Raw genomic sequence first — 288358 nt, forward strand, 5'->3', positions numbered from 1 at the left:
GCACACACCGGGCCACGAATGATGTGTTTACAATACCACGTTGGTGAAAATACACCAAATTATTATGGTGAGGCACATGGGTTACTAACGGGTTACTAACAGGTTACTACACATTAAACACGTAGTATTACTTTTTTTAGCTACAGTATGCCAAAATAACATGCAAAACAGGCAAGCCCCCCAAAAAAACAGCAATATATATATTTGAAATACTGAATGACGGGTTGACACTGCTATACAGCATGCTGTGCCATTTCCGGTCTGTTTGTTCTTTAGAATATTCTTGCTTTCTGAAGCTTCTTAATATTTAAATACCTGTGATTGTTTTGTTTGTCTCTCTATTATGCAAAAAGACCCCCATAGACAGTCCTGTGGTTAACTGTTTCCTCTCCTCAGAATAAAGTTGTGACGGTGGACAACGCGAAGGTCAAACTCCAGGTGAGAGAGCAGGGACCTCTACACCCAACATTGATACCACTATTCCTGTGATCTTATCCCTACCAGTCTAATTCATTAAACCACAGTCAGTATCATAATATTACGCAGTGGGCAGTGGCGTATGTGGTCAACACGCAAGTGTCCCTATGTAGCTTATCTATTGCAAATACGTTATCATTTCCTGTTTTATTGACAATGCTGGCTGAGAGGTGCCAAACATTTAAATGCCTTCGGTGGGTTTTGTCTGAGCAGCACACCACCCTCCATCCTAATGCTGGCTTGCCTCTGAAGCTAAGCAGGGTTGGTCCTGGTTGGTCCCTGGATGGGAGACCAGATGCTGCTTGAAGTGGTGTTGGAGGGCCAGTAGGAGGCACTCTTTCCTCTGATCTAAAACAAAAAGATTCCAGGGCAGTGATTGGGGACATTGCCCTGTGTAGGGTGCCGTCTTTTGGATGGGATGTAAAACGGGTGTCATCTGATTCTCTGTGGTCACTAAAGATCCCGTGGCACTTATGATAAGATTAGGGGTATTAACCTCAGTGTCCTGGCTACATTCCCAATCTGGCCGTCATACCATCATGGCTACCTAGTCATCCCCATCTTCCAATTGGCTCATTCATTCCCCTCCTCTTCCATGTAACTATTCCCCAGGTCATTTCTGTAAATGAGAATGGGTTCTCAATCAACTTACCTGGTAAAATAAATAAGCCACTTGACTATTCTAATGTATTACACTGTAAAATATATTGATAATTAATTTTACGTATTTCCCATTATGACTTGCATGCTCATTGCTTCCTGTGGTTGGGATATTGTCCCGTTTTCCAGATTTATTACATTGTTATAATTCATTTGTTTCACCTCTTTCTCCCAGATCTGGGATACTGCAGGACAGGAGAGATTCCGCAGTGTCACGCACGCCTACTACAGAGACGCACAGGGTAATCTCTGCTCTATTAAAACACTTCCTGGTTGTGTGTGTTGTAGAATGCTCAGAACACGTGGCTGTGTGAGACTCTGCCTTTCTCTCCTCAGCCCTCCTCCTGCTCTATGACATCACCAGCAAGTCATCCTTTGACAACATCAGGGTGAGAAAACTATCATGTCACTCTTCCTTCTTATCTCCTCATATCTTCTCATGACATTTCATGACATTTCCAAGAAGCCATTTTTTAAGTTTTCGAAGGTTAGGGGATAAGAGGAAGTGCAGCTCAGAATGGCAGAATGGAGAATTGTTACCAAAGCAGCAGAGCAGAGAAATGTATTACGTTTTTGTAGAGGGTCTCCTTCAGCACTGACATTTTTACTGACTAATCTCCGTTTTAAATCTCTCTCTTCCTCCCCTCCCATATAGGCCTGGCTGACTGAAATCCATGAGTATGCTCAGAAGGATGTGGTCATCATGTTGCTCGGCAACAAGGTGTGAGCTATACATCCTTTTGGTTTTGTAGAGTGTATCAAGAGAAGTCATCATACCAAAAGTAACAATAAGAACACAACACACACAGAAACATATTTGTATCTGCTATTGACTTCGTAGCCTAATTACACATGTACACACACAGTGTCTCAGCCTCAGAGTTTATATTGAAGCTGAATTAGAACATTACTAGTGAATACATGTGTTGTGATGATTTCAAATAGAACTGGTGGCATCTCCAGTTCAACAGCACCCATAAATCACGTGCCCCTCTGGTGGTGCTACTACAGAGACACTGGGTCATTGCTGTCACGTTCCCCCAGACATAATTTATTCCCAGAGCTGGGGAGAGCAACAAGACAGGGAACATTTCTCTCTCTGAGCAATGTTTGTCCTGTGGTCAGAGACTCAGAGGCAGCCTGGAGATTGCCCTGGGAACTGCTGTGGCTTGTGTGTGCTGATGTAGTGGTGCCTCTCTGGATCTAATGGACTAGGTGTGTCCATGACTCTCCTCTGCTCTGTCCAAACAGACGGACATGGCCGGAGAGAGGGTCATCAAGCGTGAGGAGGGAGAGAAGCTGGCCAAGGTAAGAGACAAGGCCCACTTAAGGGTTTGCTCCACTCTCCTACCACAAAACACCAAGTAGCCTCTTCAAAAGCAACTGCACAGCACTGTGAAATGACAACAGGCTTGAAATGTTGATATATACTGTACTTGTGAACTGATGTTCCCTCAAGTGATTGAGAGTTGTATCGCTGAGTGTTTGGTAGTGAGTTCATTCATACGATGAATGTGGTGTACTTGATTAGTGCCATTAAAAGCCCTGGATGCTTTTCAGGAATATGGAGTCCCTTTCATGGAGACCAGTGCCAAGACTGGAGTCAACGTAGAGCTGGCCTTCCTGGCTGTAGCAAAGTAAGTCACGACTCATGTTATTTCTAAATGAAAGTTGCACTGTATGTGAAAGGGCAAAGACATATTGCCCAATTATGTTCCTCATCCCTCATTCTCTTTCCCTTATGTTTTCAATTTCTCTGCTCTGCACTGCTCCATCCCACACTCTCGCTCTCTCTCACGCTCTCTCACGCTCTCTCTCACGCTCTCTCTCACGCTCTCTCTCACGCTCTCTCTTTCTCTCTTCTTTCTCTTTCTCTTTCTCTTTCTCTTTCTCTTTCTCTTTCTCTTTCTCTTTCTCTTTCTCTTTCTCTTTCTCTTTCTCTTTCTCTTTCTCTTTCTCTTTCTCTCTTGCTCTCGCTCGCTCTGCCAGGGAGTTGAAGCACAGAGCTGCCCAGCAGCCCAACGAGCCCAAGTTCCAGATCCATGAATACATTGCGTCTGAGAAGCAGAAGTCTGGCTGCTGTGGTGGCTACGTGTAGCTGAACCTCTCACCAACTGTTACACCACACCAGGCCACAGTGAGAGAGGAGTGAGAGAGATACAAACATCTACGGAGGGAGGGAGGGAAATAAAGAGAGAGAGACATAGAGAAGTAGAGAGACAGTCCCCCTAAAATAGCATCATCCGATAGCGAGTAGTCAAAAAAAGCAGAGCAACCACATTATGAAAAAGAGAGCACCTGGTCTGCTCACCACCTACTTGGAAAGCCTATAGCAACTAGACAACCCTCATTCTGCCCCGATCAGGAGAAAAACCATGTCAGTGTTTTCAGTTGGATAGAAATCCTTTACCAGTGTATTTAAAATGTGAATTTATATTTGAAACATGCTCAGATCATTTAGTTCATGTGTATCACATGCTGCAGCCTGTCAGCCTTACTCATTATTGCCATAAGGAAGGATTGGAAATCCAAATGGAATTTCTTGCCCCAATATTGCCATATTTACAAAGAAATGAAGAAATGATCTGATCACTTTAAGTAAAGATGTTAGCTGGAATAAAATAAAGATTTTTGGGGGGGCTCACGGCTTCATATGTTTCACCACATTCTATTCAGGACTAAATGCCATTATACATGTTGTACGAGGAGTACCCTCTACTACTGTGGCGTCATACACAGTGTGTCCCAGATGCGGTCTCTTCCGGTTAAAATATGTCTAATGACAGTCATTTTGTAATTATACTCCAAATTAAAATTATTTTCTGAAATGTTGTGGTCAAATGTTAATTGAGGTGGTGGTCAGAAGTTCCAGCATGAGTTTTGATTTGCTTTTAAACGTGCCCTCCACCAATGAGAGAGCTCCCTCAGACACTGTTGTTGTGGAGCCTCTATCAGTCATCATTAATGGATGTTATTGTTGTGTCTCCACTGTACATGGGTTGTTCATGGGTTGCATTGTGTAAAATGTTCCTTTGTATTTGGTTCATTATGAATGTTTGCTTATTGAATTTGCTTGATGTCACAATTATTGTCACTCTCTGTGGAGGTGTCACATTGATCACAAAGTGCCATGGAAAAGTGCTTTGTTATCGTACAGTATATAAAAACTATTTTTTTGTAATGAAGATGGTGGTGTTTTAGCAGTGTGTGTTTGTATATCTGTTCTTTGAGTCTCTGGGGAGAGGGAAATAGGTCAGGGTTTCCCCACTGGTGGTTTTATTTGACCCCCCCCCCAAGTTTTCTGAGCAAAAATATATATATATATACAGTACAAGTCAATGTTTGGACACAACTACTCAAGGGGTTGTCTATATTTTTACTATGTTCTACTTTGTAGAATAGTAGTGAAGACATCACAACTACGAAATAACACATGGAATCATGTAGAAACCGAAATGTTCTTAAACAAATCTAAATATATTTTAGATTATTCAAAGTAGCCACTGTTTGCCTTGATGACAGCTTTGCACACTCTTGGCATTATCTCAACCAGCTTCACCTGGAAGGCTTTTCCAAAAGTGTAGAAGGAGTTCCCACATATGCTGAGCTCTTGTTGGCTGCTTTTATTACACTACATTCCAACTCACCCCAAACCATCTCAATTGGGTTGAGATTGGGAGATTGTGGAGGCCAAGTCATCTCATGCAGCACTCCATCATTCTCCTTCTTGGTCAAATAGGCCTTACGCAGCCTGGAGGTGTGTTGGGTCATTGTCCTGTTGAAAAGTCAATGATAGTCCCACTAAGCGCAAACCAGATGGGATGGCGTATCGCTGCAGAACGCTGTGGTAGTCATGTTGGTTAAGTGTGCCTTGAATTCAAAGTAAATGACTGACAGTGTCACCAGCAAAGCACACCATCACACCTCCTCCATGCTTCATGGTGGGAACCATACATGCGGAGATCATCTGTTCACCTAATCAAATCAAATCAAATGTATTTATATAGCCCTTCGTACATCAGCTGATATCTCAAAGTGCTGTACAGAAACCCAGACTAAAACCCCAAACAGCAAGCAATGCAGGTGTAGAAGCACGGTGGCTAGGAAAAACACCTTAGAAAGGCCAAAACCTAGGAAGAAACCTAGAGAGGAACCAGGCTATGTGGGGTGGCCAGTCCTCTTCTGGCTGTGCCGGGTGGAGATTATAACAGAACATGGCCAAGATGTTCAAATGTTCATAAATGATCAGCATGGTCGAATAATAACAAGGCAGAACAGTTGAAACTGGAGCAGCATCACAGTCAGGTGGACTGGGGACAGCAAGGAGTCATCATGTCAGGTCGTCCTGGGGCACGGTCCTTGGGCTCAGGTCCTCAGAGAGAGAGAAAGAAAGAGAGAATTAGAGAGAGCATATGTGGGGTGGCCAGTCCTCTTCTGGCTATGCCGGGTGGAGATTATAACAGAACATGGCCAAGATGTTCAAATGTTCATAAATGACCAGCATGGTCAAATAATAGTAAGGCAGAACAGTTGAAACTGGAGCAGCAGCATGGCCAGGTGGACTGGGGACAGCAAGGAGTCATCATGTCAGGTAGTCCTGGGGCATGGTCCTAGGGCTCAGGTCAGATGAAACTGGAGCAGCAGCATGGCCAGGTGGACTGGGGACAGCAAGGAGTCATCATGTCAGGTAGTCCTGGGGCATGGTCCTAGGGCTCAGGTCCTCCGAGAGAGAGAAAGAAAGAAGGAGAGAATTAGAGAACGCACACTTCGATTCACACAGGACACCGAATAGGACAGGAGAAGTACTCCAGATATAACAAACTGACCCTAGCCCCCCGACACAAACTACTGCAGCATAAATACTGGAGGCTGAGACAGGAGGGGTCTGCGTCTCACAGAGATACAGTGGTTGGAAACAAAAATCTCAGATTTGGACTCATCAGACCAAAGGACAGATTTCTACCGGTCTAATGTCCATTGCTCATGTTTCTTGGCCCAAGCAAGTCTCTTCTTCTTATTGGTGTCCTTTAGTAGGGGTTTCTTTGCAGCAATTCGACCATGAAGGCCTGTTTCACGCAGTCTCCTCTGAACAGTTTATGTTGAGATGTGTCTGTTACTTGAACTCTATGAAGCATTTATTTGGGCTGCAATTTCTGAGGCTGGTAACTCTAATGAACTTATACTCTGCAGCAGAGGTAACTGAGTCTTCCTTTCCTGTGGTGGTCCTCATGAGAGGAAGTTTCCTTACAGCGCTTGATCGGTTTAGCGACTGCACTTGAAGAAACTTTCAAAGTTCTTGAAATTTTCTGCATTGACTGACCTTTATGTTTTAAATAATGATGGACTGTCATTTCTCCATGCTTATTTTAGCTGTTCTTGCCATAATATAACCTTGGTCTTTTAACAAATAGGGCTATCTTCTGTATACCACTCCTACCTTGTCACAACGCAACTGATTGGCTCAAATGCATTAAGAAGGAAAGAAATTCAACAAATTAACTTTTAATAAGGCACACCTGTTAATTGAAATGCATTCCAGGAGATACCTCATGAAGGTGGTTGAGATTCTTCCGTTGGCATTTAGGAGTACACCACATCAGTTCCTGGCTTCATCAATAAGTGCATAGATGACGTCGTCCCCACAGTGAGCGTACGTACATACCCCAACCAGAAGTAATTGATTACAGGCAACATCCGCACTGAACTAAAGGGTAGAGCTGCCACTTTGAAGGAGTGGGACTCTAACCCAGACGCTTATAAGAAACCCTGGTATGCCCTCCGATGAACCATCAAACAGGCAAAGTGTCAATACAGGACTAAGATTGAATCATACTACACTGGCTCCGATGCTCGTCGGGTGTGGCAGGGCTTGCAAATTATTACAGACTACAAAGGGAAGCACAGCCGCGAGCTGCCCAGATGAGCTAAATTATTTCTATGCTCGCTTCGAGGCTAGCAACACTGAAGCATGCATGAGAGCATCAGCTGTTCCGGACTACTGTGTGATCTCCGTAGCTAATGTGAGTAAGACCTTTAAACCGTTCAACATTCACAAGGCCGCAGGGCCAGATGGATTACCATAACGTGTACTCCGAGCATTTGCTGACCAACTGGCAAGTGTTTTCACTGGCATTTTCAACCACCATAGTGCAGGTGCTCAAGAACACTAAGGTAACCTGCCTAAATGACTACCGACCCGTTGCACTCACATCTGTAGCCATGAAGTGCTTTGAAAGGCTGGTTATGGCTTACATCAACAGCATTATCCCAGAAATCCTAGACCAACTCCAATTTGCATACCGCCCCAAAGGATCCACAGTTGATTCAATCTCTATTGCACTCCACACTGCCCTTTCCCACCTGGACAAAAGGAACACCTATATGAGAATGCTGTTCATTGACTACAGCCCAGTGTTCAACACCATAGTATCCTCAAAGCTCATCACTAAGCTAAGGAGCCTGGGACTAAACACTCTGCAACTGGATCCTGGACTTCCTGACTGGCTGCCCACCAGGGGGTAAGGGTAGATAACAACATATCCGATACTCTGATCCTCAACATGGGGACCCCTCAGGTGTGCATGCTCAGTCCCCTCCTGTACTCCCTGTTCCTCCTTGACTGCATGGCCAGGCACGACTCCAACACCATCATTAAGTTTGTAGACGACACAACAGTGGTAGGCCTGATCATTGACAATGATGAGACAGCCTATAGGGAGGAGGTCAGAGACCTGTCCGTGTGGTGCCAGGACAACAACCTCTCCCTCACAGTGATCAAGACAAAGGAGATGATTGTGGACTAAAGGAAAAGGAGGACCAAGCATGCTCCATTCTCATCGACGGGGCTGTAGTGGAGCAGGTTGAGAGCTTCAAGTTCCTTGGTGTCCACATCACTAACAAACTATCTTAACAGTTTCTATCCCCAAACCATAAGACTCATGAACAGCTAATCAAATGCCCATACTCTCTGTTTCTGATTCATGCATAGTCACTTTAACTCTACCTACATGTACATATTACTTCAATTAACTTGACTAACCAGTGCCCCGGCATATTGACTCTGTACCGGTACCCCCTGTATATAGCCTCACTACTGTTATTTTACTGCTGCTCTTTAATTATTTATTTTTATTTTTTATTTGTTACTCATCTATTTTTTGACTTAACACTTGTTTTTCTTAAAACTGCATTGTTGGTTAAGGGCTTGTAAGTAAGCATTTCATAAACTTTTGACTGGTACTGTATATATATATATATTTTTTGGGGGGGGTAGAATTTTCATTGATGGACATAAAATACTAAAAATACCAGGAAACCAGCTTCAAGTGATTTTAATTTAAGAAATCTGTAATGAAGTATTCCCACGCATAATAGAGACACATGATCGTATACAAATGAAAGTAAGGGTTGAAAGTACTATGTTTTAGTCAAACATTATGTATGTTTGGGCTTTTTGCAGTCTACAAATTATTTGTAATCATGTGCCAGTCCCCAAACAACCGCTCCAGAAGAAATCGGCCAGCGGCTGAATCTAGTTGATGATCCCTGCTGTTGGTGGATGGGATGTGATGTACTGAAGTTGCCTCCCGCCAGGTGACAGCATTGCTTTTCAAATACTAATAGGGCATTACGCTATTTACCACTGCTGTCTCAGTTGAACTTGTTAAAGAGCCACTGAACACGCTGATTGGCAGGTGTGTTTTTCTGTAGAAAAACAAGATTTCAGTCTTGGGGTGTTTCCTGACCGATTCCGCGTTTGGTTAATGATGTTTGTCCGCCATCAGAAACCGATTTCACTTCCTCAAAATCCCCATAATTAATCTAATATTACTCAAGAAATCTGTAATTAATTTTGACGTTTTGCCTAGGATGTTTTAGTTGCGTGATTTGACATCTAACTGAAGTGTGTGGTTCAATATTTCTCAAGTGAAGAAATGCAACACACGTCTTATGTAAACAAAGACGGAGCTGCTGGGCAGGTCTGTCTCATTGTCTATGCTATTGGATAGAGAGCAATCACTGCAGCTGTTCACCCCATGTTAGTAGGCAAATGAAACTCGTCAAATCAAAACCCAACCTTCATTACCAGTTGTGACGCACGGATGTTCCACTCTCAGTTTTAGACAATACTGACTTTATGACCAAAATGATCCTATTTACACTTTGTAGTCAATTTTGATACACTGTTTCTGATTCATATCAATGCCACATAGGCCGTTTTCAAATGGATTCGTTTATTTTTAATGGCAGTCGCTCCGTAATATCATCACTCGTTATTTGTTTCACACAAATAGCTCCAAACACACACAAAGTCACAAAGGGACTGGATGGATTGTGTTGTGAAATACATCCTACTAAATCATAAAAATACAATTTAAAAAAGCCAGTAATACATCCACTTATTGAGACAGACGGTACATGTTCATTTCAAACCTCCACATATAGAGATGAATGTGAGATTATGGGAATCCTCACAGCCTTGTAATATGAAAAGGGTTTATTTACCAGTACTGAACGAAAGAGGTTCAGTTTGAGCTGAGTTGCAGGGCTATATCAACCTGGATGGTGGAGTCTGTAGTGGAGATGGTGGTGCCAGTCAGAACACCCATTACTCATTGTACCTGGAATCTAGCTCTCCCTCCCCATCCAGTCTATCAATCCCATAGACCATAAACCTACATGGAACTCGTCCTCTTCCACACAGTTGTACAGCTGTACCAACGATTAAATCAAACACAAACAAGAATCATTAATTCCTCAGAAACATCACATAGCACCTGACCATCAGCCTTTCTGTATACATAGTTTGAGATGATAGGCCTATGAGTGAGTCATCAATAAATTATAGTGAGTCATCAATATATTATATTAAGGACCTTACCATGCATTGATAAGTGTACCTGGTAAATGTAAGTAGAAGTAACAACTCTGCTGTGGTTTTGGGTCAGTGAGGTCCTTGCCGTTTAATAGAACATTTCTCAAGGAGGGTCTAGGTCCCTTCCTTCCACATAAAGGTTTGCATTTCTTCAGAATTGCAAGGTGGTGAGGTAGGCCTATTCAGAAGAGGTTCTGTCTATCAGTGAGTGTGTGTTCTCACAGAGACAGACAGACATAGAGAGGGGGAGGGAGAGAGAAGGCGCACATGTGGCAAATGCAGATGTCTTCTCCTGAGCATAATATTTGTAATCTATAAATAGGGGAGGGTGGCTCATAATAATGTCTGGAACTGAGCGAATAGAATGGCATCAAACACCTGGAAACCATATGTTTGATGTTGTTGATACCGTACCACCAACCTCCTGTGATACAGTACCATATGTTTGATGTTGTTGATACCGTACCACCAACCTCCTGTGATACAGTACCATATGTTTGATGTTGTTGATACCGTACCACCAACCTCCTGTGATACAGTACCATATGTTTGATGGTGTTGATACCGTACCACCAACCTCCTGTGATACAGTACCATATGTTTGATGTTGTTGATACCGTACCACCAACCTCCTGTGATACAGTACCATATGTTTGATGTTGTTGATACCGTACCACCAACCTCCTGTGATACAGTACCATATGTTTGATGTTGTTGATACCGTACCACCAACCTCCTGTGATACAGTACCATATGTTGGATGTTGTTGATACCGTACCACCAACCTCCTGTGATACAGTACCATATGTTTGATGTTGTTGATACCGTACCACCAACCTCCTGTGATACAGTGCCATATGTTTGATGTTGTTGATACCGTACCACCAACCTCCTGTGATACAGTACCATATGTTTGATGTTGTTGATACCGTACCACCAACCTCCTGTGATACAGTACCATATGTTTGATGTTGTTGATACCGTACCACCAACCTCCTGTGATACAGTGCCATATGTTTGATGGTGTTGATACCGTACCACCAACCTCCTGTGATACAGTGCCATATGTTTGATGTTGTTGATACCGTACCACCCACCTGTGATACAGTACCATATGTTTGATGTTGTTGATAACGTACCACCAACCTCCTGTGATACAGTACCATATGTTTGATGTTGTTGATACCGTACCACCAACCTCCTGTGATACAGTGCCATATGTTTGATGGTGTTGATACCGTACCACCAACCTCCTGTGATACAGTGCCATATGTTTGATGTTGTTGATACCGTACCACCAACCTCCTGTGATACAGTACCATATGTTGGATGTTGTTGATACCGTACCACCAACCTCCTGTGATACAGTACCATATGTTTGATGTTGTTGATACCGTACCACCAACCTCCTGTGATACAGTGCCATATGTTTGATGGTGTTGATACCGTACCACCAACCTCCTGTGATACAGTGCCATATGTTTGATGTTGTTGATACCGTACCACCAACCTCCTGTGATACAGTACCATATGTTTGATGTTGTTGATACCGTACCACCAACCTCCTGTGATACAGTACCATATGTTGGATGTTGTTGATACCGTACCACCAACCTCCTGTGATACAGTACCATATGTTTGATGTTGTTGATACCGTACCACCAACCTCCTGTGATACAGTGCCATATGTTTGATGGTGTTGATACCGTACCACCAACCTCCTGTGATACAGTACCATATGTTTGATGTTGTTGATACCGTACCACCAACCTCCTGTGATACAGTACCATATGTTGGATGTTGTTGATACCGTACCACCAACCTCCTATGATACAGTACCATATGTTTGATGTTGTTGATACCGTACCACCAACCTCCTGTGATACAGTACCATATGTTTGATGGTGTTGATACCGTACCACCAACCTCCTGTGATACAGTACCATATGTTTGATGTTGTTGATACCGTACCACCAACCTCCTGTGATACAGTGCCATATGTTTGATGTTGTTGATACCGTACCACCAACCTCCTGTGATACAGTGCCACATGCTAGATGTTGTTGATACCGTACCACCAACCTCCTGTGATACAGTACCATATGTTTGATGTTGTTGATACCGCACAACCAACCTCCTGTGATACAGTACCATATGTTTGATGTTGTTGATACCGTACCACCAACCTCCTGTGATACAGTACCATATGTTTGATGTTGTTGATACCGCACAACCAACCTCCTGTGATACAGTACCATATGTTTGATGTTGTTGATACCGCACAACCAACCTCCTGTGATACAGTACCATATGCTTGATGTTGTTGATACCGTACCACCAACCTCCTGTGATATAGTACCATATGTTGGATGTTGTTGATACCGTACCACCAACCTCCTGTGATACAGTGCCATATGTTTGATGTTGTTGATACCGTACCACCAACCTCCTGTGATATAGTACCATATGTTTGATGTTGTTGATACCGTACCACCAACCTCCTGTGATACAGTACCATATGTTTGATGTTGTTGATACCGTACCACCAACCTCCTGTGATACAGTACCATATGTTTGATGTTGTTGATACCGTACCACCAACCTCCTGTGATATAGTACCATATGTTTGATGTTGTTGATACCGTACCACCAACCTCCTGTGATACAGTACCATATGTTTGATGTTGTTGATACCGTACCACCAACCTCCTGTGATACAGTACCATATGCTTGCAGAAGGACCACATGCATTTGTCACAACATGGCAGCAGCAGCAGCAGCAATCATTTTTGCTCATGCACTTGTCCATCATTAGGGCCAATAGCATGCATGCACCATTAATTTATGCGCCTCCCTCCTTCTGGAGTATTTGAGTAGTGATTGGTGTTACTATCTGTCTTCTCCACCTACGTCACTGACCTTTATAAAGTAGTCTGCTGAGTTTAATTCAGTGTCAGATTAGATAATAGAGTTTTGGAGAAAAGTCAACGCATACATATAGTTAGTAGAACTTCAGGTTTGGGCAACACATCTCGGGTTGGCATACATCCCCTGTATGCACAAAGTTTAGGAGTTGCTTTTGAAAGTGAGTTGCGACTGCGGGTGACATCCAGTCACCACGGACGCCGCCTTATAGACAGACCGGTTGGATGCCAGACGCTCTTCCTTGAGAACGGTAGAGATATTCCTGTTGACGGGTACCACTCGTGCTCAGCATCCCAAACTGAGTTTTCTTGGCAACTTCCAGCTAGTGAACGATCATTCTCACAAACAACGGGTTGAATTGGTGAAATAAATAGCAGAAACGATGCCCAGCAAAAGCGAAGATAATCGGCCAAGACTCTGCCTGCTGGAGAAAGGGGACAATGGTTATGGGTTCCATCTCCACGGTGAGAAGGGTAAGACCGGGCAGTTCATACGGCTTGTGGAGCCCGACAGTCCGTCTGAAACTTCTGGGATTCGCGCGGGGGACCGACTGGTGTTCGTGAACGGGGAGAACGTGGAGAGTGAGAGCCATCAACAGGTTGTGTCCCGGATAAGAGCCACCGTGGGCCAGCTCGAGCTCATTGTTGTCGACCAGGACACTGAGCAACTGTTGAAAAAACACAAGATGAAGTGTCTCAAAGAATATGTCACGGAGCGCATTCCTTTACCCAGCGACGACGAGTCAGAAAGCGAAGACGTTAAGGAGAACGGGACACCATGCGGGACACCGAGAGAATCCACACCCATCCCGGAAAATAACGGAGAGCTCCATGGCCACGTAGAGCTCCATAGCCATGTTGAGAAAAAGCTGAGCATCAACTCTGAGAAGGTGAGTGTGCCAAAGTGCAAAACCTGAATAATCAATGGAATTCTTATTTGGGGTCATTGATGTAGTCTGGTGGTCACAGTAAGCTACATTCTGCAAATATACAGTTTGCGTAATAGTACCACTGACACTGTCCTAGGGATTTCAATTAAACGAATGAGATGTTTTTTGTAATTCATCCATTTATTCACCAGCAATGTAATTTGATTATTTAAACTTTTCAGTCTCCTTTTGTATAAGTGCACTGTGAGAATAACAAATGATATGGTCGGCTGCAGAGCCCAATATTCCCACTCTCTTCATTGTAGCAGTTTTGGCAGAGATCGCAGGTTGTAGGCGAGTCAGTTGGCTGCACATTTGTTGTGGGTGGTGGTGAGAGGTATTGGGAGGGGGGTTTAAGAGAGGTAGGACAAACAGCCTGTTTCAGCCTCGAGTTCAAGTTAATTTGACAGTGAAGATACTGCACACCACACACATTTGTGGGAAAGGGCAACAACATTTTGTGTGTTGTTGTTCTGAGGTCTGAAAAAGAACTGACACTTGACATTGGGGTTGAAGAGAAAGAATTTGAGGTTTACTGAAGCAGATAACTTTGAACACACCACGTCCAACATATTTCTGGTGTCTTCATGTGTTCATGACTCACAATGTAATGCACCCACAGTGGAACACAAGAAACAACTCAAAATACATGTATTAGTCCTTGATTATGACCTCCCGCTGTCTATGAAAACAAATGAAGAGTTTCATTCCAAAATGCTATATATCAATTTTCAGAAATGTTGGTAAAAAGTAGCTTTTATTGTTTAAATAACTTATGAAAGAGATTGGTGTGTTTTTTCACTATCTCATAGTCATGAGGTTGTTCATTGACAGACATGTATTTTTAAGAAATCTATAACTTAATGGTTTCATTTCAGTCACTCTCAGAGAAATAAGTAGTACTGCTAGGTTTTACACAGTCACATTTAACAAATAACATTTTGTTTATTAATGAACTGAACAAATTATACATTGGTGACATCAATATTTAATTGAGTTATTTTTATTATGTGAGATCTGTATGTAAAACATTTAGAATTAACATTGTATTCATCTTGTCCAGAGCAACATACAGTTCGTGCAGCCACATACAGCGCCTTACAGCCACATACAGCGCCTTACAGCCACATACAGCGCCTTACAGCCACATACAGCGCCTTACAGCCACATACAGCGCCTTACAGCCACATACAGCGCCTTACAGCCACATACAGCGCCTTATAGCCACATACAGCGCCTTATAGCCACATACAGCGCCTTATAGCCACATACAGCGCCTTATAGCCACATACAGCGCCTTATAGCGCCTTACAGCCACATACAGCGCCTTACAGCCACATACAGCGCCTTACAGCCACATACAGCGCCTTATAGCCACATACAGCGCCTTATAGTGCCTTACAGCCACTTACAGCCACATACAGCGCCTTACAGCCACATACAGCGCCTTACAGCCACATACAGCGCCTTACAGCCACATACAGCGCCTTACAGCCACATACAGCGCCTTATAGTGCCTTACAGCCACATACAGCGCCTTACAGCCACATACAGCGCCTTACAGCCACATACAGCGCCTTACAGCCACATACAGCGCCTTACAGCCACATACAGCGCCTTACAGCCACATACAGCGCCTTATAGTGCCTTACAGCGCTTTCAGAAATGATTCACACCCCTTGACTTATTCCACATTTGGTTGTTTTACAGCCTGAGTTTAGAAATGGATTTAGTTTAGATTTGATGTCACTGGCTTATACACTTTACCCCATAATGTCAAAGTGGAATTATGTTTAGACATTTTTTACAAATTAATAAAAAATGTAAAGCTGACATTTCTTGAGTCAGTAATTATTCTACACCTTTATTATGGCAAGTCTAAATAAGTTCAGGAGTAAACATTTGCTTAACAAGTCACATAATAAGTTGCATGGACTCACTCTGTGTGCAATAATAGTGTTAAACATTATTTTAGATTTACTACCTCATCTCTGAACCCCACACATACAAGTACTGTAAGGTTCCTCAGTCGAGCAGTGAATTTCAAACACAGATTCAACCAGAAAGACCAGGGAGGTATTCCAATGCATCGCAAAGAATGGCACCTATTGGTAAAAAATGTAAAAGCAGACATTGAATATCCCTTTGAGCATTGTGAAGTTACAATGTCGAAGTTACATGTTGGATGGTGTATCAATACACCCAGTCACTACAACGATACAGGTGTCCTTCCTAACTCAGTTGCCGGAGAGGAAGGAAACCACTCAGGGATTTCACCAGGAGGGCAATGTTAACTTTAAAACAGAGTTGAACGGCTGAGATAGGAGAAAACGGTGGATGGATCAGAAACATTGTAGTTACTCTACAATACTAACCTGAGTCAAAAGAAGAAACCCTGTACAGAATAACAATTTTCCAAAACATACATCCGGTTTGCAACAAGGCACTAAAGTAATACTGCAAAAAATGTGACAAAGCAACTTTTTGTCCTGAATACAGACTATGTTTGGAGCAAATCCAATACAACACATTACTGTGTACCACTTTCCATATTTTCAAGCATAGTTGTGGTTGCATCATGTTATGGGTATGCTTGTAATCGTTAAGGACTGGGTAGTTTTTCATGGGGAAAAAAGAAAGGAAATGGAGATAAGCACAGGCAAAATCCTGGAGGAAATGTAGTTCAGTCTGCTTTCCACCAGACACTTTGAGTTTAATTCACATTTCAGCAGGACGATAACCTTATAGCACAAGGTCAAATCTACACTGGAATTGTTTACCAAGAAGACAGTGAATATTCCTGAGTGGCTTAAATCCTGAGTTACTTAAATCTGCTTGAAAATCTATGGCAGGACCTGACAATGGTTGTTTAGCAATGATCACCAATCATTGATCTTGAAGAATTTTGAAAATAATGGGCCAATGTTGCACAATCCAGGTGTGGAAAGCTATTAGAGAATTACTTTTGGAGGATGGCTTGTGTCAAGAAGGGCAGCAAAGAAGTCACTTCTCTCCAAGAAAAACATCAGGGACAGACTGATATTCTGCAAAAGGTACAGGGATTGGACTACTGAGGACTGGGGTAAGGTAATTATCTCTGATGAATCCCCTTTCTGATTGGTTGGGGCATCTGGAAAAAAGCTTGTCCGGAGAAGACAAGGTGAGCACTACCATCAGTCCTGTGTCAAGCCAACAGTAAAGCATCCTGAGACCATTCATGTGTGGGGTTGCTTCTCAGCCAAGGGAGTGGACTCACTCACAATTTTGCCTATGAACACAGCCATGAATATAGAATGGTACCAACACATCCTCCGAGAGCAACTTCTACCAACCATCCAGGAACAGTTTGGTGACGAACAATTCCTTTTCCAGCATGATGGAGCACCTTGCCATAAGGCAAAAGTGATAACTAAGTGGCTCGGGGACAAAACATTGATATTTTGGGTCCATGGTCAGGAAACTCCCCAGACCTTAATCCCATTGAGAACTTGTGGTCAATCCTCAAGAGGCGGGTGGACAAACAAAACCCCACAAATTCTGAAAAACTCCAAGCATTGATTATGCAAGAATGGGCTGCCATCAGTCAGGATGTGGCCCAGAAGTTAATTGACAGCATGCCAGGGTGGATTGCAGAGGTCTGGAAAAAGAGGAGTCAACACTGCAAATATTGACTCTTTGCCTCAACTTCATGTAATTGTCAATAAAAGCCTTTGACACTTATGAAATGCTTGTAATTATACTTCAGTATTCCATAGTTTTGTCAGATGTTACTATCTAAAGCAGCAAGATATATGGAAATGAATATTTTATGTAATTCTCAAAACTTTTGTCCATGACTGTATAGCGTTTTCTAAATAACACATTTGAATAATATATATATATATATATATATTTTAAAATCTGAGAACAGTAATATGTTACACATACATGAAGGTACCAATAAGCAATCATTTCTAGTGAACCCCCCCAAAAAGAAAATTTGTGGATAAATCAACTCTTCAAATGCTCCTCACATTGTTCAGTAGTCGTTTCTCACTTTATTTATTATTTAAAGGGACGACATTTAGTCTTCACATCCTCTTAATACCCTCTAGCTAACAGCATGCACATGACGTGGGTTCATTCAAACATTGAAGAAAAGAGGGGCACTCCAGAACATCTGTGCCCCCCGCCGTGTCTGTTTACCCCTGGGGCTCTCCCAGCCCCTCCCAGCCCCACTCTGGTTCCTCTATTGCTGTGACGTAATAACCCAGACTTCTTCACTGACACTGCACTGTCTGTTTGGGTCTTTGTGTTCCAATGTGGCTCAGTGAATCTCACTGCTGAGTGATTTGCTACCATAACAGTCTAAACAGCAGTCTCACTACCATACCCTGCAGTGCCCAGCCATGACCAGCCCACTCATGTGTTGGACAGGATGCAGCCAGCCAGACACATGTGCAGCATCTTATGGGCTGCTCGAGGGGCTCCTATACATCCTGCATATCCTGTGTATACTATGTGTACCGGATACTGTTGACATGTTTGTGACTTAAACTCCTCCACCATTACACTTCCAATAAAGCAGTAACCCACTGTGCTCTCATTACATTAATCAATATTAAGAGCAGGACTTCTAACACGGTTTAATCTCTGAACTTGCAGGGGAGGTAATGGGGGTCATCTAAGAAACCTTATGAGAACCCTGTTTCCCTCACCCTTCCATGTTTCGTCCCAATATCCGAAAACACAGCAAGTCCACCCCACCTATAGGCCCTGCTGTGACTGAGTCTGCAGGGTAGTTAAATGCTGCGTCAGCCTCATCTCTTATCAGTGCTGTGTGTTAACACTACAAGGCAGAGGCCCAGTCAAGGGCCCGGTGACAGACATGACTGTGGAAGGTAGAGGACTTGTGCCACATAAAGGGACAGAAATACTGTTGTGCAATGTTGAACAATCTATCAGATCCCCTCAACAGCTGAACATGTTACAGTACATCAGACCACAATATCACATTAGTTAACTCTATAGACTAGAGCAATTGAAGCTCATGGGAAAAAATGTACTGTGTATTAATGTACATGTAAATGTATTACTGTAAATACTGCTTTAATGTTTGAAGTTTGAGAAGATCATAAATGGTAAGCCTATATATTGGAACACTGGCAGTGACACAACTCAGGCTTAGATGATATAACTATGTTTCAGGAATTTTCTGCCTGCATCCTGTCCAACATTCCTCTACCCTGGCCCATGCAGTCAGTGTGACGTTACACACACACACACACACACCACACACACACACACACACACACACACACACACACACACACACACACACACACACACACACACACACGGCCTGGGTGGTGAATACACAGCATGTTGGTTTAGCAGTCTCACTGACGTCTTTAGCAACTGCCTGTCCCTGTCTTTGAAGAAAAACAAAAGAGGGGACCAAGAGGAACGCCCTCTCTGGAAACCAAGGAGGAGTTGCCTTGGTTACACTGATGTGGTGTGTGCTATCCATGTTGAGTGTCGGTCTGTGTGTGTGAGAGGCAAAGTGAGAAACAGGGGTGTGAAGCAATGGAGAGGAGGAAAGTAGAGATGGAACATTTTGAATGCAATCAGGAATTGCAGTCTTCTCTGTTGTTAGAAACCAAGGACAGAGAGAATTTTTCCAGCACTCCTGAGTTTGATTGTCTATTCCTTCTCTGATAGCCATTTACGTGGCCACTGCACACACAACAAGCCATTGGATTCAAAGGGCTTTCTCTGTTTTCCCTGCAGTAAAATGTAACCCCCATTGTAAAATGCAGTGGAGTGGGGAGGGATGCAGTAAACCAGCACAAGTCACAACAGGTTATATTTTGGCTGCCCTTATTTAGGTGCGTCTTGTCATACTGGCTGGATCCTATGGGATCTGTCATTAAAGCCACTCTAAACATCTGATAAAATCTGAAAATAAGGGTGTGATGCATGCCTTGAGTTGAGCCTCTGAGTGTATTTTCTATCCACAGTATCTATCTTATCTGTGGTGTTGTTATTGTTTTGTGTGCGTGAGGCGCCTAATTCCCTCCATTTGCTTTTGAGGAAATCCCACATCAACCGAGAGGCTTTGGTCTATTGAGATTCCACTGGGAGACTGAGGAGGATGCCAGCCAGCCAGTCAGCTTGGTGCTTCTGGAGTCTTCATGAATGACTGCCTGGTTACATAAGCCTGTTTTTTAAAGGCAAATTACAGGAGAGAAAGAGTCCTCCTTGTGTCAGATGAAATCAACTGTGACTAGTAGGCTGAGAGTTGTGCTGTTCAGGGAGGGGCTGTTGTGTGTGTTCCATGCCTTGGAGGAAGTCTGTAGAGAATAGTAGCATAGAGACTTTGCCTGGAGAGCAGCAACATGCAGACAGGCCTGTTGTCACGTCCTGACCTTAGTTCCTTTTTTATGTCTCTGTTTTTAGTTTGGTCAGGGCAGGAGTTGGGGTGGGCATCCTAGGTTTTGTAGTCTAGGTTTTGTATTTCTATGTGTTTGGCCTTGTATGATTCCCAATCAGAGGCAGCTGGCAATCGTTGTCTCTCATTGAGAACCATACTTAGGCAGCCTGTTTTCCCACTATGGGTGTGGGTAGTTGTTTTCTGTCACGAGCAATGATGCCAGCTCAGCGCATCTGATCTACAATGCGTCTCCTCGGCCCGGGTTATGTGGCACCAGCCCTATGCACAGTGTCCCAGGTTCGCCAGCACAGCCCAGTGCGTTCTGTTCCACCCCGCCGCACCAGGACAGGTTGTGCAGGCTCTGTGCTCGAGACCTCCAGTGCGCCTCTACGGTCCGGTCCATCCGGTGCCTCCTCCACGCACCAGGCCTCCTGTGGCAGCCCCACGCACAAGGCTGTGGTGCGTCTCAGTCTCCTCCCTTCAGGTGCTTCCTCCTGTCTAGCACAGCCAGAGTCTCCCCCCTGTCCGGAGCTGCCAGAGTCTCCCCCCCTGTCCGGAGCTGCCAGAGTCTCCCCCTGTCCGGAGCTGCCAGAGTCTCCCCCTGTCCGGAGCTGCCAGAGTCTCCCCCTGTCCGGAGCTGCCAGAGTCTCCCCCTGTCCGGGGCTGCCAGAGTCTCCCCCTGTCCGGAGCTGCCAGAGTCTCCCCCCCTGTCCGGAGCTGCCAGAGTCTCCCCCCCTGTCCGGAGCTGCCAGAGTCTCCCCCCCTGTCCGGAGCTGCCAGAGTCTCCCCCCCTGTCCGGAGCTGCCAGAGTCTCCCCCCCTGTCCGGAGCTGCCAGAGTCTCCCCCCCTGTCCGGAGCTGCCAGAGTCTCCCCCTGTCCGGAGCTGCCAGAGTCTCCCCTGTCCGGAGCTGCCAGAGTCTCCCCCTGTCCGGAGCTGCCAGAGTCTCCCCCTGTCCGGAGCTGCCAGAGTCTCCCCCTGTCCGGAGCTGCCAGAGTCTCCCCTGTCCGGAGCTGCCAGAGTCTCCCCCTGTCCGGAGCTGCCAGAGTCTCCCCCCTGTCCGGAGCTGCCAGAGTCTCCCCCCTGTCCGGAGCTGCCAGAGTCTCCCCCCTGTCCGGAGCTGCCAGAGTCTCCCCCCTGTCAAAATCAAATGTATTTATATAGCCCTTCGTACATCAGCTGATATCTCAAAGTGCTGTACAGAAACCCAGCCTAAAACCCCAAACAGCAAGCAATGCAGGTGTAGAAGCACGGTGGCTAGAAAAAACTCCCTAGAAAGGCCAAAACCTGGGAAGAAACCTAGAGAGGAACCAGGCTATGTGGGGTGGCCAGTCCTCTTCTGGCTGTGCCAGGTGGTGATTATAACAGAACATGGCCAAGATGTTCAAATGTTCATAAATGACCAGCATGGTCCAATAATAATAATCACAGGCAGAACAGTTGAAACTGGAGCAGCAGCACGGCCAGGTGGACTGGGGACAGCAAGGAGTCATCATGCTAGGTAGTCCTGATGCATGGTCCTAGGGCTCAGGTCCTCCGAGAGAGAGAAAGAAAGAGAGAATTAGAGAGAGCATACTTAAATTCACACAGGACACCGGATAATACAGGAGAAGTACTCTAGATATAACAAACTGACCCTAGCCCCCCGACACATAAACTACTGCAGCATAAATACTGGAGGCTGAGACAAGAGGGGTCAGGAGACACTGTGGCCCCATCCGATAATAACCCCGGACAGGGACAAACAGGAAGGATATAACCCCACCCACTTTGCCAAAGCACAGCCCCCACACTACTAGAGGGATATCTTCAACCACCAACTTACCATCCTGAGACAAGGCTGCGTATAGCCCACAAAGATCTCCGCCACGGCACAACCCAAGGGGGGGCGCCAACCCAGACAGGAAGATCACATCAGTGACTCAACCCACTGAAGTGACGCACCCCTCTTAGGGACGGCATGGAAGAGCACCAGTAAGCCAGTGACTCAGCCCCTCTAATAGGGTTAGAGTCAGAGAATCCCAGTGGAAAGAGAGGAATCGGCCAGGCAGAGACAGCAAGGGCGGTTCGTTGCTCCAGAGCCTTTCCGTTCATCTCCACACTCCTGGGCCAGACTACACTCAATCATATGACCCACTGAAGAGATGAGTCTTCAGTAAAGACTTAAAGGTTGAGACCGAGTTTGCGTCTATCACATGTGTAGGCAGACCATTCCATAAAAATGGAGCTCTATAGGAGAAAGCCCTGCCTCCAGCTGTTTGCTTAGAAATTCTAGGGACATTTAGGAGGCCTGCGTCTTGTGACCGTAGCGTACGTGGAGGTATGTACGGCAGGACCAAATCAGAGAGATAGGTAGGAGCAAGCCCATGTAATGCTTTGTAGGTTAGCAGTAAAACCTTGAAATCAGCCCTTGCCTTGACAGGAAGCCAATTTTTTTTGGTTCTAGTCTGGATTCTAGCAGCCGTATTTAGCACTAACTAAAGGTTATTTAGTGCTTCTGTCGGTCAGGAGCTGCCAGAGCCACCCATCAGTCAGGAGCTGCCAGAGCCGCCCGTCAGTCAGGAGCTGCCAGAGCCGCCCGTCAGTCAGGAGCTGCCAGAGTCCCCCTTTAGTCCTGCGCTGCCAGAGTCCCCCTTTAGTCCTGCGCTGCCAGAGTCCCCCTTTAGTCCTGCGCTGCCAGAGTCCCCCTTTAGTCCTGCGCTGCCAGAGTCCCCCTTTAGTCCTGCGCTGCCAGAGTCCCCCTTTAGTCCTGCGCTGCCAGAGTCCCCCTTTAGTCCTGCGCTGCCAGAGTCCCCCTTTAGTCCTGCGCTGCCAGAGTCCCCCTTCAATAGTCTCCCGTCTATTCGGGGCACGCTGGAAGGGTCCCCAGTCCGGGGTCGGCGGCGAGGGTCGCCGCTCCAAAGGCGCCACCGAAGTAGTCTGGGCCCACTTCGGCCCAGACTAAGGTGGAGTGGTGTCCACGTCCCGCGCTAGAGCCGCCACCGCGGAGAGATGCCCAGTCCCTCCCCTATGGGTTTAGGTTTTGCGGCCGGAGTCAGCTGGCAATCGTTGTCTCTGATTGAGAACCATACTTAGGCAGCCTGTTTTCCCACTATGGGTGTGGGTAGTTGTTTTCTGTCATTGTGTGTCGGCACCAGACAGAATTGTTTCGTTTGTTCCGCTTTGTTATTTTTTTTGTTCTAGTGTTCAGTTTCTTTATTAAATCTACCATGAACACGTACCACGCTGCACCTTGGTCCTCTTCACCTTCTTCCACCTATGACAACCGTTACACCTGTAGGCATATGCCAGTTGTCTGTCTGTTTCTACCAGATACTAAGCCTGTAATCTACTAATTCATATAAAAGATGCTTATTAAAGGATGGATCATGGATCAACCACTGACATACCCACTGCCTCTAGGCTTTTCGGCCCTTGTGGTGTGCCATAGTGGGGAGAGGCTTTTGTTATAGCAAAACATGGTTCCTCAGGCATAGGAATATCCCACGTTAGTGACTGCGTAGGAGGATTCTCTCTATATTGTTTTATCTCCCACAGAATGGAGTGCGTGGGTTGACAATGGCTTTAATTCAATGGTTTAATCTGGTGACCGAGGAGCGAGCAACTCGTAAAGATATTTGAAACCAGGGCTTTTCTTTAAGCATTCCTGGTGGATTATTTAGTGGGTTTGGCCTATAGTGGGGAATATTTTATTTACTGGGTTATAGTTATGTATTCCAGACCAAGTCTCTGGGTGTACCTCACCATGTTCAAGTTACGATACAAAGCCTGACATTATTTATGTTAGCTTTACCAACTATTCAACCAGACGCTGATGCCATACAATCAACAATGGCTGTTCAATAACATAACAACGGTAGGCCGTCATTGTAAAATAAGAATTTGTTCTTAACTGACTTGCCTGATTTGCTTAGGCTACTGTAGCCTAGTGGTTAGAGCGTTGGACTAGTAACCAAAAGGTTGCAAGATCGTTCTGCCCCTGAACAAGGCAGTTAACCCACTGTTCCTAGGCTGCCATTGAAAATAAGAATTTGTTCTTAACTGACTTGCCTAGGTAAAATAAAAATACATATTTTAGGAAACTGGCAGCCACACCTTAGTTTTTGACTCGCTCTTTCAATCTCATTAGCGTAGCTTGCTTCTGTGGGAATCTTTTCCTGGGGCCTTGGCCAGCACATAGACTCCAGAAAGCTTAGACTGGTTTCCTGTCATTGTTGTTGTTGGAGGTAGAGAGAGTCAGGCAGACCCCCTCCCCCTCATCCCTTTCATCCCCCTCGCCACTCTCATCCTCATCCCTCTCACCCCCCCATCTCTCTCATCCCCCTCCCCTCTCATCCCCCTCGCCACTCTCATCCTCATCCTCATCCCTCTCACCCCCCCATCTCTCTCATCCCCCTCCCCTCTCATCCCTCCCACTCCCCCATCCCTCTCATCCCCCTCCCCTCTCATCCCCCTCACCACTCTCATCCTCATCCCTCCCACTCCCCCATCCCTCTCATCCCCTCCCCCATCCCCCTCACCACTCTCATCCTCATCCCTCTCACCCCCCATCCCTCTCATCCCCCTCACCACTCTCATCCTCACCCCCCATCCCTCTCATCCCCCTCACCACTCTCATCCTCACCCCCTCCCCTCTCATCCCCCTCACCACTCTCATCCTCATCCCCCTCACCCCTCTCATCCTCATCCCTCTCATCCTCATCCCTCTCATCCCCCTCCCTCTCATCCCCCTCTTCTGCTCTCTCCACAATGAGTTGCCTCTACTGGTCACAATGAAAACTCCTCGTCTCCTCAACAATTACTGCAGTCTACAGCCCTCAAACTCGACTCTGGATCTCGAGCCAGTTCCACTGATTTTTTTCTCAATAGTTCTAATCAGGGACTGATTTAGACCTGGGACACCAGGTGTGTGCAAATAATGATCAGGTAGAACAGAAAAGCAGCAGGTTCCGGACCTCATAGGGTCAGAGTTGAGTACCCCTGGTCTACAGTATACACACAGTAAAGTGTTATTCACGCTAGTGGATAACATGCTAACTAACGTGGGCTGTTTAAGTCAAAGTCAAACCTCTTACTGTAGTCTATGGCATTCCTTGTAACTTTGGTCAAATCTGGTAGACGAGAGCAGTGTTTCCCAACTCCAGGCCTCCATTATCTCTAACAGTACACTTTTTTATTGTAGCCCAGACAAGCACACTTGATTCAACTTGTCAACTAATCATCAAGCCTTCAATGAGCTAAATCAGGTGAGTTTGTCTGGTGCTACAACAAAAATGTGTGCTGTTGGGGGTACTGGAGGACTACAGTATATTGAGGGCCCGATTACCCCATTGTTTTTGATGTGTGGTCGTGTGTAGGGCGTCTGTCTTCATGTGTATTTGCTCAATCACGTGTGTGTGTGTGTGTGTGTGTGAGAATGTTTGGGAGTCACCCTTTCCTTCCCTCCTCTTTGTTGAGCAGTGTGTTCCAGAGGAAACGGTCAACATGACAAGAGAGACAGGGTGGAGGTCTATAAACACAGGGTCACAGGATTCATTGTTTCAATAGACTGATCCATTTATTTGTATACTGTGCAGTGTGTGTGTGTGTGTGTGTGTGTGTGAGAGACTAGGTTGTGCCAACTTGTGTGTGGTGTCAACTTGTGTAAATGTGTGTGTATTTGTTTGTAGAGGGTAAGAGTTCAGGCGCTTGTGAGTGTATTATGTAACTAACTCTTGTCTTACACACCCCCTCTAGGCTCTACGGTCAGTCCTGTACATCTGCTTCTCTAATAAGGGTTTAGTTGTATTATACAGACTGTGATTTTGGCCTTAGATCTACTGCAGACAATAGTAGCCTTTTAATTGTAGGCATCACATGGACAGAGGTGTATTGGAAGTCCCTCACTGCAGGTCACTGGGCTTCCTGCTCTGCTCAGTGTGTTCTGTCTCCAGTCTTGTCTAGGGCCCAGGGTGGAGCTCTGGCCATACATTCACACCCACCATGGCCCTCTTCCTGAGACCCAGTGGCTATGGCTGAGGAGCTGTTTGTGTGTGCGTGTGTGTGTATATATGAGAGAGTGGATGGTAGAGGGTTTGTAGTGAAGTGAACGTGTGACTCTGGCCCAAAACAGCAGCATCACCGTCTCTCCTACAGTTAGGGCCACGACACAGGGCCAGGTCAGGGTGGGGTGGAAGTGGACCTCACAAGGGGAGCCCCCTGGGATGCAAGAGGAGAGAATGCTACAACATTCCATTTCTCATTCCATACCCCTCAGGGTTCATAACCCCTCCTTGACAATGAGAGAAATGGCCACACCCTCCGTCACCCGCACCCAGCGATGACACCACAGAGTAGGACCAGGACAGACTATACAACACATACAGGCAGTGTTTATACTGTGTGTGTTCTGTCTGAAAGGGGTTCTATGGAGGTATGGAAGGCCAGGGGTATAATATATTCTACCATGGTGGGTGTATGATGTTGGTTTCTGCAGTGTTGGTGAGCTTGGTTATGTTATCAAAGCTGACTACAGTCTGACAGCAAATGTTTGTCACATGTTGACCATCCACAGCCTGAATGACGCCACACAGGATGTCACAACGTTCTCTTTCACTTATTCATCCCTCTCATCCTTTCCTAGCCCTTTTCCTCTCCCCTCTGAGCTAGCAGTATGATCTAATCTTCATCATTTACAGAGACAATCTGTGCAGTGACAGGTTCTCTGGGGCTGGGCTCAGTTGGATGTGGGAGACATTTTGTGTGCCTGCAACTCGTTGGGTGGAGTTCAGAGTCAGGAAGCATGGCCTCACAGATAAACCATGTTGACTCCTAAGGCCTGGTACCTGATAGGGTAGGACTAACACACTGATACTAACACACTGATAGAGAGCCATAGGGATGGAGGAGGGACAGCTGCTTTGGAAATGTGTGTCCTGAGAAGAGACAGAACTAAAGATTTGACTGAAAAGGATGTCTGGGGATGCTGGGCACTTCAGTACCTAATCAGGGCACAACCACCCATTAGTGTTAAATACTAAAGTAATACTGTAAAGTATTTTTACTTAAGTACTTTACACCACTGGATATTAGGGTGCATTGTTCACCCCTGCCACACTGACTGAAAAACCAGGTTTACAACTGTGAGTTTGTCAGTCAGAAACATATTAACTCTCTCCCCTATAGAGGTTTGAAAGGGTCACTAAACTAAGCTCTTGTCAAAATTACACATGACAATCACTAGGTTAAGGATTTGTCCAATTCCACTGAGTAACCATGGAGCTTTTGACTTTGTCATCTCTGAGGTTATTCTTTCACCTGATCAAGGGGTGTTGCTCAGCTTTCTACCACTTATTAAAAGCCCAGGAGTTAGAGGCCCTGTTTGAAAGTTGCTGTGGTAGCAGGCAGTAGCAGTGGGCTGACTGCATGACAGATCTATTGTATATAGAGGACTGCTGAGTGTGTGCGGAATGCCTGGGTTGATGATTTGCGGGGCGCGTGGCAGAGGAGGGTGCCTAGACTTTGGACATTATCGATGGCACAAAATGCAGCCATGTGCAGCATGGAAAACTCTGCGACAGCCAATGCCTTTCAGGCAGAGCAAGACACATTCTCTGTCCATTACAGCTGCAGTAGAATATCTCTTGTATGGCGTTATCATGAATTATAAAGTGGGTGGTTCAAACCCTGAATGCATCGGACCGTATACCAAGGGTATGACAAAAAATTGCAATAATTACATTGGTAACCAGTTTTATAATAGCAATAAGGCACCTCAGGTTTTTGTAATATATTGCCTATATGCCACGACTAAGGGCTGTATATCCAGGCACTCCACGTTGCGTCGTGCTTAAGAACAGCCCTTAGCCATGGTATATTGGCCATATACCACACCCCCCTTACTGCTTAAGAATAACATGATTTAACATGAGTCTTTTTCCTGGATGTTGCCCTGTAGTTGAGTCACTCAGAGACCCTGGCATTCTGTAGTAATAATGACACACGTTACCCGGCTACAATATGATGATGTCCTGGTGAATACACAGTAGTTACACTTCAGTCCTCCACTGGCTTCACATGGGGAAAATATGAACCAGGCATCTGGCAGAGTGGCAGCCGCTGGCGTGGTGTATGAAGCTGTTTTCAAGCTGGTGAGGTGGTGATTTTAACAGCTGCCTTAGTGTTCCATTAGAAAGGCCCTCTGTTAAATATGGTCAGGGGAAGAGAACGAGATGATGGACGATGCAAATTGCCTGAGATCATTAACCTTTGAGATATTTTACTGGAGCTCATCATGGTGTTTTACAGCTCTCCACATCAGATCAGGTTTTTATGGGATGACATCTCTGCGGTCAATCATTGACTCAGGTGCTGAAGAGACAGTGCAGCTCTCTTGACAGGGGTTTAGGTAAATAGTAAATATGGGTTAATATCAGGTAAGTATGAACTGAAAACAGCTACAAAAGAGTGAAATAAGTGTTATTATTTTTTTGACAGGTGTGATTTTGGTTGGTTTGTGCCTCCCAGGTATAAACAGTGTCAGTCAGTTGTAGTGGCAGTTATTTGTCAGGAGTATGTTTGAGGTGTTGCAGCTGTGTGGTGCCAGTTAAACAGAAGCTGTGGTGATACTGTACCTTATCTGGCATATACTGCTTCCTGAGGGGGTCGTGTGTTATGGTGAACTGGGTTATATCATGCTCTGGGTGGGGGCTGTCAAATCTGTAACTTTCAGAAGAGATAGATTAAGAAAGAAGCATCTCCAGCAGCTGCAGATAGTGGTTTAATGATGTGGGTTAACAGTTGTGTGTAGATAAACTGTACTCTTAGAAAAAAGGGTTCCAAAAGGGTTCTTCAGTTGTCCCCATAGGATAACCCTTTTTGGTTCCAGGTAGAACCCTTTTGGGTTCCATGTAGAACCCCCTGTGGAAAGGGTTCTACCTGGAACTAAAAGGGTCTACCTAGTACCAAAAATAGTTATATAATGGTTCTCCAATGGGGACAGCCGAATAACCCTTTTAGGTTACAGATGGCACCTTTTACAGGGTCGCTTGTTGGCGAGTGTGTTGGTTTGTTAGCATGTTCAGGCTGGTTAGTTTGTGTGTGCAGTACGCCTACAGTGGTTTTCTGGCCCCCAGTAGAGTGTATGCAGATGAAATTCACATTCTACAGCACAACAGCAGAGTCATGTCTTAATTGTAAATCTAACAGTGACTCAATAATCCATGCCTTCTGGGAATGCTTTAAATCTGGAAGTTATGGGCAGAGTTCATAAGTATTACCATGTAAATCTACTTTGAATCCATCTGTCTCCATATTTCAAGACATGGCGTATGGGGGTGTAGTGCGGCATCCAATGGGCTGGACAATTCTCTTCTTGAAAAAACGTATATACTTAAACTGGAAATCAACCAATCCTCCATCGTTAAAACAATGGAAAGGTCAATTGCTTTATTATCTAAATGTTGACGGTGCGTGGGCGACGAAGAGAAACAAGATGGTGCCGTTTGAGGCCATGAGAGGGATGCAGATGCTGGAGAGGGGAGTGTGAGCAGGTGGTTCTGGGTAGGTGTGATGTCGTTGATGTTTGTGTATGTTTCGTATTGTTAAAACATTTATATAATAGGCATACACATCTTTTTGAGTGTAGGCAAACAGAGAGAAGAAGTGTGTCTGTCTCGGCTTGAGGTTAGATGCAATTGAAAGCCCGGTACGTAGCAGGAAGGAGGAAATGGGCTGAACCAGAGGATGCTAAGTCTCATTCTCTCCAATGACCTACCTGCTCCAAAGGTCCCCTTCTAGACTTGGACTGGATGACGATGACATGATGGCTGTTCTATTTTTGCATCAGGCCATAGTAAAACATCTGGCACAATTGGCAGTCAGGGAAAGCCTGGTTTTGAATTATGACTCAAATGCTTTTAGTCAGTTTCAAGTAAGATCCCAAGGTTTGTTAATGTGTTCGTTCATACTGAAAGTGTTCCAATTGTTCATATGAAACTAGTGCTTCTGGTTGAGCCCACGTGTCCACAGTCGTCGGCCACAGATGATGGTGATCACAATATTTTGTTTTTCCCTAAAAAGAAGATGGAGATGGTTCTTGGTAAGGTACTGCTTCTCCGCCCTCCTGTCACCTCCATATAGAGGGTGTTAGTGAGTCCCTCCATGAGAATGACAGAGGACAATTGCCATTATGGCGTCTGTTAGCGCACTGGCAGCGCCATTGACGCCATCTCCATTTTGAAGTATTCAGTTTTCTTCTTCTACTACTTCAATGAGTTGGTAAACAAACTGAAAGGGTGCATACTGCCACCTGGAGTGTGTTGTCTGAACAGGTATAAAGTCAAGGTTGGTGATTTACTGTCACCTGCAGTTATGGAATGTTTGCTCAGGTGATGACCTTGATGGAATTATGTGATCCTTCCTTAACTTCAAAATGGTTAAAGTCCTCAATGGCGCTGCCCTTGCGAAAAGGGGCTTTCTGGGCACTAGAGTCCTCTATCATTCTCTCTGGTGACAGCCAATGACCTGTCAGAACAGCTCTGACCACTGACTTACTGTAAGTCACAGCTTTAGAAAGGGATGAGCCTCTCTAAATCCTCGTAGCTGTAAAACAGTGTGGTCACATTTGCTTGATGGTTTCGGTAACCAGCATGTAGAAATACCCATTAGACACCGTCGCTAATTTACACTGTAAGCGTAGTCAAACCAACTCATTATTGTCAGTCAAGGGGTGGGCAGGATGGAAAATGGCTGTTTGTTCTTTCTACGTCTTCTGTGTGGTAGATGTGAGTGCTGTAACCAGTGGGACTGCGGGTGTAGGGGTGTGCATCTGTATTGTGTATTTATTTCTCTTGCATGTGAGGAAGTTGACTACAGAGGGAAGAGTATGCTTCAGGAAGAAGTAGCAGTTCCTGTGCGGCGTACCTCCCCTCACGATGGAAAAGGTTGTCATCTTCATCTCACTGCATGTCAAATCTACGCCTAAGCATTTAAAATAATCCACAAAGCACAATACTTTCCCTTGCTTTGAAAATGCTTACTAGTATGGTTATTTCTGATGATTCAGGATATGCAAAATCTTGTCATTTATTCACATAACTGTTAATACTAACTGTGTTGTAACTGTTGTCTCAGTTTCTCTCCCTGTATTAACTGTTATTCATGAGGTGTTGCTTCTCAGTTGACCGGAGATATGTGGGTCCACAGACCCCAGACATTATGACTGTTAGAAACCTCCTCATATAGAAGTCAACACAAGGTGATGTAGGTGTGGGGGATAGAGATGAGAGCGTGGATATTCCTTAGAGGTCATTGAACTCAATGTGATTGGAGCACAAAGTGCCCATATGTGAGATCTCTGGGAGCTTTAAAGGAACATGATGTTTAAGGTTTAGGCTTAGAAACAACTATTCAGGAGTTGTAACACACAGTGTTCCTATTTACAGTATATAATTACCACAGGAATTTTTCATTTCCTAAAACAAGATAAAGCTTAATATGATGTAATGAATTGAATTGAATGTTAACTATGTAATAGTTGGTCACTGTAATCTTCCCCCACCTGAGTGGTTACCACGACCAAACCCTTCCCTTTTAGAATTTGGAACCAGTAACTGCCTTTCCCGAGTTGGACTTACTTTCCAGCGTTCCTCTTCCACATTCTCCAAATATTATGCCTTGATAGAGAGAACTAGGTTCTGGGAACCATTCAAAACAAAATAAAGAGTGAAAAGATTAGACAAATATTTCTGTCCTGAGACTGAACTCAGGTCACGGCTAAGCTTATCTAAAACAAATATTGGTTTCATGTGGGAGACTTTTCTAATACAGAGGCAGACAGACAGTCACCCTAATTTTTCCAATAGCACACCATGGCATTTTCTATGGGTATTCCCTATATTCTGTCAAAGCTGGGTTGTGTTTTCTCCCGTTTAGTGCCCAATGAATGTGACGCAGGTTATTGCGCAGGGGGGTGACTGTAAAACTGTCTGTTTGGGCTGACTGTTTTAAAAGCTGACCACTGCAGGTGACTGTTGTTCTTATGGTATCTTCCATCCATTACTCCCTTCCTGCAGTGGAGAGGTTGAATGTGCACACACACACACACACACAGGACATGCAGTAGGAGTGAAGCATGGTTTCCTCCCCAGGAGAAGGCCCTGGTTTGTGTGTGTGCAGCAGATTCCACAGATTCCGTGCCCTCCCGGAGATTCTTCCCTGCTCCCGACACAAACTGTCTTCTGTTATCTCAGCCACCCTGCCATGGTCCCTTTCTGTTGGTTGGCAGGGACGCTCAACGTTGGCCAGTTGACCTCATCCTTCCTGGCTGTGTTCCGCTGTCAATGTCTGTTATTAAAGCTGCAATATGTAATTTTGCATAGAAATAATAGTTATAGATCTGTCATTCTCATTGAAAGCAAGTCTTAAGAGGCAGTAGATTCTGTTCTATGTGTGTTATTTCTATGCTTCCTGTTCTTACATTTTCTTTTTGGGTCTTTTTACTTTCAGTTTTGTACACCAGCTTCAAATAGTTAAATACTATATTTTTGGTTATGGAAAATATATTTCACAGCGGTTTCGATGGTACAATGATTTTCTACACTATACTTACTTGTTATAGTAACTGACATTAGGACTAGCTATTTGAATTTTAGCAACCAGGAAATGACGGAGCAATTTCTGCAAAGTCCACCTTAAGAGGAATAGGACTCCAATTGGACTGAAACATAAATATAAAATATTTAACAGCTTGGAATAGAGAAGAGGATAAAAATAAATGACAATTTGTTGTCAACCAGTGGGATGGATACGTTTGAAGCGTACTCTCTTCTTCCACTTCTTCCAGTGTCCTTGTCAGACACTGGGCTAAGTGCTCCTGTAAAATGTGGGGTAAGACTTGTGCAGTGGACAGTCAATGGGATCTACATACCAGAAGGACATCCTCAAGCCATGCTGTATTTTTCTTATCTACCATGACTTCCATGACCAAGGGGTTTCTAGCCTTCAGTTTGTAGGACGCAGGTGCACCCTCAGTCTCTCTTCTTCATTTTGAAGGGAAAATCCTTTGTGGTGTACAGTTTGCAGTTTGCGTTTAATTATGTAGCAAAACAGAGATTTCACACCAAAAACAGGAAGCAGAGAAACCACTGTAACCAGCTTTTTCAGTTTAACCAGGACTTTGGCCTTCGGGTATAGAGGGACCACACCAATAATTACTCAGGGAGAATTAAGTTCCAATTAATGTGCTTTTCCTGCATACTTTCCAAATGTCTATTTCCTCTACTTTCCCTCTAAATATGCTTCTTTGATCCTTATTAAAGTATTTATTATTTATCATCTTAATTTATTATATAAATATGTTGTGACAGTTGATTTTGATTTACTCAGTTTGGAATGTATATTTTATATGGAGGTCTGGAATGAAGAACATGGAGAATCAGACCAATAGACTCTATAACATCTACGATGGTTGTCAGTTTCATCAGATGCATCAGGTACTCAACTTAAGTCTGATTGGCAGGATCAGTGTTTGGCACACTCCTGTTGCTCCCTATCCTCCCAGCCATGTACAACTCTGTTCCTCCGACTAGAACCTCCTACAGAGACATGTAATGAATTCAGGGGGCAGTTGAGCCTCATTGAAGCTCTGGCCAGCCCCAGCGTTATTGATGTTGTCTCAGAGAGGATCAGTATTTGTCTTTGACAGCGAGAATGGTCTACTGAACAGTCTCTAGTCTCTTCATGATAGACTCGTTAGCTCTCAAGCTGTTGCCTCTTGACATGGCTGAGGGACCGTATGTGTTGTGGGGGAGGGGCTTTGCCTGGGCCATTCCTGAAAGCGGGAAGCAGGTGGAGTCTTCAGGAAGCCTGTCTTTTCCTGGACCTCTACTCCACAGAAGGAGAGGCTGCGGCTCGTTGGAAGGGGGAAGGCTTTGTGTGCCATTCCTTAAACAAAAGGCTTCTTCCGTTCTGAGTCTCAGTGACGACAGCACTCCACCCAGCAGTCCCCTTTTTTTACTCACTGATTGGATTGGCTAATACAGCACTCTACTCCTCCTTAAGACTGCAATCAACTTACATAAGACAAAGGCTATTGGTCATTCATGACTGCTCCGCTTTGATGTTGTGTGTGTGTGTGTGTGTGTGTGTGTGTGTGTGTGTGTGATTGGCTGATGGATTTTAGAATCTCTATTATACAGTTGAAGTGGGAAGTTTACATACACTTAGGTTGGAGTCATTAAAACTTGTTTTTCAAACACTTCACAAATTTCTGGTTAACAGACTATAGTTTTGGCAAGTCGGTTAGGACATCTACTTTGTGCGGGACACGTAATTTTTCCAACAACTGTTTACAGACAGATTATATCTCTTATAATTTACTGTATCACAATTCCAGTGGGTCAGAAGTTTACATACATTAAGTTGACTGTGCTTTTAAATAGCTTGGAAAATAACTGAAAATGATGCCATGGCTTTAGAAGCTTCTGATAGGTTAATTGACATAATTTGAGTCAATTGGAGGTGTACCTGTAGATGTATTTCAGTCTACCTTCAAACTCAGTGCCTCTTTGCTTGACATCATGGGAAAATCTAAGGAAATCTGCTAAGACCTCAGAAAATTGTAGACCTCCACAAGTCTGGTTCAGCCTTGGGAGCAATTTCAAAATGCCTGAAGGTACCACGTTCATCTGTACAAACAATAGTACGCAAGTATAAACACCATGGGACCATGCAGCCATCATACCGCTCAGGAAGGAGACACGTTCTGTCTCCTAGAGATGAAAGTACTTTGGTGCGAAAAGTGCAAATCAATCCCAGAATAACAGCAAAGGACCTTGTGACACATTGATGGCTCTGAACAAACTTTATTTGACTCTTTGCAAACTGGAATCCATTTATCCGGAGGCTGCATTCATTGTAGCTGGGGATTTTAACAAGGCTAATCTGAAAACAAGACTCCCTAAATTTTAGCAGCATATCAATTGTGCAACCAGGGCTGAAAACCTTGGATCACTGTTATTCTAACTTCCGCGACACATTTAAGGCCCTGCCCCGCCCTCCTTTCGGAAAAGCTGACCACGACTCCATTTTGTTGATCCCTGCCTACAGACAACTAAAACAAGAAGCTCCCACGCTGAGGTCTGTTCAACGCTGGTCCGACCAATCTGATTCCACACTCCAAGACTGCTTCCATCACGTGGACTGGGATATGTTTCGTATTGCGTCAGACAACATTGACGAATACGCTGATTCGGTGAGCAAGTTCATTAGAACGTGCGTTGAAGATGTCGTTCCCATAGCAACGACATTCCCAAACCAGAAACCGTGGATTGATGGCAGCATTCGCGTGAAACTGAAAGCCCGAACCACTGCTTTTAATCAGGGCAAGGTGACCGGAAACATGACCGAAATACAAACAGTGTAACTATTCCCTCCGCAAGGCAATCAAACAAGCTAAGCGTCAGTATAGAGACAAAGTAGAGTCACAATTCAACGGCTCAGACACAAGAGGTATGTGGCAGGGTCTACAGTCAATCACGGATTACAAAAAGAAAACCAGCCCAGTCACGGACCAGGATGTCTTTCTCCCAGGCAGACTAAATAAATAACGTTTTTGCCCGCTTTAAGGACAATACAGTGCCACTGACACGGCCCGCAACTAAAACATGCAGACTCTCCTTCACTGCAGCCGACGTGAGGAAAACATTTAAACGTGTCAACCCTCGCAAGGCTGCAGGCCCAGAGGGCATCCCCAGCCGCGCCCTCAGAGCATGCGCAGACCAGCTGGCTGGTGTGTTTACGGACATATTCAATCAATCCCTATTCCAGTCTGTTGTTCCCACATGCTTCAAGAGGGCCACCATTGTTACTGTTCCCAAGAAAGCTAAGGTAACTGAGCTAAACGACTACCGCCCCATAGCACTCACTTCCATCATCATGAAGTGCTTTGAGAGACTAGTCAAGCACCATATCACCTCCACCCTACCTGACACCCAAGACCCACTCCAATTTGCTTACCGCCCAAATAGGTCCACAGACGATGCAATCTCAACCACACAGCACACTGCCCTAACCCATCTGGACAAGAGGAATACCTATGTGAGAATGCTGTTCATCGACTACAGCTCGGCATTCAACACCATAGTACCCTCCAAGCTCGTCATCAAGCTCGAGACCCTGGGTCTTGACCCCGCCCTGTGCAACTGGGTACTGGACTTCCTGACGGGCCGCCCCCAGGTGGTGAGGGTAGGCAACAACATTTCCACCCCGCTGATCCTCAACATTGGGACCCCACAAGGGTGCGTTCTGAGCCCTCTCCTGTACTCCCTGTTCACCCACGACTGCGTGGCCACGCACGCCTCCAACTCAATCATCAAGTTTGCGGACGACACAACAGTGGTAGGCTTGATTACCAACAACGACGAGACAGCCTACAGGGAGGAGGTGAGGGCCCTCGGAGTGTGGTGTCAGGAAAATAACCTCGTACTCAACGTCAACAAATCTAAGGAGATGATTGTGGACTTCAGGAAACAGCAGAGGGAACACCCCCCCCTATCCACATTGATGGGACAGTAGTGGAGAGGGTAGTAAGTTTTAAGTTCCTCGGCGTACACATCACAGACAAACTGAATTGGTCCACCCACACAGACAGCATCGTGAAGAAGGTGCAGCAGCGCCTCTTCAACCTCAGGAGGTTGAAGAAATTTGGCTTGTCACCAAAAGCACTCACAAACTTCTACAGGTGCACAATCGAGAGCATCCTGTCGGGCTGTATCACCGCCTGGTACGGCAACTGCTCCGCCCACAACTGTAAGGCTCTCCAGAGGGTAGTGAGGTCTGCACAACGCATCACCAGGGGCAAACTACCTGCCCTCCAGGACACCTACACCACCCGATGTTACAGGAAGGCCATAAAGATCATCAAGGACAACAACCACCCGAGCCACTGCCTGTTCACCCCGCTATCATCCAGAAGGCGAGGTCAGTACAGGTGCATCAAAGCTGGGACCGAGAAACTGAAAAACAGCTTCTATCTCAAGGCCATCAGACTGTTAAACAGCCACCACTAACATTGGCTGCTGCCAACACACTGACTCAACTCCAGCCACTTTAATAATGGGAATTGATGGGAAATTATGTAAAATATATCACTAGACACTTTAAACAATGCTACCTAATATAATGTTTACATACCCTACATTATTCATCTCATATGTATATACTGTACTCTATATCATCTACTGCATCTTTATGTAATACATGTATCACTAGCCACTTTAACTATGCCACTTTGTTTACATACTCATCTCATATGTATATACTGCACTCAATACCATCTACTGTATCTTGCCTATGCCGCTCTGCTAACCATGTGTATGTGACAAATAAAATTTTGATTTGATTTGTAGATGCTGGAGGAAACAGGTAAAAAAGTATTTCCACAGTAAAACGAGTCCTATATCGATATAACCTGAAAGGCCGCTCAGCAAGGAAGAAGCCACTGCTCCAAAACCGCCATAAAAAGCCAGATTACAGTTTGCATCTGCACATGTGGACAAAGATCGTACTTTTTGGAGAAATGTCCTCTGGTCTGATGAAACAAAAATAGTACTGTTATGCCATAATGACCATCGTTATGTTTTGGAGGTTAAAAGGGGGAGGCTTGCAACCCGAAGAACACCATCCCAACCGTGAAGCACAGGGGTGGCAGCATCATGTTGTGGGGGTACTTTGCTGCAGGAGGGCCTGGTGCACTTCACAAAATAGATAGAGGTAAAATTATGTGGATATTGAAGCAACATCTCAAGTCATCAGTCAGGAAGTTAAAGCTTGGTCACAAATGGGTCTTCCAAATGGACAATGACCCCAAACATACTTCCAAAGTTGTGGCAAAATGGCTGAAGGACAACAAAGTCAAGGTATTGGAGTGGCCATCACAAAGCCCTGTCCTCAATCCTATAGATAATTTGTGGGCAGAACTGAAAAAGCGTGTGCGAGCAAGAAGGCCTACAAACCTGACTCCGTTACACCAGCTCTGTCAGGAGGAATGGGCCAAAATTCACCCAATTTATCGTGGGAAGAAAGTTAAACAATTTAAAGGCAATGCTACCAAATACTAATTGAGTGTATGTACACTTCTGACCCACTCGGAATGTGATGAAATAAATAAAAGCTGAAATAAATCATTCTCTCTACTATTATTCTGACATTTCACATTCTTAAAATAAAGTGGTGATCCTAACTGACATAAGACAGGGAATGTTTACTAGGATGAAATGTCAGGAATTGTGAAAAACTGAGATTAAATGTATTTGGCTAAGGTATATGTAAACTTTCGACTTCAACTGTCGGTGTCAATCAAAGTCTCGTCAAAAGTGATTACGTCAATAATTATATTGGCCAATAGGGGGAGTATGGGGTTGTTGGGTCAGAGAGACATTGATTATGATTGTGCCATTTGTTTGGCTCCTGTTCTATATCTGTGCTGTATTTAACTCTGCACCTACATTTGAACATTCCCTGAGGCTTTGTAAAACTCTGTAAACAATCCCTGTACTAAAAAAAGACATTACTTATGTTCTCCTACCGACGGATGGGAGTAGCTGGACTTGGTCGAGTTTTTTCCTGGATGACAATACAGTGCTATGTCTTCCTGTCATCTCAGAGAGGCATGAGGACAGGGGTCACCTCCTAGCCTGCTATTGTCCTACCCTGGGCTCACTGGGCTGACTGGGCTCACACAACACAGGGGCCTGGCCCTCAGGAACTGGCCCTTCCTCAGGCCGGGGTAGTGGCTCCATGCCTCCTGGCTCCTGCCCTGCCCCTCCCAGTCCTCCCTACACCAACACAGCTCCAGTCACATGCTCTGTACACCCTCCTATTCTGACCGGACTCCTTTCCTTACTCTGGTGTAATTTTAGTCTGATTTGATCATCAATGTCAGAGTCATGGTCTTAAATGTAGCCTATTACTGCATTTCATACCATATCAGCATACTGGACATATGGGAAGGGAAAGGGAAGGGGATATCTAGTTAATTGGCACAACTGAATCCATTCAACTGAAATGTGTCTTCCGCATTTAACCCAGCCTCTTGTCGTCCACGTCATCGACGCCTGGGGAGCAGTTGTAGTTGGGGGTTAACTGTCTTGATCAATGGCTTGGAGATTTAAACCAGCGATCTTTCGGTTACTGGCCCAATACCTCTAGGCTACCTGCCGCTTGATATTGGGATGTATTAGATATTAATGGTAAAGGAAAAACATATTTTTGTGAATGTGAATCATTTCATGTAAGTTCTGTGAATGTGATTCATTGTCTAAGCACAGGAAACTAGGAGAGCGGAAGGAGAAAGTAGATTCTCCAACAGGAGAATTCAACTAACGGTGTTTCATCTCTTCATCAGGATGTGCAGAGTGAGCTGAGGCCGCGTCTGTGTGTGATCAAGAAGGGGCCTCATGGCTACGGCTTCAACCTGCACAGTGAGAAGGCCAGACCAGGCCAGTACATCAGAGCAGTGGATGAGGACTCACCTGCACAGAGGTCAGGCCTGCTGGCCAAGGACATGATAGTACAGGTAACTATCTAGCTCACCTTTGACCTCTGGCATCATACTGTATTATTATTATTATTATTATTATTATTATTATTATTATTATTATTATTCCATGTATAGTAATAGTACATTAATATTGTTAGTAGTATTCAATGCACAGTACTATTATTACTGTATAGTAGTAAATTGAATAATATTGTATTAATGAAAATAATTATGTTTGTCATGCAAGCTTCTCTAAAATTACGGGACTTGTCTTTAACTTCTTGATGCACCTATCCCGTTAGCGGGATAATTTTCGTCAACATTCACTGAATTGCAGAGTGCCAAATTCAAATTAAATTACTACATTTTTAAAAATTTCATGAAATCACAAGTGCAATATAGCAAAACACAGCTTAGCTTGTTGTTAATCCACCTGGCGTGTCAGATTTAAAAAAAACTTTTTGGCGAAAGCATACCAAGCGTTTATATAAGGACATCTCTCTCAGTAGACAAAACATTACAAACAGCTAGCAGCCAAGTAGATTGGTCAGAAAAGCAATAAAATGAATCGCTTACCTTTGATGATCTTCGGATGTTTGCACTCACGAGACTCCTAGTTACACAATAAATGTTCCTTTTGTTCCATAAAGATGATTTTTATATCCAAAATACCTCCATTTGGTTGGCACGTTATGTTCAGAAATCCACAGGCTCAAGCGGTCACGACATCGCAGACGAAAATTCCAAAGAGTATCCGTAAAGTTCGTAGAAACATGTCAAACGTTTTTTATAATCAATCCTCAGGTTGTTTTTACAATATATAATCGATAATATTTCAACCGGGACTGTAGCTTCAATAGGAGAGAGAAAGAAAATGTCTTCTCCAAGCTGTTTCTGCATGCAAAAAGCTGCTGGCACCCAGCCATACAATGACACAATGTGATCTTTCTTGCTTATTTTTCTAAATAAAAGCCTGCAACTATGTCTAAAGATTGTTCACACCATGGAGAAAGCAGCACGTCCAGGTTGGATTTTCCATATTCTAGATTATGGGCCTGAGAAATAGGCAGTTTCATTTGGGTACTTTTTTCATCCAAACATCAAAATACTGCCCCCTACACTCAAGAGGTTTTAATGGCCTTGGCACAATTCAGTCATGTTGAAGTTGAAGTGTGGAGTGAGGAGGACTGTGAGTGGTAGTAACCGTCTCTGTGTGGGGTCCTAATCTCATAGGAGGGGAGAGGTGGACACTGTCACTGGGAGTTAACTCAGACTGGGATAATCCAGCTTTGTCACTGGTGACTTGTCTGCACTCCACCACCCCGGTCTATCCTGCTCATTACTCACTACTGTAGAGCAGGGTGGGTGGGTGGGTGTGTATTGTCAGAGGTGTGTATGGCTGCCTGGCTGCCCTCATTCTACTCTAGCCACGTTTGTAAATGAGTTTCTGCTATTCCCCAGCAGCCATGTGAGACTGCCATAGAAAAGGAGAAGAGAGGAGAGTTGAATGCTTGAGACAGAGGGGGTTCCATCCCCCAGCAGGCCCCACACTCCCACCACCCACTGAGGACTGTATTCTTTCTGTTAAATGGACAGCTATTGTTACTGCCCAAGCACGTATTGTTTGATCTCCTTCCTGGGACTGTGGTAGACAGGCAGGCCCACCCTATGACGGACACAGATACACACACATGCACGCATTACACATGTGCATACACACGTACACACCCACAGACACGTAATAATTAGGATTTTTTAAAAATGTAACCTTTATTTATTTAGGCAAGTCACGTACACACACATGCATACACACACACACACACACACACACACACACACACACACACACACACACACACACACACACACACACACACACACACACACACACACACACACACACACACACACACACACGTGCACGTGCACAAAATACACACTTAGAGCTCACAGAACCCACACAAACAATGTACACACATGCTATCAAAGCAGTGGTTCCTCAGAATGTTCAGCTGTCTGGGGAACAGATGACACTATGACATATGCTGGGCCAATGGCCTGATGGCTGAGATGGTGTTGCTAAGCACTCTCTGGCTACTAGCAGTTGTTGCTATCCAAGAACCTACTGTATGAAGAGAAAGGAAAGTGTTTTTGCACCCCTTTATGTTTCCTCTGAATTGTACACTGTTCTCTTCAGCAATGTTTCGTTTGTATTCAGACTGCGTACTACGGATTCTTATGCAACAGTGAAGAGTTTGACACTCATTTCTCAAGCCCCAGGGAGAGCTTCACTTCCTCTCTGTGTGTGTGCAGCAGCATATTCTGTGTTTGTGTGGAGAGACAGGATTTCCTGCTGGACAACAGACTGATAGTATTGAAAACTGAGTCCAAGCTTTGATAAACAGGTTATCGTCCTCGTTGTGAGAACAATGGAAATATGCAAGAAATAGTTTCCCATAAATAGTTAGTTACTTGAACAAACTATGGTGCTGATGTGAAAGGGAAACCTGTAGTTTTAGGCTGTTGGACTAGCCTTCAACGTTTTGACTTGGTAAACTATAGTTACACTACTTATACAACTAAGGAGTTAATGCTTCATGCGCTGATTTGTGCAGACATGACTCTTGTGTCTGTGTGTGTTTTAACGTTCTTTACACTCTCTCCCCATCTCTCTCTGTCTCTCCCCCTCTTTCGCCCCCCCCCCTCTCTGTCTCTCTCCCCCTCTCTGTCTTTGTCTCTCCCCCTCTGTCTCCCTCTCTCCCCATCTCTCTCTTTCCCTCTCCCCCTCTATCTCTTCGTCTCTCTCTCTTCATCTCTCTCTGTCTCCCCCTCTCTCTGTCTCTCTCCCCATCTATCTCTCCGTATCTCCCCCCTCTCTCTGTCTCTCTCCCCATCTATCTCTCCGTATCTCCCCCTCTCTCTCCAGGTGAATGGTATGACAGTGAAGGGGAAGCAGCACTCGGAGGTGGTGGCAGCCATAAAGTCTGGTGGTGAGGAGACCTCTCTACTTGTTGTGGACACAGACACAGATGCCTTCTTCAGGAGGTGCAAAGTCGCTCCCACCCCAGAACACCTCACAGGTGAGACCAGAGATCTACAAGAAAGGGCCAGAACTTGGTTGATGCAGTTTGGCTGGATTAGTGATCCTTTCTGTAGACATGCATGTCCAAGTATTTGCACACAATGGACGTTATCAGCTTGCACGTTCCTCACTGTGTGAAGGACAGACCTCTGAAGCCCCTCACTCACATGACAGCCTCAGTGTAGGGAGCATTTTGCCTCTCATATGTTTCTTTTAGGTAGGTAATGATTAAACCACTACTTCTCCTTTAACAGCCTCATTCAAGGTCTATAGTCCCCAGAGGTTTCTCTGTCAGGCCTGATCTCTTACCCCTCTGTCCCCCTGTCCTTGGTAAACACTAGCAGATTAAGGGTCTATCTGACTGCTTGGCCAGGCTCCTCTGCTCCTCTCTCTCTGCCAAGGAACACAAACACAGAGACACACATATACTGAGCTCATCTCATTTCCTGTCCCCTCACGTTGTTTGCTCGAGGTACAAAATCCAAACTCTTAGGTACGGATCTAGAATCAGCTTAACCTCCCTGAATGTCAACCACTATTAGGGGCTAAATGCAAACCTCCCCCAATTGTCGAGGGGAAACTTCCCCCAACAGCTACTGAGCTCTTCACAAAGAGAAGGCTGTTGTACCTCAGAAAGCCCCTAGAGGGAGCCTCAGCCTGTAAATTGATTCCAGTGCTAGAGAGTCTGGCTGCAGGTTGGCATTTATTGTCATGAATTTTGCCCTGGAGGCAGCTCTGCGGAGTAGTCACTAGCCGGCACAGCCACAAAGTCTTAAAATCAGATTTGACACCTAACCATAACCTTAACCACACTTCTAACCCTAACCTTAAAATAAGACCAAAAAGCATATTTTTGCTTTCATACATTTTTACAATATAGTCATGAATTACTTTGTAGCTAGCCCATCTAGCAGAAATCGCTTGGTTCTGCCTCCAAGGCAAGATTCATGACGATAAACGTCAAGCTGCATTTGGCTTGGGAGGCCAACTGTGCCCAAGTAACACTTGTTGAAACAGGGCGGTGGCCCATGACAACACTTGGCTGGCTACTCTGAGTGCCATTCTGATACCAACGGCCTCATAGAACGATGATGGCAGCCCAGCCGACGGTATGACAACCATATGGGTGTGGAGGAAATTGGTTCCCTCTGTGTCTGGGACATGCATATTAGTCAGTGTGTGTCCTCCCACACACACCGCCCTGCACCAGGCTGCCTTTATATTTCCTCTGCTTGAAGCTCTGCCCTAAACAACAGTGAAGCGCTGCTGCCTGATCAGGCCAAAGATACTGTTTATTAAAAAGGTTAGCTGTCTGTGCCTCTTAGTGAACCCTATAAATAAGAAGGTGGGTATAAGTAGACAATATTTATGTTTCATTTAACTAGGTAAGTCTGTTAATTAAGAACAAATTCTTATTTAAATGACAGCCTAGGAACAGTGGGCAAACTGCTTTGTTCAGGGGCAGAAGGACAGCTTTTTACCTTGTCAGCTCTGGGATTTGATCTAGCAACCTTTCAGTTATTGGCCCAACGCTCTAAACACGAGCCTACCTGCCGCCCCTGTCAGTTAGTGTCTTTCATGCTATTTGACCTAACTGGGAGTTTTATGGTTCTTTAGTGCACCAACAAAAATACAGTAGCTGCTTTGTTGTGATAAGAATGTCCTCTGTTTTACATGGAGGAATGTTGTTGTGTTCTGAGTCCACACTGGTTGTTTAGACAAGCATTTCACCTGCAATAACATCTGCTAAAGATGTGTATGTGACCAATAACATTTGATTTGACAGCTATCCATTGGCACGGTTACACCACCAAGTTGACTGATGATTGACATGCTGTGTCCTCTGAATGAGTATAGTGAAGCAGTAAAAGGAGATATAACTCCTGTTCTACCCAGGGGGATATATGGTCAGGTCTTAGTCCTATCTAACTTCCTTTGGTTTCTGCTATCGGCTTCTAAACCTGACTGAAAAATGCCCAACAGGAGCAAAATTCCATTGAGGCGTTGTCCAGGTAACTGCTCTCTCGTGTTGCCCACTCAGAGGGCTCCTGATCATCGTGACGTTGGTACACACACACACACACACACACACACACACACACACACACACACACACACACACACACACACACACACACACACACACACTCCACACTCCCCTCTGGCCAGCACTTGTGTTTGGTTTCCAAGGCGCTGGCTCCAAGTGGCCTCTCAGCCTGTAGTGTTAGCTGTATTGGGACTGAAGAGCCTCTTGTCCGTGTGCAAACAGTGAGGAAGGACCCAAGGAGCACAGAGGTACATAGAGGCAGCTTCAACAGGTTTCAGAACAGCCCAGGGGGACGCAGACCAGGGTCAGGCTATCTTTAGATGATAACAGGTTCCTATCTTAGTTCTCACCGTTTATCTGTCTGTGTGAGAGGAGTTGAAGCATGGAAGGTAAGGGTCCATCTTAGTAGTCCACCAGCTCCGACCAGGGGTCAGTTGTTCATCAGTCAACTCTATCTGTTTTAGATAGACACACAGGTTTAGATATAATGTATTGTCTTTCTGTGGTAGAGTTAGCCAAGTAAAAACCATTCCTTAATATCCTTGTGACAGGGTTAGAGGACAGTTTCTTACCAGGGCTATTTGATATAGGTAGGCCACTAGGGTACTGGGTTTCATATGCAGCAGCTTGTTTGGACGTGATGATGCGTGGCAGGTAACCAGGGTCAGAGAACTTCTCTGTGAAGATGAACCCTGTTTGAATAATGGATGACCTACACATACCTGCGCTATGTAACAGAGTAGGTGTCGCTGGGATGAAACCTGAACTGGATAGGAGCCGTTCTCTGGAGCAGGGATATGAGTCACTCTGGAATTCTGTTCTGGTGTTTGACGGAGGTGGGACAGTTTCAGGATATTTAGGACTGACTATAAGATTGGAGAATTGCCATGATTAGATGTTGTTGAATGGTTGTGAACAGCTAGAATGGAGGAGGGAGTGTGAGTTTGTGTGGAGTCCATGACTGAGCAGTGTTCTCTTCTGCTTTCAGGATCTTTGCCTGAGCCTGTCGTCAACGGAGACATGGAAAAGACGGTAAGACTTGGATGCCAAATACTTTATTGACCTAATATCATACAGAAGTAACATTTGAGAGAGAGGGAAAGAGACAGACCGAGAGAGAGAAAGAGTTGCGCTCCCACAGAGTGGACTTCCCAAAACACTAGTCTTTTTTTCCTGGCACTGTGGAGGTCACTGACAGGTCAGCCCCTAGAAATAAAACACTGTGGATTAACTGCTTCTGCTTTGGCACTGACAGGCACCCTATCAGCTGGTCATTCATAGGGAGTGGACTAGTATTATTTTATAGGACTGTAGAGTGTGTGTATTGCTTCATATAATTTACTTTGTGTTGGTTGGTTCTCAATCTCCTTCCAGCTCACTCATTAATGAGTAAAACAGACTGTTTCCAGCAGGCAGGCTGGCCCAGGCAGGCTGGCCCAGGCAGGGGAGGGTATCCTAGTGTTGATATATGTACATCCTGTGTAATCTGAATACATTCACTCAGGAAGCCAGGAGAGCAGTCTACCTTGACAGAACAGAACCAGGTTCAGGTGTCTGTAAGATATACAGTACCAGAACTAGTGTAGCCCTCAATAGTGTGCTCAGAGCCTGGTAGACGGGTATAGAGGGTTCACATGGTAATGCTGGATAACAAGAAGCTGAAAGCAATACACTGTTGTTTAGGCATGGAGAATTCATCAGCACCATGTTAATCCTTCTGAGGTATTTGTACATAATCCCTTAGTACGGGGACAGACCAGCCCACACCTACCCCCTACTGTACTGTAGACTCAGGAACAGAGAGAGAGATCTGGCATATGATAGAAGATGGGGATTCTCTATTGTGTTTTTGTGATATTATCAAACAGGCAGGTAAACCCAGAGTTAGGCCACTGGCCACTGCCACAAACCGAAGAAGATTTCATTAGGTTAACTCCACTACATTAATAGTATGCTAATAGACTTCATATGTAAAGAAGACAGACACAGATCAGTAGTGAGACCCTCGTCCTCAGTCATTGACCATCATTTTAACCCCAAAATCTAACAATCAAAACATTGGATTAAGTGAGAGCGGAGGCAGGGTAGAGGTGAGGGAAAGGCAGAGAGAGAGAGAGAGGAGTTGAGAGGTTAGGGTGGGGTCACTCTCCATGGGGTCAGTAGAAAGCGGATGTTTCCGGTTTTCAGTATTTTCAACCTAACTTCCGTTTCCCCTGAAAAACTAAATGTTTTTTTACACCTGCTATTTTAGATTAGGGTGAGGTAGGCACTGACATGGCAGAACAGGGTGATTGGGTCTTCTCTAATGCTCTGACCCCAGTAGGCTCTAGTAAACTGCTGCTGCTGCTGCCTCTACTGGCCTAGGGAGACATATCATACAACTTCCCAACCAGCATGGTCAGACAGTGTGTGTGTATGGGGCACAGGCAAGTCTGCCTCCCTGTGGGCAAACATAATATTGCAGCCAGACTGAGAGTTGTATGAGAGTTCTCTCAAACTTGACCCCCACTTTGGCTACTTGTATTTGATCTGATTTGTTGCTTGCTGTCTGTGTGTCCACTGCAGGTGAATGGAAATGGAAAACTGGTAAAAGAGGTGGAGCAGGACTCTAAACTGTCAATCAGCCCGTCTCCAAGCAACACCTCCTCCAACGCCTCACTCACAACCCCGCCCACAGAGGTAAGTCCCGCCCTGAAAACACATGTGAAGCAGCACACAATAGATAGATAAGAGATGTAGATGCAACGGAAGTCTCATGATCTGAATGTGTATCCATAATGACACAGTAATGTATAACATCTATTATTTGAGCAGTCCTGTAAAATAGGCTTTACTACAATATCAAAATATAAATTTCTTCTCTCTCTAGCCTCGTTTATACTTGGTGCGAACATGTGTCCTTTGTCATAAACTTATCCACATTCTTATTGGGCCCACATTGTAACCGTTGCATCTACATCTCTTATCTGTCTATTGTGTCCACATTGTGACCAGATATCCTGGTCCCTCACTGTATGAAAATGATTTGACAGATATTATTTCAAAATAATATGTATTTAATTTAAAGTACATCGAAGCCATAAATCAATGGCATCATCTGTCAATTATTTTAGAGGGCGGGATAATGATTTAAATGGTTTCACTATCCAAATCTGTGTGTGATGCAAGATCAGATCACGTGTCTTTTAGTCATCTACACCTGTCTAAATATGCTGGCAAAATCAGAATGCGGACAAGATCAGTACAAAGTACTCATATTTAGAACCAGGCTTGTGTCTCTTGTGCTTTCTCTCTCTACTTCTACTCCTCTCACACTCTCTTTTAACCCCTCTCTCTCCTCCCTGGTTGGTCAGTTGTCTGAGCCAGTGATCATGGGCGCCATCCCGGGTCTGAACCTGTCCCTGCAGCAGGTCAAGGAGCGTGCTCACCAGAAACGCTCCAACAAGAGGGCCCCGCCCATGGACTGGAGCAAGAAAAATGAACTGTTCAGCAACCTGTAGATAGAGCACCTCACCCTGCACACACCCACATACAGTAGATACTCACAGAGAGGTCAGTGAAGGAGAGAGAGAGGGGTTGTTCTAAGCCCCATGTTTTCTATGACTCATTAAAACCAGCAGTTTAACTATTGGTGAGGGAGAATACAGGTATGTAAAATATATACACACACATTTGTATTATATTCCAGATGCTATAAATGATGTGCTAACAATATCTAGATGAATATGCCAATGTTGGAAAGGAAACAGCTAAGAATCTTTATTGTGATTTGGAATTATTCAATTTCACGTGTCGAGGTGGTTGTGTGTGTGTTTTGTACCTGGGTGTATATGCCCAGAAGACCCTGGAAGTCCCTGCTGGTCATAGCCTGGTGCCTGTCGGTATAGTGGAGAAGGTCTCTCTTATGGCCATTCGTCTACATGTTAATCAGTCATTGAAACACAAACAATATTTTTCTCGCCTTAAACGAGAATGGGACCAGCCACTTACATACCCATCCAGTCTATCACCTTTCAGGGACCAAATAGCAAGCCTCTTCACACTTCCAGTCAGATGCAAATGTCTTTCATGTAGCTGAGCTTTGGGTCAGTCGAGCTTCAGAAGAAATTGGCTTCTGACTGGAAGTGTGCGGAGACTTGTTCATGTTTCTCCAGTTTTTGCCTTCAGCACCTTCATTAATTAGCTCTGGGTGTGTGGTAGATTCTATTATCTGCAAACCTTTTAGGGACCAAAACACCTGAAGAACGACAACCACTGACAGTCAGTCAGTCATTGGGGAACGACATGTTGGTACAGTGTCCATCTATACCAGTTTTACTTCAGTAAATGTGAAGGCTGACAACCTTCCGTCCATAGCATTGCCATTACCACTGTATATTGCGATGTTTTTCTTTATGGCCATTGTCAAAATGCTTTGAGGTTTTTACGTTTACGTAGATGTACTTAAACATAATTTCTTTCTTTAATAAGAATATAAATGTCTGCGCTTCACTAGATTTTGTGTATGTTCAGTATGGAGAATGACAGTGAGATTCACTATTTTGACTATTGAATTGTATGGGGGTGTTATCATGCTCTTTAACTGTTCATGTTATTTCTATACTGTATTAAATTGTAGATCTCACCATTGTTGTCCCATGATTCTCCATTTAAATTACGACTACAGTAACAAATGTTAGGAATCTATGTCTGTGTATGAAGGTGTAGATGAAATGCACCCACTCTTAAGGCTTCAGGATATTTAAATCCATAAATGAACGAGAGAAGTCAACAGGATCAGACTTGAATATTTAATGGTTAACTGTAACCAGATGAAGATCCAGCTGGATGAAAAAGGACAGATGTTGATAACTCAAGACAGTATAATATATATCCACAGAGCCATCTTAAATAAGGTGTCTCTAGCAGGTCTCAGTTCCGTCTGAGACACACAGACCTCTTTCACATTCACGCAAGGCTCTTTCACCTCACCTGTTCAAAACCACTGTTCCTCCTTCTATAACACAAAGCCAGGTGTGCGTGTTTAATGTGACAGCAGCTTGAACTGAATAGGTGGGACATTCCTGAGAAGGACAGAGATGAAACCCAGGTTACAGCCAGGGATCACATTCACACTGAAACGACACACATTTACACTACACAATCATACAAGTCAGGGTTAATGATTTAAAAGTTCATGAGGAAGACAGAAACGCATCATAGAAGAGTTCATTCCCCCTGCTAGAAGTACTGTAGCATGCCCAAATATGGAACATAGCCATATAATGCTGGGTGGACAGGGGAAAAAACAGACCATTTTTGATAACCATGTAGATAATTTCATTCATGTTACAATAAGGAAGACTGGAACCCCTTAACAATGGTTCTGCATTTTATGGAAATATTGAAAATATTGAAGGAAAATCTGTACAAAGAACTTTGGTTGAATATGATTCTGCTCCCAGATATACCTATAAGTATATAATATACATATTTAGATACTCTAATTTAAATACTAGTTGGACTAATCTACGTTAAAATGTTTTTCTTTTCTTTAAAAAATAGTGTACATTATTAATATCTTGCATGTCATCCCTCGGCTGTACAAATCACATAACTCCTTATACTGACAGTGTGGACAGTGACGATAGCTAAATATGCTTTGAAAAGCAAAGGTCTTCTTCCCTTTTGTATAAACAATATCATCCAGCACTTCCAAATGTTTTACATAAAGCCAGAAACTATATAGCATCTAGTCATTCTGTATTACTAAAGAATGATTACTAAAGACTTTAACAGCACAAACGTACTGGCACCTTGCCTTGAGGAAGACAAACACTTTCATTGTGGTCAACTTGGTAGAAAATGGATCAAATACAAGAGTATTGAAAATATCAACAAGGTCCAATTGAAATGGTCAGACATGGTGAAACACAAAGGTCAAATGACTGATACAGTGTCTAATACAAATGGTATTGTATGGTAATATTCTGTCTAGGAATGGTTCCTCTATAGGCCAGGATAAAAACACTTCTCCCCATTGTCTCTCTCTCTTCCTCTACGGCCAAACAATGACTTTACACAGAGGTGGAGACTGTGAGAAAGAAGGGGAAGAAAGGCACACCAACATGACGAAGAAATGGAGGATGTTGGGTAGAATAAAAAGGACAACACAGTTGAACTCGTTTGTATGAAACAACCCAATACAACATGTACTGTATGTACTGCATGTACAGTATGTTGTCCATCCCTCATGTATCTACAGTCAGTCAGGCCCTGTGTTGAAACCAACGGGGTTGTTGTCCATCCCTCATGTATCTACAGTCAGTCAGGCCCTGTGTTGAAACCAACAGTGTACTGGTACAGTATGTTGTCCATCCCTCATGTATCTACAGTCAGTCAGGCCCTGTGTTGAAACCAACAGTGTACTGGTACAGTATGTTGTCCATCCCTCATGTATCTACAGTCAGTCAGGCCCTGTGTGGAAACCAACAGTGTACTGGTACAGTATGTTGTCCATCCCTCATGTATCTACAGTCAGTCAGGCCCTGTGTTGAAACCAACGGGGTTGTTGTCCATCCCTCATGTATCTACAGTCAGTCAGGCCCTGTGTTGAAACCAACAGTGTACTGGTACAGTATGTTGTCCATCCCTCATGTATCTACAGTCAGTCAGGCCCTGTGTGGAAACCAACAGGGTTGTTGTCAGGCCCTGTGTTGAAACCAACAGGGTTGTTGTCAGGCCCTGTGTTGAAACCAACAGGGTTGTTGTCAGGCCCTGTGTTGAAACCAACAGGGTTGTTGTCAGGCCCTGTTTTGAAACCAACAGGGTTGTTGTCAGGCCCTGTGTTGAAACCAACAGGGTTCTTGTGACTGATGGCAAAGCACTGTCGAGCAGAGTTAAGTGCTGGTGTTGAAAGGAGAGGAAGTGGCAACATGGAGGAAGGGAGGATGGATCCACACTGTTCATTAAAAGCCTCCCACTCCATGGCACATCCTACAATGTAGTCCCATATGTTTTCTGTTAGTCTGGTGGTGGGGGTTGGTCTGTAGTTTGAAGGGCGTCGGGGTCGGAGATAACACTGGGTTGACCTGCTCCAGGTGGGTTGACCTGCTCCATTCTCCCTCTCATGGTCATTAGTACTTCCTGAGGTGAAGGGTCAGTGGGCTGTTCAGTGGAGTGGATAGAGGGCTTAGTCCAGCATGGCATCTAGCTGGTCAGCAAGGTCATCAAACATGTTGCCAATGTCATCCAGAATGTTGCCCGCTGACTTCACTGTGTTAGACCCACTGTCAGGAGGTGGGAAAAGAAGCAGGGTTTAGTCATGGAGATAGATAGAGGACTCTAGTGCTCAAAAACCTGTTTTATCAAGGGCAGCGCCATTGAGGACTTTCACCATTTTGAAGTTAAGGAAGGATCACATAATTCCATCCAGGTCATCAGGTGGGACCTGAGAAAACATTCCATAACTGCAGGTGACAGTAAATCACCAACCTTGGCTTTATACCTGTTCAGACAACACACTCCAGGTGGCAGTATGCACCCTTTCAGTTTGTTTACCAACTCTGAAGTAGTAGAAGAAGAAAACGGACTACTTCAAAATGGAGATGGCCTCAATGGCGCTGCCATGCTCTCACAGCCACCATAATGGGACATATACAATGTTGCACAAATGCTACTTCAGTTCACATAAACAATAGAGTTTATATGGCCTGTAAATGCAGAAAATGGTGAGGTGTTGATCGTGTTCTCTTACCCGTCAGTACTGTCCTCCTGGGTGAGTTTTCTCTCCACAGCCTGCAGTGCTGCCTCCAGAGAGGTGCTGGTCTGCTCCAGCCTCTGCTGCTGCACCACCTCTAACCCCGGGCCAGACTCTACCCCTGGGCCTGGGCCGACCACACAGACCTGGGGCTTGCCTGTCTGGGCTGCCTGGCACTGAAGCCCTGGGGCTGGGGGACACCGGTTGGGTGTGGGTGATGGTGGGGCTGAGAAGGCAAGACTTTGTACCACGTTGACAGTCATAGTGGGCGGCACTATGGCTGTTAGACAGGAAGCAAAAGCAGAAACTCAGAATTGATGATAAAAACAGAAAGACATAATAATGAGCTTCCACGTGTAATAAGTTACCTGTAGCAGCAGCCAGACTGTGTCGGGATGGTTTTGGGGCTGTGACGGGGGGTCCGTGGGAGCTGTGAGGCTTGGGGGAGACTGGGGGTTTGAGGGGTGTGCCTGTCACTGCTAGGTTCTCCAGCCCCTCCAGACTGGCCTCACTGATCCTCAGACTGACCAGACTCACCTCCTCACAGCTCTGGGACTGGAGCCTGCTGCCTGGACTGGAGTCTGACCCTATCTGGCCCTCACTGTCACTGGTGGGAGAGCTGCCAGCATGGTCTTTAGGCTTGTATCTCCGCTTCACAGTGTCTGACTCCTTCAGGTTAAACTCAGGCACCTCCAGGGCTGTCTTGGTAGGCCGGTTCTTGTCTGTCGGGATCTCCACAGTGCTCTCGGCCCTGGGCGGCCCTCCCACCTTGGGCCTCTGCTTGATGGTGAGGTTGCCCTCCTCGGCGAAGGGGATACACTCGCTAGAGCTATTGTGAGGGGATGAGGAGCCATCCAAACCCGGTGCCTTAGGTTCCTCCTCCTCAGAGTCTGACTTCACCCCTCGCTCTGGGTCTGGGTAATGGTCTGGGATGTCGGTTTGGGCTGGAGCACATTCGCTCTGCACCCTCCTCCTCATCCCCGCAGAGGCCTCTCTGGGCTCCAGTCCTGAGGGGTTGAGGCTGGGGAGGGGAGGCTCTGGTTGGAGGAGGTCCAGCCTGGGCCTGGACAGGCTCTTCCCCTCAGTGGAGGCCTCCAGACAGGCTGCGATGCTCCTCACTCTCCCTGGACTGTCAGTCTCCACCCCCCCAGGAGAGGGCGCCATATTCTCAGTGGACCCAGCGCTGAGGCTACTGCTCACCGAGCTCAGTCTCTTGGGTGGGGCTGGAGGGGGACCCTTTTTACGAGCGCGCACAGCAAAGGACTGGCTACGTCCCACAGTGCCGTACTTTACGGGTGGGATCTGCATGCCTGCCAGCTGGCTGCGTCCGGGCCGGCGGGTCAGGGTGGCGTAGGACTCTAGGGTGCTAGAGGGTGGAGCCAGGTCGTCATCCTCTTCGTCTGGTTCGCCATCTGATAGGGCATAGCGTGTCAGGCTCTGGCTGCGCTTCTTAGGCAGGGCCAGGGTCATGGCATGGTAGGTGTGTGCCAAGGGCTTGGTGGGCGAGCCGTGGCCCACGTCGGTGCTGCCACAGTGGGAGTGGAGGTAGCTGAAGCCCCTCTGGGCCGGGGAGCCCTGGGGAGAGGAGCCTAGGGAGTGAGACCCAGGGCCTTTAGGCTTGGCTGGGATGGCTGGGTACTGGAACACGGTGGCTGCCCCCAGGGGGACCTGCTTGGGAAGCTGCTGCTGCTGTAGTATGGACCTCTGGTCCCAGCCTTCTGGAATGTTCCTCTCCTTGGCAGGGCTGCTGTCAGCACTGAGGCTGGTGGAGGTACTGCTGCCCCCTAGGCTCTCCTGTGAGCGGCTGTGGGGAGTGATGGAGGCCGTGGGGGGGTCCTGGGAGCGCCCTGAGCCCCTGGACCGGGCGTCGATGCTCTCTTGGCTCCGAGACATGCCCACGACACTCTTGATGGCCGGGCCCTCCTGGTAGTGGCTGGACATGGCTGTCTGCAGCTCAGCGCTCAGCTCGCTGTCCTGGAAGGTCAGCATCTTGGGGGTGTGGGGCGAGGGGCAGTCGGAGGAGCTGTCAGGGGGCTCAATGGTGACCAGGTGAAGGGCTCCAGGGGGCTTGCGGCGCAACGTGCCCTGGCCAGATTCTGCAGCCAGGATGGCCCTCTGGATGTCACACAGCTTCTTCACGGCCAGCATCATCTTCTTCTGGTGGCCCAGCTTGGTGATGCCTATCTCCTGCAGGTCCTCCCAGGTCAGGTCCCGTACGATGCTGATGGAGTCATAGCCGTTCTCTGACAGCTTCCTTTGGTACTGAGGCAGGCCTATGGTACTCAGCCACTCCCCCAGGTCTGCCTGTAGTAGGAGAAGAGTCACAGTCAGACCTACACAGTTGAAACCTTTATGAAACTAATGTAAAACCTGACTTGCACACAAAAGCAGACAGACAGACAGACACAGGCATCAGTAAGACCTTACCGGGATGTATTCAGGCAGCCACTCAGGGATGCTGAGGTTTCCTATCTCGATTGAGATCTTCTTGCGGTGGCCTGGCTTGGTGACGCCGATAGCCGTCAGGTCCTCTGGGGTCATCCTGCTGATGGTGGGGACGTCGTAGCCGGCCGTGATGAAGTTCCCAGTGTACTGCTCCAACTGGAAGTCACTCAGCCACTGGTAGATGGCCTCTGCATCCTACACCAGAGGGGAGGGGTTGAGTTTCACATTAACATCAACTACTGGCCTATTCACTGTCTTCCTGTCTTTTAATAGATACATGTATTTCACTGTGGCATACAGAGTACACAGAAAAATACAATCATGAGTTGTAATGTGTGGCAAACATGGACAATATTTCCTGTCCTGTGTCTGTCCTGTCCTGTCCTGTGTCTGTCCTGTACTGTCCTGTGTCTGTCCTGTCCTGTCCTGTGCCTGGCCTGTGTCTGTCCTGTCCTGTCCTGTCCTGTGTCTGTCCTGTACTGTCCTGTGTCTGTCCTGTCCTGTCCTGTGTCTGTCCTGTACTGTCCTGTGTCTGTCCTGTCCTGTCCTGTGCCTGGCCTGTGTCTGTCCTGTCCTGTGTCTGTCCTGTACTGTCCTGTGTCTGTCCTGTCCTGTGCCTGGCCTGTGTCTGTCCTGTGTCTGAGTCTCACCTTGCCCTCCAGTAGCTGCTGAGGACGTACAAACTGTGGGGAGACAAACTGCTGTTCCCCTGGTCTCTGTATGTTCACCATCGGCCTCCGAGGAGCACCCAGAACCACTAGACAAGAAAACACACACTGGAGAGTTAAATGAATGGTGCTCAGGATGTTTTCTACCAATAAGCACAAATCAAACTAGAAAGGTGAAGTTTCAGGAGAAATGTTGTGGTACGTAACAGTAATGAGAGAAATGGCTGGTATTCCTACCTGCAGTCAGGTCAGGCTGTTTATTGGGGACTGGTTGCCCTGAGTCACCAGCAGAGGGAGCTGGCTGCACATCAAAACAGAGCACAAGACAAACAATCTGTTGCCTGGCACTACATACAAATACAGTAAATTACAATATCACATTTCCTCTGTTCATAGCTGTGAGTAAGGTTTTCAATTATTTTAGCATTGTTATCTATCTCAATAAGACTAGCCAGGATAAATAAAGCTGAAATAACAATTGGTCCAGTACTTTGGCTGTGTCTGGGAGTGCGGTGGTCTGGTGGTGTTGTCCGTTGACAGCAGTGTTACTCTCTGTGCTCTGTCCACTCCCAGCACTACGGGTGCTGCCCACACTGCCCGTACTCCCTACACTGTTCCTGTCACCTGCTAGATAGGACCACAGGACAGGAGGATGGAGAGAAAGACAGAGATAGAAGTGAGGGACGTTAAAGACAACCGTGGTGGCTGGACAGCGAGAGGGAGAGCAAAATGAGGTACCTCCCCTCTGTGTCCTTCCAGAGCTCACATCAACACAGTCACTCACACATCCACATGATTCTAACTGAAGCTGGCAGAGGATGGCAGAGGTTGGGGCTGTGGACCCTGTCACTGAGCCAGCCAAGTCATCACAGATCAGGGGGGGTGGCACAGGCCAGTACAGGACGTAATTTGCTGCCATACGAAGCCAAGGGAGATGGTTGCATGGTGGAGCGGAGCTGCAGGCATAGGGCAACAGCAGCCAAGGGTACAGAACTACAGAACTACAGGGCTAAACTACAACTACAGTCCTGCAGTAGGACAGATGAAAGGTCATCCTCAATGGAAAATTCCTACAGCAGAGTACACAGGGCACCCATTAAGCTTGCAGTGTCCTGTAGACTGTCGAAATTGTCACTTTTTTTTGGTCACTGGAACAGAGGTTTCCTGGTGGTCCCATCTTGTGGCAGCAGGGAGAGCAGCAGGAGCTATGGGAAGCTCAGTTTGAAGCTGGCACATGACAAAGGTAGAGCATGGGGACAGAGCATGGGGACAGCTATTGTCATGGGGGGACAGTGGAGGGACTCTTACCCGCGGTGTGTGAGTTCCTGAGCACCCAGATGTCCTCCAGGGGACAACCAGGCTGAGAGAGGCTGCTGGGAGGCCGACCTATCAGACATAACAACACTGTTGGGCCATGGGGGTACCATGGTCCACGGAGCAGCACTGGGGATTGGCTGGGCCTGAGCATGAGAGGGGTTTAGAGGGTGCGAACATAGGTGTCCTTGTGGCCTCACCACGGTTCACGGTGGTGGGGGAGTTGTCTGGCTGGTTAGGGGGCTGAGTACCGTATACAGGCTTCAATGTGCGTCTGTCCTCTGAGTGCATGTATAAGGGTGTGTGTGTATATACCTGGGTTGGCGCTGAGGCCGATGGCGTGGGGGAGGGCCATGTGGGGATTGTTGGGGGTGTACATTGTGTAGGAGTCGTCGGTCTGGGGGGCTGAGCTCAGGCTGGAGGAGAGGGGGGCTCTGGAGAGGAGCTGGTGGCGCTGGGTGGGCAGAGAGGCGTGCCGGGACAGGGTGCCCCCTACAGGGTCAAACAGTTAGGACACAGACAGAGAGGAGGTTAACGCAAGCTGATGGTTAGAGGTGGAAATGACATGGTATGGATAGAGAGATGCTGAGAGAAGAGGAGGAAGAGAGAAAAATAGAAGCAAGGGATGGATTGGAAGCATGAGGGATTAGTCCAACCAAGGCAGTCTGGGAAATGGGGTGTTCTCTGGAGGGGCCAACCTGTAATGAAGAGGGGCCACCACTGCTCTTCCAATGCAGTGATGTGTAGCGATACAACCTATCAGTGTGTGTGTGTGGGGAGCCAAGGGAGAAACAGTTCCTTCAGAAAGTATTCATACCCCTTGACATATTACACATTTTGTTGCATCACAGCCTAAATTCAAAATTGATACAATAGATTTATTTTTATTTCACCCATCTATATACAATACCACATAACGACATTCAGAAATATATAATTTACATAAATATTCACACCCCTGAGTCAATACATGTTAGAATCACCTTTGGCAGTGATTACAGCTGTGAGTCTTTCTGGGTAAGTCTCTAAGAGCTTTGCACACCTGGATTGTACAATATTTGCAATATAAATATAAACTTCTTCATGCTCGGTCAAGTTGGTTGTTGATCATTGCTAGACAGCCATTGTCATACCTTGCCATAGATTGTCAAGACAATTTAAATCACAACTGTAACTAGGTCACTCAATGTCTGCTTTTATTTTTAACACCCAACTACCAATAGGTTCTCTTCATTGCGAGGCACAGGAAAACCTCCCTGGTGTTTGTGGTTGGATCTGTGCTTGATATTCACTACTTGGCTGAGGGACCTTACAGATAATAAAAATCATGTTAACACTATTTTCAAACAAAGAGTGAGTCCATGCAACTTATTATGTGTGACTTGTTAAGCATAGTTTACATCTGTACGTATTCAGGCTGGCCATTACAAAAGGGGTTGAATACATTTCAACTTTTCATTTTCTATTCATTTGTAAAGACTTCTAAAAACAAAATTCCACTTTGACATTATGGGTTATTGTGTGTAGATCAGTGACACAACATTTCAATGTAATATTTTTCAAATTCAGGCTGTAACAACAAAATGTGGAAAAAGTAACGGGGTGTGAGTACTTTCTGAAGGTACAGTAGGTGCAGAGGGACAATTTAAGATGGGTCTCCCGTTCCCCTGATCTTTTGTTGTGGTGACAGACTTGCAGAGAAGACAGAAACCTGTCATTTTTCACTGACTGCAGTGGTGAGCTGCTCCCTGTTCTGTCAAAGCTGCTCCGTGAGTGTCACCAAGCCAACCTATTCACTCAGGGATTTCTCCCTCTAGTGCACATCAAAGTGGTGGTGTGGGGCGGATTATCTTCTTCTGTGGTGTTAGGTAGGTAACTGACACCTTCTGTTAATCTAACCGGTATTAGAGGTAGACTGCGTGGGTAAGGGTGGGAGTTTTTACAAAATGTACAATAGCAGATGACTCCTGCAGTTCCAAGCCATTTCCCATTCCATTTCTGACTTAATCCTGCATTGTGAGTGTGCTGACATGTCTGGGAGATGAGTGAGTTAGTGAGTGTGTGAGTGAGTGTGTCTGTGTGTGTGTTGATGTTCCGACATGCCGGCAGCTGACTCAACAAGCTACGAATCCTCAGTTTGCTGCGGGTGCCACGGTTACGCAATGAAAGAGGCAAATGTCAGAGGGCTCTCTCTCTTTGCCCATTGCTTTCCGATGGGAGGGGGGAATGGATAATGATCGCACTGAACTTACATGGTGTGTGTTGGTGTGTGTGTGTGTGTGTGTGACTGACCTGAGCGTCTGCTGATGACCTCCACAATGTTCGGGGGGAAGTAGCCAACCCGGTCGGTGCCCCTCTGGCTGTCGTGGATATGCCCCTTCCAGCGCCCGTCCATGTGCTGCTCTAGGACCTGCCAGGCAGCCAATCAAAACAAACATTAAGACAGGTCTAAACCAATCAGAATCTGTGAGATTCTATAACAACGTGGTGTTATTTCCACTGTTTATGTACGTGTGTGTAGGAGTGTACCTGACCTGAAGTGTGCAGTTCTGGGACAATGACAGAAAGTACATGTTCCAACTTGAAACACATTCTACGTGTTAACAACTTCATCTGTGTATCTATGTCTCTGTATGGTTTGTTTTCATAATGTCAAAGATGTTTTACATAAGTTGGGAGGGTGGTACAAAAGCAGCGCAACAGCCCTGAGATCAACTGTAGTACAATAACACACCGAGAGAGAGAACCAAAAGGGCAAGCACATAAACAGATGATGACAGTAGTCATGTGTTTCTGATCATGTTCCATTTGTCCACGTGAGCTGCTAAAACCCAGGCCATTGTCTCTGCTCCCTAATTTATCAGCCTTAGTCAGAGGACACAAGCCAAGGGACAGGGTAAGGGGCTGAAGGTATGGGGGAGAAGAGGGGTGTTGGGTTGTGTGTCTGGTAGATGTGGGTAGAGGGGGAAATAGCATGTACGGAACGGGCAGGTTGGCAGCTAAAGGAAAATAAGTTTAAATGAATTGACCCGTCCAAGTTGGCAAAACATATTTTTCTAAAGGCCTAAACTAGCTAAAGGCACAAGTACAATGCATTGTTTTCAATGATAAAAACCCTGCAGGCTCCGACGCCTCGCTCAATTAGAACGTCTCTATTTTTGCTTTTTATCGCTGGTGCTGTAGTCACACAAAATGAAATATTTTTGTGTAGTTATTCACCTTTTTCCCGAGCTGATTTGAAATGGAAGATGTAGCTAAGATTTGAGGCTTTACCCTACATGCTAAATTAGACCAATTCATCCACTTACGGAAACACAACATCGCTATCAGCCTGTCCAATCCTCTTCACCCGCCTTGCTCTGCCTCACCACTTTTTGCGCTTTGGTTCGGCACCTGTCCCCACTAAGAAGTCAGCTAACCTTTTGCCCAGTATCTAACATGTACACGTGTGTATGTGAGGTGTGGAAAGGCTAGTTGATGGGAGAGGTGGATGGCCTGAGGGCAAGGTTTATGAATTGTTTCTCTCTGGTATTGAAGCAACCCCCACAGCAGCAGAATAGGCCGACACACTCCCAAGAAGTAAAACAGGCCAGGGTTCATGAGACGATGTGTGTGTGTGTGTGTGTGTGTGTGTGTGTGTGTGTGTGTGTGTGTGTGTGTGTGTGTGTGTGTGTGTGTGTGTGTGTGTGTGTGTGTGTGTGTGTGTGTGTGTGTGTGTGTGTGTGACAGTAGTAGTAGTAGTAGTAGTAGTGGAGTCATTTCTGAGTGGGAGTGATGGATGAATACCAGGGCCTGTCCCTACCCGTCTCTCTCTCTCTCTGGGCTCAAAGAGAGCCATCCTTCAGATATATACTCTCTCCCTATAAACTAGTTCCCCCTCAGGAATATGGATAGTGAAGTTCACCTGTTGTGCACTATATCCCTAAGGACCTAGAACTGATAGATGACATGTACATCAGGTTCAGTACAGTGAACTGATAGATGACATGTACATCAGGTTCAGTACAGTGAACTGATAGATGACATCATGTACATCAGGTTCAGTACAGTGAACTGATAGATGACATGTACATCAGGTTCAGTACAGTGAACTGATAGATGACATGTACATCAGGTTCAGTACAGTGAACTGATAGATGACATGTACATCAGGTTCAGTACAGTGAACTGATAGATGACATGTACATCAGGTTCAGTACAGTGAACTGATAGATGACATGTACATCAGGTTCAGTACAGTGAACTGATAGATGACATGTACATCAGGTTCAGTACAGTGAACTGATAGATGACATCATGTACATCAGGTTCAGTACAGTGAACTGATAGATGACATGTACATCAGGTTCAGTACAGTGAACTGATAGATGACATGTACATCAGGTTCAGTACAGTGAACTGATAGATGACATGTACATCAGGTTCAGTACAGTGAACTGATAGATGACATGTACATCAGGTTCAGTACAGTGAACTGATAGATGACATGTACATCAGGTTCAGTACAGTGAACTGATAGATGACATCATGTACATCAGGTTCAGTACAGTGAACTGATAGATGACATGTACATCAGGTTCAGTACAGTGAACTGATAGATGACATCATGTACATCAGGTTCAGTACAGTGAACTGATAGATGACATGTACATCAGGTTCAGTACAGTGAACTGATAGATGACATCATGTACATCAGGTTCAGTACAGTGAACTGATAGATGACATGTATATCAGGTTCAGTACAGTGAACTGATAGATGACATGTATATCAGGTTCAGTGCAGTGAACTGATAGATGACATCATGTACATCAGGTTCAGTACAGTGAACTGATAGATGACATGTACATCAGGTTCAGTACAGTGAACTGATAGATGACATGTACATCAGGTTCAGTACAGTGAACTGATAGATGACATCATGTACATCAGGTTCAGTACAGTGAACTGATAGATGACATGTATATCAGGTTCAGTACAGTGAACTGATAGATGACATGTACATCAGGTTCAGTACAGTGAACTGATAGATGACATCATGTACATCAGGTTCAGTACAGTGAACTGATAGATGACATGTACATCAGGTTCAGTACAGTGAACTGATAGATGACATCATGTACATCAGGTTCAGTACAGTGAACTGATAGATGACATCATGTACATCAGGTTCAGTACAGTGAACTGATAGATGACATCATGTACATCAGGTTCAGTACAGTGAACTGATAGATGACATGTACATCAGGTTCAGTACAGTGAACTGATAGATGACATGTACATCAGGTTCAGTACAGTGAACTGATAGATGACATGTACATCAGGTTCAGTACAGTGAACTGATAGATGACATGTACATCAGGTTCAGTACAGTGAACTGATAGATGACATCATGTACATCAGGTTCAGTACAGTGAACTGATAGATGACATCATGTACATCAGGTTCAGTACAGTGAACTGATAGATGACATCATGTACATCAGGTTCAGTACAGTGAACTGATAGATGACATGTACATCAGGTTCAGTACAGTGATCTGATAGATGACATGTACATCAGGTTCAGTACAGTGAACTGATAGATGACATGTACATAGTGCGTAGTGATGGTCTCTACACCCTGTCACAGTCTACACATTTTGCTGCCTTACAATTAACTCTGGGGTGTAAATACACACAATCAAGACATCTTTTAACTTTGATTTTAAAAATTTTTAATTGAATAATTTGTATTTAACTTTGGGAATGTGGAGTAGTTTGTGTTGATCGGTAGGAACAAAATCAAATGTATTCATTCCCCTTTGAGACAACATTTTTAGACTTTCACTAGTGACTATATGTGCTTTATGACTGATAGTAAGTTGATCACATCAAGTAGGCCCCATTCATGGACTCAAGGGTTGTTTGTTTACCGTCCTACAGTCCAGTGGTTTCCAAACCGTCCTACAGTCCAGTGGTTTCCAAACCGTCCTACAGTCCAGTGGTTTCCAAACCGTTCTACTGTCCAGTGGTTTACAAACCGTTCTACTGTCCAGTGGTTTACAAACCATTCTACAGTCCAGTGGGTTACAAACCATCCTACAGTCCAGTGGTTTACAAACCATTCTACAGTCCAGTGGTTTACAAACCATTCTACAGTCCAGTGGTTTACAAACCATTCTACAGTCCAGTGGTTTACAAACCATTCTACAGTCCAGTGGTTTACAAACCATCCTACAGTCCAGTGGTTTACAAACCATTCTACAGTCCAGTGGTTTACAAACCATTCTACAGTCCAGTGGTTTACAAACCATTCTACAGTCCAGTGGTTTCCAAACCATTCTACAGTCCAGTGGTTTCCAAACCGTCCTACAGTCCAGTGGTTTCCAAACCGTCCTACAGTCCAGTGGTTTTCAAACCGCCCTACAGTCCAGTGGTTTCCAAACCATCCTACAGTCCAGTGGTTTCCAAACCACCCTACAGTCCAGTGGTTTCCAAACCACCCTACAGTCCAGTGGTTTCCAAACCACCCTACAGTCCAGTGGTTTCCAAACCGTCCTACAGTCCAGTGGTTTCCAAACCGTCCTACAGTCCAGTGGTTTCCAAACCGTCCTACAGTCCAGTGGTTTCCAAACCGTCCTACAGTCCAGTGGTTTACAAACCATCCTACAGTCCAGTGGTTTCCAAACCGTCCTACAGTCCAGTGGTTTCCAAACCGTCCTACAGTCCAGTGGTTTCCAAACCGTCCTACAGTCCAGTGGTTTCCAAACCGTCCTACAGTCCAGTGGTTTCCAAACCGTCCTACAGTCCAGTGGTTTCCAAACCGTCCTACAGTCCAGTGGTTTCCAAACCGTCCTACAGTCCAGTGGTTTACAAACCGTCCTACAGTCCAGTGGTTTCCAAACCGTCCTACAGTCCAGTGGTTTCCAAACCGTCCTACAGTCCAGTGGTTTCCAAACCGTCCGACAGTCCATTGGTTTTCAAACCGCCCTACAGTCCAGTGGTTTTCAAACCATCCTACAGTCCAGTGGTTTCCAAACCATCCTACAGTCCAGTGGTTTTCAAACCACCCTACAGTCCAGTGGTTTTCGAACCACCCTATAGTCCAGTGGTTTCCAAACCGTCCTACAGTCCACTGGTTTCCAAACCATCCTACAGTCCAGTGGTTTACAAACCGTCCTACAGTCCAGTGGTTTTCAAACCATCCTACAGTCCAGTGGTTTCCAAACCGTCCTACAGTCCAGTGGTTTCCAAACCGTCCTACAGTCCAGTGGTTTCCAAACCGTCCTACAGTCCAGTGGTTTCCAAACCACCCTACAGTCCAGTGGTTTACAAACCGTCCTACAGTCCAGTGGTTTTCAAACCATCCTACAGTCCAGTGGTTTCCAAACCGTCCTACAGTCCAGTGGTTTCCAAACCGTCCTACAGTCCAGTGGTTTCCAAACCGTCCTACAGTCCAGTGGTTTACAAACCATTCTACAGTCCAGTGGGTTACAAACCATCCTACAGTCCAGTGGTTTACAAACCATTCTACAGTCCAGTGGTTTACAAACCATTCTACAGTCCAGTGGTTTACAAACCATTCTACAGTCCAGTGGTTTACAAACCATTCTACAGTCCAGTGGTTTACAAACCATCCTACAGTCCAGTGGTTTACAAACCATTCTACAGTCCAGTGGTTTACAAACCATTCTACAGTCCAGTGGTTTCCAAACCACCGTACAGTCCAGTGGTTTCCAAACCGTCCTACAGTCCAGTGGTTTTCAAACCACCCTATAGTCCAGTGGTTTCCAAACCGTCCTACAGTCCAGTGGTTTCCAAACCGTCCTACAGTCCAGTGGTTTTCAAACCACCCTATAGTCCAGTGGTTTCCAAACCGTCCTACAGTCCAGTGGTTTCCAAACCGTCCTACAGTCCAGTGGTTTTCAAACCACCCTACAGTCCAGTGGTTTCCAAACCACCCTATAGTCCAGTGGTTTCCAAACCGTCCTACAGTCCAGTGGTTTTCAAACCACCCTACAGTCCAGTGGTTTTCAAACCATCCTATAGTCCAGTGGTTTCCAAACCATCCTACAGTCCAGTGGTTTCCAAACCATCCTACAGTCCAGTGGTTTCCAAACCATCATAAAGTCCAGTGGTTTCCAAACCATCCTACAGTCCAGTGGTTTCCAAACCATCCTACAGTCCAGTGGTTTCCAAACCGCCCTACAGTCCAGTGGTTTCCAAACCATCCTACAGTCCAGTGGTTTTCAAACCACCCTACAGTCCAGTGGTTTCCAAACCGTCCTACAGTCCAGTGGTTTCCAAACCGTCCTACAGTCCAGTGGTTTCCAAACCGTCCTACAGTCCAGTGGTTTCCAAACCGTCCTACAGTCCAGTGGTTTCCAAACCATCCTACAGTCCAGTGGTTTCCAAACCGTCCTACAGTCCAGTGGTTTCCAAACCGTCCTACAGTCCAGTGGTTTCCAAACCGTCCTACAGTCCAGTGGTTTCCAAACCGTCCTACAGTCCAGTGGTTTCCAAACCGTCCTACAGTCCAGTGGTTTCCAAACCGTCCTACAGTCCAGTGGTTTCCAAACCGTCCTACAGTCCAGTGGTTTCCAAACCGTCCTACAGTCCAGTGGTTTCCAAACCGTCCTACAGTCCAGTGGTTTACAAACCATCCTACAGTCCAGTGGTTTCCAAACCGTCCTACAGTCCAGTGGTTTCCAAACCGTCCTACAGTCCAGTGGTTTCCAAACCGTCCTACAGTCCAGTGGTTTCCAAACCGTCCTACAGTCCATTGGTTTTCAAACCGTCCTACAGTCCAGTGGTTTTCAAACCACCCTACAGTCCAGTGGTTTCCAAACCACCCTACAGTCCAGTGGTTTTCAAACCACCCTACAGTCCAGTGGTTTTCGAACCACCCTATAGTCCAGTGGTTTCCAAACCGTCCTACAGTCCAGTGGTTTCCAAACCGTCCTACAGTCCAGTGGTTTCCAAACCGTCCTACAGTCCAGTGGTTTCCAAACCGTCCTACAGTCCAGTGGTTTTCAAACCGTCCTACAGTCCAGTGGTTTTAAACCGTCCTACAGTCCAGTGGTTTTCAAACCGTCCTACAGTCCAGTGGTTTCCAAACCGTCCTACAGTCCAGTGGTTTCCAAACCGTCCTACAGTCCAGTGGTTTCCAAACCGTCCTACAGTCCAGTGGTTTCCAAACCATCCTACAGTCCAGTGGTTTACAAACCGTCCTACAGTCCAGTGGTTTTCAAACCTTCCTACAGTCCAGTGGTTTCCAAACCGTCCTACAGTCCAGTGGTTTCCAAACCGTCCTACAGTCCAGTGGTTTCCAAACCATCCTACAGTCCAGTGGTTTCCAAACCACCCTACAGTCCAGTGGTTTACAAACCGTCCTACAGTCCAGTGGTTTTCAAACCATCCTACAGTCCAGTGGTTTCCAAACCGTCCTACAGTCCAGTGGTTTCCAAACCGTCCTACAGTCCAGTGGTTTCCAAACCGTCCTACAGTCCAGTGGTTTACAAACCATTCTACAGTCCAGTGGGTTACAAACCATCCTACAGTCCAGTGGTTTACAAACCATTCTACAGTCCAGTGGTTTACAAACCATTCTACAGTCCAGTGGTTTACAAACCATTCTACAGTCCAGTGGTTTCCAAACCATCCTACAGTCCAGTGGTTTCCAAACCGTCCTACAGTCCAGTGGTTTCCAAACCATCCTACAGTCCAGTGGTTTCCAAACCGTCCTACAGTCCAGTGGTTTCCAAACCGTCCTACAGTCCAGTGGTTTCCAAACCGTCCTACAGTCCAGTGGTTTCCAAACCGTCCTACAGTCCAGTGGTTTCCAAACCGTCCTACAGTCCAGTGGTTTCCAAACCGTCCTACAGTCCAGTGGTTTCCAAACCGTCCTACAGTCCAGTGGTTTACAAACCATCCTACAGTCCAGTGGTTTCCAAACCGTCCTACAGTCCAGTGGTTTCCAAACCGTCCTACAGTCCAGTGGTTTCCAAACCGTCCTACAGTCCAGTGGTTTTCAAACCGCCCTACAGTCCAGTGGTTTTCAAACCATCCTACAGTCCAGTGGTTTCCAAACCACCCTACAGTCCAGTGGTTTCCAAACCACCCTACAGTCCAGTGGTTTTCAAACCACCCTACAGTCCAGTGGTTTTCGAACCACCCTATAGTCCAGTGGTTTCCAAACCGTCCTACAGTCCAGTGGTTTCCAAACCGTCCTACAGTCCAGTGGTTTCCAAACCGTCCTACAGTCCAGTGGTTTCCAAACCGTCCTACAGTCCAGTGGTTTTCAAACCGTCCTACAGTCCAGTGGTTTTCAAACCGTCCTACAGTCCAGTGGTTTCCAAACCGTCCTACAGTCCAGTGGTTTCCAAACCGTCCTACAGTCCAGTGGTTTCCAAACCGTCCTACAGTCCAGTGGTTTCCAAACCGTCCTACAGTCCAGTGGTTTCCAAACCGTCCTACAGTCCAGTGGTTTACAAACCGTCCTACAGTCCAGTGGTTTTCAAACCATCCTACAGTCCAGTGGTTTCCAAACCGTCCTACAGTCCAGTGGTTTCCAAACCGTCCTACAGTCCAGTGGTTTCCAAACCGTCCTACAGTCCAGTGGTTTCCAAACCGTCCTACAGTCCAGTGGTTTCCAAACCGTCCTACAGTCCAGTGGTTTCCAAACCGTCCTACAGTCCAGTGGTTTCCAAACCACCCTACAGTCCAGTGGTTTACAAACCGTCCTACAGTCCAGTGGTTTCAAACCATCCTACAGTCCAGTGGTTTCCAAACCGTCCTACAGTCCAGTGGTTTCCAAACCGTCCTACAGTCCAGTGGTTTCCAAACCGTCCTACAGTCCAGTGGTTTACAAACCATTCTACAGTCCAGTGGGTTACAAACCATCCTACAGTCCAGTGGTTTACAAACCATTCTACAGTCCAGTGGTTTACAAACCATTCTACAGTCCAGTGGTTTACAAACCATTCTACAGTCCAGTGGTTTACAAACCATTCTACAGTCCAGTGGTTTACAAACCATCCTACAGTCCAGTGGTTTACAAACCATTCTACAGTCCAGTGGTTTACAAACCATTCTACAGTCCAGTGGTTTCCAAACCACCGTACAGTCCAGTGGTTTCCAAACCGTCCTACAGTCCAGTGGTTTTCAAACCACCCTATAGTCCAGTGGTTTCCAAACCGTCCTACAGTCCAGTGGTTTCCAAACCGTCCTACAGTCCAGTGGTTTTCAAACCACCCTATAGTCCAGTGGTTTCCAAACCGTCCTACAGTCCAGTGGTTTCCAAACCGTCCTACAGTCCAGTGGTTTTCAAACCACCCTACAGTCCAGTGGTTTCCAAACCACCCTATAGTCCAGTGGTTTCCAAACCGTCCTACAGTCCAGTGGTTTTCAAACCACCCTACAGTCCAGTGGTTTTCAAACCATCCTATAGTCCAGTGGTTTCCAAACCATCCTACAGTCCAGTGGTTTCCAAACCATCCTACAGTCCAGTGGTTTCCAAACCATCATAAAGTCCAGTGGTTTCCAAACCATCCTACAGTCCAGTGGTTTCCAAACCATCCTACAGTCCAGTGGTTTCCAAACCGCCCTACAGTCCAGTGGTTTCCAAACCATCCTACAGTCCAGTGGTTTTCAAACCACCCTACAGGTCAGTCGTTTCCAAACCGTCCTACAGTCCAGTGGTTTCCAAACCGTCCTACAGTCCAGTGGTTTCCAAACCGTCCTACAGTCCAGTGGTTTCCAAACCGTCCTACAGTCCAGTGGTTTCCAAACCATCCTACAGTCCAGTGGTTTCCAAACCGTCCTACAGTCCAGTGGTTTCCAAACCGTCCTACAGTCCAGTGGTTTCCAAACCGTCCTACAGTCCAGTGGTTTCCAAACCGTCCTACAGTCCAGTGGTTTCCAAACCGTCCTACAGTCCAGTGGTTTCCAAACCGTCCTACAGTCCAGTGGTTTCCAAACCGTCCTACAGTCCAGTGGTTTCCAAACCGTCCTACAGTCCAGTGGTTTCCAAACCGTCCTACAGTCCAGTGGTTTACAAACCATCCTACAGTCCAGTGGTTTCCAAACCGTCCTACAGTCCAGTGGTTTCCAAACCGTCCTACAGTCCAGTGGTTTCCAAACCGTCCTACAGTCCAGTGGTTTCCAAACCGTCCTACAGTCCATTGGTTTTCAAACCGCCCTACAGTCCAGTGGTTTTCAAACCATCCTACAGTCCAGTGGTTTCCAAACCACCCTACAGTCCAGTGGTTTCCAAACCACCCTACAGTCCAGTGGTTTTCGAACCACCCTATAGTCCAGTGGTTTCCAAACCGTCCTACAGTCCAGTGGTTTCCAAACCGTCCTACAGTCCAGTGGTTTCCAAACCGTCCTACAGTCCAGTGGTTTCCAAACCGTCCTACAGTCCAGTGGTTTTCAAACCACCCTATAGTCCAGTGGTTTCCAAACCGTCCTACAGTCCAGTGGTTTCCAAACCGTCCTACAGTCCAGTGGTTTTCAAACCACCCTACAGTCCAGTGGTTTCCAAACCACCCTATAGTCCAGTGGTTTCCAAACCGTCCTACAGTCCAGTGGTTTTCAAACCACCCTACAGTCCAGTGGTTTTCAAACCATCCTATAGTCCAGTGGTTTCCAAACCATCCTACAGTCCAGTGGTTTCCAAACCATCCTACAGTCCAGTGGTTTCCAAACCATCATAAAGTCCAGTGGTTTCCAAACCATCCTACAGTCCAGTGGTTTCCAAACCATCCTACAGTCCAGTGGTTTCCAAACCGCCCTACAGTCCAGTGGTTTCCAAACCATCCTACAGTCCAGTGGTTTTCAAACCACCCTACAGGTCAGTCGTTTCCAAACCGTCCTACAGTCCAGTGGTTTCCAAACCGTCCTACAGTCCAGTGGTTTCCAAACCGTCCTACAGTCCAGTGGTTTCCAAACCGTCCTACAGTCCAGTGGTTTCCAAACCATCCTACAGTCCAGTGGTTTCCAAACCGTCCTACAGTCCAGTGGTTTCCAAACCGTCCTACAGTCCAGTGGTTTCCAAACCGTCCTACAGTCCAGTGGTTTCCAAACCGTCCTACAGTCCAGTGGTTTCCAAACCGTCCTACAGTCCAGTGGTTTCCAAACCGTCCTACAGTCCAGTGGTTTCCAAACCGTCCTACAGTCCAGTGGTTTCCAAACCGTCCTACAGTCCAGTGGTTTCCAAACCGTCCTACAGTCCAGTGGTTTCCAAACCATCCTACAGTCCAGTGGTTTCCAAACCGTCCTACAGTCCAGTGGTTTCCAAACCGTCCTACAGTCCAGTGGTTTCCAAACCGTCCTACAGTCCAGTGGTTTCCAAACCGTCCGACAGTCCATTGGTTTTCAAACCGCCCTCACAGTCCAGTGGTTTTCAAACCATCCTACAGTCCAGTGGTTTCCAAACCATCCTACAGTCCAGTGGTTTTCAAACCACCCTACAGTCCAGTGGTTTTCGAACCACCCTATAGTCCAGTGGTTTCCAAACCGTCCTACAGTCCAGTGGTTTCCAAACCGTCCTACAGTCCAGTGGTTTCCAAACCGTCCTACAGTCCAGTGGTTTCCAAACCGTCCTACAGTCCAGTGGTTTTCAAACCGTCCTACAGTCCAGTGGTTTTCAAACCGTCCTACAGTCCAGTGGTTTCCAAACCGTCCTACAGTCCAGTGGTTTCCAAACCGTCCTACAGTCCAGTGGTTTCCAAACCGTCCTACAGTCCAGTGGTTTCCAAACCGTCCTACAGTCCACTGGTTTCCAAACCATCCTACAGTCCAGTGGTTTACAAACCGTCCTACAGTCCAGTGGTTTTCAAACCATCCTACAGTCCAGTGGTTTCCAAACCGTCCTACAGTCCAGTGGTTTCCAAACCGTCCTACAGTCCAGTGGTTTCCAAACCACCCTACAGTCCAGTGGTTTACAAACCGTCCTACAGTCCAGTGGTTTTCAAACCATCCTACAGTCCAGTGGTTTCCAAACCGTCCTACAGTCCAGTGGTTTCCAAACCGTCCTACAGTCCAGTGGTTTCCAAACCGTCCTACAGTCCAGTGGTTTACAAACCATTCTACAGTCCAGTGGGTTACAAACCATCCTACAGTCCAGTGGTTTACAAACCATTCTACAGTCCAGTGGTTTACAAACCATTCTACAGTCCAGTGGTTTACAAACCATTCTACAGTCCAGTGGTTTCCAAACCATCCTACAGTCCAGTGGTTTCCAAACCGTCCTACAGTCCAGTGGTTTCCAAACCGTCCTACAGTCCAGTGGTTTCCAAACCGTCCTACAGTCCAGTGGTTTTCCAAACCGTCCTACAGTCCAGTGGTTTCCAAACCGTCCTACAGTCCAGTGGTTTCCAAACCGTCCTACAGTCCAGTGGTTTCCAAACCGTCCTACAGTCCAGTGGTTTCCAAACCGTCCTACAGTCCAGTGGTTTCCAAACCGTCCTACAGTCCAGTGGTTTACAAACCATCCTACAGTCCAGTGGTTTCCAAACCGTCCTACAGTCCAGTGGTTTCCAAACCGTCCTACAGTCCAGTGGTTTCCAAACCGTCCTACAGTCCAGTGGTTTCCAAACCGTCCGACAGTCCATTGGTTTTCAAACCGCCCTACAGTCCAGTGGTTTTAAAACCATCCTACAGTCCAGTGGTTTCCAAACCATCCTACAGTCCAGTGGTTTTCAAACCACCCTACAGTCCAGTGGTTTTCGAACCACCCTATAGTCCAGTGGTTTCCAAACCGTCCTACAGTCCAGTGGTTTCCAAACCGTCCTACAGTCCAGTGGTCTCCAAACCGTCCTACAGTCCAGTGGTTTCCAAACCGTCCTACAGTCCAGTGGTTTTCAAACCGTCCTACAGTCCAGTGGTTTTCAAACCGTCCTACAGTCCAGTGGTTTTCAAACCGTCCTACAGTGCAGTGGTTTCCAAACCGTCCTACAGTCCAGTGGTTTCCAAACCGTCCTACAGTCCAGTGGTTTCCAAACCGTCCTACAGTCCACTGGTTTCCAAACCATCCTACAGTCCAGTGGTTTACAAACCGTCCTACAGTCCAGTGGTTTTCAAACCATCCTACAGTCCAGTGGTTTCCAAACCGTCCTACAGTCCAGTGGTTTCCAAACCGTCCTACAGTCCAGTGGTTTCCAAACCGTCCTACAGTCCAGTGGTTTCCAAACCGTCCTACAGTCCAGTGGTTTACAAACCGTCCTACAGTCCAGTGGTTTTCAAACCGTCCTACAGTCCAGTGGTTTCCAAACCGTCCTACAGTCCAGTGGTTTCCAAACCGTCCTACAGTCCAGTGGTTTCCAAACCGTCCTACAGTCCAGTGGTTTACAAACCATTCTACAGTCCAGTGGGTTACAAACCATCCTACAGTCCAGTGGTTTACAAACCATTCTACAGTCCAGTGGTTTACAAACCATTCTACAGTCCAGTGGTTTACAAACCATTCTACAGTCCAGTGGTTTACAAACCATTCTACAGTCCAGTGGTTTACAAACCATCCTACAGTCCAGTGGTTTACAAACCATTCTACAGTCCAGTGGTTTACAAACCATTCTACAGTCCAGTGGTTTCCAAACCACCGTACAGTCCAGTGGTTTCCAAACCGTCCTACAGTCCAGTGGTTTTCAAACCACCCTATAGTCCAGTGGTTTCCAAACCGTCCTACAGTCCAGTGGTTTCCAAACCGTCCTACAGTCCAGTGGTTTTCAAACCACCCTATAGTCCAGTGGTTTCCAAACCGTCCTACAGTCCAGTGGTTTCCAAACCGTCCTACAGTCCAGTGGTTTTCAAACCACCCTACAGTCCAGTGGTTTCCAAACCACCCTATAGTCCAGTGGTTTCCAAACCGTCCTACAGTCCAGTGGTTTTCAAACCACCCTACAGTCCAGTGGTTTTCAAACCATCCTATAGTCCAGTGGTTTCCAAACCATCCTACAGTCCAGTGGTTTCCAAACCGTCCTACAGTCCTGTGGTTTTCAAACCACCCTATAGTCCAGTGGTTTCCAAACCGTCCTACAGTCCAGCGGTTTCCAAACCGTCCTACAGTCCAGTGGTTTTCAAACCGTCCTACAGTCCAGTGGTTTTCAAACCGTCCTACAGGCCAGCGGTTTACAAACCATCCTACAGTCCTGTGGTTTTCAAACCATCCTATAGTCCAGTGGTTTCCAAACCATCCTACTGTCCAGTGGTTTCCAAACCATCCTACAGTCCAGTGGTTTCCAAACCGTCCTACAGTCCTGTGGTTTTCAAACCACCCTATAGTCCAGTGGTTTCCAAACCGTCCTACAGGCCAGCGGTTTACAAACCATCCTACAGTCCTGTGGTTTTCAAACCACCCTATAGTCCAGCGGTTTCCAAACCGTCCTACAGTCCAGCGGTTTCCAAACCGTCCTACAGTCCAGTGGTTTCCAAACCGTCCTACAGTTCAGTGGTTTACAAACCGTCCTACAGTCCAGCGGTTTCCAAACCGTCCTACAGTCCAGTGGTTTCCAAACCGTCCTACAGTCCAGTGGTTTCCAAACCATCCTACAGTCCAGTGGTTTCCAAACCGTCCTACAGTCCAGTGGTTTCCAAACCGTCCTACAGTTCAGTGGTTTACAAACCATCCTACAGTCCAGCGGTTTCCAAACCGTCCTACAGTCCAGTGGTTTCCAAACCGTCCTACAGTCCAGTGGTTTCCAAACCGTCCTACAGTCCAGTGGTTTCCAAACCGTTCTACAGTCCAGTGGTTTCCAAACCATCCTACTGTCCAGTGGTTTCCAAGCCATCCTACTGTCCAGTGGTTTCCAAACCATCCTACTGTCCAGTGGTTTCCAAACCATCCTACTGTCCAGTGGTTTCCAAACCATCCTACTGTCCAGTGGTTTCCAAACCGTCCTACAGCCAGTGGTTTCCAAACCATCCTACTGTCCAGTGGTTTCCAAACCATCCTACAGTCCAGTGGTTTCCAAACCGTCCTACAGTCCTGTGGTTTTCAAACCACCCTATAGTCCAGTGGTTTCCAAACCGTCCTACAGTCCAGCGGTTTAAAAACCATCCTACAGTCCTGTGATTTTCAAACCACCCTATAGTCCAGTGGTTTCCAAATCGTCCTACAGTCCAGCGGTTTCCAAACCGTCCTACAGTCCAGTGGTTTCCAAGCCGTCCTACAGTCTAGTGGTTTACAAACCGTCCTACAGTCCAGTGGTTTTCAAACCGTCCTACAGTTCAGTGGTTTACAAACCGTCCTACAGTCCAGCGGTTTACAAACCGTCCTACAGTCCAGCGGTTTCCAAACCGTCCTACAGTCCAGTGGTTTCCAAACCGTCCTACAGTCCAGTGGTTTCCAAACCGTCCTACAGTCCAGTGGTTTCCAAACCGTCCTACAGTCCAGTGGTTTCCAAACCGTCCTACAGTCCAGTGGTTTACAAACCATCCTACAGTCCAGTGGTTTCCAAACCATCCTATAGTCCAGTGGTTTCCAAACCACCCTATAGTCCAGTGGTTTACAAACCTTCCTACAGTCCAGTGGTTTTCAAACCACCCTGCAGTCCAGTGGTTTCCAAACCACCCTATAGTCCAGTGGTTTACAAACCGTCCTACAGTCCAGTGGTTTTCAAACCACCCTACAGTCCAGTGGTTTTCAAACCATCCTACAGTCCAGTGGTTTCCAAACCATCCTACAGTCCAGTGGTTTCCAAACCATCCTACTGTACAGTGGTTTCCAAACCATCCTACAGTCCAGTGGTTTCCAAACCATCCTACAGTCCAGTGGTTTCCAAACCGTCCTACAGTCCAGTGGTTTTCAAACCACCCTATAGTCCAGTGGTTTCCAAACCGTCCTACAGTCCAGCGGTTTCCAAACCGTCCTACAGTCCAGCGGTTTACAAACCATCCTACAGTCCTGTGGTTTTCAAACCACCCTATAGTCCAGTGGTTTCCAAACCGTCCTACAGTCCAGCGGTTTCCAAACCGTCCTACAGTCCAGTGGTTTCCAAACCGTCCTACAGTTCAGTGGTTTCCAAACCGTCCTACAGTCCAGCGGTTTCCAAACCGTCCTACAGTCCAGCGGTTTCCAAACCGTCCTACAGGCCAGCGGTTTACAAACCATCCTACAGTCCTGTGGTTTTCAAACCACCCTATAGTCCAGTGGTTTCCAAACCGTCCTACAGTCCAGCGGTTTCCAAACCGTCCTACAGTCCAGTGGTTTCCAAACCGTCCTACAGTCCAGTGGTTTTCAAACCGTCCTACAGTCCAGTGGTTTTCAAACCGTCCTACAGGCCAGCGGTTTACAAACCATCCTACAGTCCTGTGGTTTTCAAACCATCCTATAGTCCAGTGGTTTCCAAACCATCCTACTGTCCAGTGGTTTCCAAACCATCCTACAGTCCAGTGGTTTCCAAACCGTCCTACAGTCCTGTGGTTTTCAAACCACCCTATAGTCCAGTGGTTTCCAAACCGTCCTACAGTCCAGCGGTTTCCAAACCGTCCTACAGTCCAGTGGTTTCCAAACCGTCCTACAGTCCAGTGGTTTTCAAACCATCCTACAGTCCAGTGGTTTCCAAGCCGTTCTACAGTCCAGCGGTTTTCAAACCATCCTACAGTCCAGTGGTTTCCAAACCGTCCTACAGTCCAGTGGTTTCCAAACCGTCCTACAGTCCAGTGGTTTCCAAACCGTCCTACATTCCAGTGGTTTCCAAACCGTCCTACAGTCCAGTGGTTTCCAAACCATCCTACAGTCCAGAGGTTTCCAAACCGTCCTACAGTCCAGTGGTTTCCAAACCGTCCTACAGTCCAGTGGTTTCCAAACCGTCCTACAGTCCAGTGGTGTCCAAACTGTCCTACAGTCCAGAGGTTTTCAAACCGTACTACAGTCCAGTGGTTTACAAACCGTCCTACAGTCCAGTGGTTTTCAAACCTATCCTCTGGGACCAGCAGACTTTTCACAATTTAGTTGGAGCCCTGAACTAGTTTACCAGAGTCACCTATTCAAGGGCTTGATGATTAGTTGACATGTTGAATCAGGTGTGCTAGCGGTGGAGTAGTTCTTCTGTAGCTCAGTTGGTAGAGCATGGCGCTTGTAACGCCAGGGTAGTGGGTTCGATCCCGGGACCACCCATACGTAGAATGTATGCACACATGACTGTAAGTCGCTTTGGATAAAAGCGTCTGCTAAATGGCATATATTATTATTATATTATATTATAGTTCAACTACATGGAACAGCTGAAAACCACACATATCTTTATACTGTGACTACAGAATACTCACGAAGCCACCCGCACATAAACACTGCCAGCCTGTCTCCCTGCTTGCTACCAAAACACCTGTTAGAGAGGATGAGCCTGACAGTTCACAGGGAAAACACACCTGTCCTAACAGACAACATGGGGGCACGGTTGGGCACAGTGAGTGTGGGAACAACACTGCAATGCCAGCTGAGGCACATCTGAGGAGTTACAGACAGCAAATAGAGAGGGTTGTGTGTGTATGTGTTCCTGCAGCCTACCATGATGACATCCCCGGCCTGGATGTTGAGAGCAGTGGGGTCGTGGATGTTCCAGTAGTCTTTCAGAGCTCTCACCTGCAGGACACCTGTAGCATCTGTGTGTGAGAAAGACAGAGAGGGGAGAAAGAGATATGTAGAGAGGGGGGGGGGGCAGAGAGGGGAGAAAGAGAGATGTAGAGAGAGAGAGAGAGAGGGGAGAAAGAGAGATGTAGAGAGAGAGAGAGAAAGAGAGGGGGGGGGGGCAGACTGGGGAGAAAGAGAGAGGGGGAAAGAGAGAGGGGGAAAGAGAGAGGAGATAAAGAGGGGGACAGAGAGGGGAGAAAGAGGGAGGGGGAAAGAGAGAGGAGAGAAAGAGGGGGACAGAGAGAGGAGAGAAAGAGAGAGAGGGGGACAGAGAGAGGAGAGAAAGAGAGAGAGAGACACACACACAAAAGTTAGTTCAGGGAATTGGTATGAATGAAAGCAGGAAGAAAATACAGCCCAATGATTGATACATACTGACATGTACACCACTTTCAAATCACCTTAAGGGGATATACCAAGACGCCGCTAACAATCCCAATGCCTGTTGTTTTTTAATTAGTCACATCCGGCACTGGTATGGAATGTAGTGACATCAGAGAGCAGAGTCAGTCAGTGCTGTATTCAGCTTCTGACTGGTTGGTACACATCAATAATTAATCCATGGCGAGGAGGTGTGGTGGCTGATTGTGTTCTATTCACTCTGCTTTAAACACAGAGAGAACTTGATCATAACAGGAAGTCTCTCTCCACAGCCTCCATGTTTGAAGCAGCAGTCTGCTGACTGAGGAAAACAAGTGCTCATTATGGCCTGAGTTCCCAGGCTGCGAGAACCAGATCAAAGACCCAGGCCTGCTGGATTACAGAGGAGATAGCACAAACAGCAGAGGTCCAAAACACAGTCTCATGCATGCGCACGTACACATGGGTGGCACGCAACAATCACACACAAACAAACAAACGCATAGGTCGCACACACACACACACGTAGTCTTTTGGTTGTGTGTGCGCGCGCGCATGTGTGTGTGTGAGCTGACAGGGTTATGTAACCTGTACTCCATGAGGTTAAACACAGCTGCTTAGTGAATTACAGCTTAGAGCATTTCATATCCCTCAGTCTCTCCTCTGGGCCTCTCTCGCTATAGGAACGTCTGCACTGGCTCTGTCTCAGTAGGTCTCTTCTCCCAACACACACACACACACACACACACACACACACACACACACACACACACACACACACACACACACACACACACACACACACACACACACACACACACACACACACACACACACACACACACACACACACACACACACACACACACACACACACACACACCTCTGAACACTCTGTCCTGCAGAACTCAAACTGCAAAAGAATGCAAGAGTCGATTCACTACACAAAAGCACAAAGAAAGAAATCCGCTAGCAGGAATCTATGCTGACATTTTTTCAATTTTTGCGGCTAAATAGATTTTTTAACACGCAAATACATTTAGGAACACAATAAAAGTATTTGAGAAATAGCGTTTTTATGTTAAGAAATGACTAAAAGTGAAAGAATAAAATGTTTTTGTGGTGTTCCATGCTCAAGCAAGTACAATGTCCTGTCAAATATTTTAGCCACTTAGGGGAGACAAAAATGTTCAGCTGCCCCTTTAAGGGTAACAGTGAGACTGGCATGTCTGTCTGGGAGAGATGAGATTCTCCCATGTCTCTTCACTAGCAGTTGAGTTGAGCGAGCTCAAACAAGCTAACATGAAAAACAACCTAGCATGTGAACAAAATGATATCCATGGCACAAGGACAAAGTCACTCAAGTAGACTCTATGGCTACACACTTCTAAAACAGCCAACATACTTAGAAAATAACTACAGCAGCAATTTATATGCTATAAATCAAAACTCAAACTTGACTTTTTCAGTTTGTGAGTAAAAAGGTCGTACTGTAGAGCCCTGGTTGAAGGACAATAAAGCAGGCGGAAAACAGAACGAGAGATAAAGCCAAAGAATGATACTTCATCTCCTGTCCCAGTGTATTCCAGTGATGACTGGTGCTGTTCACCTCGTAGGAGCTGCTTAATGTCCTTGCTGGCGTGGGAGGTGGTGAACTGGTTCACCATGTCCAGGGCTGTCTGGTTGTACGTGTTACGGATGTTCACGTCTATACCAGCCTGGCAAAACCACACACAACGTTAATGTCAATCAGATGTGCACTGAAACACAGCAGCACATTCAACACAATGTTCTCAAGTCTAATGCAGTCAACGGCAATGTATTGTACAGCCTATTCAATAAAACACTTCACTTACATTGGATAACATATTACCAACTGTTAGTTGAATGTGGTAGAATAGTGATTGAATCAGACTAGTTAAAGACTAAGTGAGGTTGATGTCCCTCCAGGTGTCTTACCTCTAGCAGCTGTCTGACCACCTCCGTCTTGCCGTAGAGGGCAGCCTCGTGCAGGGCAGTGCCAGCCTTAGTGGCCCTGTTGATGTCGATGCCCGCTTTCAGCAGCAACCTGAACCAGAGAGGAACAACACAGTACTACTTTAGTACAGATTCAAGTTTACAAAGGCTGTTAACTCCAGGGTGAAAAGGTTTCTGCGAGGCAGAGCCATGGATGGAGCCAGCAGGACCAGATGCCAGGACAGTATATTATGTCAATGGCAGTGTAACAGTGATCCACCGTAGCTAGTCTGCTCAACATCCCACATCACATGAACTCACTGAGGTGCCAGGGGGAAATTTGGAGAATTCACACTCGATTCCAGCTGCAGACACACACATTCAAATATCCTGGTAGTGAACAAGGCAGTTAACCCACTGTTCCTAGGCCGTCATTGAAAACAAGAATTTGTTCTTAACTGACTTGCCTAGTTAAATAAAGGTTAAAATAAATACAACAGTAGATAAGTTCAACTTTAGGAATATTAGTGGGAATTTCAGAGCTCTCCTGGGAATGTACAGCATGGAAAGTTCACACACACACACACACACACACACACACACACACACACACACACACACACACACACACACACACTAGGCAAGGGGAAGTGGGCATCCACACGCCCATATGCAAAACGGTTTGGTAACTAACTACCGCAAACCCATAACCCCTGTCTTTCCATGGCATTCCTGCTCATCAGCCAAACCAGAACCATACCACAACATCTCACAATGACCTCTGTCACAATCACACCACTTATCTATAAGTGGTAACCCAAAATAACAATACAAGACTGATTCAGACAGCGACAGTGATTTGCATCATCAGTTTGCCTCACCACTCACTTTAGTAAATAAGGCACGCATCTAACAAGAAGTCACTTAGAGCGAGAGAGGGAGACAGAGAGAAAGAGAGAGGGTTTTTTGGGGCTCAGTTGCCAAGCACAGAGCGATGACTCAGAAGACTGAGTCCTGGATTTTTAATGAATTTATTTGCAAATTATGATGGAAAATAAGTATTTGGTCAATAACAAAAAGTTTATCTCAATACTTTGTTATATACCCTTTGTTGGCAATGACAGAGGTCAAATGTTTTCTGTAAGTCTTCACAAGGTTTTCACACACTGTTGCTGGTATTTTGACCCATTCCTCCATGCAGATCTCCTCTAGTGCAGTGATGTTTTGGGGCTGTTGCTGGGCAACACGGACTTTCAACTCCCTCCAAAGATTTTCTATGGGGTTGAAGAGACTGGCTAGGCCACTCCAGGACCTTGAAATGCTTCTTACGAAGCCACTCCTTCATTGCCCGGGCGGTGTGTTTGGGATCATTGTCATGCTGAAAGACCCAGCCACGTTTCATCTTCAATGCCCTTGCTGATGGAAGGAGGTTTTCACTCAAAATCTCACGATACATGGCCCCATTCATTCTTTCCTTTACACTGATCAGTCATCCTGGTCCCTTTGCAGACAAACAGCCCCAAAGCATGATGTTTCCACCCGCATGCTTCACAGTAGGTATGGTGTTCTTTGGATGCAACTCAGCATTCTTTGTCCTCCAAACACGACGAGTTGAGTTTTTACCAAAAAGTTCTATTTTGGTTTCATCTGACCATATGACATTCTCCCAATCTTCTTCTGCATCATCCAAATGCTCTCTAGCAAACTTCAGACGGGCCTGGACATGTACTGGCTTAAGCAGGGGGACACGTCTGGCACTGCAGGATTTGAGTCCCTGGCGGCGTAGTGTGTTGCTGATGGTAGGCTTTGTTACTTTGGTCCCAGCTCTCTGCAGGTCATTCACTTGGTCCCCCCGTGTGGTTCTGGGATTTTTGCTCACCGCTCTTGTGATCATTTTGACCCCACGGGGTGAGATCTTGGGTGGAGCCCCAGATCAAGGGAAATTATCAGTGGTCTTGTATGTCTTCCATTTCCTAATAATTGCTCCCACAGTTGATTTCATCAAACCAAGCTGCTTACCTATTGTAGATTCAGTCTTCCCAGCCTGGTACAGGTCTACAATTTTGTTTCTGGTGTCCTTTGACAGCTCTTTGGTCTTAGCCATAGTGGAGTTTGGAGTGTGACTGTTTGAGGTTGTGGACAGGTGTCTTTTATACTGATAACAAGTTCAAACAGGTGCCATTAACACAGGTAACGAGTGGAGGACAGAGGAGCCTCTTAAAGAAGAAGTTACAGGTCTGTGAGAGCCAGAAATCTTGCTCATTAAAAATCCTACAATGTGATTTTCTGGATTTGTTCCCCTCATTTTGTCTGGCATAGTTGAAGTGTACCTATGATGAAAATTACAGGCCTCTCTCATCTTTTTAAGTGGGAGAACTTGCACAATTGGTGGCTGACTAAATACTTTTTTGTCCCACTGTATAGAGACAGGGAGAGGAAGAATACCTCTCCCTTACTTGAATTTCATTATTCTCATCCTATTACAGATACTGTGCTTCAGCATTTCTCACTATCTCTTCCCATCTCCCCCCCTCTCTCTGCCCTGTGGCTTCTAAGCCCCGGGTCAGTGTGCTCGTTTCATTTCTCCTTAGAAACACAAAGGGGGGCAGGCTCATCAAAGTCTCTCTGTCCCTCTGGTTTGGCTGGATGCTGAAACAGAGAGCTCTATCCTGTTCTCCTCTCCTCCTTTGGGGCCCACCCCTCCTCCCGACAGCGGGGCGTGCCCAACTCCTTCTCCCGACAGCGGGGCCTGCTCCACTCCTTCTCCCGACAGCGGGGCCTGCTTTACTCCTTCTACCGACAGCGGGGCCTGCTCCACTCCTTCTCCCGACAGCGGGGCCTGCCCAACTCCTTCTCCCGACAGCGGGGCCTGCTCCACTCCTTCTCCCGACAGCGGGGCCTGCTCCACTCCTTCTTCCGACAGCGGGGCCTGCTCCACTCCTTCTCCCGACAGCGGGGCCTGCTTCACTCCTTCTCCCGACAGCGGGGCCTGCTCCACTCCTTCTCCCGACAGCGGGGCCTGCTCCACTCCTTATCCCGACAGCGGGGCCTGCTCCACTCCTTCTCCCGACAGCGGGGCCTGCTCCACTCCTCCTGCCGACAGCGGGGCCTGCTCCACTCCTCCTCCCGACAGAGGGGCCTGCTCCACTCCTCCTCCCGACAGAGGGGCCTGCTCCACTCCTTCTCCCGACAGCGGGGCCTGCTCCACTCCTTCTCCCGACAGCGGGGCCTGCTCCACTCATTCTCCCGACAGCGGGGCCTGCCCAACTCCTTCTCCCGACAGTGGGGCCTGCTCCACTCCTTCTCCCAACAGAGGGGCCTGCTCCACTCCTTATCCCGACAGCGGGGCCTGCTCCACTCCTTATCCCGACAGCGGGGCCTGCTCCACTCCTTCTCCCGACAGCGGGGCCTGCTCCACTCCTCCTGCCGACAGCGGGGCCTGCTCCACTCCTCCTCCCGACAGAGGGGCCTGCTCCACTCCTCCTCCCGACAGAGGGGCCTGCTCCACTCCTTCTCCCGACAGCGGGGCCTGCTCCACTCCTTCTCCCGACAGCGGGGCCTGCTCCACTCATTCTCCCGACAGCGGGGCCTGCCCAACTCCTTCTCCCGACAGTGGGGCCTGCTCCACTCCTTCTCCCAACAGAGGGGCCTGTTCCACTCCTTCTCCCGGCAGTGGGGCCTGCTCCGCTCCTTCTCCCGACAGTTGAAGGCGCTGTCCGTTGATAATCGCCTCAATAACTGCCTTGAAACTGAACCTAAACTATACTGAAACTAAAGTGACACATAACAACAGAAACAATAAATGAAGTAAAGTATGATGGGGAAAATTGGGGAGGGAAAGCGAACAATGCATAATTATGTCATCACCAATTGTGAATGAAGAACAGGCCATTCAATTGTATTGATCTGTTCTAATTAGAATCTTAAATGATATGTACTCTAAATCATTCCACTGAATCACAGCAGTCTTATCAGTCTCTTCTGGGCTACTTGGAGCAGGCTACACCGTAAGAGCGTGCGTAATGAACATGCTGAACGGCTTTCAATATCTGGGAAAATATCTATATTGTGCAGAAGGTCAGTGTTGGAGACCTTACAGTGGCAAGGGGAGAAATGTCTCCATGGACAATTTCTTAACTTCACTGTCATTGGCGAACAATTTGCTTGTAAAGAAAACAGGTCTGGCTGGCACCATGAACACAGTGAGACGGGAGCTCCCTACCTCTGCCCAAAATAAGGCACCTGCACAGCTGTTGTACTCCTCAACAGTGCTGAAGAATGACAAGACAACGGAACACAAAGAGAAAACTGGAGACTATTACGCACTACAACCAAACAAAGGTGTCAAAGTTTGTTAAGGCAAGTGACATTTATGAAGATTTAAGTCATGTCACGCCCTGGTCTTAGTATTTTGTGTTTTCTTTATTATTTGGGTCAGGCCAGGGTGTGACATGGGTTATTTATGTGGTGTGTTTTGTCTAGGGTTTTTTTGTAGGTTATGGGATTGTGGTGTGGTATAGTTGTCTAGAAAAGTCTATGGTTGCCTGGAGTGGTTCTCAGAGGCAGGTGTTTATCGTTGTCTCTGATTGGGAACCATATTTAGGCAGCCATGTTCTTTGAGTGTTTCGTTGGTGATTGTTCCTGTCTCTGTGTTTGTTTGCACAAGATAGGGCTGTTTTGTTTTTTCACGTTATGTTTAGTGGTTTGTATTGTTTGTTATTATCTTTATTAAAGATGTATCGAAATAACCACGCTGCAGTTTGGTCCTCCTCTCCTTCAACGGAAGAAAACCTTAACAAGTCAACTGTTAGAACAAGGGATAACAGCTAAATGAAATCAAACTGATGCCATTGAAGATGCACTCTATATACGCTCGAGCTGACAATAACTGACGATTTTTGACTGCTGTCATATCAACACTTACAGTTGAAGTCGGAAGTTTACATAACCCGAGTTTAAATGTATTTGGCTAAGGTGTTTCACAATTCCTGACATTTCATCAAAGTAAAAATTCCCTGTCTTAGGTCAGTTAGGATTTATTTGAGCTTTTGTTCCTTCATCACATTCCTAGTGGGTAAGAAGTTTACATACACTCAATTAGTATTTGGTAGCATTTGCTTTAAATTGTTTAACTTGAGTCAAATGTTTTGGGTAGCCTTCCACAAGCTACCCACAATAAGTTGTGTGAATTTTGGCCCATTCCTGACAGAGCTGGTGTAACTGAGTCAGGTTTGTAGGCCTCCTTGCTTGCACACACTTTTTCAGTTCTGCCCACAACATTTCTATGGGATTGAGGTCAGGGCTTTGTGATGGCCACTCCAATACCTTGACTCTGTTGTCCTTCAGCCATTTTGCCACAACTTTGGAAGTATGTTTGGGGAAATTGTCCATTTGGAAGACCCATTTGCGACCAAGCTTCAACTTCCTGACTGATGTCTTGAGATGTTGCTTCAATATATCCACATAATTTCCCCTCATGATTCCATCTATTTTGTGAAAGGCACCAGGCCCTCCTGCAGCAAAGCACCCCCACAACAAGATGCGGCCACCCCCGTGCTTCATGGTTGGGAAGGTGTTCTTTGGCTTGCAAGCCACCCCCTTTTCCCTCCAAACATAACGATGGTCATTATGGCCAAACAGTTCTATTTTTGTTTCATCAGACCAGAGGACATTTCTCCAAATGTGCAGTTGTAAACCTTGGAACGCCTTTTTTATGGGGGTTTGGAGCAGTGGCTTCTTCCTTGCTGAGCGGACTTTCAGGTATGTCAATATAGGACTCGTTTTACTGTGGACATAGTTACTTTTGTGCCTGTTTCCTCAAGCATCTTCACAAGGTCCTTTGCTGTTGTTCTGGGATTGATTTGCACTTTTCGCACCAAAGTACTTTCATCTCTAGGAGACAGAATGCGTCTTCTTCCTGAGCTGTATGAGGGCTGCGTGGTCCCATGGTGTTTATACTTGTGTACTATTGTTTATACAGATGAACGTGGTACCTTCAGGCGTTTGGAAATTGCTCCCAAGGATGAACCAGACTTGTGGAGGTCTTGGCTGATTTCTTTGGATTTTCCAATGATGTCAAGAAAAGAGGCAAGGAGTTTGAGGTAGCTCTTGAAATACACCCACAGGGACACCTACAATTGACTAAAAAATATATTTTTTATTTTTTTATTTCACCTTTATTTAACCAGGTAGGCTAGTTGAGAACAATTTCTCATTTGCAACTGCGACCTGGCCAAGATAAAGCATAGCAGTGTGAACAGACAACACAGAGTTACACATGGAGTAAACAATTAACAAGTCAATAACACAGTAGAAAAAAAGGGGAGTCTATATACAATGTGTGCAAAAGGCATGAGGTAGGCGAATAATTACAATATTGCAGATTAACACTGGAGTGGTAAATGATCAGATGATCATGTACAGGTAGAGATGATGTCAATTAGCTTATCAAAAGCTTCTAAAGCCATGACATCATTTTCTGGAATTTTCCAAGCTTTTTAAAGGCACAGTCAACTTAGTGTATGTAAACTTCTGACCCACTGGAATTGTGATACATTGAATAATAAGTTAAATAATCTGTCTGTAAACAATTGCTGGAAAAATTATTTGTGTCATGCACAAAGTAGATGTCCTAACCGATTTGCCAAAACTATAGTTTGTTAACAAGACATTTGTTGAGTGGTTGAAAAACGGGTTTTAATGACTCCAACCTAAGTGTATGTAAACTTCCCACTTCAACTGTATATTGATTATAATAATAATAATAATAATATATGCCATTTAGCAGACGCTTTTATCCAAAGCGACTTACAGTCATGTGTGCATACATTCTACGTATGGGTGGTCCCGGGAATCGAACCCACTACCCTGGCGTTACAAGCACCATGCTCTACCAACTGAGCTACAGAAGGACCACTGTTGCTTTTCCCTCGAGTTTCACTATTCATCAGGGCCACCTCACGCTTATAATGATGTTTAGGTTACTGATGTTTCCATCATTTGACCGTGCATCTTTTCACCGTGCATATTGGTGGTTGGGTATGTTTTGTGTACTTATAAAAAGAAGCTGTTACCGTGTCCAACACATACTTTCTGTTTCATAGTTGTAACAACTCCACTAAGAACATTTCTTGAACACTTGAATTTATAAAAAATAAAATGGAGTATAGTGTACAGTAACATATACTAATGAAAATGCTATTGAGTTCTTTGAAATAAAATAAAAATGGTATTCTAATGTTACCCAAGGCCGTCATAAACACAACCAAATTATTATGCTTGCGACAGCATATATAAAACGTATGAATTACACTGTTCGAGTGTTGCAGTCAGAATGACTGCTCATTAGCTTGAAGGCGGGGTCCATCGAGGCCCAGCAGTTTGAGTGTTAACAGTCTGGTCCCAGCGACTACTGATAAATCAGCAGCCACATCTCACTGGCAGATCTGGGTCACATTGGCAGCACTGCAGCCTCACACCAGAGAGCCTCCCTCTCCGTCTCTCTCCAGTATCTTTCTGCATATCCATCTCTCTCGCTCTCTCAGCCTGGTGACAGACTGCTGCAGCTGTCAGTGAAACATGGGAACAGGGCTGCAGAGTAGACCCCCTCCTCCTCCCCTTCTCTATGGCAGGGCTCAGGGTGACCTGGGTGTCTGGTACTGGACTGTACCAGACAGACTCTGATGTAGGTCTCCATAGAGGTACTAGGGGATTGGGACTGTGGCCCCTGGTGGATTAGACATTGGACAGGCTGTTTTATAGCCTACCAGCTAGTCAGAGTAGAGATTGGGGTACTAAATATATGGCTAGATCCACTTGGGAGAGAGAATAAACACATTCACACACCACAGTGTTCCAGAGCGAGGGTGTGGAGACAAAGCCATGTCTGATGGTTCTTGTCTTGTCCATAGTACCGTGGAGAGGAAGAGGAGGAGGGAAGGAGAGAGGGGCAGAGGGTAGACCCATGGGAACCATTTACTGTCCTGTTGAGTCTCCCAGCACACCAGTTCCAGATCAATGACTGTGTTAACCCTGTCAGACCCCTGTCTACCTCAGAATAGGTGTTCAATCACACCGAAAATGTACTGACCAACCATGATCAATCAAAGCCTTTAATTTAGTATGGGACAAATTAGAGGAATGACAAGCAGAGGATTAAGACCCACAAGAAAATATCAATCTATCAATGGGCACTGTACACACAAATCATTATGGTCTGAATCGCAGCCTGACAAACGTGACCACAAATCTGCATTAAAACTTGACATCAATGCATGATATATACAACACGTATTACACAATACGAGTTTTGCGTACGTTTCACAAGTTCAGATTGTGAAAAACAATAGGAAGTCTCTTACCGGATGATGTCCTTGTGTCCGTTGCGTGCGGCGAGATGCAGCGGAGTGTTAAAGCCTGAGTCTGCAGGTTCCTTACTATTACCCTCTAACAGAGCCACCACCATGTTACTGCTCAACAACAGCTGAGCAACCTGACAGGAGGGAGGTCATAAAGCCATGGAGACAGAAGAGAGGAGAAAGGGAAATTGAAGGAGAGAAAGCGAGAGAAGGGGGGTGATAAAGAAAAGACAGGGTGATGAATGCAGGCTTCAACTATTACCAACACATGTACATTTCATGCCCTGTTAGGACAAGGGATAACGAACACACACAAGTCTGAAACATTTAGGAGTCCTGTGATTTGACATGGGAGGACCCACAGGTGAGTGTGAGGTAAAACAGGAGTGACCCAGGGGCATAAACAACCCCATAAACAACCCCACACACTGGATAACACCTCAATACTCACTGCTGGGAGACTGGTCTGGGACAGAGGACAGGAGGAAACACAAAGGGACAGAGAGGGAAAAGGAGAGAGAGAAATAGAAATAGGGAGGGCCTCGCCACACCCTGGCACCCCAACACAGCAGCTGATGCCCATAAACACACACACACACACACACACACACACACACACACACACACACACACACACACACACACACACACACACACACACACACACACACACACACACACACACACACACACACACACACACACACACACACACACACACACACACACGGTGGAGCCAGTGTCAGCATTCTAAAGATATCCCATTCTAAATCAATCCTGGGGGACAATAGTTACAGGCTAACTCTCCCAAGTCTCATTAAACAAACACACAAGCACAAACAAAGCTGCCCAGCAAACCTTCCAGTAATAGAAGTTACAGACGGACCTGCCAATACTTCCTCTCCAGCCCACATCCAGATAAATAAGAATGAAAGACAAGGGGACTTTCCAGCCCAGTAGGAGAGGAGAGCAGCGTTCCCAATGAGTGTGTGTGTGTGTGTGTGTGTGTGTGTGTGTACTATTACTTCACCCTGGCTTGGTTCGGCTTCACACTGTCCTACCCAAACTAAACGCTGCTGCAGCACTATTTGGGACCAGGGACCTTGATTGAGGCAGCGCATACACTCACATTGGCTTGGTGGTGTTTGAATGGATATAGGAACTGACAAATTCATATACAAAGCTATTGTGCACTCAGGGAGAGAGAGATGTTAGTGAAATTGTCAAACTGGTTTAATGATGCAGGCTTAAACTGCCCAATTCACCATTAAGTCATAGTAAACAAATGTACATTTGAGATGGAGAGAGTGTGAATAACTGTGCTCAAGAGAGAGAGAAATGGAGATTAGAGAGTGAGAGAGAGAAATGGAGCGTAGAGAGGGAGAGAGAGAAATGGAGAGTAGAGAGGGAGAGAGAGAAATGGAGAGTAGAGGGAGAGAGAGAAATGGAGAGTAGAGAGGGAGAGAGAGAAATGGAGAGTAGAGGGAGAGAGAGAAATGGAGAGCAGAGAGGGAGAGAGAAATGGAGAGTAGAGAGGGACAGAGAAATGGAGAGCAGAGAGGGAGAGAGAGAAATGGAGAGTAGAGAGGGACAGAGAAATGGAGAGTAGAGGGAGAGAGAGAAATGGAGAGTAGAGGGAGAGAGAGAAATGGAGAGTAGAGAGGGACAGAGAAATGGAGAGTAGAGAGGGAGAGAGAGAAATGGAGAGTAGAGAGGGACAGAGAAATGGAGAGTAGAGAGGGACAGAGAAATGGAGAGCAGAGAGGGAGAGAGAGAAATGGAGAGTAGAGAGGGACAGAGAAATGGAGAGTAGAGGGAGAGAGAGAAATGGAGAGTAGAGAGGGACAGAGAAATGGAGAGTAGAGAGGGAGAGAGAAATGGAGAGTAGAGAGGGACAGAGAAATGGAGAGTAGAGAGGGACAGAGAAATGGAGAGCAGAGAGGGACAGAGAAATGGAGAGTAGAGAGGGACAGAGAAATGGAGAGCAGAGAGGGAGAGAGAGAAATGGAGAGTAGAGAGGGACAGAGAAATGGAGAGTAGAGAGGGACAGAGAAATGGAGAGCAGAGAGGGAGAGAGAGAAATGGAGAGTAGAGAGGGACAGAGAAATGGAGAGCAGAGAGGGACAGAGAAATGGAGAGTAGAGAGGGACAGAGAAATGGAGAGCAGAGAGGGACAGAGAAATGGAGAGTAGAGAGGGACAGAGAAATGGAGAGCAGAGAGGGAGAGAGAGAAATGGAGAGTAGAGAGGGACAGAGAAATGGAGAGTAGAGAGGGACAGAGAAATGGAGAGCAGAGAGGGAGAGAGAGAAATTGAGAGTAGAGAGGGACAGAGAAATGGAGAGCAGAGAGGGACAGAGAAATGGAGAGTAGAGAGGGACAGAGAAATGGAGAGCAGAGAGGGACAGAGAAATGGAGAGTAGAGAGGGACAGAGAAATGGAGAGCAGAGAGGGAGAGAGAGAAATGGAGAGTAGAGAGGGACAGAGAAATGGAGAGTAGAGAGGGACAGAGAAATGGAGAGCAGAGAGGGAGAGAGAGAAATGGAGAGTAGAGAGGGACAGAGAAATGGAGAGCAGAGAGGGAGAGAGAGAAATGGAGAGTAGAGAGGGACAGAGAAATGGAGAGTAGAGAGGGACAGAGAAATGGAGAGCAGAGAGGGAGAGAGAGAAATTGAGAGTAGAGAGGGACAGAGAAATGGAGAGCAGAGAGAGACAGAGAAATGGAGAGTAGAGAGGGAGAGAGAAATGGAGAGTAGAGGGAGAGAGAGAAATGGAGAGTAGAGAGGGAGAGAGAAATGGAGAGTAGAGAGGGACAGAGAAATGGAGAGCAGAGAGGGAGAGAGAGAAATGGAGAGCAGAGAGGGAGAGAGAGAAATGGAGAGCAGAGAGGGAGAGAGAGAAATGGAGAGTAGAGAGGGACAGATAAATGGAGAGTAGAGAGGGACAGAGAAATGGAGAGCAGAGAGGGACAGAGAAATGGAGAGTAGAGAGGGACAGAGAAATGGAGAGCAGAGAGGGAGAGAGAGAAATGGAGAGTAGAGAGGGAGAGAGAATGGAGAGTAGAGAGGGAGAGAGAGAAATGGAGAGCAGAGAGGGAGAGAGAGAAATGGAGAGCAGAGAGGAGAGAGAAATGGAGAGTAGAGAGGGACAGAGAAATGGAGAGCAGAGAGGGAGAGAGAAATGGAGAGTAGAGAGGGACAGATAAATGGAGAGTAGAGAGGGACAGAGAAATGGAGAGCAGAGAGGGACAGAGAAATGGAGAGTAGAGAGGGACAGAGAAATGGAGAGCAGAGAGGGAGAGAGAGAAATGGAGAGTAGAGAGGGAGAGAGAATGGAGAGTAGAGAGGGAGAGAGAGAAATGGAGAGCAGAGAGGGAGAGAGAGAAATGGAGAGCAGAGAGGGAGAGAGAGAAATGGAGAGTAGAGAGGGACAGAGAAATGGAGAGCAGAGAGGGAGAGAGAGAAATGGAGAGTAGAGAGGGACAGAGAAATGGAGAGTAGAGGGAGAGAGAGAAATGGAGAGTAGAGGGAGAGAGAGAAATGGAGAGTAGAGGGAGAGAGAGAAATGGAGAGTAGAGGGAGAGAGAGAAATGGAGAGCAGAGAGGGAGAGAGAGAAATGGAGAGCAGAGAGGGAGAGAGAGAAATGGAGAGTAGAGGGACAGAGAAATTGAGAGCAGAGAGGGACAGAGAAATGGAGAGTAGAGAGGGACAGAGAAATGGAGAGCAGAGAGGGAGAGAGAGAAATGGAGAGTAGAGAGGGAGAGAGAAATGGAGAGTAGAGAGGGAGAGAGAGAAATGGAGAGCAGAGGGAGAGAGAGAAATGGAGAGCAGAGAGGAGAGAGAGAAATGGAGAGTAGAGAGGGACAGAGAAATGGAGAGCAGAGAGGGAGAGAGAGAAATGGAGAGTAGAAAGGGACAGAGAAATGGAGAGTAGAGAGGGACAGAGAAATGGAGAGTAGAGAGGGACAGAGAAATGGAGAGCAGAGAGGGACAGATAAATGGAGAGTAGAGAGGACAGAGAAATGGAGAGCAGAGAGGGAGAGAGAGAGAAATGGAGAGCAGAGAGGAGAGAGAGAAATGGAGAGTAGAGGGAGAGAGAGAAATGGAGAGCAGAGAGGGAGAGAGAGAAATGGAGAGCAGAGAGGGAGAGAGAGAAATGGAGAGTAGAGAGGGACAGAGAAATGGAGAGTAGAGGGGACAGAGAAATGGAGAGCAGAGAGGGACAGAGAAATGGAGAGTAGAGAGGACAGAGAAATGGAGAGCAGAGAGGGAGAGAGAAATGGAGAGTAGAGAGGAGAGAGAAATGGAGAGTAGAGAGGAGAGAGAGAAATGGAGAGCAGAGAGGGAGAGAGAGAAATGGAAAGCAGAGAGGGAGAGAGAAATGGAGAGTAGAGAGGGACAGAGAAATGGAGAGCAGAGAGGGAGAGAGAGAAATGGAGAGTAGAGAGGGACAGAGAAATGGAGAGTAGAGGGAGAGAGGGAAATGGAGAGTAGAGGGAGAGAGAGAAATGGAGAGTAAAAGGAGAGAGAGAAAATGGAGAGTAGAGAGGGAGAGAGAAATGGAGAGCAGAGAGGAGAGAGAGAAATGGAGAGCAGAGAGGGAGAGAGAGAAATGGAGAGTAGAGGGACAGAGAAATTGAGAGCAGAGAGGACAGAGAAATGGAGAGTAGAGAGGGACAGATAAATGGAGAGCAGAGAGGAGAGAGAGAAATGGAGAGTAGAGAGGGAGAGAGAGAAATGGAGAGTAGAGAGGGAGAGAGAGAAATGGAGAGCAGAGGGAGAGAGAGAAATGGAGAGCAGAGAGGGAGAGAGAGAAATGGAGAGTAGAGAGGGACAGAGAAATGGAGAGCAGAGAGGACAGAGAAATGGAGAGTAGAGAGGGACAGAGAAATGGAGAGCAGAGAGGGACAGAGAAATGGAGAGTAGAGAGGGACAGAGAAATGGAGAGCAGAGAGGAGAGAGAGAAATGGAGAGTAGAGAGGGAGAGAGAAATGGAGAGTAGAGAGGGAGAGAGAAATGGAGAGCAGAGAGGGAGAGAGAGAAATGGAGAGCAGAGAGGAGAGAGAGAAATGGAGAGTAGAGAGGGACAGAGAAATGGAGAGCAGAGGAGAGAGAGAAATGGAGAGTAGAGAGGGACAGAGAAATGGAGAGTAGAGAGGGAGAGAGAGAAATGGAGAGTAGAGGGAGAGAGAGAAATGGAGAGTAAAAGGAGAGAGAGAAATGGAGAGTAGAGAGGGAGAGAGAGAAATGGAGAGCAGAGAGGGAGAGAGAAATGGAGAGCAGAGAGAGGGAGAGAGAGAAATGGAGAGTAGAGGGACAGAGAAATTGAGAGCAGAGAGGGACAGAGAAATGGAGAGTAGAGAGGACAGATAAATGGAGAGCAGAGAGGGAGAGAGAGAAATGGAGAAGAGGAGAGAGAAATGGAGAGTAGAGAGGAGAGAGAGAAATGGAGAGCAGAGGGAGAGAGAGAAATGGAGAGCAGAGGGAGGAGAGAAATGGAGAGTAGAGAGGGACAGAGAAATGGAGAGCAGAGAGGGAGAGAGAAATGGAGAGTAGAAAGGGACAGAGAAATGGAGAGCAGAGGGAGAGAGAGAAATGGAGAGTAGAGAGGGAGAGAGAAGAAATGGAGAGTAGAGAGGGAGAGAGAGAAATGGAGAGCAGAGGGAGAGAGAGAAATGGAGAGCAGAGGGAGAGAGAGAAATGGAAGTAGAGAGGACAGAGAAATGGAGAGCAGAGAGGGAGAGAGAGAAATGGAGAGTAGAAAGGGACAGAGAAATGGAGAGTAGAGAGGGACAGAGAAATGGAGAGTAGAGAGGGACAGAGAAATGGAGAGCAGAGAGGGACAGAGAAATGGAGAGTAGAGAGGGACAGAGAAATGGAGAGCAGAGAGGGAGAGAGAGAAATGGAGAGCAGAGAGGGAGAGAGAGAAATGGAGAGTAGAGGGAGAGAGAGAAATGGAGAGCAGAGAGGGAGAGAGAGAAATGGAGAGCAGAGAGGGAGAGAGAAATGGAGAGTAGAGAGGACAGAGAAATGGAGAGTAGAGAGGACAGAGAAATGAAGAGTAGAGAGGGACAGAGAAATGGAGAGCAGAGAGGACAGAGAAATGGAGAGTAGAGAGGACAGAGAAATGGAGAGCAGAGAGGAGAGAGAGAAATGGAGAGTAGAGAGGGAGAGAAATGGAGAGTAGAGAGGGAGAGAGAGAAATGGAGAGTAGAGGGAGAGAGAAAATGGAGAGTAGAGGGAGAGAGAGAAATGGAGAGTAGAGAGGGAGAGAAATGGAGAGTAGAGGGAGAGAAATGGAGAGTAGAGGGAGAGAGAAATGGAGAGTAGAGAGAGAGAGAGATGGAGAGTAGAGAGGGACAGATAAATGGAGAGAGAGAGGAGAGAGAGAGTGGAGAGTAGGAGGGACAGAGAAATGGAGAGTAGAGGGAGAGAGAGAAATGGAGAGTAGAGGGAGAGAGAGAAATGGAGAGTAGAGGGAGAGAGAAAATGGAGAGTAGAGGAGAGAGAGAAATGGAGAGTAGAGGGAGAGAGAGAAATGGAGAGTAGAGGGAGAGAGAGAAATGGAGAGCAGAGAGGGAGAGAGAGAAATGGAGAGCAGAGGGAGAGAGAGAAATGGAGAGCAGAGGGAGAGAGAGAAATGGAGAGCAGAGAGGGAGAGAGAGAAATGGAGAGTAGAGAGGGACAGAGAAATGGAGAGTAGAGAGGGACAGAGAAATGTGGAGCAGAGAGGGACAGAGAAATGGAGAGTAGAGAGGGACAGATAAATGGAGAGCAGAGAGGGAGAGAGAAATGGAGAGTAGAGAGGGAGAGAGAAATGGAGAGTAGAGAGGGAGAGAGAGAAATGGAGAGCAGAGGGAGAGAGAGAAATGGAGAGCAGAGAGGGAGAGAGAGAAATGGAGAGTAGAGAGAGAGAGAGAAATGGAGAGCAGAGAGGGAGAGAGAGAAATGGAGAGTAGAGAGGGACAGAGAAATGGAGAGTAGAGGGAGAGAGAGAAATGGAGAGTAGAGGGAGAGAGAGAAATGGAGAGTAGAGGGAGAGAGAGAAATGGAGAGTAGAGAGGGAGAGAAATGGAGAGTAGAGGGAGAGAGAGAAATGGAGAGTAGAGAGGGAGAGAGAGAAATGGAGAGTAGAGAGGGAGAGAGAGAAATGGAGAGTAGAGGGAGAGAGAGAAATGGAGAGTAGAGAGGGAGAGAGAGAAATGGAGAGTAGAGAGGGACAGAGAAATGGAGAGTAGAGAGGGAGAGAGAGAAATGGAGAGTAGAGGGAGAGAGAGAAATGGAGAGTAGAGAGGGAGAGAGAGAAATGGAGAGTAGAGAGGGAGAGAGAAATGGAGAGCAGAGAGGGAGAGAGAGAAATGGAGAGTAGAGAGGGACAGAGAAATGGAGAGCAGAGAGGGAGAGAGAGAAATGGAGAGTAGAGAGGACAGAGAAATGGAGAGTAGAGAGGGAGAGAGAGAAATGGAGAGTAGAGGGAGAGAGAGAAATGGAGAGTAAAAGGAGAGAGAGAAATGGAGAGTAGAGAGGGAGAGAGAGAAATGGAGAGCAGAGAGGGAGAGAGAGAAATGGAGAGCAGAGAGGGAGAGAGAGAAATGGAGAGTAGAGGGACAGAGAAATTGAGAGCAGAGAGGGACAGAGAAATGGAGAGTAGAGAGGGACAGAGAAATGGAGAGCAGAGAGGGAGAGAGAGAAATGGAGAGTAGAGAGGGAGAGAGAGAAATGGAGAGTAGAGAGGAGAGAGAGAAATGGAGAGCAGAGGGAGAGAGAGAAATGGAGAGCAGAGAGGGAGAGAGAAATGGAGAGTAGAGAGGACAGAGAAATGGAGAGCAGAGAGGGAGAGAGAGAAATGGAGAGTAGAAAGGGACAGAGAAATGGAGAGCAGAGAGGGAGAGAGAGAAATGGAGAGTAGAGAGGGAGAGAGAGAAATGGAGAGTAGAGAGGGAGAGAGAGAATGGAGAGCAGAGGGAGAGAGAAATGGAGAGCAGAGAGGAGAGAGAGAAATGGAGAGTAGAGAGGACAGAGAAATGGAGAGCAGAGAGGAGAGAGATGGAAGTAGAAAGGGACAGAGAAATGGAGAGTAGAGAGGGACAGAGAAATGGAGAGTAGAGAGGGACAGAGAAATGGAGAGCAGAGAGGGACAGAGAAATGGAGAGTAGAGAGGGACAGAGAAATGGAGAGCAGAGAGGAGAGAGAGAAATGGAGAGCAGAGAGGGAGAGAGAGAAATGGAGAGTAGAGGAGAGAGAGAAATGGAGAGCAGAGAGGGAGAGAGAAAATGGAGAGCAGAGAGGGAGAGAGAGAAATGGAGAGTAGAGAGGGACAGAGAAATGGAGAGTAGAGAGGGACAGAGAAATGAAGAGTAGAGAGGGACAGAGAAATGGAGAGCAGAGAGGGACAGAGAAATGGAGAGTAGAGAGGGACAGAGAAATGGAGAGCAGAGAGGGAGAGAGAGAAATGGAGAGTAGAGAGGGAGAGAGAAATGGAGAGTAGAGAGGGAGAGAGAGAAATGGAGAGCAGAGAGGGAGAGAGAGAAATGGAGAGCAGAGAGGGAGAGAGAGAAATGGAGAGTAGAGAGGGACAGAGAAATGGAGAGCAGAGAGGGAGAGAGAGAAATGGAGAGTAGAGGGAGAGAGAGAAATGGAGAGTAGAGGGAGAGAGAGAAATGGAGAGTAGAGGGAGAGAGAGAGAAATGGAGAGTAGAGGGAGAGAGAGAAATGGAGAGCAGAGAGGGAGAGAGAGAAATGGAGAGCAGAGAGGGAGAGAGAGAAATGGAGAGTAGAGAGGGAGAGAGAAATTGAGAGCAGAGAGGGACAGAGAAATGGAGAGTAGAGAGGGACAGATAAATGGAGAGCAGAGAGGGAGAGAGAGAAATGGAGAGTAGAGAGGGAGAGAGAGAAATGGAGAGTAGAGGGAGAGAGAGAAATGGAGAGCAGAGAGGGAGAGAGAGAAATGGAGAGCAGAGAGGGAGAGAGAGAAATGGAGAGTAGAGAGGGACAGAGAAATGGAGAGTAGAGAGGGACAGAGAAATGGAGAGCAGAGAGGGACAGAGAAATGGAGAGTAGAGAGGGACAGAGAAATGGAGAGCAGAGAGGGACAGAGAAATGGAGAGTAGAGGGAGAGAGAGAAATGGAGAGTAGAGGGAGAGAGAGAAATGGAGAGTAGAGGGAGAGAGAGAAATGGAGAGTAGAGAGGGAGAGAAATGGAGAGTAGAGGGAGAGAAATGGAGAGTAGAGGGAGAGAGAGAAATGGAGAGTAGAGAGGGAGAGAGAGAAATGGAGAGTAGAGAGGGACAGATAAATGGAGAGTAGAGAGGGAGAGAGAGAAATGGAGAGTAGAGAGGGACAGAGAAATGGAGAGTAGAGGGAGAGAGAGAAATGGAGAGTAGAGGGAGAGAGAGAAATGGAGAGTAGAGGGAGAGAGAGAAATGGAGAGTAGAGGGAGAGAGAGAAATGGAGAGTAGAGGGAGAGAGAGAAATGGAGAGCAGAGAGGGAGAGAGAGAAATGGAGAGCAGAGGGAGAGAGAGAAATGGAGAGCAGAGGGAGAGAGAGAAATGGAGAGCAGAGAGAGAGAGAGAAATGGAGAGCAGAGAGGGAGAGAGAAAATGGAGAGTAGAGAGGGACAGAGAAATGGAGAGTAGAGAGGGACAGAGAAATGTGGAGCAGAGAGGGACAGAGAAATGGAGAGTAGAGAGGGACAGATAAATGGAGAGCAGAGAGGAGAGAGAAATGGAGAGTAGAGAGGAGAGAGAGAAATGGAGAGTAGAGAGGGAGAGAGAGAAATGGAGAGCAGAGGGAGAGAGAGAAATGGAGAGCAGAGAGGGAGAGAGAAATGGAGAGTAGAGAGGGACAGAGAAATGGAGAGCAGAGAGGAGAGAGAGAAAAGGGAGAGTAGAGAGGGACAGAGAAATGGAGAGTAGAGGAGAGAGAGAAATGGAGAGTAGAGGAGAGAGAGAAATGGAGAGTAGAGGGAGAGAGAGAAATGGAGAGTAGAGAGGAGAGAAATGGAGAGTAGAGGGAGAGAGAGAAATGGAGAGTAGAGAGGAGAGAGAGAAATGGAGAGTAGAGAGGGAGAGAGAGAAATGGAGAGTAGAGGGAGAGAGAGAAATGGAGAGTAGAGAGGGAGAGAGAGAAATGGAGAGTAGAGAGGGACAGAGAAATGGAGAGTAGAGAGGGAGAGAGAGAAATGGAGAGTAGAGGGAGAGAGAGAAATGGAGAGTAGAGAGGGAGAGAGAGAAATGGAGAGTAGAGAGGGAGAGAGAGAAATGGAGAGTAGAGAGGGACAGAGAAATGGAGAGCAGAGAGGGACAGAGAAATGGAGAGTAGAGAGGGACAGAGAAATGGAGAGCAGAGAGGGAGAGAGAGAAATGGAGAGCAGAGAGGGAGAGAGAGAAATGGAGAGCAGAGAGGGAGAGAGAAATGGAGAGCAGAGAGGGAGAGAGAGAAATGGAGAGTAGAGAGGGACAGAGAAATGGAGAGCAGAGAGGGAGAGAGAGAAATGGAGAGTAGAGAGGGACAGAGAAATGGAGAGTAGAGGGAGAGAGAGAAATGGAGAGTAGAGGGAGAGAGAGAAATGGAGAGTAGAGGGAGAGAGAGAAATGGAGAGTAGAGAGGGACAGAGAAATGGAGAGTAGAGAGGGAGAGAGAAATGGAGAGTAGAGAGGGAGAGAGAAATGGAGAGTAGAGGGAGAGAGAGAAATGGAGAGTAGAGGGAGAGAGAGAAATGGAGAGTAGAGGGAGAGAGAGAAATGGAGAGTAGAGGGAGAGAGAGAAATGGAGAGTAGAGGGAGAGAGAGAAATGGAGAGCAGAGAGGGAGAGAGAGAAATGGAGAGCAGAGGGAGAGAGAGAAATGGAGAGTAGAGGAAGAGAGAGAAATTGAGAGTAAGAGGGAGAGAGAGAAATGGAGAGTAGAGAGGGAGAGAGAAAAATGGAGAGTAGAGAGAGAAATGGAGAGTAGAGAGGGAGAAAGAAATGGAGAGTAGAGATGGAGAGAGAAAGAGAGAGAAATGGAGAGTACAGAGGGAGAGAGAAAATGAGAGAGAAATGGAGAGGAGAGAGGGAGAGAAAGAGAGAGAAATGGAGAGTAGAGAGAGAGGGATAGAAATAGAGAGAAATGGAGAGTAGAGAGGGAGAGAAAGAGAGATAAATGGAGAGCAGAGAGGGAGAATTCGAAAACAAATCCAATTTTGATAAACTCCCATATCTACTGGGTGAAATTCCACAGTGTGCCATCACAGCAGCAAGATTTGTGACCTGTTGCCACGAGAAAAGGGCAACCAGTGAAGAACACACACCATTGTAAATACAACCCATATTTATTTTATCTTGTGTCCTTTAACCATTTGTGCATTGTTAAAACACTGTATATATATAATATGACATTTGTAATGTCTTTGTTTTGAAACTTCTGTATGTGTAATGTTTACTGTTAATTTTTATTGTTTATTTCACTTTATATATTCACTTTATATATTATCTACCTCACTTGCTTTGGCAATGTTAACACATGTTTCCCATGCCAATAAAGCCCTTGAATTGTATTGAATTGAGAGAGGGAGAGAAAGAGAGAGAAATGGAGAGTAGAGAGGGAGCGAGAGAGAGAGGGAGAGAAAGACAGAGAAATGGAGAGTAGAGAGGGAGAGAGAGAGAGAGAGAGAGGGAGAGAAAGACAGAGAAATGGAGAGTAGAGAGGGAGAGAGAGAAAGAGAGATAAATGGAGAGTAGAGAGGGAGAGAGAAAAAGAGAGATAAATGGAGAGTAGAGAGAGAGAGAGGGAGAGAAAGACAGAAATGGAGAGTAGAGGGAGAGAAAGAAATGGAGAGTAAAGAGGGAGAGAGAAAGAAAGAGAAATGGAGAGGAGAGAGGGAGAGAAAGAGAGGAGAGAAATGTTGAGAGAAGTAAATGTGCTCCAGTAAGAAAACCAGCATGCTCAAGGATGAGAGAGACTGAAAGAAAGACAAAGTAAAGAGTGCAGAAGTGAGATGTACTTGATGGAAGAGGAGCAGGTGTGACAACGCAGCCCATCCCAGATCCAGAGGGGTTGTATCTGTCCAGCTGTGACCTCTGTCTAGACTAACACAGGCCAAGAGTTACATCACTGCAGCCCCCCTGTCTGTCTCTGTGAGCCTGGGCCAGTGGTGGGGGAGGAGAAACACACACAGTCTTACCTTGACTCTACCGAACTCACAGGCCAGGTCTAGGGGGGTCTTCTTGGTTTTGTTGATCAGACAGGGGTTGGACTGATGCTGCAGCAGCATCTCAGACTGAGAGAAACAGACAGACAGGGAATCAACACACACACATATTAACACACACAGACAAGATCAAATACCATATACACACTGTCACCGGGGCCATTAGGGGAGTAGGTTATGCTATGTGGATGTGGTCATGCAGATAACATTACAACACACATAGCCAGGGAGATGATGCCAGATGTTTCTAACAGCACCTGGTGCTGCCTGTCGTATCCAAGGACACAGAGTATTTGGTGAAAACAGACAGTCCATTAGCCCTGGTCATTCTGCTCTGGGAATACATAGTAGACTACAGGACTGGAGGCTGTTACAATCAAATGGGACTTCATGGTCTGTGCAGATAAATGCTTTTCACACAAACTGTGGTCCTAAAAGGATTACAAATCAATTAATGTGGCGTAACCTGAACACATCCTGACAATGCTTGTAGGATAGTTCCTGATCTATTTCCCAATTATTTGAATTCCATTTAGTTCGTTTTTTTCTTTGCACTCAATGTGCAGTTTCTCTAGAGATAAATCAGATCGAAGCCGAACTGTGCGATGTAGTAGGGAGTTGTGGTTGCCAATATTCTACATAGTTCAGTGCAGGAAATGTGCGTAGTTAACGACAATGACCATAATTCATTGCATGCCTACTTGTCCCGTCTGTGTGGGGCATACACAGAGGGAGCGCGCGATTTAGAGCAGTTGTGCGAGGTATCTCTACCTGAAAACGCAACATCTACCACCATGTGACTTTTATTCATTGTTTTATTCTGTGTTGTTAAAGCGAAAACCATGAATTTGAAATAAATCGGACCTAAACCGAACCAACTTATCACTCAGCACTACAGGGGGTGAGACTGGGACAGACGTTAGTAGCAAACACAAGGTCCCTAATCGCCCCTAAACCTGATCACCCCGGATCACCTGACCCCCCTTCATTACCCCCTCAATCCCTACAAATCCAATACCCTTCACCCTGCCTCTCCGTCTCCAATCCAATCACACCAACATGCCTCTCCTCTCCCAGCTTGCTACGTATCCCCTGACCCCTCAATCCCTTAAATGACTGTACCACCAACCACCACTCATCCTACTCTATCCCCTGCCATGTCACATCTGTTTTGGGGCTATGGCTGTGATTTGTTGACAGTTTGTTTACTGTTTAAGACTTAAGTGGACTGACCAAACATGACCACACACATCTAAATCTCAGATAAGTGACCCACAGTAAACCAGCATCAGCTTTGTGGACAGAACAGCATACATTCCACCCAATCCAGCAAAATGGGGATATCTGTTGACAGTGCTTAACGATATCTGTCTGTCTGTGGGTGTGTCTGTGGGTGTGTGTCTGTGTACTGACCACGTCATAGTGTCCGTACTGTGCGGCCAGGTGCAGGGGGATGTGTCCATCCTGTGAGACCCCATTGACTCCAGCTCCGGCCCGCAGCAGCATAAGGACAGAGTCAGCCTTGCCCTGCCATGCTGCATAGTGGAGTGGACGCATACCTGCAGGAGGCAGCACATCTATGATCACATACAGTGGCTTGCGAACGTATTCACCCCCCTTGGCCTACTTTGTTGCCTGCCTTACAACCTGGAATTAAAATAGATTTTTGGCAGGTTTGTATTATTTGATTTACACAACATGTCTACCACTTTGAAGATGCAAAATATTTTTTATTGTGAAACAAACAAGAAGTGAGACCAAAATAACTGAAAACTTCAGCGTGCATAACTATTCACCCCCCCAAAGTCAATACTTTGTCGAGCCACCTTTTGCAGCAAATACAGCTGCAAGTCTCTTGGGGTATGTCTCTATAAGCTTGGCACATCTAGCCACTGGGATTTTTGCCCATTCTTCAAGGCAAAACTGATCCAGCTCCATGGATAGGTTCCGCTGCTGTACAGCAGTCTTTAAGTCATACCACAGATTCTCAATTGGATTGAGGTCTGGGATTTGTCTAGGCCATTCCAAGACATTTAAATGTTTCCCCGTTAACCACTTGAGTGTTGCTTTAGCAGTGTGTTTAGGATCATTGTCCTGCTGGAAGGTGAACCTCCGTCCCAGTCTCAAATCTCTGGAAGACAAACAGGTTTCCTTCAAGAATTTCCCTGTATTTACCACCATCCATCATTCCTTCAATTCTGACCAGTTTCCCAGTCCCTGCCGATGAAAAACATCCCCACAGCATGATGCTGCCACCACCATGCTTCACTGTGGGGATGGTGTCTCCAGGTGATGAGAGGTGTTGGGCTTGCGCCCGACATAGCGTTTTCCTTGATGGCCAAAATGCTCAATTTTAGTCTCATCTGACCAGAGTACCTTCTTCCATATATTTGGGACGTCTCCCACATGCCTTTTGGTGAACACCAAACATGTTTGCTTATTGTTTTTTCTTCAAGCAATGGCTTTTTTCTGGCCACTCTTCCGTAAAGCCCAGCTCTGTAGAGTGTACTGCTTAAAGTGATCCTATGGACAGATACTCCAATCTCTGTGGGGAGATTTGCAGCTCCTTCAGATTTTCCTTTGGTCTCTTTGTTGCCTCTCTGATTAATGCCCTCCTTGCCTGGTCTGTGAGTTTTGGTGGGCGGCCCTCTCTTGGTAGGTTTGTTGTGGTGCCATATTCTTACCATTATTTAATAACGGATTTAATGGTGCCCGTGGGATGTTCAAAGTTTCTGATATTTTTTTATAACCCAACCCTGATCTTTACTTCTCCACAACTTTATCCCTGACCTGTTTGAAGAGCTCCTTGGTCTTCATAGTGTCGCTTGGTTGGTGGTGCCCCTTGCTTAGTGGTGTTGACTCTGGGGCCTTTCAGAACAGGTGTATAAATACTGGGGCATTTCAGAACAGGTGTATATATACTGGGGCCTTTCAGAACAGGTGTATATATACTGGGGCCTTTCAGAACAGGTGTATATATACTGGGGCCTTTCAGAACAGGTGTATATATACTGGGGCCTTTCAGAACAGGTGTATATATACTGGGGCCTTTCAGAACAGGTGTATATATACTGGGGCCTTTCAGAACAGGTGTATATATACTGGGGCCTTTCAGAACAGGTGTTTATATACTGGGGCCTTTCAGAACAGGTGTTTATATACTGGGGCCTTTCAGAACAGGTGTATATATACTGGGGCCTTTCAGAACAGGTGTATATATACTGGGGCCTTTCAGAACAGGTGTATATATACTGGGGCCTTTCAGAACAGGTGTATATATACTGGGGCCTTTCAGAACAGGTGTTTATATACTGGGGCCTTTCAGAACAGGTGTATATATACTGGGGCCTTTCAGAACAGGTGTTTATATACTGGGGCCTTTCAGAACAGGTGTATATATATACTGGGTCCTTTCAGAACAGGTGTATATATACTGAGATCATGTGACAGATCATTTGACACTTAGATTGCACACAGGTGGACTTTATTTAACTAATTATGTGACTTCTGAAGGTAATTGGTTGCACCAGATCTTATTTAGGGGCTTAATAGCATAGGGGGTGAATACATATGCACACACCACTTTTACGTACTTATATATAATATATATATATATATTTTGTGAAACATTTTGCGTGTCCATTACATGAAATTCAAATAAAAATCTATTTAAATTACAGGTTATAATGCAACAAAATAGGAAAAACGCCAAAGGGGTGAATACTGTTGCAAGGCACTGGACAATACACATATAAACAAACACAAGACAGACAGACAGTGAGTGAGGGACAGAAGTACAGTAGACATTTTTGGGTTATCCATATGAAAGCTGATATTAAAATCACAATGTGTTCCACAGATGGAACTAATAGAATGTACGAGCTGATATACAGTAGAATCACAAGACAATGTGTGCGTCACTAATAAAAACATCACAGATAATATGAATTAAAGGCGAGTCTGTTTGTACTGAGGCACATGTTGCTAACTGGTCAGATCTGGAAGTACCAGCTAACATGAAATCTCAAGACAATGTGTGCCACTGATAGAAAAAATCAGAGATAATGTCTGTGCTGACAGAGATGATCTCACTGAGATCTGTGTTAGCTGTTTTGCTAGCTGATCTGAGAGCAGGTGATAAATAGTGCTGTGTCTCACCGTTCCTGTCCTTGATGTCAACGGTGGCCTGGGCCTCCAGCAGCACAGACAGCAGGTCTGTAGTTCCGGTCAGAGCAGCATGGTGGAGAGCTGAGAACCTGAAGACAACAACACACAGAAAGATAACAGATATAGCACAGAGGCACAAAGACAACGGAGAAGAGGAGATGGGAAGATAACAGAGGGATATAGCACAGAGGCACGAAGACAACAGAGAAGAGGAGATGGGAAGATAACAGAGGGATATAGCACAGAGGCACAAAGACAACGGAGAAGAGGAAATGGGAAGATAACAGAGGGATATAGCACAGAGGCACGAAGACAACGGAGAAGAGGAGATGGGAAGATAACAGAGGGATATAGCACAGAGGCACGAAGACAACGGAGAAGAGGAGATGGGAAGATAACAGAGGGATATAGCACAGAGGCACGAAGACAACGGAGAAGAGGAAATGGGAAGATAACAGAGAGATGTAGCACAGAAGCACAAAGACAACGGAGAAGAGGAGATGGGAAGATAACAGAGGGATATAGCACAGAGGCACGAAGACAACAGAGAAGAGGAGATGGGAAGATAACAGAGGGATATAGCACAGAGGCACAAAGACAACGGAGAAGAGGAAATGGGAAGATAACAGAGGGATATAGCACAGAGGCACAAAGACAACAGAGAAGAGGAGATGGGAAGGTTTAGAGGTCAATGGGATTGCTTGTTAGAGAGAGAGAGACAGAGAGAGAGAGAGACAGAGACAGACAGACATTGAGAGAGAGAAAGACAGAGAGAGACATTGAGAGAGACAGAGGCATTGAGAGAGACAGAGACATTGAGACATTGAGAGAGACAGAGAAATTGAGAGAGAGACAGAGACATTGAGACATTGAGAGAGAGATACATTGAGAGAGAGACAGACAGAGAGAGAGACAGACAGACAGAGACATTGAGAGAGAGATACATTGAGAGAGAGAGACAGACAGAGAGAGACAGACAGAGACATTGAGAGAGAGATACATAGAGCGAGAGAGACAGACAGAGAGAGACAGACAGAGAGACAGACAGACAGAGACATTGAGAGAGAGACAGTGAGAGACATTGAGAGAGACATTGAGAGAGAGACATTGAGACAGAGAGAGACAGACAGAGACATTGAGAGAGAGATGCATTGAGAGAGAGACAGAGAGAGAGAGACATTGAGAGAGAGACAGAGAGAGAGACAGAGATACAGTACTCTTCCATTACCCCAATAACACACCACAGCCCTGGGCTGTTAGTCACACACTCATCCTCTCACTGGTGACGATTCAATTAAAGTCTGCATGTGATCTGATGGTAAAGTGAATGGAAAACAACCTCTTCAATATGTAGAAAGAGGCCACAATATAAAGCAAAGCCAGGCTCATCCAGAACCCTGCTCTGGGCTGTGGTTTGAGGGCTGTGTTATTGGGTAGTACTATAGTGTAGAAGCCAGCCAGCCAGTAGTCTAGGATTCACTAGACACCAGGAGACATGAATAACAGGAAAGATAATGGAGCTGGAGGCTTTGGCTCAATCAAGACCAGACTCCCCCCATCCTCAACCAGACAGTCTCTCCCCCCTCCTTGCCTTTTCTCTCTTTGTTGTTCAGCTTTATCTGTTTTGGGGAGAAAGGGAAGGGGGGTATGGGGGTAGTAAATAAAAAATGAAAGCCCCCAAACTGTGGGAGGGAGGATTTTGCACCCCCACCATCATGTTTTATGAGTGCCATGATGTGTGTGTGTTGTCGGGACATGCCAACACAAAGTGTGGCCTCTAGAGGTGACTCAGCTCAGAGGGGAAGAAGGACTCAACTCATCAGGCTGGTGAGTAACAGTGCTGCCTCCAGCACCACCGTCAAGTCCAAACACCACAGATATAAATCTCCCCTCTCACACACACACGCAGGTCCAGGCCGCAGCCACAGCCTGCAGTCACCACCATCCATATGGAGAGGAGAGAGGGAGGAAGCTGCCAGAACATAATATACCGTACAGCACCTAACCATAAATAACTAGACCAGAGACACGAGAGACGGCCTGCACTCTAGAGAGACAGCTAGTACTAGAGAGAGACGGTCGGTACTAGAGAGAGACTGTCGGTACTAGAGAGAGACGGTCGGTCCTAGAGAGACAGTCGGTACTAGAGAGAGAGAGAGAGACGGTCGGTACTAAAGAGAGACGGCCCGTACTAGAGAGACGGCCGGTACTAGAGAGAGAGACAGTCTGTACTAGAGAGAGAGAGACGGTCGGTACTAGAGAGATAGAGAGAGACGGTCGATACTAGAGAGTGACAGTCTGTACTAGAGAGAGAGAGAGACGGTCGATACTAGAGAGAGACAGTCTGTACTAGATAGAGAGACAGTCTGTACTAGAGAGAGAGACAGTCTATACTAGAGAGAGAGCGACGGTCGGTACTAGAGAGAGAGAAACGGTCGGTACAAGAGAGAAAGAGGCGGTCGGTACTAGAGAGAGAGAGGCGGTCGGTACTAGAGAGAGAGACGGTCGGTACTAGAGAGAGAGAGGCGGTCGGTACTAGAGAGAGAGAGAAATGGTCGGTACTAGAGAGAGAGAGACAGTCGGTACCAGAGGGAGAGACAGTCGGTACTAGAGAGAGAGACAGTCGGTACTAGAGAGAGAGAGAGAGAGGCAGTCTGTAGTAGAGAGAGAGCGACGGTCGGTACTAGAGAGAGAGAGAGACGGTTGATACTAGAGAGATGCAGTCTGTACTAGAGAGAGGCAGTCGGTACTAGAGAGAGAGACGGTCGGTACTAAAGAGAGACGGCCCGTACTAGAGAGACGTTCGGTACTAGAGAGAGAGACAGTCTGTACTAGAGAGAGAGAGACGGTCGGTACTAGAGAGAGAGTGAGAGAGAGACGGTCGGTACTAGAGAGTGACAGTCTGTACTAGAGAGAGAGAGACGGTCGATACTAGAGAGAGACAGTCTGTACTAGATAGAGAGACAGTCTGTACTAGAGAGAGACAGTCTGTACTAGAGAGAGAGACAGTCTATACTAGAGAGAGAGCGACGGTCGGTACTAGAGAGAGAGAAACGGTCGGTACTAGAGAGAAAGAGACGGTCGGTACTAGAGAGAGAGAGGCGGTCGGTACTAGAGAGAGAGAGAAACGGTCGGTACTAGAGAGAGAGAGACAGTCGGTACCAGAGAGAGAGACAGTCGGTACTAGAGAGAGAGAGACAGTCGGTACTAGAGAGAGAGAGAGAGAGAGAGGCAGTCTGTACTAGAGAGAGAGAGACGGTCGGTAATAGAGAGAGAGAGAGACGGTCGGTACTAGAGAGAGGCAGTCTGTACTAGAGAGAGGCAGTCTGTACTAGAGAGAGGCAGTCTGTACTAGAGAGAGAGATAGTCGGTACTAGAGAGAGAGACAGTCGGTACTAGAGAGACGCAGTCGGTACTAGAGAGAGGCAGTCGGTACTAGAGAGAGAGATGGTCGGTACTAGAGAGAGAGAGAGACAGTCGGTACTAGAGAGAGACAGTCGGTACTAGAGAGAAGCAGTCGGTACTAGAGAGAGGCAGCCGGTACTAGAGAGAGGCAGCCTGTACTAGAGAGAGAGAGACGGTCGGTACTAGAGAGAGACAGTCGGTACTAGAGAGAGACAGTCTGTACTAAAGAGAGAGAGACAGTCAGTACTAGAGAGAGACAGTCGGTACTAGAGAGAGACAGTCAGTACTAGAGAGAGAGTCTGTACTAGAGAGAGAAGCCGTCGGTACTAGAGAGAAGCAGTCGGTACTAGAGAGATGCAGTTGGTACTAGAGAGAGGCAGTCGGTACTAGAGAGAGGCAGTCTGTACTAGAGAGAGAGACGGTCGGTACTAGAGAGAGAGAGACGGTCGGTACCAGAGAGAGAGACAGTCGGTACTAGAGAGAGAGAGACAGTCGGTACTAGAGAGAGAGAGAGAGAGGCGGTCGGTACTAGAGAGAGAGAGAAACGGTCGGGTACTAGAGAGAGAGAGAGACAGTCGGTACCAGAGAGAGAGACAGTCGGTACTAGAGCGAGAGAGACAGTCGGTACTAGAGAGAAAGAGAGAGAGAGGCAGTCTGTACTAGAGAGAGAGAGACGGTCGGTAATAGAGAGAGAGAGAGAGACGGTCGGTACTAGAGAGAAGCAGTCGGTACTAGAGAGAGGCAGTCGGTACTAGAGAGAGGCAGTCTGTACTAGAGAGAGAGAGTCGGTACTAGAGAGAGACAGTCGGTACTAGAGAGAAGCAGTCGGTACTAGAGAGAGGCAGTCGGTACTAGAGAGAGGCAGTCGGTACTAGAGAGAGGCAGTCGGTACTAGAGAGAGGAAGTCGGTACTAGAGAGAGAGATGGTCGGTACTAGAGAGAGAGAGAGACAGTCGGTACTAGAGAGAGACAGTCGGTACTAGAGAGAAGCAGTCGGTACTAGAGAGAAGCAGTCGGTACTAGAGAGAGGCAGCCGGTACTAGAGAGAGGCAGCCTGTACTAGAGAGAGAGAGACGGTCGGTACTAGAGAGAGACAGTCGGTACTAGAGAGAGACAGTCTGTACTAAAGAGAGAGAGACAGTCAGTACTAGAGAGAGACAGTCGGTACTAGAGAGAGACAGTCAGTACTAGAGAGAGAGTCTGTACTAGAGAGAGAAGCCGTCGGTACTAGAGAGAAGCAGTCGGTACTAGAGAGATGCAGTTGGTACTAGAGAGAGGCAGTCGGTACTAGAGAGAGGCAGTCTGTACTAGAGAGAGAGACGGTCGGGAACTAGAGAGAGAGAGACGGTCGGTACTAGAGAGAGGCAGTCGGTACTAGAGAGAGGCAGTCTGTACTAGAGAGAGGCAGTCTGTACTAGAGAGAGAGACAGTCGGTACTAGAGAGAGACAGTCGGTACTAGAGAGAAGCAGTCGGTACTAGAGAGACAGTCGGTACTAGAGAGAGACAGTCGGTACTAGAGAGAGACAGTCGGTACTAGAGAGAGACAGTCAGTACTAGAGAGAGACAGTCAGTACTAGAGAGAAGCAGTCGGTACTAGAGAGAGACAGTCGGTACTAGAGAGAAGCAGTCGGTACTAGAGAGAAGCAGTCGGTACTAGAGAGAGGCAGCCGGTACTAGAGAGAGGCAGTCTGTACTAAAGAGAGAGACGGTCGGTACTAGAGAGAGACAGTCGGTACTAGAGAGAGAGACAGTCAGTACTAGAGAGAGACAGTCGGTACTAGAGAGAGGCAGTCGGTACTAGAGAGGCAGTCGGTACTAGAGAGAGACGGTCGGTACTAGAGAGAGACGGTCGGTACTAGAGAGAGACAGTGGGTACTGGAGAGAGACGGTGGGTACTAGAGAGAGGCAGTCTGTACTAGAGAGAGACAGTCGGGACTATAGCTTTACAGGGTGTTTTGGAATAAGTGGTGCCTCAGTGGGCATGTAGCACTTCCTGTCTCTTTACCAGAGGGAGTTGTGTACTGTGAAGGGAGGAAGGGGGGTTCTGCTGTGTCTGACTACAGTAACCGACAGGGCCAGGATCATCTCTAAGAGTAATGGAATAGAATGAAAGAGAGAAGGAGAGAGGTGTCACGCCCTGGCCTTAGTATTTTGTGTTTTCTTTATTATTTTGGGTCAGGCCAGGGTGTGACATGGGTATTTATGTGGTGTGTTTTGTCTAGGGTTTTTTTGTAGGTTATGGGATTGTGGTTTAGTGAAGTAGTCTAGGTAAGTCTATGGTTGCCTAGAGTGGTTCTCAATCAGAGGCAGGTGTTTATCGTTGTCTCTGATTGGGAACCATATTTAGGCAGCCATATTCTTTGAGTATTTTGTGGGTGATTGTTCCTCTCTCTGTGTTTGTTGCACCAGATAGGGCTGTTTCAGTTTTTCACGTTTCTTGTTTTTGTATATTGTTCGTATTCTTCATCTTTATTAAAGATGTTTATAAATAACCACGCTGCGTTTTGGTCCGCGTCTCCTTCGATGGAAGAAAACCGTAACAGAATCAACCACGTAACAGGACCAAGCGGCGTGGTGACAGGCAGCGGCAGCAGGAGAAGCGAAATCAAGATTTCTGGACTTGGGAGGAAATCTTGGACGGAAAAGGACCCTGGGCACAGCCAGGAGAATATCGCCACCCCAAAGAAGAGCTGGAGGCGGCGAAGGCGGAGAGGCGCTGGTATGATGAAGGGCGGCACGGCGGCACGGATGGAAGCCCGAGAGTCAGCCCCAAATTTTTTATTGGGGGGGAAACAGGGAGAGTGTGGCAGAGTCAGGAGTCAGACCTGAGCCAACTCCCCCTGTTTATCGTAAGGAGCCACGGAGGAAACCAGAACCAGAGCCGGTGTTGGAGGTGAGCGAAGCAGATGAGTTAATGAAGGAGTTAATGGGGAAATTGGAGGAGAGAGTTATGAGGGAGTTGCTGTGTTGGTGCATGAGGCACGGAATTCGCCCGACGGAGCATGTCTGGGATTTGATGGCACCTGGGTCAGCTCTCCATACTCGTCCTGAGGTGCGTGCTAGTCGGCTGGTGAAGATTGTGCCAGCCTCACGCACCAGGCCTCCTGTGCACCTCCCTAGCCTTGCACGTCCTGTGCCAGCTCAGCGCTACAGTGCGCCTAGCAGTGCTAACCGTGGCGGGCGTGGTACTGGTCAGGCACCGTGTTATGCGGTGGAACGCAGTACGCGTGCTTAGCCCGGTACGCTATATCTCAGCTCCTCACATCTGCCGGGCTAGGGTGAAGATCCAGCCAGAGCGGTTGGTACCAGCCCTGCTCTCAAGATCTCCTTCACGGTCCGGTCCATCCAGTGCCACCTCCACACACCCGCCCTCAGGTGGCAGCTCCCCGCACCAGTCTTCCTGTGCGTGTCCTCGGCCCAGTACCACCAGTGCCAGCACCACGCACCAGGCCTACAGTGCGCTTCGCCTGTCCAGCGCTGCCAGAGCTTTTCTCCTGTCCAGCGCTGCCGGAGTCTCCCGCCTGTCCAGCGCTGCCAGAGTCTCCAGTCTGTCTAGCGCCGCCAGAGTCTCCAGTCTGTCTAGCGCCGCCAGAGTCTCCAGTCTGTCTAGCGCCGCCAGAGTCTCCAGTCTGTCTAGCGCCGCCAGAGTCTCCAGTCTGTCTAGCGCCGCCAGAGTCTCCAGTCTGTCTAGCGCCGCCAGAGTCTCCCGTCTGTCTAGCGCCGCCAGAGTCTCCCGTCTGTCTAGCGCCGCCAGAGTCTCCCGTCTGTCTAGCGCCGCCAGAGTCTCCCGTCTGTCTAGCGCCGCCAGAGTCTCCCGTCTGTCTAGCGCCGCCAGAGTCTCCCGTCTGTCTAGCGCCGCCAGAGTCTCCCGTCTGTCTAGCGCCGCCAGAGTCTCCCGTCTGTCTAGCGCCGCCAGAGTCTCCAGTCTGTCTAGCGCCGCCAGAGTCTCCAGTCTGTCTAGCGCCGCCAGAGTCTCCCGTCTGTCTAGCGCCGCCAGAGTCTCCCGTCTGTCTAGCGCCGCCAGAGTCTCCCGTCTGTCTAGCGCCGCCAGAGTCTCCCGTCTGTCTAGCGCCGCCAGAGTCTCCCTAGTCTGTCTAGCGCCGCCAGAGTCTCCCGTCTGTCTAGCGCCGCCAGAGTCTCCCGTCTGTCTAGCGCCGCCAGAGTCTCCCGTCTGTCTAGCGCCGCCAGAGTCTCCCGTCTGTCTAGCGCCGCCAGAGTCTCCCGTCTGTCTAGCGCCGCCAGAGTCTCCCGTCTGTCTAGCGCCGCCAGAGTCTCCCGTCTGTCATGAGCCGCCAGAGTCTCCCGTCTGTCTAGCGCCGCCAGAGTCTCCCGTCTGTCACGAGCCGCCAGAGTCTCCCGTCTGTCACGAGCCGCCAGAGCCTCCGGTCTGTCACGAGCCACCAGAGTCTCCAGTCTGTCACGAGCCGCCAGTGTCTCCCGTCTGTCACGAGCCGCCAGTGTTTCCCGTCTGTCATGAGCCGCCAGAGTCTCCCGTCTGTCATGAGCCGCCAGAGTCTCCCGTCTGTCATGAGCCGCCAGAGTCTCCCGTCTGTCATGATCCGCCAGAGTCTCCCGTCTGTCTAGCGCCGCCAGTCTCCCGTCTGTCATGAGCCGCCAGAGTCTCCCGTCTGTCATGAGCCGCCAGAGTCTCCCGTCTGTCATGAGCCGCCAGAGTCTCCCGTCTGTCATGAGCCGCCAGAGTCTCCCGTCTGTCATGAGCCGCCAGAGTCTCCCGTCTGTCATGAGCCGCCAGAGTCTCCCGTCTGTCATGAGCCGCCAGAGTCTCCCGTCTGTCATGAGCCGCCAGAGTCTCCCGTCTGTCATGAGCCGCCAGAGTCTCCCGTCTGTCATGAGCCGCCAGAGTCTCCCGTCTGTCATGAGCCGCCAGAGTCTCCCGTCTGTCATGAGCCGCCAGAGTCTCCCGTCTGTCTAGCGCCGCCAGAGTCTCCCGTCTGTCTAGCGCCGCCAGAGTCTCCCGTCTGTCATGAGCCGCCAGAGTCTCGCGTCTGTACGACCCTGCCTCACACAGGAAGCGGCGCAGGTCCTAATCCAGGCACTTGTCATCTCCCGTCTCGATTACTGCAACTCGCTGTTGGCTGGGCTCCCTGCCTGTGCCATTAAACCCCTACAACTCATCCAGAACGCCGCAGCCCGTCTGGTGTTCAACCTTCCCAAGTTCTCTCACGTCACCCCGCTCCTCCGCTCTCTCCACTGGCTTCCAGTTGAAGCTCGCATCCGCTACAAGACCACGGTGCTTGCCTACGGAGCTGTGAGGGGAACGGCACCTCAGTACCTCCAGGCTCTGATCAGGCCCTACACCCAAACAAGGGCACTGCGTTCATCCACCTCTGGCCTGCTCGCCTCCCTACCACTGAGGAAGTACAGTTCCCGCTCAGCCCAGTCAAAACTGTTCGCTGCTCTGGCCCCCCAATGGTGGAACAAACTCCCTCACGACGCCAGGACAGCGGAGTCAATCACCACCTTCCGGAGACACCTGAAACCCCACCTCTTTATGGAATACCTAGGATAGGATAAGTAATCCTTCTCACCCCCCTTTTAAGATTTAGATGCACTATTGTAAAGTGACTGTTCCACTGGATGTCATAAGGTGAATGCACCAATTTGTAAGTCGCTCTGGATAAGAGTGTCTGCTAAATGACTTAAATGTAATGTAATGTAAATGTAGCGCCGCCAGAGTCTCCCGTCTGTCTAGCGCCGCCAGAGTCTCCCGTCTGTCATGAGCCACCAGAGTCTCCCGTCTGTCATGAGCCACCAGAGTCTCCCGTCTGTCATGAGCCGCCAGAGTCTCCCGTCTGTCATGAGCCGCCAGAGTCTCCCGTCTGTCTAGCGCCGCCAGAGTCTCCCGTCTGTCTAGCGCCGCCAGAGTCTCCCGTCTGTCATGAGCCACCAGAGTCTCCCGTCTGACATGAGCCGCCAGAGTCTCCCGTCTGTCATGAGCCGCCAGAGTCTCCCGTCTGTCATGAGCCGCCAGAGTCTCCCGTCTGTCATGAGCCGCCAGAGTCTCCCGTCTGTCATGAGCCGCCAGAGTCTCCCGTCTGTCTAGCGCCGCCAGAGTCTCCCGTCTGTCTAGCGCCGCCAGAGTCTCCCGTCTGTCTAGCGCCGCCAGAGTCTCCAGTCTGTCATGAGCCGCCAGAGTCTCCAGTCTGTCATGAGCCGCCAGAGTCTCCAGTCTGTCATGAGCCGCCAGAGTCTCCCGTCTGTCATGAGCCGCCAGAGTCTCCCGTCTGTCATGAGCCGCCAGAGTCTCCAGTCTGTCATGAGCCACCAGAGTCTCCCGTCTGTCATGAGCCGCCAGTGTCTCCCGTCTGTCATGAGCCGCCAGAGTCTCCCGTCTGTCATGAGCCGCCAGAGTCTCCCGTCTGTCATGAGCCGCCAGTGTCTCCCGTCTGTCTAGCGCCGCCAGAGTCTCCCGTCTGTCATGAGCCACCAGAGTCTCCCGTCTGTCTAGCGCCGCCAGAGTCTCCCGTCTGTCATGAGCCGCCAGAGTCTCCCGTCTGTCATGAGCCGCCAGAGTCTCCCGTCTGTCATGAGCCGCCAGAGTCTCCCGTCTGTCATGAGCCGCCAGAGTCTCCCGTCTGTCATGAGCCGCCAGAGTCTCCCGTCTGTCATGAGCCGCCAGAGTCTCCCGTCTGTCATGAGCCGCCAGAGTCTCCCGTCTGTCTTGAGCCGCCAGAGTCTCCCGTCTGTCATGAGCCGCCAGAGTCTCCCGTCTGTCTTGAGCCGCCAGAGTCTCCCGTCTGTCATGAGCCGCCAGAGTCTCCCGTCTGTCTAGCGCCGCCAGAGTCTCCCGTCTGTCTAGCGCCGCCAGAGTCTCCCGTCTGTCTAGCGCCGCCAGAGTCTCCCGTCTGTCTAGCGCCGCCAGAGTCTCCAGTCTGTCATGAGCCGCCAGAGTCTCCCGTCTGTCATGAGCCGCCAGAGTCTCCCGTCTGTCATGAGCCGCCAGAGTCTCCCGTCTGTCATGAGCCGCCAGAGTCTCCCGTCTGTCATGAGCCGCCAGAGTCTCCCGTCTGTCATGAGCAGCCAGAGCCGCCAGTCAGCATGGAGCAACCAGAGCCGCCAATCAGCATGGAGCAGCCAGAGCCGCCAGTCAGCATGGAGCAGCCAGAGCTGCCAGTCAGCATGGACCCGCCAGAGCCGCCAGTCAGCCAGGATCCGCCAGAGCCTGCCAGTCAGCCAGGATCCGCCAGTCAGCCTAGATCTGCCAGATCCGCCAGTCAGCCTAGATCTGCCAGATCCGCCAGTCGGCCAGGACCCGCCAGTCGGCCAGGATCCGCCATTCAGCCAGGATCCGCCATTCAGCCAGGATCCGCCATTCAGCCAGGATCTACCAGAGCCGTCAACCTGCCTGAGCTACCCCTCAGTCCCGAGCTACCCCTCAGTCCCGAGCTACCCCTCAGTCCCGAGCTGTCCCTCAGTCAGGAGCTGCCCCTCAGTCCAGTGGGGCCCTTTGTTAGGGTTACTAGGCCAAGGTCGGCGGCGAGGGTCACCAATCTAAGGACGCGGAGTAAGAGGACTAAGACTATGTTGGAGTGGGGTCCACGTCCCGCGCCAGAGCCACCACCGTGGTCAGACGCCCACCCAGACCCTCCCCTATGGGTTTAGGTGTGCGGCTGGGATTCCGCACCTTTGGGGGGGACTCTCACGCCCTGGCCTTAGTATTTTGTGTTTTCTTTATTATTTTGGTCAGGCCAGGGTGTGACATGGGTATTTATGTGGTGTGTTTTGTATAGGGTTTTTTTGTAGGTTATGGGATTGTGGTTTAGTGAAGTAGTCTAGGTAAGTCTATGGTTGCCTAGAGTGGTTCTCAATCAGAGGCAGGTGTTTATCGTTGTCTCTGATTGGGAACCATATTTAGGCAGCCATATTCTTTGAGTGTTTCGTGGGTGATTGTTCCTATCTCTGTGTTTGTTGCACCAGATAGGGCTGTTTCGGTTTTTCACGTTTCTTGTTTTTGTATATTGTTCGTATTTTTTCATCTTTATTAAAGATGTTTATAAATAACCACGCTGCGTTTTGGTCCGCAACTCCTTCGATGGAAGAAAACCGTAACAGAAGGAGAGAGATAGAGGGTGAGGAAGAGAGAGTGTAATCCCTCTGATCAATCTAGCCTGACTGAGAGGTGATAAAATAATCTGACATAAAAAAATGCATGTGTGAGTAGCATCTCTGCAAACAGCCTAGTTATCAGGACAGCTTCTAAAATATAAATAAACAATGTCTGTCTATTGGTGGATAGGAAGCATGTTTGCTCCAGTCCAAAGCCTATGGAGGGACCTCAGAGTAAGGCCTACTGTAAAGACAAAGGCCTACTGTAAAGACTGAGGTATCTTACACATATCACAACGCAAATAGAAAGATATCAAGTTTGATAATGCGATACTAAATACGGCTTACCTGGAGGCTTCTAATTAATTTAATAGAGTATCATAGACTGATCTTACCATTATGTCAGCATATTATAGTGGAGTTACAGTGAGCTGCACTCCAGGGCTTCCTCACACAAAGAGAGTCTGAAGAAAGAGCACAAGTAGGGGAGACTAGACATGCAGGGAAAGAAACTGATATTTTGTGTGAATAAAACCAGCTGCTGAGGCTCAGACTAGGGATGAACACAAGTGCTGTCACGATACAAGAATTTTGACTTGGATGCTGATACCAGGTTTAGTATCACGAGTGGTGCAGCGGTCTAAGGCACTGCATCTCAGTGGTTCGATTCCAGGCTGTACCACATCCGGCCGTGATTGGGAGTCCCATAAGGCGGCGCATAATTTGCCCAGCATCATCCGGGTTTGGCCGTCATTGTAAATAAGAACATGTTTTTAACTGACTTGCCTAGTTAAATAAAGGTTACATTTAAAAAACACTCTATACCTAAACGATAACACGGCAAAAAAAGCAGAGAGAATGTCATTTTTCCCCGTTTGTTCAGCTTTTTAAAAGATAAAAAACTACATTGGATGTTCTAAATCCACAACAATGACAAAACCACATCAGAGGATTACTTTTGAAGTCTGTGAAAAATGGAAGTCGTTAATATGTTATAGTGTATATACCCTTTAATTCAAGTGCAGACGCTCAGCACTGTTGTTTGGTTAGCAGTGTTTCTGTAGCGCATGTGTGATGGGAGTTTGCAAAACTATTGGCCACTGAATTGATGCAAATAATCATGATTTTGCCAGGTAGGCTACTGGGAAAAGTTTTCCATCGACCAGACGGTTATCATTAGCATCCATAATGGTTACACAAAGTGATAGACATACGAGCACCGCACACAGACAGGGGAATACGAATGCCTGATGCATTCTGGTCATGTGTTATGATGTGTTATGTGTTGTGATAACTTGGGCAAATAAATGATCTATTAAGTTCAATACATTTAGTTCATTTCCAAACGTGAGACACATTTGATAGAACCAAAAGTAACCAAATTTGAGTACCGAACCATTTTTCATGTTGTAATATTGAGTACAGAAGTGTTGGTGAACCGCGTCCCAAATCACTTGATTTCCTAAGTGCTTCTGCAAGCACTTTACACCTTTATGAGAGTCACACACAAAGCAGAGTATACACACACACACCCTCCCTCTCTTTCGTGAACCTTCAGTTGAGATCTCTCTAAACCTAGATGAAACCCGTGTGACGTTGGTCTCATTAGGCCTGCCTTAGGGCCACTTAACCCAGTGAATCCTGCCTCTATCCTCTGAGGTAGAGCTTGGTTTCCTACCCCTAATGCAGCAGGGTTTATATGGGCCATGGGGTGGGGATGTATTAAGTCACTTGGGCCAGGGGCTTTACACAGGGCCCAGCCATGAAAGAGGGACGTCAGGAGAGGGAGAGAGGGAGGTGAGAGACCGGAGGTACACAATCCCTCCTCTGTCCTTCCCTTCAATTCTCTCTCCCGTTCTCCCCCTGGCAGGACGTGAGAGTCCAGAAGAGAAAGGCCCTTGAAAAGGCTCTGTGTTCAAAGCACGCAGGTCTCTCCTCCTGTCAACCCCAACGTCTCTCCCTCTCCCCCTCTCTAGAAGAGAACAGGGACACCTCTTACCTTATCACTCTAGCACACCACTCCAATGAAAGAAAGAGAGAGAGGGAGAGACAGAAAGAGGATGAGAGAGAGGAGGGAGATATTTATGGAGGGAGATGGAGAGGGTCTGACCTGTCACCAATCAGGCCCCTTAGTACCAGGTTGGATTGCTGTCATCCTTGCAGACTGGAATGCACTGGGGTAGTATATCACCCACCTCAAACAAACACACTCACGCATGCACACACACACATAGACAGACAGACCTGCTCACACACAGGCTCACGCACACACACAGGCTCACACACACACACACACACACACACACACACACACACACACACACACACACACACACACACACACACACACACACACCTCCCCAGCCAGACCAGGGACAGTGAGAGAGTTATAGCCTCTCAGAGCCAAGGCACCATCCTGTCAAATGACATTCCTGCTGATAGTGTCACATTCCCCAAGGTGACCTGGCCAGTCTAGTATCTCTCTGTCTATCTGGCTGGCTGGCTGGCTGACTGACTGACTGAGAGGTCAGAGGCTAATAACTTCCTTCCAATCTGGGCTGTGTGCTAATCGTTTCAGCAAACAGAGTGGCCTGACCTTGGTCATCTAGGCACGGCATCAATGCAGCTGGGCCCTATAGCTCTGTGTAGTATAGTAGTAGAGCCAATGAAATGGCTCGGAAACACGGGAACTAAGACATCACTTTTAGATACATTTCAATGGTGAGGTCTTTTTTGGAAGCCTTTGGTATCTTTCCTATGTTCCTTTATAAGTCAATGGATTTTATATGACAGTACAAGCCGTCTGAATGAAAACACTTACAGGGAGTTTTTACGAGCGCAGGTTCAGACACGCTGGTTCATTCTCCTAAATACACAGTCTTTCTCTCTCACACACACACACACACACACACACACACACACACACACACACACACACACACAGCTCCCTGTGGGAGGAAGGTGTGACATGCACTTCTAACATGCATGGATGTTAGCTTCTATGGTAGTTTGGAAACAGAGCAGGCTTTCTGTCCAGCTCTCAGAGGGAGAGTTAGTAGTGTATCTCCTGCCAGGGTTGGTTCTTTCCCTCCATTGCTTCAGATGACAGGGGTGTGTTGACGGGTCCTGGCAGTACTGCCCTCTGTGGACACACAGGCCAGGGATCCAACCAGTCCCCCACAGACAGGCACAGCCATTCAGCCCAGGCCATTCCAGTGCTGCTCTCCATGGAAACTGCACCCCAAACACAGACCAAAAGCTGGAAAAGTTCATGGAGACTCAAATACTAATTTGTCTCACAGGGTTGCGGAAAAGAGACCCTTTTATATATTACAGCACCAGTGTTTGTTCAGCATGCCTTTCTCTGACACACACACACACACACACACACACACACACACACACACACACACACACACACACACACACACACACACACACACACACACACACACACACACACACACACACAGACGGAGAGAGGGCAAATAAAGTCTACGGAAATGGGATGAATGGGCGCCAAGCACACTCTCACGGCCACACACACACACATCTTAATAACAGTTGCGTGAGCTGACCAGTTGGTCAGTTTATTAGGTACACCACCCCGCTCACAAAAATCTCCTCCAGACAGTGAGTCACGTGGCCGTGGATGACTTTATAAAGCAGGCAGACAGGCACCAAGGAATTGAGTTACTGCTCGATTAAACGTTAGAATGGGCAAAAGGGACCTAAGCCAGAGTGTGGTATCATCGGTGGTACCAGGCAAGCCGGTTTCAGTACCTCAGAAATGGCAACCCTCCTGGGCTTTTCACGCACATTCAGTTTCTAGGGTTTACAGAGAATGGTGAGACAAACAAAAAACATCCCGTCAGCAGCAGTGGGCGAATATGGAAAGAATTGTGCCAACAGGCTTATAGCGGCACAGTACACCTGCCTGGTGTCAATGGTACAGGGTGGTGGTGTAATGGTGTGGAGAATGTTTTCCTGGCACACGCTAGGTCCCTTGAAACCAATTGAGCAATGATTCTATGCCCTGAAGAATTCAGGGTGTTTTGGAGGTAAAGGGGGGTCCAACCTGGTACTAGATGTGTGAACCTAATAAAAACTGGCCACTGAGTGTATGTCAACCATGTCCACGCCTACAGTAAGGGATGAGTAAGAACCTTTCATCATCCTCTCATACAGGTCTTCACCTGAACAACATTCATAGTACTACATACTAAAGAGCCCAGTCATATCCCCCCTCACTACTGCCAAGACAGACTGAACACTTTCCATGATTGCCCAACAACAAAGTGTTCTAGAAAAACAATCAGCCCACAATATACATGAGTGATTACTGTTGTAAACATAATTGCTGTGTGCTGTGCTTCAACATGATCACGTATGGCCTACTAATGGAGCGCTAGACTAAGCTATAGGATATGAGACTGAGCTGTAGTGATAAGATGAGGGGTCGGGTTCCTGCAGTAGTATAGTCTGTGTTTAACGCTAGAGAGAAAAGCAGAGCAGTGCCAACAGCACTGATGAATAATGAAAGACCTTTCCCCCCACTTGAAATTCCATGTCCCCACGGGGGCCATTAGAACCGAGCAGCACGCACATACGCACGCACGCACACACATTCACACACACACACAACCTGAGCAACACACAGCAGCAGCAAGACACAAATTAACACTCTTCCGACATGCTAATCTTCAGCCCCACATACATTTGTATATACTGTATAGTGTATGTGGAAACCTTCAAATTAGTGGATTGGGCTATTTCAGCCACACCCATTGCTGACAGGTGTATAAAATCGAGCACACAGCCATGCAATCTCTATAGACAAACATTGGCACTAGAATGGCCTTACTGAAGAGCTCAGTGACTATCAACGTGGCACCATCATAGGATGCCACCTTACCAACAAGTCAGTTCGTCAGGTTTCTGCCCTGCTAGAGCTGCCCCGGTCAACTGTAAGTGCTGTTACTGTGAAGTGGAAACGTCTAGGAGCAAAACAACTCAGCTACGAAGAGGCAGGTCACACAAGCTCACAGAACAGGACCGCCGAGTGCTGAAGCCCATAGCGCGTAAAACTTGCCTGTCCTCGGTTGCAACACTCACTACAAAGTTCCAAACTGCCTCTGGAAGCAACGTAAGGTACAAGAACTGTTCGTCGGAAAGCTTCATGGCTGAGCAGCCGCACACAAGCCTAAGATCACCAAGCGCAATGCCAAGCATCGGCTGGAGTGGTGTAAAGCTCACCGCCATTGGACTCCGGAGTAGTGGAAACGCTTTCTCTGGAGTGATGAATCACGCTTCACCAGCTCGCAGTACGACAGATGAATCTGGGTTTTGCGGATGCCAGGAGAACGCTACCTGCCCGAATGCATAGTGCCAACTGTAAAGTTTGGTAGAGGAGGAATAATGGTCTGGGGATGTTTTTCATGGTTCGTGCTAGGCCCCCTAGTTCCAGTGTAGGGAAATCTTAACGCTACAGCATACCATGACATTCTAGATGATTCAGTGCTTCCAACTTTGGGGTAACAGTTTGGGGAAGGCCCTTTCCTGTTTCAGCATGACAATGGCTCCATGGACAAAGTGGGGTCCATATAGAAATGGTTTGTCAAGATCTGTATGGAAGAACTTGACTGGCCTGCACAGAGCCCTGACGTCAACCCCATTGAACACCTTTGGAACGTTGACTGTGAGCCAGACCTAACCGCCCAACATCAGTACCTGACCTCACTAATGCTCGTGGCTGAATAGAAGCAAGTCCCTGCAGAAATATTCCAACATCTAGTGTAAAGCCTTCCCAGAAGAGTGGAGGCTGTTACAGTGGCAAAGAGAGGGGACCAACTCCATACTAATGCCCATGAATGAAATGTTCAATGAGCAGGTGTCCACATACTTTTGGTCATGTAGTGTATCATCATCATCAGGCCTCTCTGTTCCAGCCATGTTTATCCTCTCTGGTGCACTAGTATATAATTCCCGGACGCGGACACTGTCATCACTGCATTGAGTTGTGTGGCAGCTTTTGTAAACACTCCCATCTAAATCGGCCACAGTCCCGCCCTCTACGCCAGACAAACCCCACCCCTGACCCCGGCCCCCTCAGACTCCGCCTCTGAATTCCCTGCCCCCCCCCCGGCCCCTGAGAGCTGACAAAGAGAGAGGGGGGGTTGGAGAAGATGCATAACAAGCAGTAAACCATGGCCAGAGCCTGTGGTTCTGGGGGGGACCTGGGCTCTGATATATGGTGCACCACTGTCCTGCTCTCTGGACCGTTTTACAGCCATCTCAGAAGCACGGCTTATCTAAAGGTCTCCCACTGTTGTCTTGGCTCTTATCGCCACTTGTGTTACTCTGTTTATTTAGGCTGAGTGAGGGGGCACCAGTAGTGTCTGTGGAGGGGGAAGGCTGTTTGGATGGATGTGGGAGCGCTGTAAGAGGTAGTTATATTTGGATATCTCGGGTGTGCTAAGCCTATCAGACTCAATCTGAACTCAGACAGTCTAGCTGTAGACTTTGCCAGAGTTTGTATGATCTACTTTTTGACTAGTTCATATTCTACAGGGAGCTGAGCGACTCTTTAAAAAAGCCATGCTGCACCAAGGGATCTCACCAATGTCATCAATGTGCTATTCTATCAGCTACTGAGAACAATTGTGTAAATTAGTATGGCTCTAGCAGCCGACAGAAATATCTGCGGTGAAAACACACCACCCTGTGAGAAGGGAAGAAGAGAGGAAACAGAGAAAGTGAGAACTTTCATATGGGATCCAAGTCCCTCCACAAAGAGAGAAATAGATGAGGAGAAACTAGACCTATGCTAATAAGCGAGAGGGGAACATTTTTACAGTCAGCATTTCCACTGGCAGACAGGGTAACTGGGGGGTTAGTAGACTGTGGTGTGTCTGCTTTTGGGCAAGAAGCAGTAGTAGAAACAACAATTAAATTAGCTTTTTCAGCAGTGACACCTTCGCACCTCCAGACACAATTACCAGTTAGTCTGCTTTGGCTGACTTAGCAGAAGGCCATGATTCAACCCAAGGCAAACTAACGCAGGGTGTTTATCACAAGCCAAGACAAGATGCATTGAGCTTTAAAATCCCAGCACTTGTATGTAGAAGCTATACATTAGAACTACAGTTTTACAGATACAGAAAGAGTAGCTTATTGGTAGGCCATCTTTTAATTCTTTTTTTACAGAGGTTGTCAGTCAGTTCTTTAGGACAGTGTTATCATCATCACACACTTACCCATCTCCATCCTGGTAGTTGACGTTCAGTCTCTTCGTGGAGCCCAACAACTCTGCAAAAACACAAGACAGAAAATAAATCAACATACGTTCAGGATATTTTTAGAACAAACACTGTGCTACTGGTTAACCTAGAAACTATTCACTTAAGCCTGGAGGGAAGTGTCTTCATGGTGCATCTTCAGTTCATGGTTTAAAGTAGTATACTGGAGTGGCTTGCTTTTTGGTTGTGCAAAATCTGGAGGTTGAGCATTGTTTTTCAGATCTATTATTAGTTCACTCATGATCATGTGTTTGCTTGCGAGCTCAAACCATCTCCAGGTTCAACAAGATTATCTGTGGGAACCAACTCAGTCATTCTAAAAGATTACAGAGCATCTGGTTCTGGAAAGGCTGAAGACCTGCAGGCCACGGGACTAAGAGATCCTGGTCTAGATGCTCACCCTGATTAGTTGCTACCATGATGTTGTCATGGTGTGTTGCTACCATGCTGTGTTGTCATGTGTTGCTGCCTTGATATGTTGTTGTCTTAGGTCTCTCTTTATGTAGTGTTGTCTCGCTTGTTGTGATGTGTGTTTGTCCTATATTTATATTGCACTTATTTTTCATCTCAGGCCCCCGTCCCCGCAGGAGGCCTTTTGCCTTTTGGTAGGCCGTCATTGTAAATAAGAATTTGTTCTTAACTGACATGCCTAGTTAAATAAAGGTTAAATATATTATTTTTTTAGAGGGCTACGGGGTCATGGTTCAGGGTTTAAGGAGAGAGCGACAGACAGTGGAGTGGAGACTCCAGCTAGCTCACCCACCAGGCCTCAAAAACCTGGTGGCGATCCCAAACAAACTGTCCCTGATAGATCTGTCCCTTTCTCTCCGTCTTTCGAGGCAGTTCATTAGCCTCTGACCCCAGGCTGACCTCTGTGGCCAGGTCAGGAGACAATACACTGTTCAGAGAACAAAGGGAGGGAGGAGATCTTGCTGTGTCCTTTGATGTTCTGATAGAGATGCCTCTCCATCAGCCTAGTGTGGCTTTAAAAGAAGGAATGTCACTGGACACCACAGGGACTCATATGGTGCTTTTCCATCTAGAGTTAGCCCCACACCGGGAGTCGCCAGTGTTTTATGTTAACGTAACCTCTAGTTAGTCTGTTTCCATCAGGACTGTGACACTAAAAACGTGTGGCGAGCAACAACCTCTGCATCATTCAAGAAGACTGTTGCTTTCTCATGGCTCCAAGTCAGAGCAGATCTGCTGGAGCCATGGCCAAGTGAGACACAGGTGCTGGCCCACGTAGATGGAAACAGAAAAGTCTGCGCCTTTTGGGTAAAACACTGGGGTAAATCCTCATTGGAAATGTGCCAAGTCCCTACAGCCTCTATGGGCAACGTCCAGACCTGTCAACTAAACTGATGGAGACATCTCCTGCCCTCCCAAGACGTGATCAACCAATGGCAGGGTCGTTCCCTTGTGTATTTCACTGGCCCTGCTGACACCCCAGCTCTCTTCTATATCTTTCATACAATTTCTCCAAACATAAGCACAGACTCACCAGTTGCATGTGATAAGTAGCACATTCTTATCAATTCTGTGAATTCCAAACAAAGTTTGTGCTTTGTAGAGTCATGCAGCTTATGCCCTGCGTTCAATCAGCATGTCAGTGTGATGCCACAGTCATCGTCCCTGAAATGAAAATCACCACCGCCAGCGGTAGATATACAGTTTAATGTCAGACACTAAGCATTTGTCATCTGATGAAACAGTAATGGAGGTCTGTGAGGCAGAGCTCCATCCATGTCAGCTGGTCATAAGATAGAGTCTGCACTTGTGTTCTGGTCTCCAATGGCGTCTGAAGGTGGGTCAGCCGCTGTGAGGGTCACTGTTTGCTATGAGTTCAGAGAGGTCAAAGGGCAGGCCACAGGGGGGTAACACAGAACCGAGTGGGAAAGAAGTCCCAGACACTGGATACACCCACGTGTGGAGACATGGCGACAGCCCGTCTTACTACTGCTCATTATGTCTGAGCAGGAGGCGAGCAAGGCCAAGGTAGCCTCAACAGCCCCAAAACAAGTGCTTTGAAGTGAGCTTCTATTCCAGATCTCTGCTACACAGCCAGTTTCCCCTTGGGGATCTCTGTGGCTCTTTGATTATGACCTCAATTCCATAATTAATTAGGTGTATCAAACATTGCGTGTCGCAGTCAAGTCATGGGAACACAAACCCCTCTTCGAAAAAGTTTTCAGAACACTTTGCTGGCCGTGTAACCAGCACACACTGACATCAAACCCGCATGTGACTGACGGGACAGGCTGCCTGGCCTTGTCTTCACTACGGGAACCAGTTTCTAATGCTGAATATTGCAGCAAATTTCCCATTGAAGCTTTCATCTGCTGCACATTTGTTAAAAGTTCTTTTTAATGTTTATGGAGAGGGAGGAAAGCGCCGCCTGTTCGGTTACAACGTTTTGAGGACTACATATCTTTTTAAAATTTAAAGCTGAAAGTATAACGTACCATAGATTTGGTTCCGCAAGAATGCTGGGCAGAGGGGAGATTTTGCTAAAGTCTGCACATTTGAGAATTCTGTCTTGGAACAAATTCATGGATTCAAGTCACAGCCTGTGTCTCTGGTGCGACTGGCAGAAACAGAATCTGTTGTAAAATATCAGACTAAAATTAGACAACCACTGTTAGTATCAAAACTATGATTATATGTTCTTCCATAAAAGAGCAGGCAACGCCTCAAAAATCCATTTTGTTTCTGGGGCTCAAATGACTGCACTTAGGTCTAGGCAATGAACATACAAAAGTTCAGGCCACCATTATCCATCCAAAATGTGAGACAGGAACAGCTCTGTTACAGAAGAAAGAGCTTTCAAAAGTAGGCCTTGTCGAAAACTGCTCTGTGAAAAACGTCAGCAGTCCCATCATGCCATATTCCCTGCCATGTGACTCAATGCCTGAGATTCAAGCTTTAAGTTTCAATAAAGAAACCCTGATAGCTTTAAAGGACCCTTTAAAAAAAAAAACACCACATGTACATCTTCCAGATGAATTGTGAGTAAATCCATATGGCTGTTTAGTATGGTTTTAAATGGCTCGATGGCTGGTTTTGGTCCAACACTACTATGGTATCTGCCTGTCGCAATAACAGGACTTACTGTGACTGGCATCACTCAAACCAGTAAAAAGAGGACCAATGCCAAGATGAATATACATCCCTTCACATCCCTGTTCCCGAGGACATATTATACTGAAATAGTGACAAATTAGGTGAACTACAGTAGTGGTTTAACAGCTGGCCATCTTCCTCCTTGGGAGCTGAACCAGTCAACGAGGAAGCATCTTGCTTGGATGATTAAAGGGCTGAAGAAAGCCCTTTCCTCCCCTCGCCTTATGGAGGCCTGATTGTTTAGCATCTGAGAACAAGTGTTTGATCTGATGGCACCATTTGAAGACTCAAGAGTGTCAGCGGAAACCCCGGGTCCACAATCAGGCCTGGTGGATTCCAGCGAATTCATAGCTCCGCTGTGCTCCTCGGGCTCTCACAGGCCTGGCACTGGAACACAGGAAGCTGCATGCGGTATGGCTAAGGACGGAACGGGACGGGACCTGCAGCGTCTTAGAGCCACACTTACTACACTTTATGTAAAAATACAGTCGGCTACACATATTACTGAAATGTAAACTTGCGTACTGCTACCTTCAGAGGTAGATCACGACACCCACCAAACAGTTAACCCCCTGGAAGCAGAGCGGTACAAACAGAATAAATGGTAATAGCAGAGCAATGTTTCTGAATATCTGAGACTCGTTTTATTGAGATTTCACCTGGGTTTTATTTTTTACCTGGAATGCATCCCTGTTACATTCTAGGGATGAACATGAGTAATTGATTGCTCGAACGGAGGTCAATCTTTAACCAGAGATTGAAATGTTTTAAAAATTCCAGCGCAGGCCTTCTGTTCTAAAAATAGCCTGTTATTTTTATTCCAAGAACTCAAAAGAAAATCATGTGAGTACTCAAACAGTCAAATAATGACAAATTATTACTTATTACATTCTGAAAATGACGCAGTAACTGCAATGAGCCACATAAAACTATGGAAGCCCATCTCCACAGGCGAGAAAATAAACCCCTTAAAATGGAAGGTAGCATACACAGGACCACATGTAACATATGGATTGGCATTAGTATACGCATTAAAAGTCCCACTGCAAAGTTACACCTCACTTTTCTTATTTCTCAAGTTATTACATAAAACCAAATCCGAATTCCGAAGAACGACAAAGTCAAGTCGGAAAATGTTTTTCCAAGTGTGTGGTGTTATATGGATTACATATAGGCAAGCCAGTCTATTCCCTATAATGTTAACTCCAACAGAAATAACTACAAATACTAGTTTCAATAACATTTTCCACAAACTTACAAGCAAATACTTTATGAATGTATTGTTACGTTAGCACAGCATGAGTCAGCCATCTACAGCTACATTAAAGTAAACCAATGATTTGGAAATACATAACGCCATCTAACAAGTTATCAAAGAATGTTATTTTAGCAAACAAGCTGACCAGCCAGCTAACATTATCTATTTAGCCAACTAGCTAATAGCCTAGCCAACCACCTAGCCAAAGCGTAAAAACTTGAGACAAACTAGAGAACTAACACAACTAAAACATAACTACAGATCAAAATCAAAGAGAGAGCAGAGACGTACAGATTGATGGCTGGGACCCATCCGATTGTAAAACTTTTTGAAAAGAGTGCAAGCTGAGTTAACTACCAAAGCGAGAGGCAGGCGCTTCCCCCAGGCCGATGGAGAGTCAGTGAGGGAAATCCAATAGCTATAGCAATAGATTCCAGATATCAGCTAGCAGGCTAGCACTAAGCCAAGATAGAAAAGGTTACAAAACTCCTGTAGCCTACAGAGAACATGCCCGTTGTAAAAAAATGTTTTTAAATAGCCAATTTTCATGGTATCCAATTGGTAGTTACAGTCTTGTCTCATCGCTGCAACTCCCATACGGATCCTCAAAAACACAATCCAACCAAGCTGCACTGATTCTAGACACAATGCCCACTTAACCCGGAAGCAAGCAGCACCAATGGGTCTCCCAGTCGCAGCCGGCTGTGACAGAGCCTGGACTCGAACCCAGAATCTCTAGTGGCACAGCGAGCACCACGATGCATGCGCCACTCAGGAGGCCAATGCTGAAAAGTTTACAAAAGACAAAAAGGAGAACAGACGAGGTACTACAGAGCAAAGAGGTATGATTATCTTTCATTTTGAGCCCATGGCAAGAAGGCACCAGAGTATGCCGTGCTAACGGTTTCCCACTCGATATCACAGCCGAAAAGTCTGTGAAGAGCATGAGTATGCTAACGTTAGCCGGCTTGAGCTAGATACCGAGCTAGCATACGAACTCGGTAATAGACAGAGTACTCTCTCCATATGACGTTGCAAAATAGTGCATTGTGGGTAGTTTAGAAGATATCCGGGAATAAGTTAATAAATAATAACCTAAAAACAGAACTATGTTTGTAGTTATAGGTAACCAGATGGTGAGTAAAAACTCATGCTTCCTACCCTTTGTCTGCACATACATGCTTGTGAATTGTTGCATTATTCAATAGTGTAATATGTTTAAGAATAAAAGTTTGTCACTGTTGAATAGTTTTGCTTACTGGCTTTTGAGCTGTGGACCAAAAATGTCACGTTGCCAGCCACAACAAAGGGTACAGTAAAGCAAGGATGTAATGTCAATTGAAAAGTAAAATTATCTTTCGCCACCCCGCTCCTCAGTCTCTCCTTCATATCTCTTAGTGGGAATAGGGCCTTATCTGCTGAGTAAATGGGAACAGGAAGTCACAGCGGCGTGCTGGGGTATTATTTTTTGCCTTATCTGAGCTCTGGGACAATGACAGGGTCGCACACAAAGGAGGCCGTTCCCCTGGCCAGTTCCTAGATCCCTGTCGTTTTTAAACGGCTCTGTGAGGCGTCAGAGTGGCTATTCCCCACGTCTAGAGGCAGCGCTGCCAGAGTGGACCACAGACACAGATTTCAACACAGATCGGTTTTATCTGTTTACTTTCCTCAAATCAACAGTTACATGTGGAGAAAAGTCATCACACACTGCTAAGTCCACTGGGTAAAGTTAGGTCCTCAGTTTGCCTGGTGGCTAACCCTCTCTGGAGCTAGATATTGACCTTTATAGCATTTCAACCATATATCAATACCTACCTACCTGGTCCAGTTAACACCTGCGTAGCTGCACCTGCCTGGTTACATCATAGGAAGCAGTACTCTCACTGCTGTGTCTTGAGGCCCCTTGTGCTGCTGCTCACACGTCCACATCCTGTCTGAACACCTGCCTCCTAGCCAAAGAGCGGGAAAATCCCTCAGCAATCAGAGCCACAGTTTCTGAACTCTCGCACTTAAACTATAAGGGGAAGTGCTGTCAGAGAGAGCGAGTAGGGAGGAGAAAGTGAATGCTGAGTGCTTCTTCCTGTGGCAAACAAGTATTAAAAAAATATATATATATGGTCATCGCCCCTCAGAAATCTCCATGCCAGATTACCCCATATTACTTCAGTATACGCAGCTACACAGAGGAGTCCAAACTGTCTGGCCGTTAAGAACACAAGGTTAAAAACACATCAGGGGTAAGAGATTGGTGGTGTGGCTGAGTATTTTTCCTAAAGTGCTAACAAACTAAGCCAAATTTCCTCTCTCCATCTCGTGTCTATGACTGTTCATTCTGCATGTTATTTTCCCACCATGCACACTGTACTGGCACATGATAGGACCCCATTGCTGGAAACAGTGAAATGGCACAAACTCAACCGGGCAGAGACAAGCCCATCTCAGTTCACCTCCCAGGCCTCTGGGGGTCCACTTTGTTTATGTGTTTGTTTTTCTCTGGGGAGGAATATACCTCGTCTTGTGGGGCAGTTTTCCGGTTTGTCCCATCACCTCCACGGGGTGGTGTTTGGGGGTGAGAAGAGGGGCCGGAGTTTTACTGGAGGCACCATGAGGAAGCACTGGCTGTGTGAGCAGGAACCTGAGGTGTAGAAGTGTGTGAGTGACCTCAGGGGTGTTTCGTTGCAATCTGGCTGTGACATGGAGGGGGGGACCTCTCAGAAACAAAAGCAGGGACTTGAGCTGGGCCTCTTCTACACTTCCTTTCCCAAGACCATTGTTCCAAAGAGCGGGAGGCTTAGGCCATTGTGTGAGCCCCCTCCCAGGGGAGGGAGAAAGGGAGACAGAGCGATAGAGAGGTCCCTAAACTCTGTGTTCCTCCATCTCACCAACTCTACTCCGCCCTCTCTGTCTCCCTCCACTTCTCCCTGCCCCCTCTCTCTTTTTTCTGCACTCTATTTTCCCCTCGTTCCCCCGGCTCTTCCTCTGATGATTAGAGTACTGCCTGAGAAGCAGGGAGTTCCTCCTGTTCCATTCACAACTCATTACACAGCCTACATGGAAACCAGGACCACCTCTAGTACACAAGAGGATCCAGACACAGACAACCAGCTTCTCACACAATCAAGTAACCAAACAACCAGCAACAAAAAAAGAGCACAAATGCCCTTTCATAAAAGGGGAAAAACATTATTTAAACAACTGAGCAATTACTTAGCTGAACATGTAGCCTCATGTGTCAATCCCTGACCAGTTTTTCAAAAATTAATTCTGATCAGAGCAAGGGGACAAGGGGACAAGGGGACAAGGGGAAAAGGCTCCCCTCCTGCCCTAAGCAGTGTCCTACTGATCCAGACCTTTCACACACTTCAGCCTCTCCAGAGGAATGTGTACGCTGCTGTACTGTAGTGTCTCACTGCCTGCCCACACCTGCTGCCCCACGCCTGGGGCTTTACTCACACCACTCTTATCAGGAGACAGATAACGCCGACATCAGACACGTATCAGCACAGATACGAGCCAGATTGTTCTCTCTCCATCATATCTGGGCCTGCTCTCTTCTCCTGGCCCTCTAGGCTCCAACAAGCTACGTCCTAATGGCTGACAGGAACGCCAACATGCATGGTCTAACGCATGAGAATGAAGAGTTGAGGCTTCCAATGTTTTCCTTTGAGATGAAGTAGAGTGAAACCTGAGGCCCATGTGTTGTCTTCCCTGTCCGGCTCAGCCAGTGGGGAGTCTGGGGTTTGGAGCCCGGGCCAGCTTGGCATGGGGAGTAGCACCATGGTATGTAAATAAAAGAGCTGCAGATGGGCCTGGAGGAGTGTGTGGTCACACATGAACACGGCACGCCAGAGGGCCAACACTAACACCAGCAGAAGAGATGAGCTTTGAAATGCACATGTATACACACAACACCCCAGGTTAAGGGGGGTGTTTCTGGGAAAGGTGATTTGCCATGTCAGTAGTTGAAATTGCTGGCGTCCCAAATTGACAGCTATTTTGTTGTCGCCTGGAACTGTTTTGGGGTCAGTGACAACAGTCTAACTCCTTTCTGTCACGCTGTAGAAGTACTGCTGATCTCATTACAGTCAGCAAAGATTTAATTCATTCACTCATACTGAGGGGACAAAGAACTATTCCCTGAATCCATCTCTCATGAGGAGTTGACAAGGTTGTGAAGGACAACACTAGAACTGCTAAAGCAGTCATTTGGACTACTCATTAAAAAAAATACACTGCCATATAAGTCATGCCCCCTCAGTCCTGGACTTTTCCTAAATAACCCTATATAACACACTGTCGTTGTTAGAATCTTAATATCACAAACAGAACTGGTGTTATAATTAGTTTTAGGAAGGCATGTCATTTTTTAAATGGTTTCCCCCTCTGCCCCTCCTCCCAACAGCGGGGCCTGCTCCACTCCTTCTCCCGACAGCGGGGCCTGCTCCACCCCTCCTCCCGACAGTGGGGCCTGCTCCACCCCTCCTCCCGACAGTGGGGCCTGCTCCACCCCTCCTCCCGACAGTGGGGCCTGCTCCACCCCTCCTCCCGACAGTGGGGCCTGCTCCACCCCTCCTCCCGACAGTGGGCCCTTCTCCACCCCTCCTCCCGACAGTGGGGCCTGCTCCACCCCTCCTCCCGACAGTGGGGCCTGCTCCACCCCTCCTCCCGACAGTGGGGCCTTCTCCACCCCTCCTCCCGACAGTGGGGCCTGCTCCACCCCTCCTCCCGACAGTGGGGCCTGCTCCACCCCTCCTCCCCCGACAGTGGGGCCTGCTCCACCCCTCCTCCCGACAGTGGGGCCTGCTCCACTCCTTCTCCCGACAGTGGGGCCTGCTCCACTCCTTCTCCCGACAGTGGGGCCTTCTCCACCCCTCCTCCCGACAGTGGGCCCTTCTCCACCCCTCCTCCCGACAGTGGGGCCTGCTCCACCCCTCCTCCCGACAGTGGGGCCTGCTCCACCCCTCCTCCCGACAGTGGGGCCTGCTCCACTCCTTCTCCCGACAGTGGGGCCTTCTCCACCCCTCCTCCCGACAGTGGGGCCTGCTCCACCCCTCCTCCCGACAGTGGGGCCTGCTCCACCCCTCCTCCCGACAGTGGGGCCTGCTCCACCCCTCCTCCCGACAGTGGGGCCTGCTCCACTCCTTCTCCCGACAGTGGGGCCTTCTCCACCCCTTCTCCCGACAGTGGGCCCTTCTCCACCCCTCCTCCCGACAGTGGGGCCTGCTCCACCCCTCCTCCCGACAGTGGGGCCTGCTCCACTCCTTCTTCTGACAGTTGAAGGCGCTGTGCCCAGTTGATAATCACCTTAATAATTGCCTCAAAACTGAACCTAAACTGAAACTAATAGCACACATATAACAACAGATTAAATAAATGAAGTGTATGTATGTATGATTGGGAGAAGGGGAGGGGAAGCAAACGATGCATAATTATGTCATCACCAATTGTGAATGAAGAACAGGACGGACCATTGTACTGTATTGATCTATTCTAATTAGAATCTCAAAACGGTATGTACCCTATTAGACTATTCTCCAAAATTAAAACAATTACAGTAATGGCCTTTGAGTGTGGACTGTATTATTATACATACTGGATGGACTGGTTACCTTATGCTACACTCCAAACTGTCTATCCATGAGTCTGGGAGAGAACATATAGGCCTAGGCGATGTGGTTGGTTCATTGATTGTGCAGAGTGGCTTACAGAGATAGCCACCCCCAATTTGTATTTGATTTTGAATAGCCTAGATATCGGGAATTGTCATTTATGTTCATAATGAATAGGCTGAGACATTACCTCTAGCTACAGAATATCTCACCGCTGTGCATTTCAATCTCCTCCATGACAATAACAGTCTGACACAACGTAATGACCACCACAGCCCTAGGCTAGAACAATTAGGCACCAAAGACCTCTTAATTCATTTTTTAAAATGCTTTCCTGCCGTGCGTAATATGCTGTAGGCTATGTATTGTATAACAGCACAATCATTATTTTAATTCCGTTATTTTATTTTTTGTATTTGTTATTATTTATTTTATCGGGCTTTGGCTCATATATGGGCCTATGTGTATGCATCAGCTCTAATATACGTATGGGTGTTTGAATGAATCATCAACTTAGAAAGCACTGGTCATTTTGTTATGTTAGGCATTGCAACAATGACCATGTTCTCCACTCAGTTTCAACCTGTTGTTGAACTTCTTTCGTCAAATTGATCAATCACAGTGGGATATGTGGGACGGTAGAGACCCACCTCTCCAACAGCCAATGAAATTGCATGATGCCAAATTCAAAACAACAGAAAACCCATAATTAACATTCCTCAAACATACAAGTATTTTACACCATTTTAAAGATAAACTTCTTGTAAATCCAGCTCAGTTTCAACCTGTTGTTGAACTTCTTTCGTCAAATTGATCAATCACAGTGAGGTGAGTTTTAAAAACACGATAATGTTTTGATGATAAGCATTAGATGTGATTTGACTGCATTTGCATTGATATCAGAGTTGTTAGAGGGACAATACAGCCCCGAGTACCAGGCCATTAACGGCCTGATGGTCGTTATCGATTTGGGTATCAACAACACATGTCCACATGTGCATAAGAGGAGAATACCATGACTCAGCGGTCACATGGAATTTTACTGCGGTCATGACTCATAACTGCCGGCGTGGCATAATACTGTCAGTGCAACAGCCCTAACCCTGTATCAGTACAACAGCCCTAATCCTATATCAGTACAACAGCCCTAACCCTATATCAGTACAACAGCCCTAACCCTATATCAGTACAACAGCCCTAACCCTATATCAGTACAACAGCCCTAACCCTATATCAGTACAACAGCCGCAACCCTATATCAGTACAACAGCCCTAACCCTATATCAGTACAACAGCACTAACCCTATATCAGTACAACAGCCCTAACCCTATATCAGTACAACAGCCCTAACCCTATATCAGTACAACAGCCCTAACCCTATATCAGTACAACAGCCCTAACCCTATATCAGTACAACAGCCCTAACCCTATATCAGTACAACAGCACTAACCCTATATCAGTACAACAGCCCTAACCATATATCGGTACAACAGCCCTAACCCTATATCAGTACAACAGCCCTAACCCTATATCAGTACAACAGCCCTAACCCTATATCAGTACAACAGCCCTAACCCTATATCAGTACAACAGCCCTAACCCTATATCAGTACAACAGCCCTAACCCTATATCAGTACAACAGCCCTAACCCTATATCAGTACAACAGCCCTAACCCTATATCAGTACAACAGCCCTAACCCTATATCAGTATATCAGTACAACAGCCCTAACCCTATATCAGTACAACAAATCCAAAACAGTCTTCTCAGTCTACTCTGGCCTACTTGGAGTACACAGTGAGAGCGTGTGTAATTTACAATGGCAAGAAGACCAACACGAATGGATGCACATGCTAAGTTAGCATTGCTACAAAATCTGAATGAAAACGACTCAGATGCTGGGGAATAAATTATTCATGACATCTGATTATTCTTCAGATTCTGAGCCTCATGAACCTAAGCCTGAACCTAAACCTGAACCTAAGCCTGAACCTAAGCACACTAAAAAGACATGCTCCAACTGATGCTACTGTGTGAAGACACACCATGTAAGCACGAGCTGACAATAATTGACTATTTTTGACAGCTGTCATTGACACTTATATTCATTATAATACCATTTTTGCTTTTGTGCTGATTTACACTTTATCAAGCACACTTGGAAATTATAATGATGTTTAGGCTACGGATGTTTTCATAATTTGACTGCGCGTCTTGCATCTTGGAAGATGGGGATTATTATATATTTTTTTAAATAAAAATAACTCATTACTGCATTCCAACACATATACTTTCTGTTTCATAGTTGTAACAAAGGGACTCCACAAATAAAATACATTGAACACTTGAATTTGTGTATCTATTTTTGTTGTTTTTACATATAGTCTATAGTAACAAACTAGTGAAAATGCTATTGTGTTATTATGATTTTTTTAAAATATATATTTGTATTCTAATGTTACCTAAGACCTTCATAAACACAACCAAATTATTATTTTTGCGATAGAATATATCAAATGCATTAATTACACTGTTAGAATGTTGCAGTCAGAATGGCTGCTCATTACTTAATATATTTTCTTTTTAAATGTAACCTTTATTTAACTAGGCATGTCAGTTAAGAACAAATTCTTATTTACAATGATGGTCTACACAGGCCAAACGCGGACGGTGCTGGGCCAATTGTGCGCCGCCCTACGGGACTCCTAATCCCGGCCAGTTGTGATACAGCCTGGAATCGAACCAGGGTGTCTGTAGCGACGCCTCAAGCACTGAGATGCAGTGCCTTACACAGAACCCAAACCGGCTGCACGCATGCACCATCGTGCATACATTTATTTTGTCCCCCGACACCAAACGCGATCACGACACGCAGGTTAAAATATCAAAACAAACTAAAAAAATTACATTAATTTGGAAACAGGTCGAAAAGCATTAAACATTTATGGCAATTTAGCTAGTTAGCTTGCACTTGCTAGCTAATTTGTTCTATTTAGCTAGCTTGCTGTTGTTAGCCAATTTGTCCTGGGATATAAACATTGAGTTGTTATTTTACCTGAAATGCACAAGGTCCTCTACTCTGACAACTAATCCACACATAAAACGATCAACCGAATCATTTCTAGTCATCTCTCTTCCTTCCAGGCCTTTTCTTCTCTTGACTTTATATTGCGATTGGAAACTTTATTAAATTGGGTGCATTACTGCCACTGGCCTCGTTTGTCTTTCAGTCACCCACGTGGGTATAACCAACGAGGAGATGGCACGTTGATACCTGCTTCTATAAACCAATAAGGAGATGGGAGAGGCAGGACTTGCAGCGCGATCTGCGTCAGAAATAGAACTGACTTCTATTTTAGCCCTTGGCAACGCAGACGCTCGTTGGCGCGCTTAAGCAGTGTGGGTGCAATAATTGAATAACATTGATTTCTACATTTATTTTGCAACGCAAGCAGTGTGGTCAGCCTATTAGGGCTCCTGAGTGGAGCAGCAGTCTAAGGGAAAGGGCTGGTCCATCGAGGCCCAGCGGTACTAGTATTAAAGGGTATCTCATTCCGCATTTCGAAGTTTTGTAGAAAAAAAATATTAAAAGTTAAAAATGTCTAACCGATGACATCCTCAAAAGTTTAAACCTTTAAAAAACAGTGGTTTTCAAACACTATGACATTCGCGGTGACATGGGGTGAAAGAAAGTACCATCCCTTGGACTTGAAAATCAGTTTTCCCTTTTAGTCCTACCCTGTGATGACACAGAGAAGCATTTTTTAGGACCTTCATATTTTCTTTAACCACAGATCATACAAATGGGCAGTTTTCACATATGTAGAGACTGGTTTGGTGCTGGAGATAATTAATATGATGTTGAAAAGTGGCAGAATTGCCTTTAAGTTTAAAAGGGGAGGTAGCTTCATCTCCCGTGGTCTGCGGGGTTTTCAACATGTTGGCGTTTGACTTTCTTACTGGTCACAAGTCCAGCGGTGAGAACAGACAGACAGAGGTTAGGAGGATTAGTACTAATAACGTTGTGGTCTTAGTTGAAAACACGGAAACACGGGGAAAACGATAGATTGAGGTACAGTAGCCACCCGGAGGGTCCACGTTGAGGAAAAAAATTGCACACTAAATAGACTTAATGATAACAGAGGAAAGCCTTCCTTTTCCGATTCAGGTGAAAATATGGAACATAAAGATAGGGAACACTCTTCCAAAGACAGAACAAACATTGTGCTTTATGAATTGGGCCTAGAACAAAAGACATATAATTGGTTCTTACAGTCCCTGTAGTTTGGGAAAACTGAAAGACCCCCTTTCCTTGTTTCATATGAAATTGACATTTCCTGTCCAAGACCTACCATGAATAACCACTCTCTCATGGTTGAAATGTCCTCATGTAAAGCGGAATGTGATTATAAACGGGTGTAACGGATGTGAAACGGCTAGCTAGTTAGCGGTGGTGCGCTCTAAATAGCGTTTCAATCGGTGACGTCACTTGCTCTGAGATCTTGAAGTAGTGGTTCCCCTTGCTCTGCAAGGGCAGCGGCTTTTGTGGAACGATGGGAACCTATGCTTCGTGGGTCGCTGTTGTTGATGTGTGCAGAGGGTCCTTGGTTCACGCCCGGGTATGGGCGAGGGGACGGTCGAAAGTTAAACTGTTACACGGGGAGCAGTAGTTTCATTACAGATACAGTATGGAACTTATCCCACTTCATTACAGAACACCAGGCCTGTATTTACTGGAATTGAAAAAGCCAAATTAAGAGCGTCTCAGTTAGAAGAGAGCCCTCTTTAACCATGTTGAAGAGACAGGGTGGTAGTGGTACACTCTTTAACTATGTTGAAGAGACAGGGTGGTAGTGTTACACTCTTTAACTATGTTGAAGAGACAGGGTGGTAGCGGTACACTCTTTAACCATGTTGAAGAGACAGGGTGGTAGTGGTACACTCTTTAACTATGTTGAAGAGACAGGGTGGTAGCGGTACACTCTTTAACCATGTTGAAGAGACAGGGTGGTAGTGGTACACTCTTTAACCATGTTGAAGAGACAGGGTGGTAGTGGTACACTCTTTAACCATGTTGAAGAGACAGGGTGGTAGTGGTACACTCTTTAACCATGTTGAAGAGACAGGGTGGTAGTGGTACACCCTTTAACCATGTTGAAGAGACAAGGTGGTAGTGGTACACTCTTTAACCATGTTGAAGAGACAAGGTGGTAGTGGTACACCCTTTAACCATGTTGAAGAGACAGGGTGGTAGTGGTACACTCTTTAACCATGTTGAAGAGACAGGGTGGTAGTGGTACACTCTTTAACCATGTTGAAGAGACAAGGTGGTAGTGGTACACTCTTTAACCATGTTGAAGAGACAAGGTGGTAGTGGTACACTCTTTAACCATGTTGAAGAGACAAGGTGGTAGTGGTACACTCTTTAACCATGTTGAAGAGACAGGGTGGTAGTGGTACACACGCAAAACCAGCAATAAGTGTATTACTCAGCAGGCTATATGTATTGATACACATCTAAAATGCCCAGCAGTACAGACATTGTGGCGCGGCCTCTCTCAGTAATACTGGTTATCACTACATTCATTGTTTACTCAATAATGTATTTATTGCCGTTTCCTGCTTATGTACCCAGTCGCACCCTTGGCAATACATTTCCACAGTAGTCTTTTTGGGGGTAAGAACTTCAGTTTATATAAGGCTCGAAGGCATGTCATGTTTAGTGTAGGGATTTGGACGTTCCTTTCAAGCATGAGAAGACAGTGCAGTTTACTAACAGAGAGCTGTACTGCACTGGGCTGCTGATCATGCTGCATCTCTTGCTATTACCAGTGGAGCGCCAGAGGAAGGATGTGAACTGAACTGGGGGATGAATCAAAGCATGGTTCACAATGCATGATTAGGTTATTTATGAGACTAGTGATCCATAAAGATGTTGTAAATGATGCGACAATGCTGCTGTACCATTTGAATTGAGTGTCAGTCGTTACAGCACCGTACGTCAACAGGGACCTAGAAACAAAGCTCCCATCCAAGGGCTCAAAATTGACACTGCCTTTTCAGTTATGCAGATGCATCAATTTCCGACACTTGAAACAATGTTCAATTAACCAGTGCACAGGGGGGCCATAAATCATGATTGTGTGTGATGCCTTTCACAGCTCTCTGCCTCAGGGTGTGTGTGCACCTGGGCTGTGTGTGCAGTGAACCCCTCTGTCTGTGGAGCCGGCCTATCACTCACCGGGCCCTAATGGACACGTATTCGTGACGACACGGCGGTCAGGCCCTCCCTGTGAAGGAAAGGGCTGCGAGACCTTCATCTCCAGGCCAACTGACATGGCTCGACAGCTGCAGGGCAGGCCACTGGGGAGCTGGCTGAGAGACCCCAAGTATCAGAGCTCAGGCCAGCCCCGGCTAAAGGAGGCCACCATCACACTGCAGCAGGAAGCAGCAACCCTGGAGAAAATACATCGAAGCCGCCCTAAACACAGGCCAGGCTTCTCAAAATCTTTGCTCCGGCCAAACGCTATGCCACGACCACAAGTTTCTACTCCGCAATGAGTCTGGATCGGAGTACCTCCCGGACGATTTCTAGAACGCAAACACATTGTAACCATTCTGATTGGTCCCAGAAACCGACGGGTTTCGCCAGAGCCAGAACACGTATTTAAGGAGGCGTTTTGAAAATGCGTCATTGGCTTTGATTCGCTGATTGGTTAGAGATTATCCAATCACTGATTACTTGTGTTTTGTACAACACACTCATTTTGACATAACCACAAACAACTTCAACAATGGCAGACTCAGACTGGAGTATATCGCGAACGCAGGGGAGCAGCGGAATAATTCCGTTGGAGTCGTCAGGCAACCTAAACACTGGCCTGGAGCTTCTTTTGTGATCAGGATTTAAAAGTCATTGGTGCTGATGCAGATGTCAGTTACATGAGAAGAACGCTCCAAAGACATATTTGGTTTAACTGAAAGAGGAGGAACGAGGAGAGAAAAGCAAAGGGCAATGAAAGAGGGAATGTTTTCTTTGGCACAGAGAGCAGAGAAAAACAGCCCTGCTGATTCATGACAAACGACCAGAAAAGTGCTTTAATTATACGTGTGCAAAGGACTGACAGTACAGCTATGATTTGATAGGTAAAGCTGAACAGTGTAAGGAGGGCAGGCAGTTAAGAAAACACATAGATCATAGTTCATCTCAAGGCAAACCTCAGAAGGTTCCGTTTGGCGATTCAATCACTGGGTTTATTTTCTACCCAAATATGGCAGTTCAAGCTTATTCCCATCTGTCAGAGACTATCATCTGATGAAGTGTAATTTTATGAAAGGAAGGATCAATCGCAGAAGATACACAAATCAGGCTGCATTATACTATACCAGTGGTTCCCAAACTTTTTATAGTCCCGTACCTCTTAAAACAATCAACCTCCAGCTGCATACCCCCTATAGCACCAGGGTCAGCGCACTCTACAATGTTGTTTTTTTGCCATCATTGTAAGCCTGCCACACACACACTTTCCGATACAGTTAAACATAAGAATGAGTGTGAGTTTTTGTTACAACCCGGCTTGTGGGAAGTGACAAAGACCTCTTATAGGACCAAGGCAATAATATAATAACACATCAATAATTTTCTCTTTATTTAGCCATCTTACATATAAATCCATATTTTTTCTCAAAAATTATGAATATCTCACCACAGGTTAATGAGAAGGGTGTGTTTGAAAGGATGCACATAACTCTGGGTTGTATTGGAGAGATTCTCAGTCTTAAATCATTTCTCACACACAGTCTGTGCCTGTATTTAGTTTTTCATGCTAGTGAGGGCCAAGAATCCTCTCTCACATAGGTACGTGGTTGCAAAGGGTATCAAGTGTCTTAACTGCGCGATTTGCCAAGGCAAGAAACCTGGCAGTGTCGCGACTTCTACCAAAGTCGGTTGTACTCCTTGTTCGGGTAGTGTTTGGCGGTCGACGTCACCGGTCTTCGAGCCATCGCCGATCCATTTTTCATGTTCCATTTGTTTTGTCTTGTTTTCACACTCACCTGGTTTCAATTAACTTATTACATGTTGTATATGTTCCCTCTGTTTCCCCCATGTCCTTGTTGGGGATTGTTTATTGTGAGTACGTGTGCATTGTGTACCAGGTGCGATACGGGTTTTGTGCCCATGTGTTTGTTGTTTTTTGTATGCCGGTAGTTATGTTTATTAAACGGCTCCGGCTATTTACCAAGTTCTGCTCTCCTGCTTTGACTTCACTGCCACCAGTTACGCACCCCTTACAGAATTCCCGACCCTGGGGTGGAGATGGAGAGTGTCAGTCGTTCTCTTGGCAGCAAGAGCCTCTCAGTGGATGCTGCAGTGTACCCAAGTGGCATTGGGAGTAAATGCTTGCACGTGCGTTACCACTCCACTATGTCTTCCTGTCATGATGTTTGCGCCATCATCACAGATCTTGACCACCAAAGTCCATTTGATGTCACAAAGCTGTCCAGTACTTAAAAAATATCCTCCCCTGTTGTCCTGGTTTACAGTGGTTTGCAGAAGAGGATGTCTTCCTTAATTGACCACCCATAAACGTAACGGACATATACCAGGAGCTGTGCCAGGCCTGCCACGTCTGATGATTCATCCAGCTGTAATACATATAATTCACTGGCTTGTATGCGAAGCAGTAATTGTTTCAAAAAAATCTCCTGCCATGTCACTGATGTGTCGTGAAACAGTGTTGTTAGATGAAGTAATTGTCTGTATAGTTTGGGACTATTCCCCCAGCATTGTCCCAGCCATATCCGCGGTAGCAGGAAGAATTAAGTCCTCCACAATAGTATGGGGCTTGTCTGTCCTAGCCACTCGGTAGCTCACCATATAAGACTCTTCTAGCCCCTTCTTATTAATGCTATCTGTTGCTTTTATACATGTCTTACTACTCGCAAGTCATATTTATTCTCGCTCAAAAAACTCCTGTGGCTTATTTTTCAAATTGTCATGTTTCCTTTCTAAATGTCTACGCAAGAGTGAAGGTTTCCCGCGAGAGAGTAACAGTTAATGTGATTAGATGTTATTTATTTGACTAGGCTACCTGTATTTGACATTGTGTTGTTATTTCGCTGAACACTAGATGGTTGAATTAGATTTGTGGCAGTGAAACGAGGCTACTCAGGCGAGAGAGAAAACCTCACCCAAATGTATAGCCCCGTTGGAAAATATAAATGTGCTGTTTGAGAATATGAGAAAAATTCCAAAGAATTATACATTTGACCCTTTTGAGGATTCTGGTACTATACAAATAAAGACAACAAAAACTGGACCCAACGTCTTGCGTAGAAAACCAACAATAGATTGGTCATCCAAACCCAAATAGAAAGAGCGGTAATTTCCTTGACCACATCCTATGTTGTCTTAAAAGGATCACCAGAGAGGGTTAACTCAAAATGCCATGAAAAGGGAAACATCTGTCTCAACTACGTGTCTCTGCACCTCAGTCAATTCATTAGGCCAAAAGAGTTAGTGCACCTGAGACTATTTTGAAGGAAGCAAACATTAGAAAACAGGCTAGACCTGTACATTGAACAGATTTTCTTATTTTAATCATAAGGACATACCAGTCATAGCTGGGAGGGACACAAGCTCTGTATTATCCTATGTAATGTCAACACTGCAAAGGTGATGGGGCTCCCCAGGGTTCACAGGTGATGGGGCTCCCCAGGGTTCACAGGTGATGGGGCTCCCCAGGGTTCACAGGTGATGGGGCTCCCCAGGGTTCACAGGTGATGGGGCTCCCCAGGGTTCACAGGTGATGGGGCTCCCCAGGGTTCACAGGTGATGGGGCTCCCCAGGGTTCACAGGTGATGGGGCTCCCCAGGGTTCACAGGTGATGGGACTCCCCAGGGTTCACAGGTGATGGGACTCCCCAGGGTTCACAGGTGATGGGACTCCCCAGGGTTCACAGGTGATGGGGCTCCCCAGGGTTCACAGGTGATGGGGCTCCCCAGGGTTCACAGGTGATGGGGCTCCCCAGGGTTCACAGGTGATGGGGCTCCCCAGGGTTCACAGGTGATGGGGCTCCCCAGGGTTCACAGGTGATGGGGCTCCCCAGGGTTCACAGGTGATGGGGCTCCCCAGGGTTCACAGGTGATGGGGCTCCCCAGGGTTCACAGGTGATGGGGCTCCCCATTGCTGCAGTGACCACTACAGAACTTCAGTGTTTATTGCGCCGTCCTTTTGATTTTTATTAGTGTTACACCATTGTTCTTACCTAATATAAACATATACAATTCTAGAAGAACGTCTTAGACTGATGGACTGTGCCATCCCCACGGCCTCTACAATAGATTAGTTCTCAGACATGCACAAATCAGACATGTCTTGTACACAATTAAATTATTATTATTATTTTCTACAGCTCGACTAAAGAAATCTTGGTCGACCAACAGCCTATCGACCAAACAGTCGACGAAATGGGATCAGTCCTAATGTCACCAACAGGAAGAGCAGCTACAACACATCTGTTGTAGCAGGGGGAAACCGCTGCACCACCTTGGGGGATAATCCTATGGCTTCACTCTGGACCTGCTGGACTGTGATGTGCACCGGACGCATGGCGGAGATTGTAGGCCTAAGCCCCAGTGCTGAAGCAGTGCATGGAGAAGAGCCATGGACACAGATACTGACTCACCGCTGTGATTATATCATATACCCACTGCTGCCATGCTGAGAGCTCAACTAACCCACCAAGACTGTAATATGCCCTAAACCTCACAATGACCCTGAGACTAAACGCTGAACTGAGTTCATATTCAGCACTGTCCCAAAAGAGAGGTCCAAATCCTTTGTCAAATGGGTGCAGCTATTGCTCTGACCCAAATTATTCATCCAATTCTCTTTTCCTGAGAATTCTCTGTTTCCAAGTAATTAGCTTATTTGCCAGAGGATCGCACACAAACACTAAAAGACAGTAAAACATTTGAGACGAGGTACTAATTGAGCTAACAATCATTCACTTTGTCATTTGTTCCCAGGCCAGACAGAGCCTTCCTGGAAACCTTGGGGGGGGGGGGGGGCTGGCTGTGGGAGCAGGATGCAAAGCAAGACTATGAGAGGCGATAAGGTCCCTGGTCGTTCTCCCTGTTGAAGCCCATTAGACAGCTGACGCAATGGAGCGCCACGCATGCAAATGACCTGCGTGAGTTGCATTGTGTCTCTGCCCAGCTGGGCGTCCACAGAGAATAGGGCTTGGGGGTGTGACACATACGGCAGGTTTTATTAAAGAAAGAGACACATATTCAGATGAAAGAAGGACAGCAGGGTGACATAATCGTCCTGATGGGGGTTTCTGCCATACAGACCCATATGGGCTGGGGGGTGGGGTTAATGAAGAGGCAGGTGCATGACACCAGCATCACAACATCTGAGAGGAAATGAACAGTGATGTTTGTATACGATACATGCAGAAGATTATACAAACACCACTTTGTCTTCTTTATTTCCCTTTGAAACACCCTTTGAAACACAAAACATGCAGTTGGCTTGAAGTGAACACTAAACAGATGAAAACATGCACAACAGACATGGGTCCTTTTTCTGGATGGATGAACATCTCATCTATAATAAGATGATGAGACGAGGAGTGGTCTGGATTGTTTTTGGTTGCTGTTTGTCATGGGGCCAGAATCAGCAGAGGCTAATGAAAAGAGAGCCAGCCAGCCAAGACAGACAGGACAGGACAGACACACACACACACTATAGTAGCTCTGTGTTGATCCAGCCGGAAGCTGCTGACAGGGCCTAACTCACACTGACCTGCAGGAATGCTAAACGGGACACTTTACCTCTGTGTATCACTCCGGTGTTTGTGACAGAAATGGAGGGCCCAGAGACCAGGCCCTAATGATTATAGCTGATTGGGGGCAGGCCCTAATGGGAGGCCTAATGGCCAGTTGATGATGTAGTGGCTGACTCTAGAGTCCTCTTGGAAGAGCTTGCCAAAGAGGTATGCATTTAAACCTGCACGCCTGTGACAACTGACTGCACACACAGAGAACCAAGCCCTTAATGAGATACTTTTCCCAGCATGGAGAATGTTCCTTGGGAAAAAAAGAAAACAAACATTGCATTGTTTTTGTCTTGAAAGCAAATATGAATGTGTGTGTGAGTTCATGCCTCTTCCTCTTTAAGCTTAACACACGCACCAGGACACTCCACACTTTTTGGTCACAGGATAAGAGGAAACTCCACACCCCATCCTTTGTTCATAATGGACTTTTTCTCTCCAGCGGCGCCAAACTTTCATCTACTTACTTCCCCAGTACTAACTCCCCTCACCTCCTGACAGAGTAAGCATGTGACTAACCATGTCCGTTTGCGGTCAGTGTGGGTGAGGTGCATCAGGCCTCCACTTACAGTAATGGAGATAAGGTGACAGATGAACAGCCCAGGGAGCGATACCAGCAACTTTCCCTTTTGACAGCTCTGCTTCTCTCCCCTTCGATATCAGTACCGCAGCTGAGACCACATTTCCTCATCTCCATGACAAAAGCTAGACTTTTCTCTCCTCTAAACCCAAAGTCCTGTTTGAAGTCGCCTCAGACTCCTGGAGGGCAGAATAGTAACAGTTCTGTTGGAAAGTTCCGAGGCCTCTTACCCTTCTCTTTGTCCTCTACACCAAAACGTTCTTCTCAGTCTTCGGGTTAAGCCAAACTGTAATTTCACAAGAGGAGTCAGATTCCTGTTCCAGAAAACAGATCGGAGGTTTCCTTGTGGGGTACACATTCCTACAACATGACATCATCCCTCCTATTCTTTTTCTGCATTCAGACGCACTGTGCTCCTATGTCGTGTCTTGGACAATGGTTGACACAGACGGAGCGGGAGGGATTTGGGGGAAAATAACTGAAACCTTGATAAGACCAAGCAGTCCACAGCAGGGAGCCATAAGTCATACTGTTCTGTTGTCCGTTTGGTGCCTTAGCTTTTTGTCAGCGTGAAACTGCATCTTAAATGTTCCGTTTTTTCCAGTTCAGAGTGCACCTGGGCCTATGCTCCAGTCACATCCTGCCTGAAGGCTGAGTCATTAAGGCCCTCAACAGGAAGGGTACTTTAAAAGCTCTGAACTGGTGCCTTGTGGAAAAAAAACTGCAGTCAGAATATCAGCTTTCCACTATTACGCACGTGTCAAAATGTGAATGTGTAAAGCCAGCCTTGAACCATAAGAGGTAGAGAGATATGTGCATATGAGCCTACGTTTCTATGTGGAAATACCATGACGTGACATCCAAAATGTCATTCTAATCTGGACTGTATAAAGAATAAGATTTAATACATTTTCCAAAGAGGTGATCAATCAGTCATATCTTAAAATCGTATGGTTGTTCAGTCAGGCAATGTCAATGATGAGACATTGTGAAAGCTGTACATCTGATGCTGTGGAAACAGACTCGCAGAGATAAGCAACAAACAAAAAGAGCCCATTCTGCTGAACAAAGCTTACATAATACACAAAAACATACACCCCCAACCCACCCCAGACTACACACATCCTTACAAGCACATGCATGACGTAACATACAAATTAGGGCAATGTCATTCAACATCTTTGTAAATATGGTAGTGCATTCCAACGTTTGTTGTATCATCGACATTGGTATCTGCTGTAACGGGTGGTTTTGAAAGACCCCCACCGCTTTAATTCCAGTAAATCTGGTACTCATCAACAAAAGTTAAAGGATGGTTAAAGAGAGACATGAAACAAAGTTCAATAGACGTTCAGCAGTTTCCCAAATGTCCAAGGCAAGAGATATCCTTGAGGCTGTGCTAATAGATTCTTCTTGGTCTTAGATGAGTAAAACTAAGAAGTGCTTTGATAAATGTTGGCTAGCTTGTCTGTGATCCAACCCAGTAGAAAACAGAACACTTGACAAAGGGTCATAGGTAGACCACTCTGGTAACAATAACCTTTGCTTTTCCCATTTGGGTTTCTTCTCTTTCCACTTACGTCAGAGACCAGACAGCTAGAGGTCCTGAAGGGCCCCATTCCAACACAGACCAGTGCTTCTTCCTCTTCTGAGGCATGGGCTAACTGACCTCCTTTACAAGGTCTATGGGACCTGTCTGTTTAGCGAGCCAATTAAACATTTAGCACACCAACGGTAGAGTTGACAGGCAAACACCGGCGGCTTCAGTACAGAGACAGAATTTCACGGTCTGTCTAAAAGGTTTTAACACTTTCCCATCAATATGCCCAGTCTGAAAAGAAAGTGGAAATTGCCTTCTCATTAGCCTGAGCTGTATTTGAGGCATTGTGACATGGGAGAGGAAGGTGCAATGGTGAAGGAGAACGCATAATATTCTGTTGAACGTCAACCATAAAAACTAGCAGATGACGGAGCAAACGATATGTTTTGTTTGCATGAAACAAGGTCAAGTCTATATGCAAAACGTCTAGTATGTTGGGATGGAAACTAGAAAAACGGGTACAATATTCAGATCAAGTGAACTCTAGCTCATTCCTTTTTGCCAGTAGCAAGAAGTACTATACTGGCAATGACTAAACTGTAAATGGATTGAGCTTTTCCCAGAATTATTGTAAGTTCAATAGTTCAACACTGTGATGCCTCTGTCGTGGAGGGACGGAGGAGGTTGTGTGCCTGTCTGTGTCATGATGCCCCAGATTTTATTCCTGCCTCTGGCTAGCACAAGGCGGCAGGAGTAGTAAGTAAGTGGAATGAAGGGACTGGATTGGGTGTTTGGGTGGGCTGGCTCTGTTTGAACACAAAGTCATGAATAAACCATGGCTGCAGTATGGGCGAGTGGCCCGGCGACCAATAGACAGTCACAGTGGGCTCCTTAGAAGCCTATCACTGGCCTGGGGAGGCTGACAGCTGCTCCCTCCCGGAGAATGCCCACAGGCACCACCGCCGCGCTGGACATTTTGTTTGGGGCTCTCTTAACGGCCTTGCCTTTCATTGTGGCCCAACAGTTTTACGAGACGCCGGTAATGGGACATTGATGGTCTTCAATACAGACCACTGCTCCCTCTGGTCAATAATAATGCAGTGTGTGGCACACTTATGTTTACAAAAGACAGATGGCGATGTTATACGCCAGGGGGGTTTCACTCCCAATTCCTGGGGGTTTGCATGGATGCACACCTAACATCAAACCATTTCCCCAAGCTTTGTAGGTCTAATTGGGCAACAAGCTGTGAAATATTTCTTGGCATAAAAACACAAATGAAACCTTATCAGCTTGAATATGTTGGACTTTCAAATAGAGGTCGGAGGTAAAAAACCATAATGGAAACCAACATCAGTTTTAAATATTGACTTTATAATGCAGGACAAATGAGTAGCTCCATACTAGAGGTTGACCGATTATGATTTTTCAATTCCGATACCGATTATTGGAGGACCAAAAAAGCCGATACCGATTAGTCGGCCGTTTTCAAAAATAAATAAATAAATGTATTTGTAATAATGACAATTACAACAATACCGAATTAACACTTTTATTTTAACTTAATATAATACATCAATAAAATCAATTTAGCCTCAAGTAGATAATGAAACATGCTCAATTTGGTTTAAATAATGCAAAAACAAAGTGTTGGAGAAGAACGTAAAAGTGCAATATGTGCTATGTAAGAAAGCTAACGTTTCAGTTCCTTGCTCAGAACATGAGAACATATGAAAGCTGGTGGTTCCTTTTAACTTGAGTCTTCAATATTCCCAGGTAAGAAGTTTTAGGTTGTAGTTATTATAGGACTATTTCCATCTATACCATTTGTATTTCATTAACCTTTGACTATTGGATGTTCTTATAGGCACTTTAGTATTGCCAGTGTAACAGTATAGCTTCCGTCCCTCTCCTCGCTCCTCCCTGGGCTCGAACCAGCAACACAATGACAACAGCCACCACATCGAAGCAGCGTTAACCATGCAGAGCAAGGGAAACAACCACCCCAAGGCTCAGAGCGAGTGAAGATCGAAACGCTATTAGCGCCCGCTAACTAGCCAGCCATTTCACTTCGGTCACACCAGCCTCATCTCGGGAGTTGATAGGTTTGAAGTCATAAACAGCGCAATGCTTGACGCACAACGAAGAGCTGCTGGCAAAATGCACAAAAGTGCTGTTTGAATGAAAGTTTACGCGCCTGCTTCTGCCTATCACCGTTCAGTCAGATACTTAGATACTTGTATGCTCAGTCAGATTATATGCAACACAGGACACGCTAGATAATATCTAGTAATATCATCAACCATGTGTAGTTAACTAGTGATTATGATTGAATGTTTTCTATAAGATAAGTTTAATGCTAGCTAGCAACTTACCTTGGCTTACAGCATTCGTGTAACAGGCAGTCAGTCTCCTTGTGGAGTGCAATGAGAGAGGCAGGTCGTTATTGCGTTGGACTAGTTAACTGTAAGGTTGCAAGATTGGATCCCCCGAGCTGATGAGGTGAAAATCTGTCTTTCTGCCCCTGAACGAGGCAGTTAACCCACCGTTCCTAGGCCGTCATTGAAAATAAGAATGCATTCTTAACTGACTTGCCTAGTTAAATAAAGATTAAATAAAGGTGTAAAAAAACAAAAAAAACATCGGTAAATAGGCTCCCAAAAATACCGATTTCCGATTGTTATGAAAAATTGAAATCGGCACTAATTAATCGGCCAATCCGATTAATCGATCGACCTTTACTACATATAGCACACAAACATGTGATCCTCTCTCATTCTAACAGCTCCCATATTCCAATATACCAAATGTCAATCTCAGACAAAGCGTTTTAAACATGTTTTAATTGTGGCAGCTCTGAACAAAGCCAAATCCACAGAACGGGGGGAAAAACCAATGCAACTAAAAAACAAAGGGATTTGTGGTATCTGATGTCTAGGGGATGTAATGAAAATGAGTTAGACAGGATTAACACATGGATTTTGTCTATATTATCACACACTTAACCTCTTCAAACAAATTCCTAAACATTCCAACCTGGGTCCCTCATTATGTTGTGGCCAGAGGGAGAGAAAGAGGTCAGAGTCCGAACATGTGTCTCTGAGCCAACTGACCTAGCTTACATCCCACCGTTCCTGAGACTCTTTGACCATGAGACGTGGGACACAGAACTCACACCGCGCTGTTGCTAGCTCACCGGGGGCCTGTTAAGGGTTTAGTTTGGCTGACTCTGCCATGTCGGAGAAAGAAGAGGAAGCCCCACTACGTTGGACCTTTCTTTGTCATCCCAGTCCGACCCGTAATTCCCCTTAATCTGGTTGAGCACCATATGGGAGGGAGTGGATTGGGTGAGGCAGAGACCTGAGGTACCAGATGTCAGAGAAACGGTTGTGTGATGTGTTTGTTTGTGGAAACCTGATGGCGGGGGTAATGACTGTCCCCAATCCCTTCAATGGGCTGGGTTGTAGCTCATAACAATAGCTGAGCCACACGTACCGTATAAAGTGATAAATTGGGATGGGCGAGAGGCAAAACAAAGGGAGAGGGTAATCCGACAGTCTCTAGGAATCTCCTCAGGGACTTGGGGGCAGACCCAAGCAGCACGGCAGGCCTGTCAGCTGGCTGAGGCAACTCCAGCCTGGAGTGTAGGGGCCACAAGAGCATCCCGTGATAAAAAGGGCAATTCCGCCACTTTTCAAAGTCATATTCATAATCTCAGGCACCAAACCTGTCTACGTACAGTTGAAGTCGGAAGTTTACATACACTTAGGTTGGAGTCATTAAAACTTGCCCGAAGAACACCATCCCAGCCGTGAAGCCCGGGGGTGGCAGCTAGAGGTCAACCGATTAATCGGAATGGCCGATTAATTCGGGCCGATTTCAAGTTTTCATAACAATCGGTAATTGGCATTTTGGACAACGATCATGGCCGATTACATTGCACTTCACGAGGAAACTGCGTGGCAGGCTGACTACCTGTTATGCGAGTGCAGCAAGGAGCCAGGGTAAGGTGCTAGCTAGAATTAAACATATCTTATAAAAAACAATCAATCTTAACATAGTCACTAGTTAGCTACACATGGTTGATGTTATTACTAGTTTATCTAGCTTGTCCTCATTTGCATATAATTGATGCGGTGCCTGTTAATTTATCATTGAATCATAGCCTACTTCGCCAAACGGGTGATGTAACAAGCACATTCGCAAAAAGAGCGCTGTTGTTGCACCAATGTGTACCTAACCATAAACAGCAACGCTTTTCTTAAAATCAATACACACGTATATATTTTTAAACCTGCATATTTAGTTAAAATAAATTAATGTTTGCAGACAATATTAAACTAGGGAAATTGTGTCACTTCTCTTGCGTTCATTGCACGCAGAGTCAGGCTATATGCAACAGTTTGGGCCGCCTGGCTCGTTGCGAACTAATTTGCCAGAATTTTACGTAATTATTGCATAACATTGATGGTTGTACAAGGTAACAGGAATATTTAGACTTATGGATGCCACCTGTTAGATAAAATACGGAACAGTTAAGTATTTCACTGAAAGAATAAACGTTTTTTTGTTTTTCGAAATGATAGTTTCGGGAATTTACCATATTAATGACCTAAGGCTCGTATTTCTGTGTTATTATGTTAAAATTAAGTCTATTATTTGATATTTGATAGAGCTCTCTGACTGAGTGGTGGGTAACGATGCTTCGAGGGTGGCTGTTGTCGATGTGCTCCTGGTTCGAGCCCAGATAGGGGCGAGGAGAGGGACGGAGGCTATACTGTTACACTGGCAATACTAAAGTGCCTATAAGAACATCCAATGGTCAAAGGTATATGAAATACAAATGGTATAGAGAGAAATAGTCCTATAATTCCTATAATAACCTCAACCTAAAACTTCTTACCTGGGAATATTGAAGACTCATGTTAAAAGGAACCACCAGCTTTCATATTTTCTCATGTTCTGAGCAAGGAACTTAAAAGTTAGCTCTTTTACATGGCACATATTGCACTTTTACTTTCTTCTCCAACACTTTGTTTTTGCATTATTATAACCAGATTGAACATGTTTCATTATTTATTTGAGGCTAAATTAATTTGATTGATGTATTATATTAAGTTAAAATAAAAGTGTTCATTCAGTATTGTTGGAATTGTCATTATTACAAATAAATACATTTTTAAAAATGTATTTTTTGTATTTATTATTATTTTTAAATCGGCTGATTAATTGGTAGCGGGTTTTTTTGGGGAACTACAATAATCGGTATCGGCATTGAAAAATCATAATCGGTCGACCTCTAGTGGCAGCATCATGTTGTGGGGGTGCTTTGCTGCAGGAGGACCTGGTGCACTTCACAAAATAGATGGCAACATGAGGGAGGAAAATTATGTGGATATATCAAAGCAACAGCTCAAGACATCAGTCAGGAAGTTAAAGCTTGGTCGCAAATGGGTCTTCCAAAAGGACAATCAAATTTCAAAAGTTGTGGCAAAATGGCTTAAGGACAACAAAGTCAAGGTATTGGAGTGGCCATCACAAAGCCCTGACCTCAATCCTATAGAACATTTGTGGGCAGAACTGAAAAAGCGTATGAGAGCAAGGAGGCCTTACAAACCTGACTCAGTTACACCAGCTCTGTCAGGAGGAATGGGACAAAATTCACCCAACTTATTGTGGAAATCCGAAATAAATCATTCTGACATTTCACATTCTTAAAATAAAGTGGTGATCCTAACTGACCTAAAACAGGAAATTTTTACTTGGATTAAATGTCAGGAATTGTGAAAAACTGAGTTTAAATGTATTTGGCTAAGGTGTATGTAAACTTTCGACTTCAACTGTATGTGAAAACAGCGCGTTTCTATGAACTGTGGTAAAAAGATTATTAGAAATGTAATAAAAACATGATTCTCTGTCACATTGTAGGATTAAAAGTAAAAACTGATTTTAAGGGTTTAAACCTGCAACGAGTTTCGAGCCCAAGGGAGGGTATTTCCTTGCTCCCCACGTCACCACAAATCTAAAAATATATATTTAACTAGGCAAGTCAGTTAAGAACAAATTCTTATTTACAATGATGGCCTCGGTGTTTGAAAATCACAGTTTTTAAATGTTTAAACATTGATGTCATTGTGTAGAACTTTATATTTGTTTCCATAAAACAAATCAGTCACATGCGCTGAATACAACCAGTGTAGACTTTATCATGATATGTTTACTTACAACCCCTTTCCCAACAATGCAGAACTAAAAAGTAAGACAAATTAGCAAAAAAATGTACAAGGAAATAGTAACACAAAATAACAATAACAAATCTATATACAAGGAGTACCGGTACAGAGTCAATGAGTGCGGTTACTGTGGATAGTCAGATTAATAATTTGATTAAAATGTTTACATGCTTTGCAAGAGGAACGATTTCCCTAATAATCTTGTTTACATGGACACATCTGAAATCAGGCTACCTGGTGACACTGATAAATGCAGAAAATCGACAATCAAAATAAACGTCCTACCACGGCGAACATGTTATTTTGGTAAGCATATTTGATCAAGTTTGTATGTGAAAATTACTTCTAAGACACATACATTGTTGTTCCGAACACACTTCACTCGTGTTAATAAAGGAGGCTCACTCAGCTGGTGCTCGCACATGGGCAGATCAAATACACTGCTGGAACGCCGAAGGTGTTTACATGTCCAAATCATTTGAAAGGTTGATCAGAAAACCAGGAGTTTGAATCGGTGTATGCTTACTTAGATTCTGACCTTACGTCGATTAAGATAAGCAGAGTAAGGTGTTTACATGACTATTGCATCATCTAAAATAATCAGTTTAATATCTAATTATTAGTGTGCATGTAAACATACTCAATGTGCAGAGGTACGAGGTAGTTGAGGTAATATGTACATGTAGGTAGGGGTAAAAGTGACTAGGCAATCAGATTAGATAATAAACAGAGTAGCAGAAGCGTATGTGAAGAGTACGAAAGTCTGTCTATGCCTGAGTGTGTGTTTGGCATCAATATGCATGTGTGTTGTGTGTGTGAGCGTATGTAGTCGGATGTAGCCTGTGTGTGTGTCAGCGTAGTATGTGCGAGTAGAGTCCAGTGAGTGAGCCGGTGCCAGAGAGTCAGTGTAGTATGTGCGAGTAGAGTCCAGTGAGTGAGCCGGTGCCAGAGAGTCAGTGTAGTATGTGCGAGTAGAGTCCAGTGAGTGAGCCGGTGCAAGAGAGTCAGTGTAGTATGTGTGAGTAGAGTCCAGTGAGTGAGCCGGTGCCAGAGAGTCAGTGTAGTATGTGTGAGTAGAGTCCAGTGAGTGAGCCGGTGCCAGAGAGTCAGTGTAGTATGTGTGAGTAGAGTCCAGTGAGTGAGCCGGTGCAAGAGAGTCAGTGTAGTATGTGTGAGTAGAGTTCAGTGAGTGAGCCGGTGCCAGAGAGTCAGTGTAGTATGTGTGAGTAGAGTCCAGTGAGTGAGCCGGTGCCAGAGAGTCAGTGTAGTATGTGTGAGTAGAGTCCAGTGAGTGAGCCGGTGCCAGAGAGTCAGTGTAGTATGTGTGAGTAGAGTCCAGTGAGTGAGCCGGTGCCAGAGAGTCAGTGTAGTATGTGTGAGTAGAGTCCAGTGAGTGAGCCGGTGCCAGAGAGTCAGTGTAGTATGTGCGAGTAGAGTCCAGTGAGTGAGCCGGTGCCAGAGAGTCAGTGTAGTATGTGCGAGTAGAGTCCAGTGAGTGAGCCGGTGCAAGAGAGTCAGTGTAGTATGTGTGAGTAGAGTCCAGTGAGTGAGCCGGTGCCAGAGAGTCAGTGTAGTATGTGTGAGTAGAGTCCAGTGAGTGAGCCGGTGCCAGAGAGTCAGTGTAGTATGTGTGAGTAGAGTCCAGTGAGTGAGCCGGTGCCAGATGGTCAGTGTAGTATGTGTGAGTAGAGTCCAGTGAGTGAGCCGGTGCCAGATGGTCAGTGTAGTATGTGTGAGTAGAGTCCAGTGAGTGAGCCGGTGCCAGAGAGTCAGTGTAGTATGTGTGAGTAGAGTCCAGTGAGTGAGCCGGTGTCAGTGTAGTATGTGTGAGTAGAGTCCAGTGAGTGAGCCGGTGCCAGATGGTCAGTGTAGTATGTGTGAGTAGAGTCCAGTGAGTGAGCCGGTGCCAGAGAGTCAGTGTAGTATGTGTGAGTAGAGTCCAGTGAGTGAGCCGGTGCCAGAGAGTCAGTGTAGTATGTGTGAGTAGAGTCCAGTGAGTGAGCCGGTGCCAGATGGTCAGTGTAGTATGTGTGAGTAGAGTCCAGTGAGTGAGCCGGTGCCAGATGGTCAGTGTAGTATGTGTGAGTAGAGTCCAGTGAGTGAGCCGGTGCCAGAGAGTCAGTGTAGTATGTGTGAGTAGAGTCCAGTGAGTGAGCCGGTGCCAGATGGTCAGTGTAGTATGTGTGAGTAGAGTCCAGTGAGTGAGCCGGTGCCAGATGGTCAGTGTAGTATGTGTGAGTAGAGTCCAGTGAGTGAGCCGGTGCCAGAGAGTCAGTGTAGTATGTGTGAGTAGAGTCCAGTGAGTGCGCCGGTGCCAGATGGTCAGTGTAGTATGTGTGAGTAGAGTCCAGTGAGTGAGCCGGTGCCAGAGTGTCAGTGTAGTATGTGTGAGTAGAGTTCAGTGAGTGAGCCGGTGCCAGAGAGTCAGTGTAGTATGTGTGAGTAGAGTCCAGTGAGTGAGCCGGTGCCAGAGAGTCAGTGTAGTATGTGTGAGTAGAGTCCAGTGAGTGAGCCGGTGCCAGATGGTCAGTGTAGTATGTGTGAGTAGAGTCCAGTGAGTGAGCCGGTGCCAGATGGTCAGTGTAGTATGTGTGAGTAGAGTCCAGTGAGTGAGCCGGTGCCAGATGGTAAGTGTAGTATGTGTGAGTAGAGTCCAGTGAGTGAGCCGGTGCAAGAGAGTCAGTGTAGTATGTGTGAGTAGAGTCCAGTGAGTGAGCCGGTGCCAGAGGGTCAGTGTAGTATGTGTGAGTAGAGTCCAGTGAGTGAGCCGGTGCCAGAGTGTCAGTGTAGTATGTGTGAGTAGAGTCCAGTGAGTGAGCCGGTGCCAGATGGTCAGTGTAGTATGTGTGAGTAGAGTCCAGTGAGTGAGCCGGTGCCAGAGTGTCAGTGTAGTATGTGTGAGTAGAGTTCAGTGAGTGAGCCGGTGCCAGAGAGTCAGTGTAGTATGTGTGAGTAGAGTCCAGTGAGTGCGCCGGTGCCAGATGGTCAGTGTAGTATGTGTGAGTAGAGTCCAGTGAGTGCGCCGGTGCCAGATGGTCAGTGTAGTATGTGTGAGTAGAGTCCAGTGAGTGAGCCGGTGCCAGAGAGTCAGTGTAGTATGTGTGAGCAGAGTCCAGTGAGTGCGCCGGTGCCAGATGGTCAGTGTAGTATGTGTGAGTAGAGTCCAGTGAGTGCGCCGGTGCCAGATGGTCAGTGTAGTATGTGTGAGTAGAGTCCAGTGAGTGAGCCGGTGCCAGATGGTCAGTGTAGTATGTGTGAGTAGAGTCCAGTGAGTGAGCCGGTGCCAGATGGTCAGTGTAGTATGTGTGAGTAGAGTCCAGTGAGTGAGCCGGTGCCAGATGGTCAGTGTAGTATGTGTGAGTAGAGTCCAGTGAGTGAGCCGGTGCCAGAGAGTCAGTGTAGTATGTGTGAGTAGAGTCCAGTGAGTGAGCCGGTGCCAGAGTGCCAGTGTAGTATGTGTGAGTAGAGTCCAGTGAGTGAGCCGGTGCCAGAGAGTCAGTGTAGTATGTGTGAGTAGAGTCCAGTGAGTGAGCCGGTGCCAGAGAGTCAGTGTAGTATGTGTGAGTAGAGTCCAGTGAGTGAGCCGGTGCCAGAGTGCCAGTGTAGTATGTGTGAGTAGAGTCCAGTGAGTGAGCCGGTGCCAGATGGTCAGTGTAGTATGTGTGAGTAGAGTCCAGTGAGTGAGCCGGTGCCAGAGAGTCAGTGTAGTATGTGTGAGTAGAGTCCAGTGAGTGAGCCGGTGCCAGAGTGCCAGTGTAGTATGTGTGAGTAGAGTCCAGTGAGTGAGCCGGTGCCAGAGTGCCAGTGTAGTATGTGTGAGTAGAGTCCAGTGAGTGAGCCGGTGCCAGAGAGTCAGTGTAGTATGTGTGAGTAGAGTCCAGTGAGTGAGCCGGTGCCAGATGGTCAGTGTAGTATGTGTGAGTAGAGTCCAGTGAGTGAGCCGGTGCCAGAGAGTCAGTGTGGTATGTGTGAGTAGAGTCCAGTGAGTGAGCCGGTGCCAGATGGTCAGTGTAGTATGTGTGAGTAGAGTTCAGTGAGTGAGCCGGTGCCAGAGAGTCAGTGTAGTATGTGTGAGTAGAGTCCAGTGAGTGAGCCGGTGCCAGATGGTCAGTGTAGTATGTGTGAGTAGAGTTCAGTGAGTGAGCCGGTGCCAGATGGTCAGTGTAGTATGTGTGAGTAGAGTTCAGTGAGTGAGCCGGTGCCAGAGTGTCAGTGTAGTATGTGTGAGTAGAGTCCAGTGAGTGAGCCGGTGCCAGATGGTCAGTGTAGTATGTGTGAGTAGAGTCCAGTGAGTGAGCCGGTGCCAGAGAGTCAGTGTAGTATGTGTGAGTAGAGTCCAGTGAGTGAGCCGGTGCCAGATGGTCAGTGTGGTATGTGTGAGTAGAGTCCAGTGAGTGAGCCGGTGCCAGAGAGTCAGTGTAGTATGTGTGAGTAGAGTCCAGTGAGTGAGCCGGTGCCAGATGGTCAGTGTAGTATGTGTGAGTAGAGTCCAGTGAGTGAGCCGGTGCCAGAGAGTCAGTGCAAATAAAAAAGGGGTCAATGCAAATAGTCAGGGAAGCCATTTGATTAGCAGCCTTATGGCTCAAGGTTAGAAAGCTGTTCAGGAGTCTTTTGGTCCCAGACTTGGCGCTCCGGTGCCACTTGCCGTGCGGTAGCAGAGACAACAGTCTATGAATTAGATGGCTGGAGTCTGACAATTTTTACAGCCTTCCTCTGACATTGCCTGGTATAGAGGTCCTAGATGGCAGGGAGCTCGGCCCCAGTGATGTACTGGTCCATATGCACTACCCTCTGTAGCACCTTACGGTCATATGCCAAGCAGTTGTCATACCAAGCATGATGCAGCCAGTCAATATGCTCTCAATGGTGCAGCTGTATGTTTACACTGGTATTGTGCAGGATATAATGAAAATTAGGTTGAAAAGTGGGAGTTGCCCTTTAATATGAACGCTTGACAGAGTTCACAACCACACGGCAGACAAAGAGACCTTTATAGTGTAATTACACCTTATGTCCACAATTCTTACAATATAATAGTCTGCTGAATTTGATAAACACAGGAAAAACACAGGGTACACTGAGACCACTTAACTCTCCCCATCCCTCTTATCCCATCATCTCTCCCCTCTGGGTCACAGCAATTCATGTTTGTTTAGAGCCAAAAGAGGGTCCAGAATAGCACAGAGGGTGATAGGTTTTCACAATGATAAAGCAGCCAACCTCCTGGCCTGGGGCTCTCAGTTCTCTCAGTCACTGTGCTGTGTGGTGTCATGTTGAACTCAATGTCGGACACTAGCTCTACAGTGAAGGAGCAGAGAGAAGCAACTAAATACAGGAGTCCTCCAGAACGTCTTGCACCTTGTGGCATTGTGGTTGTGGAAAAACAGCCTCTAAACAGCCGCCCACTGTCATTTTAGTAATTACATAGGCCTCTGAGAACACAACAACACTCATAGTCAGAGAAAACGTCCTCCTGGGTGTGTGAGTAATGGTCTTTGTGTTTGTAAACTATGCCAGTAGGTGAATTTAGTGATTGGAAGAGCAGAAGGATAAAGGTGCAGTAATCTCAGTTGATATACCATTGTAGTTGGAGATAACAGCTTTTGAGAGCAGAAAGATCGGAGGAATTGATAGCTCAAGAAGAGGCAACTGAGCCCCCCCCCCCTCCCCTCAAACCTTGAGGCATTTGTGATGGGGGTCTGCAAGTGGAAACCCACCCGCCCACCCCATCCACAAACCCTCATACAGCGGATAGCAACTCTGGAGATAGAAAGTGTCCCTCTCAAGGGAAACGATATAGATGGCCGTAAGCTTATGGTCCAGTGAATTAAAACCCGGGGAGAATGTGGATAAGCTTTTAGTTTCCCAAGAGCGAGCGTTCATTAGTGCGCCATCATCATAAGGGCTGGATTGGAGCTGGCCTGGCTAATCCAAAGGGATAGATTTCCCCAAAGCTTTAGCTGAGGCTCAGCGTCTTCTGTAGTTAAGTTCCTGAAGCTTGACCTCAGAGTAGAGAATTGAGAGCACTCACCTCCTCTCAGCACAGCTCCCATGAACAAACACACTCAATCACTGAACATAAGGATCACTCTAAATTCAATAGGATTAGCTACAACACTCCACTTTGTAAAAGGTAGGCCATCTTTCTCATAATCCAATAACAGAGTTGATCACCTTTTCATGAGAAAGACAATACACATAACTGTGTAGGGCGGCAGGTAGCCTAGCAGTTAAGAGCGTTGGGCCAGCAACCGAAAGGCCGCTGGTTGGAATCCCCAAGCCAACTAGGTGAAAGATCTGCATAAGAGCATCTGCTAAATGACTGAAATGTAATTTGTTGAAATATTGAGTCAACCAGCAAGAAACTGGTTGATGAGTCAGTTAGATAGCAAACACTGGCTTTTGAATCATGTCTGAACAACTGAGAACTGTCGATTTCCGCTGGCTCGACTAGCCTACTCCTGTCAGAGAATCACTGGCGTAGACGTTTAGCAGGATCTATTGATTTGGGAGACGTTTAGTAGTTATGACAGGTGTGGCATCAGCAGTAGCAGACAGAATGAATCAAACTGCTTGTTTAAGCATGTTACCGATTGCCTTACTGCCTCCAGAGGAAGAGATTTCTGACTGTGCGCACATCTAATTGTCTTAGGTGCCATCTGCCAATAATCCCAAAGCTTGGGCAAATAAACATAACGGAGATGTATTGCACTGCACACTCCCTCAGCCTTTCAGCAAGCTAAAATAAATCTGGCTATGAGATTTAAGATTTAAGGGTAACTTAAGGACTCACTGTTTCGGCTGGCTTTGAGCTTGGCCAGTAGTTTCTGAGTGGAGGGCAGGTCTCCGGTCTTGACAGCCTGCAGTAGGTCCTGCTCCTTCCCCATGATGGTCCAAGGTGTGTAAGCGCTTCACTAGCGTCCGTCCAGAGTCCAGGCAGCGGCTTCCTCACAGCGCCATGCTAAGGCACAGCCGCATCAACCTACCTCAGAGTTACTGTCTTCACAGAAACACACACAGCTGACAGGTGAGGGAATGTGAAGCAGTAGAGGGGAGGACACTCACAGCCTCAAATCAGCGGTCTCAACTCCCAGTCCGGTTACGGATGCCAAGTCAAAGGAAGCCTGAGAGACGGAAAATCTCTTTTGCTGCTTAAATTTTCTGTTCAACTTTCTTTCGGTCTTTATTTACTAAATGTTTTATTGTACAGAATGTGTCAGGGGTTGGAGTTGTGTGGAGCTACCATTTATGTGCTTGAGGGCCCCGACGGGTGCTGTGGTCAGAGCACAGAGAAGGCTGGAATGGAGCCGCATGAACCAGCAGGCCAGAACCTGAGAAAAGAGAAAACGAGTATAACAGTTGGGTTAATAGGCTATATCATAGTCCAGACTCAATACTGGACAACCCACACAGACATGCAAGTCTTTCAATGCCCATATGGCTATAGTGAACATGGAGGAGAAACCAAAGCAAGGCCGTCAAAAAGCGTGTAACCCCAAGGAAGCTCCAACCCAAAGAACAGCAACAGGGTTTTTACCATGCTTCAACAAAATTCAACCCGAATACTACGGGCTTATTAATTTGGAAATTAATCAAAATATTAAAAACTGGGAAGAAAAAACTATTTGCCAAAGTCCAGCGTGCCTATGATCTTTTTTTCATTTTTAACCCGGCTTGCCCTTACAGGAAAAATCAGTGGAGTGCCCTTTATCTCTCAGGAAACTGAAACAGTGAGGGAGGGAGTAATATCCTGAAACACTCTAAGAATCTCCCCACAAAATGAACATCTCACTCATACATAAATACGCATCGTTGTCACTTCAATTCATGGTGAGCAGTAAATATCTGAGATTAAATTAAGTAGCCTATGCTATCCATCCCCCTCAACAACAACAAGGCTGGTAAACAGTGCAATTTATGAGAAAAAAAATATGGTTTAACCTGTTAAGTCGACCCTCTACTTTTTCGAACATTCTGTTAAAAATCGCGCAACATTTCAGCGCCCTGCTACTCAGGCCAGGAATATAGTATATGCATATGATTAGTATGTGTGGATATAAAACACTCAGACGTTTACAAAACTGGTTAAATCACGGCTGTGACTATAACAGAATGTGCGTTTCATCGAAAAGTGCAGGAATATCTGATCACTGAAAATGGAAAAAAATATCCATCCGCAACTTCAAGGAATTGTTCAAAGTGAATCGAATTAAATGAGGCCGAGGTTGCAGTGCCTACAGCTTCCACACGTTGTCTAGAGTCTTGTCATTTGATTCGCAATTGATTCTTGGTCTAACCGAATCAAGGGAATCGATTCCCTCCGGTCTCCGACCCGGATGTTTTGGTCGAGCTCTCTCCAAGACATTTTTTCGAAACAGACACCTATAGAATTGACATCGCCTCCTGATGAATTTTATCGCTTATTAACGTGTACTAATACCTAAAGTTGCATTACAAAAGTATTTCGAAGTGTTTTGTGAAAGTTTATCGTCGACTTTTTGAATTTTAAAAAATTACGTTACGTTATGAAACGCTATTTTTTTCCTTTTATCACACAGTCTTCATAGATCGATATCTAGGCTATATATGGACCGATTTAATCGAAAAAAAGACTGAATAGTGATTATGGGACATCTAGGAGTGCCAACAAAGAAGATGGTCAAAGGTAATGAATGTTTTATATTTTATTTGTGCGGTTTGTGTAGCGACGACTATGCTAATTATTTTGTTTATGTCCCCTGCGGGTCTTTTGGGGTATTACATGCTATCAGATAATAGCTTCTCATGCTTTCACCGAAAAGCATTTTAAAAATCTGACTTGTTGCCTGGATTCACAACGAGTGTAGCTTTAATTCAATACCCTGCATGTGTATTTTAATGAACGTTTGAGTTTTAACTAATACTATTAGCATTTAGCGTAGCGCATTTGCATTTCCAGAGCTCTAGATGGGACGCCTGCGTGCCAGGTAGGACCAAGAGGTTAATGACTGCAGTCCATACCAGGACTTTATGGACAAATGATTCATGAGAGAGCAACTTGCCCATAGAGGATGATGGACATTTTTTTAGAGCCTTTTCAGCAAGTGAGCTGGTGTTATTTACAGTTTTCACTGAGGCTCTGAGATAAGGTTTTCAATGCTTGACCATGTATCAAATGCAATTTGAATTGGAGGGTACTTAAACTCTTCCAGCCCAATGGCCAAGAACAGTTGAGAGAAATGAGAGCAAGAAGTAGCCTAGTTAAGGAGTGTTTGTTGCTTTTAAACAATTTACCTATATTTGTTTCACTTAAGATTGTAGCAGAATTAGATGGAACTTGTGCATGAAACTACAATAACGCAAACTGTGATGTGTTCACGATCACACTGAACCAGTAAGTGGGCAGAGGAGGAGACAATGAATATGATGAGTCTCCTCTCCAGCTCAGTTAGCTACAGTACCATCCATTCCCCATTAGACAGCTCAGCAAGCGTTATAATGTCAAAACACGTTCGTTATTCACCAAATACGGAGTTTCACTGAGAAACTATTGTAATTTACTCCCGTCACGCCCTATAGAGACCGATTCATCGGAATGGCCGCGATTATTATTATTATTTTTTCAATAAAAAATGTAAATGTATAACTTTTATTTAACTAGGCAAGTCAGTTAAGAACACATTCTTATTTTCAATGACTGCCTAGGAACTGTGGGTTAACTGCCTTGTTCAGGGGCAAAACGACAGATTTTCACCTTGTCAGCTCAGGGGTTTCAATCTTGCAATCGCACAGTTAATTAGTCCAACGCTCTAACCATTGCACTCAACGAGTAGCCTGCCTGTTACGCGAATGCAGTAGAAGCCAAGGTAAATTGCTAGCTAGCATTAAACTTATCTTATAAAAAAACAATCAATCATAATCACTAGTTATAACTACTAATCCAGATTAGCAGGAAATATTAACCAGGTGAAATTGTGTCATTTCTCTTGCGTTCATTGCACGCAGAGTCAGGGTATATGCAACAGTTTGGGCTGCCTGGCTCACTGCGAACTAATTTGCCAGAATTTTACGTAATTATGACATACATTGAAGGTTGTGCAATGTAACAAGAATATTTAGACTTAGGGATGCCACCCGTTAGATTAAATACCGAACGGTTCCGTATTTCACTGAAATAATAAACTTTTTTTTCCCCGAAATGATAGTTTCCCAATTCGATCATATTAATGACCAAAGGCTCGTATTTCTGTGTGCTATTATGTTATAATTAAGTCTGATTTGATAGAACAGTCTGACTGAGCAGCAGCAGGCCCATAATCATTCATTCTAACAGCACTTTCGTGCGTGTTGCCAGCAGCTCTTCTCAAGCACAGCACTGTTTATGACTTCAAGCCTATCAGCCTAATGGCTGGTGTAACCGATGTGAAATGGCTAGCTAGTTAGCGGGGTGCGCGCTAATACTGTTTCAAACATCACTCACTTTTAGATTTGGAGTAGTTAAAAAAAAGCTGCGGCTTTTGTGGAGCGATGGGTAACGATGCTTCGAGTGTGGCTGTTGTCGATGTGTTCCTGGTTCGAGCCCAGGTAGGGGCGAGGAGGGGGACGGAAGCTATACTGTTACACTGGCAATACTATAGTGCCTATAAGAACATCCAATAGTCAAAGGTATATGAAATACAAATGGTATAGAGAGAAATAGTCTTTTAAAAACTATATTAACTACAACCTAAAACCTCTTACCTTGGAATATTGAAGTATCATGTTAAAAAGAACCACCAACTTTCATATGTTCTCATGTTCTGAGCAAGGAACTTAAAAGTTAGCTTTTTTTACATGGCACATAATTTACATGGCACACATTTTTACATGGCACATATTACTTTCTTCTCCAACACTTTGTTTTTGCATTATTTAAACCAAATTGAACATTTTCATTATTTCATTCATTCATTTCATTCATTTCATTCATTATTTCATTATTTATTTGGGGCTAAATTGATTTTATTTCTGTATTATATTAAGTGTTAATTCAGTATTGTTGTAATTGTCATTATTACAAATATATATATATATATTTTTACTATTAAATTATTATTTTATAACAATCGGCCGACTAATCAGTATCGGCTTTTTTTGGTCCTCCAATAATCGGCATCGAAAAATAATAATCAGTCGACCTCTAGTGTGGTGTAGCGCAGGGCAGTTCTCTAGGCCCTGTACTCTTTTCTATTTTTACCTATGACCTGCCACTGGGATTAAGGGGATCCTAATAAAATACCAAATACCAACAGATCTGTGAGAAACAGTGCTCGACAGGCGAGGGAGGAGGACACTGTCTAGTACCGGTGCCGCCGCCTCCCGCTAGCACAGACGGGAGTGACACTGTGATAGTTAACTAGCTAGCTAATCAGCGACACCATGTGCTATCTTGCTACTTAGAACACAGTGTCACCCCGACTCCTATGCACTGGAATAAACCTTGCTTGACAAGCGGGGACAAAGGAGACTGTCTACCAATCGTCCCCAACTCCCGCTAGCACAGCAGGCGGGAGGCGACACCATGGACTAGCTAGCTTGATAGTTAGCTCACTAACTAGCAAGCACACAGTGTCGTTAACTATCACGCTAGCTAGTCCATGGTGTCGCCTCCCGCCTGCTGTGCTAGCAGGAGGTGGGGACGATTGGTAGACAGTGTCCTTTTTTTAAGCTAACTAGCAAGCACATGGTGTCGCTAGCACACAGTGTGCTGTGTACCGGTTCTTAGGACTAGCTGGCTAAGCTAGTACACAGTGTCCTTCACTCCCGCCTGGCGAGCACCTGCCCTCGCCAGGGGCGAAAGACACCATCTACCGGTGTATGGCTAGCTAGCTACTGTTGCCGCACCTTCTTCTGTGAGTTTATTGGCGGCTGGCATCCAACATTATTGTGCATTAACCCCACTTACTGTACTGGAGCGCCCCCGCCTCCTGCCTGTCCTAACTTAAAAATGTACCAATAGAAGTATAAAGAGGGGTTCCTGCAGATGCAGGAATACCCACATGCAGGAACGCCCTGAATTACAGGCCAATTGTACCCTTCTCCTCATTACTGCCATGCACAGGTCAGCTGATACAGCAGGAGTGCAGTATCCCAAAATATCATTGATAAAACATTTATTTCGACCTTTTTTGGAAGTACATACCGGGTGTGAAGGCAGTAAATGACGATAGTTGCTCAGTGAAACTCCATATTTGGTGAGTATAACAAACATATTGACATAACGTTTGCAGAGCTGTCTAATAGAAACATGAATGGTGGCTAACTGGGCTAGAGAGGCTACTCGTAATATTCATCTTCTCCTCCTCTACCCAGTTCAGATCAACCTGGCCAGGAAATTCATGTACAGCAAAGTGTTGCTATGTAAACATACACCGTTTTGAGAAAGTTCAGTGTGCACAGCAGGATCCCACTAATGAGATGGTGTCTGCACAGCACAGGTCTGCAGTCTGCACTGTTCTTTTGTGTGAAAATTGCTTGCTACATTACATAACCTGACAGTCTCAGTACACCACACACCCAAAGAGGTGCACAGGGCGTAAGCAAAGCTGTCATTCCCAATAACAGTGATCATGTCCTCCTCTTCCCCCACCAAGGCCATTAGCTGCTAGTCTTTTCATGCTTCAAGCGGTCACACAATATGAATGTGTGTTTGAGAGGTTAGAGTGTGTAGCTGGTGATGGGGTGCAACTTTATTCACTGGTCCCAATGGAGAACTACACCATGATGTAGGATTTAGATTATGGATCATATATTGCCAATAATGTGTTTTTAGAAATAGACCTAGTTATTTTATTGTTCATCCAACTGTAAGATACTTTTATAATTGAGTAATAACTATCCATAAATAAGACACATTACAAAGCATGGCGCAAACGTGCAATGCAACTTGAACTGGACTGGGTTATTATTAAATGAAAAATACCATTAGCTAGTAGCTTTTACTCCATATGTAGCAAGCCTATCACTTTGGCTAGCATCTACTTTTCAATATCGCGGTTGCTTCGTTCACTAAAATAACATGGCTAGCTAGCTAGCAAAGCTAAGAAGTGTGCTAGCGACCTTCGGACTGAACTTCTTAACTAGCAACACTAGTTCCCCGAGCCTGTCGGTAGGGGCCATTCCTGTCTTATCCATAATTATAACGATTGAATTCACATTTGTCTTACCTTATACAGTGTTGTTGTTGCATGTTAGAAAACGGGAATACATGTCAAGGTGGCAGTTTTCAGAGAGCCTTCCAAGGTCCAAGCAAAAGTAATCGTAGCCTTCCAATAACTCAAGGAAAGTAATTGAGTCAGTCTCCCACAAAAAGCGAATCTTAGTACTCCTCTTATGTCCAGTAAACACATAACCTACTCATCACAAATATATGTGAAATATAAAAATATATTAAAGTTTGTATAATTTGATGCAATATTTTCCAACTCCGACGCGAAAGCCAGACTCCACTACATTGTCACTTGCTCCGTCAGATCCAATCCAATGTGTTCGTCCCTCCCACGGTCCTCTGTCCCCGCTTTCCCCTCCTCCGCTTCCAAAAAGAACGAGCTGTGCGACCCGACTCGCGCCAGTGGGACTTGAAATGATATGACGTAAATAATAATAAATAATATAAATAAATACATAACATGCACTACACTACATTTTAAAGCCAGAATCCCTAGTTGTACATACATTTTTAATATATACGAATTGATTATTAAAGATGACAAATGCCTATGAGCTTAGTTCAACTGTTGTACCCAATCAGAACCAAAAATGTGTTTGTAAACAATGTAAATGTATTTAAACAAACTGTATAGCCTCAAAACATGGTTACAACTATAATGTTGATATCATGGCTGGTCAGTCCTTGCATCCATAGCTCTATGAATTTGAGTTACAATTTGGTTACGTTTCTCCTGGCCCATCCCTCAGCTTTTTACCAAAATAGAGGCCGCTGATCGCTTTGCTATTGTTTCAATTAAGGACTCTAGCTTTAATTAGGTTTGTAGTAAAATTAAATATTTGTTGATAGAATATAACAATTGCACATAAGATGCCATCCCATAACATTTTACACAGCTGTCAGTTGCAGAAAATGGCCATAACACAGCTTTCCCCAAAAATGTGTACAATTTGTTACAAGTGGTCATTATCTTGCCTTTACAGTGAATTACATAATCTAGCAGCATTCACGAGTCTATTATCAGGATTTCATTCATAACAGACACTGGAGATCCATGTATGTAGGTAACAATAGCTCAGCAGATCAAAGCTTGACACAAGAATGTGTCACTTTGTCTTTATTGTGGCTTGGAGTAACCTATCCTTGGATAGGCACTGTGCAAAGAGGCTGCACGTCAAAGCTCATTTACAAAAAGGTTGGCATGAATGGACTGCTGGCTTCATAATGTGAATGCTTTCATTGTGAGTCCCAGTCAAACCTGACAGTTTCTAATGAGACTAGGCATTGCAGGAAAATGAGAAAGAGGACTGACCGAGAGACTATAGTCTCGGCTCCCTGCACCTGCCTTCACAGAGAAGATAAGGGTTGTTCAAATGATCAAAGAAGGCCTGATCCCACAAACAGACGCTTGGAACACCTGAGCTTGGCTTTACACCGTCAAAGGCCTTTAATGTTGCTGTGAGACTAATGACAAAGGACGCCACACAACTCCAGCAGCCACTCCTTCAGAGGGACTACCTCCATGGCATACATAGGAGTTCATTTCAAGGAAGGCTTTTCACATGAAAATACAATTGAGTGTCCATCATTTTACTTTTGTCCTCTTGTGCAGTGACATTACTTTTCGTGCATGCAGTACCTCCCACAGCCAGCTCTCCATCTGCATGTCGTGATTGGCATAGAAGCGCAGCGGCAGCATCACAGTAGTGGTCAGAGAAGTCTGCAAAGTTTTTTGTGATGAAACCATATGCAGACACCTGCAGGAAGGTATGTGATTTGTTCACTTATGCATGAATTGCATTCTCAGTCAGCTGTGTAAATATTTGCATGCATTGTTTCAGTATAGCACCATCTAGCCTTCAATACAGATGTAGGATCTTAATTTGATCATCCTGTTGCAGTAGAACTTTCCTGAAAAGCAGGAAATTAAATACTTTTGTGACATTTGAGATTTAAAAAGGCTTCTGAAGTTTGTAATTTCCACTTTTACATTTCAGACTTGATTTTCCCTTACAAAAAAAACATATCAACCCCTACAAAAAAGTTCATTCATTATAATCCACATTTACTGTTTCTGTAGGATTATGTTAATGAATTACATCTGACACAATCAATATGGAATAACAGTATATGGAGTCTATACCAGGACTATAAACAGAGGTTGTCATGGTTTCCCAATAAATCACTTCCATACTGGCCAAGTTGCCATATGTCATTAGACACTTGGTTGGTTAAACAGTGACCAATAGATGACCAAGGGCAAAGCGTGTGGTGATGTGACCTGACCTGGTCGCACATGTGCAGGGCGGTTAGAAGCATCAGAGCACCAGTGCTGGGCATGTAGAGCTGACTGTACTTCAGCAGGGGAGACTTCAGAAACCTGTGCAGCATTGACAGCCAACAGTCATTAGTGTCAAAAGCAGACAATAATGATCTAAAAGTCTCAATTTAACCTGGCAATACGAGTCCCCTTACCTTTGCATTACATATGTAATAAAATCTGGATGAAGCATTTTAAAGTGCTTAACTGGTGCTTTAAATCCAAAGTATCGAGAGGACCTGTTTGAGGGGATAAATGTAGTAAGGGGTGAAAAAACGTTCCATTAAGAACGTCAAAAAGTACATAGCAAGGGAGCTTACAAAAAGATGAGTATCATCAAGTGAATTGTATGCGTTAAGCCCTTACCACCACTCACAAGATTCTATCCATTGCACACCGCACCACATTCATAGAAATACAACAGCACCATCTTGTGGTAATAAATTGATTTACAACTGAGAAGCCTATTCACCAGCATAAGCGCAAGATCATTGCGCTTTCTTTGCCCACAGTACTTCAACACACCATTGTATCATGCTGTTCAAAAGTACATTTACATTACATTTAAGTCATTTAGCAGACGCTCTTATCCAGAGCGACTTACAAATTGGTGCATTCACCTTATGACATCCAGTGGAACAGCCACTTTACAATAGTGCATCTAAATCTTTTAAGGGGAGGGGGTGAGATTACTTTATCCTATCCTAGGTATTCCTTAAAGAGGTGGGGTTTCAGGTGTCTCCGGAAGGTGGTGATTGACTCCGCTGTCCTGGCGTCGTGAGGGAGTTTGTTCCACCATTGGGGGCCAGAGCAGCGAACAGTTTTGACTGGGCTGAGCGGGAACTGTACTTCCTCAGTGGTAGGGAGGCGAGCAGGCCAGAGGTGGATGAACGCAGTGCCCTTGTTTGGGTGTAGGGCCTGATCAGAGCCTGGAGGTACTGAGGTGCCGTTCCCCTCACAGCTCCGTAGGCAAGCACCATGGTCTTGTAGCGGATGCGAGCTTCAACTGGAAGCCAGTGGAGAGAGCGGAGGAGCGGGGTGACGTGAGAGAACTTGGGAAGGTTGAACACCAGACAGGCTGCGGCGTTCTGGATGAGTTGTAGGGGTTTAATGGCACAGGCAGGAGCCCAGCCAACAGCGAGTTGCAGTAATCCAGACGGGAGATGACAAGTGCCTGGATTAGGACCTGCGCCGCTTCCTGTGTGAGGCAGGGTCGTACTCTGCGGATGTTGTAGAGCATGAACCTACAGGAACGGGCCACCGCCTTGATGTTAGTTGAGAACGACAGGGTGTTGTCCAGGATCACGCCAAGGTTCTTAGCGCTCTGGGAGGAGGACACAATGGAGTTGTCAACCGTGATGGCGAGATCATGGAACGGGCAGTCCTTCCCCGGGAGGAAGAGCAGCTCCGTCTTGCCGAGGTTCAGCTTGAGGTGGTGATCCGTCATCCACACTGATATGTCTGCCAGACATGCAGAGATGCGATTCGCCACCTGGTCATCAGAAGGGGGAAAGGAGAAGATTAATTGTGTGTCGTCTGCATAGCAATGATAGGAGAGACCATGTGAGGTTATGACATAGCCAAGTGACTTGGTGTATAGCGAGAATAGGAGAGGGCCTAGAACAGAGCCCTGGGGGACACCAGTGGTGAGAGCGCGTGGTGAGGAGACAGATTCTCGCCACGCCACCTGGTAGGAGCGACCTGTCAGGTAGGACGCAATCCAAGCGTGGGCCGCGCCGGAGATGCCCAACTCGGAGAGGGTGGAGAGGAGGATCTGATGGTTCACAGTATCGAAGGCAGCCGATAGGTCTAGAAGGATGAGAGCAGAGGAGAGAGAGTTGGCTTTAGCAGTGCGGAGCGCCTCCGTGATACAGAGAAGAGCAGTCTCAGTTGAATGACTAGTCTTGAAACCTGACTGATTTGGATCAAGAAGGTCATTCTGAGAGAGATAGCGGGAGAGCTGGCCAAGGACGGCACGTTCAAGAGTTTTGGAGAGAAAAGAAAGAAGGGATACTGGTCTGTAGTTGTTGACATCGGAGGGATCGAGTGTAGGTTTTTTCAGAAGGGGTGCAACTCTCGCTCTCTTGAAGATGGAAGGGACGTAGCCAGCGGTCAGGGATGAGTTGATGAGCGAGGTGAGGTAAGGGAGAAGGTCTCCGGAAATGGTCTGGAGAAGAGAGGAGGGGATAGGGTCAAGCGGGCAGGTTGTTGGGCGGCCGGCCGTCACAAGACGCGAGATTTCATCTGGAGAGAGAGGGGAGAAAGATGTACTACTCTTCTTATTGTGGGCTTCACATATGTGACCCTCTCAACTCACCAGTCCCCCTTGTCATGACCGGAGGTGACAGTGAGACCCTGGATAGCAGCTGACATCATCACATAGTCCCGTTCGTTGGACGGAATGAAGATGTATCGGACTCTCTGCAGATAGGGAATAGTCAAAGCTTTAAGGAATAGTTGCATAAACAACCACTCAGAGTATGACAAATTCCTAACACTTTAAAATGGACCGGATTCAACACTGTAGCCCAGGGTTTCCCAAACTTGGTCCTCTTGATCCCAAGGGGTGCATGTTTTGGTTTATGCCCTAGCACTTCACAGCTGATTCAAATAATAAACTAATTATCAAGCTTTGATCATTTGAATCAACTGTATAGTGTTAGGGCATAAACCAAAACGTGCACCCCTTGAGGTCCAGAGGCCAGAGTTTGGGAAACGCTGCTTGTAGCCTGTCCCACAAATTCCTACCTGTCCCTGTGGGACCTTGGTGAAGCCATCTTTTCTGTAAGAATTGAGGGAATTCTTCATAGTGTTTGTGGTGAACCCATAGAAAGATGTCTTTGTGCCCACGTCCAAGTGAAGTATTTGGTTAATTTAGGACATGTCTGAACAGTAATAAAAATGAGGTCAGTTGTGGGATATAGAGCACAAATATGTTAGACACATTAGCCTAGTGTAACGTTCGTAGTTGGAAGGATTGGACCAAGGTGCAGTGTGGAAGGAGTTCATCATATTTATTCATTTGAACCAGCAACAAAACAAATCAAGTGTAACAAAACGAACGTGCAGCTTTGTAGTGCAAAAGGCTATAATACAAAGACAAGTTCCCACACCAAACAGTGGGAAAAGGCTGCCTAAATATGATCCCCAATCAGAGACAACGATAGACAGCTGCCTCTGATTGGGAACCATACCAAGCCAACCTAGAAATAAATAAACTAGAATGCCCACCCTAGTCACACCCCGACCTAACCAAAATAGAGAATAAAGGATCTCTAAGGTCAGGGCATGACACCTCGTCAGTAGCTTTACCATTAACCACAAATTCAGATCTTGACAAAATGGCAAGCATACATGTGAAGACACCAGCAACACTGGAACCTCAAACAATCTCTCATTTAGTAAAACATTTGAGTTTCAACTTTCAGCAACAAAAATTAAGGTAGAGTCTTATGAATGGGAAATTGATTATTACAAACTCCCCCAAAAAATGCATCAATTTGATAAATGTAATCTCATCTGCCAAAATCGAACCATTCCACAATAAGACACAAGAAAACTACAGTCGCAGTAGGTTGAGTGTGTCAATGTCTCAGTTGAATGCAACAGGTCATAAAACTGTCAGGGTTGATGGATTACAGGGATGAAGATACAGGTAGTTGATTTGAATGGATTACATTTTTATGGACAATGGTTTCCCAATTAACTAAGTAGCCTAGATTACATTCTTCCAACGTTTTAGAATATACAAATGTTTGTGAGGGAAAACCATTTTTTTAAATGCAGAATATTCACCTGTTTGCAAGTCTGTCGTGGAAGAAGTCCAGGTCATAGTATTGTCCATACATAATCATGGTTATAGTAACACTTACACAAAAAGCCCCCACTAGGAAGACACACTTCCTCCAAGAAATCGGCATATTTCTCAACTAGAGAACATAATATCTTGTGCTGTTTGAGTATCAAAAAAAAAGTTTGCATTTAACTTTCTGTTACAAGTCATTTACTGCTCTAAATCCCAGGTGAGTCAGTTGGGTGAACAAGGTCCATATCCTTAATGCTCCATGTGTTGTGCACAACAGGAGCAAAACAATTTTCCTTTGTGTCTTTTTTCAGTCAGACTATGATCTGTCCCACAGAGTATGATTGTGTTGTCTCTGTCCTGTTTTTATTTTTAGCTCTCAATATAACGACACATGGCGAGACTCAGATGCAGACACAGGAGGCAGAAGGTTCGAGTCTCTGATATTTCTTAAACAACAAGAGACAGGTCAAGGACAGGTAAAAGTGAATTAACCAGGTCAGAGATCCAAACGGTACAGGGAGGCAGGCGGGCCCAGAGTCAGGTCAGGCTGAATGTTCAGGCAAGCGGGCGGGCTCAGAGTCAGGTCAGGCTGAATGTTCAGGCAGGTGGGCTCAGAGTCAGGTCAGGCTGAATGTTCAGGCAGGTGGGCTCAGAGTCAGGTCAGGCTGAATGTTCAGGAAGGTGGGCTCAGAGTCAGGTCAGGCTGAATGTTCAGGAAGGTGGGCTCAGAGTCAGGTCAGGCTGAATGTTCAGGCAGGTGGGCTCAGAGTCAGGTCAGGCTGAATGTTCAGGAAGGTGGGCTCAGAGTCAGGTCAGGCTGAATGTTCAGGCAGGTGGGCTCAGAGTCAGGTCAGGCTGAATGTTCAGGAAGGCTGAATGTTCAGGCAGGCGGGCTCAGAGTCAGGGCAGGCAAAAAGTCAAAACCAGGAGCACAGAAAAAAACCACACTGGTTGACTTGACAAGACAAACTGGCAAAAGACAGGAAAATTAAGAAGTATTAACGAGATTTGGAAGATAAGATCAACGGACTAATATCTCTGGCGAGACTCAAAACACAAGAAACCAAAAAAAAATGGAAGAGACAAGCCGATGACAGATGCAGAGTGCCTCTGTCAGACCGACTATCCACAGACAGCATTAACTCTGGCTCCTCTACCAATTGTGAACGTTTTGGGGACAACGTTGAGGCCAACACCCCCAGCATGTAAGAGGGTTAGACACATACGTCAGGGGAAGAAGAAATCCACTACCACCCCGCGACACCTATCAATTGAGACCCAGGACGAGCCCACAGTCCAACAGGAGCTAAATGTCTTAAACTTATCAAGTAAGTGACATCCGCTCACCTCAGTGTTTTCAATAAGTGGGTACAAATAACATTTGTACCCACTGCATACATTAATGACTTTGATGTCCAAATAGATCTATTCAAGTTTTTCGTAATCTGAGATTGGGTGAGTTCTTTGATAAGAGTGATACTTACATGACTCCAATTGAAATGTCATCCTCAGTGAGATGTATACCACACTAATCAATAGACTTACCTGTCCTACCGTGAGTCAAGGAGGAGATGGAGCCATGAACCCAGCTGGGGTACCTGAGAACTCTGAGAGAACCACATTTAGAGCAGAAAGTTCATTTGTACACCCCCCCCCAAACGCAATGCCTCCATAGAAACCTTCTGTAGGATTGTTGAAAAGGATGTAGGTGACTTACTGAAAGATAAACAGAAACACAAATGATATGATAACCTGAGTAGAGACAAGAGACAAGCTCTTCAGGACTTAGAGTCAGATCCTTCGATTATCATAAAAAAATGTGTCAAAGGAGAAGGAATTTGTATACAAAATAAATGTGACTGTGTGAATGAATGTCGCCGACAACTATCTAAAGGTATCTAAAGGTGACTTCAATCACAAACTGAATTGTGACCCAACCCTGGAATTCCAGCATAATCTCATCCACAGTGGAACGCTGTTGGGAATCAGGACAATTCACTAAACAAGAAGTTGAATTTCTGTGTGAAATTACAGTCGCTAAATTACACAAACAAGTATCTCCTCCTCCAGGTAGACCCAGTGTCTCCTCCTCCAGGTAGACCCAGTGTCTCCTCCTCCAGGTAGACCCAGTGTCTCCTCCTCCAGGTAGACCCAGTGTCTCCTCCTCCAGGTAGACCCAGTGTCTCCTCCTCCAGGTAGACCCAGTGTCTCCTCCTCCAGGTAGACCCAGTGTCTCCTCCTCCAGGTAGACCCAGTGTCTCCTCCTCCAGGTAGACCCAGTGTCTCCTCCTCCAGGTAGACCCAGTGTCTCCTCCTCCAGGTAGACCCAGTGTCTCCTCCTCCAGGTAGACCCAGTGTCTCCTCCTCCAGGTAGACCCAGTGTCTCCTCCTCCAGGTAGACCCAGTGTCTCCTCCTCCAGGTAGACCCAGTGTCTCCTCCTCCAGGTAGACCCAGTATCTCCTCCTCCAGGTAGACCCAGTATCTCCTCCTCCAGGTAGACCCAGTATCTCCTCCTCCAGGTAGACCCAGTGTCTCCTCCTCCAGGTAGACCCAGTATCTCCTCCTCCAGGTAGACCCAGTATCTCCTCCTCCAGGTAGACCCAGTATCTCCTCCTCCAGGTAGACCCAGTATCTCCTCCTCCAGGTAGACCCAGTGTCTCCTCCCCCAGGTAGACCCAGTATCTCCTCCTCCAGGTAGACCCAGTATCTCCTCCTCCAGGTAGACCCAGTATCTCCTCCTCCAGGTAGACTCAGTGTCTCCTCCTCCAGGTAGACCCAGTGTCTCCTCCTCCAGGTAGACCCAGTATCTCCTCCTCCAGGTAGACCCAGTGTCTCCTCCTCCAGGTAGACCCAGTGTCTCCTCCTCCAGGTAGACCCAGTGTCTCCTCCTCCAGGTAGACCCAGTGTCTCCTCCTCCAGGTAGACCCAGTATCTCCTCCTCCAGGTAGACCCAGTGTCTCCTCCTCCAGGTAGACCCAGTATCTCCTCCTCCAGGTAGACCCAGTATCTCCTCCTCCAGGTAGACCCAGTATCTCCTCCTCCAGGTAGACCCAGTGTCTCCTCCTCCAGGTAGACCCAGTGTCTCCTCCTCCAGGTAGACCCAGTGTCTCCTCCTCCAGGTAGACCCAGTGTCTCCTCCTCCAGGTAGACCCAGTGTCTCCTCCTCCAGGTAGACCCAGTGTCTCCTCCTCCAGGTAGACCCAGTGTCTCCTCCTCCAGGTAGACCCAGTGTCTCCTCCTCCAGGTAGACCCAGTGTCTCCTCCTCCAGGTAGACCCAGTGTCTCCTCCTCCAGGTAGACCCGGTGTCTCCTCCTCCAGGTAGACCCAGTGTCTCCTCCTCCAGGTAGACCCAGTGTCTCCTCCTCCAGGTAGACCCGGTGTCTCCTCCTCCAGGTAGACCCAGTGTCTCCTCCTCCAGGTAGACCCAGTGTCTCCTCCTCCAGGTAGACCCAGTGTCTCCTCCTCCAGGTAGACCCAGTGTCCCCCCCAAAAGGCAATGCCTCCATAGAAACCTTCTGTAGGATTGTTGAAAAGGATGTAGGTGACTTACTGAAAGATAAACAGAAACACAAATGATATGATAACCTGAGTAGAGACAAGAGACAAGCTCTTCAGGACTTAGAGTCAGATCCTTCGATTATCATAAAAAAATGTGTCAAAGGAGAAGGAATTTGTATACAAAATAAATGTGACTGTGTGAATGAATGTCGCCGACAACTATCTAAAGGTATCTAAAGGTGACTTCAATCACAAACTGAATTGTGACCCAACCCTGGAATTCCAGCATAATCTCATCCACAGTGGAACGCTGTTGGGAATCAGGACAATTCACTAAACAAGAAGTTGAATTTCTGTGTGAAATTACAGTCGCTAAATTACACAAACAAGTATCTCCTCCTCCAGGTAGACCCAGTGTCTCCTCCTCCAGGTAGACCCAGTGTCTCCTCCTCCAGGTAGACCCAGTGTCTCCTCCTCCAGGTAGACCCAGTGTCTCCTCCTCCAGGTAGACCCAGTGTCTCCTCCTCCAGGTAGACCCAGTGTCTCCTCCTCCAGGTAGACCCAGTGTCTCCTCCTCCAGGTAGACCCAGTGTCTCCTCCTCCAGGTAGACCCAGTGTCTCCTCCTCCAGGTAGACCCAGTGTCTCCTCCTCCAGGTAGACCCAGTGTCTCCTCCTCCAGGTAGACCCAGTGTCTCCTCCTCCAGGTAGACCCAGTGTCTCCTCCTCCAGGTAGACCCAGTATCTCCTCCTCCAGGTAGACCCAGTGTCTCCTCCTCCAGGTAGACCCAGTATCTCCTCCTCCAGGTAGACCCAGTATCTCCTCCTCCAGGTAGACCCAGTATCTCCTCCTCCAGGTAGACCCAGTGTCTCCTCCTCCAGGTAGACCCAGTATCTCCTCCTCCAGGTAGACCCAGTGTCTCCTCCCCCAGGTAGACCCAGTATCTCCTCCTCCAGGTAGACCCAGTGTCTCCTCCCCCAGGTAGACCCAGTATCTCCTCCTCCAGGTAGACCCAGTATCTCCTCCTCCAGGTAGACCCAGTATCTCCTCCTCCAGGTAGACTCAGTGTCTCCTCCTCCAGGTAGACCCAGTGTCTCCTCCTCCAGGTAGACCCAGTATCTCCTCCTCCAGGTAGACCCAGTGTCTCCTCCTCCAGGTAGACCCAGTGTCTCCTCCTCCAGGTAGACCCAGTGTCTCCTCCTCCAGGTAGACCCAGTGTCTCCTCCTCCAGGTAGACCCAGTGTCTCCTCCTCCAGGTAGACCCAGTGTCTCCTCCTCCAGGTAGACCCAGTATCTCCTCCTCCAGGTAGACCCAGTATCTCCTCCTCCAGGTAGACCCAGTATCTCCTCCTCCAGGTAGACCCAGTGTCTCCTCCTCCAGGTAGACCCAGTGTCTCCTCCTCCAGGTAGACCCAGTGTCTCCTCCTCCAGGTAGACCCAGTGTCTCCTCCTCCAGGTAGACCCAGTGTCTCCTCCTCCAGGTAGACCCAGTGTCTCCTCCTCCAGGTAGACCCAGTGTCTCCTCCTCCAGGTAGACCCAGTGTCTCCTCCTCCAGGTAGACCCAGTGTCTCCTCCTCCAGGTAGACCCAGTGTCTCCTCCTCCAGGTAGACCCGGTGTCTCCTCCTCCAGGTAGACCCAGTGTCTCCTCCTCCAGGTAGACCCAGTGTCTCCTCCTCCAGGTAGACCCGGTGTCTCCTCCTCCAGGTAGACCCAGTGTCTCCTCCTCCAGGTAGACCCAGTGTCTCCTCCCCCAGGTAGACCCAGTGTCTCTTCCTCCAGGTAGACCCAGTGTCCCCCCCCCAACTAGGCTAACCTGTATGTGGGACAATTTGAAGAAGCATTCCTTTTTAAAACAGACACACACTCCTTACTTTCTAAAATAATTCTATGGAAGAGATATATAGATGATGTCTTTGTGCTCTGGGAAGGTAGCCAGCAGGAACTAAATTAATTCCAAAGTCTACTAAATGAGAGGTCTGAATACCTCAAATTCACCATGGAGACTGATGAGAGAAAAATAAACTACCTGGATTTATGGATTATGAAAGAGAAGGATGCATTACACACAGACTTATACACAAAGCCCACAGATCGCAAAACCTTGCAATGTGCAGATAGTATCCCCTTCCCCTCAAGAATGGTCTACCATATAGCCAGTTAATGTAAGGTTAAACGAATATGTGGCCACCAGTCAGATTTTGACCACAATGCTAAAACAATGACAGATAAATTAAAAATGAGATGCTGCAAGGACAAAACTCTTGATGCGGCAATGATGAAAATATCTCAAAAACCAAGTGATGAATTACTAAAAACTCAACCAAAGAAGAAAAACAACGCAACCGTCTTTTGTACTAAGTACACCAAGGGTTCTGAGAAAATGAAAGCATTTCTGAAAAAGCACTGGCATATTCTGCAATCAGACAAAAAAAATCGTCCACCTCTTCAAGGAACCCCCACTGATGGTCTATAGGCGTGGTCGCAATATTGGAGATAGTTCGGTGAGATCTGACATGACCACTCAGACACTCTTGACACCTATTCCAAATGGGAACTACAAATGTGGCTCATGCCAATTATTTTTACAGTGTCACTAATTAATTTTAATTAACTTAATCATTATGACACACCCCTCACCACTGTCATTGATTACACTAATTGCACTGTGCTTTATACATAACCTGGTTCAAGTATTTATGACATTACCCTGGGGAAGGCACAGTGATGTCGAAACGTTGGTAAATACCCATTACATTTTTGGGAGATTATACATGCAGTGTGCGACTTTATTTGGATAGTTTAAAAGACAAACAGAGAACACAGGAATAAATACCCTGGGAATAATGGGGAAAATGGGTGACACCTGGACGTGGGTGGAGACAATCACAAAGACAGGTGAAAGAGATCAGGGCGTGATAGTCAATGCACCTTCCTCGTGTGTGGAGTTGGGGGTTTATTTTTATGGAAATGCTCCAATTCACACCAACTAGCAGTTTAAAGAGGTGTGGCCATAATTAGGGAAATTCGGGCAGGCTTGCCTTTCAATGATTATTTATAACCTCTACCTTTTTAACTTGCTTACACTTGATTATATGATTAGAGTACAATTTGAGGAGAGCATAGTGTACATGTCATGCATTACATGTTCATTACAGGTGCCATTGTAGCTAGGATTTTAAGGCCTTGTCTTTGGAGTTATGAAATCATTGCTAGTGCCATATAAGAATTCTCCTAAATTCTAAGACTCATTACGTTACTTAAGCTGCGTTTAGACAGAATGCTCAAATCTGATCTTTTTTTTAACTAATTGGTATTTGGACTAATCAGATCAGCTCTGAAAAATACCTGATGTGAAAAGATCTGATGTGATTGGTCAAAATACAATTTAGTGGACAAACGTTCAGAATTGGGCTGTCTGTGTAAACACATCCTTTGTGTTCTAGAAATGACAGAGTGGAATCGATATAGGGGAGTAAGTAATTACAGGGATTTCAGTCCATCTGCAAATCTTTTTCCAGCATGACAGAATAGGATTGGGTTTTAATTGGTCTCGAGCTGATGACAGGACCCTTCAACCAGTAGAGCCCATTTCCCTTCCTTGACTAGATAAATAACCAACGGCCAGGGGGAGCACTGAGAGACCAACAGCAGATGTCATGGTGATTCCTGTCCAGACCAGAAGAATGCAGCACAGATCAGAATGGGAACTCTGCTGCATACCAGAATGTATTTCATGCAGAGATGGGGATGAGTGGTGTTCCCATAGAAATATCATTTGAAGACGCACTCCAGCTAATTTTGAACGCTTCCTATTCCAAAACAATATTCTATGTATAAATCCAATAATGTCCGCTTAAAATTGGAATCCGTAGCGGTGAAACTGCCAGGTATTACAACAAAGATGTTACTTCAGACAATGAACCCTGTTTTTTTCGGCAGACATCATTGCACATCGCTGCACGTGCAACAGCACAGCAGAGCAGGTTCTCTGATGTAGTTGTTAACCTTGATGTGGGAGCTCCTCCACCGTCTAAAGGTCCAATGCAGTCCTTTCATCTCAATATCAAATAATTTCTGGGTCACAATTAAGTCCATTAATGTGGTTGTTTTCAATTAAAATGGTCAAAAAGGGCCATTTCTCAAACAAGAATGTTGCTAGGACTGTCTGGGAGTGGTGTGAGTGGGGAGAGAAACTGAAAACTAGCTGTTATTGGCAGAGAGGTTTGGAACTCTTTTTCTTATTGGTCTAGTAACTCATTTATTGCATGTTGACGTCACCATGGAAGGCCAAAACTCCATCCCACCAAAACAGGCTGAAAATTCAGGTAGTCTTTTCATACAGCTCTTACACGAAAGGGCATTATCATAATTTTCACAATGTCACAGTATTATTCCAACCTCATAGTGTGGAAAAATACTCACCGGTCAGTTTATTAGGTATTACCACTCCATTCACGAAAATGGATCGCTCCTACAGACAGTCACGTGGCCATAGTGTCACGTTCTTTCAAAATCGAACCCAGAAGCAGACCAGGACAAGGAGAGTAGGAAGAAGGTGAGTATTTATTTACAAGTGAATGTGAATGGGTAGATATATCCAGGTGGCGTAGCGGGCAGCGGTGGTGAGTTGATGGGAGTAAATAGGTGGATCCAATGGGGTAGCGGAATCCTCCGACGACCAGGCGGGAATGGGGTAAATGATCCGGGTGAGTAACTGAAGACAGAACAAACGGAGGTAAGTTTAAGGCAAGCAATACGTAAAAAACAACAAAACAAATTCTATCCAACTTGAGGCTGATACTATGGCACAACATACTGTTCATGGCTAACGATCCGGCAGGGAATGGATGTCAGGTCCGGGCTTAAGAATAGGAGAGATGATGATCAGGACCAGGTGTGCAGATAGCTGATGGGATACAGGTGCGGGTCATCAGAACTCCCAACTGGCTACATTGCCCGGCAACCAGACAGGGTGCGTTCCAGGACGCCGGAAAAAACACTCCAGGACAGAACACAGGCAAAAAACTGACTCAGGTTACGGGATTCGTGACACATAGCTTGTTATATAAAGCAGGCAGACAAGCATTGAGGCATTCAGTTACTGTACGATTGAACTATAGAATGGGCAAAGTGAGTGACCTAATCAACTTTGAGCGTGGTATGCCAGGCGCGCCGGATCCAGTATCTCAGAAACGGCCACCCTACTGGGCTTTTCACGCACGATAGTGTCTAAGGTTTACCAAGAATGGTGCGACAAACAAAAAACATCCAGTCAGTGGCAATGCTGTGGGTGAAAACAGCTCGTTGATGAGAGAGGTTGAAGGAGAATGGCAAGAATCGTGCAAGCTAACAAACGGGCCACAAACGGACAAATAACGCTGCAGTACAACAATGCTGTGCAGAACTGCATCTCGGAACGCACAACTCGTCGATCCTTGTCAAGAATGGGATATTGCAGCAGACGACCACTGCTAACAGCTAAAAAAGAAGAAGAAGCGGCTCCAGTGGGCACATGATCACCAACACTGGACAATTGAGAAGTGGAAAAACATTGCCTGTAACATGGCAGCGAAATCAGTTTACGTGAGTGGCCTGCTCAGTCCCCAGACCTCAACCCAATACAGCATCTTTTGGATGACATGCAACGGGCTGTTTACAGCATGAATTAACCGCTGTTGAATCTGCAGCAACTGCATGATGCCATTGTGTCAGTGTGGACCAACATCCCTGTGGAGCGTTTCCCACACCTTGTAGAATGCCCTGAAGAATTCAGGCTGTACTTAAGGCAAAGGGGGGTCCGAACTGGTACTAGATGGATGATTGTGTCTAGATACTTTTACTCAATACTATATACTTTTACTCAAGTATGACTGTGCACATTTTCCACCACTGGCAGTGGCGCTGTTTCTCCAAGTGCTTTAAGAGTTTAAAAAAAAATGTTTTGAGCAAAATCATTTTTTCATGTTGCCCTCTGATGTCATCGGCCTCCCACCTTGATTGAGGAAAAATAGAGGAGCAATAGAGAACATTTGTTCCATGTCAGAGGACACCTGGACCACCTAACGAGATATGCCTTTTGTTAAGAAAATCAGGTGATAAATGAGCTGAAAAGGAGACTGGAGTTCTGTGGGTATTCCACTAAAACCGCTACTTCTTCTCTGATCCAGACTTGGTGTCCTTAATCTTCTCACCTGTGGTGCTATGTAGAATGATGCCAACACAGCTTACAAATGTTATGGCAAGAGGATGAAGCCAATTTATACTAGGAAGTGATTATAATTATGCATTGTATGACTTTGATAACGATCTGAGCAACTATATTGTGATAAGGTGTATTTCAAACATGTACTGTGTAACTATGTATACTCTAATTATTTCAAACATGTACTGTGTAACTATGTATACTCTAATTATTTCAAACATGTACTGTGTAACTATGTATACTCTAATTATTTCAAACATGTTAGTGGTACCACCCCACAGAGGAATGATAAGAGTGTGACAAACAGCAGATGGGGAAGACTACTCATCTACTCAACCAGCTAGACCATATCATTGTAGCCTACCTCATTTGTTCTTGCCTGGTTTCACATGTACAACACATCATCACAGAAATGTTGGACAAGGCATAAACAACTTGTAGGTGTTCATGTGACACAATTATAACAGTTGTTTAAACATTTTTACATTTCATAGCTTGCTTTTTCTTAGAGGTTTAGCTAAATAATGTTGGCGATAGACTTACTGAAAGAAAATGTGAAATCATGATTTATCAAATGAACTGTTCATAGAGTGTAGAAACAGAGTTCAAATAAAAGCGTTATCACTCAAACACACTAATAAATACATGATCACACGACCTGTTTTGAGTGTCATATTATTTAATAAAATAACTGGTAAAAAGATACACCAGAGTACGAGGCTGCCGAGGGGAGGACGGCTCATACTAATGGCTGGATTGGAGTAAATGGAATGGTATCAAACACAAGGAAAGCTTGTGTTTGACGTGTTGGATACCATTCCATTTATTCCGTTCAAGCCATTAGTATGAGCCGTCCTTGAGACTCTAAACAAACTACTCAAATATCTCCATACACTATGTACATCCATTAAAAACATTTGATTCAAAATATGGAGTGTTGAGAACATATGAAAAAAAATACACTGAGTGTACAAACATTAGGAACACCTACCCAATATCCCCCCTTTTCCCTCAGAACATCCTAAATTCGTCAGAGCATGGACTCTACAGGTGTCGAAAGCATTCCACAGGGATGCTGACCCATGTTGACTCCAATGCTTCCGACAGGATGTCCTTTGGGTGGTGGACCTTGATACACACAGGAAACTGTTGAGTGTGAAAAACACAGCAGCGTTGCAGTTCTTGACATGCTCAAACCGGTGCACCTGGTACCCGGCACCTACAACCCCTTCAAAGCACTTTTTTTGCCCATTCACCCAATCCATGCCTTAATTGTCTCCAGGCTTAGAAATCCTTATTTAACCTGTCTCCTCCCCTTCATCCAGACTGACTGAAGTGGATTTAACAAGTAACATCAATAAAGGATCCTAGCTTTCACCTGGATTCACCTGGTCAGTCTATGTCATGTTTTGTACACTCAGTGTATATTTCAATATGACCTATATTAACACTACAAAGTCATTCCAAAATAGTTCTTTACAACTGAAAATACATACAGTATATGTGACTTACCAACAATACTTCATTAAACATTTAAGTAATATAAAAAAATAGTGTGTTATCAATATACTTAATGTAAATAAGTTACTGCAATTGTTTGTTCATTAAATTGTTCATACTCTAAGAACATGTGATTTTTAAAGCCATTGTAACATTGCCATACTTTACGATAACCAATGTTAACAGAACAACAACAGTATAAAGACTTGTGTCTTACATTCAAGTGTAGTACAATTTGTTTTGGTCTTATGGGTCATGCCTATCCCGCTACAGTATGTCAGAATAGTAAACCTATTGTCTTGGTCTGTTATGGATCATTCTGACCTGACATGATAAGTCAAACATAAATACGGTATTATACATTGACAGTTGCTCTGCTTGACACCTGCACTTTAAAAAGGGGAACAGGCTATTCAGCCCTATACAAGGTTGACAATAATAGAACCGCCCCATTCTGCTACAGGGAGTAGAGTTTGAGCTGCTCCTCCATGTCTCCCTCAGTCACCTCCCCTAGTGCCTCCTGGTTCTGCATCAGCAGGAGAAATATGGCCGCCAACTGATCATTTTGCACCCTAGAACAGATACACACAGACATGATGGCATCACTTCCAATGCCTGGGTCTATATGATACACTTACAAACTCACACTCATCAATACACACAATGGATACATATAACAGAAACTCAGTGTACACAAACAACACGTGACTTCCCAAAAAACACACATGATTGTTACCTATGTGTGTGTGTGTGTGTGTGTGTGTGTGTGTGTGTGTGTGTGTGTGTGTGTGTGTGTGTGTGTGTGTGTGTGTGTGTGTGTGTGTGTGTGTGTGTGTGTGTGTGTGTAAGACATACACATACAGTGGCTTGCGAAAGTATTCACCCCCTTGGCATTTTTCCCCATTTTGTTGCCTTACTACCTGGAATTAAAATGGATTCTTGGGGGGTTTGGATTATTTGATTTACACAACATGTCTACCACTTTGAAGATGCAAAATATTTTTTGTTGTGAAACAAACAAGAAATAAGAACACATAAAACAGAAAACTTGAGGGTGCATAACTATTCACCCCCCCAAAGTTAATACTTTGTAGAGCCACCTTTTGCAGCAATTAGAGCTGCAAGTCTCTTGGGGTATGTCTCTATAAGCTTGGCACATCTAGCCTTCTTCTAATGAGCAAAACTGCTCCAGCTCCTTTAAGTTGGATGGGTTCTGCTGGTGTACGGCAATCTTTAAGTCATACCACAGATTCTCAAGGGGTCTGGGCTTTGACTAGGCCATTCCAAGACATTTAAATGTTTCCCCTTTAACCACTGTCGTGGAAGGATCAGAATTTGTTGGTAACATTTGTAAGATGTTTAATATTCATCAAATGTGTGTAAATTACTTCTCATCAGAATAGTGTTTTTGTATAATACTGTGGTGAGGTTGCAGTTATCTGTTCTATGTCAAAACTAAGTTACATGGGCCACAGAGAGGGGAGAGGTCAAAGTGTCATCATGTGTAAACATATCTTTTACTCCCTACCTTTCCCAGTGGGAAAAGGAGGGTTGCAGTGTCTGGAATCATTCTATGCTCCCTCTAATGTTGTTTCTATCTTAACCTATAGCCTCACTCTCCTCTCCGTGAGCTTGTCCAGGTTTGGTTGTATTTTGAGTTGCTTGTATCTAAATGACAATTTGATATATGCCTGTTGATATGGAGGATTGGTTTATGGTTCTGGGGTTTGGGAAAGGAGACAAAGCTGAACGATGAATTATGTCTATGTGTGTCTTTGCTATTAAAGGAACTCAGTTGCATTGTAAGGGGGCTCAGAGAATTCACTGAGAGACACTGAATTTATCTGAGAGTCACAGGATTGTGATAGAGCTCATATAATTAAAGATGGACTTTTATAACTAACTCTGACGTGTGTGTGTGGTTTGCTCCCATGATTTGGTAAATAGAGGAAATTTCCACGACACCACTCAAGTGTTGCTTTAGCAGTATGCTTAGGGTCATTGTCCTGCTGGAAGGTGAACCTCCCGTCCCAGTCTCAAATCTCTGTAAGACTGAAACAGGTTTCCCTCAAGAATTTCCCTGTATTTAGTGCCATCCATCATTCCTTAAATTCTGACCAGTGTCTCAGTCCCTGCCAATGAAAAACATCTCCACAGCATGATGCTGCCACCACCATGCTTCACTGTGGGGATGGTGTTCTCTGGGTGATGGGAGGTGTTGGGTTTGCGCCAGACAGCATTTTCCTTCCATATGTTTGGGGAGTCTCCCACATGCCTTTTGGCAAACACCGAACGTGTTTGCTTATTGTTTTTTCTTTAAGCAATGGCTTTTTTTCTGGCCACTCTTCCGTAAAGCCCAGCTCTGTGGAGTCTACGGCTTCAAGTGGTCCTATGGACAGATACTCCAATCTCCGCTGTGGAGCTTTGCAGCTCCTTCAGGGTTATCTTTGGTCTCTTTTTTGCCTCTCTGATTAATGCCCTCCTTGCCTGTTCTGTGAGTTTGGTGGGCGGCCCTCTCTTGGCAGGTTTGTTGTGTTGCCATATTCTTTCATTTTTTTAATAACGGATTTAATGGTGCTCCGTGGGATGTTCAAAGTTTCTGATATTTTTTTATAACCCAACCCTGATCTGTACTTCTCCACAACTTTGTCCCTGACCTGTTTGGAGAACTCCTTGGTCTTCATGGTGCCGCTTGCTTTGTGGTGTTGCAGACTCTGGGGCCTTTCAGAACAGGTGTATATATACTGAGATCATGTGACAGATCATGTGACACTTAGATTGTACACTGGTGGACTTTATTTAACTAATTATGTGACTTCTGAAGGTAATTGGTTGCACCAGATCGTATTTAGGGGCTTCATAGCAAAGGGGGTGAATACATATGCACACACCAGTTTTCAGTTTTTTTATTTTATTTTTTTAAATTTCACTTCACCAATTTGTACTATTTTGTGTATGTCCATTACATGAAATACAAATACAAATCCATTTCAATTACAGGTTGTAATGCAACAAAATAGGAAAAACGCCAAGGGGGATGAATACTTTTGCAAGGCACTGTGTGTCTAATGTTCTAATAAACACAGCTATAAAACATATCCTGGGGTAGACAGGTGCTTCACAGTTTATTATTGTCATCATTCACATACTGACTGCCGAATAAAAACACCTCAAAAGACCTTCTTCCAGAGGGCTTCAATCTCAAGTCCAACTGAAGTTAACACCTACCTGACAAAGGCACATCAACTAAGGCACGTCTTATACATACAAAGCCCTACAAGTTACCAGAAAGCATATGCTGAGTGGTACAATGAGAACGGCTATTATTGCGTATGTACATAGAGAGATTTGAAGTTATGATATCATCATCATTAATCCATGTATGACCTTCTGGCTTACATAGAAAGATGCAATACATGACAATACTGATTAGCATTGTGTATGTAAATGTACTACAAAATGTGCTACAAAGTAGGTGAGCAAAACTCAATGATGAGATGAATTTAATTTTAATTAGATGTGCTGATATGGAAAAATGGGTGGATTACTGGGTGGAAATGAGTATGAGGCTTAAACAAGCATTGGTTTTAGACAAACTGGCTTTTAATATTCAAGAGTTTACAAAAGCTCAAAAACATAATGTTTAAACAAAACATTTCAATCGCTCTACAAAAATCACTACGGGTTGTCTTACACATATTCCACTTTAGCCATTCTATCTACCGAGCTCCAGTCCCATATGAAAAGAAGCCCATTCATTGTCAGTGTGCATTGGTTACATACTTATAAAGTGACAAAAGCCCCAGTGATCGTCAGAGTCAGGACAGAAGTGAGATATATGGGTTTCTCAGCATTTAGAATGCCATCATTAGGCTATTTGGATGTTACTGATTGGCATTTGTTACATTACTTAAAGTGTCTGGGACTGGCTCACAATGGACAGTGGCCACGCAGACAAAGACTTGGGTAGAGGGGGCCTTTGCATGCACATCACTTGTCATGTCTTTAAATCACAGTTTCATATTTTAAAACAATGAAAAACAACACAACCCTTCCCTACCCCTTCACCCATTATAGCTATTTAAACACGTCCTTACTGTATTGGTATTGCAATGGTCATCCATTTCTTCTAAACCAGTGGTTCCCGACCTTACTTTTTTTCGGGAACTTGTTTTGCACCCCCCACACGTCATACTCTGTAATAAGCATGGATGTAATATCTTCAAACGTTCCTTTGCAACTATCAGTCTCAGAATCCAGAATGAATCATTCCTGCTCTAATCAAAAGGATAGACGCCACCAGTAAGAGAGCAGATAGAAAGTGAAGGGGGCGGGGACTAAAGATTCATATAGGCACTTGTGTGTTTGGTGTAATGCAGCATGCTATTCACAGGCAGAGTTGAGCAATAGCCTTTAATTCACATTCTTCAAAAGTAAGAAAGAAGGAAAGATAAGGGGAGAGGACAAAAATCAACATATATTTTCCATATCAACAGCAAAGTTGCCGGACAATCAACAGAAGAAATCGCTCTTCTCAGCAGAGGTTTCAAAGGTTTTTCTTCAGTGATCACTTTTCACAAAACAAAGTAAAGAATAGAAAGGTGTGGGTGTAGAGTCATTACGTTTCTTCATCGCCTACTCAGCTGCACTGGAAAAAAAGAGAGTACCAATGTCAGTACAAAACAAATAGTTTTATCTATTGACAAATATAGCTATTTCATTGATATTATTAGCCAGTTATTGTTATTAGCTTAAGAGTCAGAAATGTTAAGTAGTATTGGAATTTGACTGATATCAAACTCGTGACTTGGAAAAGAGTGAGGTCACTCACCATTGCCAGGATTGTTACTTCAGCATGCATCAGGGTTTAGTAGTTTCAAGAGACCTAAAGCAGACAGTGCTCTGACCACAGGTTGATCAAAACACACCCGGACAATAGCATACCACCATAGAATACCCACCACCACCACCACCACAGATCCCCCTCCCCCACTGGTGTACGGTGAAGTTGCCCCTAGATGCTGATTATGGGTCAGTTTTGCATGTTCCTTACTAATTAGGGTTGTGAGAGGGGAAGCTGATCCTAGATCTGCAATTGGGAGAAACTTCACCCCGGAGCACCACAGAGTTCCCAGGCAGGTTAGATGGCAATGTGTGAGATGCATGCCATTTCAAAGGTTAGTATGTCCTAATTAGTGCAATGTGACAAAGAGACCAGATTATCATATGCTTTCTAATAGCTGCAGCAGACATGTGAATGTGACAGCTGAATAATTAACTATTGAAACAAGCATTCCTCCCCTGGCAGCCTGGTCTCATAGACTAGACGTAACATAGTAAATGTAAATCTGGGACACTCCACTTATATGTTACATTTTGTACGGCCTTTGCAGACTGTACAATTTTAGCCGTTTTATGCCACAACTTTGCCGTCCCAGACAAAATTTCCACGTGGCGGACAAATTCTTAGGTCGTAAACTATTGTCGGACGTCTTGGCTCGTTCAGTGTGACAGGGTCTAGGTCTGCCGATTAAGTGATGATTAAGTACCGCTACGTGCAATCGTAGGCTCTGACAAAGTTCAAGCGGTGTCCACATTTTTTGTACTTTATCGCGTAGTGTGGCTGGTGTTATGGGCTGATCCCGGTGACTGACTAATAAGAAGACGGCCGCAACTGAGTATGCACACAACAATAAAATTATTGTGAATAGTCAGATTAACATAATAGTTTGAATTAAACATTTAGCCTACATGCTGTGCTGTAAAAAATCTTGTTTGTTGCTACCTGGTGGGATTTCAATAAATGCACAAAATCGCCAATCAAATTAAATTGACATATAAAGTTAGTATGTGAAAAATGTCTAAGATGCCTACTTGAATTTATTCAGAACTCACTTCACTCACGCATAAGCATTGAGTGAGGCTTGCGCTGCTGGTTCTGGCACCTGCTCAGATCAAATACACCGCTGCAGGCAAATTGCAGAATGTGACGACAGAACTGAAGCAAATCGTACAATCTGGCCAGGTTGATATCAAGATTTTAATTTGGTAACGCCGCACAGTGTAACCTGATTATCGTTGAAGACTAAATCTGACATACAGTCTGCAAATGCTGAAGCCATTTCCTGCAGACACATAAATAGTGGCCTCGTGGGTGGAATGTTATTAATATGTTTCAGAATTTCATCATTAATAAACTGATAATCTGGCATTTCTATGTCAAACGGTTTTGATATATTTCAGTCTTCTGTGATATAGCCTTCTGGGCTGACAGAATCCCCAGCCGCGTCTTCAGAGCATGTGCAGACCAGCAGGCTGGTGTGTTTACGGACATATTCAATCAATCCTTATCCCAGTCTGCTGTTCCCACATGCTTCAAGAGGGCCACTATTGTTCCTGTTCCCAAGAAAGCTAAGGTAACTGAGCTAAACGACTACTGCCCCGTAGCACTCACTTCCGTCATCATGAAGTGCTTTGAGAGACTATTCAAGGACCATATCACCTCCACCCTACCTGACACCCTAGACCCACTCCAATTTGCTTACCGCCCCAATAGGTCCACAGACGACACAATCGCAACCACACTGCACACTGCCCTAACCAATCTGGACAAGAGGAATACCTCTTGAATGCTGTTAATCGACTACAGCTCAGCATTTAACACCATAGTACCCTCCGAACTCGTCATCAAGTTCAAGACCCTGGGTCTCGACCCCGTCCTGTGCAACTGGGTGCTGGACTTCCTGAAGGGCAGCCCCCAGATGGTGAGGGTGGGAAACAACATCTCCACCCCGCTGATCCTCAACATTGGGGCCCCACAAGGGTGCGTTCTGAGCCCTCTCCTGTACTCCCTGTTCACCCACGACTGCATGGCCATGCACGCCTCCAACTCAATCATCAAGTTTGCAGACGACACTACAGTGGTAGGCTTGATTACCAACAACGACGAGATGGCCTACAGGGAGGAGGTGAGGGCCCTCAGAGTGTGGTGTCAGGAAAATAACCTCACACTCAACGTCAACAAAACAAAGGAGATGTTTGTGGACTTCAGGAAACAGCAGAGGGAGCACCCCCCTATCCACATCGATGGGAGAGTAGTGGAGAGGGTAGTAAGTTTTAAGTTCCTCGGCGTACACATCACGGACAAACTGAATTGGTTCTCCCACACAGACAGTGTGGTGAAGAAGGCGCAGCTGCGCCTTTTCAACCTCAGAAAATTCGGCTTGTCACCAAAAGCACTCAAACTTTTACAGATGCACAATCGAAAGCATGCTGTCTGGCTGTATCACCGCCTGGTACGGCAACTTCTCCGCCCACAACCGTAAGGCTCTCCAGAGGGTAGTGAGGTCTGCACAACGCATCACCGGGGGCAAACTATCTGCGCCCTCCAGGACACCTACACTACCCGATGTCACAGGAAGGCCATAAAAGATCATCAAGGACAACAACCACCCGAGCCACTGCCTGTTCACCCCGCTATCGTCCAGAAGGCGAGGTCAGTACAGGTGCATCAAAGCAGGGACAGAGAGACTGAAAAACAGCTTCTATCTCAAGGCCATCAGACTGTTAAACAGCCACCACTAACATTGACTGGCTGCTGCCAACATACTGACTCAATCTCTAGCCACTCTAATAATGGAAAAATTTATGTAAAAAAAAAAATGTATCACTAGCCACTTAATATAATGTTTACATACCCTACATTACTCATCTCATATACTGTACTCAATACCATCTACTGCATCTTGCCTATGCCATTCTGTACCATCACTCATTCATATATCTTTATGTACATATTATTCATCCCATTACACTTGTGTGTATAAGGTAGTTGTTGTGAAATTGTTAGGTTAGATTACCCGTTGGTTATTACTGCATTGTCAGAACTAGAAGCACAAGCATTTCGCTACACTCGCATTAACATCTGCTAACCATGTGTATGTGACAAATAACATTTGATTGGATTTGATTGATTTAAAATGCAATATTGGGATGCAAACTCAAAACTTTATACATTTCAACTCTATATCTGACATGGTACAGGCATCTTATTTTTTAAGCCCATAACAATGTGTGTGAGGTGTATATTTGGGGCGGCAGGTAGCGTAGTGGTTAGAGCATTGTGCCAGTAACTGAAAGGTTGCTGGATCGAATCCCCGAGCTGACAAGGTAAAAATCTGTCGTTCTACCCCTGAACAAGGCAGTTAACCCACTGTTCCCCGGTAGGCCGTCGTTGTAAATAAGAATTTGTTCTTAACTGAATTGTTAAATAAAGGTTAAATCATTATTTAAAATACTTTGGTGTCAAAGTAGTTTTGTTTAAGACTACCAATAACAGTCTGTGTGACCCTGATTTAGCCCACGCAAATCTTTAGCTACTTTGCAACTACTTAGCATGTTAGCTAACCCTTCTCCTAACACTAACCCTTTAACCTAATTCCTAAACCTAACCTTAACCATTTTTTTCTAGCTAACGTTAGCCACCTAGCTAACGTTAGCCACCTAGCTAACGTTAGCCACAAAAAAAGTGCAATTCGTAACATATCATAGGTTTAGCAATTTCGTAACATACTGTATCATACGAATTAAAATTTCTTAACATATCATACAAAATGGATTGTGGACATCTACAAATTAAATCCGGGATACTCTATCATACTATTAGAGTGTCCCGGATTTACATTGACTATGTAACGTCTACCCCTGAGTCTAGGTTGCCCCTAGTTGTAACAATGTTGTAATTGGAGATATTACAGGCATACAGTAATACACATTCTAGATAGACCTACAGACACTGGTAGGCTGAACATAAACAGTTTATGAGCAAAACATTTGTTGGGAAGATACCTATATTCCAGTGAGTCAGCCTTAATGCAATAATAATGTTGATCTTTATTTGTCAAGTAGAGACAATAAACATGGCTTGCAAATAGTGGCCTGATTTGCCTTTTCGGGCTACACTGATCAAATGCTGTCACCATCTGGAATAAAAATGCAATTATAGTGAAAGCAATTCTGCTCACATAGACACAGTAAAAAAAAAATCCCCAATTTAAGTGTCTCACTACCTCAATATTGCCTGCAGAGGGCCCAATGGTATAGCAGCAAAGGTCTAAGGGTCAGGGCTCAGCTATAATTCAACTTCAAAACTGCAAGGCCCCCTGAGTGTGTACAAGCACAGCTGTTGGCACAAGATTAGTTCAAATTTTGCAGGTGGCTCCTAAAATCAGAGTGGTCCTGATAAAAGTCCCACCCAACCATTAAATTATGAAACTCTTTAATACTATCACAGCAGCCATGTTGGGTGTGCAGTAAGTGAGTAACTGATTCTCTCATGCATTTGTTTAGCAGGTGCCACACACCACCAACCAATTCCAAATAGATTCCCCTCTGGCACCAGCATTGATAGAAGGTGGGGGTGGAGTCTCCCCTGCAGCACTGATGATCACCAACATTGGTGCCCCAGTGCAGTATTTCCCATGATCGCAGGGCCCTTTGTTTTCAATGGCCGTGAGACACCAGCATATGATACCTATTAACTGTATCCTTATAGAACCTGAAGCTCCAGGAGATTAGACTGTCTGAAGACACAGGGGGACGTAGATGCGGGGATGGGAAGAGATGTGAAGGGAAGTGATGTACGGTGCATTCGGGAAGTATTCAGACCCGTTGACTTTTTTCCACATTTTGTGACGTTACAGCCTTATTTTAAAATGGATTAAATTGTAAATGAGGTATCTGTTTTTAGTTTTTATAAATGAGCTAAAATGTCTAAAAACCTGCTTTCGATTTGTCATTATGGGGTACTGTGTGTAGACTGATGAGGAAAATAAAATATTTAATACATTTTAGAATGGCTGTAACGTAACAAAATGTGGAAAAGGGTAAGTGGTCTGAATACTTTCCGAATGCCCTGTAGTTCTGGTGGTTGTTGGCGGGGATCAAACAGAAAGTGTAAAATAGAAAGGATAAAGCAAGCTCTGCCAAAATGTGCCCAGATATGTGCTCTACCACATCAGTGGAAGCCTATCGGTGGCTAACAGGTCCCTTCAAAGACAAAAAAACAATAACCTACAGCCCAATCGCCTGGTGTCAAGGTACACTGTTGGTGATGTCATACTAGTGTAATCAGTAAATGGGTGAATGCTTTGATACACACTGCTTTCACCAGAGTCATATATGCAGTGCCTTCGGAAAATATTGAGACCCCTTGACTTTTTCCAAATTTTGTTACGTTACAGCCTTATTCTAAAATGTTTTACATTGTTTTTTTCCCCTCATCACTCTAGACACAATACCCCATAATGACAATGCAAAAACTGTCTTTTAGAAATCATTTAAATATGACATTTACATAAGTATTCAGACCCTTTACTCAGTACTTTGTTGAAGCACCTTTGGCAGCGATTACAGCATAGAGTGTTCTTGGGTATGACGCTACAAGCTTGGCACACCAGTATTTGGGGAGTTTCTCCCATTCTTCTCTGCAGATCCTCTCAAGCGCTGTCAGGTTAGATGGGCAGCATCGCTGCACAGCTACTTTCAGGTCTCTCCAGAGATGTTCGATCATGTTCAAGTCTGGGCTCTGACTGGGCCACTCAAGGACATTCAGAGATTTGTCCCGAAGCCACTCCTTCGTTGTCTTGGCTGTGAGCTTAGGGTCATTGTCATGTTGGATGGTGAACCTTCGCCCCAGTCTGAGGTCCTGAGCGCTCTGGAGCAATTTTTCATCAAGGATTTCTCTGTACTTTGCTCTGTTCATCTTTGCCTCGATCCTGACTAGTCTCCTAGTCCCTGCCGCTGAAAAACATCCCGAAAGCATGATGCTGCCACCACCATGTTTCAATGTGGAGATGGAGCCAGGTTTTCTCCGGAAGTGACGCTTGGCATTCAGGCTAAAGAGTTTAATCTTGGTTTCATCAGACCAGAGAGTCTTTAGGCAAACTCCAAGTGGGCTGTCATGTGCCTTTTACTGAGGAGTGGCCACTTGGTGAAGTGCTGCAGAGATGGTTGTCCTTCTGGAAGTTTCTCCCATTTCCACAGAGGAACTCTAGAGCTCTTTCAGAGTGACCATCAAGTTCTTGGTCACCTCCCTGACCAAGGCCCTTCTCCCCCGATTGCTCAGTTTGGCTGGCCTGCCAGCTCTAGGAAGAGTCATGGTGGTTCCAAACTTCTTCCATTTAAGAATGATGTAGGCCTCTGTGTTCTTGGGGACCTTCAATGCTGTAGAAATGTTTTGGTACCCTTTCCCAGATCTGTGTCTTGACACAATCCTGTCTCAGTGCTCTACGGACAATTCCTTCGACCTCATGGCTTGGTTTTTGCTCTGACATGCACTGTCAACTTTGGGACCTTATATAGACAGGTGTGTGCCTTTGCAATATATGTCCAATCAATTGAATTTACCAGAGGTGGACTCCCATCAAGTTGTAGAAACATCAAGGATGATCAATGGAAACAGGATGCACCAGAGCTCAATTTCGAGTCTCATAGCAAAGGGTCTGAATACTTATGTAAATAAGGTATCAGTTTTTTATATATATTGGCAACAAAATTTTAAAAACTGTTTTTGCTTTGTCATTATGGGATATTGTGTGTAGATTGTATTTTTTAAATTTATTTTAGAATAAGGCTGTAATAAAATGTGGAAAAAGTCAAGGGGTCTGAATACTTTCCAAAGGCACTGTACATATGTACTGTATATGGCTCTGCCCTTCACCAGTGATGTAGAGCCAGTCACACAGTGTGTCACACCCTGGGTAGTGGGTGAGAGGAGAAAGGAGGGAGGTGAGGTGGTTTTTTGAGACTTGGGAGAGGATAAGAGGCTCTGGGGGGGGTAAATTTGAATGATACCTTACCCATAATCCTTCCTAACTCACAGTGTGCTTGTCGATGTTGCTTATAGAGAGGTAAAGTCAGGTGTGAGCTCTATCCTGAAAAGATAAAGGCAGGGTGAAAGCTGCACAGAACTCTACACAATTCCACATCTTAGAAACAGACAACTTAACCACAGCTTTGTCCCCAACTTTGGCACTTATGGCAATGCAAATAGGTTTCACATGTTTACATCTTTTCCACATAAAACCTAGTGCCAAAAGGAAAGCATTGCACTGAGCTTTATGAAGTCAAGTTTAGGCCAAAGCTGTGGTTGAGGTTAATTCAGGCCCAACGGTTGGTGTGGTGAGCAAGTACATGCTGTGCTCTTGTGTATAAACACATAAGTGAACTGCACAGGGTACAAGGCACAGGGATTTAGTAACATATAGCTGAGTTTGGGGCTGTAATGGGACTATAGTTAATCGTATAAAGATGTATTAATATATCGTTGGTCATTTAAAACCATGAGTCACTGCTCAGGCTTCAAACAAGAGTGGAAGCATACTCCCCAAAAAAGACAAAGAAAAACATTCCTGAAACTCAGGGCCCACATGCCTTTCCTCCCTTCCTCCTTCTTCTTCCGCAGCTCACAACTCCATGGGAACATAACAAACCAACAGAGCCAAGCTTGGCAGATATTTTAAGACCTTGATTAAATTCCTGTGTTAGAAGGCACAAGCCACCAATCACATGGCGTTTAAGACATCCACTCCCCTCGCTATAGAAACTGGGGACCCCCCCCCAAAACGGTAAGTGCTGCTATTAATCCATGTTATTGCCTTGTTGTCACACCCCTAAACAGAGTCCACATCCGCCCCCTGCACGCTCGCTCACGAAGTCATTCCAACCCCCAGCAAGCATTGGGCCCCAGGCTCCACTCCACTAGCAGAGAACAGGACTGGCTAAACCAAAAGATAGGAGGCATCCTGAGGGGTTACATCACATAAGGCCTCCCTCCCTCTGCTTATGCAAGTTCAAGCCCTAGGATGTGAGAGAGAGAAAGGCTGTTCGCTCCCTATGCCAGCCTCCCACCACAAGCTCACCACAGTCTGTAGGATGATGTTTAGCATTACAAACTAACAGTAACCTTTAGGCTTCAAAACAAGCTGACTTTGTTGTTGTTTTTGTCTTCTTCCTTAAGTGACCCTCAATTTTCTTCAGTGAAGTTTACTAATCTTATTTTACAATCTGGTGACCTATAAAGATACAGAACATCCCACCGCACACACTGGTTGAATCAACGTCGTTTCCACGTCATTTCAATGAAATTACGTTGAACCAATGTGGAATAGACGTTGAATTGACGTCTGTGCCCAGTGGGATGTCTCAAGTCTACATTTCTTTTGAGGGAGTTAGTAGCTACAGGTACAAAGTCTGGAAAGTTCCTCACTGCTTTGGTGGGTTATTGGTTTAACTGTCCACTCTGTGACCAACCCCCTCTGATCTGCAGGGTAAATGTTGTCATAGATGTTGTCATAGCACCTAAATGCCAGGTCAACACACAAGGACAGGATAGGGGAGGGAGGAAGAAGGTGGTTGCCTTGGCGTGCAGTAGGAGGATAGGTTAACTAGAGTCATGCTACAGTGCCAGGAGAAGGGGGGGCAGTAGGGAGAGAGAGGGGGGCACTCACCTCTGCTCCTCCTCCATCTCCTCCTTGGTCATCATCTTCTCCAACTTGCTAATCTTCATTCCTGGGGTAAAGTGCACCTCCTCAGCTGATGCCACGTCAGAGAAAACAGGAGGGACCATGGTCAACACACACTTACACATCATTCATACATACAGTATACACACATGCATGTTCACACGCGCGCGCACACACACACACACACACACACACACACACACACACACACACACACACACACACACACACACACACACACACACACACACACACACACACACACACACACACACACACACACACACACACACACACACACACACACAAATTTTTGGACGATTTCTAAGTCCTATGGGATCACTGTGGCTGTTAGTTACAGTCCTGTTTTTGCTGCAGTATATCAGGATTACAGGAAGGACACACAGTAGTAGAGTACAGTCAAAACAGAGCCAAGAGTGACCGTGTGGCCGTAATTAAATTCAGAGTCAGGTGGCTGATTCACTTTTATGTGTGCCAACGTCACTGATTCAATTTACAGTACACAGAGTGACATTACAACCCTGTGCTATCGGTGGAACCAGACTCCAACAGTCCTGTGTCTTAGTGAGCCAGTTTGTCTCTCATTTAGAGGAATAGACTTTACTGATACAGACAGCGGTACAAACCAGGCCATATCCCATAGACTGGTCTGATAGTGAAAGAGACACTGATCCGTTTTCCCAGGAGTCCATTCTACCAAGAAGATACAAGCTCAATAATTAAATGTAATGTGGTGTTTCATGTAACACCTGAAAGGCAACATAGAGATCTTAAACATGATCATAGGATGACGAGAGTTAAGACCTTACATATTTGTAGCTCCATGGAACTGCATTACGGTGAACTAGTGTTCATTTTCTGTCCTTAGGTAACTGTCAACTTCAAATGAAGCAATAAATACACTGAGTGTACAAAACATTACAAATGGCTGCTCTTTCCATGACAGACTGACCAGGTGAATCCAGGTGAAAGCTATGATCCCTTATTAAGGTCCCTGGTTAAATTCACTTCAATCAGTGTAGCTGAAGGGGAGGAGACGGGTTAAAGAATAATTTTTCAGCCTTGAGACAATTGAGACATGGATTTTGTATGTGTGCCATTCAGAGGTCGAATGGGCAAGACAAAATATTTAAGTGCCTTTGAACAGGGTATGGTAGTTGGTGCCAGGCGCACCGGTTTGTGTCAAGAACTGCAACACTGCTGGGTTTTTCATGCTCAACAGTTTCCTGTGTGTATCAAGAATGGTTCTCCACCCAAAGGACATCCAGCCAACTGGACACAACTGTGGGAAGCATTGGAGTCAACATGGGCCAGCATTCCTGTGGAACGCTTTCAGCACCTTGTAGAGTCAATGCCCTGACGAATTGAGGCTGTTCTGAAAGCAAAGGGGTTGGGGTGCAACTCAATATTAGGAAGGTGTTCCTAATGTTTGGTATAATCAATGTACATTCCTTGCTAACCAGTTTGTTCTAAAAACCAAACTCCCCTACAGCGATCATCCATCCATGTCACTTAATGAAACTCATGTTTCACTGTCAATCAACAGTTAACTGCTGGTGAGGTGGAGACATGAGATCAAATTTGGCCTCAAAGTCCACATTTTTCCCCTTTACCATCTCAACATGCAAAACGGCAGCTTTACTATACGTTTTGTCCTGGAATTATCTCCCCTGCACACACACACACAGTGATGATTGCCCGCTAGCAGCAGCAGTGGTCAGTATGCTATTCAGTGAGGATATACTGTAAGGCAGGGTTCCCCAACTGGTGGCCCTCTGGCCGAATTTGGCCCACAGGTGATTTTATTTGGCCACCCAAGTTTTTTTTAGCAAAAATAAATAAATAAATAAATACATATTTAATTTTTTATTGTTGGACTTGCAAATCAGTTCCAAGTTATTTTAATTTTGAAAATCTGTTCCAAAGTATTGCCACGCATAATAGAGATATATACAGTTATGTGATCATATACTATGTTATTATGTTTTAGTCAAATATGATATAGTATTCGTTTGGGATTTTTGCGGTCAATATACAGTCTACAAATAATTTGTAACAAAAGGAGGCGGATATATACGTGACAGTATAAAAGCCCATGTAGGCACAAAGCTCTTGTGTTTGTGTGGCTCTGTGTGGTTGTATTGTACAGTATTCCAGGGAGGCCTGACCTCTCACCTGGAAACACTTACTGTACATTTACATTTACATTTAAGTCATTTAGCAGACGCTCTTATCCAGAGCGACTTACAAATTGGTGCATTCACCTTATGACATCCATGGCACATCCATGACATCATGGCACAATGAGACCTGCCTCAATGGAGACCTGGGGCCTCGAGGGATCAGAAAAGACCTGACTGAAAGACAAAATGGTGGCTGGTTTGAATGCACGACTCAGTTCCAGTGAAAGGAGGGCAAGTCTCAAGACTGTAAGTCAGTGGTGTGTCAGTGGAGGATATACCCCCACGGCGTATATACAAGCCAGTGTATCTGCTAGCCACCCCAGATCCAGTTTAAATGAGGATTTGCTCGGTATGCAGTGATGTGCATCCGGTTAATGCTGGCTAATGCATTAGGGCCCTTTGAGGTTGGTTTGATGCAGTTAGTCATTGCTAATGTCAATCCATTCAGGGAGTCAAACTTGATCTGCTTTCGGACGACTGACCGTACCCACAGATATTAAAACATACTACCGTTGCTCTCAAGGTCCTCTGGTTCTGTCACGAAGATGGGCTCAGGGGTGGGTTCCCTCGCTGGCTTGGGGTTGGGTTCCCTTGCTGGCTCAGGGGTGGGCTCTCTGACGGGGACCTCCTTCACCACAGATTCGGCAATGAGGTCAAGGATGGGCTCCTCAACAACGACTGGGATGGGCTCTGGCTCAGGGATGGGCTCAGGCACGGGTTCTGGCTCAACCACAGGCTCTGGCACGGGCTCTGGCACAGCCTGCAGAGACAAAGTGTATAACAGATATAATCTACTGTACACCTGAAATGCTGTTTAAAACAATGGAATTGTGATTAATATTGAGCAAAAAATCTGACCACGAACATGACTTTGTTTTCCAATGGCCTTCAATGGTCAGTGTAGCGGCTAATGGAGGTTAATAGGGAATTGTGTTGTATTCCCAACCTAGCAGTCCGAGGTTCTAAATATAGCAGAGCTTTAGGCTAGACTTGTTTCTATAGTACCTGAGACAATTACATTACATTTACATTTACATTTAAGTCATTTAGCAGATGCTCTTATCCAGAGCGACTTACAAATTGGTGCATTCACCTTATGACATCCAGTGGAACAGCCACTTTACAATAATGCATCTAAATCTTTTAAGGGGGGGGGTGAGAAGGATTACTTTATCCTATCCTAGGTATTCCTTAAAGAGGTGGGGTTTCAGGTGTCTCCGGAAGGTGGTGATTGACTCCGCTGTCCTGGCGTCGTGGACATTAGTGGAACCAACTGCTCACGTTAATAACAATAAGAACGGATGAGTGTTGTTCGTCATGCATAGCCTCCTGGGGAATATAAGACTGAGATGACTGAGGCCAGTGATTGTATATGAGAACTCATCAGCTCAACCAGTACTGACTTTGGGAAACGGCCAAGAATAGAACCACTAAACAGAACTCATGCAAAAATACAGAGGGATTGTCTGTCAAATTGTCACTAAAGACAGCAATAAGACACCCCCATAGTATCCAAATTGCCCCAGTCTATAAGGAGTAGGTCTATGGTGGGGAAATATAGCCATATACTTAAAACAGTATCGCATCCCACATTCTATAAAAAGTAGAAAATGCTTTTTTTCTGCTCTTAAATTGGTGCTGGAGGGACATAACCCAGAATATAATCCTTCACATGCTGAAATGTAAAACCTGCATATTTTGTGCAAACCTCTACAAATTGCTGACTCAACTGCAGAGCCCTGTGGACGTCATAACCTCTTGACCCATTGTCATGGTTCTTCTATGAGTGACAGCTGTCATTTGCAGCTCTCTCTCAGGTTCTTGTTTAGTGGCTTTGTCCTCTCTGTATGCCGCCTGCCAATGACACAGGCACAAATAAACCCCCCTTCAATCCATCTCCTCCCCTCCCTCTCCAGACTGTTCCCTAGCCCTGACAGAACTGGATTTGCAGGAACTCACACATACACACGCACCAAAAATATATTGTCATGCTTTTGGTGTCTAATACTTGGTAGAACTAATCTCACAGTGAGGACACAGAGAGACAGTGAGGTCACATATGGGGACACAGTGGGCTCAGGGCTTGACGCGCTGCCAGAGGCCTCCTGTCATCTCTGATCAGAGTAACAATGGCTAAAGCCTAGAACTAAGAGTATGTAGAGTGCTCATTTACAGTAAAGTCCAGCTCTAAAGTAGTTTTAAATTCTCCAAATGTAGAAGACCAAAGTGACAATGTGAAGGAAAGAAGCTGAAGGTGATTTAATCAAAATATTAAATGATTTGTTGACATTTCTGCCTGTGGCTGTTCATATTTGTGTCTATATAAATTGGCCACATGACTTTAAAAAGTGTATATTAAATTTAGCAGAGGAAGCTCATGGCCACCTGTGTCACAACCCTACCCCTCCTCTTGGAGCAGACTTTATGACGATGGACATGTCGACTAACCCACCACAGTAGCAAATGGTAGTAGACAGAGCAGCCCAGGGGCATGGATTCTACCAGGCCCAACTGTGTCTCATGGCTGCTCAGGGGTTAGGCTCTCTTTAGACTACTCACACCCAACCAATGGAATAGAATCCATTTAGCAGACCTACCCACCAACAGCCTCTTCCCCTCTGCCACTGAATTCCTCAGCTATTAAACACCAAAATACTCCATGCATAGGACCCAACTCACACATTCACAAAAGCTATCTTATTCAGGGTCATAATAGGGCTGAATGTAGGTCTATAGAATCCCTTTAGAGCAATGGTATTCAAACCTTTTCAGCGGGGACCACATTTTTTGGGCCAGAATTTCTCTCGACCCCACCCTAGCACAAATCTAATGACACAATCTTAAAATCGTTAAATGTAGATTTTATATTAACAAATAAACTTCCATTCATTGCATTTTGATCTCTGCAGTTTGATCTCAAAAATCCCACTGCAGTTCCCCTGACCCTGAATACCACTGCTTTAGAATGAGATGATGCATTGCTCACATTTTGTAAGTCTAAGATTAAACATCATCACCAATACTCAATTTTTACATCTCCAAATTTGGTCAGAGAGTTCTCTCTCTAGTAGAAGTGTATGAGGTCATGATTCCATTCTGCATCAGTCATTCATTTCTTAGGCTCCTCAAGTGTCTGTACCAACCAGACACCAAACGTAGTCCAAGAGCTGTAGGATGGCTTGCAGAGGATTTAGGGCCCTGTTAACAACTGCCTGTCCAATTAACCCCTCACTCAGCTCATACAGTGACATTGACTGACCTCTGTAAATGTGGCATCCACTGACATGCACTCAGTCATTTTGGGTCAGTACGTTCTTAGAAAAAAGGGTTCCAAAAGGGTTCTTCGGCTGTCCCCATAGGATAACTCTTTTTGGTTCCAGGTAGAACCTTTTTTTCTTAGCGTGTATGGGCCATGACCTCACAGCATGAGCACATCAAAGCAAATTGTATTTGTCACATGCTTCGCAAACAACAGGTGTAGTCTAACAGTGAAATGCTTACTTAGAAATAGTGACAAGGAATAAATAGTGACACAAGGAATAAATACACAGTTGATAACAATAATGAGTAATAATAACATGGCTGTATACAGGGAGTACCAGTACCGAGTCCATGTGCAGTGGTATGAGGTAATAACATGGCTATATACAGGGAGTACCAGTACCAAGTCCATGTGCAGTGGTATGAGGTAATAACATGGCTATATACAGGGAGTACCAGTACCAAGTCCATGTGCAGTGGTATGAGGTAATAACATGGCTATATACAGGGAGTACCAGAACCGAGTCCATGTGCAGAGGTATGAGGTAATAACATGGCTATATACAGGGAGTACCAGAACCGAGTCCATGTGCAGTGGTATGAGGTAATAACATGGCTATATACAGGGAGTACCAGAACCGAGTCCATGTGCAGAGGTATGAGGTAATAACATGGCTATATACAGGGAGTACCAGTACCAAGTCCATGTGCAGAGGTATGAGGTAATAACATGGCTATATACAGGGAGTACCGGTACCAAGTCCATGTGCAGAGGTATGAGGTAATAACCTGGCTATATACAGGGAGTACCGGTACCAAGTCCATGTGCAGAGGTATGAGGTAATAACATGGCTATATACAGGGAGTACCGGTACCAAGTCCATGTGCAGAGGTATGAGGTAATAACATGGCTATATACAGGGAGTACCAGTACCAAGTCCATGTGCAGAGGTATGAGGTAATAACATGGCTATATACAGGGAGTACCAGTACTGAGTCCATGTGCAGAGGTATGAGGTAATTGAGGCAGCTATGTTCATATAGATAGAGGTAAAGTGACTAGGCAACAGGGTAGATAGACAGTAGCAGCAGTGTATGGTACCGCTTGCTGTGTGATAGCAGACAGAACAGTCTATGGCTTGGGTGACTGGAGTCTTTGACAATTTTATGGGCCTTCCTCTGACACCACCTGGTATAGAGGTCCTGGATGGCGGGGAGCTTGGCCCCAGTGATGTACTGGGCCATACTCACCACCTTGCAGTTTTTGTACCAAGCGGTGATGCAGCCAGTCAAGATGCTCTCAAGGGTGCAGTTGTAGAACTTTTTGAGGATCTGAGGGTCCATGCCAAATCTTTTCAGCCTCCTGAGGGGCATGCTCTGAGTACTCGTTCTGGTACTTTGTCTGGCCCATCGGCCTTGTAAATGTTGTCCTGTTTAATGGTCTTTCATCGTCTACGGAGAGCGAGATCACACAGTTGTCTGGTACAACTGATGCTCTCATGCATGTTTCAGTGTTGCTTTCCTCGAAGCGAGAATAGAAGGCATTTAAGCTTGTCTGGTAGGCTTGCGTTGCTGGGCAGCTCACAGCTGAGTTTCCCTTTGTAATCCGTAATAATTGGCTCGCTCTGCCACATCCATTGAGCGTCAGAGTCGGCGTAGTAGTATTCGATCTTAGTCCTGTATTGATGCTTTGCCTGTTTGATGGCTCATTGGAGGTCGTAGCAGGATTTCCTATGTGTCCAGATTAGTGTTCCGCTCCTTGAAAGCGACAGCTCTACCGTTAGCTCAGTGCGGATGTTGCCTGTGATCCATGGCATCCGCTTCATCGGACCACCTTCGTATTGAGTACGTCAATAGTACTTGCTATTTTAGTTTTTGTTTCAAAGCAGGAAGCAGGAGGATAGAGTCAGGATCTGATTTGCCAAAGGGAAGGTGAGGGAGGTCCTTGTATGCGTTTCTGATAAAGAGTTTTGCCGCCTCTAGTTGCACAGGTGACGTGCAATTTTTTAAAAATTAAATGAATTTCAGTTTCCCTACATTAAAATCACCGGCCACGAGAAACGCCGACCTCTGGATGTGCATTTTCTTGTTTGTTTATGGTCCTATACAGCTCGTTGAGTGTGGTCTTACTGCCAGCATCGGTTTGTGGTGGTAAATAGACCGCTGCATAGCTGTGTACACCTGATACCTGCCATCTGCAACATTGGTCCGTGCATAGGAGGCAGAAGAGAATGATACCTCTCTGCAAGTGGATACTGAATAACGTGGCTACCTTTATAGCAACAATAAACAGAAGGGTGATAAACTGCATTGGTCTCACTGGAGAACCTCTTAAGAGTTGTTGGGGTAGGGCCCTTGGCCCGCCAAGTGAAATTCTAGCCGCCCCCAGGGAACTTATAGTGCTACCGTGCCCCTTGAGTGGGTGGTGGGCAAGGGTGGTGTTGATACCACACCTCTGATGTAGCGGGATGAACTTTGTGTATTTACTGTCCACATCAAGACTGCATCAGCTGAGAATTCAGCTGAAGCCCCTTGGGTGTATTGTACCCTCTCCTTTACATTGTCCATGCCAGTTCTCTTCTCTTCCTCCATTGAGATGACCAGGGGGTACCAGGCTGTCTGTCATGTTGTTGCTGTCCATCAGACTATCCCCTGAAAAGAGGCTCAGGGCAATGGGCCAAGGCATCTGGGGTGGAACAGTGCCCTGTTGTCTCAGCAACCTCCCACCCCTGCTCTGTGTCTCTGCATACACACAGACACATTGTTCCCCCAAAGCCACTGCCTTATCGGTGGCTGATATTACCAATGAATGAAACAACGACAGACATACCTCGACAGTGTGTGGAGCTATACAGAGAGGAACATCCAGAGGGGTAGCATGAAGCCAATTAGTGTTCAGAACTCTCAAGTGCAGAGCTAGCCATAGGGTGTTGCTAATAGAGGTGTTGTTAACAGGCAAACACATACAGCTTTGTGTCCTGGCAGTCAATGGTCACAGTGTGCTGTGGTGGCCTGCAGGAATGAGATCCTACTCCATTGTGCCATCGATGACATCACCACTGGACTGGAGACCGTGGGTGAGGTTTCATTTCAGCATGTCATTGGCTCTGAATTGAGTCCAAATGTTGATTCTCACGAATAATTATTGACTTGGAATATGTTTTATTATTACTAAAATTATACAATAGTTTAGCCCTTGTTCTGTTATCCGAAACAGCTGACTTTTATTAAGTAAGAACATCCTCAATGATTGAGGCCACATGACGGCAATCAAAAGAGTGAATCACATGATACAGTTTATCTGTTGTTTTGGCAGAACAATACTCAGAGCCAGAGCAGCAACACTTCTATAGGAAACAGCTCAACCCACCATGACCAACACTGTATAGAAAGCATGTACTGTACTGTTTAGACATACAGTATACAGCACTGCAGTTGACAGTAGCTTTTAAGAGGAACTACCTGCCAAGAGGCCTGTGCAGGCCTGGCCAATGAATTTACAAAGAGCTGCTGTTTCTTAGCTTTTCACTGGGGGATTGGCTAACCTTTTAAGAATGGAAATGACTCCCTACTGCTTCCTCTCTCCCCCTCTCACTCCGGCACTGGGCAGACCTCCTCCATTCCTCTGTGTTGACTTGTCTAGTGCACAGCGCAGGGCCCAACATGGCCAGAAAAGACACCAGGGTTTCAGCTCTATGGTGAGTCAAGCTGGGGAGAGAGGGAGTCAGTGCCCACTACAGTGTCAGTGCCAACTGCCAACTTCTTGTCATGGGCCAATGCTCATGTTACAGAGGGGAATTAGCAGTTGTAATGTGATTTGAAGCCATGGCATTGTCTTCTCATGGGGATGGGTGCCTGTCTGGATCTGGTTGTGAAGTCCAGCTGGGAAAGGGAAGGACAACAGTCTGCCCAGAGCAGACTGTAGCTCCAGCGTGCATGCAGAGGTAGGTAGGCAGAGAAACAAGGGGAAATACCAAGACAGGTAGGTCAGTGGAGAGCTTGACCAATGAGTAAGCAGCCCTGCAGATTCCATCACAGGCTACTGTTAGGAGTCTGACGAACACACAAGAGAGCAGAGAGCTGAGGAATGTTCTGAGAAACACTCCCTAGTCTCCTCTTATAGTCTGTGTACTATACACATAACTAAGATTTACTTATGAACTGCCCTCATGGGACAACAACTGACAAACATTGGATTTACCCAATGAGCACTCAAAGAGTACCATACATTGGCCCTTATATACTAAGAATGTTTTGCCTGCAACAAAACACGTTAACAGCCTTCGACAGCAAACTACAGCAAACTACAGTGTCCTCCATGTTGCATCTGACTAAAGAACAGCTGGCTCCAGCTGTTGCCTGTGTATCTCTGCCTTCTCCAGCGTGAGCAGTGAGTTAGCGAGCAGGACCAGACACATTCCCATTTATAGTGTGTTTCAGCACGATGGAAGAGGTTAGAATGGAAGGTGCAGAGAGAAAAAAACATCTGCAACTCATTTTGGGTTTGTAAACAACTTCTTGAGTATTTTACATGTTTATATAAATAAAGCAAAAAAGTCACACTTGTGAAAAGACACAATCAACATTTGTGTTGTTCCTCCCTGATACAGTAATTAATGGAAGATGTATCGCTAAAAGAGGCGAGCAAATACAACACTTGATTAACATGATTACATTCAAGCCTGAGGCAGAGAACGCTAGCTTAACTCTTTCTGACTGTAGAACAAGAAAGAATGGGTATGGGGGCAGGGTGTAGAGTGTAGCAGCCATTGGAACATGTAAAACAAGAATGTTGTTTTACTGCTCATCAATCTCAGCCAGAAGGATACCACAGTATCTCTGCTACCTTAAGGCCAACCCTGACACATATACACATCTATAGAGTGCATATATCACCAGATAGTTAAGTGGGGAGCATTGAGGAGAGAAGGGGGAAGTCTTAATCTCAGAACACAATGCAGACATTGACTTGAAAGGGCCTGGATACTGGGAGTTAATAAGTCATGGCCCCTGATTGGTCACTATAGGCTGACATGTCTGTGTACATGTATGTATGTTATACTGTGTGCTCCTCCATGACACGTGTGCGCACACACACAATGTTCCAACACTGCTACAGCTTGAGTATGTAATAATGGGCTTTAGTGGAGATTGTTTCCTTTCTGGTTTTGACGGGGCCACGATAACATGTGGCATATTCACAGACTACTATAGGTGTAGGGTACCGTTCAAAAGGTTTGCAGACCCAACCCATAACAAGCTAAAAAAGACTGCTGAATATTCAGTACTCTGTCTTGGCAATGTGTAATTGAACATTTGATCGAGAAAGTACTGTTCAATACTGTTGATGGAGTATAGTGAGGATATGGAAGAATGACTGTGGGTTGGCTTCTGATCTTAATGTTTCTCTTTACATTTGTCAGTGGCTGCTCTATAGTGGCTGCTCTATAGGGTCTATACTAGTCTATAGGGTTTGAGAAGGGGGACAGTAACACACATTTCTGAGCATCTTACACTGACCCCCACACCCAAAACAACACAGGTGAGTGATAGTGAGAGAAGATTAAGGAACAGAAATGTGAAGTTCAAACAGAAGGAACTATGGACGTGACACAGAGCATGCCTCTGCTGCTAAGCACACACAGACATACAGGAGAACCATGAGCAGACAGAGGGAATGAAGGAGAGGGGAGGAGAGAGGGTTGGGGTAATGATAAGGGAACACTTTTAGCAAAGCAAGCAGCACAGGAAGGAGCCCCAAATTCCACAGCTCCAAGATGTAGCCTTGGTCGCAGAGCAAAGGTTTAGTGATTGTAGAACTCTACACCTCCAGTTAAAATGTAAATATGTAGTTTGTATTACATTTCTGCAGAGTAGAGTAGTGCAGGTTAGCTACCAACCTGGTAGATGAGAGGCCAGATGAATGATGTGAAACCGGTAAAACATGCACACACGTTTTGTAGATAATATTAGACTTCAAATTTGTGCAGAGCGGAGCAGTACATGGTGGTTTTCTAATGTAGTAAATGAGAGCCCAGCCCCAGATCATTAATGTGAACGCTAATGGTGATAAAACAGACAACATGTTATTCTAATCTCGCCCCTCAGAAAGCCAGCCACACGAGGTGCCATGCCATTCATACTGTATGTAGACTCGCCAGTGAGCTCCCCCAGCCCCAGGGCTGCAGCAGCACAACTTGGCTGGGTCCCATATAGCAGGCAACGGAGAGAAGTTATGTCTCTCATAACAGAGGAGGCTGTATGGGCTGGGTTTCTGTATAAGCACTTTGTGACATCTGCTGATATAAAAGGGGCTTTATAAATTAATTGGATTGATTGATTGTTTCACCTTGAGGGAGGAGAGAGAGAGAGAGAGCACTCTTAAATGTGCACTTTAAATGCAACTGTAAAAAATAAAGATAATAGTACAGCTCAGACAGTAATGCTGCATTCACATCCTAGCCCTAACTAGGAAACTCAGAAATGTCCGACTTGCTAACTGGTTGTAGTTATCCACGTGCCGCGTTCAACCAGTTAGGAAGTCCGAAATGTCTGAGTTCCAACTAGCATGTGGAGCATGTGAGCGCGGCAAAATACACAGCAGGTGGTAATGTACACACAAACCACCCCAAATTAGATGGCATGGTGCCACTAACATAGTGATAAAGTCAGTCTAACAAAGAGGAGCATAAACATAAATACTACAGAAGAAGCTGTAAAATAGAAACTAATGGTAAATAATGTATTGTGTCATTTTGGAGTCATATTTATTGTAAATAAGAATATAATATGTTTCTGAACACTTCTACATTAATGTGGATGCTCCCATGATTGCGCATAATCATGAACTAATCATGAATAATAATGAGTGAGAAAGTTACAGAGGTATAAATATCATACCGCCCTCCAAAACAAATGCTAACCTCCCTTGTTATTGGTAATGGTGAGAGGTTTGCATGTCTTGGGGCATTATTTTTGTGCCTCTGAGAAAGTAACAAACATTATTCATTCAGTATTAATTCACCAGTCATTTCAATTGGGCACAACATAATCTGAAACACAAACAAAACAAACTGAAAATGCATCCAACAAGTTTGTAGTGTCACGAGCTTGATGTAGTTATTGTTTTGCTAGAAAAATGGAACCAAATACTAAACTTTTGATGACTTCAATGTCCAGATACTTTTGGTTCCCCACAATGGGGAGACTGTGTACAAAACGTGCAGTAATCTTTTAACGGTTTACCCCATATGGATTAAAATACCCTCAAATGAAAGATGACTGTCTGCACTTTAACCTCATTGACATTGTATCATTGTAAATCCAAAGTGCTGGAGTACAGAGCCTAAACAACAAAACATGTGTCACTGTCCAAATACTCTTGACCTCACGGTCATTAAATATAGAAAATACTGTATGTTTGGGACCAAACATAGAGGGTGTCTCCAATGTATTCTCTGTGACGTGTGTGTCAGGTTAAAGCTCATATAGGCCTGTGATGGAAAAGGTCAATTGCACTATAGTATACATGGGGGGCAGGTATGGGGGTCAAAATGATGAGTGCCCTTGGGAGACAGGGTACATTCAGTTCGGCTTATTGTGCGCTTTAGAGCATTGGCTCTGGAACGCACATAACACAGTCATTAGCTAAATGGGCATTATAAATCAAGTACTGTATTAACGGCCTTGGAGACACAGATGGTTTTTCCTTGTCATTTTCCCTTCTGTGACAATACAAGCTGGCCTCATTTTAAATCCAGCATGAAATGTAAGGATGTATTAACTGAATAAACACATTTCATGTTAGATTATCAAAAGAGACAACAGCTTTTGTTGGAATTCGTATTTGATGTGAAATAGCCTGCAAGAGAAATACATTGATGTTGCAAATGACATGCTTAAGCAGTGCGTGAATGGCACAACTTTACACAAAATTGGATTTAAAACGATATTGATTTCGAATACCTTAAATTTAAAAGTTGAGTAATTGCAGTGTTTTCTGGCCAGATACTATGCAACAAAAGCTGTAGTCAGTTCATGAAGTTCTGGAGAGTTGCCAAATAGTCACTTCATCATCTTCAAACCAATTAGTCAAATAATGACCAATGCCCAGATGTACTATTCACAACAGGTCAATGAAGCTAAACAGAATATCTTACCTGAACCTCAGGGATCATTTCAGGCTCTTTAACTGTCTCTTCTTCTACAACATTGATCTCTTCAACTACTGGGGCAACTGTTACTGGCTCGGGTATAACTTCAGTTTCTACCACTTGTGGGGGTACCTCCACTTTTGGTACTATCTCCATTTTTGGTACTTCCAGTATTGCTACTGCTGGTGCCAATGCTCTGGAAGGTGGAATGTCGTCTCCGTTGCCTACTTTAACCCTCTTCTTCTTCTCCTCTGGTTGTTTTTTGGGGATGAATTTGGCTGCCAAGACAACAGCAAGAATGGTAAAGAAGAGCGCAGGGAGAATGATAGACGCGTCAAGTTCCATGATGGTAGAATTATTTAAGGTTCACTTGACAATTGCTATGTTTTCTGCAAATGTAATAAATAGTATTTGTATGTGTACATGCAAAATTATCCTTCTTGTTGCAGATGCCAGCTGGTGTGTAGGTCAGTGTAGTCCCGCGCGCACTGTAGATCATCTCACCGCGCTTCCACTAAACACAATCGTATAAACCTGTTGGTGCAAACGCAGGCTATAAAGCTGAGCGTAATTTCGGTCGCGTTCCCCTGTTCAGACGTTGCATTCATCAACCAATGTTTGCGTGCAACGTCATAGATTGTGCTGTCGTGCAGCAGCTTGCTATAATGGTGGTTTCAAGAGAACTTGGAACCTGGAAAACAATTTTTCTCAGACGTTTTTTCCCAGTTGTCTTGAACTCAATGAAGTCGAAGAGTTCCGAGTTTCCAGTTGTTTTGAACAGCAATTTTCATATGATTGTATTAGCTGGGTCATTCCTACATTGCACTACCTTCCTTTTCTGTCCCTAGGAAATAATACTTGTTATTTAGTTTAAAATGTGGATTCCACAAGGCTTTAAATATAAGGTCAGGTGTCCTTTACCTTAAAAACACAAAAATATGGGTATTGAAAGAGAATTTGATGCATTTTGAACACTTTGTTTCAGTGGAGGTAAGCGTGTTTGCCATGACCCCAGGTGTTGTTCATCAAGTTCCACAAAAAATACAGTATAAGCCATAACATATTTAAAAATGTTCCTCCATTATTTTATAGTCCTAGTTATATTCTCTCTTATCAATAAAGTTTTCTTCATGATTATTGTATTTATTATTATTTTATATTTTCTCTGTGTCCCTGATATTACCTTCCACCCTGTTAATTTGTTGTAATTCTCCATTTAAGAAAAAAAAACTTCCTACAATGACACCACATTCAGGAAGTGTCATCATGTCTTTGGTGGGAAAACAATGGTGCAAAGCTAAATGAATATAAACACTCAGTTTTATATATTTTTCCACATTTCATGTTAGTCTGTATGTCCCACTCATACATTTTCACCCTGTTGGGCTAAATTACAGAGAAATTTAGCAACATTTCTAAATGTTAAAAAATGTGTGATAGAGAAGTTAAAATCCTGTTCAAGTGGTCACAATTATGCTAGCTCAATCTTTCTCACTCAAAGAGCTATGGCTAATTTAGGCTCCAAATTCCCACCCTGTTAGGATTATGCACCTTACATGTGCCTGAGCTTGACCAATATGTTTTTTTTTTCGAATAGTCAAATATTTCCCTTTTCTGATAGAATACTTGCATTTCATTTTTTCTTTCAAAAGTTACGAGGTTCAAAAGTCACCACATTGTAGGAATGAACCAGCTGATAGGTGAGAAAAAAGAAGAAACCTGCACACCACTCTTGCTAGTATCACTGCTCTTTATTAATTAAGCTTTACGTATCGGCCTCAAGGCCTTTATCAGAGCTTTTGTGAGGGTTTACAATTTGTACCCTTATGTAGACATTGCTCCATCCACATCGGTCCAATGCATAAAATGGGGTTGGAGTCGGGGGAAAATAAGCAAGTGTTACAAAATATAACAATGTGCATTTCATAACTATTCTAATAAAGTCTCTACATAAAACATATTATACAAGCCTATAAAACCACAATGAGGACAAGTAAGTTTTCATAAATCATTTGGTACAATGCAAGAAAAAATGTCAGAGTAATCTGAAGTTATGGCAATAATTAATGTTCACATTTACAACATAACATGCATGGTCATTTCACCATTAAGACCTTTCAGGAATAATTTCTGGAGGGTGAAAATCCCAAAACATTCTCTTTTGCTCAGAGTATTATTCATATCCACCTCCCCAGTGATGGATTGTGCAGACCGTACCACCCTCTGGAGAGCCCTGTGGTTGTGGGCAGTGCAGTTGCTGAACCAGGTGGTGTTACAGCCCGAAAGGATGCTCTCAATTGTGCATCTGTAAAAGTTTGTGAGGGTTTTAGGTGACAAGCCAAATTTCTTCACCACACTGTCTGTATGGGTGGACCATTTCAGTTTGTCAGTGATATGTATGCCGAGGAACTTAAAACTTTCCACCTTGTCCACTGCTGTCCCATCGATGTGGATAGGGGGGTGCTCCCTCTACTGTTTCCTGAAGTCCACGATCATCTCCTTTGTTTTGTTGATGTTGAGTCTGAGGTTATTCTCCTGACATCACTCCGAGAGCCCTCACCTCCTCCCTGTAGGCTGTCTCGTCCATGTCGTTTCTAATGATTGAACTTATGTTCACAGAACTTATGTTCTGTTTGAGAGAACGAGAGGTTTTACCTACATAACACAACCCACATGGACATGTAATCAAGTAGATAACATGAGTGATGGAGTACATAATAATGTTAATTTGGATCCGTTTTCCTGTATGTGGGTGGCAGAAATAATTCACATGAGCGGTCATGAGTAGATGTGCTTGTTTTGAGATTTAATCGAGAGCTACATGTAACCACGTGTGCACATTTGTTCATACCCATTGATAGTGACTTATTAGCCCAGTTATAGATGATTTTCAATGGGGGAGTGATTGCTTCCTACAAGAACACAACACGTGTGCATTTCTAATCATCTTTGAAAAGTGAGTCAAGTAAATAGCTTTTTTCTTGTCTTAAAGGGGCAGTGTTGTATTTTCAGACAGGCTTGAATAAGTACCCAAAAGGCAGAGGGTAGCATAATTTGACTGGTTCTTTGTAATAACAGTATGGGAATAATAATGCATTTTATTTTGTAAAGTGGTTCCTTGCATCAAACACAACATTTTCAGTCACCTCCTTGTCTGAAGGACATTAAAGAAATTCATGTCAAGCCCTGCATGTTTTTTTTCCAAGTCTCATGGAATATAGGCCTACAATGAACACCACACATTGGCTGCTACTGCAGCCTGAATGATAGCTATTTCCATGTTCAAATGTTACGGGATGCATTTTCTCCATTGTTTCTGATGATAGGCCACTCTGGTAGGCCTACATTATGATAGGCCACTCTGGTAGGCCTACTGTATCCACTTAAAGTGGGTACAGACTCAGTGTTCACAGTAAACGCACACCGGAAGTTTACACAGAACTTTCACAATGTTCAAGTTTGTACTCAGCAGACCTGAAATTTGCTCAGTGCCGAAAACAATTAGAGGGAACATTGGTTGTAGGCCAAACCATTCAGATGCTACAGACGTTTTCTGGTCTGATGAACTGAGCTGTAGCTCTGACACTTTCAACCGAAGATGTGGAAAGGCCACAAAGGCGGATGCAGTGGACTGAGACGCAGCCCATGCAAAAAACATATCTCTAGCTTAACCAAACAGATTTTGATAAGGATTTTTGTATTATGTTACTTAGATTGACACACCGGTGTGTCAATAGACTCTAGGGGGTTTTAATGTCACGATTGGCCTCATGGCGAAATACCTGAGCGGTTTCCTTCTTCTCCGGCAACTCAATTAGGAAGGACGCCTGCACAGTATATTTGTATTGACTGGGTGTATTAATACATCATCCAAAGTGTAATTAATAACTTCACCTTGCTCAAAGCGATTTTCAATGTGTTTTTTAATTTTTATTTATTTAAAAAAATGACCCAACCTACCAATAAGTGTCCTTTGCAATGCATTGGAAAACCTCCCTGGTCTTGAATCTGTGTGGGTTACAGAATTCGGTAGTCACTGTTATTGCATACAGAGTTAGTCCACGCAACATAGTGTGCCTTGATAAGCACATTTTTCCTCCTGAACTTATTAAGGGTTGCCATAATAAAAGGGGCTGAATATTTAATGACAAGACATTTCAGTTTTCCATTTTTTAAATTAATTTGTAGAGATTTTGAAAACATAATTCCACTTTGATATTACAGGGTATTGTGTGTAGGCCAGTCACAAACACATGTAAATGTAATCCATTTTGAATTCAGGCTGTAACACAACAAAATGTGGAAAAGGTCAAGGGGTGTGAATACTTTCCGAAGGCACTGTATTACCCTTACGATGTTCGCAATGTCCATGAAAACAAACTGTGTGTACTCAGATCACTGAATATCCCATTCCCAAATGCCCTGCCCAATTTGACACTATCACAGGCAGATTCCAGCCAGCCATACTAGTGACGTACTGCTTCCTCAGTATTTATGATTCACTAGAGTTTGCTTTGGCAACTACCATCACAGGTACCAGTTTAGTAATCTTACAGATACTAAAACTATTAAACTAACAACTGCAACACCACTGATATGGGGTTAAGGTAAGGACAGGCCAATGGTTTTGGATAGTTAGTTGAACAATTTATTGATTTAGTTGGAAATCTATAAACAATCTGTAAAGGGATTCTGATAAATTGGGATGAAACTATGGATATGTAGAATGAAACATACTAGCACGTTGCTGCATGAAAAAATAATTTATTAACCCATCAATAATTTATTAACTTTGATCTGGTTAGCGTCAAGGTATGTCTGGGTGTACATCTAAATATCTTAAAATGGCTTCTTCTCATCATTCTCCTTTATCTGCCCTGATCTGGACCGACGGGATAGGTGAAAGCCCTGATCTGGACCGACGGGATAGGTGAAAGCCCTGATCTGGACCGACGGGATAGGTGAAAGCCCTGATCTGGACCGACGGGATAGGTGAAAGCCCTGATCTGGACCGACGGGATAGGTGAAAGCCCTGATCTGGACAGACGGGATAGGTGAAAGCCCTGATCTGGACAGACGGGATAGGTGAAAGCCCTGATCTGGACAGACGGGATAGGTGAAAGCCCTGATCTGGACAGACGGGATAGGTGAAAGCCCTGATCTGGACCGACGGGATAGGTGAAAGCCCTGATCTGGACCGACGGGATAGGTGAAAGCCCTGATCTGGACCGACGGGATAGGTGAAAGCCCTGATCTGGACCGACGGGATAGGTGAAAACCCTGATCTGGACCGACGGGATAGGTGAAAACCCTGATCTGGACCGACGGGATAGGTGAAAGCCCTGATCTGGACCGACGGGATAGGTGAAAGCCCTGATCTGGACCGACGGGATAGGTGAAAGCCCTGATCTGGACCGACGGGATAGGTGAAAGCCTGATCTGGACAGACAGGATAGGTGAAAACCCTGATCTGGACCAACGGGATAGGTGAAAGCCCTGATCTGGACCAACGGGATAGGTGAAAGCCCTGATCTGGACCAACGGGATAGGTGAAAACCCTGATCTGGACCGACGGGATAGGTGAAAACCCTGATCTGGACCGACGGGATAGGTGAAAGCCCTGATCTGGACCGACGGGATAGGTGAAAGGCCTGATCTGGACAGACAGGATAGGTGAAGGCCTGATCTGGACAGACAGGATAGGTGAAGGCCTGATCTGGACAGACAGGATAGGTGAAGGCCTGATCTGGACAGACAGGATAGGTGAAGGCCTGATCTGGACCGACGGGATAGGTGAAGGCCTGATCTGGACAGACAGGATAGGTGAAGGCCTGATCTGGACAGACAGGATAGGTGAAGGCCTGATCTGGACAGACAGGATAGGTGAAGGCCTGATCTGGACAGACAGGATAGGTGAAGGCCTGATCTGGACAGACAGGATAGGTGAAGGCCTGATCTGGACAGACAGGATAGGTGAAGGCCTGATCTGGACCGACAGGATAGGTGAAGGCCTGATCTGGACCGACGGGATAGGTGAAGGCCTGATCTGGACAGACAGGATAGGTGAAGGCCTGATCTGGACAGACAGGATAGGTGAAGGCCTGATCTGGACAGACAGGATAGGTGAAGGCCTGATCTGGACAGACAAGATAGGTGAAGGCCTGATCTGGACCGACGGGATAGGTGAAAGCAATATGACGGAACCCTAATAGAGGGCTTCCTTTTTCCAGTCCTGTAGATTTGGATCAGTGCGGCTGAAGGGAAGAGGTTGACCAAAGGAAGCCACATTAGACCACTGAGATGTACCCACGTAGGCTCCTGGTTTACACCATTCCCCGGATCCAAGGCACTATGTGACCGACCCCAGGGATCGTAATAGTGCTAAATGCTTGACATGAGGTGAGCACCTAATGGGTTAAAAACAGTGCAAACACCAGACGCATTGACCACAAGTAGCAACACAACCTCTCATCTGTAGACCAATGACAGTATTAATTGGTGCTTATAGGCACTTTTGTCTAAAGACAGTGGAAAACACCTACTGCACAGACATACAGCAATTCGCATATTTCAAAGTACTTTCAATCATTTTAGATGACAAAGCCACATTTTAAAGCACAAAAAAACAGTATTCACTTGACTCCATGTTAACCCCACAGAACGAAGTTATACAAGCAGAATCTGCATTTAAGACATTAACTTGTATTTGCTGAATAACAGTAATGTAATAGCTAGTTGCTTTTGTTTGAATTTACACTAACAAAATACAAAGCAGTTGAATCATTGTAGAGCAGCATATGCCACATAACCTAGAAGCCACATGGAAAGAACCATGAATTTAGTCTGTCCAAAATATCTACCTATCCCCTCACATAAAATGTATTTGCAACATTTCACAAACCCCCTTAGCTGTACTACACAGATAAATAAGATCAAGATGTGCCAGCTGTGCCAGCCCTCATTTCTACTTTCAACACAACTGTATCTTCTAGACTGTAACCTACACACTAGTGCCAAGCTAGTGTGAGAACTCTGGCATTGGTGCCCCCTTCTGTATGTGATGGAGAATATAAAATGGGGTCTCAGAATGAGAACACAAGATCAAACACCTAGGGCTCCTTTTGTGGAAAGAGGTTCATTCTAATCTTGGACTAAAAGGCAACCGTGATAGAGATTTCTCTGAAAGTGCTTTTTGGACCAGGAATAGGCATGATCTGGGTCTGGGAAACCAGCATATCTACAACAGGGGTGTTACACTCATTTTGCCCCAAAGGGCCACATTCTGTCTTCACTGAGGTCCACTTCTATTGGTTATATTCCTTGCTGTCAAAATTGGTAAAAAATAGTTCTCTATCCATCAAATTTTCTATGCTCCCCGACTGTCTAGCTTTCATTTCGATGACTGTTAACAAGCTGGACAGAGTTTAGAGACTATAAATTGATGTCCACTATAATTTCTACAAAGTTTCCATTTGGTTTTAGGCATGTCATTTGAGATCGTTCTTCGGAAAAATGGACACCCCTGATGTACAGTATAGCTGTGTAATGTCAAATAAATTGAATAGTTTGATTTCATTCATCTTAAAAATGTTAATTAATATAGCAGCAAAGGGCACACTTTTACACGAGAAACAATAACAATTGTTATCATACCATTTTGAAAATTGTGTGAGTTACCCATACGTAATTAAATTAATCCCAAGTGGTGCAGCGGTCTAAGGCACTGCATCTCAGTGCAAGAGGCATCACTACAGTCCCTGGTTCGGATCCAACCAGGCGGCGCACAATTGGCCCAGCGTCGTCCGTGTTTGGCCAGGGTAGGCTGTCATTGTAAATAAGAATTTGTTTTTAACTGATTTAACTAGCTAAATAAAGGTTCAATTAAAAAATATATATAATAATAATTAAAGTCATAGAAACATGACATAACCAGGCAATATTATTGTTGTTTCTTGGGTGGAATTTTGTTGTTGATAGCCCAACATTCATTTGTGGCACCTGAGAGTGATTCATCTTACCCAACCTAGAGCTAAGGGAGTGTAGTATAAGAAATTTCCTCCTAAAAGGTCAAGCTTTTGAATGTCAAGCTGAACCGGCTAAATCTAAGTCAGGTGGGGATCCCCTGGCATTTACAGTTGTTGCTGGATGACTTGGGCTAAGTCTTGAAAAAGCTGTTGTTTCACTAGACACATGTGCATTACAGATGCCAACAGCAGATAAATATGATATGAAAGAGAAATGCAATCTTTTCATTGCTTTCTAGATCTGTTAAATGGTATTGACTGGATGGTGACCTGTTGATTTGCTAACCATTTAATTTAATTAACTGAAACTGAATTAACTGTATTGATTGCAGGACATACGCATACCAGTTCAACTGTTACTAGCAAAAGAAGCCCAGAGGATGAAAGCAGAAATGTTAAATAAAAAATATGAAATCAGTGGCTTTTTTGCAGTCTAAGAAGGCAGCATCTCCCTCCACCCTTACCCTGTCATTCAGTATCAACTTACAAAACTCACAGTACCCTTTAATATCTAGATGGTTAACTCTGCCATGATAAAACTCAACTGACATCCCATATACTGCAAAGTAAAGTCAATCCAAAGCACACCTATCTATCCATTCTTCCATCATCTCACTGTGAATAGAAAACTTTTCCCCACTGAGCAACATAAGACCATGGCACTGTAGAGGAGACAGGCCAGCCTGATAGGCTCCCTGCCTCAGACCCAGTACCTGGTGTACAAGGCAACAGCCCACCTCTCTCCAAAGGTCAGCACCCCTCCCTCGCACTGAAATACTGCTCTTCCCACACCCCACAAGCAACAGCAATATAGATTGACGTTTGACTAGAAGCTGAGCGGTGGCAGATAAACCTCCAGCAGGTCCACGCCTCAGGGGGAATCTCCTTTATCACAGCCTAGGGGTAGGTTGACTCTCTTATCTATCCAACAGACTGACAGAGGGCCACCAGACTCTCCTTTGGAGACACACAAATGAAAACAAACAAATTGGCCGCTCTTCATGCGAGAGTCCCCCTGGGTGTGGCCTTTTGGCGAGGCGGGGCGGAACGAGGGGGTCACCGGGAGGAGCTGCGCTCTTTGCTGACACAGTCGTCCTTGGTGCTGCTGTCTCCGTTGGATATCATACTGCACGTCTTCCTCTTCTTCCGCCTGTGAGACATGGCATCCCCCTCCGAGCCCGACTCAGCCTGTAGGGGAGAGGGGCAAACCAGAGAGGCGGGGAAGGTCTTGGATACATCTCTCAGGACCACTTAGAGGGAACAATATAGCCTTAACATGAAAGGCATTATAGAGGAAGGAGCGTGGTAAGGCAGGGATATATATGTAATATATGCTCATTGTAAGTCTTTGTAATTTCTTCCATCATCTCTGACTGCCTTCTAAATGTAACATCATGGCATGTTGTTGCCTGCATGCAGTAGTGAGAGAGACAGGACCTTTGCATTACAGCATTTCAGAGTGATGGGACGTGTGTGGCTTACAGTATGTGTGGCCGTTTCACATGTGTGGCAGACCCCTTGACATCTGCCCGCACGTGAACAGGTGCCTGCTGGCCTCTATCTTACACCCAGCTCAGGGGTCCCTAGAGTAGGGGGCTACTGTATATCCATGTGTGAATGTCACACTGTATGTGTGTTTTTTGAGGGAACGGGATGTACCTCTGAGTCTGAGTCAGAGGAGCTGGAGGAAGAGGAGGAGGAAGAGTCACTGGAGCTGTCCGAGGCGATGCCAGTTGATTCCTGGAGGTCCACTTTGTCTGCCAGGGTAGCCATGTCTGGCCTCTCTTGCTTCAGGATACTAAGAGAGATTTTATGTATGAAAATAAATACCCTCCTTGTGAAAGTTAGTGGATCTGGGTGCAAATATATTAGAACATTATCATTAAATACCATGTAAAGGAATATCAGAGGCCATTCTTCTACAATGTATTTTCCCATTGAGGTACCTACAAAGGCAGCTATGGGTGACATTTTTGCAAAAATCTGGTAGTATGATTTAATTTGAAACATCTCTTCAGCAAGGTCCATTATAGGAGGCGACTATTTATGCATTGCTTGGTTATCAAACTCTAGTTAAATAATCACACAATATAACGCACATTGTTGAAGTTACAAATTAAATTACACTGCCAGATTATAAATGAGTTTGCAGTAGTTTTGCACAAATCAGTGACCCTTTGGACCACGAAAATGTTGCCCAATGTATGGACTGGGGCTTTTGGGCCTCGTTGCTCCCAGGTCTCGTGGGAGCAACGAGACCTTATCAGAACTTGTGCCTTCGCACCAACACATCCCAGGCACTCGTACCCAGAGGTTCAATGTGGATGCCAGTGCCAGAGCGGGCAGGACCCATTCTTTACAGAACCTGCCAACACACTTTTTATTGGTTCCCATAAGTTTGGAAGCCCAGAACCAAATCTTACATGAATGCTGCCCTCTGACCAGCTACTGGATTTGATGGGAGCGGGTGGTCGTGAAATGTTTGGCCTAGTGAGAGTGACAGAACCAGGGCAGATCCTATAGACCAGATGTATTCAACTCTTACCCTACGAGGTCCGGAGCCTGTTGGTTTTCTGTTCTACCTGATAATTAATTGCACCCACCTGGTGTCCCAGGTCTAAATCAGTCCCTGACTAGAGGGAAACAATGAAAAAAACGAGTTGAGGCCCTAGAGGTTCACATCCCCTCCTCTATAATCATCTCGGCCATCTATGGACCAAACTAACCCCTTCCCATCCGAAAATTCTAAAGATGCCAGGTGAAAGTTCACCCTTGCTAAATTGTAATTGGTCCAAATAAACATTGATGCAAAACCCAGTGTGTGCAGAATTGTTCCTCATATTCCACAGCCTCCCGACAGACAAAATCTTTTAAAGTTTCTTCTTTCACGAGGTGTTCCTACAGCTGTTGGGGTTCTGTGCTTACCGATACCACTTCCTCGATAGCTTGGGCCGGCCCCGCACAGTTTTATGCCACACGATCGGGAAGTTGGTGGTGCTGGCAAAGTTCTGAGTGATAGCGATGGTGGTGTCAATGTTGAGAACCACATGCCACCAGCCTCCTAGAGAACAAGCAACAGAGATGATCAGGATTAGGTTTCGGATCACCAAACCACAGAATGGCCAAGTACAATAATACACCATCTGACCTTCTCACATGGCAGAAAACATACTCTGTCCGAGGACATTTGGATGAAAATCTTAGTCATTAGTTTACAAGACCTTTATGGAGTAGAGGAAGAGGTGGGTGGATAGACAGAAATAGTAAAGGTATGGGTGGACCTCTTCAGAGGAGACAGAACAGCCTGTCCAACAGGGTTCTGCTCTTGAAACAAACACACTCCCTCACATACACTCTCTCAGCCATCAGGACCTAATATTCTGGTCTCCAACTTGAGTAAACAGGAAAAGTTCAAGATCTGGACCAGATCCAAAGGAAACTGAGTTTAATCCTGTTTTATTAGTCAGTTAACGCAGGAGGGTGCAGGGTATTAGGGTAGGTCAGTAACACTGGATTAACCTCTGCAACCATGTTGATCACTGAGCTCCACAGTAAGTGTGATTGTAAACACACTTGGCAAAAGTGTAGAGTGGCTACACTTCTTGTTGATATTCATGGAGAGAGCTAGCAGAAACGGGATAGCTAGGATAGCCCAACTGCATAGTGAAAGTGAAAAGCTGTGAATACATACATTACATATCACCGGACAGTTTATTACATACAAAATGGATCGCTCCTACAGAGTGAGTCATGTGGCTGTGGCTTACAATAAAAAGCAGGCAGAGAGGCATCAAGTTACTGCTCGATTAAACGTTAGAATGAGTAAAACGAGTGACCTAAGCGACTGAGTTGGGTATGATCATTGGTACCAGGCACATCAGTTCCAGTATCTCAGAAACTGCCACCCTCCTGGGCTTTTCACGCACGACAATGTCTAGGATTTACAGAGAATGGTGCGACAAAAACAAAATATCCAGTCAGCAGCAGTCCTGTGACCTCTCTCATGGATGAGAGGTCGAGGGAGAATGTGAAGAATCATGTAAGCTAACAGGCTGGCCACAAACAGACAAATAATGGCGCAGTACAACAGTGGTGTGAACGGCATCTCAGAACACACAACTTGTCGGTCCTTGTCACGGATGGGCTATTGCAGCAGACGACCATAGAGGATTCCACTTCTATCAGCTAAAAATAAGACGACGCTGCTGCAGTGGGCACGCGATCACCAACACTAGACAATTGGAAAATCATTGTTTGGTCCTACGGATCCCAGCTCCTGTTGCGTCATGCTGATGGCAGAGTCAGGATTTGGCGTAAGCAGCATGAGGCCATGGACCCATCCTGCCTGGTACAGGCTGGTGGCAGTGGTGTATTGGTGTGGGGAATGTTTTCCTGCCACACGTTAGGGTCCCTTGATATCACTTGAGCAACAAATGTTCTGACATTTTGTAGAATCCATGCTCCAAAGAATTCAGGCTGTTCTGGAGGCAAAGGGGGTCGGTACTTTATCTAATAAACTGGCTGGTGAGTGTATGGCATACATATACACACACACACACACACACATATATATACAGTACCAGTCAAAAGTTTGGATACATCTACTCATTCAAGGGTTTTTCTTTATTTGTCCTATTTTATTTTATCTTCAGTATACCACCCCTACCTTGTCACAACACAAAGGATTGGCTCAAACACATTAAGGAAAGAAATTCCAGAAATGTATGTTTAACAAGACACACTTGTTAATTGAAATACATTCCAAGTGACTACCTCATGAAGCTGGTTGAGAGAATGCCAAGAGTGTGCAAAGCTGTCATCAAGGCAAAGGGTGGCTAATATAAAATATATTTTGATTTGTTTAACACTTTTTTGGTTACTACATGATTCCATATGTGTTATGTCATAGTTTTGAAGTCTTCACTATTATTCTACAATGTAGAGAATAGTTAAAATAAAGAAAAACTTGAATGAGGTGTGTCCAAACTTTTTACTGTTACTGTTTATATACAAGTATATGTACATATACACACAGCACATAATATTGGTATATCACTTCTCATCAAAGACCTCTCATACTCACTGTATGTTCTACCCTACTTTTATATAATATATTTCCTAACTCACTGAACTTGACAAATGATTCAACGCTGAAGATTAAAACTACTTCACTCTCTCCAGTCAAACAGTATTCAAAGTGAAAGACAGACCAAACATCTATAAAATGGCAGCAGTAGCCCACTGACCAGGGACAAACACGGTCTCCCCTGGTCCCTGCAGAATCTCCAGGGGTCTGAACTCAGCAGGCCAGGTTGGCTGCTGGGTGCGTGGGTACACCACGTTAAACCAGGTGATGGCCTCGTCCTGCTGGTTGCCCCCGTCATCCCGGGTCACCTTGATCAGCTCCCGGGGCGTGTGGGTGGGGAACAAGCACCAGCGCTTGTGCCCCTGCACCAGGGCATTCCAGGCACTCGTACCCAGCGGGTCAATGTGGATGCCAGTGCCAGAGCGGGCAGGACCCATTACAAACCATCTGACAAAAAAGACAGAAAAATAAAGGGACAGGTGTTACTAGAGTTAGTTCAACTTCACAGAACATACAATAATATTGCAGCTATTTTAGTTAACAATGTTACTGAGAATAGCTCTTACCTGTAAGGAGGACGACGCTTCTCCCCGGCGAACTGGAAGAGGTCGTCCCTAAAGTAAACTGGCACCTGGTAGTCCTCCAGCAGCTTACGGCGCTTAGCGTGCTCGCCGTAGCTGCTGTCGAAAATATAGAGTGGGCTGTCGTCCTGTGTGGACTCCAGGTACTCCACGTAGTACTTCATCTTCATCTTCACAGAGTAACCGTCGTTGTCCTCACCACACTTGAACTTCTGGTTGCGGTACTTACGTTTGAGGCGCTCCATGGTCCACTTCTCGCGGGCGGGCCAGGTGTCCTGACAGTTGAGCAGCACCACAGGTTTGTAGGGCCTCTCGAAGCGCTGGATGAACTCCTCTGCGCTGAGACGCAGGGTGTCCACACGCTCAACATTGTCCTGTGAGACGCATATTTCATGTCAGTTTGTGTGTGTGAAAGAGAGAGGGTTGAGGGCTACATTTCATGAATGTACGACTACTTTAATCAATAACCTTTGTACCAATATAATTACATTGAACTGAATTCAAAGGGAACACTAGTCATTTCTGACTTAATGCTTCCCAGTCATTGGGCCTAGTATTGGTCTCACAGATTGAGGTTGAGTGTTTTACAAAACTGCATCACAATAAAAGATCAACTGTTTTTGAATGCAATGCAACCAACTGGAACATTAAGGAGTAGACTCGGAGGAAGACCATTTGATATAGTCTGATCAGGGGCAAAGGGAATACAAAAGGTCATGGGCATTTTTGTTCTGCTTTTACATGGAATGACGGGTCTGAAAGTCACCTTTTTTAAATGTATTTTACTAGGCAAGTCAGTTAAGAACCAATTATCATTTTCAATGACAGCCTAGGAACAGTGGGTTAACTGCCTTGTTCAGAGACAGAACAACATGTATACCTTGTCAGCTTAAGGTTAAGTTCAGAAGCTCAACCCCAAAAGAGAAGGAATGAAACAAAAATGCTGAGATGAGTTGTTAACATATAGGACAACTCTTGAAACTACCTAAGCTTCGAGTGTCATGGGTATTCTTAGCAACCCATAGCAGCCCTTCTTAACTCTTGTGATAACAAATATCCTGCTGAACCACTTGGCAATAACCCAGTGTCCCACATGCAGCAAAGAAAATGCCCTCCAGTGGGCTTATTTCAAACATACAGTTAACAATGAAGTTGGTTTTAAGATCAATGCATTATCAATCATACATTGTTGTAGTGATTGTGTCAATATAACAGTGTTTAATCAGGACACACTGTGGAAAAGGTATGGGCTTTCCTGTTTATCTCTGAGGACAAGGGCTATAATTCCTACAGACATAATACAATTACAGTCTTCTTATAAAATATAAACAGTGGATCGAGGTGGACAAAATACCATCATCAGCTGTCTATTGGGTCTGAGAACATGGGTCAGTAGGCCGGCTACCTGTTGGTGGTGACTGGCTAATAATCACATGTAAGCCTCAATGAAATACAAATGTAACAATGTCACGATTTCACAAAAAATTAACTATACACCGTCAATCCAATGTGGTCAATAATTAACCTTATGGGCTGTGGCATAGCGTTTGAGTCCAGACTGACCGATTTGACAGTTGCGCCAATGAAGACCGCTGTGCGCTGAAAGTGCAGCAGCAACAGCCTACGTGACAATCCGCACTGGTTTTGTAAGGTGAAACGTGTTGAAAGAGCTAACATGGCTAACTAACCTAGCATGGATAACTTGCTACCGACAGTTTACCTTCACTGAGCGGTGTGACACATCGAAAGTCTCGCAATAATCATGTTTCGTCCAGTCTGAAGAGTCCTTCAGCTCAGGTCTGGCGCTCCGCTTCGCCTCTTTGATCCTCTTCTTACTTTTATGGTTCATTCCTGCGAATTTAGGCACTTGAGTTAGCTAGCTAGCTAGACTGGGGTGCATAGACAAACACATTTGCTAGAACGTTAGTTGAGTGGCTAGTCTGGAGTTAAAGTTAAACGGTTAAGCAACTCCATACGAGTACTTTGTTGGTGTTACTGAAACACGACACGTTGGCCTTAAAATTAAGATGTTGTTCTAAGCGCACTTTTAATAGCGAGGAGGAAGCTGCCCGGATGAAATTAGCTAAGGGGCTAACTACAACAATGCTCTTGCAACCAAACCCGGGGTCCCTACAATTTAAAACCCGCCCACCCAGAGAGCCGTAGGAAGCTCATTGGTCACATATTTTAGCGAGCCATACATCCGAGAAAACCGATTGGATAAAATATGGAATACGCCTAGTTTCCCACGTCCTTCAGCAGACAGTCGCAAGCAGGTCTTTTTTTGAAGAGACGGGTTTTATGATAGTAAACGTATTGTTTTACCACCATTTATTTACTCTCACAATTGGGACGGTAAATGGAAAACAGAGCAACTGAGATGTCCAACAGTGCAGAAATCGTTCACATTCGAAGAATACGAGGATCCAAAGCAATCACTGAATGTTTCCATCCCTGAGGTTTTTGCGCACTTTCTGTACACTTTTGCCATTTGGAACCAGCAATGCTTCTGTAAATAATATTGTTCGCCTACAACTGCATTGTGGTAATTGGCCTCGAAAGCCTGCAGAGTTCCTTGGAGAGGAGTACAGATGAGACTTTTCTGAATCAATGGAAGTTGACATTCATGTGAACTGTAATGTCGTTTCTCCCCTCTGTACTATGTCCTTGATCCACAATATGAGATGCATGCATGGCCCTGTACAGTGGTATTAGCACAATGTGTGGACACAGGGAGGAGCGGATGCACAAAACAGTGCGAGAGGTAATTTACTTAACCAAACTAATTCACAATCAGGCTACTCTCCAATTCACTTATTTACCATGTAAATGTGTAACTTATTTCTAAAACAAACTTTTGAATCAGAATGCACTGCGGTTTGTTCACAGCTTGGGGCTGGCGTGAGTTTACCTGGTGTGGTGGCAGCAAAGTGTGGGGCACAAGTGATCTTGTCAGACAGTGCAGAACTTCCAGTGTCTGGAGAACTGTAGGCACACCTGTGAAGTGAATGAACTGCCCAATGTGCTTGTGGTGGGTATTACCTGGGGAGAAGTCTCCCCAGACCTTCTGCTCCTCCCCCCATTAGACATCTTGGGATCAGACATTTTCTATGAGCCTGAAGGAGAGTTCAGACTGACCGGTTAGTTTGGATAAATTTGAGCAGACCGTTCAGATCTAACGCAACTGTGAATTTACAACTTTCAGATTGAAAATGTCCTGACCATCTCCTTCCTCTTGAGGAAAAACACTGAGGCCCAATTTTGGACAACTTACCAAGAGAAGATATGCCTTTCAGGACCAGTCCATGACCGTCAGTCAAGGTCAAGTAAACATTACCCATTTTGATTTTCTTTGTCTGTGCCGACTGGTCCATAGAGGCATTGCTGCAGAAATGGAACTTGAAGTGTCTCAACATTCCACTGGAGAAATTCTATGCCAACAAAGATCAACACTTCCAGGAAGCCATACTGTACAAATGATAACTGAGGACAAGAAAAGCTGAATGAAAGACAATTGTGTCAGCAAGGCACAGTAAGTCAAATAGTCAAAGACCCAATACAAGATCAACGGTTCAAAACTCAATGCATTATAAAATAGTTTACGTTGTATAGTAGTGTTCTGTTAAAGTTTAGAATAAATTGATGACCCAAATGTTTTAGAAGACCATTTTTATTAGCTTTCACATCAGACACCTATACAGACTCTTGCAAGGGGGAAAAGGAATGCACATAGGGCAAGACAGAATGCATTAAAGAAAATTAGGGCAAGACAGAATGCATTAAAGAAAATTAGCACAACATACTTAGTGCTCTGAATTAGAGAACATTTGAACTTGTTGAAAGACAGGCATTCTACCGATGGTGAATTTGTAGCAGCCATTTAAGTTGGCCACCATCACAGCATTGTAGCCACAGGGGCATTCCGGAGAACACTGGAAACAGCCAAGCACTGCAACACGCCACCTTAACAGCTAACCAGCAATACTCAACTGCTACACAACTGCGCCTAGTGCACAAAAAATACAGGAGAGAAGATTAGAGTCAATGAATTTAAACAACGCTACATAGCAAGTTGACCTGCAAGTAAATCCATGCCTGGTTCTTGTCATACTTATTCTAAAAGCCCTATCCATTTGAACTTCTGTAATGGCCTTCATGAAACCCAAAATAACATTTGTAAAAGCTAGGCCATCAAATCGTCACTGAGTTTTAGATAACTAAAATAGCCATGCAGTCCAACAAATTGAAATCCAATCAGTTTTAGCCCATCTACCTCAAAAGCACATTAAGTATAGTTTTTATTTCTTTGTTAAACATTGCACAATGAAAGATGAGCAGCCTGGACAAACAGGAAAAAAAAAAATACACAAAGCCTTCCGATCACGATACAACAATAACCTTTTACACAGAAATCATTTTATGGACAGGGTCCTCAGTCTGAAGTGTGACGTCCTCATTGGCATCTCATCTGAAAAATGTTTGAAAGACAAGGATGTAAGAAACTGGTGTTGGAAAACAAATAACTCAATTTTGTTTTCAACCTCTAGTAATGAAGTGGCGACGACTTGTTAACTGTACCACACCCCTCCCTTCAGATAGACACGGAGACACCTCCAGGCCATATGTATGGTGTAATCAGCTGGCAATGTAATGCCAACTTCATGTGCATAGCACATTTCCCCCATATTAGTAGGAAACTAGTCTACATTTGAAAGAAAGAGCCAAATCAAAAGCTATGCAAACCCGTTTGATAAGAGACGCCAAGAGACGCCAGGGCTTCACAAAAATGAGAAATCTTGTCATGAGAAACCAGTCAGAAAAACCTTGGTTCCCTCCTGAGCACAAGTCTTTGCCCCCAAAAAGCAGAGAGCATGACCTGGAGGACAATGCAAGGCTTCTGTCCATTGTCCTGCAGACGTACCTCAACACCACCCCAACACTGACTGCAACCTGCAACCGGCCTGCTCCATAGCAACCCCCACAGCAGCAGGTGCCCGGACAGCTCACACACCCAGCTCACTAACTGTTCATACTGCCTCAAACTCCTCTTTTGCAAACAGGATTCCGCAGCTTGGAGGAGAGAATTCCAGATTTTTTTTATGAACATTTTATTTTTACGTTAAAAATGTATTCTCAAATGCCACATATGTACAATGCAAGAATGGACCTACATTTCCTCTACACTGATAATGAACTGGAACATTGGGCAGGGCAGAACAAAATTGTGACAAAGGAATAGTCCCCAAAATCCATCAAATGTGGGTTTCAGGCAACCACCATATGGGACAGTTTTCCATTCCTCTTTGCCATGCCCAGTGTTACAGTAATATGCATAACCACTTTGAGGTGGAAAGACTTAAAGTAGTTCACATTGTCAAGACATCCCACAACCAACCCAATTCTATTTAACCACAGATAACCATGGAAAAGGGAGACGTAGTGCAAATCGATCCCACACATAATATCCCCGCATCACATCCTCCCCATGCTAGTCATACAATCTAGTGTAACGCTAGACTTCACCTCAAACTATTTACAACACTTACCATTTTGTCAGTCATCTATGGGGTTTCAGCTCCATTCTCCCCAGGTGACTTGGGCTGACTCTTGGATCTTGATCTTGAGGCTCTTTCTGCAGGGGTGTGGCTCCTGGAACGGGACTTTGATTTAGGAGACTTTGATCTGGAGCGGGACCTGGACGGGGACTTGGCCTTGTCTCTCTTAGGGGAGCGAGACTTGGAGCGAGAGTAGGAACGAGACCTTGATCGGCTGTTGCGGGAGCGGCTGCGGGAACGAGATCGGCTTCTGCTCCGGGATCTGCTGCGTCTCCGACGCCTTGGACTGGTGAGGAGAAACGAGAGTAAGGTCGTTATGTCGAGTTATCGCCCATCTAAAAACTGTAAACGTAAGGCCACAACACCCTCAACGCTGCCAAGTTACCAGGTCAAGGAACCACACTTGTAATGGTGGCTGATTGACGCTACATAATCGAAACACGGGCCATAAGGTACCGTTGCAACATTCACGTTCCTAAACAAACACTAGACATTATAACTAACGTAAATTAAAAAATTATCACATTGCTAACAATTAAAAACGACCCAATCGAAGGAGAGCTAGAGCAACTACTTAACCATGTGCTCAGCTCTTACCTCCTACTTCGTCGGCCATCACCCCCGTACCTCCGGGGTGCACCTCCACGCCGACGGTCACCACGATCACCACGGTCACCACCGCCTCCATGATGAGAATCTGGGGGACGTCCGTAACGGGCCATCTGGACTCTTAACTCGCGTCCGTCCAGCACGGCACCATCCATTGCGTCCATCGCATCCTCTGCGTCCCGCTTGTCATGGAATCGCACAAAGGAGAACCCTCTGCTCTCTTTCGTATAACGATCTCGGGGGATGTAAACATCTCCTACCCTACCATACTTTTCAAAGACACGGCGAAGGGTCTCAGGTGAGGTTCGGTACGTCAGATTATCCACTTTAAGAGAAGTCATGCCCTCAACATCGGGCGGGGGCCTACCATAGCTCATGTTGCAGATAGAGCCTTAGTTAGCCTAGCTAACAAACACGCAACAGTACTACCAGAAAATGTGGGTGAAAGATCAACACCCGCTTAAAGTTTTTGATTAAAATTATTGTACTTAATCAACCTGCTCGCAATATGTCGAGTTTTTCTTTAAAAAATGCAATATAGCTTTCCAAATTTATGACGATTTCCTTAGCACCGACCATTTGTTAGGACAAGATGTTGCCCCTTGCTCCTTCCTCCTCGTTGAATGAGGTTGACGAGTAACGCTGCTGCGTATTTATTTGGAGGGAAATGCAACGCATCTTCAAATTACACATTTTTAAATCATAATTCGATGCACCAAAATATATTATATTATATACAAATTACTCGGAGGGGACACAAATGGAAAATACTTTGAATTTAGTAATGTTTTTTAATATTTTGACCCGGAAACGAGATTGGCGTCAGATTATAGCAAATAAACTCAGTTTCCCAGTGGGCTTTGGGTTGTACGCCTTGAAATGTCAGCTCACATGACGAACAGTTTTCGTCACTCACTGAAAAATATTCAAAGACAATTTTTACACTACACAGGGGAAAAGTATCGTACATTATTGTTGGATTATTTCAAGGATTTGGGTCCATGGTGGTATCTCCACAAGTCGTTATTGGTTTGCTAACTATGTAGCTTGCACAAACAAGGACTTTACAGTGCAGCACCCGACTCGGTAAATTGTTTTCTTCTCAAGTGGCTAAATAGACAAAAGCAAGGAAATACTTACTATGGTGATTATTTGATAGCAGATCTACCTCGATATACCTACCTAGTGTCTTGACAATAGCTAATATTCATAGCATAACATCGTTTCTACAGATTTGTCACCAAGGTTGTTTTGATTCTGGTCTTTTTCAGATGAGCTGTGGACCCCTTCAGAGTTTTTTTTAACTATCCCATTTCGTCAAGTAATATTACAGTGACATCCTGCAGCAAGCATGGGTCCAGAGGGAAAGACACTCTTGAACATCATAATCCTGGGTTTTGGATTTATGTTCATGTTCACTGCTTTCCAAACATGTGGCAATATAGAGGTATGGTTGAACTGACAAATGATACATACAAATTCAAGCCACACAACTGTAGGGAACCTACAGGGGGAGTTAATATTGATGGTGTCAATTATTTATGTCTCATGCTTTTTCAGCAAACTGTGATCAAGAGTTTCAACAGTACTGAATTCCATGGGAGTGGATACACAAGGTAATTCATTGTGATGCTGAAATACTGTGATTTTGACCTATGTGGCTCCTATGGTATAGATTAGAACTGTTGCAAATGCGTAATCCTGTCTCTCTCTCTCAAAGAGGTCTCAAAAGGCAAGTAATTGAATCTGCCCAGTTTAGGCAACAAAGTTGACTTTCAGTTCTCTACAATATCCCAGTTTCCTGAGGTATTTCGTAAATAACATGCATATGACTGTGGTGTTGTAGGGCCTCGTCTGTGATTTTAATTGCTGCTGTTGGCCTTTATGGACATCTTAATGACACCACCCGTGGCAGGCAAACACCAGGCTTTAAAAAAATTCAAACACATCCTTATTGAATAAAATGCCTGTACTTGTAGCCATGTTGCTAACATTTTCTATGTTGTGTCTTTACATGTAGCATGGCCATCATCTATGGAGTTTTCTCTGCATCCAACCTGATTGCTCCCTCAGTAGTGGCTGTTATAGGACCCCAGTTGTCCATGTTCTTTAGTGGACTAGTATACAGGTGAGCACACTCCTTTGACCTTTCTTTAAATCAACCCACTGTAGCCTATACCTGTTTACAGAACTGTTTATTTGTCTATTATTGTGCATAACGTACTTGTTTTCATTAGCTTATTCGTGATGTTAATACTGTCCAATGTTTTATTTCCATCAGTGGATACATTGCCATGTTCATCCACCCCTACACCTGGAGCTTCTACACAGCGTCTGTAGTTGTTGGAATAGCAGCTGCAAGTAAGAAGACTGTGGTATTCTTACTTGAGAATTAACGACTTGTATTTCCTATCACCACATAACCCTCTTTATTTTCTCTTTCAATCTCTTTCCATCTATGGCCTAGTATTGTGGACAGCTCAGGGGAACCTACTCACCATCAACTCTACAGATGCCACCATCGGCAGGAACAGTGGTATTTTCTGGGCCTTGCTACAGTTCAGGTACTTATTCTTCAAATCAAATTTTATTTGTCACATACACATGGTTAGCAGATGTTAATGCGAGTGTAGCGAAATTCTTGTAGTCTTATCAGCATAACTGTATTGACTGCATCACTGTTTACCACAGCTGTTTTACTCTGGTACTGAATCCATGGTGTTGGACTGCCTAACATGTATCTATCCCATTTTGCAGCTTATTCTTTGGGAACATGTATATTTATTTTGCCTGGCATGGCCACGTTCACATATCAGGTATGTCATCAGTTTTGGTTAACTTTTTACTATAACAATGTAGATATCGTTTGAATGTATTCTACTTAGGTGAGTCCTTTCCTTTTTATAGTATCTAGCATTCCCTAAGTTCCCTTGACACAATGAGGAAATCTCATTTTGGCCATAAGTTGCTGACGCGTGCTGTGTGTGTGTCTAGACAAGGATCGCCAGACGGTTTTCATCTCTCTCACGGTCATCAGCCTGGTGGGCAGCTTTCTGTTCTTCCTGATCCAGAAGCCAGAGCCTGAGGCCACACCCTCCGAGGCGTCTGAGTCACTGCTGCAGACTGAGTCCACAGAGAGCACCCCTATCATCGTGTGAGTGCAGTCTGCAGACAGGCTGGGATGGAAAATGTGGTCTAGGTCTAACGTTAGAGTGAACTAGAACAAGAACATTTTTCCTTATCTACCATTTATTGACCATAATCGCGCATGTTGTCATGCATACATACAGATGTCAAATATTGATATACTAATAGATATGCCATACAAATGGTGTTTGTGCGTTCTGTACCTGCTGTTGTATGTACGGTACTTTGTATTCCTCCATAGGCCTGGGTTGAATCTGGATAATCCTGTATTCCTTTATGTCTGGAAAGGCTGTACTTAAGTTTATTTATGGATTTCACTTCCTTGCAGAGCGACTCCAGGTCTCGGTTCCCAGGCTCTGGATGCTTTCAGTGAGTCAGAGTTCATTGGTTGCTTCTTACTTCAATCTGTCATGTCAGCAACAAAGGCCCAGAGCTCAGCTGACTGATATGTGTTCTCTTCTTACAGAAAAAGCGTTGCAGTTGTCTGTCACTAAAGAGATGCTACTGCTGAGTATCTCCATAGCATACACAGGTGGGCAAATTCATTCCAAATAATTCAGAAAAAAATGGTTTGGGCTATTTCCAACATGAGGAAATTCTTTCATTGGATGCTAGTATAGACATATAAACGGATGCATATTCAATTGACATTGAGTATGTTTGAATGCGTAACCATAAGTTCTATGTGTGTAACTCTTGCTCCTTTCCCACCTTCAGGCCTAGAGTTGACATTTTACAGTGGGGTATACGGGACATGTATAGGAGCCATGACTCAATTTGGGAATGACGCTAAGAGTCTGATTGGGCTCTCTGGTATTTTCATTGGCCTGGGAGAGATCCTGGGTGAGTCAAAGTCATTTTTTATCTTCAGTGCTGTTTCGGATCACATGATACACGTGAGGTTTGGAAAGCAGATAAACTGGTTGACAGGAAGGGACTGATGATTCGAGGAAGTCGACGCTTCTGTTTTTGCTGTGCCACTGTTTGTCCAGGAGGGGGCGTGTTTGGGATGCTGAACAAGTGCAACAGGTTTGGGAGGAACCCGGTCGTGCTGCTGGGGCTGATCACTCACCTCGTGGCCTTTTACCTGATCTTCTTGAACATTGCCAGTGATGCCCCTATTGCCCCAGAAGAGGGCACACACCTGCAGGCATACATCACCCCAAGGTACACAGCAGGGCTTACTCAGTTGGCCCATAAAACAATGACCATAGATTACTATTACAACAATTCTACGTACTTTGCATAAGAATACAGCAGGTCAGGACATGAGCATTATGTTAAGTGTAGCAGTAGTGCATAATTGCATTTGAACTCTTATCAGGTTACTGCAGATTGTGTAAGGTTTGTCTGTATGAACCTGGGATGTTGTCTGTTCAGTGTTGAGGTGGCGTTGCCTTAATTGCTTAACCTGTTGTGTTGTTTGTTCAGTGTTGAGGTGGCTCTGCTGTGCAGCTTCCTGCTGGGCCTGGGGGACAGCTGCTTCAACACCCAACTGCTGAGCATTGTGGGATTCATGTTCCGGGAGGACAGCGCTCCTGCCTTTGCCGTTTTCAAGTTTGTCCAGGTACATTGATATCTGTTAGGCCTACACACACAAGATGGTTTGCTGTCTATGGTGATAATGTATTACTCTGAAAGATTTGAAGAAATATCACATTGAGCTATTTGCTTGGTATATCCCTTGATGATTCCCCATACTTGCTAACCACAGTTGCTGTGTTACAGTGGTGTAACTTGGTGCTCTTGTCCTCCGCAGTCCATCACTGCAGCCCTGGCCTTCTTCTACAGTAACTATCTCCTGCTGCACTGGCAGCTGCTCATCATGGTTGTGGTGGGCTTCCTGGGCACGCTATCCTTCTTCGTGGCTGAGTGGGTGGTGGTCTCCAGCCGACGGGACACTGACTATGACAACATATGACAACCTAGGGGATGAGGGGGTCACGGTGAGAGGAGCTATTCACGGCTGGACGGGTCATCCGGGGAAGAGTCGGTGTAACACCTTCCTATCAACCAAGCTATCCTTTGGAATCCTTCAACTGACCGTTTGACTGGCCCACCTCAGCCCCAATAAGCAGAGACTGTAGTAATGCTGTTTTAGCACAGTCATTCACAGCTCTATTGATTCCAATAAGCAGAGACTAGTAACACTGTTTTAGCAGTCATTCACAGCTCTTTTGATTTTTCCCTTTCAAGTGGAAGATACACTTAAATACTGTATATTTTACTTTACTTGGAGTGAGTCAGTTGTGCACAGAGGAGCCTTTACTTTCATGTCATTCACTGTGCTTCTGTCTTCATGTAGATGTTCAGCTGGTTGGTTTCAATGTGCAGTAGTCATTGATTAAGGTTTGGCTAGACTGCTATTCCTACCAAGGTTTCCAGTTTCGACATTAATCTTATTATACTACTTGATAGAAGAAGAAAACGTAGTACAGTCGATTCTTGATAAGTGCACATTGGAAATATACAAACTCTGTTTACATGCAGTTTATCAGTTCAAATACACTTTTCACTTCCGCATGCTCAGATTTAGTATACACATTTAGAATACTCCCAAGCCATTGCAGTTATCAGGATTCCACTGCATCTAGATTTCCTGTAAGATGGCATTTGTCATAAAGGGAGAAATTACGCATATACACTAGTGTATTGCAATTTAAATTATTTTTGTTATAGTCATATCTGTACGAAATTGTCGAACAATGCTCTAAATTTAATTTCTTTGTCAATATTTGCATCACACTTTCAGAGTATCTGTAGTATTCAATAGGTTTTATCAAAAGTGGGATCCAAAAGGCCATAGATAGTGTATTGAGGATGATGGCATGGCTGTTGGATGAATGGTGAATTACAAAATGTAGACCAGACTTTTTATGTCTAAACTGCTCTAGGTTATATTGCTCTGTTAAAATGTCACATTGAGGAACTCTTGAGCTTATGAGTTTAAAAGGCTATGGTTTTATTTAGAACTCACATTGAAACAATGACATTTGCACTCTGCAAACATCAAGCATTTTTTGTTCTACATTTTCAACATGCAATTTCGATTGAGGTCACAAACAGTTTACAGTGTTTGTGCTCCTCCTTGCCAAAAATGTATAGTCTAGTTCATTTAACATTTAATTCATTGTGTGGGATTGCTTAATGTAGAGTTCAGTTCTGTGGCACATGAAAAACTGAGTTTGAAGATTGTTCAGAGCCAGAGCTGTTGGATGTGAGGCAATCAATAGGATTTTGAGGGAATAACTATGTATTTTGGATTATGAACTAGATTTTATACCTGAATGTAGTTACTTAGAAAGGCACCAGGATATGCATGCTTGTTTTTTTACATTTTTATTATTATAAAATTGTTATTTTGAGCCTTTTTTTCTTGTCTGTGTGCTCCTTTTTGTATACCTGGGGTGAGAACAGGTGATGCTTTGCATACTTTCTCAACACAACTCTTGTCCTTCCTGATGAGGATTTGCCTTGTTGCTCAGCAACCAGGGACGCTGTGAGTCACAATGTGGGATGCAATTATTGTGTAATGGAAGGAGGCTACATCCAATCACAAAAGGGAACTGTACTCACTGTCATTATTACGTCCAATGCGGTTCTTTGGTAGGTGTGAGAGATTAGAACCAATTTCTAAAACAAGGTTAGAAATCGCATTGGAATAAGAAACAACCAATATTGAGTAGCAACGAAAAGGTGTTGAAAAGTAACTGTAGGGAATATTTCATTCTAATTTGCAGACACTTTATTTAGTACAAAAGAATCCGAGATTTTTTTCTCTATAATTTTACATTTCTAATTTTTTTTGCGTTCGATCCTGTCCTTTTAAAAAATCTTATTTTATTTAATTGAATCGTTCTGGCGTTTATTTTTTTACAAAATAAGATGGCAATATTGGAAGAAGATATATCTTATCCCTCGTAAATACCTTTTAATAACATTAACTCAAAAGCAGTGAGAGACAAAATATCAGTTTACATGAGTTTGTTCGATTTGGTGAACCTGTCGATCGGGACACCTGAAGTTGGAGCTGTCAACTTCAATGCGTTGCATACCCTCCTCCACGCTATCCTGGGACATCTGAAAATCCAAAATGTGACCACCGGCTGGAGAGAGCAGGATGCCCCGCCACAGGAGCCCCATGGCCCGCATCTGACCAAGTCCTCTAGCCCGTACCATCACATGGAAGACAAACTTCGGCAGATAGAGAGACAGATGGCCGCGCTGGAGAAGCTTCCTTGCGGTACAGATCTTCTGAGCCGCACTGCCTCAACCACAACACCGGTCAACGACTTGTGGCAGCTGATGCAGCTCAGGCGAGTGAGGACGGCGTGTCCAAGGTGAGACAGGCTCTTCCTCAAAATGTAATTATTAATATCACACTGTCAACGCGGAGTTATAATTTTTTATTATAAATTGAAATAATGTCATGCGAGGAACACTGAACACTGCTGCTGTGACAGTGCTGCCTCCCTCGATCAACAGTCAAAACTGTGTTGAAACTTTGATTTGTCTGTGATGCACTATTTTGCTTGTAATAAGATAGGGCCAAATTATTTTGGGGAATCTGTCCCAAAATAATTTTGTGTGTCAAAGAAAAATGGCCATAACAGTCAAGAAATAGGATAACATTACAGTTCCACTGGGTATTCTAGACTAGACATCCATCTTGTGACAGATGTTAGAGTCTGAGGTTTATTTCTTGACCCTTATTTTACCAGGTAAATTGACTGAGAACATACTCTCTTACAGCAAGGACATGGGGAAGAGTTAAAGTTGAGAGGAAAGGGGACGAATGAGCCAATTGGAAGCTAGGGATGATTAGGTGGCCATGATGGTATGAGGGCTAGATTGGGAATTTAGCCACAACACTGGGGTTAACACCCCTACTCATACGATAAGTGCCATGGGATCTTTAGTCAGGACACTGAAAGACAGCCCTGGGGCACTGAATCTCCTTAGACCAGGGGGAAGAGTACCACCTATTGGCCTTCCAGCAGCGTTCTGTCTCCCTTCCAGGTACCGACCAGGACCAACTAACTACCTAGTTTCTGAGGCAAGCCAGCAGTGGAATGCAGGGGGATATGCTGCTGGCAAGTGATTCAGCCCCTCTTATCTGTATTAAGTCCTTGAGTGCTTGCTCATCAAAGCCCTGTCCCGCAGCTGGGGGCCTGTCTGTGTGGTGAATGGTGAGCATTTCAGAACACTCAACACTGGATAAGGATATTGATGACAGAACACAGCACAATAGGTGATGGGCACCACACTGTCTTCTCAAATGACCTCGCTGTGTCTCTGTTCCAGTTTCCAAAGGAAAGGCCACTCCCCAAAGATAAGCACCACTCCTGTGTTCCCTGTGTATGCTGTGGAACAAAATTGAATAGCTGAGTAGTACAGATCACTAGGGGAGGCTGCTGAGAGGGGACGGCTCATTGTAATGGCTGGAATGGAATTAATGGAACGGAGTCAAACATGTGGTTTCCATATGTTTGAAACCATTCCACCTATTCAGCTCCAGCCATTACCACAAGCCTGTCTGTCCTCCCCAATTAAGGTGCCACCAACCTCCTGGGGTGTCCACAATTTAGAATCAGTATCGGTCCAGTACTTCATACCACACTCTGAACTGGATCTCTGCTGTTATCTGAAATGTCTGAGTTTGAAATATGGACACTGATAGAGACATGAGTCTGTGTAAATAAAGCAAGTAGGAAGATGAAAGATTGCACAGGTCTTAGCTATCTTCACTGATGTTGCCCAGACGTGCCCAGTTAACACTCAGGTGATATGAGGGAGGGACATCCAGTGGGTACAGGCGAAGGTGCCTCTGAAAATCCTCTGAATCATTCATGTATTCTGTGGGCGTACAGCTGTGGGTCAATACCAGTATCCAATGGCCTTGTCTGGCTTTCTCTGGCCCTGTCTACCATATCCCTGAAGACCCCACTAAGACCCAATGTCCATCAGTTTCTTCCTCAGAACTCATAGCAGCATATTGTATTTCCCGCATACAGGCCCTTAGCCAGGGTCTCTTTCTTCTTGACCCATGGCAGAGGTTATCAGGGGATTGTTGTGGTTGATAAAGTTGTGCTCCGCTGTGACCCCACAGGATACATGTCCTGGATCTGAGAGGGTTGCGAAAAGTCTGCCTGAGTGGCGCTCTGTGTTCACAGTGGCGTGGAAGGATTCCAGGCCACCGGCCATCTTAGTCAGAGCCAGTTAATGGCTGACTAAAGAGTAACCGGGAGGTAGAGAGGATGGCTTTCTTCCCAATCGCAAATAACTTCCTTATAGTTGGGACAGTAAAAGTTAGTGTACTTACATTATGTTAGTTACTCATTTCCTACCCCTTTTACTAGAGTTTTGCGTGTTGTCAGAAGGGGCTTGTATTTAGGTTGTCCTGTCCATTACCATTTGCAACAGACTTGTGGGTGATGCTGACCCAGATGTTGTGGTAGAAAAGGAAGGAGGTTGGGCACTCTGTCCAAACAACATCCTCACAGACAAACAGACAGAGTACTAGGGACATTGTCTCTGAGGAAGATACAGTTGGGGATGTCCCCTGGTTAGGGAGCCCAGCTCCTTTGAGGGAAGAGGACGATGCATACATTTTGCCTACTGTTTGCTGATGTAGGCAAATATCATAATATCCTGTGAACTCAATATGTCCAATCAGCCTCACGATGAGCTTTTAAAGTGTCATAGGAATCTCATAGGAAATTAACCATACCCTGGACCCACTCATCAAAATGTGACAAATACAGTTGATTGTCTCTCTGTTTGTCATTAGGGGTTGGGTTGGTTGCCAGGTTAGAATATTCCAGTGCATGTCCTGCTTACAAGATTTGATCATGTTTTGCCTATTCTCATGTCTCTGAGATGCTTGAGGCGATCAAGAAAAAGGTGGTCTCCTCCAGAAATTCCATACACGCAGGTCATATATCACTTCCACGTTTACAGCTCACTGAACAACCTATTAGTTATTCAGCCAATTGTTTGACGGCCTGTGCAGCTCAGTGGGGTCGCTATGCGTCGTTTCATGTCTGGGTGCATTAGACAAACCCACCGGAACTCTGGTAAATACGTTCAAAGCCACCTGTTTCAACTTTGCTTAGTAAACACAACCTATTTCTAATTTGCAACACCCAGAGCACATGTGTGGGTTCACTCTGTCAACAAGGCCTCAGCTGTGTTAGAGAGTGGAGTGGTTCCATATGGGCAGGGGTTATGTACTCTGAAAAACATGGATTATCTGGAGACAGACAGGTCCTACCGCTGCTTTGTAAAAGCTTGTGTATCTCATCTACTACATATGGATGGTGGTGTCCTAGTAACCTCCCTTGGGGTGAAATGTCAACTGGATGGAGCCACGGAGAGGGGTTTTGGGATCCCTCCTAAATGAAGGGGTTTAGGATCTTCCTACTGATCTTCAAAGGAAGTAGCCAGGGGAATAGTCACAGATATGGCTTTGGTCAGGCGGATTTCTACCTTACTGAGTCGCCTGACCGCTTCAAAGTTTCACAGACTCTTACTTTGGGAGATTAGAGAACTGGGCTGAGTCAGTTTCAAGTGTTTTGGGCGTGAAGAGGCGGTGAAAAAGCTTAAGACCTAATGCTAAGAGATCACCATGCGTGTTGATTCACCCTGAATATGGCACAGTGATTTAGAAATGTTGGAGGTTTAACCAATACATTACTGGGAGCTTATATATCACGTGTGCGACCCTCTATTTCTATAGGCTACGATTCAGTCATCATAACAGAAACTGACAAAAGGTAATGATTGTGTTAATTGATCTGACCAGTGATGTGAGGTTCTTTGAGCTTTGAGTCCTTCGAACACACTCTGTTGTGTTTCCAGTCTATATCGCTGATCCAGGATCTGCTGAAGGAGATCCAGGACCTGCAGGAGTCCAGAGATGACCTGAAGAAAGAGATCAAGAGCCTCCAGAACCAACTCAACCAGCTCATAGTGAGGAGGGATTGCAGATAGACAACATTTGGCAACCTTGCTCATCTCCCCTATTAATCTACAGTAGGGGATCTACCCAGTGCTCATCACTAGGGAATCCTTCTCCATCTCACCACCCCACACAGTGGTGAAATATAGCGTCATGTAGAGCCCGATCCACCCTGGCCCTGGTCCCCTCCCTCCATCCCTCTCTGTAGGGGACATGGAGTCATACAGAGGGCAACAGCATCAAAGAGCCACAGCTTATCTCTGGCAACCTGGCATGTCACTCACCTCAACAATAGAGTGAGGATAATTATCCTACATGTCTGTTTCCATCTGGTAGCATGACGTTGCTCTGGGTATTTTTGGGTCCCAGCTGAATATGAGTGAGCTGGTTGACAGAATCAACAAAGTACTGCCACCGACTGGACAACCTGGACTCTGCCACCGTGAGTTGGAACTCAGGAGACTACTTTCCAAGCTCAGAAATTATATACTACATTGTTAAGAGGAGACAAACAATAGTATAGTACTGTAGTAGCTAACTCTAGTAAAAATAGGTTAATCATGACTTCCTCTCTTTCTTGTCTTCTCTCTATCACAGAAAGAGCTGCAGGACAGAGTTGGGCGTTACCCAGACCCAGACGAGCTCATCCAGTGTGTGACCTGGGACATCATGCAGACCACCTTGGTTAGCGAGCAACAGAATCTGCAAAAGGCATGTCTTGCCCCCCCCCATGCTCTGATGGAGCTGCTGCCTTTACTCCTGGCACTGGCACTGCCAGCCAGCATGGGGGGGTCGCTGCCCCAGCAGTCCCTCTCTGATGGAGCTGCTGCCTTCACTCCTGGCACTGGCACTGCCAGCCAGCATGGGGGGGCGCTGCCCCAGCAGTCCCTCTCTGATGGAGCTCTGATGGTGGGCAGCAAACCCCTGTCTCGTGTGGCCAGCGGGGCAGAGCGTTACCCAGAGACAGTGGAGGCCCTGAGGGACGTGGGCAGGCTCAGGGAGAGACACAACACCCTGGAGACCAGAGTAGAGCTGCTGGAAGCAGGCAAGGCTGACCAGGCCCAGCTCCAGCACCCCCGGGAGCTCCTCACTGACTTGGGTAAGAAAACAATGTGGAGATTGGATAGTGTATGGCTATTCTATGTTTTCTTTTACTGAATGATGTCTTTTGTGTGGGATGACCATTTTTGTCCTGAATGTGTAGGTGACAGGGATGTGCCTGACAAACTGTTGGATCAACTGAATCATCTGAGCGTTCTGGTCGACAGCCTGATGGGTGACAGAGCCAAGGTGAGCGAGGAAGATCTATGCAAGCACAAACACACACATTGTTGATGACCCCATGTCCCTGTCATAGCTGGGAGAACTGGAGCAGCTGATTCTGAACATAGGGACAGTTCAGGGCTCAGAGGGAGGCTCAGAAACAGCCAAAGGGTCAGACAGTGAGGACTCCTCTGACTCTCCTAAGCAAGGACAGCTCAGACTGCAGATATTATACCTCAGGTAAACAATGACACATGAGCACACAGGAAGGCTAAATAGAAATGATAGATAGTTTATTATGGAAACTACATTTGATATCATTTGGTAGTCGAAGTAATTTGTAACACAGGAGGTTGGCGGTACCTTAATTGGGAAGAACGGGCTTGTGGTAACTACTGGAGCGGAATCAGTGGAATGGTATGAAATACATCAAACACATGGTTTCCAGGTGTATGATGCCATTCCATTTACTCTGTTCCGGACATTATTACGAGCCGTTCTTCCCTCGGCAGTTTTATGGCCAGTTGAGATGTGGTAGTTTTCCATTGGAAGAGAGGTGGCGTCCTGCTCCTCATGGCCTGGTGCACCTGTTCCACCACTCTGTGTTCAGGAACGCAGTGCAGAAAGTGGAGGAAGAGGTGCTACTGCTGAAGCCTGAGAACACATCAGCCAAGGCTGAGCAAAACACCAAGAAAGACAGACAGCTACAGGATCAGGTTAGTTAGACAGACATTCATTCATTCATTCATTCATTCATTCATTCATTCATTCCAGTGCATATAGACATTTGAATACACTGTCAGGTATAACACCAGAGTGTAAAACCTTCAACTGTAGAATATAGCTGAGACAGCATCATCCATAATGTAGCAGCAAGTGGCCCCAACATGGCCCTCATACTGCCCTCTCACCGCAGATGGACAACCTGCGAGGCATGCTGGAGGACATGATGGCGTCCTCCTCCTCGCTGCTCTCCCAGAGCCTCCAGCAGGAGCCCCAGGGGTCAGAGCAGGGCCAGGGCAGCGGGCAGGCAGGCGGGCAGCAAGGCTCCACGTGCCCCTCCTGCTCTGTAGATGTGAGCAGGAAGGTCAGCCAGCTGTTCCAGCGCTATGAGAATCTGCAGGGCCTGGTTAGCAGATCCATGAATCAGCAGGGAGGAGGCAGACCTGGAGCAGAGGTACTATAGGCAGGGCCAGGATAGAGGATGAAACAGAATACCAAAGGGTTTCAATTAAATAATGGGTCTGTTATGTTGAACCCTGAGGGAGGGATGCGTTTAGAGATGATATGTAAGGGAAGCTCTATCAGGGCAGCAGTGTGTTAAGGGAAAGGAGTGTGTCAGTGCCAGGCTCTCCATGGCAGTGGGACCATGGCTGTGTATTACAGACATAGAACCCTGTCTCTCTGTGTTGTTTCTGCCAGAGCTCGGAGCTGATGAATGACGTTCAGGGAGCCATCATGCAACTGCATGCTGAGTGTGAGAAGCTCCACGGCACAGCCAACCACCTGATTGAGGAGCACGGCCAGAAACAGGTCGACATCGACGTGAGTCTGGGAGGGAGGGCCGCAGCAGGGGGAGGCCCATAGGGGAATAGGAGACGCTCCATGCTGTACTTCTGTTCCAAACCACAGAATAACGTATTTCTGTCACAGCATCTGTACAAGTCCATGGAAGAGCTTGTGAGTCTCTCACCACAACATGGCATAGTTGAGCTTTCCCTCAGTGTGTTATACTCAACTCAGGTGAACTCTCATAAGTTCTCACATGTTGATGTTAGTCTAGACGAGCTTCCACAAGTCCACTCAAGACCATAGGGGTACCTACAAATCCCAACATGCTCAAGTTCACCTGTACCAGCCCATGCTAAACCCTACCAAGGCCATTACAAGTCACCACAAGCCCATACGTGTCCATACACAAGTTCATACACATATGTATTTATCCCTACAAGTTAACACAGGTTTCAACTAATCCTTACAAGTTAATACAGGCTTTACCTAATCCTTACAAGTTAATACAGGTTTCACCTAATCCTTACAAGTTAATACAGGTTTCACCTAATCCTTACAAGTTAATACAAGTTTCACCTAATCCTTACAAGTCCATACAGGTTTCACCTAAACCTTACAAGTCCATACAGGTGTCACCTAACCCTCACAAGTCCATACAGGTTTCACCTAACCCCTACAAGCCCACACTAGTACTGCCATAGCCCTGACTGCATCTCCTCTCTTCCTGTAGAAAGCAGACAAGCGTGCCCTGGAGACCAAGGTGAGCCGCATGCAGTTTGACTCCATGACAGAGGAGCTCAACACCATGTTCCAGGAGCTGCTCAGCAAGATCACTGGCCAGGAGCAGGACTGGCACAAAATCATTGACAAAATCTCCACCGAGATGGAGTGCAAGGTGGGACTGAGCAGGAAGTTACCCTGCTAAATGGATGTTTATATAATAGGCCTACATGTCCATTGATACATCCCATACGCGTTATTACTATGCTATCACCAATACATATATCTCACAAGTCTGTATGTCACACGTTTTTAAGTGTTTTACGAACGTGTTTATAGTGACAGATAGCATTGTTTGTAAAAAATCTCATGTAATGTCTGTCTGGTGTGTCTGGTGGTAGTTTATATCTTTGGGATCCCTGTAGTACATCTGTTGTCTATCTGTGTAGCTGGACCGGATTGAGCTGGATACTGTGAAGAAGCAGCTGGAGGACCGCTGGAAGAGCATCCGTAAGCAGCTGCAGGCCCAGCCTGCCCCGAAGGAGGACGACGCTACAGACATCAGGAAGTAAGTCACATGTCACTGGTCAAAGCCAGGCCCAGCCTGCCCCGAAGGAGGACGACGCTACAGGCATCAGGAAGTAAGTCACATGTCACTGGTCAAAGCCAGGCCCAGGAGGGATGATGGCTGGATAAGTCCAGGTTCCTCTATGGAGTTCTACATGATCATGCGTTCATTGTCTTCCTGTGTTTAGCGTTCATTTTATCTCTGTCTATATGTCTATGTTCTGTTTGTATACTGTTGTTTACTCACTGTGTATGTACAGTATATACTGTATTATGTTCCTAATATACCTACTACTGTACACACTATTTTCCTTCCAAATGATATACTGTCTATACAGACGTATTTATATTCTTGATTCTGACACATGCTCACTCTGATATATATACTCTGGATTGTTAATTGGACTCGTTCTGTCATTTGTTGTTTGTTTTGTTTGTTTCTTGATTATTTGTGTATTTGTATTGTATTTGCTAGACATTCTACTGTGCTGTTGGAGCTAGAAACAAAATGATTTTTGCTGCACCTGCTATAACACCTGCAAATCTGTGTATGCAACCAATAAACTTTGGTTTTGATTTGTCTTTGTTACGTCCCTTTCATAGACAACTAGTGGCAAGGTTCCACTGCATCTCCTGCGACCGCCCAGTCGATATGCTTACCCCAGGACCGTAAGTAAATGATAATAATGTCCTATTTTTATACAGTACACACAGACATTGTGGAAATTGAAATAATAGGATTGTGGTGCTGCTTATTCACCTACGTCTCTATCTTCTTTCTCTCTCCACTGGACAACAGACACTTGGTCACCGTGCCCTCCACTCCTGGCCTACCCTCCTACAAGTCCAACCGACCGTACACCATCTATGAGCTTGAGCAGGTTCGCCAGCACTGCAGAAGGTGAGAGCAGACAGTCAAACATCACAACTGAAACTCTTACTTGGCCCCATTTTAACCAGCAGGGGGTACCAGTGTCCCAATATCCAATATACAGTGTAGTCAACTTTATCTTACTCCCAAAGACCTAACACACACACTAGATCAGTCAGAAGTGTTGCATAGTTACAAATGTCTGGCCAGCTCTCCCTCCATCTCAGCCTGAGGCCAGGGACCAACCACGGCCACTTTGAAATGGCCAGCTCTCCCTCCATCTCAGCCAGGGACCAACCACGGCCACTTTGAGATGGCCAGCTCTCCCTCCATCTCAGCCTGAGGCCAGGGACCAACCACGGCCACTTTGAGATGGCCAGCTCTTCCTCCATCTCAGCCTGAGGCCAGGGACCAAACCACGGACACTTTGAGATGGCCAGCTCCGAAAGGGCCATGATGCAGGTGCAGCAGATCCACACCATGATGTGTAGGCAGATAGAGTGCAGAGCCACCTATCTGGCTCAGAGCGCACCTACAGCCAGGGGGCTCTGAGGGAGATCGGAAGCTCCCGCTATCCACACATCCAAGGCCCGCTGCAGAGGACCAGCCAGAGTCTGCCCAAGCAGTGAGTCAGGCCAGGGTCAGGCAGGGAAGCCGGGAGCACATGTATTGAAACAGGGGACGGACCAAAAAGTTGTCCATATTGCTTTGTTATGGTTTAGAGAAGTGTCAGGGAGGCAGGGTGACCAAATTTAACTACAAACTAGAAATATTGTACAGTCAGGTCTGTTTAAAACCTCTAGAAGTGTTCATCTTCCGACCTTCAACCTCCACTCCTGTGTCCATCCTAGCGAGCGCATCCCTGAGATGGCGGACTACAGTTACCTGGCCATGTCCCGGAGCTGTGGAGGCAGCCACACCGTGACCTACCCCAACCGCCGCTACACCCACCTGCAGCACTTCAGCCACTTCCTCCAGGCTGAGGAGGAGACACCGCCCATCTCCAGCTCCCCACTGCGCATTCAGGTGAGTGAGACCAACCTCACCTACTGTGGGTTACTGTACTGACAGACAACTAGACCACTGCCAGCCCATAGGAATACACCTGGTCAATCACATTTGTTGAGCCATTTATACAAGTTATCATGTTGAGTACAGAGTGTATTTGAGGTGTATTTGACAGTTGTTAGGTATGCAAATATTTGACCTTGTCCTTGTGTCTATTGGTCAGCCGGAGGAGGTGGACATCCTGGGATTGGACGGACATATCTACAAGGGCCGCCTGAAAACCAAATCGATCAAGACTGTGGATGCCAGACTACCCACCATCTTTCCTAAAGACGGTACAGGGTTCTGGACTGGGATTATATTCAACTCTACTCTGCAGTACTGTGTATTTTTAGAGTAGAATTACATGTATTGAAAAGAAAATGGAATCTGGACAATTGTGAACAAAAGCTAGACTACTTAATTCATGTTACTCAATTCAAGCAACTGCAGTGCAGTAAAACTATTCCCACGGGTCCATTTTGTATTTTTATGTCACCCCTGGGTCCAGTTACACAACGTGTCTTAAGATGATGATCACACCGTGCCGTCTGTCCAGGCCCCAACTGCCCTTAGCCTGTTTCCTCTCTCTCGCTCCCTGGACCATGTGTCCAGAGTTGGGCTCGCAGTGCAGGGATGCAGAGATAAAGAGTAAAGTGGGGAGGAAGAGTGAGGGGGGGACATCATGGGGAAGTGGGAGGTGAAGGGTCAGGAGAGAATGGGGAGGAGACTGAAAAGTTGGGGTGGGAGAAAGAGAAAGAAAGTGGGCTGTTTGGTTGGGAATGAGAATTTGAGGAGGGATACAGTACAGTGTTAAAGTGGTGTATGATGAAGGATTAGGAACGAGGGTCTGGAGAAGGACGAGGGTGAGGAGATTTAGGGAAGGAGAGAGGAGCTTAGTTTATGGGAGGGAGTATTTTTTACGAGGGTTTAAGGAAGTGAGTTAGCAATAAGAATGGGCTGCACTGGGGTTGGGGAGGGGCTCTGGTTGGTATAGTGTTCCACACTGGAAAGAACCCAATGTTACTATGTTATAGAAGATCAGGCCTGGTGTCTGTAAGAGACTGTAAATATAACCTGGGGTAACACTGCTTGCATTCCATCATTTCTATCTTAATATCTTTTTCATCTGATCATATAAATCAAGCCCTGAAGGAAGAAAGAGGGAGATGTGCTGTCCTGTTTTATGCCTGGGATTTGGTGTTGTGATTCCCAGTAATTTATGAGGCCATTGAATGAGTCAAAATAGTGTTGAAAGAGTATTTTGCTCAAGACTTGGAATAACGTGTTTGTCTGGAATGGGTGTGTAGGTACAATATGGGAATGACAGGACCCCACCACACCCATAGCCATGTCAAGGCCGCGATGTGACATTGTTTTTTTAATGACAGCAGGCATGTGCAAGAGCAAAGACAAGATCATGTGCTCCCAGTTCCAGAAGCCTGGCTGCACAGAGCCGGGCTGTGTGACCCCTGTGCGACCCCAGAGTGCCAAGACCCAGCGCAGCCGCTCACGTAGGTCAACACCAGTGTCATTACCCATTTGCAACATATAAACTAATTTCACTAACTGGAATAGTGATTACTATGGAATGGTACTGAAATAACACTCACATGGAAATAGCATTCTTCTTTGCGATTGCTGCTGTGCAGCTGTTAAGGTTGGTTGTAAGCAGACACCTGAACCCTAAACCCTTCCTTTATCTCCCCCAGCCTCAGGCAGCTCTGTGCGGGACCGGCCCATGTCTTCTTTAGGCTGCCTGTCCCAGGCTACCCTTCCCCAGAGCTCGTCCCATGCTGACACCACCAGCGAGCTGCTGCAGCAAGATCTGGAGCTTCACATGGACCTGAGCCAGTCGGAGGAAGAGCCCGTCATCATCCTGTAGGGGGCGATGGAGAGCCCCACACATCTTATTTTAATAAACCGTTTACAGCAGCACCAGGAGGAGGGTATCCTGGTCTCCATTTTGTAACGGAGCATACAGATGTTGTGAAAATCAATTCTGATATTAGTCAGTTAGGTTATTTATGGATTGTAATGGAAGAACACAATTCTGGGACCTATGAACACTGTTTCCATGCAACAAAATAGCTGAGTCACAAAATAGCCGAGTCACATTTTCAAAGTGCAGCTTTACAGGTCAGATACCTTACAGGTGGCTACATTACGATTTTGGTTTATGATGCCTGATTTTCAATGACCTTCATAGAGAAGCTTTCAGGCAGGTGACCTCAAATACCAGACTGTTTGGAGGCAGAACAATACCACCATGGAGCAATTCATTTGACATATAGGGTCTTATAGAGCGGTATCATTAAGGGCTTGAAATGTCTTCACTCTCACAGACCCAATTCTCTAGACAGTTTCCTAGAAGAAGGGGCTTTGCTTCCACACATTTTGTGTCAATGAGAAATATGATGTATATCTATCTCTATCCATGCCTTACACACTCAGTGGCCAGTTTATTAGGTACACACATCTAGTACCGGGTCGGACCTCCCTTTGCCTCTAGAATTCTTCAGGGCATGGAAACATTGCTCAATTGGTATCAAGGGATCTAACTTTGCCAGGAACACGTTCCCCACACCATTATACCACTGCCACCAGCCTGTACCGTTGACAGCAGGCAGGATGGGGCCATGGACTCATGTGGTTACGCCAAATCTTGACTCTGTCATCAATAATAATAATAATAATATATGCCATTTAGCAGACGCTTTTATCCAAAGCGACTTACAGTCATGTGTACATACATTCTACGTATGGGTGGTCCCGGGAATCGAACCCACTACCCTGGCGTTACAAGCGCCATGCTCTACCAACTGAGCTACAGAAGGACCGTCATCAGCATGATACAAAAGGAACCGGGATTTGTCGAACCAGGCAAGGTTTTTCCACTCATCAATAGTCCAGTGTTGGTGATCGCGTGATAACTGGAGCTGCTTGTTTTAAGCTGATAGGAGTAGAACCTGGTGTGGTCGGCTGATGCAATAGCCCATCCGTGACAAGGATCAATGAGTTGTGCATTCAGTCGTTTAGGTCACTCGTTTTTCCCCTTCTAATGTTCATTCGAACATTAACTGAATTCCTGGATTCCTGTCTGCCTGCTTTATATAGCAAGCCACAGCCTCCTGACTCGTGAAAGAGGTGGTGTACCTAATAAACTGAGTATAAGTGATCCCTTTCATAGCATTTGGACGTATTCAGGAGTAATGATGCTACTGAAAGGTATTTCAGGAGAGTATTTAAGACAGGCAGTTAATCTGAATGTAAGATTTCCATTGGTAGATGTATCCTTGTTTTCAAAGATAAATGGGCCTTCATGGAATATGTGATGTATGTGTCATATGATGTCCATATAACTGTTATGTGAACATATGTTGACTCATTGACTGTCTGCAATGAATTACGTAAATATATCTGTACTGTTCTACACAACCCCACCATCACATGCATATAATTTGACTGTGAAGCACATTTTGTGAGCCACGCTGTTATGACACACGTTAACTGGGCTGGATACACAGTTCTAACCACATCCTTCCTCATTTAACTGCCACGCTGTGTGTTTATTGTCTCTCTTATATAGGCCTACTTGTTCCTTTGTACTACAGAGACACTACTAGGGATATATAGATTCCTATAGTATAAAGCAGTGTCATATCATTACTGAAGGGGTTCCCTTCCAGAAAATATCTCAAAAAGCAAAGTTACTGCTATGATGTGTTCAAATGTGCCTTAGCAACCATATTTCATAAAAGCACAACAATTATTCTCAGCAAAAACAAGACCACAGAACAACTCCAACACTTAGCAGATCATACCTTATTTTATTAAACATATAAATACACATTTCAACAGGGGAAATAAACACAGTACAGAAATATCTATATAAAAAGCCGGATTAGAGAGATGTAAATGAGGGTCCATGAGAAGTTCTTGTGTTACTCAAGTGCACTGCAAATTGCTTGGCGTTTGACTTCTGCATTCTGCACATCTTGTATGGGTGAACATGACGTTCGAACATTTCATAACACCCAGTTTGTACAGATATCACGGGGGACCAAATGGTCTACTGTTGACCGAGATTCATGAGAGCCTTTTAAAATATGTTGATGAATTCCAAAGCTGTGGCAGGAGAATGGAGACCGGGTCACATCACCACAGGAACCATAATCCCCCAACACTACTGTGTCTGGGTGTGTTAGTTACCACAACAATACTGAGGAGGAGCCAGTAATCCACACAGCAGGAAACACTCATTATGGGACCACCCTCCACTCCCACCTTGTTAAAAACACAGAACTGGAAAATCACCAACCAAAACTCATGCAGTTGACAAACGTTCCCCTTAATAGAACACATGAGTTAATGAATGAGGTGGTGATATGAACACCCCAAGAGGAACCACCGTTGAGTTTCTAATGTCCATCTGAAAAGATCCATGGATTTAGAACCAGAACAGACCACATGGCAGCACAGTGGAGCAGTGTCCCTTCTTTCTGGTGACATTGACAAGGGTCCACATTGGCCAGGTGGCATCTGGCCAATGTTACACGACTGTCCATATTGTACATTATAAAATCATCCTCACAAAGGTCACAGCTTGACAAATGTGATTTGACATGTATTCAACCAGAGGGATCGTGTGAATATGATTGTCTGAGTGAAGACGTGGCAGGCAGGCATAATATTAAAGCATCATTTATTGAGGGCATGAATGAATGTGACATTATTTCAGATAAAGTACCCTCTGTATACAACTGCAACCTGTTCAGACCTCCCTATTCCCTCTTTATTGTGATAATTATAATGAGAATGATGGTGAAAATGGATACCTTTCCATCTGTCACCATTGATAGATTTGCAAATGTTCTGACATGGGCTGTTGTATGAAGAGCTCACCTATAAGTAAGACTCTGGGTTATGAAGCATTGTTCATCAGTACACTGAATCTCATATGTAAACATTGCCTGAACAATCATTTAGTAAATATTTGCAACCCGTACTAAATTCATAATTCTATAGTTGACAAGACACTCAATTCATCATCAGTCAATCAGCCACTATTCTAACGGAGGGAATTACACACGTTTTGAGCACTAGGAGAGATTCTGCTAATCTGACCCATTGAAACCGACTGTTTCTGCAGGGAATACATTCGGCCTCTCCCATTTAACCAGAGGTAGGACCAGTTGATCTTCTGCTAGAGGTTGTGTAGTAAATCACTGAGTGGGCCTCCACTCCCCATAGAAACCTGAAGAGATAGCCTACTGATGGCTCACACCCATCTAAATTAGTCAAAACATTTGCAAACCAGATTAAGTTCAGTGTTGACAGATAACTGAGATCTCAATCTCGTCCCCAGCCAGGTTACGGAGTTCAACGTTTTTGCACTTTGTTTCTGCTGAGCCTTTATTTACAATGGAGTTCAGAAGATGTTTCCATAATTGTCACTGAAAACCAGTTTACATTATCAGTCAAAAGAAAGTTGACAAGGCAAGTCAGTTAAGAACAAATTCTTATTTACAGTGACTGCATACCCTGGCCAAACCCCAACGATGCTGGGCCAATTGTGCGCCACCCTATGGGACTCCCAATCACGGCCGGTTGTGATACAGCCTGGAATCAAACCAGGGTCTGTAGTGACGCCTCTAGAACTGAGATGCAGTGCCTTTGACATCCATAGGTAGAAAATGTTCCCAAATACAATGATAAAAATGCATCAGCCTTTAAACTGGCTTCAGGCTTCCATCAAATGATTGCATACTTTGCTGTGTCTCAACACAAACTGAATTACAGTATTAACATTTCTTTACATGTCTCCTTAAAAACACTTCTGATGTGAAGGTTTAAAACCAAAGCTTCGAGTCCACACATACTGAAAAGCCCACTTCTCAGACAACAGCATGCAGTGGAGCCACTGAGTCAGGTTTCACTAAGCTACATAGTACTTACAAAATAGACATTTTAAAAAGGGATACATGGCTACATGAAACTTGACAAAATGGCTACAGTGTTTCTCCATGATCTGTACAATACAGATCCCCATACCACAAACAATATTGAAAAATGTTTTTTCTGGGCCATAAGATCAGCCGAGAACACAAAACCATCATCATTTGTGTTGCAGTCCCATTTTGATTTTGTCTGCTGGTTATTGTGAAATCTGGTCACATCTCTGGAGCGTTATTGAACCCCAAGGGAGAGAAGAGTTTTGAAAAACAGCCAATAATCAAGCACTTTAGCAGATCACATGGCTCCTATCCTAAGTGCTCTGCTGGGTCCAGGGCTCAACTAGCATTGACAAAGAAAACTGCCTTTCCCAGAGTCCTTGGGGGGGGGGGGTTAGAGACTCCACCCCCTTCGTTATATTCCACTTCCTCATATTGTTATTAGTGGTTCTCTCCCGGTTCTTCCCAGGCTTTGATGAGTTATGACGAAGAGAGAGAGCAGAGACAGACGTCCTCCAAAGAAGGAGAACGTCATTTTAGAAAAACAGAAAGAAAGGAAGGAAAACAACAGTAGCGTGTATTTTCCCCTTGGCCAACAAGACCCTTTAATCCTGACACCCAACCCACCTAGTAGATTCATTAGGCTGCACATAGCCCCGCCCAGCACAGCCCCACACTATCCTCCCCGGCCCCCTCCCTCCCTCCCACACCTGGGTAGAGTCTCATCTCTGGCCATGCAGGACCGATATAACAGGGGTCTGCTGGGCGCTGCCGGGCTGGGACACAGGGGGCCACATGGGGGTCTGGTGCATGTGGTGGTGGTGCTGGTGCTGGTACTGGTGCATGTGGTGGCCTGTGGGCGAGGAGGGGGGCAGCCAGACGGGCTGGTGGTTGGGGGGTGATGAGGCCCAGAAGGATCCGAAGCCAGCTGTGGAGGAGGGGGGGGAGCAGGCCATGGACACCTGGGTGGGACCTCCGCCTCCGGAGCTCCCCGAGCAGTCTGACGCCCTCAGCTTGGAGAACATGGTGATGGTGTCGGGAAGTTAGGCGGCGTGGCTGGGGTGTTTCTTGGAGTGCACATCTGGAAAACAGAAGACACGTGGGGTTTAAAATGAGTGACTTACATTGAGTTGAATGCAAACACTTCATTTTAACATTCTGTCCCAATGATTTGGTCCCCATGGGGTGCTTCCATTGCTGCTGCCTGCTGTGAACTCTATGTACCAATAGAAGGCATGATTGGTGAGTTCATAAAACAAATAGCCTAGACTAGTTAGTTACTGTTGTGGGAGGCAGTTCACTTGTAGACTTGGGCATTGTGTGCAGTACAACTGCTGAACATTGTGAAGACAAGGTTTCTAAACCCTGCAGCCACCTACATCCATTCACTGTGGTAAACATGGCAGCTTAACATGCTGTGCAGTTGCACAAAATGTCAGATGTCCCCACTGAGGCCATGAATGGCTTTATAATTTGTAAGACTGAGTGTGGTGCCTCAGGATAGAAACACCCCCACCACCAACAGGGATCAGGTAGCAGGCTAGCAGCCATTACAGGACAGAGGACTTCTTAGCATTGCAGCAGGAGGTCAGGGCTGTTTTATTTCTAACACACAGCCACGGCCCTTCTGACATGAGGGGCCGTGGATCTAATAGTATGAAAGAGGTGTCTGAAGTTGAAAAGGTAAATTAGGTCACCAAACCAGATTAGAGCCTGGGGCAGGCATGGTCATAGCTAGCTAAGACTAGACATTTTGAAAGTGGAGGGAGCAGAGTGTAGTGCAGTATACAGTATAGTATTGAGTATCGTGAGGAAGTGAGGCACAGTCTTAATGTTGATGTGAGGTGACTGGTCTGTCAGAGTGAGCAGCAGCTGCAGCAGTAAGGAGATGGACAAGCATGGTTTGTCTGTCGGGGTCTGATGGTTGACCACACTGAAACTGCCCCTCCTGCAGGACCCAAGATGGTGGTCCATACAGGGGGTTTCCTGTTTTTCATGGGAGAGACGTGACTGAGTTCATCTTTAAGCTGTGAATTATTTAACTTGTTTTTTATGGAAATTAATAGTAAAGGAGAGATATTCAAATATGGGTTATCTAGTCAAGTGATCAAATTTAGCTATAAAGCAATGAAGTCGACCCAGAAGCAATACAGCTGCTTAGACTGTCCAGATCCAGCTATAAGGCTTGGTCCTAGTGAAGCAGTGAGTAGGTAGACAGAACAATAACAATGACAACCGTATGCTGGGCAGTGTTTAGCTACAGTGCTGTGCTGGGAGGGTGGGGCTGGGGCCTTGTCTAGCATGTTTGGCTGAGAGGAAGGGCAGGTCTGGACTGGACCCCATCTGCCGCACAAAACACATACACACATTCACAAGGAGTTTTGAACACCACATACTTTCAAATGTTGCGATATCATCCTTGATGTTTACAATAGTGGTAGGGATAATAGTAATAGTGGTAGTGATAATAGTAGTAGAAGTAGTAGGGATAATAATAGTAGTGGTAGGGATAGTAGTAGTAGGGTTAGTAGTATTGATAATAGTAGTAGTAGTAGTGGGGATAATAGTAGTAGTACTACGGATGATAATAGTAGTAGGGATGATAATAGTAGTAGGGGTAGGGATAATAGTAGTAGGGATAATAGTAGTAGGGATAATAGTAGAAGTAGTAGGGATGATAATAGTAGTAGGGATGATAATAATAGTAGGGATAATAATAGTAGAGATAGTGGTAGGGATAATAGTGGTAGGGATAATAGTAGTAGTAGGGATAATAGTAGTAGTAGGGATAATAGTAGTAGTAGGGATAATAGTAGTAGTAGGGATAATAGTAGTAGTGGTAGGGATGATGATAGTAGTAGTGGTAGGGATGATGATAGTAGTAGTGGTAGGGATGATAGTAGTAGGGATAATAGTAGTAGTGGTAGGGATAATTGTAGTAGTAATAATAGTAGTAGTTATAATAGCAGTGGTAGGGATAATAGTAGTAGTGGTAGTGATAGTGATAATAGTAGTAGTGGTAGTGATAATAGTAGTAGTGGTAGTGATAATAGTGATAATAGTAATAGTGGTTGTAGGGATAAAAGTAGTGATAGTGAAATTAGTAGTAGTGGTGGTGATAATAGTAGTGGTACTGATAATAGTAGTAGTAGTAGGGATAATAGTGGTAGTGATAATAGTAGTAGTAGGGATAATAGTAGTGGTGGTAATAGTAGGGATAATAGTAGTGATGGTAATAGTGGTAGTGATAATAGTAGTTGTAGTAGGGATAATAGTGATGGTAATAGTAGTGGTAGTGGTGATAATAGTAGTGGTAGTGGTGATAGTGATAATAGTAGTTGTAGTAGGGATAATAGTAGTGGTGGTAATAGTAGGGATAATAGTGGTGATGGTAATAGTGGTAATGATAATAGTAGTTGTAGGGATAATAGTAGTGGTGGTAATAGTAGGGATAATAGTAGTGATGGTAATAGTGGTAGTGATAATAGTAGTTGTAGTAGGGATAATAGTGGTGGTAATAGTAGTGGTAGTAGTGATAATAGTAGTAGTAGGGATAATAGTAGTGATGGTAATAGTGGTAGTGATAATAGTAGTTGTAGTAGGGATAATAGTGGTGGTAATAGTAGTGGTAGTAGTGATAATAGTAGTAGTAGGGATAATAGTAGTGGTGGTAATAGTAGGGATAACAGTGATGTTAATAGTAGTGGTAGTGGTGATAGTGATAATAGTAGTTGTAGTAGGGATAATAGTACTGGTAGTGATAATAGTAGTTGTAGTAGGGATAATAGTAGTGATTGTTGTAGTAGTAGGGATAATAGTAGCAGGAGTGATAATAGTATTAGTAGGGATAATAGTAGTGGTAGTGATGGTAATAGTAGTGGTAGTGATAATAGTAGTAGTAGTAGTAGTAGTAGGGATAATAGTAGTGGTAGTGATAATAATAGTAGTAGTAGTAGTAGTAGTGATAGTAGTATTGATAATAGTAGTAGTAGGGATAGTAGTAGTAGTATGGATAATAGTAGTAGTAGTAGTAGTATGATAATAGTAGTAGTAGTAGTAGTATGGATAATAGTAGTAGTAGGGATAATAGTAGTGATTGTAGTAGTCGTGATAATAGTAGTGATTGTAGTAGTCGTGATAATAGTAGTGGTGGTAATAGTTGTGGTAGCAGTTTAATTAGTTTATAGGAAGGTCCTAGTAAAGGAGTAAATCATTATATTTGGCCAGGCTATGGGCTCAAACCAGAACTTCTCCTACAGTATTTATGGTTACTTGTTTTGTCATCAGAAGGGGCAGGGTAGAGCTTGTACTGCCCCACAGCAACAAAAAGTTACATCCCTCATGGGCTCACACATCAGAGGGGAAATAGGTGATATGACAAATGTCATGTGCTACCATGCGCTACCACAACCACTACTACCACCACAACAACTACATCTACTACGACTACCACCACAACTACTACGACTACCACCACCACCACAACCACCACCCCTACTACCACCACCACCACAGTGCACTACCCACTTTCCATTAATTACATTATGTACAGAGTAATGAAAAGAAACAATGTAATTAAATCGATATAGGAATGTCATCCTCTCTAGGACTTACTTATTATGACTTGTCGCTGTACTCGCCTTACGGCGAGGATAGCTGTGCTACAAGCCCAGCTTCAAGACGCAATCGTTAGGCAAGGGTAATTTCAGTGTAGGAAAGGATGAAACAGCGTCTGTGCCACCAGTAAGTAAAGATAGTAGTATAAATCCCTGGCACAGTCCCCGCAGCCGGACAACTTTCTCACGGTTTCTGGAAGGAAATGCTGTAGGAAAGCTCAACCAGCCGACAGAAACTTTCAACCGGTTTTCCCCATTAAGCAGCGGGTCGGAGTCAGAGGCCGAGTCTTCTCTGGTCTCTACTCCTCCCGTTACGGGGTCTGAGACGCCGAAGCTTCCCACCATTAGCTCTGACAAATTGAAAACTCTAGTCATTGGCGACTCCATTACCCGCAGTATTAGACTTAAAACGAATCATCCAGCGATCATACACTGTTTACCAGGGGGCAGGGCTACCAATGTTAAGGCTAATCTGAAGATGGTGCTGGCTAAAGCTAAAACTGGCGAATGCAGAGAGTATAGAGATATTGTTATCCACGTCGGCACCAACGATGTTAGGATGAAACAGTCAGAGATCACATAGCTTCTGCGTGCATGTCAGCTAGAAAGATGTGTCGGCATCGAGTAATTGTCTCTGGCCCCCTCCCAGTTAGGGGGAGTGATGAGCTCTACAGCAGAGTCTCACAACTCAATCGCTGGTTGAAAACTGTTTTCTGCCCCTCCCAAAAGATAGAATTTGTAGATAACTGGCCCTCTTTCTGGGACTCACCCACAAACAGGACCAAGCCTGACCTGCTGAGGAGTGATGGACTCCATCCTAGCTGGAGGGGTGCTCTCATCTTATCTACCAACATAGACAGGGCTCTAACTCCTCTAGCTCCACAATGAAATAGGGTGCAGGCCAGGCAGCAGGTTGTTAGCCAGCCTGCCAGCATAGTGGAGTCTGCCACTAGCACAGTCAGTGTAGTCAGCTCAGCTATCACCATTGAGACCGTGTCTGTGCCTCGACCTAGGTTGGGCAAAACTAAACATGGCGGTGTTCGCCTTAGCAATCTCACTAGGATAAAGACCACCTCCATTCCTGTCATTACTGAAAGAGATCATGATACCTCACATCTCAAAATAGGGCTACTTAATGTTAGATCCCTTACTTCAAAGGCAATTATAGTCAATGAACGAATCACTGATCATAATCTTGATGTGATTGGACTGACTGAAACATGGCTTAAACCTGATGAATTTACTGTTTTAAATGATGCCTCACCTCCTAGCTACACTAGTGACCATATCCCCCGTGCATCCCGCAAAGGCGGAGGTGTTGCTAACATTTACGATAGCAAATTTCAAATTACAAAAAAAAAAAAAAAAAAGATGTTTTCGTCTTTTGAGCTTCTAGTCATGAAATCTATGCAGCCTACTCAATCACTTTTTATAGCTACTGTTTACAGGCCTCCTGGGCCATATACAGCGTTTCTCAATGAGTTCCCTGAATTCCTATCGGACCTTGTAGTCATAGCAGATAATATTCTAATCTTTGGTGACTTTAATATTCACATGGAAAAGTCCACAGACCCACTCCAAAAGGCTTTCGGGGCCATCATCGACTCAGTGGGTTTTGTCCAACATGTCTCTGGACCCACTCACTGTCACAGTCATACGCTGGACCTAGTTTTGTCCCATGGAATAAATGTTGTGGATCTTAATGTTTTTCCTCATAATCCTGGACTATCGGACCACCATTTTATTACGTTTGCAATTGCAACAAATAATCTGCTCAGACCCCAACCAAGGACCATCAAAAGTCGTGCTATAAATTCACAGACAACACAAAGATTCCTTGATGCCCTTCCAGACTCCCTCTGCCTACCCAAGGACGCGAGAGGACAAAAATCAGTTAACCACCTAACTGAGGATCTCAATTTAACCTTGCGCAATACCCTAGATGCAGTTGCACCGCTAAAAACTAAAAACATTTCTCATAAGAAACTAGCTCCCTGGTACACAGAAAATACCCGAGCTCTGAAGCAAGCTTCCAGAAAATTGGAACGGAAATGGCACCACACCAAACTGGAAGTCTTCCGACTAGCTTGGAAAGACGGTACCGTGCAGTATCGAAGAGCCCTCACTGCTGCTCGATCATCCTATTTTTCTAACTTAATTGGGGAAAATAAGAACAATCCGAAATTCCTTTTTGATACTGTCGCAAAGCTAACTAAAAAGCAGCATTCCCCAAGAGAGGATGACTTTCACTTTAGCAGTGATAAATTCATTAACTTTTTTGAGGAAAAGATTATGATTATTAGAAAGCAAATTACGGACTCCTCTTTAAACCTGCGTATTCCTCCAAACCTCAGTTGTCCTGAGTCTGCACAACTCTGCCAGGACCTAGGATCAAGAGAGACACGCTCAAGTGTTTTAGTACTATATCTCGACACAATGATGAAAATAATCATGGCCTCTAAACCGTCAAGCTGCATACTGGACCCTATTCCAACTAAACTACTGAAAGAGCTGCTTCCTGTGCTTGGCCCTCCTATGTTGAACATAATAAATGTCTCTCTATCCACTGGATGTGTACCAAACTCACTAAAAGTGGCAGTAATAAAGCCTCTCTTGAAAAAGCCAAACCTTGACCCAGAAAATATAAAAAACTATCGGCCTATATCGAATCTTCCATTCCTCTCAAACATTTTAGAGAAGGCTGTTGCGCAGCAACTCACTGCCTTCCTGAAGACAAACTATGTATACAAAATGCTTCAGTCTGGTTTTAGACCCCATCATAGCACTGAGACGGCACTTGTGAAGGTGGTAAATGACATTTTAATGGCATCGGACCGAGGCTCTGCATCTGTCCTCGTGCTCCTAGACCTTAGTGCTGCTTTTGATACCATCGATCACCACATTCTTTTGGAGAGATTGGAAACCCAAATTGGTCTACACGGACATGTTCTGGCCTGGTTGAGATCTTATCTGTCGGAAAGATATCAGTTTGTCTCTGTGAATGGTTTGTCCTCTGACAAATCAACTGTAAATTTCGGTGTTCCTCAAGGTTCTGTTTTAGGACCACTATTGTTTTCACTATACATTTTACCTCTTGGGGATGTTATTCGAAAACATAATGTTAACTTTCACTGCTATGCAGATGACACACAGCTGTACATTTCAATGAAACATGGTGAAGCCCCAAAATTGCCCTCGCTAGAAGCATGTGTTTCAGACATAAGGAAGTGGATGGCTGCAAACGTTCTACTATTAAACTCGGACAAAACAGAGATGCTTGTTCTAGGTCCCAAGAAACAAAGAGATCTTCTGTTGAATCTGACAATTAATCTTAATGGTTGTACAGTCGTCTCAAATAAAACTGTGAAGGACCTCGGCGTTACTCTGGACCCTGATCTCTCTTTTGAAGAACATATCAAGACCATTTCGAGGACAGCTTTTTTCCATCTATATTGCAAAAATCAGAAACTTTCTGTCCAAAAATGATGCAGAAAAATGAATCCATGCTTTTGTCACTTCTAGGTTAGACTACTGCAATGCTCTATTTTCCGGCTACCCGGATAAAGCACTAAATAAACTTCAGTTAGTGCAAAATACGGCTGCTAGAATCCTGACTAGAACCAAAATTTTTTATCATATTACTCCAGTGCTAGCCTCTCTACACTGGCTTCCTGTCAAAGCAAGGGCTGATTTCAAGGTTTTACTGCTAACCTACAAAGCATTACATGGGCTTGATCCTACCTATCTCTCTGATTTGGTCCTGCCGTACATACCTACACGTACGCTACGGTCACAAGACGCAGGCCTCCTAATTGTCCCTAGAATTTCTAAGCAAACAGCTGGAGGCAGGGCTTTCTCCTATAGAGCTCTATTTTTATGGAACGGTCTGCCTACCCATGTCAGAGACGCAAACTCGGTCTCAACCTTTAAGTCTTTACTGAAGACTCATCTCTTCAGTGGGTCATATGATTGAGTGTAGTCTGGCCCAGGAGTGGGAAGGTGAACGGAAAGGCTCTGGAGCAACGAACCGCCCTTGCTGTCTCTGCCTGGCCGGTTCCCCTCTTTCCACTGGGATTCTCTGCCTCTAACCCTATTACAGGGGCTGAGTCACTGGCTTACTGGGGCTCTCTCATGCCGTCCCTGCAGGGGGTGCGTCACCTGAGTGGGTTGATTCACTGTTGTGGTCATCCTGTCTGGGTTGGCACCCCCCCCCTCCTTGGGTTGTGCCGTGGCGGAGATCTTTGTGGGCTATACTCAGCCTTGTCTCAGGATGGTAAGTTGGTGGTTGAAGATATCCCTCTAGTGGTGTGGGGGCTGTGCTTTGGCAAAGTGGGTGGGGTTATATCCTTCCTGTTTGGCCCTGTCCGGGGGTGTCCTCAGATGGGGCCACAGTGTCTCCTGACCCCTCCTGTCTCAGCCTCCAGTATTTATGCTGCAGTAGTTTGTGTCGGGGGGCTAGGGTCAGTTTGTTATATCTGGAGTACTTCACCTGTCCTATTCGGTGTCCTGTGTGAATCTAAGTGTGTTTTCTCTAATTCTCTCCTTCTTTCTTTCTCTCTCTCGGAGGACCTGAGCCCTAGGACCATGCCCCAGGACTACCTGACATGATGACTCCTTGCTGTCCCCAGTCCACCTGGCCATGCTGCTGCTCCAGTTTCAACTGTTCTGCCTTACTATTATTTGACCATGCTGGTCATTTATGAACATTTGAACATCTTGGCCATGTTCTGTTATAATCTCCACCCGGCACAGCCAGAAGAGGACTGGCCACCCCACATAGCCTGGTTCCTCTCTAGGTTTCTTCCTAGGTTTTGGCCTTTCTAGGGAGTTTTTTCTAGCCACCGTGCTTCTACACCTGCATTGCTTGCTGTTTGGGGTTTTAGGCTGGGTTTCTGTACAGCACTTTGAGATATCAGCTGATGTACGAAGGGCTATATAAATACATTTGATTTGATTTGTTCTCAGGTCAAGTACTAGGCCTAATTAAATAAAGAAAAACCCAGCCCCATGTTTACAACAAGCAATGCAACCCTGGATGTCAAGTGGTTGTGGAAATGTGACCCTTCGGTGTAGGTTTAAGGCTATAAGAGTCCTTTACATATACACATCTTTGTTCTCCCTGTATAGTCAATAGTGTTTGATTGAGGGCAGTGTTGTGTACATTATTGTTGCTACACGGAGCTCTATCTTCCCCACACCCACTGTTTCCCCTGTGGCTCCCCCAGGCCCCAAGGAGAGTGCAGGGCAACCTAGAGAGAGAGGGGGGACTAACACCCACAATACATGGAGATGGCTTGCAGCTGCTGATGATTGCCTCGTCCTCTCTCGCTCTATCCTTTAACAGCCCTTCCTCCTCCTCTGTAGCAGATAGCTCTCTTACATCACTCCTCCTCCCAGCATGCACATGCCCGCCTCACACACAAACACACTTGTACACATACACTCACAAACACCCTCCAGCGGTATGATGTAATGGCTGCACCGAAAATAATAACAAACCCTGGCCCCCGCCACTCACACACTTCCTCTCGCTCAAGCTCGAACATACTCCTCCCACCCAAGAGGAAGGGAAAGAAGAGAGAAAACCAAAAGTGTTGTAGCAGCAGAGCAGCAACAGACAGATGATAAGGGGATGGCTGGGTTCAGTGTACACGTCAACACTGCATGCTCACAGCACAGCCTCCATGTGGTAAACATTACATTACATTTCCAGCTCGCCGCTCCAGGGCTTTTACTGGTCAGTTGAAGCAGAAATGGTTTCATGCACGGACCACATGATCACTATAGCCGTTAGGGAATAGCATTGCGTAAATTGGCTTGAGCCAAGGACAGGGGCCAGCCTTGTGCCATTGCTATCATTGCGGTTAAATTAGCTATTGGGACCCAGCTACTTGGCTGTACCTGACAACCGGAGTTGGCATAACAATGCATATTTTCATGCAATACATGTTGAAGGAAAAGGTTTCAAAATATTGTGTAGGGTTTAAGAATTCATGATATGAAACATATGTTGCACTAAAAAGCATGGTGCCGGTCCATGTGGCAGTATATCTTAAGTAAGTTTACCCTAAAAGGCAGTGTTGAAAACCAATAAGCACCGTGGAGTAGTACAGCAGGATGTAGACTTTACTACTCAGGAGCGATAACTCCAGTGATGTCACTCTGCCAGACACAGCTGTATTACTATGCCCATGGCTCTAGTCCTGTCCTGTTGGTGAATCTGTCCCTCTGTCTGTCTGACTGAAGAGGAGGAGCAGACTGGCCTGGTTACTGACGCTGCAGCCATGCCGTAAATTAGCTCCCTGACCACACTGACAGAATGTAATACATGCCGTAAGCCCTTTTTTCTTTTTTAAGGGGAACAAAATGCACTTACCATCTGGTGGTGGTGACTAGGGATGTTGGCCTCCTGGAAAAAGGAGCTTAAGGCTGTCTGTGGAGGGAGAGAGAGAGACAGAACGAGGGGAAGAGAGGAAATTGTCTGTGAGAACATTGTGAGCACTTGAACTGCCATTTGGGGTAAGGTGGGCATTTGACCTTTGAGTGTTCAAGTACTCGCATTATTTTTTTCTGAATATTCGGGAAAAAAATACTTTTAGAACACAAGGCCCACACTGGAAAAAATGTGTGCAGTTAGCTATGCCAACAGTGCGCAACAAAGCGTAATTTATCAGAACCAGTGAAGATAACAAATCCTAATTGCTAAATTGCCTCATATATACACTGAGTGCACAAAAAAATTAAGAATACTTTTCTAATATTGAGTTGCGAATGACCCCCCCCAACCCCCCACCCCCTTTGCCCTCAGAACAGCCTCAATTCGTCGGGGCATGGACTCTACAAGGTGTGGAAAGTGTTCCACAGGGAATATGGCCCATGTCTCCAATGCTTCCCACAGTTGTGTCCAGTTGGCTGGATGTCCTTTGGGTGGTAGACTATTCTTGATACACAGAAAACTGTTGAACATGTAAAAACCCACCAGCGTTGCAGTTCTTGACACAAACCATCTCAATTGTCTCCGGGCTTTAAAAAAAACGTATTTAACATGCCTCCTCCCCTTCCTCTACACTGATTGAAGTGGATTTAACAGGTGACATCAATTAGGGATCATAGCGTTCACCTGGATTCATCTGGTCAGAGCTGGTGTTCATAATGTTTTGTACACTCAGTGTATATTGAATCAATTAAAAAAGGCTATTTAAGATACATTTACTGAACCTGTAATATCAAGTGGTTGTATTATATATTGGAACTCAATCTTCAAAAAGGTAGTAACCTCCACAGTGTGGCACTTTCTTGTAGAAGCATATAGCTGTGCAATGGCATAGCCTTGTTTTGTTAATTTAGCAGACAAGACTTTTATTTCCCGAGCCCTTATCAGTCAAGACACATCTATTTTATAGTAGCAGTTAAGAGCATTGGGCCAGTAACCGAAAGGTTGCTGGTTTGAATCCCGAGCTGACTTGGTGAGAAAATAAATCTGTCGATGTAACCAAGAGCAAGACACTTAAGCCTAATTGCTCTGGATAAGAGCATCTGCTAAATGACTCAAATGTAATATAACAGAATCAAATAGAACCGAATAGTGTGAAGTGATGCACATCTGATCATTTAAAAGAGTTACAAACCAAAATATGTATTTTTCTTTTGATATAGACTGTTGTCTAGTTTATTCTGCCTGTTCTTTGGAATTTTCTAAATGGAATAACAATTCCACTTTGAACACTGCAATGGGATGAATTATGACCATGACATCTGTTTGGTAGGCCTAGGCTTAATGATGCTGGTGAAAATACGCTCGGTCTTTCTCAAACTAATGCTGTAGCATATTTCAGAGTAGAATCTGAAATATGTTTATGGGGGGGGGGTATATTTAGCCAAGGCTAACCAATCCTAAAATGGCACTAGCAGTTCAAAGTGGGGTCGTCACTAGTTACCACAGCCACAAGGTCAGGCTTTCGAGTGGGGCAGAGGTTTAATTAAGGCACTGCATCTCAGTGCTAGAGGGGTCACTACAGACCATGGTTCGATTCCAGGCTGTATCACAACCGGCCGTGATTGGGAGTCCCATTGGGCAGCGCACAATTGGCACAACGTCGTCCGGGTAAGGCCGTCATTGTAAATAAGAATTTGTTCTTAACTGACTTGCCTAGTTAAATAAAAAATAAACTATGCCTGTTTCTACAACGTCTCTTCTTAAAATCAGATTTTAAACCGAACCTTATGCCTAACCTTAAGACCAAAAAGCGATTTTTTTGTTTTCATGAATTGTTCAGTACAGTCAATTTTGACTTTGTGGTAACTAGTGACAACCGCAATGCAGCATATTAAAGCGGAAAATGACGCGATTATTACAAAATTGCAGCGCATTGTTGGAACACATATTTCCCTACTTCAGTTTTATCACAAATTCAAAATGGATTGGTTGACTGATGTCATTTGGCAAGGAATGTAGCTTGTGTATCCCATCAGTTAGATCTGTTTTTATAGACGTTTATTTCTGTAGGCCTAACGGGAGCTTGTGTGTGCACTAGTCACGCGTGTCTAGAGGGAGCGGGTCAGAACACAACTGAGTGAGTGAGACAAGGAGGGTAAAGGGAATTTAGGGAGCAGAACTTTGTAATGCTTGGCTTGGTTTATTTTTTGTTGTGTTACGCAAATGCACAAATCTAACAGAGTCAACAAAAAAAATGGACCAAATAGTTCTACAGTATAAAAAAAAAGTATAATCTCTGGTTAAATATTGAGTTTTGACGTCCGTTCCAGTACTCATGCCCATCTTTAGTTTGCAGACCACAAAACAGTAGTTACACATTTCACCTTCCAATCCGCTCACCGTGGAGAGTCTGACCCCATCCCCCTCTGCTAACATCGGCCTATGGGTCAGTTGGTACAAGTAGATCACATGACTCTGGGGTTAAAACTATTATCCTCCACTGTCTAAAACAGGGTTTGTAAACCACGCGGAGAGATAGGCAGTGGCAGACAGGCTTAGTGAGAATGTACACACTACACAGGCTTGTTTAAAATTATAATTAGCATGGAAAAGAAAATCGCTAGTAGTCTAGTACTGTTCCTTTACCTAAAACTAGTGTTTACAACTCAGTGATATGTAAACAGTTTAGGCTATATAAACTACCGTGAATAGGGTATGTGCTATTTTCTCAGAGACAATTCACATAGGCCACAATAAAACCTTGTTTGTGACAGCCTTCTTCTGACGGGCTATGAGGAAACACAATGTAAACAAGCAGTCCTACTTTCAGTTGCTGCCCTTGAACACAAACAAGGAAATCCATAGGCTACTTCTATTGTTTCACTCTGTTGTGAACACAAAGGCCAGCCTGGTAAGGACACCATGGGCCGGAAACAAAAATACACTCATACCAAAACATATCCTTAGTAGTTTATCAGATTTTATTGCAAGATACCGGTTTTATGATTCACGTAGTCTGACTGGCCCATGATTCATGTTCTTTTTAAGAGGTGGAAAATTGACAAATGCTGTGTCATTCCTTCGTATACAAATCGCCTCATATGAATGTGTCTTAGTAACTGAATTAAAATAATTGCATGCAGCCTACTACTAAAATGACAGCATGTCTAGCTAAACCTTAGTCCCTTGCCTAGCCTCCATTTCCTTTCACTAGAATCTCTCTTTGCAAACACTTCAATGAATGTGTGGTTTCCCCTCACGGCTGAAGTCGACCCCTCCCCCACAAACCATGCTCTGTGGTTGTTTGACAACAGCAGCAGTAGTGCAGGAATGTCTGCTGCTCAACGTGACACACATATCAACATGAATGTGCTGCACTGCCATTGTCTACCAGGCTGCTGGGATCACACTGTTATTTGTCTATTTATGTTAAGTGTGTTTCTGTGTACATCCAAGACAATCAACAACGGTTCCGTTTCACACACAAATAATGTAGGTTACAAACACACAGTGCAACACCATATCTAAAAGCATTGACATAAAGGTTTCAGTACTACTCATGGGCTTTAAGTGAGAGCATCCATTACCTGACGGAGCAGAAAACCTAGCAATGGAGCAGAGAACCTAGCAGTGGAGCAGAGAACCTAGCAATGGAGCAGAGAACCTAGCAATGGAGCAGAGAAGAGTCATGACAGTGTTGCTTATGTAACATGACTGACAGAACACTGCAATGAAGCCCAGCACTAGGCCTATATAAAAGCATAATAATTGAACAGGTGTCTAAATGAGGGCACAGCAAACAATACCAAAAACATATTTTAAAAAACAGCCTGAAATAGGATAAATATAGGTGAACACAAAAAGAATACTTAGGGTGATACAGAATAAAAAAGTCCATTAATAATGGTGTAGTAACAGGGATAATGAGGCTGAGTGGGGGCTGTGCCCTGAAGGAGTGAGAGTACCCAACATGCCCATGGACACAGCCTGCCCTGCAGCCAGGAGCCATGAGTAGACACGACGACACAGCCTGCTCTGCAGCCATGAGCAGACACGACGACACAGCCTGCTCTGCAGCCATGAGCAGACACGACGACACAGCCTGCTCTGTAGCCAGGAGCCATGAGTAGACACGACGACACAGCCTGCTCTGTAGCCAGGAGCCATGAGTAGACATGACGACACAGCCTGCTCTGTAGCCAGGAGCCATGCCTGCTCTGAGCCAGGAGCCATGACGACACGACGACAGCCTGCTCTGTAGCCAGGAGCCATGAGTAGACATGACGACACAGCCTGCTCTGCAGCCAGGAGCCATGAGTAGATATGACGACACAGCCTGCTCTGTAGCCAGGAGCCATGAGTAGACATGACGACACAGCCTGCTCTGCAGCCAGGAGCCATGAGTAGACATGACGACACAGCCTGCTCTGCAGCCAGGAGCCATGAGTAGACACGACGACACAGCCTGCTCTGCAGCCAGGAGTAGACACAACGACACAGCCTGCTCTGTAGCCAGGAGCCATGTAGACACGACGACACAGCCTGCTCTGTAGCCAGGAGCCATGAGTAGACACGACGACACAGCCTGCTCTGCAGCCAGGAGTAGACACGACGACACAGCCTGCTCTGTAGCCAGGAGCCATGAGTAGACACGACGACACAGCCTGCTCTGTAGCCAGGAGCCATGAGTAGCCAGGTGAGAGGGACATTATACTGATATCATAGAAAGATGACTAGCCACAAAGACAATCAATTAACCAATAAAGGCTAACATTTTGAGATTGTATTATACATAAATATTTTATATAGAGACTCTACATATACACATACAGTATATACAATATATATACACAGAGCACTAAACATTAGGAACATCTTCCTAATATTGAGTTGCACCCCCCTTTCCCTCAGAATAGCCTCAATTCATTGGGACATGGACTCTACAAGGTGTCGAAAGCATTCCACAGGGATACTGGTCCATGTTGACTCCAATGCTTCCTACAGTTGTGTCAAGTTAGCTGGATGTCCTTTGGGTGGTGGACCATTCTTGATACACACGGAAAACTGTTGAGGATGAAAAACCCAGCAGCATTGCAGTTTGTGACACACTCAAACTGGTGCGCCTGGCACCTACTACCATATCCCATTCAAAAGGCACTTAAATATTTTGTCTGGCCCATTCACCCTCTGAATGGCACACTTGCACAATTGTCTCAAGGCTTAAAAATCCTTCTTTAACCTGTATCCTCCACTTCATCTACACTGATTGAAGTGGATTTAACAAGTAACATTAATAAGGAATCATAGCTTTTACCTGGTCAGTCTATGGAAAGAGCAGGTGTTCCTAATGTTTTGACCCTCCACTCCTTAGCCAAAAGCATCTGGGAGAGCTCAGCCCAGCCATCAGCAACTAGCCCTTTGACCTTGAGCCGGACAGGTTTCACAGAGGAGGTTAAGTTGTCTCTGCAATGCATCTGCTCCAATCAAGCTACAGGCTGACTCTGCTCTCAGAAGCTTGGGAGGAGATGAGCAGCCTCCTCAGCCCCTTCAAACCACCTGGCCTTGACACTTATGCCTGCGCGTAAGCACTAACAAAAGCTTGGCCATTAGACAGAGCAGAGGTGTGTTTGGGAAACCATCTGAAAGCAGAGGCCTGAAGCCTCAGATCTTCTCAGCATCTCTCTGTTGTCCATACTTAGGGCCTTGTTGAATATTTCAAACCAGTGGCCTTGCATACTTTTCATTATACATTACTCTAGGGTGTGCTTCAACATGAACTGGATTTTTCTTTCATATCATGTAGTGAATTATGTATTCACTAAAAAGGTATGTTACTATTACGCTCATTCAAATGACAATTCCACCTTGCTGCTCTGGCTGAAACCATGATTGAAAAGGGTCACGCTGTGTGTCAGCTTAGAAGAAACGCCTGTTCATACGGTGTGCATGGACTAGGAGTACTGGATATGAACAACTGGAAGGATAAGGCACCGTAATCTGCCTAAAGATAGATATCCCCTATGAATACTCCTGGACAAGAGTAGGGTCAATCCAGGAGGTCCGCTGTGTCACCTTTCCCTAACCTTGTTCAACAAGCAATCATAAACACAATGTTCTTTAAATGTGTGTTGTGAGTGTGTTTATTGGTGCATTACTCTTACGCAGCCAAATATGGAAAGTAATAACTAGTAGCAGCTTGTTCCAAAATGGGAAGTGTGTATTGACTGGCCATAAGTCATACCTGTTGGGAATGAGGTATGAATTGCTGTGTGTGCTAGCTGTGTAACATACATGCTATTACACTAAATAGCCTACACATTTTCAGAGCAGCGGCAATATTCAAAAAACAAAGGCAACGTTTGAGACAACTTTTACTTACTACAACAATGGGGTCTGGACAGGAAGAGCCTCTGCGTGTTTGGTGGTGTCAGGTCAAGAATGTAAACAAAGTTAACCTTATGGATTCAAAAACCTCAAGGTATTTTCTTCGCTCTCTGGATGGCCAGTTAGTTAGTTATCAAAAGCCGGGTTGCATTATTACTGTATCTAGCTAAATTAGACATTCGAGATGGATTATGTTCATATGGCATTGAAAGAAATCAGATCACACTATCAACTGCAACCATGGCTAGTTAGATAATGCAAATGTATATTGAATAGGAATATTGAAAATGAAAAACCTAACATAAAATAACCAACGTAACAAATATAGATATCAAAACAATAATGTTAGCAGCATCAATTTCCCATCTAGTTAACTGGTGTGAACAGCCAATTCGATTGGCAAACACCGCATTTCCTAATGTTAGCCCAGGTCTTCCGGATTATCCATCGTAAAAGCATGGTCGTATGACTGGGTTTACTTACATGGTTGTAAAAAAAAAATCGCCATTCCCTAATTTCGGAGAACTTCTCATTCTTTGCCTTTGTTAGCTCTCTAAAGTGGCTAGTTAGCCGCATCGCTATGAAACCAACATATAAACACACACATCGCATACCTCGAATTGCCAGTGAGCGGCTTGAAGAAGCTGCTTCGCTTGATCAGCAGCACAACCAGCAGTCAAAACAAACTGGTTGATCATCACTTGATGCCTGAGTTCGTCCATATTCACCGACATAACCGCTCTTCACCCCACCTCAGTTATTTTATCGTTGAAACCTAGGAAAACAAAACCTCGTTTTTTTTTCTTCGAAATTTCGAATACAATCGCTCAAACCTGATCCTCCTTACCACGCTCTACCCTCGCCTTCCAGTAACAACAAATATGTCCATGTCATCACCAACAACAAAGCCAAGCACAACAGCTGATTGGATAAACAAGTCAGCAAGATTTTACAGGCTGGTACACCATTGGCTATCACGCGAGCCAGCATGCCGTTGGAGTAAGGTAATTGCAGGGTACATATATTCATGGATTGGTTACCAGAGGATGAGTAAATCACACCTATTGGCTTATTTCTATAAGAAGGTATGAGGTTCGTTCAATAATTGGTCAATTTAGAGATAACGTATTGAAAAGATCCAGGATTGGTATTTCTATTGTAAATATTTACAGCAACGTTATGATGGTTGTCTTTGTGCCACACCAAACAGTCAGATAGATACATATTGTACTGGTTACAATATAGGCACGTTTCAAATGCTGTACATTTGATCATAATAACAGTAGTCGATAATATAACAGTTTATGGACGCTGAGCAAAGCCTACTGTTCATACTTATTTTTCCCCAAACAGAAAATACATCGATAATAATAAATGTGCTGTGCTTTCAGCGAGTCTCTGAATAGCTGATACTATGTTATGAGACAGCATATACAGAAGAAAAGTGTATTCATTTCTGTCTGCATTGGTGCCCAAACACGTTCCTGTGTTATTCTCTGTGATTATCTCTGAGTACTATCCACTAGGCAGTGGGACGTCAAGGTCCCTCCCGGCAAGACTGAATAATTCAGCTGAGGTGTAGCTATACAGTATATTAAAGGTGAAAGCGTGACAGAGAAGACTATCTATTATGTATTGTAGGTGGGTGTTACCTGGATAATGTGAATTTGATGGTGTCTATTAATAATGGATTGGAGACTACACACACAACTCTTCAAACAGTCAATTATGGCAATATGTTAATTTATAGGCGTCCCCAAAGGTTCCCAGAGGATCTCAAATCCCACCTTTCCTCTATTCCTTCTGACTTTTTTTCTGCATAGCAAATGACAAATTATATGCATTTTGGCCCATTTATTTTGAAACTGATGAGTAAATTAACTTTACTAATTATTGGAGATGTTTTCATTCCAAATAATAGCATTTGGAATAAGGCTTTGGAAACATGTTCTTTCCGATGGAAAGATAGCTCTGGGAATAGTGACCTCATGTTCCAGACTGGTCTAATGAACTATTCAAGGAAATAATTTATGAGATTTTTGTTGGTTAGTTATGAGCATCTGTTGGGTGTTTATCGTGATGACTTTCAACAAATGACTTATTCTGATCATTCTGCAACACACTGAGAGGGGGGTATTTTAATAGGTAATTTGCTTCAGCAAATAAAACATTACACTAGAAAATCATGGGACTTCTTTTGTTAAAACTTGAAACAAACATACAGAAGATAAGGACATAAGCACAATGCTGCCATTTTGACATTACACAACCAGAAAGTGAAAGGCACTCTGTTATTTAATTTTCAATTAAAAAATGTCATACACTGTGACCATCAAGCTTTCAAGGTTTTGTCCCCTTAAAGCTTATCTGGACAAATGCCCTTGCTTTAATGGGTGATATTTATTCTGTACAACTGTATTACTCACACTGCAGGGAGACATAACCTAAATTGTTATTGTCTCATGCAGATCACCATCTGCTTTCAGATACCAGGACCCTAGGCTCTCCCAAAACACTTAGTAAAGGGGGTGGAGCCATACTTTCATTGGTCAATGATTAACATGATCTTGACAGAGTGGACTTTGTTTTCAGAGATACTCAGGGATACTTGCTTGTTTTCTTGCCCACGTGTTGACCTCCATCTTGGTCCCCCCCCCCCACCAACCTGAGTCTGTGACTCACGAGTAAGTCACCATCTTCCTTTTGGGTCTCTGTCAGAGCTATGAATGCTGGTTCAGTGTGTAAGTAGCACACGGCCAGGGTTTCCTGGAAAAGCCCCTTCACTATAGCTTTGGGGCCCACTGGAAACACTGAATAAACTCTGTGTATAACTGTCAGGGGTTTTGATAAATATATGTACAGTACCAGTCAAAAGTTTGGCCACACCTACTCATTCAAGGGTTTTTATGTATTTTTACTATTTTCTACATTGTAGAATAATCAAAAATACATCAAAAATATGAAATAACACATGGAATCATGTAGTAACCAAAACATATATTTTATATTCTTCAAAGCAGCCACTGTTTGCCTTGATGACAGCTTTGCACAATCTTGACATTATGTGTAACCTTTATTTAACTAGTCAAGTCAGTTATGAACATATTCTTATTTACAATGACGGCCTACCCCGGACAACGCTGGGCCAATTGTGTGCCGCCCTACTCCCAATCATGGCCAGATGCAGCCTGGATTTGAACCAGGTACTGCCTCTTGCACTGAGATGCAGTATCTTTGTCCTGAAGCCACTCTTGCGTTGTCTTGGCTGTGTGCATAGAGTCGTTGTCCTGTTGGAAGGTAAAACCTTCGCCCAAGTCTGAGGTCCTGAGCACTCTGGAGTAGGTTTTCATCATGGATCTCTCTGTACTTTGCTCTGTTTATCTTTGCCTCGATCCTGATTAGACTCCCAGTCCCTGTCGCTGAAAAACAACTCCACAGCATGATGCTGCCACCACCATGCTTCACCGTATAAATGGTGCCAGGTTTCCTCCAGACATGGCGCTTGGCATTCAGGATAAAGAGTTCAATCTTGGTTTCATCAGACCAGATAATCTTGTTTCTCATTGTCTGAGAGTCTTTAGGTGCCTTTTGGAAAACTCCAAGCGGGCTGACATGTGCCTTTTACTGAGGAGTGGATTCCGTCTGGCCACTACCATAAAGGCCTGATTGGTGGAGTGCTGCTTGTCCTTCTAGAATATTCTCCCATCTGCACAAAGGAACAATAGAGCGCTGTCAGAGTGAGCTTTGGGTTCTTGTTCACCTCCCTGACCAAGGTCCTTCTCCCCCGATTGTTCAGTTTGGCTGGGCGGCCAGCTCTAGGAAGAGTCTTGGTGGTTCCAAACTTCTTCCATTTAAGAATGATGGAGGCCACTGTGTTCTTGGGGACCTTCAATGCTGCAGACATTTTTTGGTACCCTACCCCAGATCTGTACCTCAACACAATCCTGTCTCTGAGTTCTACGGACAATTCCTTCGACCTGATGTCTTGGTTTTTGCTCTGACATGCACTGTCAACTGTGGGACCTTGTATAGACAGGCGTGTGCCATTCCAAATCATGTCCAATCAATTGAATTTACCAAAGGTGGACTCTAATCAAGTTGTAGAAACATCTCAAGGATGATCAATGGAAGCAGGATGCACCTGAGCTCAATTTCGATTCTCATAGCAAAGGGTCTGAATGCTTATGTAGATAAGGTATTTCTGTTTTGTAGATTTAATACATTTGCAAAAATGTATATATATTTTTTTCACTTTGTCATTATGGGGTATTGTGTGTAGATTGCTGATGTTTTTATTTATTTAATCCATTTTAGAAAACAGCTGTAACAAAACATTTTTGGGGAAAAGTCAAGGGTTCTGAATACTTTCCGAGGGCACTGTATATGTATATTTTGTTTTTTGATTTTGTTGAGAACACTTTTTTCAGAACACAAATTATTACACTACACAAATAAATATTTTGCTGATTTAAAGAAAGTACATCAAACTTTTTAATAAATGTGATATTTTCTATTTGTTCAAAAATCTCAATTGGGCTGTTGGAACAGAGCTACACTGCCATTTTCTATGATCTAGCGCCATCTCCTGTCAATGGAAACGCATTGTCACAAACCCTAAGGTTTGCCTGAGTAAAATTCGAGGAGAGAAGTTTATTTTGTGATGTGTTGCGAGTCATTCTTATACAGGGGGATTAAATATTCAATATTTCAGATGTTGTTCATGTTTGAGTAATGAAAATGTCTAAAACTTGTATGAATTCAAAAAATCTGTGGCCTCTGCATATTTATTTTGTGTGTCTATGTCCTTAGGTGGCTGTTTACTAAACTCATATGCATCAGGTTTAGTTTCCCAATAATTCAATTTTTGTTACAGTTTATCTTGTTTGAGATGATGATTGATGATAGCAATAAAGACTGTAGTTGTGCTGAGGTTTGTTGGATATTCCACAGCTTTGTCCAGCTGTGACTCTGCCAAATTCATTGGTGTCTAATCTCTGGCCCTTCCCTATTTCCCAGACAGACCTCAACTCATCTCCCTGTCAGCATTATTGGCTGCTCGCTATTCTGACCTCTGACTTCTCCTCAAGGTGGGCAGGGGAGGGGGGCCGGGGAATGGTTCAGAATCTGACATGAACAATCAGGTCTGGTCAGAACACCAGCCCTACAGGGCCCAACAATGGACTGTGGATTTCGCGGTTGAGTGGCAAAAAGGTCCGACTGGTACTAAGAGGAAAGTACTCAGGGAACTGGCCCTGATCCTATCCTCCATCACTCTCTCTCTCACTCTCTTTGTCAGACTGGAGTGATCTCGCTGATTGGTCTGTTGTTTTTTCCTTGTCTGCCCTCCCAAAACTTGGTAGAGAGTGCTAGGTACACAAGAGTTTTGCCCTTGGTGTAGCTTACATGTATGGTACAATTTCTAATCTGTGATTGATTCATTTTTGTAGTCATTTTTACCATATGACGGCAAGAAGTTATGATGATGGAGGATTATACAATCATAACTGGTTATGATTGAATGAATTAGCACCCCTGCGATAGGGTCCTGGAACTTGGATGTACCCTTTGGACATCCAGGAGGGTGTGCGTCTGTGAAGGAATGTACTTTTGTTAATAAGACAGAAAAGGAAAAAAAGAGAAACAAAAAGTTTGGCCCCTTTGGACGCTCTATTAGTGTGGCTGAGTGGTTTCCTGAGACTCTTGACAAAAGCAACTGTAAAGCAAAAAAAAAGGCTTCCTCATCTCTTGAGTTCTGTCCCCACTCCAGAGCTGGATGTCTGCTTTTTCGTTTATATTTTTTTTGACAACTCTTTCTCAGAACATTTACATTTACATTTAAGTCATTTAGCAGACGCTCTTATCCAGAGCGACTTACAAATTGGGTCAAACACTCCAAAATGTCTTATCTTCAATGCCACTCAGAGTTTACTCTCTGCTCCTCATTGCCTTTCTCTGCCAAGTTTAGGATGAACAATTCATGTACAATTTTTGGGGACAAAAAAACCCCCAGATTTTTTATTTCCAGAGTTCACTTCCAAAAGTTGTCGCAAAGCCCCCTTGTCTGCAAGGTATTGAGTTAAATACCCTACTCAAATGAATATAATTATATATTGTATTATTATACCAACTCAATCTGCTTGAACATTTAGATAATGTATATTTGTGCTGCATGTCAAAACCGTTCCATTCAACACATTTAGTACATTTCCATTTTCCATTTAAACTCATCTGATGGGATAAAAATCAATCTGATTTGTAAAAAATAAATAAAATACAAAAACCTATGTCCTTCCAACTCCCTTTTGGGGCACAAGACTGGATTTACTTGCGTGACGAACAAACCTGAGTGAGACTGATTAAAAATGAAGCACTATAGCAACAACCAAGCCAATAGAAGAACGGGAAGCTGTTTACAATGGGTGTACCGTTTCTATGGTTGCCGGACAAGCCTCCTGCACCAGGTATTAAACTGCCCCCGGAGAGATCCTTAGCCGCTGCCACCGTTATAAAGACCTGTTTTTGAGACGTTGAATTGAACAAGCGCGCATCAGAGCGCCAAAGACATCTTTAGGTATTTTTTCATACATTTTCAACAGGTGCAAATCCTCAAGGCTAAAACGATATTAATAATTTATCAATTGGCCATTTGGATTGTAAGATATTTTCTCAGCAGTATATCAGATCAAGGTAAGTTTGCCATGTTTTTACATTATATTTATTTTAAAAATTAAAACATATTAGAATGAAGTAGGTTCTCATTAAATTGTAGCAAATTATTATTGATATCTTGCCATAAAAATACAAAGCTGTTAATTGTAACTATTGTAAGGCTTTGTCGTAAAGTTAAATTACCAGCTAGCTATAAGCATCTTCATATTTAAAAAAATAATTGAAACACTTTAATTAAATAATCTCAAATGTTATCTGATTTGGCACAATTCATTACTTTGTCTATAGCCTAACTCTATTTGATCACGTTGAGTCGTTTATCATAAATTCACTCGACATATATGAGTTTATAACAGTGCCTTTGTCTCAGCCTTTTTTGTGGAGAGTCCCGTTTTATGGCTATAAACTATTATGTGTAGATAGTAGCGCAGTCTGGCCTCCCTATCACTTTTCGCAAAGGTTCTATGACCTCCAGACAGTCAACATCGGAACGAGTGAGAATAAACATAGCAGGTCTTTCGCACATCATTTCATTAATAACAGTCTTTATTCTGGGATTACAAACCCATGCACTCCTTTTGTTAAGCAGTTTCTAATCAAATATCAACATTTGAAAGATCTCAACTACATGCAGCTATTGTTCCTACAATGTGTTTCCCTACAAGTCACTGAATAGAACGTGCCATTACCACTATTTCAATTTACCCCCTGACATGCCTCAAAGGGCTCTGTTTTCAAATAGGGCTATCATTGTCCTTTTCAGCTTTGTTCATGTCGGGTGTATATTTTCTCCTTGTCAGGCTGTTGTCTGGTGGTATAGGAGTGAGCTTTAGCCATCGGAGCGGAGGGAGGACCATGCTGTCTCTAAGCTGTGCAGACCCCTGGCCCGAGGGCTCGGTGGGGCTGGAGGAGGAAGTGGTGACTGCCGCTGCTCATTCTGAGGAGCTGGACCTGGACGACAGCTCAGCCTCAGCAGGCTCCAGCAGCACTGGGGGCTCTGACAACCTGGATGACAGCCTGACCAGCCTGCAGTGGCTGCAGGAGTTCTCTATTCTCAATGCCAATGGGCCTCAACAGGCTCCTCTCTCCACTCACCACCAGCCTCACTTCTTCGGCCATCAGCAGCTGGGCTCTGAGGCTCCCGCTTCCCCTCTGGCTGGTGACCCTGCATCCATAGGCATGCCCCTCACCCCAGGCAAGCCCACAGCAGCAGCCTATTGTAGGATGCAGTCCCTGTCAGCCCTCCCTAGCCTGGTGGCCCATGGTCACTGCCCCGATGAGGTGGACTACAAGACAAACCCTCATATCAAACCCCCTTACTCCTACGCCACACTCATCTGTATGGCCATGCAGGCCAGCAAGAAGACCAAGATCACCCTCTCCTGCATCTACAAGTGGATCACTGACAACTTCTGCTACTTCCGCCATGCTGACCCCACCTGGCAGGTAAATGTTGCTAAAGTCACACCCAATTGAAAATGTGAAAATGGCTCTAATAGGATGCTTTAGACTAGGTCCTGTGAGAGGCTCTCAGTCACGTTCGTAACTTGACTATGTCTCGAGCTGCCAGATAGTGAGAGAGAGAGAGTCCTCTTCAGCATCTGCGACAGAGGGCTCTGTGTGTTTTGGAGTGGGGCCAAGATGCAGCTGTGTTTTTCTTTAACAGGAACGAGTAAGAGCACAGTTCTTTCCAAATTCTGTATATTGAGAGCTCTGGGCCGTCTGCCACATTCTGAACAAGCATTAGCAGCTATGGTTTATGGGAATTAAGGGCTCTCATGGTACAAAGATGGCAGCAAATACTCCCGTAATTTACAAAGATTGTAGCAAATACTGCCTTGGACTTCCCCTTACTTGGCAGTGGGCATCTTGCTTAAGAAGACTTCATCCCCCACAACACACATTTTAGTGTGTGTTTTTAAACCAGTTACATTATTTTTCAGAAATAGCTCCCAGGTTTTCTGCTTGAGCAACGAGAGGCAATGGGGGAGTATGGGGAGGGGCAGTATGGCATCAAAAGTGCAGATTCCCCATCAAAGGGAATAAATTCTCTGGAAAAAGTTTAATTTGCTGGATAAATGATTAATTAAGTCGTTAGCCATACTCCCCAGGTCCAGAAGTTATACTAATTTCCTGAGCATTCTGTTATTGTAAGCCAGTGCATGGGGCAGATAATATTTAACAAAGGTCAGCAGGTCACTAGTTGGGGGGGAGGGGGGAGGGCGTGTTGAGCACCGAGTAAGGCTGAATGCAAGGGTACACAAGCGAATATATTTGATGGAGCAGGACTGAATGTGTACTGCCATGTCAATCCTGTCTCCCTCATGCGCTATTTCAGAACTCCATCCGGCACAACCTGTCTCTGAACAAGTGTTTCATCAAGGTTCCGCGGCAGAAGGACGAGCCAGGGAAGGGGGGCTTCTGGAAGATTGATCCCCAGTACGCAGAGCGCCTCCTCAACGGGGCCTACAAGAAGAGGCGGATGCCCCCTGTCCAGATCAACCCTGCCCTGCAGAACAGGCTTAGGGCCAACCCCCAGCCCCTGCCCAGGGGCCTCTGTAACTCCACAGGCAGTCAGAGTGGGCTATGTGTCAATCCAGAGGCTCAGCAGCTCCTCAGAGAGTTTGAAGAGGCCACTGGAGCCGACCAGAACTGGGACCCCTGTCTGGCCGAAGGCACCATGCTGGGGGCATGGCCCATAAGAAAGGGAGGCCCTGGACACAAGAGGAAACACCCACTGGGCTCCAGGACTGCCATGGTCAAAGTCCCCCGGCACTCCAGCTCTCCTTTGCTGTCTTTGGAGGAGTATAGGGAACTGGGCTCCCTGAAGGGGAACTTTGACTGGGACGCCCTCCTGGATTCTGCACTGAGTGGGGAGCTGAGTCTGGACGGAGGAGGTCCACTGAGCCCCATCCCCCAGGAGGAGGACCTGATGGTGCGGGGCACCCACATTTGCCCCCTTGAGGCCCCCGCGGGGACAGCAGACAGCAGCCACGTGCTGGCGGAGACCCAGAGGAGCAGCGGAGCAGACTTTGAGGAGACGTTCCTGGCCACAGCATTCCTACAGAGCCCCTGGCCAGAGGAAGAGGAGCAGGGATCTACCAACTTCCTGTGCAGCTCCACAGTCAACCTGGAGCAGCTCTTTGACCTGGGAGATTCCCTCGGCGGTGACCTCAGCAGTAAGATAGAGTATCTTCTCTAAAGACATGTTCACCAATTCTTTGGCCTCCAAGACTCTTTGACTATACTGACACTACTATGATGACACTACTAGATTATTGTTTAAAAAGAGAGGCACCACATGAACTAAATGGACCTTTTACACATGCATGTGTTTAAGATTTCTAGATTATGTTTTTTGAAATTGGTACAATAATGGATGACATCATTAATGCCTACAGAGCAAAAATGCCACAATGAACTGCAGTATTCCAAACGATTACTGGACAAAAACTATATCAAACCTACTGTTGGGACCATGACTTTGGATAATAGACATTATCAATAAGACTTCGCTCACAGAGAAACTAAATATTCCTGTCTGAGGACAGGAAAACCACCAATATGTCTTTGTTTACATTCTGAATATATATGTGGTATTGAATGGATTGCAGGTTGACGTGGATAGAGGAATTGTCATGCAGGCACAAGGTGAGCAACAGAACATTGGAATCAACATTTTATATATTTTTTTTTAGCATTAGATGAAATTACAAAGTAAGACTTTACAGTGACTGTACTCTTTGAAAGTTATGGACAGTTTCGAGATGCAAGGCCAACAGCTAATGATGAGTTGAGGTGTTGTACCTGACAGTGATGCAACGTTTTAGCTGCTAAAGAATAGGTGGTTTAGCATGCTGAATATTTCATAAAGGTTTAGATGAATCCACCTCACAGGGAATACTATTATTTGTTGTGAAGATCTCTTATTATTGTTGAGGAATTAAAATGATCACAATGCTGATGCATACTAAAATCCCAGAGAAGGTTATGGAATGTATGCATCAGACTTCAGGAATTTCAGTCCTGTACTGAATTTTCTACTGAAATCCTGAACGTCTGACTTTTAACGCTCTGTGGATGCATTTGGATGAAATTCTGAAACTAGTGTCTATTTAATATCAATATACAATATCTGTAACTGAAGTGAAAGGAATACTATGATGATCAATGAAGATATATTTGCCAAATTACTACTAATTAGAAGAGTTTTTAGACTTAAAATTGTTTTATGTGTGGGGTTTTCTATAATGACTACTTTCTGAATGCATTCTTTGAATAATGATCTTTTCACTTTAACTAAATGTATGCAGAACCATTTTAAACGGGTTGTTTTTAGCAAGCTTAGGATTGTCATATTATCAGCAGAGAGTGTAAATTTATATTTAATAATCATTAATTCAACTAATTTCAGTGAGTTAACCAGTTACAGAGAGCAGTAGAGGACAGATCTGGATGTCGTAAAGACAAGTTCATTCCAATGCAGAATAGCTCAAGGCAAGCTTCTCCTTTGCAATGGTTTCAGTGGCTTGTCAATGAATACCCGACCTTCAGGTTAGATGTGCAAAGAACAACACTTGGGACCAGAAGACCAGCAGTGTTAGAGGCTGGGTTTTCACCAAGGAAAGCTGATGGAGGCCTTTTGGTCAACAGAAGGAGACAATGCAAAAATGATGACATAAACAAACAGGAATTACATGAACAAATGTTGAGTTATGAGATACTCTCTTGTTTTGTTTCAAGTCAACCTTTACCTGGAAATTGCTTTCTTTGTCTTTCCTCTGGTCTTACTAAACCCAATCACATGGTTTCAAGACATGAGTGAGTGAGTCTTAAAGGTTGATTGATGGCACAAAAAAACAGTCAATTTTGAAACAGACATGGGGTGTACCTTTGGTGGTTATGTTCGAAGTGTCATTCTGGTCATGCATGCCGCGACCGACGTAGTTTGTTAGCTAAGATAGCCACTTTAGCTAGCCAGTGACTTCTCCAGTGTGTTGATGTCATTTCACAGGAGTTGTGTTTGGAAAGAAGCTGTAGAGATCGGTAAGAAATGGCCCTTCTGTAGCCAAATATCTTATTCAGAAATTGTGGTTGTGTTTTTAAGCATTAAATGACCTAGTATAATGGCACATTGATCAGTTATACAGTTTAAAGCCGCTATTTTTGTGTTTTTGCCCAAAGTCGACCTTTAACATGTATATTAAAATGTGCTAATAGTCGTCATCTTGCAGAATAACTACTCCTGGTTTATTAGTGTTGTAAATCCACCATGAAGTCTAAAAGTGCAATCAATGTACAGTGAGTGATACTTGGTCTATTTTACATTACATTGAAGGGTAGTAATGCAGTTTACTTAGTCAGACCCAGTTCATGGTTTAATGTGTGGTACGGTATGAATACATTCTGATGGAAGGAAACTCCTCCTTTAAAAGTGAATTACCTACTATATTTTGTCAGTTGTGTATTAGCTCTTCCAAAACATTTGTCATCCAATTTGACCCAATTGGCATCATACCTCAATATTTTTTATATTTTTTTATGAAGATATGCATTCATGTGTGCATTCATTCTGTTTATTTTTCTGTTTTTCCTTGACAATAAAAAAACCCTTAAAACTTGAATGAGTTTACATAAATTTTTGTACATCTGGGTGCGGTGCTTTTCAAGATTTCTAGCTGTCTTTCCGTCTTTTTCTCCCTGTCTCTATTTTGTCTCTGTATATTCCTGATTCCACCACATTAGTGTGTCTTCTGTGTGTGTCGGTGTGATTTACGCTTGCCTTTTCCTGCTCATCTCTTTTCGGGGGTGACTGTGCTCAGGCAGTGGATTGGGGTCTTTCTCTGGCTTTTGTCTGTGCTCAGTCAGACACTTGTCCCCCCCAGGGCTCTGCTCTGTGCTCCTCTCACTGGGTCAGTGTGGGGTCTAACAGGAACAAGTGTCCCACACCTCCATATATCCCTATCCTGTCTGTTCTGGACCACACCATCTTTCTCTACTTGTGAAGATTAGCTAAGTACCATGTTCAGGGAACTTTATGAATATTTCCCTGTGGCGTTTTCAAATGAAGCCCGGTGTATAGCTAGCGTGTCATTGTGTAAAAGACTGGGACTGTCTTTACCACACGAATGTCTCATGTGGTAATCAGGAAAAAGTTGGAGAAATCCTATACCTCTGTATGGTGGACTGGACACCCAACCCTCCACGGGAAGGGTACGGTTCTCCATCTCCATCCGTGGTGCTCTCTGCTTGGGAAAGGAGAGCTGACAGTCTGAGTTAGCCTTCTCCCCCAGCCCAGCTCCACAGAGGCCCCCTGGACAGCAGTTATTACATGGTACAGTTGTCTGTCCAGGTGGAGTGCAGGGTTCATAATTATAATGTGACAGGCTGGTTAGATGAGAGGCTGTTGGTAACATGATGCAGCCATTCTTCCCCAACCCTGCTGATGGCTGCAGGTAAGGAGAGCTCCCTGGTGAAATGCTAACCCTCCCTGCCACTCGCTCGTTTGTCCCAACCCAGGAACGCTCCAAACTGAAAGTGCAAAAAGGCAACAACAGGAAAATGTGAATACCCAGTTATACATTATTCTGTCAAGGGACAGCAAAGCCAGACGTATCTTAGAGGTGTAAAAAGATACATGTGCAAAGCTTCCATTTGTTTTAGGTGAAATGTAGTGAAAAACAAGTAGGAAAAGGAGAAGATCTTTTTTGAAATAAAAAAGAAACATCCAGCTAGTTTAACAAGAGGACCCGACCCAGGAGGTCACAAACTGAAGAACATATCAGCCACTAGAACGAGGGCACCAGGGCGTTGCCTTCAATGTTTTTCTCCCCGTTGCCCCCACAACTCCATTGGTATTCAACCAGGCTGTGTACTGCAAAGGAGGGAGCGAGCCGCTGATGGCCTGGGCAGCTCTACTCGTGAGTTCAGCTTATCCATCGGCTCCAGAAAAGAGGGAAAAGGGAAAAGTGTTAAGAAGAGAGGGGGAATACATCTTTTTTTATCACACGGCCAATGAAAGGCTGGTCTCCGGGGTAACTGCTGGTGCCATTGTTATGTAGACTGGAGGGAGAATGGGAGAGTGTATGTTACTGGTCCCTGCAAGGCCCAGGGAGGGGTTGATTAGGGTTGTGGACGGATGGCGTGGAAAGAGAGGGAGGTGGACAGCCCGCTCAGATTTATTATAGTGGCGGTGTCAGTATTTTTAAAAATGCACTTACCTTAGTAAAGTTAACCTCTACTCACACCCCCCTTCTGGGTGGGGAGGAGGTGGATTCACAGTTTCTGCCTTAAAACACTGCATTGTCTTGTTCGTTTTCCCCCTTTTATACCCTGCCAGGGTATACTATGTATTGGAATAAGCCTCTTATGTTGTTCAGTCAAGTGAATGTCCTAGATAGTGCTCTGAATGGCCAATCATATGGGTAAAATAGATGCACTGTGCCATACACAGCCCTGACAAGATAAGTGGATCACAACAGCCCACTTTATTTTGTACCGTATGTTGCTTGTTTTTCATCTCTGTTCAGTGGGTGTGTGGAGGCAGAAGTAAAAATGTGCCTTATCACATTTTCACTATGGTGCCTGAAAAATCAACAAGGTTACCACACACCATAAAACACATCAGAAAAGCCCTTAAGTTTTATGCTGTGCTTTTGTGTTTATTTTACTATGCTCTGAAACAACCTCTAGAAACACATGTTTCAGTACAGGTTCACTGCTGTGAAATGATACAAAATACTGGTAAAAGAGGAATCTGTCAAAGGTCAAATAGAATCAAAGTCAATATTAGGCTGATGCCAAATGTGTTTGATATGTTGAGGTCAGGCGAATGCTGTGGACCATTGTGAGAGGGATGTGTGGTGGTGAGTGTGTATTTGGTGTGACAGTGTGTGTTTGTGTTCTCCTCTGCTGCAGCAGTGTGGGTCGATGTCTCTTTGTCAGTGAGACACAGGCAGAGGGGTAATCTGACATCCATCAGCGGCTTAGTGAGCAATACACACAGTGTGTAACCACAGGGAAACAATACCCAGGGAAACAGTGGGAGGGCCCAGCATTCATTACACAAGGCTGGGGAAGGTCTTTTGTAGGTGTTGAAGAAGACAGAATGAGACAGCAAATGATTGCAGTGACAAGGACATTTCTGGGGTTTTCCAGTAAACTTGAACCTTTTCCCCTATTGCTGAGAGAGGATGTTCCTAAGGGAGCTATCTTTCATAGAGGTTACTAAAATAGGTTACTAAAACCAGCTAGTCAGTTTAAGGGTGCCACGCTTGCTGTTAGGAAGAGGGAACCAGTCGGTTGTACTAAAATGAATATGGGGGAAACAATAGCTGGCTCAAAGTGTATTTGTATTTATTATGGATCCTCATTAGCTGGTACCATGGCAGCAGCTACTCTTCCTGGAGTCCAGAAAAATTAAGGCAGTGGCCCAAAACATTACATTACACAACATATTAAGTGTCTACTACCACATATCTACAACACAAAATCCATGTGTATGTGTGTACAGTGCGTATGTTATCATGTGGGTGTGTATGCGTGTGTCTGTACCTGTGTCTATTCACAGTCCCCGCTTTTCCATAAGGTGTATTTTTATCAGTTTTTCCAATCTGATTTTACTGCTTGCATGAGTTAATTGATGTGGAATAGAGTTCCATGTAGTCATGGCTCTATGTAGTACTGGGACAGACCTCTACCCATCTTAGCTACTGTTACATCAATATGTTTTGACCACGACAGTTTACAATCCAGAATTACTCCAAGCAGTTTAGTCTCCTCAACTTCCACATTATTCATTACAATATTTAGTTAAGATTTAGGGTTTAGTGAATGATTTGTCCCAAAGACAATGCTTTATGTTTTTGAAATATCTAGCTTATTTCTTGACACCCATTCTGAAACTGACTGCAGCGCTTTGTTAAGTGTTGCAGTGATTTCACTTGCTGTGGTAGCCTACGTATATAGTGTTGAGTCATCAGCATACATAGACACACAGGCTTTACACAGAGCCAGTGGCAGGTCATTAGTAAAGATTGAAAAAAGAAAGGGGCCTAGGCAGCTGCCCTGGGGAATGCCTGACTCTACCTAGATTATGTTGGAAAGGCTTTCATTTTGGGCTGCAATCCCGTTAACGGGATGATATGACAACAGCCAGTGAAGGTGCAGGGCGCCAAATTCAAAACAACAGAAATCTCATAATTAAAATTCCTCAAACATACATGTATTTTATACCGTTTTAAAGGTATTCTTGTTGTTAATCCCACCAGTGTCCGATTTCAAATAGGATTTGCGGTGAAAGCACCACAAACGATTGTTAGGTCACCACCAAGCCACAGAAAAACACAGCCATTTTTCCAGCCAAAGAGAGGAGTCACAAAAAGCACAAATAGAGATAAAATGAATCGCTAACCTTTGATGATCTTCATCAGATGACACTCATAGGACTTCATGTTACACAATACATGTATGTTTTGTTTGATAAAGTTCATATTTATATAAAAAAATCTGAGTATACATTGGCGCGTTACGTTCACTAGTTCCAAAAACATCCAGTAATTTTGCATAGCCACATCAATTTAACAGAAATACTCATCATAAATGTTGATGAAAATACAAGTTATACACATGGAATTATAGATATACCTGTCCTTAATGTAACCGCTGTGTCAGATTAAAAAAGCAAACCATGGCAATAATCTGAGATGTAGCTCAGAACAATCAAGTCAAAATAGACGCCATGTTGTAGTCAACATAAATCATAAATTACATGCTAAATATTCCCTTACCTTTGATGATTTTCATCAGAATGCACTCCAAGGAATCCCAGGTCCACAATAAATGCTTGATTTGTTCGATAATGTCCGTTATTTTTGTCCAATTAGCTACTTTTGTTAGCGCGTTTGGTATATATATCCAAACGCTCATTCTAGTCAGTGTTACGTTGGACAAAAACTTCAAAAAGTTATATTACAGGTCGAAGAAACATTTCAAACTAAGTACAGAATCAATCATTAGGATGTTTTTAACATTAATCTTCAATAAAGTTCCAACCGGAGTATTCCTTTGTGTCTTCAGGAGCCATGAAACACAGGTTGTGTAATGCGCGTGACCAGAAAATGGCTGACTGTCAGACACCTGTTTCATTCTGCTGTCATTCAGTCCCAAAACACAGTAGAAGCCTCATTCAAATTTATATAGACGGTTGACATCTAGTGGAAGCCCTGGGAAGTACAACATCATTAATATCTCAAGGGGATTTCAATGGGAACTGTGTTGAGTACATACCAGCCTCAGATTTCTCACTTCCTGTTTTGATTTCTCCTCAGGTTTTTGCCTGCCATATGAGTTCTGTTATACTCACAGACATCATTCAAACAGTTTTAGAAACTTCAGAGTGTTTTCTATCCAATACTACTAATAATATGCATATATTAGCAACTGAGACTGAGTAGCAGGCCATTTACTTTGGGCACCTTATTCAAGCTACTCAATACTGCCCCCAGCTATAAGAAGTTAAAGAACACCCTCTGTGTTCTGTTAGACAAGCCACAATATGGTAGGGGATGTAAAGCCATAACACATCACAAAATCGTGTGTATAGGTGGCAGGGAAGTCAGGCGCAGGAGAGTCAAACGGAGTGTAAAATGGAGTCTTTTAATGAATGTCCACGTAACATGCTCCATAACACTAATAAGAATAGAATATAAACAAACATGGGTACAAGGACCCGTTGCGCACCTATACAATAAACACAACACGGACAATAAACAATCTCTGAAAAAGGCATGAGGGGAAACAGAGGGTTAAATACTCAACAGGTAATTCATGGGATTGAAAACGGGTGTGTGGGAAGGCAAGACAAAACCAATGGAAAATGAAAAATTGATCAATGATGGCTAGAAGACCGGTGACGTCGACCGCCGAGCACTGCCCGAACAAGGAGAGGCAACGACTTCGGCAGAAGTAGTGACACACATACGTTTTTTTTTAGCAGAATATTATGATTGATAATG

General features: G+C 45.2%; 11 protein-coding genes, 1 long non-coding RNA gene and 1 pseudogene across 35 annotated transcripts in view; 5 read left to right on the forward strand and 8 right to left on the reverse strand.

The window, feature by feature from the left end:
* Positions 1-4322, forward strand: part of LOC118376796 (ras-related protein Rab-37-like) — an 11249-nt gene extending 6927 nt beyond the window's left edge. For both annotated transcript variants that reach the window (XM_052519047.1, XM_052519046.1), the window contains 7 exons: positions 397-438; positions 1313-1379; positions 1474-1526; positions 1793-1858; positions 2389-2445; positions 2698-2774; positions 3127-4322. In XM_052519047.1, the coding sequence (XP_052375007.1) occupies positions 397-438; positions 1313-1379; positions 1474-1526; positions 1793-1858; positions 2389-2445; positions 2698-2774; positions 3127-3235 (471 nt within the window). In that variant the 3' untranslated portion in view covers positions 3236-4322. The remainder of the gene's footprint in view (positions 1-396; positions 439-1312; positions 1380-1473; positions 1527-1792; positions 1859-2388; positions 2446-2697; positions 2775-3126) is intronic.
* Positions 4323-12956: 8634 nt separating this feature from the next.
* LOC118376790 (Na(+)/H(+) exchange regulatory cofactor NHE-RF1-like) lies at positions 12957-49547 on the forward strand. The gene is made up of 6 exons (XM_035763569.2): positions 12957-13826; positions 39660-39830; positions 42721-42874; positions 45912-45955; positions 47489-47602; positions 48277-49547. The coding sequence occupies exons 1-6, from the start codon at positions 13320-13322 to the stop codon at positions 48421-48423; spliced, it is 1137 nt and encodes a 378-aa protein (XP_035619462.1). The 5' UTR covers positions 12957-13319; the 3' UTR covers positions 48424-49547.
* A 152-nt stretch (positions 49548-49699) lies between these two features.
* LOC118384802 (caskin-2-like) lies at positions 49700-166227 on the reverse strand. 7 transcript variants are annotated; one of them, XM_052519050.1, is made up of 20 exons: positions 165872-166227; positions 159481-160018; positions 122457-122508; positions 103719-103816; positions 100974-101119; positions 99534-99629; positions 87376-87506; positions 79019-79127; positions 78669-78777; positions 76577-76662; positions 59381-59498; positions 57404-57580; positions 57083-57160; positions 56265-56401; positions 56012-56075; positions 55757-55863; positions 55089-55301; positions 53030-54965; positions 52659-52941; positions 49700-52191 (listed from the first exon to the last, which is right to left on the reverse strand). In XM_052519050.1, exons 2-20 carry the CDS (start codon positions 159572-159574, stop codon positions 52095-52097), a joined length of 4131 nt encoding a protein of 1376 aa, XP_052375010.1. In that variant the 5' UTR covers positions 159575-160018; positions 165872-166227; the 3' UTR covers positions 49700-52094. The 7 variants fall into 7 exon arrangements, with proteins under 7 accessions (XP_052375010.1, XP_052375009.1, XP_052375008.1 ...); XM_052519049.1 differs by having other exon boundaries at positions 56265-56398; positions 76577-76671; XM_052519048.1 differs by having other exon boundaries at positions 76577-76671.
* Positions 166228-167458: 1231 nt separating this feature from the next.
* LOC118384196 (alpha-N-acetylgalactosaminide alpha-2,6-sialyltransferase 2-like) lies at positions 167459-171049 on the reverse strand (the record flags this gene model as incomplete). The annotated part of the gene is given in 6 exon segments (XM_035770522.1): positions 167459-167567; positions 167569-167630; positions 168160-168253; positions 168349-168432; positions 170511-170614; positions 170942-171049. Coding segments are annotated over 6 exon segments (561 nt in total), but the record flags the coding sequence as incomplete, so codon positions are not given.
* Positions 171050-182458: 11409 nt separating this feature from the next.
* LOC118384700 (E3 ubiquitin-protein ligase RNF12-B-like) lies at positions 182459-210920 on the reverse strand. 8 transcript variants are annotated; one of them, XR_004825875.2, is made up of 6 exons: positions 210349-210917; positions 199439-199688; positions 196710-196794; positions 195060-195134; positions 188033-188086; positions 186783-187844 (listed from the first exon to the last, which is right to left on the reverse strand). XR_004825875.2 is itself a non-coding variant. In XM_052519060.1 (5 exons), the coding sequence occupies exons 1-4, from the start codon at positions 210685-210687 to the stop codon at positions 195101-195103; spliced, it is 708 nt and encodes a 235-aa protein (XP_052375020.1). In that variant the 5' UTR covers positions 210688-210917; the 3' UTR covers positions 186783-187849; positions 195081-195100. The 8 variants fall into 8 exon arrangements, 6 of the variants coding, with proteins under 6 accessions (XP_052375017.1, XP_052375020.1, XP_052375019.1 ...); XR_004825874.2 differs by having other exon boundaries at positions 186783-187849; XM_052519060.1 differs by lacking the exon at positions 188033-188086 and having other exon boundaries at positions 186783-187849; positions 195081-195134.
* Positions 210921-215090: 4170 nt separating this feature from the next.
* On the reverse strand, positions 215091-218355 carry LOC127929940 (uncharacterized). The gene is made up of 4 exons (XM_052518316.1): positions 218341-218355; positions 216346-216547; positions 215799-216165; positions 215091-215706 (listed from the first exon to the last, which is right to left on the reverse strand). Exons 1-4 carry the CDS (start codon positions 218353-218355, stop codon positions 215211-215213), a joined length of 1080 nt encoding a protein of 359 aa, XP_052374276.1. The 3' UTR covers positions 215091-215210.
* Positions 218356-218639: 284 nt separating this feature from the next.
* Positions 218640-226115, reverse strand: LOC118384701 (bifunctional arginine demethylase and lysyl-hydroxylase JMJD6-like). Its single transcript, XM_035771442.2, has 6 exons — positions 225754-226115; positions 224019-224407; positions 223613-223899; positions 221292-221427; positions 220026-220164; positions 218640-219554 (listed from the first exon to the last, which is right to left on the reverse strand). The coding sequence occupies exons 1-6, from the start codon at positions 225880-225882 to the stop codon at positions 219423-219425; spliced, it is 1212 nt and encodes a 403-aa protein (XP_035627335.1). The 5' UTR covers positions 225883-226115; the 3' UTR covers positions 218640-219422.
* A 1570-nt stretch (positions 226116-227685) lies between these two features.
* Positions 227686-230839, reverse strand: LOC118384702 (serine/arginine-rich splicing factor 2-like). 6 transcript variants are annotated; one of them, XR_004825879.2, is made up of 5 exons: positions 230186-230839; positions 229580-229874; positions 228955-229103; positions 228432-228501; positions 227686-228039 (listed from the first exon to the last, which is right to left on the reverse strand). XR_004825879.2 is itself a non-coding variant. In XM_035771443.2 (3 exons), exons 1-2 carry the CDS (start codon positions 230572-230574, stop codon positions 229595-229597), a joined length of 669 nt encoding a protein of 222 aa, XP_035627336.1. In that variant the 5' UTR covers positions 230575-230839; the 3' UTR covers positions 227686-228501; positions 229580-229594. The 6 variants fall into 6 exon arrangements, 2 of the variants coding, with proteins under 2 accessions (XP_035627336.1, XP_035627337.1); XR_004825878.2 differs by lacking the exon at positions 228955-229103; XR_004825877.2 differs by having other exon boundaries at positions 227686-228501.
* A 216-nt stretch (positions 230840-231055) lies between these two features.
* On the forward strand, positions 231056-236715 carry LOC118384703 (UNC93-like protein MFSD11). 2 transcript variants are annotated; one of them, XM_052519056.1, is made up of 14 exons: positions 231056-231341; positions 231469-231644; positions 231758-231813; positions 232218-232325; positions 232479-232558; positions 232665-232761; positions 232955-233013; positions 233192-233351; positions 233673-233713; positions 233811-233876; positions 234062-234187; positions 234337-234511; positions 234776-234911; positions 235104-236715. In XM_052519056.1, exons 2-14 carry the CDS (start codon positions 231549-231551, stop codon positions 235263-235265), a joined length of 1362 nt encoding a protein of 453 aa, XP_052375016.1. In that variant the 5' UTR covers positions 231056-231341; positions 231469-231548; the 3' UTR covers positions 235266-236715. The 2 variants fall into 2 exon arrangements, with proteins under 2 accessions (XP_052375016.1, XP_052375015.1); XM_052519055.1 differs by having other exon boundaries at positions 231056-231283.
* A 272-nt stretch (positions 236716-236987) lies between these two features.
* LOC118384707 (glutamine-rich protein 2-like) lies at positions 236988-250730 on the forward strand. Of its 4 annotated transcripts, none has more exons than XM_052519061.1 (13): positions 236988-237684; positions 241205-241746; positions 241902-242403; positions 242509-242594; positions 243990-244112; positions 244810-244974; positions 245249-245367; positions 245970-246035; positions 246166-246267; positions 247089-247263; positions 247469-247580; positions 248676-248798; positions 248997-250730. In XM_052519061.1, the coding sequence occupies exons 3-13, from the start codon at positions 241974-241976 to the stop codon at positions 249167-249169; spliced, it is 1674 nt and encodes a 557-aa protein (XP_052375021.1). In that variant the 5' UTR covers positions 236988-237684; positions 241205-241746; positions 241902-241973; the 3' UTR covers positions 249170-250730. The 4 variants fall into 4 exon arrangements, with proteins under 4 accessions (XP_052375021.1, XP_052375022.1, XP_052375023.1 ...); XM_052519063.1 differs by having other exon boundaries at positions 236990-237684; positions 248679-248798; XM_052519062.1 differs by lacking the exon at positions 241205-241746.
* Positions 250731-251094: 364 nt separating this feature from the next.
* Positions 251095-271580, reverse strand: LOC118384706 (UBA-like domain-containing protein 2; annotated as a pseudogene).
* Positions 251095-288358, reverse strand: part of LOC127930047 (uncharacterized) — a 43819-nt gene continuing 6555 nt past the window's right edge. Inside the window, exon 2 of the long non-coding RNA XR_008136614.1 lies at positions 251095-251571. This is a non-coding gene — a long non-coding RNA (uncharacterized LOC127930047). The remainder of the gene's footprint in view (positions 251572-288358) is intronic.
* On the forward strand, positions 277137-282967 carry LOC118384708 (forkhead box protein J1-A-like). Its single transcript, XM_035771447.2, has 3 exons — positions 277137-277361; positions 278144-278789; positions 279682-282967. Exons 2-3 carry the CDS (start codon positions 278199-278201, stop codon positions 280543-280545), a joined length of 1455 nt encoding a protein of 484 aa, XP_035627340.2. The 5' UTR covers positions 277137-277361; positions 278144-278198; the 3' UTR covers positions 280546-282967.

Source organism: Oncorhynchus keta, chromosome 5 (genome assembly GCF_023373465.1).
Source record: "Oncorhynchus keta strain PuntledgeMale-10-30-2019 chromosome 5, Oket_V2, whole genome shotgun sequence".
NCBI lineage: Eukaryota > Metazoa > Chordata > Actinopteri > Salmoniformes > Salmonidae > Oncorhynchus > Oncorhynchus keta.

Excerpts from the sequence above, each read along its gene's own strand:
- LOC118384702 (XM_035771443.2), bottom strand. The coding sequence starts at position 230,574 with ATGAGCTATGGTAGGCCCCCGCCCGATGTTGAGGGCATGACTTCTCTT. Across the intron at positions 229,875-230,185 it reads GATGGCCGACGAAGTAGGAG|TCCAAGGCGTCGGAGACGCA; the intron begins GTAAGAGCTGAG and ends TCTCCTCACCAG.
- LOC118384708 (XM_035771447.2), top strand. The coding sequence starts at position 278,199 with ATGCTGTCTCTAAGCTGTGCAGACCCCTGGCCCGAGGGCTCGGTGGGG. Across the intron at positions 278,790-279,681 it reads ATGCTGACCCCACCTGGCAG|AACTCCATCCGGCACAACCT; the intron begins GTAAATGTTGCT and ends GCGCTATTTCAG.
- LOC118384707 (XM_052519061.1), top strand. The coding sequence starts at position 241,974 with ATGCAGACCACCTTGGTTAGCGAGCAACAGAATCTGCAAAAGGCATGT. Across the intron at positions 242,595-243,989 it reads TGATGGGTGACAGAGCCAAG|AGCTCGGAGCTGATGAATGA; the intron begins GTGAGCGAGGAA and ends TGTTTCTGCCAG. Across the intron at positions 246,036-246,165 it reads GATATGCTTACCCCAGGACC|ACACTTGGTCACCGTGCCCT; the intron begins GTAAGTAAATGA and ends ACTGGACAACAG.
- LOC127929940 (XM_052518316.1), bottom strand. Across the intron at positions 216,166-216,345 it reads GGTCCAGATCAGGCCTTCAC|CTATCCTGTCTGTCCAGATC; the intron begins CTATCCTGTCGG and ends TCAGGCCTTCAC. Across the intron at positions 215,707-215,798 it reads GTCCAGATCAGGGTTTTCAC|CTATCCCGTCGGTCCAGATC; the intron begins CTATCCTGTCTG and ends CAGGGCTTTCAC.
- LOC118384802 (XM_052519048.1), bottom strand. The coding sequence starts at position 159,574 with ATGGGGAAGGAGCAGGACCTACTGCAGGCTGTCAAGACCGGAGACCTG. Across the intron at positions 78,778-79,018 it reads TGGTCAGACAGCTGCTAGAG|GCTGGTATAGACGTGAACAT; the intron begins GTAAGACACCTG and ends TGGTTTTGCCAG. Across the intron at positions 59,499-76,576 it reads AGGCCGGGGATGTCATCATG|GTCCTAGAGCAGCACATGGA; the intron begins GTAGGCTGCAGG and ends GCTGCCTGGCAG.
- LOC118376790 (XM_035763569.2), top strand. The coding sequence starts at position 13,320 with ATGCCCAGCAAAAGCGAAGATAATCGGCCAAGACTCTGCCTGCTGGAG. Across the intron at positions 42,875-45,911 it reads CACCCCAGAACACCTCACAG|GATCTTTGCCTGAGCCTGTC; the intron begins GTGAGACCAGAG and ends TTCTGCTTTCAG. Across the intron at positions 45,956-47,488 it reads ACGGAGACATGGAAAAGACG|GTGAATGGAAATGGAAAACT; the intron begins GTAAGACTTGGA and ends TGTCCACTGCAG.
- LOC118384701 (XM_035771442.2), bottom strand. The coding sequence starts at position 225,882 with ATGAACCATAAAAGTAAGAAGAGGATCAAAGAGGCGAAGCGGAGCGCC. Across the intron at positions 224,408-225,753 it reads TGTCACACCGCTCAGTGAAG|GACAATGTTGAGCGTGTGGA; the intron begins GTAAACTGTCGG and ends TGCGTCTCACAG. Across the intron at positions 220,165-221,291 it reads CTATCGAGGAAGTGGTATCG|TATCCTGAAGCAAGAGAGGC; the intron begins GTAAGCACAGAA and ends AATCTCTCTTAG.
- LOC118384700 (XM_052519057.1), bottom strand. The coding sequence starts at position 210,687 with ATGGAACTTGACGCGTCTATCATTCTCCCTGCGCTCTTCTTTACCATT. Across the intron at positions 196,795-199,438 it reads AGAGGACCTTGAGAGCAACG|CTGAGGAGGTGCACTTTACC; the intron begins GTAGTATGTTTT and ends ACGTGGCATCAG. Across the intron at positions 183,774-196,709 it reads GAGATGGAGGAGGAGCAGAG|GGTGCAAAATGATCAGTTGG; the intron begins GTGAGTGCCCCC and ends TATCTGTTCTAG.
- LOC118384703 (XM_052519056.1), top strand. The coding sequence starts at position 231,549 with ATGGGTCCAGAGGGAAAGACACTCTTGAACATCATAATCCTGGGTTTT. Across the intron at positions 231,645-231,757 it reads AAACATGTGGCAATATAGAG|CAAACTGTGATCAAGAGTTT; the intron begins GTATGGTTGAAC and ends ATGCTTTTTCAG. Across the intron at positions 233,014-233,191 it reads TGGCCACGTTCACATATCAG|ACAAGGATCGCCAGACGGTT; the intron begins GTATGTCATCAG and ends GTGTGTGTCTAG.